This window comes from Ursus maritimus, unplaced genomic scaffold, assembly GCF_017311325.1.
Source record: "Ursus maritimus isolate PB19 unplaced genomic scaffold, ASM1731132v1 scaffold_26, whole genome shotgun sequence".
Taxonomy (NCBI): domain Eukaryota; kingdom Metazoa; phylum Chordata; class Mammalia; order Carnivora; family Ursidae; genus Ursus; species Ursus maritimus.
In genome coordinates, this window is record NW_024425119.1 from 15104609 (window position 1) to 15340479 (window position 235871).

The following is a 235871-nucleotide window of genomic DNA, read 5'->3' on the forward strand; positions in this document are numbered from 1 at the left end:
GTTCGATTTGGAGGTATGAATTTGGGGGGAGAGGTATAATTTAGCTTGTAATAGGGGAGCACTGGCATTTTTCCAATATTGAATCTTCCAATCCATAAACACAATATATCCATCTATTTATTTTTATATTCTTTAATGCCTTTCAATAAAATTTATCATTTTCCATAGAGGTCTTAAAATTATATTGACTATTCTCAACTTATTCATCAGATCCTGACTCCTTCCTTCTGCCCTGTTTCATGTATTAAAGGGCTGACACTTATGGACTCCAGCAAAAAGCTTCCTTGCCTCCTGACCTCTGAAGAGGTTTAGCTAGTGGGAAACATGGGCAGGGGATCTGAGTATTTATTCTCTCATTACTTGTCCACTACTGGGCTCATGATGGTTGGCTGCAGCTGTGTTCCTCTCCTGAGTCTTGGAGTTCTAGCCTTCTCTTACAGCAGTGACTTTGGGAATTCAAGTTCAGATAACTGCTCCCTTTCAATTGCCCACTCAGATTTATGGTTAAAACCCCATCTTCTCCCTGGGTTTCCTCACCATTCCTTATTGGTTACTTTGTTTGTTTTGTTTTTGAGAGAGAGAGAGAGAAAATGCATTAGGGAGGATGGGGAAAGGGACACAGGAAAAGAATGAATCGTGGAGCTCCACAGTAGGCTTGATCTCAAGACCCCGAGGTCATGACCTAAGCCAAAATCAAGAGTCAGAGAGAGGCCTGACTGACTGAGCCAGCCAGGCACTCCCTTATTGGTTACTTTTGGTCCTGACTTCATCTTAGTAAATGATCCATTCATTAAATGCTCCTCAATTTCTACATTTCAGTGTGCCAGATTTTTTTCTGCTAGGAAACATACTTGGTCAGATTTAATCTCAAGTACTTGTTATGTCTTTTTTTTTAAAGATTTTATTTATTCATTTGACACATAGAGAGATAGTGAGAGAGAGAACAAACAGAGGGAGCCGCAGGCAGAGGGAAAAGCAGGCTCTCTGCTGAACAAGGAGCCGGACGTGGGACTCAATCCCAGGACCCCGGGACCATAATCTGAGCTGAAGGCAGATGCTTAACCAACTGAGCCACCCAGGCTCCCCAGTACTTTTGATGTTTTGATGCTATTTTATTTTTTTTTATTTTTTATTTTTTTTGTTTATTTATTTTTTTGATGCTATTTTATACAGCACATTTTAAAACCACATTTTGTTTGGTGCTAGTTATAGAAATGCAATTAGTTTTGCAATACTTTTTTCTTTTAAATCCAGCAAACTTGCTAAACTTTAATTGCTTTCAGTAATTTATATTAGATCTTAAAAACATTTTTCTTTACATATAATCTCCACAAATAATCTTTAAACAATTACAGATTTGTAACTTTCTTTGCAACACTTATGCCTTCTTGGGTTATCTAAATATCTAATAGAATACTGTATTGGAGTGATATTACATTAATTTGTTTTCTAATATTAAGCTCCCCTTGAAGTCCACACCATTGATCAGGATACATAATACTCTCAAAAATCAGAATCCAAATGAGGAGGAAGTACACTTTTTAAAAACCAAATTATTCCCTGTTTCCTTTTTTTTTTTAAATTAAAGTATCATTGACATACAATGTTATATTAGCTTCAGGTGTACAACATAATGACAATTCTATACATTATGCAATGCTCACCACCATAAGGATAGTTACCATCTGTCACTACAGAAATTCGTACACATTCTTTAGAGACTAGGTAGTTTATCAGTTATATGCTTATCTACACACAATGAGCAGCAAATGGAGATATATTAATATTACTGAATAGCTGTTTTAACTTGTGTCTTTTATTTATGTCCATCAGTAATGTAGTTATTTATTTAATCAGTAAACAATCATTTGTTGAGCACCCACTAAATGCCATTCACTCTTCAGTACTAGAATACAAAGATGCCAAAGCCATAACCATTGCCATCAAGAAGCTCATAATTTAAGTGTGTGAATGGAGTCTGTGTGTGTGTGTGTGTGTGTGTGTGTGTGTGTATGTTGGACCATAGTGTGAGGTTGGCACAGAGAAAGTAGAACCAAAGATAATGGGAAACATATACGGCAAGTCTGTACTATAGATAAATGAAGAAAATGCTAAGAAAACAGAATGTGGAAGTACTTCAAGTCCCCGTTCAAGACTTGAATTTTGAAATACATGTTTATTTAAAAAAGATGACGGAGAAGGAAACATTCAGTCATTTGTGCTGATTTATTGGTATGTGCTAAGATATTACAGTCTTGGGAATAAAGCAGTGAAAGAATCACAAAAATCTCTGTCTTCGGTTTACATTCTAACATCAAAGGAAAGAAACAACTTGCCTCAGATAAGACGTTTCCTGCTTACAGAGGTTTTGTATGAGAAGACAACGGAGAGGTCCGCTTGTTACACAGAGCGGTGACACCCATAGCCTAAGTGGGCTGCCTGCAGGAAGATAATACCAGAGTGTCTATTTATATTTAGTTTTCAGATTCTTCTAGTATGTTTTTGCCCAATTATAATGTACATGTATTTAATATAAAAAATTATCATCCCCATAATGGGAATGCAGACTCGAGTTTTACTGATACGAGTATTTTATCAAAAAAGTTTGGGGACCACTGCTCTAGAGTCCTTCGAAGTCCTTAAAAGGGAAAGTGATTTAAATTTAACTGTATTTAAAGTCACTAACACTCATGTCTAAAACGCTAGCATACAGGAATTTTTACATAGGAGTGCCTGGAGAAATTATTTTTCTTACGGGCCTGAACTTGTAGACAACCCCCGAGGGGTTGCCTTTGTAGTTGTTCATAAGAACTGAAAAAAAATTCTTGGACATTTTCGCTAGTTTGGGCCGCCGCTGGGAACTCTGGTTGTTCTGTCTAGATGTTCAGATAGCAAGCACAGTCCAGCCAGTCGGTTGCTTGGCGCTTAATTCATAGGGGCCGCCAGGTCCAGGGTCTGAGACTGGCACTCACAGCTTTCGCACTCACCAAACTCCGCCCGGAGACAGAAAGACAGTCTCTGGCTGGTCAGAGCTAGGCACGGGGTACTCTGCGGTAAAGTCTAGAGCTCCTCCAGGCGTACGTAGCCGGCGTGGGGCTAGCGTCACGTGCCCAACGTGTGCTGCTCTCGCGCCTGCGCGCTGCTATCGTATTCGCGCGGCTACCCGGCAAACTTGCATTCTCGCTAGATCGTCACTTCCGACGGACGCTTGGCGTCATTGGTAGCGTCACTTCCTGCCAGTACCGGTGTGGACGGTGCGGGTCGTGGCCGCCGGGTCTCCGGTTCTCCCCCTCCCCTACTTTCCTCCCTCCCTCCCTTTCCCTCCCTAGGCGGCTGTCGGTCGCCCGTCGCAGACTCCCTGACCCATCCCCAACCCTTTCCTGACCTCGGTGCTACCCGATTGGCCTTTTTTTCCTGTTTCTCGGCCCAGCCCCAGGCCCCAGTGTCAGGGCGGGGGCCTTGAGCCAGAGGCTCTGCGGCAAAGGAAAGAAAAGACAAGACGACCCTCGGCTCCACAGCCGGATCGCTCGGTTCGCCGCCGCCATGGCAATGAGGCAGACGCCGCTCACCTGCTCGGGCCACACGCGGCCTGTGGTCGATTTGGCCTTTAGTGGCATCACGCCCTATGGCTATTTCTTAATCAGCGCCTGCAAAGGTGAGCAGGGCCCCTGGATCCGGGTCCTTGATGGATAGGACTGGGCCGGAAGGTAGAGTGGCCGGTACTCCTCAGTGCGGAAGGGTGATCTCAGTCTTTTGAGGTTGGGGCCAACGGTGGTCTGATGGGGGAAACATTGTATTAGGGATTGCGCAGCTGGAGCCAAGGGAGGGTTTTTTGATTCTCTAACGAGGCTAAGTACTGCCCCCAATTTAGGCCTTTCATTTCACTTTTATTGCTATTTTTGGAGAAGCGGGACTGTACACTTGCCTAGAAGCCCCGGCCGTTATATACTGTAATAATTTTTCAAGGATATGGGAAATGGAGAAAATAGGCCAGCCGAAGTAATACCTTTCCTTATTTTAGAGATTTGTCATTGCTTTTATTTTACTGGACATTCCTTTGTGGTATTAGCCCCATTTTTCAGTTGGAAACCGAGGTTCCGGTTAAGAACTTTGTCTAAAATAAGACTCAAATCTGGGTTATTTTTAGGCAGATCAGTATTCTTCCCACCGAATTACAAATGCGTCAGTGAGAATGTCTGGCTCAGCTCTTCAGTTGATTTATTTCTGGACGTTTTTTAGTGACCCTAGTGACTGAGAATAGTTACACAACAAAAGCAGTTTAACACTTTGCTATTTAACACTATCACTTTATGTTCGAGTCCTAAATTTTAAGTAATCTGCACTTCTAAATCACACGTCTTTTTAAATGTGTTTTAGACGGCAAACCTATGCTACGCCAGGGAGATACAGGAGACTGGATTGGAACATTTTTGGGTCATAAGGGTGCTGTTTGGGGTGCGACATTGAATAAGGATGCCACCAAAGCAGCTACAGCAGCTGCAGATTTCACTGCGTAAGTATAACCAAATTGGCCAGTTTGGGAGATCTCCATGGATCGTACTCAGAACTTCAGCCTTAGTTATTCATAAAATTCTGACCCAATGCCTACCATATAGAGCACATGGTGTTTGAGCTCACTAAAATTCCGCTCTGTTCCTTTCTGCTTTTTTTTCTCTTCAGTGGTTCTCATCAATTTTCAGAGACTTTAAATGACTTTTCTGTATGTCTGGATTGGGACCAAGGACTCTGCATTATTGACAAGCACTCTACATACTGAATCTTGGTGGTGGTGCTTAAAAATGCTCAACATGCGCTTTCTGAGTGGTATCACACACTTCTGTGATGCCCAAGTGCTCACGGCCCAGATTTTTAGCCCTGTTTCACTCTGGTTTTGTTAACTCGCTCTACCCATATTTAAAGCTCCTAAACCCAATTACTCTTCGTTTTCCAAGTTTTTTAAGGTTGAAATTTAAATATTCTTGGTTTTTTTGTTACGTCTACATTGTTGATTCCACCAACATAATGTCCTCTATGATGTTTTTTATGCCTCTACCACTAGTATCTTTCCTATCTTTTCATCTTCCATAGTCTTCCTAAAAACAAATTTCATCATGTCACTTCTCTAATGATCTTCCTGGTGCCTCTGCGGTTTCAGTGGTTCATGACCTCGAGTGAACCCAAAAATAACCTGGGAAGTTTTAAAATGTTCAGATGCATGTGTTGTCTGACAAATTGTTTTAATTGGTCTGGAGATGGAGTCCCCAACATCAGTTTTTTTCTTTCCTAAAGTTCTAGTTGGTTCTGATTAAGCCTTAGAATCACTGGCCTAAAGGTTAAATTTCATTTGTTGACCAGTTTAAAATTTGGCCTCATCCTAGTTTATCAGTAATCATCTGACACTACATACCATATGCCTTAACAGTCTAGTTACACTAAACTTAAATTGTTGCCAGAATACACCTTACCTATTTTGATTTTTGACTTTTACATGTGTTAGAGTGACTTGTAATGACCCACTTTCCCCTTCAGGTCACTTTCATATTTTACATAATCTTGGTATTCTAGTTCCTAATTGTGTTTATGACTTAGCAGACCCTTAAATGTTTAAACTGGTGAAGGCAAAGTCAAGAGTTATTGTGTATGATAGTAAACTTTGTTAGACTCAAGTCAGGAAAGTAAACAGTCTTGTTTTTCTTTCTTCTTTTTCTTTCTTTCACAGAGTTCCAAACTAGGAGCATTTGTATATGTGTTGCTCCTTTGTTTTAAGCAAATCAAATATATGAAAAAAATGAAGACAGATTGTTTGTGGTGATGGATATGTGGCTCTATGCATTTGTTGAAACGTAGATTTCTATACCACAGGATGAATTTTACTGTATGTAAAGTTAAAAAATGAGTTACAGTATTTTAAATAAGGAGAGGGAGATATAGTGCTTACCTGGGATTAAATTTGAGATGATGAGAGATCAATTAAGAAAAGTTATAAATGTCATTAGTCTGAATTTTTTTCTGTGCCTTTCATGAATAGATTTCTGGTATGTCTTTATGCGTAGCCATTGTAAGGCTTTGTGCTGTGCCCTGTTGTGATTGTATGTAATACTGATAAAATAAGGAGCTGCTTGAATTTATATAAATCCTTTACTGTCAACAGCTTCAGGTCAGATATTACTTTAGATGTCAACATGCTACTTGTAGTGTGTCATTCTCCTTTGTTAATTTGGTAAAAGTGATTCTCAGATGGAAGACTTATGGTGAAAAGGTTCATTTCTTGTGCTCACACTATTACCTGTGTTAAAACTTCTGGCACTTTTTTTTTTTTTTTAAGATTTTATTTATTTATTTGATAGAGACAGCCAGCGAGAGAGGGAACACAAGCAGGGGGAGTGGGAGAGGAAGAAGCAGGCTCTTAGTGGAGGAGCCTGACGTGGGGCTCGAACCCAGAACACTGAGATCACGCCCTGAGCCGAAGGCAGATGCTTAACCACTGCACCACCCAGGCGCCCCAAAACTTCTGGCACTTTTATAGTACTTAATTAATTTATGTGTTCTTGAGGTCAGGTTATATTTTTTATATTCTCTGGCTTATTTAATTTCTTATATTTGTTGAGTAAATAACTAAAGGAAGTTTTCTAAAGTAGAGGGTAAAGAATGGGTGAATGATAGATCTTGGTTTTGCTTCTCCAAAGTTTGTTTTTTGCTCAGTTTAGTAGGAATATTGTCATTGGAAATGAATGTCATTGATTTTATAACAGAGGCAGAAATTGGGATTTTCAGCTCTAGATTTCAGAGGTTTGGTAGGTGGATTTTAAAAATGTCATTACTGAGGGGCGCATGGGTGGCTCAGTCGGTAGGCGTCTGCCTTTGGCTCAGGGCGTGATCTCAGAATCCTGGGATTGAGCCCCGCATTGGGCTCCCTGCTCTGCTGGGAGCCTGCTTCTTCCCCTCCCACTCCCCCTGCTTGTGTTCCCTCTCTCGCTGGCTGTCTCTCTCTCTGTCAAATAAATAAATAAAATCTTTAAAAAAAAAAAAAGTCATTGTTGAAACTAGGTTCCAGTCTGCTGTGGTTAAGTTAATAGTTAGTGAAGCAGTATTTTAAATTAAATATACTTAAGTTTTAAATGTTAACAAGATGTTAGACACTATAAACATTAGCATTAAAAAAAGACAAGCTTTTGAATTACAATACTGAAAGGGTACATTTTTGTTAACCTCAGTTCTGGGCCCTGTCAGTGTTAATTACATGAGCAAAATGCTCTGTCACCTCCTGCCTGATGGTCTTGCCCTCATCTTTAAGAGACTTGTGCAAAAGCTTGTTGGGAAGGATGCCTGTCTCTGTAAAATCGGTGAAGCCTCTCGGTTTGTACATTTGATCAAATGATAATATCAGTCCTCGGGAAGATAAAGAACTAGACAGAAATTACCGCATGTGATAACGGCCTCTGAAATGGGGAGAGAAAAAGGTGTGAAAAAATATGGCACTTTAAATACTTAATATATTGAGTCTTGGAAAGAGTAGTCAGGAGTGTATCTTGCTGCCAGAGGAACGGTTATCTTTATTTAGGTCACTTACAGAGCATTAATAACCCAAGTCCCACATTCCAGGACATGTCTCTGGATAGGTATTCAGTGGTGTTTTTCTGCTTAACAGTCCAAGTCTTGGTGTCTTATGTTTATAAGCAGCATTAAAAGCGTGAACCCTGGAGCCTGATTCTGTACTCGAATCCTGTGACCTGGAAATTTATTTAACCTCTTTCTCAGTGTCATCGTCTATAAAGATGAGAATAGAAATAGTGTGTATCTCATATGTTAGTTGTGAATATTAAGTGAGTTAAAATGTTTCTAATATTTAGAACATTGCTTAAAATCTAATGAGTATGTGTTATGTGTGTAAGGTAATGATGATAGCTACCATTCCTACTAGACCAAATTCATATTTGTTATTTTGGAACTTCTGTGGCTAAGGCCATGAAACTTTCTGGTTTTGTGCAAGGAAGGTTGAGAAGATTTCAATATTAAGAAGAAATGCTTTTGCTTTTTCCCCCACCTCAGTTTCCTGCTATATCATGGTGAGAAAGATGTAAGCATTCACTTTGGTTAGGCCTGAGTTCATGTGCTAGCTATGTTTTGTGTTTCCAGTTTGATCATGGATCACTTCTTAAAAGTTTGACTTTGGTATTTATAAGAGGGGTGTAAGACCATTTCTTAAAAGTTTGACTTTGGTATCTGTAAGATGGGTGTAAGACCACATGGTTATTGGGAAGATTTGAGAGATCTTTCTCCATTTAACATCCTTGAAGTCTGGCATAGCGTCTGTTGCATAGTGGCTGCTCAATAAGTAGCTGAGGCTTACTCAGCGTTTGTTCAGTGTCTGTCTTTTAGAAGTGGGAGTGCTTGTCATGTGTATTCTCTTTTAATGATTTGTATGGAGCTTGCTGTTATGGAACTGGAACCAGCTAAAGAATAGCTTCCCCAACTTACCTGATTAATCATAGTTGGTATAAATCATTTTTAGGAAGTTCTTCCTCCCTTCCCCATTCTCATGTTTCTCAGAAAATTAATTGATGTCATGTTTATGTAGAAGTGAATTGTGTTCTTATGGAGCAAATACATTTAGCAGAGCTGGTATGTGGGTCAGTTGGGAATGTTATCTTGAGTAATTCAGGCAGTTGAGTCAGGTGCTGAGTACCCTATTCCCTGAAATTCCCTCCTCTTACATCTTCTAATTCATGAAGCTAATACAGGCTTTACTGCCCATGATCGTCTTAGCATCTCCACTTCCCTCTCATTAAAATCATCCAGACAGAATGCCAAAAGTGGAGAATATTATTATGCTCTGTTCCAGAAGATAATTAAATAGATCTGCAGTTGGGCCCCGAAGTCTGTAGGTAACCAAAGTGTGTGATCACATTTCTCTTGTAAAAGACAATAGAAAGATTGATTTTTCTCTGAATAAGGTTGTCGATAAATTGAAGGTGGTATTACCTCCTTTTTGATGACTTTGTCAACATGTTAAGATAGCTAGGCAATGTTTTTCACCCAGAAAAGCCTAATTTTTTGTTAAGGCTTTAAAAAAGTTAAGCAGCCCCTCTGTTGAGACTTGTGGTAAGTCTGTTCTCATGTTCTCAGGATGTGAAAAGTATTGATCGTTTAGCATTAATCATTATATGCACAAAACGGGATACAAGGTGGGTCAGTAGTTTAGGGAGATGACAAGTACTTCATGAGTTGTGCAGGAAATAAATGCTACAAGGTTAGCTGAGGAAAGGATACTGTTAATGATGCTTCACTGCCCTGATTTGAGCCCTGCAGCCAGCTGGGTAATATCCGTTTCATGCCTGGAGATTGAAAAATACATTAGAAAACATTTAGGTTATTCCAGAATATTTTTAGGGCTGTAAGCCTTTTTAGGACTCTTACTGTGAATAATGAAATATGCCAAAGTTAGTGCAAGTGATTAGAGCATGCTCTGTCACAGAGTGTCATCTTCAAATAGGAGAGAAAAGACTAGATCTGGTGGTCCCTCCTGGATGATACTTTGATCATGCTCCCCTGCCCCATTTATTGTTCCCTTTTATTTTTTATTTATTTATTCGACAGAGATAGAGACAGCCAGCGAGAGAGGGAACACAAGCAGGGGGAGTGGGAGAGGAAGAAGCAGGCTCATAGCAGAGGAGCCTGATGTGGGGCTCGATCCCATAACGCCAGGATCACGCCCTGAGCCGAAGGCAGACGCTTAACCGCTGTGCCACCCAGGCGCCCCTATTCCCTTTATTTTTAAAAATAAATGTCAATTATATTAAAATGAAAATCTTAATAGAGCATAGCTTATTCACTCTTAACAGTTCTTTTCCCAGTAAGCAAAGTTTTCTTGTTTATTTTTCAGTGACCTCTTCTGTTATAAAATGACCTTTTTTTTCACTTCAATCTTTTTTATTGGGAAAACCCCTTACAATATTTTTCTAATGTATTATTATTATCCCCTGATGTAATGCATACGTACATATGTGTATAGACACACAACCACATATATATTTTGGGTTGAGGGGGTCAGAGAAAGAGTTGAGAGGTTAAAAATCCTGTATTAGCATTATATAATCAAAGGCTGATATTTTGGGGGAAAGTTAACTGGATTAGAATTTGAGAATTTTAAGAATCAACTTTGAGGAAGAAATGGGGAGAATATTTTCTTCTCTACTGTCTTGATTGAAAATTTTATGTATCAGGGCCTTTCATTCTCTTGTAAATTCTTTTTAAGATTTCTTGTTTTTCATTTTTTTGTTTTACATGTGCCTGAGAATAGAGAATAGAGAAACAAATTAGAAAGATGAAACTTAAAATTGGTTAAAATGTTTTTCAGTCTTGCTAAAAGGATGTTATGGCTGTAGGCTAAAAGTAAGGATGGGCTGGTTCATGAATCTCATTTACTTAAATTTGTAGGTCTTTTCCTTTGTCAAAATTAGATTGTTATATGGCTTCTATAGGTAAATTTCTTTTCCTTTAGAATCGTTGAAATAATCAAATGAACTCTTAACAGTGAGGGATATTAGAGATAATGGGAGACTTATACTGCATTTATGTAACACTTCACATACCTAACTTACTTGGTTATCATCAAAATTACCATTATATTTATCTTATAATTTTACTTTTTACTTTTAGCAAAGTGTGGGATGCTGTCTCAGGAGATGAATTGATGACCCTGGCTCATAAACACATTGTCAAGACTGTGGATTTTACACAGGTATCAGAAAACAGAATTTATTTTAGGGAGTTAAATTGCTGTTATTATGGGATGTAATAATGGTTGTGTATTTGATTGTTTTGTATATTTGTTGTATATTTGGGGCGGATGTTAGGTGTATATTGGTGTATATATGATTTAATTGCAGCTTAAGCTATACAAATTTATTTAGTTAATCCTAAGATACGGTGGAACTCTTGGATCAGTTCTCTATCAGTAGCAGCGAACATCTAAAATGTGCAAATAATCTTTCCTCACTACTTTCAGAAGGGAGAGAATAAATTTGAGATCATCAAAGAGGTGTTACTTAGAGAGGGAAGCAGGATCAGGGCAGATGGAGAAAATTCTTGTGGTAGGTGGCATAATACATTTGAACTGTAGAGCTTAAAGGGTTTTGGCAATTGTGAGAAGGACAGATGTTCTCTAGTATGGTCTCAGAAGTCATTGGCTTGTATTGCACCTCTGTGATGTCTGCAAACTTCATTTGGATTTTAGTTGGTGTTGAAGAAGCTTCAAAGAGATACAGCTATTAAAATGGTTGCTCTGTTAACATTTCGCTTGTGTGTGTTTTCAGGATAGTAATTACTTGTTAACCGGGGGACAGGATAAACTGTTACGCATATATGATTTGAACAAGCCTGAAGCAGGTAAGTGTAATTTATGTGTTTGTATTATATTTTCTTTTAATTTAAATAAGTTTTCTTGATTAAAGGAATCATGGTCAGTACTCAAATTTAGAAATTAAAGATGGTCGCAAAGAGAAAACTGAAAACAATCCAGTATTCATCACTGTTAATATCTTTTAATTTTTGGTTCATATTCTTCTAGGCTTTTTTTCTATGGAGATATCTTTTTTAATGTCCATTTATTTGCTACATTGTGCTTGTACAGTTTTCTTACAACTTAAAAATTTATCTTGCTAAATTTTTATCATACTAAATTTAAAAAGGTGCATTGCAGTGTTACTGCTTTTTGGTAAGAAAGAATGGTTGTCTGTAGAAGGTGAGTAGGGTGAGAACTTCAGTGTGCATATTTTGTTCAGATTTTTGAACCATGTGAATATATTAGCTAATCAGAAGAATTTTTAAAATTTAAAAAATTACAATTTTTTTCATATCTATAAATATTGTATCCACTGTTTTTAATGACTATATCGTTTTTCATGCTATGAATAACTGGATTAACTAATGTCTTACTGTGTCCCATTTGGGCTATTGACAGATTTTAAATATAAGTGGTGTTATGCTTAATATTCTAATGGTTGCACATATTTCCACAATTATTTCCATAGAATAATTACATAGAAATAGAATTGTTGGGATAAAAAGGAGGTACACTTGGAAGCCATTAGTAGGTATTACCAGAGTGTGCTCCACCAAAGTATAAAAATACATACCTATAGCTAACCTGTTCTGGCAAACACTGATAACTAACTTTGTCTTTTCCAATTTAATTGAAGAAAAATGATTCTGTGATATTAATGTGAACTTGGAAAAAAAATTATACATGAGAATAAAACACTGTTGAATATCATTTTAATGTATTCTCTGTGAACTACTAGTCTGTTCATGCCCTTTGCCAATTTATCTGTTGTGATGTTCATCATCTTCTTAGTGGTTTTAAGGTTCTTTATTATATTCCAATTTGTCATTTGCTTTTAAATTTTGTTAATAAGGTTTATGGTATACACATTGTAAAGTTTTTGATGGTGAAATTTATCATTTCCTTTATGAATTCTCTTATTGCATAGAAGTTGTAAAAGACGTATTTTCTTCCCTGGTCCAGATATTCATCTCTTTTGTAGTATCTTAATGCTTTTCTAGCCACATAATACATAATATATATTTCAGAAGCTACCAGATTAAGATGAACAGGGTTTTGTTTTATTTATTTTATATTCTTACATTTTGTATTGTGGGCATTTATTATTTATTCATAAATCTATCAACTTAAGAAGTTTGTATGAACGTCAAAGCTACATTGGATATTAAACAGTTATTCTCAAGGTAGCTCTCTTTCCTGAAAGCATTTCTAAGATGAGCAAACAGACTACATTTATAGATTTCTTCATTGGCACCTGGAGGTATTTCTCTTCATTCTCTTTGATAACTTTATGCCAGAACATAGCAAAGTACTTGGACCTCAATCAGTGTGCCTTTCTGACTCAGCAAGGTAGTTCAGGCCTTACGTGGGCCATTTTTCATCTTTTGCCTTTCTCAAAGCTGCCTTTTGAAAGTGGCTCTTCACCGTACTGGCAATAGAAATAATAGCAATTAACTGCTCTTACTGTATGTCAGACTCCAGGTTAGAAACCTTAGATGTATATTCTCATTTGATCTTCATACTTAAACTATGAGGTGTAGTAGCTGTTGTTATCCCATGTTACAGATGAAGAAATGAAAGGGCTAAGTAACCTTTACTTCAGCAGATTAAGTAACTTGCCCAAAATCAAAGTAGTGTTGAATGGCTTTGCCTCCAGCATCTGCTTTTGCCCAGAGATAACACTGAGTAGTAGTAGTTGTTGTTGTTGTTTTAATGTTTTGAAGAGAAAGTCTCCAATAGAGACTTTCGTTTTTTTTGTTTTCCATTTTGTTTGTTTTTTTTTGTTTGGTTTGGTGTTTGTTGTTTGGTTTTTTTGATGCTTTGCTCTCAGTGTGGAATATTCTTGGGAATTACTGCATTGCTTTTATTCTTCTCTTGTCAGCCTCTGCTTCCCTCTTTTTTCCTGTTACTTCCAACAGTGGCTTGGGTGAGGGTCGCAGTGTTAGTGATAATGTCAGATTAGCTGCTTTTATTTCGTTGTGGTACAGTAATGCTTTTGAAAGCAGAAACATAGCCTGGAGGGAGTGGTGTATTCACTCCCACACCCATAGCAGCATTGTTCTTGGGTTCTTTGTCGTGCAGATAAATTTTTGTTCCATTGTAGAAAAACTTAAGTGTATTCTGTGGCAACGGTAAGTTTGCATTGTGTTGGGCTTTGAAAAGTTGCACTTCAATTTAAAATGTACTTCTTTTCTTTTTAGATATTTAATTGTTCCAGTATGACTCAATTTAAAAAAGCAAATATTAACAAATGTATTTTAAATTGTTTCATTTTAAGAACCTAAGGAAATCAGCGGTCACACCTCTGGTATTAAAAAAGCTCTATGGTGCAGTGAGGATAAACAGATTCTTTCAGCTGATGATAAAACTGTCCGGTAAGTAATTTTTCTTTAGTGATTTAAAGTTGAAAAATATTTGACCTTAGTGCTTATATATTAAATATTTCTCATAACTGTATGTAGGAAGAATTATCTCTAAGCATTGAAACTTAAGTTGCACATAGGTCGCATTTTTCTGGAGCTATCCATTTACTGTTACAAACCTAGAGCAGAATCCACAAGACACTTAATTAAAATTACTGACATCTTTGTAAGCCTGTGCTCTTAACCTGCTTCAATAGATAAGCTGGCTACGGGGAGGGTGGGGGGGGGGGTCCATGAAACTCCCGAAATCCTACACACAATTTTGTGTGCTGACACCTGATGTTTTTTTCCTGTGGAAATATATATATAACTATCATCAGATTCACAAATACAGAATGTAAGAACTATTATTTAGAGTGACGCTAAAATTGGTAAGATTAGGACTTATATGTATGTCTTACAGCGTAGTTTTGCTAAGGGAGGTATATTTAAATATTAAAGTTGACTTCACTAACAAGATACTAACTAATTTAACATTGTATAGGAACCCCGGTTTCTGTGTCATCCATAACTGAAGAGTTGGAATATAGGTTTTACTACAATTGTGATTATTCTTTCATTGGTTAATCTGTAGATATAATCGGGAATTAAGCTTTTTTTCTTAAATGAGTAAATACCACCATATTTTCCTTTTCCTCTTTTGCAGCCTTTGGGATCATGCTACCATGACAGAAGTGAAATCTCTAAATTTTAATATGTCTGTTAGCAGTATGGAATATATTCCTGAGGGAGAGATCTTGGTTATAACTTATGGACGATCTATTGCTTTTCATAGTGCAGTAAGGTATGTCCAAGAAATACCTTCTTTTTTTTTTTTTTTTTTGTAACTTGAAAATTGGAAGGCACATATGAAAGGTATTTAACTCTTTAGCAAGGCAAATCTTGGCCTATACTATATAGTATGGGGGAAATGTTTTCATACCATTAATAATGTGTATTTTAAGAATTTGATATACTGAGGAATTAATCCAGCTAATTTCCAATATTTAGGGGACATTATTGGTAAAATTTAGTAACTTTGAAATTTTTTTTCTTTTTTTAAATTTTATTTTTCTTAAAAAGATCACCAGATTGGTGTTATAATTAATGTTCATTACTGTCCAATGCCACTGTGATCTTGATTCTTATTTTCTTTTTTACAGCTTTAGAGAAATAGTGATTTTTTTCTTCCATTCTGAAGTTTGTGTAGACCTTTTTTAAAAATAGACTTAATTTTTTTGTGACTATAAATGTAGTTAAATGCCCTTGTTGACATTTGGAAGAGATAATTAAAAAAAATTTACCCATTGTTCTTCAACCATAGATGCCAGAATGTTAAATGGTAGTTGTATTTTCCGTTAGTCTTTTTTTCTTTGTTACACATGTATAACATTATATTTGTATATTTGTGTGGGTATTTTTTTTTGTTTTAGTTACTAGGGCCCTGTGAGTGTAATTTCGATTTTTTATTTTAAACTATTCTTAGCTATTAAAAATTGTTTGAACATATTTTTGCTAGGTGTATTACATTATAGGTTTTACTAAGTTATGTATCAATTTCTTTGAAAGAGCTGATGTCCAAACTCATTGATATTCATGTGAAGCTCTTCATATGCATTGATTTTTATTATATAGCTATAGTGTCAAATTTGGTTATTCTTTCAAAAGCTTGATAGTAAAAATGGAACCATCTTTAGCAGTTTTATATTTTTGTGGTATTGAAGGTTTTGTTGCAGAAACTTACAAATTCTCAGCAATTGAGAATAATGTACAAGTAATCCATTATGTTAATTACTTACTATAAAACATTTTCTGTTCTCAAAGGTAATGCATGGTTGTCATGGAAAAATCAAACAATACAGAATTAAATTTCTTTGAATGCAAAAATCCAGATATATTAGGCATACTGTTGTTAATGAGCCAGCACAGTCATTTCCAGGAAAGCACTCACTGCACAAAGTGTCTTTGTATTCCTCGAATGAACTCTACTTGGGCATAGTATACCTTCTGGACTTTTTTTGCTAATATTATTTAGAGTTTTTTTTTTTTTTTTTTTTTTTTTTTAGCATCACTATTTATGTTTGACTAAATCAAGATATAATTATTTCTTGGGTTTCAGAAATTAGGAACAGTTTAAAAGTAACTATTTCCTGGTATTGTTTATGTAGTATTCAAAATTTATAAATATTGTATAAATTATTTTCCAGTTTGGACCCAATTAAGTCCTTTGAAGCTCCTGCAACCATCAATTCTGCATCTCTTCATCCTGAGAAAGAATTTCTTGTTGCAGGTGGTGAAGACTTTAAACTTTATAAGTATGATTATAATAGTGGAGAAGAATTAGGTGAGTTCTCTTTCCTCCCTTAAAATGATATGGTTACATTTATCAAATGCTAGGTTTCAGTAATTAACACCTCAGTTAGCAAATTTTTCAGCTAACTAAACCTTGTTATTTCCAAGTGAAAAAAGTAAAGGATTTTTTTCCACTTTTGGTAGAAGTATTTATAGAGCTATAAACAAAGCATGCCAGACTCTTAATTTTACCTTTCCCTTTTTACTTAAGTTCATTGTATTCTGATAGCCTGTACAGTAGTGCAGTATATTTATTGGGGGTAAGAGGAGGCAGTCCTACGTCAAAATCATGTTAAAGAGATGTAAGGGTATTTATTCTTTCTGAAGTATAGGGCTGGTATGTAGCCCATCTACCTGGCTCCCCCTTTGCCAGTGTAAGAATCTCTAAGCTCTATAGAGAAAGGTGTGGGCGAAGAACAGCTATGGTGTATTATAGGGATACCTTTAAGCATCTGAATTGGAGGGGATTTTTGTTTGGGTTTTTTTGGAGTCTGACTTTTGCTTCCACTTTCATAATAGTCCTTCATGAAGGGGAACGGCATATAAGATTAATTTGAAGTTAATGTACATCCTAATTTTACATTTATCTGATTGACTAGGTATGTCATAATCATGGTTCTCAGTATCTACTTTTAGGCTTCACAAAGTATTGCTTTTTGAACTAGTATATTTAGTTTTTATAGTTTCTTACTCTGTAAGCTGCTACTTTGTCCATCTGTCCTGCTTTGCCACCCAAGGAAATTAAGCTTGCAAGAATTCTACACAGAGAACAAAAGACAACCGTATGTTTTGTTTCTTTGGGAAAACTAATGGATTTGGGTTGGGCAAGTGGAAGTTTGGTGAACGGACCATGTAGAATCTATTATGATTGCTTATGGTTCACCCTTTGTTGTTTGAATATGTGACTTTTAAATGGGAGATCCTTTTTTATTATTTTTATTTAATGTCAGCTTTCAGAGTTTCAGAGTGTTTTGGCCAGGTTTTTTATTCTTTTTCAAAAAGAAGTAAATTATTTACTGAGATTTGTGGTCATAGTGAACACCGGACATTGCACCCAGCTTATTTTCCATTCCAAGCCTCTCATATTCTTTCTACTCTCATGAAAGTTTTTACTCTTATGAGAATACTTTCTTGATAGTCTGTGGTTGGACAGAGATGGGGAAAGATGAGGGTCCCTGAGTTGAGTGGACCTGTGTGTAAAAGAGCTCCATCTGGTGGCTCTCTGTGGTTATAATAAGAATTGGTTCCCTGGTAAATAGGCAGTGAGCTTAGGATGTGGAAGTTGGGATTGAACTGACAGACTTTAGATCTGCTTTCTGTAGAATTTACTCCCTTCCTTCACCGTTTTTGGGACATGAAGCCTCTTTTTTTTTTTTTTTTTCTTTTCAGAGGGACAGTATGACACCGTAATGTGTGCTAGAATTGGAAGGGGGTAATTCTACAGAGAAATGGTAGACCTTATGTACCACTTTGTGATAAGAATCACTATTTTTAATGAAGTTTAGTTCTTTGAATTTGCACTGAAGAATATGACATCTTCCCAATAATACAGAGTATTAATAATACTAATAGTGTATCAATACTTAACCAACGTTTAAGTTTTTAAATTATCTAATGGCCCTTTTCCTCTTTTTCAGAATCCTACAAAGGACACTTTGGTCCTATTCACTGTGTGAGATTTAGTCCTGATGGAGAGCTCTATGCCAGTGGTTCTGAAGATGGAACATTGAGACTATGGCAAACTGTGGTAGGAAAAACATACGGCCTTTGGAAATGTGTACTTCCTGGTAAGAATTTGTATTCAAAGTTATCAAGTTAAGGGGGTGCCTGGCTGGCTCAGTTGGTGGAGCATGTGACTTTTGATCTCAGGGTCATGAGTTCAAGCCTGATGTTGGTAGAGTTTACTTCAAAAAAAAAAAAGACAAAGTTATCAAGTTAAGCTTCATAATTTTATGTCATTTTCCATCATTTTATTTCTATGTTTCTGTTTTCTATAGATTTTATTTAATATGGTTTAAGCAGAAAAGCCGATAATTATAAATTGGCTTCTGTGTTATTTTGTTTGGTTAAATTTTTTTGTTGTGTTTTCTGTTTGTGTGTGTGTGTGTGTGTTTTCTAGTCTATTCCTGAATTTTTTACACTAGATCATTTGGTGAATGACATGGACCTATTCAAAATTTGCTAGAGGGCAATAGAATTTACTTAGAATTTCTAAGTAAATGTATTTAATCTCTGGTATTACTCACTGATTCTTATTAATAAAATAGACATGTTTTTAATAAAAATACTTAGTTATTGATCCCAAAGTAGTTGTGGTATGAACTTAAAAGTGAACTTTGAGGAAAGACGTACTGTTTTGGAATCACAGTTCTTAAAAAAGAAGAGGTTCCTATTACGCTTTGTAGCTCATTGCTTAGAATAGTGTTGGTGCACTCTTCTTACTTATTAAATATTGAGAGTTATTGGTAATACTATAATTCACATAATCATGATTGCTTTTCTTTTTATAGAAGAGGATAGTGGTGAGCTGGCAAAGCCAAAGATCAGTTTTCCAGAGACAACAGAAGAGGAGCTAGGTAAATACTAATGAATTAACTTTTGTAGAGTCCTGGGGGATTTAAAATTGAACTGTTCGGTGAGTTTTACTCATTGACAAAGGAAATTTATTAAATATGATCATACTTAAATAATGGAAAGTTTACATATATGTATTTTTATATACACATTTATAAAATAAATGTCTATTGCATAGTAGCAGTCATGGAGATGTAGTGTGGATCTGAGGTGGTTTACTCTTATAGCACTTGGAATCTAACTTGAGGCAGTTGCTAAAATAAAAAAAAAATTGTTACAGTTATAGTTGTTATTTAATATTTATTAAGCACTTACTATGTACCAAATGCTGTTTCCTAAATCTAGAATTACAGATTGTAAGGTGCACTGATTGTATAATATTGTTTGAAACTTGAATAAATAAAGGAGGGGGCCAAATCTTTTAATATATGACTTTAATTCAGTTCTTACTAGATAGGTGGAATCAATGAAACCTTAGCCCAGAAGAAGGGTCCCTGGGAAGTTAAGTTATGGTGTAAAAGAGTTTGATGGGTGGAATGTGTGAACTATTTTTTCATTGCATTTTCAGTGGCATGAGTCTAGTCATGATTGGTATGTGCCCTTGTTCTCTTTTGCTTCCCCTCACCAGCACACTGAAAAAATCTTTTTATCCCTTCATTACACAGAAATGTGGCCAACACAGAAATTTACACAGACATTTTCTTTATTAAGTTGACTAATGTGGGGTTTTTTTTTAATTGTTATTTTTTCATTACAGAAGAAATTGCTTCAGAGAATTCAGATTCCATCTATAGTTCAACTCCTGAAGTGAAGGCCTGAGCATTGGGCGTATGCCTCAGATAATGTACAACTTATGGACTGAAACAAGCAAGCAGAGAAAAGCATCAGCCTCCCAGAGTTACTCTCTGCTTAAGGCAAACATGGGCAGTAAATAATGGGGAATGTGAATTAGCTCCAGTGCTGGCACTAACTTGGTATTACCTGTATGTGAAAAGGCAAGAGTATCAGATGAGGGCAGGTGGAATTAGGCTCTTGTGGTATGGCCGGTTGTCTTTTTAATGGATATGTGCAAGCCAACATCCAATTTCTCTTCTTACAATTAGATTTCTTGTAGCCGTTTATGTTATTATGGAGAAGAAAAATATATTGGCCTATTTTTCTGACTTTTCCCTTAAAGCAGAAAGCCTTTTTTTTTTTTTTTTTTTTTGCTTTAGTTGTAAAGAAGAGGGAATACATGATAAAGTAATTGGTTTGATTTCTCTTTCAGTGTATACTGCTTCTGAACGTCTAATTGTTTTAGTTGTCTAAATAAAATGCCTCTAGAACAAAACAACGTTTGTTTCCTGGGAAAAATACGGATTTGAGTTTATAAATGGAAATTGCCAGAAAGTTTTTCTACATCATAACTATATCAAAAGACAGTATGGTTAGACAGTCTTTAGTAAACGTATTGTTGCCTAATTTTGAAATTTAGTTACTTGTACTGCATTTTTAAAATGTCCATGTTTTTTGCTGGGTTTGCATTTACCTTCCTCCTACATCGGATAGAAGTGCTTGACCTGCTTTTTAAAAAAATTTCAGAGTAATGACTTATTTAAATGATACGTGCTAGTTATAAGGAAAAAAATAAGGTGAGTCAGAATTGGCAGAAAACAGGAAAATTGCTTAAAATTGCACCATCCCCTAAATCCGTTAAAATCAGTGAGCATTCATGGCACTTTTGTGTATCTGTGTGTGTGTATGCAGATAGAAAATATTTTATAAAAGTGGGATAATGATAGGTCTGCAATGTTTATTTTACTTTATTCTTCAAGTGCAGATGGCATTCAAAAAACCTTTTTACCAACCTAATAAAATCGGTCAATTGGGTTTAGACTTGTACTTATTTTTTAAAATATAAGGAGTATATTAAACTAGTAATTTGCAAATACTTTAGACCAATGAATAACATCTCTGTCAAATTGCTTTTTCTGTCCTTATTCATCTTGTGAATGACCCTTGATAACTTTTCTTAAAAGAAATAACCAAGCAGAGAGTAAGTTTCCGGGCATTTGTGGGACAAAGCCCTATTGGCCGTGACAGCCTCCGAAGGCCAAGAGAGGTATGTCATGGGGGAGAGCCGCTGACCAGCCGTACGCGGTCTCATAGGACGGTAGTCTTGTGTCATCCTGCTACATGCCTGGTCCTCTGCTTTGCCGTACCAGTGTTGTCAGTGTACCATGGGCTGCTTAGACTCCAGTCAGAGTCTGACTTACCTTAAAGTTGAGATTTAGATGCGCCAGAGTGGAATCACGAAATTGCTGGATATTTATGAAATTTATGATTCAAGGGGATTTCTTCTACTTAGGTTTTATAAAACTCTAAAGACCGTACACAGATACATGCTTATACATCACTGGGTGGCAGATAGCTTGGAATCTATGAAAGTTGTTTTAAGCTTTTAAGTTGGAGAATTTCAAACCATGAAGTTGTGTCATACTGCGCCTTTTATTTCTTTTGTGACTAGAATGTTCATGTTGATCATATCTCTGCGTTGATACAAACTGTCAAGTTCTTATGCTTTTAGTCCATTTTTAGATACTGGTTACTCAGGTAAGTCATAATCAGTGTTCAGCTTTTGCCAGATTAATAGAGTTATTTTTGATCATTAGCTCCTTTTGTTCTTACTTGTTTTTAAGATTTTTTTTTTTTTTTATTCATAAGTAATCTCTGTATCCAATGTGTGGCTCAGACCTGCAACCCTGAAATCAAGAGTCATATGCTCCATGGACTGAGCCAGCCAGACACCCTGCTACTTTTGTTTTTAATAACACGGCATGTTTTCAGAGATTTTAACTTTTTTTTTTTTGAAGATTTATTATTTATTTTAGGGAGGGAGAGAATGTCTCAAGCAGACTCTGAACTGAGCACAGAGTCCAATGTGGGACTCGATCCCACGATCCTGAGATTGTGACCTGAGCCGAAACCAAGAGTTGGACGCTTAACTGAATATGCCACTTCAGGCACCCCTGCTATTTAGTTCTTAAGGCTAACCTTGTTTTTCTTTGTAGTTATATATACTGGGTATACAGACCCCCTAGCAGACTATGGAAACAACCAGTTTGGTATCCTTCGTGTATTGATTTTCTGTTGCTGCTGTAGCAAATTACCACAGATTTTTGGCTGAAAACAACACAAATCTGTCTTACAGTTAAGGAGGTCAAAAAATCTAAAATGAGTCTCACTAATCTAAAAGTCAGCTTGCATTAGTTCTGAAGGACTCCAGGAGAGCATCTGGTTCCTTGCATTTCCTGCTTCTAAAAGTTGCTGACATTCCTTGGCTCATGGTCTCTTCCTCTGTTTTCAAAGCCAGCAGCTTAGTATCTTCAAATTTTGGACTCCCTTGCCACCCTCCTTCACTTAAAAGGACATGTGTGACTACATTGGACCTACCTGGATAATTTCCCCAGTTCAAGATTCTTAATGACATCTACAAACTTTTTTTGCCATGTAAGGTCATATTTGTAGGTTCCAGGAATTAGGACATGGATATCTTTTTCTGTTCTTGTTTTATTGAACCTTCGGCAGTGTTCGTCTACTGACTTTTTTTTTTAAGATTTTATCTATTTGAGAGAGTGAGTGACAGAGCACAGGTCAGGGGGAGAGGCAAGAGGAGAGGGAGAGGCAGATTCCCCGCTGAGCAGGAAGCCAGACATGGGCCTGATCCCAGGACTCTGGGATCATGACCTGAACCAAGGCAGACACTTAACCCACTGAGCCACCCAGGCCCCCCTGACTTGTTTCTGAAATACATTTTTTTCATTTCTATGAAACCACACTCCTAGTTTTCCTTACACTTTTTTTATTGCTCCTGTATTTGCCAGTTCCTCCTTTTCTGCTGGGCTGTACTTCTGAGTTCATCTCTCCAAGGAGGGGGGGATCTATTATTATGGCATTCATTATTTTCTGGTATATCCATTCTGTCCTCCTGAGCACCAGAGTTTAATGGCTTAGTTGAGTGTTGTGCCTTAAGTCTCTCAGTCATACTTTTTTTAAAACAAGTCTTAATTTTTCAGCCAAACCAATCTCTCTCTCAACCTACTACTTACTCCAGCAACCCGCACTACCTATTACTTGTTCAAACTAAAGAGAAGTCCTTTTAGTTTGAAGGGGCACCTGGGTGGCTCAGTTGGTTAAGCGGCCAACTCTTGGTTTTGGCTCAGGTCATGATCTCAGGGTCCTGGGATTGAGTCCCTCGTCAGGCTCTGTGCTCAGTACGGAGTCTGTTTGAGATTCTCTCTCTGCCCGTCTCTTGCTCATGCTTCTCCCACTCTCTTGCTCTCTCCCTCTCTCTAGAATAAATAAGTAAAATCTTTTTAAAAAATGAAAGTCCTTGAGTCCATTCTCATCCCCATTTCTAGTTTATACACAAATCTTGTGGACTCTTCTGAATCTGCCTTGCCTCTTCTCCATTGTTCCTCCATAGGCCAGGCTCTCTGTTTTTCGCTTGACACTATTGCCATGCCTTGCTGACTGCCCTTCTTGTCCTCACTCCCCCTACCCTGCCCTCATCCCATCTACCCTCTACATGGCAGGAAAGGTGATTGCTTTAGGATTTGAAGAGGCCAAGGGACTGCCTTATTTAAATCCATAGTGGCTTCCCTTTATACCACTTTTTTTTATGATCAGACTTCTGCCTTCTGTGACCTCTTCATTTTTCCTTTGTTTGCTTACACTGCTGTAGCCATGGTGGCTTCATTTCTATCCCAAGGCCTTTTCACTTGGCTTGCTGCTACTTGGTCCACTCTTACCTAATATTTGCATGGCTAACCCTTTCTTGTGATTTGGGTCTCAAGTCCTCCTGTATCCCTTCTCCTGTTTCTTATTATTTTGCCTTTATTTTATTCATAATTCTTATCACTATCTGAAATTATCTTGCTTATTTTTCATCTTCAACAATACTACCCTTTGCCTAGAAAAGAGCTTGTTACGCTAAGTGCTCAAAAGTTGTTGAAACAAGGCCCTAAATTAGCACCAAATCTTACCACACCAGGAAGATAATTTTCCAGTTATCCCCCATGCAGCAGATCATCCTGTTCACTGAAGAATCAGACATGGTAGGAATCCATTCAAACCCTTTGCCCATGTACAGCCAAATGCAACCTGAGGCCCACTTACCCAGGAGAGTCCAGCTTGTATGATGGTCTCATCTCCACTCACTGTTTCCCATTCCATTCTTGCTATAGAGCCTCCTCTTTGTGTCCTACTGTGCAGTAGGTCATGGTAACTGAATTCCCTTCTAGTTTTTAGTCATTTCACTTGTGTATCATTACTTCTCAGTTTTAGTATCATCCACAGGTTTCGCCCAAGAAACCAGGATTGAGTGTGGTCAGTAAATTGTCTTGAGAATTTTTCCTACCAGTAAATAAAGTTAACACATTCTTTTTAATGGCTATAAAATAGTATGGTAAATAGGTGCCATGATTTATAATTTAAAATGTTATGTTTTTAGTAGTTCTAATTTAGTGGAATTATTAACTGAGCTGCCTTTTCTTCTTTGAGACTAAGGGTAGAGGGGTGGGGCACATAGATGTAATCTTCCAGAAGGAGAAACAACAAAATGGCAATTGAAAATGCAGACTAGGGGAAAACATTTCTTTAGTATCTACTATGTTTTACACCAGGAGGATTAATATTTTGAAACAAAAAATGATTCCTGGGGCCCCTGGGTGGCTCAGTTGGTTAAGCCTCTGCCTTTGGCTCAGGTCATGATCCCAGGGTCCTGGAATCCAGCCCAGCATTGGGGGGGGGGGGTTCCCTGCTCAGCAGGGAGTGCGCTTCTTCCTTTCCCTCTGCCCCTCCTCCCTGCTTCTGTTTGCTCCCTTGCTTGCTCGCTCGCTCTCTTGCACGCACGCACTCTCTCGCAAGCAAAAAAAATAAAATCTTTAACAAAATAAAATAAAATCTCCTACCACAGGGACTGGCTCGATCTTGGACAAGCCACAACTGAGTTTTCTTTCTCCCAACAGAGTGGAGGTGCCTCTGATTGTGAGCAGAGATGAGTTGACTAGTAGTCTATGTTGAGTGACTCTAGACAATTTTAACCTCCTGGTTACAGAAAAGTTAGGCTGAAAAAATGTGACTATCACAGATTCAGAGTTTAGAACTCCAAGAAATTGTCAAGGTCATTTCTTAGAGATGAGGAAAATGAAGCTTAGAAAGGCAATTCATGTACCTAGTGTCCCCCTTAATTGCCATCCCTGCTATGCTGAGAAACCAGACTTCTCACTTCTAAGGCCCTACCCCCGCCCTGCAACGGAGCTGCTTCTCTTCATGAGGTCTAGGTTAGAAGTCACAGTGTGCTCTGGGCCATTGTTTGCTCGCTGGCTGCGAAGGGATCAGTGCTGCCCTTCAGGTAGAGGCTGCAGAGCTCTCTGCACTTGGACAGTTAACTTAATCTCGTTTCTTAATCTTACAGTGAAAAGTTTCTAAACGTTTATTCAGTGCATTTGGCAACTCAAACATTTTAAAACGGGTTTTGGTGGCATTATTTCGGGAGCTAGTACTCTAGTCCCACATTTGGGGGAGTAGTGCAGGAGAGCGGCGGTAGGATCTCCCCGCAAGTGAGCGTGCGGTGGTCGGACCGAGGCGCCGAGGTACCGAGGTCCGCGGCCCCGCCCCCAGAGGGAGAGGGGCGGGGCGAACGCGGCGACGCTGCGGGGCGGGCGGGAAGCAGGAAGGGCTGGGCGTTGAGGAGCCGGCGACTGCTGCAGCGGCCCGCGCCATGTCCGCGCGCAACCGGGGCACGGAGCTGGGTAAGGGCCCCGCGGGTCGTCCCCACCCGTCTCCATCGCCTCCCGCCTCCCGCCCTCGCCCGCCGGGGATGGTCGTCCGGGCGGGAAGCGGCGGCGCCGGGTCTGTGCGCACCCACCCTGAGCAAAGGCCAGTCCATAGAGACTTAACTCTTGTGCACATTGGCACCCAGGCCTTATGTGGTGAGCGGAAGACGTAGGAAAGGATTCGACTTTTCATTTTCCAGCTTAATTCGTTCACCTTCCGGCTCCCTGTTTGCAAAGAATAAACCAAACCAAAAAAACCCACAAAAAACCCAAACCCGAAAACCAGAACCAAAAACAAACCCCCGAAACCAAACCAAACCAAAAAAAACCCCAAATAAAACAAGATAAAAACCTTTCTTACCCACTCAATCGAACCACTGTGCGATTTAATGCTGATTTCCGTAGGTGAGTTTACCACAAGCCGTAACCCTGAAATGGCCATGCTGGTGGGAAAGTTGTTAGATGTCTGTACTGTGTAACTTACTGTCAATTGCGTATGATTTTAGTAGTGCAGAGATTTGTGAAAGTGCCCGAATTATTTCATCATCTTTCATTTTACTGATATTATCAAATACGACTGGCAAGAAAAGTTTAGTTCTGATTTCCTAAAATGTAAATAATTTGTAATTCAAACATAAGCAGAACCATAATTGGAGCCAAAGGTTAAGGATCTCTAAGTATTATAGCTCGGATATCTGTATCCTGGATCTTCAATTTAGCTGTGTGACTTTGGGCAAATTACTTGATCACTCTGTGCTTCAATTTTTTAATCTGTAAAATGCTTATACTTCATAGGGCGGTTTGGAAATCAAATGAGGATTTAAAGTGTTTGGTACTTGTGGATACCTAGTAAGAGTTAATAATAGTATGATATAGAATTCTGGTTTTAAGTCCCAATTTTCAGAAAAGTAGTTATAATTCTAAATAACACATTCAGGCACTTTTTTTTTTCTTTAAAAGTGACTAGTCTAATGAAATAGTCTAGACTCGAAGAGGTAGTCCAGAACTCTTGTTAAATGGTACTCGTGTGTCTCTATAAAGACACTTGATTTCTTCACCATATTGATTCTCCTTTAGTTATTGCCCTTTAGCAGATTATGTTTTAAGCTCTAGTTATATCCCTGAAATGTGGACTTTAGTAATAAAGGAATATTTCCTAGATTAGGTGATCCAGAAAGATGGTGGATGGGCTACAGGGATGGAGTATCCTCAGGGATATGGCTCTCTAACGTTGTACACATCGAGGATACACCCATTATTTTTCCAAAACTTAGACGTTTATTTTTTTTCAAGAAATAAAATTAAAGCTATTTTTACTTTTTTAATTTATTTTTATTTTTATTTTTATTTTTTTTTAAAGATTTTATTTATTTATTTGACAGAGAGAGACAGCCAGCAAGAGAGGGAACACAGCAGGGGAGTGGGAGAGGAAGAAGCAGGCTCATAGCAGAGGAGACTGATGTGCGGCTCGATCCCATAACGCCGGGATCACGCCCTGACCTGAAGGCAGACACTTAACCGCTGTGCCACCCAGGCGCCCCTACTTTCTTTTTTTAATTGGTATAATTGACAGATGACATTTTGCTTGCTTTATTTGCAAGAATTAGCATCACATCCATACATTTGTTGAAAAGTAACAGTAAAGGGGGGCCTGGGTGGCACAGTTGTTGAGCGTCTGCCTTCGGCTCAGGGCGTGATCCTGGCGTTCTGGGATTGAGCCCCACGTCGGGCTCTTCCGCTGGGAGTCTGCTTCTTCCTCTCCCACTCCCCCTGCTTGTGTTCCCTCTCTCGCTGGCTGTCTCTCTCTCTCTCTCTGTCAAATAAATAAATAAGATCTTAAAAAAAAAAAAAACGAAAAGTAACAGTAAAGACAAAAAACAATTGCTAGGTAGAATAATAGTAAATTTGATTTTTATGCTGCAGCTATTTAAAGGATAAGAGTTTTGTTTTATTCTTTTCGTTTAAATAAAATCAGATATATTTCAAGGACTTTTTCCTTCACTGGTATTAATGATTAATCCAGACAGAGGTTTAGCCTAAAATGTAAAATAAGTTACTTGAATTATTTATGTGCTAGGGAAAAAAAATCATTCAGTATTAATTTATGCAGTATATTAACTGATGCCTTTTATAGTTTTCTAATTAAAAGTCTTTTTGAATAAACACTGTCACTTTTAAAGAAATTAACATGTATTCCCTTATTACAAAAGGAATTCGTGTTTATTGTAAAAATTTTAGAAAATACAAATAGCACAAAAAAACTAAAATTATTATTAATCCCATCACTTATTTATATTTTAGTGTATATACTTTTAGTTAATAGACGTTTTTTAAATAAATAGGCTCATCTGAGACTGAACCTCACCCTCATGATAAAATCCTTTAGGGCAAACATTCTTTTCTCTCATGGCATTTAGATATGTGAAAGAAAGAACAAATCCTCTAACTTTAATGTTAATTTTTGTGTCCGTGTATAGTGATCAGTGCTGTCTGCCTGCTTAAGGTATTTTATACTTACAACATTCATTTCTGATTTTCTCCAACTCAAACATAAAGCTAAAAAACCTTTTTCTTTGGGCAGTGTTTGCCTTAAGTTGGTAAGTGACAGCTGTATCCTCATAAAAGCTTGATCAGTTTGGAGTCAGAAGGGAAAAAAAAAACAACCCTAAATCTGGGCCTGGTATCGAGTAGCCTGTGGTTCTGGCCAAGCTACTTGATTTGTTTCCAACTAGGTCAGTGGTTGTCAAAGTTTGCTGCCTGGACTAGCAGCGTTGACGCTGTATGAGAGGGTATTAGAAATGCAAATTCTTAGGGCCGGTTGAAATCTTAATGAATCAGAAGCTCTGGGGTGGGGTTGGGCCTTCTGAGTATTGATCAGTCCTCTTGGGTGGTTCTGCAGCACACCGCAGTTGGAGAACCACTAGCTTGATGATCTCGATGGTGCTATGGAACGCTTCTGGCCCTATGTATTCTATTAAAATGGACCTATGTTCTTTTCTGTATTCTCCTAGACACCTCCAAAGTTTTGCCTAAAATGTACGTACAGTACAGGCAGTGATCTTCCTTTTGTTCATTGATGTATCTCAGGCACCTAGAATAGTGTCCACCACACCAGAGGCCGTTAAACATGTCTGTTGAATGAACGAATGAATTTAGAACTGCTCCTTGTTTGGGAGAACTGGGGCATCCACCTAGACCTTTCTGTGTAAGTCAGGTGCTGGTGGATGTACACCTCCCTCTTTTCTGAATATTATTAAAAATTAGATTTGTCACTTTTGTCTCAAGAGGCTTCTGAAGGATGTTGACTGTATGGCTTCCTTTCAAATGTGATTTTCTTTGGCGGCATCCGGAATATGGGGCTGTTGTATTAGGTGACTTCTAAGGATCTCTGTATCTGTGTATCTGTAAGCTCTTGTGTACAGAAAGAAAAATTTCAAAGATATCTGAAAAACAATGGGAAGAAAGTAATTGAAAGCTGATTTTTAATTCGGAGGGATAGGGACAATTCTGTGGCTTTCCTATACTGCATTAACAAGAGATGGTTTTAGGCATCTATTCTCGGTTGGAATGATCAAGGACCATGGTTACTGAGGAATGTAAAGATTCTTTTACTCTGTGGAGGTTCTTCCTGTAGCGCAGATCAGAACAAACAGAAAGGGTAGCTTATTTGTTTAAAACACAGATAAAGGAGATTAGCTTTGGCTAGTTGCCAAGCCAAGAACCATGGTGGGATTTTGTATTGTACGAAGCACATTTATTCATTTAAAAAGTAGTTATTGAGTACCAATTGTGTACTGGGTAGTACTACCTTGGATACAAGATGGACAAGGATAGTTCCTGCTTTCATAGACGTACGTCTGATTCATGACCTGGGCATCAAGCCAAAGCTACAATGAAAATAATTGCAAATGTGATAAGCAGTTATTTTTCGTTTATTTCTCTCTATTTAAGAAATTAGATAGATGTACCTAAACTGTACCTTAAATGGATTGTGATAACCTAGTGTTCTGGCCAAAGCTACAATGAAAATAATTGCAAATGTGATAAGCAGTTATTTTTCGTTTATTTCTCTCTATTTAAGAAATTAGATAGATGTACCTAAACTGTACCTTAAATGGATTGTGATAACCAAGTGTTCTGCCTTCTTACATTGTAACTCTTATTTTCCCTTGAAGAACTTAGATAAGAACCAAGAATGTAGGGAGCTCATTTTTGCCACTCTCGTGAAAGCATGACTTTGATGCAGAATGTAGATTTTGGTAATGGTGATTTTTCCACTGCAAAGTTATCTTTAAACAATTTTTAAGAAATATTTGGAATGAAATTTTAAATCTTAAAGTTAGGCCAAGCATACGATGCTTGAGAGTAGTTCTTTAACACTGGCCATGTGCCAGACACTGTGCCTAGATGCTAGGTACAAAGACAGTGGTTAACATAGAGCTCTAGCTCTGTGCCAGGCACGATGTTAAATACTTTTTGTGTTATCTCAATTACTCTTCACAACAGCCCTGTGAAGATTCTATTATGATGCCCTTTTTACAGATGTATACACTGAGGTATAGAGAGTTTTAAGTAACTTGCCAAAAAAACAGTTTGGCAGAGCTTAGGGAGAGCTAATGTGGCAGAGCCAGAATTCAAATGTAGGTGGTTTGGTGCTGACGCTGCATGCTTAACCACCATGTGTTGTCTCTTGGTGGTAGTTGGAGGCACTCAATCTGTAAGACAAGAGAAGGCAAGTTACAGCTGGTGACTCTTTGAGGTTTTGCCTATGTCTTTGTGAAAGCTTTTTGTTTTCTTACCATAATCCATATCTTTTTTTTTTAAACCTCTTTCTTTCTTTCTTTCTTTCTTTCTTTCTTTCTTTCTTTCTTTCTTTCTTTCTTTCTTTTTTTCCTTTTTTTTAAAGTAAACTCAATGCTTAATGTGAGGCTTGAACTCATGATCCCGAGACGAAGACTCGAGTGATGTACAACTGAGCCAGCCAAGTGTCCCCCCCCCCAATAATCCACATCTTAAACATTGCAGTTTGTTTTAGAGAAGATGAAGTTTATCTTGAGAGAGAACGGAAATATCCGATCTTTGGTAGATTAGGAAAGTAGGTTTAGATGTCACTGCATAAGAAATTTTCTGGGATGATGTGTTAAAACCAGCCTTCTTCTGGGAACTTTTTTTTTTTTAATTAAGATTTGTTTACTCATTTGAGAGAGAAAGAGAACAACAGAGAGAGAAGAGGGGAAAGGGCAGAGGGAGAGAATCTCAAGCAGATTCCCCACTGAGCATGGAGCCCAAGGTGGGGCTCGATCTCACGACCCATGGGATCATGACCTGAGCTGAAACCAAGAGCTGGACGCTCAACCAACTGAGCCACCCAGGTGCTCCTGGGAATTCCTTATGTAGATATGCTGATTTGCCTCAGAGCATCATGGGGTGGGGACCTGGGAGTGATTGCCAAGTGATCTGAGTAAAGGGGTTTTAGGGTTTTTTAAATTTCTTTTTCTTGTTTCTTTGTGTTTTTATAAAACCCCAGCTCTCATGTTCCAGTCTTTGGGCTTACCTTGGCTTGCTAGGTTTAAGAACCAATCCTGCCTCTTGATGTCATCTTAAGATAAAAAAAAAGAAGAAAGAAAGAAAATACATACTGAAAATTTGGGGCCTAGCATGGAGCCCAACGCAGGTCTTGAACTCCTGACCCTGAGATCAAGACCTGAGCTGAGAATGAGAGTTAACCTGCTGAGCCAACAGGCACCCCTGTGGGGTGGTACTTTGAAACTATTTAAATATCCTGTTCCTCTGCAAACTTCTAATGTATTTATGTTTGCTTGCTTATATTAGTAGGTATTTGAGGTTTCTTATTTTTCCAATGGGTTGTAATTGTTACTATTATTATTTACTATTCAGATTGTTTCACATTTTGCTAATGGGAGCCCCTTCAGCCTGGCTTCTCTTTCTTTTTGACATGACCATTACTTTTAAGTACTCCCTCATTTTCTGGCTTCACAGGTTATTCCAGGCTTATTTTATACTTTCCCTGCCCTAGCACCAGAGCCAGCCATTTCTCCAAGGAGTGTTTCTTTTGCTGGATAATGGTATTTAGAAGCCAGATCTGGGCTGTTGGTATGCTCATGGTAAGTGGAGTGTCTGTTCCCAAGCCTCCCACTTGGCAGGGCTAGAGAATGTATGTATTACACACACACACACACACACACTTACTTCTATATCTACTTATCATCTATCTATATCTCTCTATAATGAAAACCTTACTTCATTATAATGAAACCTTGCTCTCTATTATGAAACCTCCCCCCCCACCTCTCTCCCCAAACAATGGTAAGAAAGGGAAAGGGAAGTGGGGACCAGAATAATTTTTTTTTATATATTATAAACTTCTACAGTTTTTAAAAAACAAACTACGTGGAGTGCCTGCTGTTCCTGGCACTTGTTCCTGGATGCTTCTGGTAATGGCTGGGATGTCAAAGTAAGCATTACCTGTTCTCTGCTCTCCCTGGAGCTCCCAGTCCGCCAAGGGAGATAGGCCTATAAATCATCACAGAGAAGTAGTCAGATTGCAGGGATAGAGAGGAATTCACAGACAGTTCAGGGTAGGTTTTTGGGTAAAGGATATCTTTGACAGGGAGTAGTTTCTGCAGAGGGACTGAGTAAAACCAGCGTGGCGTGTTTCGTTAACTACAGGAGCCCAGTTTTTAGATTTCTAGTGTAATCTTCTCATTCTCTTATAATGGCTGAGAGTAATATTTTAGTGAAGAAAAAAAACAGTCCTTCATCTTCTGTGTATGAAATGCAGACACAGTCAATATAACAGTTATGTGCATTTTTAGATTTTAAATTGCGCATCCTTTTATGAGTGTTTTGATTTTTACCTTATATGTCTTCTACTCTTTGTGAACGTGAGTGTTGAGGTTGTCTTTTATTATTCTGCTACTGTTCTGATAAATAGAAAAAAAAAAAGCTAAAGTAATAATTGGGGTTGGTCATATAATTAAATAATTGAAAGTCCTCCATGGTGCCTCCTAAGTTAAAAAAATTTTTTAAGCATCTAAGCCCTGTAGATTTTAATTGTTAGGAAGGAAGATGAACTTCAAGCACTCACTTAAAATGGGATGCCTCTGCCAGGAAAGAAAGACTAGTAAATAGGACAGCAGATAGAGCCCTTGAGGATGCGATTTAAACATGTCACTAGAAATTGTTTAAGTGGAGAGCTCTGGCCGTTTTAAAACACTGTCTGTCACTTGAGGATTGGGTCACCTTGAAATGTGTTCGTCTTTGAGTTAAAGGCATAAAAAGGCACTTTGAAATTTTTCAGTTAACTTTGGTGTGTGTTGTGTGTGTGTCTAACGGATGTACCTCTCGTCAGCCTGCCTCAGCTGTAAGTCAGTCCCCTGGAAACCAAAGTGGTTGCAAGAGAAGGATAAATGTTTCATCTCAGCTCCAGCAAACTATACAGAATTTTTAAAATGTTGAGACACTGACTGCAACTTCTGACTCTTTTTGTATAGTCAGGTCTTCCTCCCCTAAAGCAAAGTCTGAGATAAGAGTAGCTTCTGGTAATTACTTCCTAAAAGAGTGCCACTTACTGGTGCTTTGGTTCTTTTGGAATGTGGTTAATGATGTCAAGATCGTGGTCTTTAGAGTCTGGTAAGAATATCCGAATTAACTACTCTTGTAATCCAGATTTGAATAAGCTTTTCAAGTGAACACCTGGTGGACACACTCCCGCCCCCATGGCCACAAGGTAGGAGAGAGAGAGAGAAAGAGAGATTGAGTGTGTGTGTGTGTGAAATTTCATTCAGATTTAACATTTGACACAAAACTAGGGGTCCGGCATACTTAAGGTATGCAGACCGCTCATCTCTGATGTTGAGATCCTTGAATGAACATTTTCGAACCCCTCAGTAGCTTTAACTACCCATAGCAGGGGGAGGAGCCCAGGAATCTGCATTTTTACAAGCTCCCCAGAGGGTTACTATGAACACTTCAGATTCCGAACCCTTCAGGAAATTGTAGAGTGACCCAGATTAATTAGAGATTCAGAGAATCTTCAGTGACAGTGTATCATTTTTGACAGATCTTCTCTGTCACTTTTACGTTTAATTACTTTATCATATTTTTATATTTGGTTAGCAACATTTCTGTAAGTAAATTTGAGGAGAAATTAGCCTTTTCTTTTTTGATTGCAGGAAGTGAAGAAATGTACATGAAGGCATCTTGGAAAAATCAGGGGGGTTAGGCAGTTAAATAGTTGCATATAACTGAAAAGTGCATTGTGTCTGAAAAGGAGTATGTTTTATTCAAATAATGCCAGTGACTAATGGGAAATATCAGTGCTCTTCATGGTGATTTTGGAAATTGACATGAGTGTATCTTCTCCATGGTCTCAGACCCTGGAGCGGACAGACCCTAAAGATTTCTCATTACCTGAAGATGCGAGATGATCTACCAGAAGGAGTGGTATAGTTAATTTCCTGGTGGAAGGAAAGAACATATTGATGTTTCCTTGAAGATTATTAATTCTGTTTTGTGAATTCAGTGGGAAGGTAGGTTGTGACAATTCTCATTATATTTGTATTTGGCATAGGAGCTCAAGCTCTGTATGTTTTGATGTGTTGAGGGAGATTATTTTTTTCTCTTTAGTATGTAGGGAGAAACTTCAGTGCTTCTGATAGTTTTCCGAAGAAGAAACAAGAAACGTATCTTAGTCTTCTATCTTTATAAGCAGAGTTTATTTTCCTTTTTTTTTTTTTTTTTTTTTTTTAAGTAAGCTCCACACCCAGCATGGAGCCCCATGCTGGGCTTGAGCTCAGGACCCTGAGATCAAGACCTGAGCCAAGATCAAGAGTTGGACGCTTAACCGACGCTTAACCCAGCTGCCCCTATTTTCCTTTTTTTCTTTTTCAACTTTTGACTCTTCAGGATACAATCATTATTATAATTCAAATTCTTTTATTCACAGGTGTATATATATATATACAGAGAGAGAGAGAGAGAGTATCTACTGTATACTCTGTATTTTTCATGTCTTTGTGAAAGACAGAAGAGCAATAGAAGTTAGGAGGCCCTGCCCTTGAGAAACTTCCCTTAATCCAACTAAAATATCATTGGGGAAGCGCACTGCTGTACACAGAGCAGACTTCGCTCATCATCAGCATATGCAGCTGCCCTGTTTCAAATGATGGACCAGTCAATATTGGATTATTAACCTTTAGATAATCACTTTAAAATACTGTGGGAAATCTCTTCATATAGGCAAAGATCTGTTATGGATTTCTATGAGTGAAAACATCTCCATAGATCTGAAAAAAAAATCAGTTTCAGTCTGTAGATGGATACTGTGTTTGATTGGTTGTAGTATTCCCTTCATAATTGCATAATACAGAGAAACTGTGGGACACAGTGATTAACATGTAGAGTCTAGACGATAGACATTGATGCTAACAATGCCGAAGATATCCCAGAGAAAAGCAGAGTTCTCTCTACTCCCGAAAGAAAGTTAAGTTGTTTTGGTACATGACAGTAGTTACTTGTACAGACCGGGTTGAAATTTGGTATCCTATGGGATGAATGATGGGAATCTGTACTTGGCCATGTGTGCTTCACTGGATGCGTTGTGGTTTATTTGGGAAGGATATAGGATTGGGACTTAAGCATTTTGGCCCTACCTCTGCATCTGGCCCTGTGATCTTGGGCAGGGCACTTCAGTGTACTGGCTTTATATGATGGAGGCTCATCAGTTGTAACAACTGTATCGCTGTGGTGGGGGATGTTGATAACGGGAGGAGGCTATGCATGTGTGGGGGCAAAGGGAGATGGGAAATCTCTGTACCTTCTGCTCAGTTTTGCTGTGAACCTAAAACTTCCCTAAAAAATCAAGTCTATTTAAAAAATTAAACAAGAAAGCAGACACATGATCTCTGAGAATCCTTCCAGTTCTGAACTTCTTTGAGTCTTCTGATCATTACTTAGAATTACTCTTCTATGGAATTGTAGGTCTGTGGTGTTCCCTGTGCTTGGAATTCATACTTTTTATTCCTCTCCTGGCCATCACAGTCCTCTCTGGCTTTTGAGGCTCTAAGTTCCAGTGATTGGTTTACATTCCCCTTCCCCCCTTTCTCTGATGATTGGACATGATTGAGTGCATAACTATATATTTTCTTTCTCTCTAGATGTTTTCATGAGTGTACATCTTGACTTTATAAATCTTTATGTAGGCAGAGCCTTTTATTTTGTATTTATTCCTCTGCATGGCAGAGTATTGATTATAGTCTTACTGTATCTTCCGTAAAAAATATCTTGTGGATTCACCCCTTTCTCTTTTCTTTTATTCCTATGCTTGGCTTGTTCTACGACACACCTAAATCACAATGGTAGCCTCATAGCTAATTTCTCCACCTCTGGTCTGTCTTATCTGCCCCAGGAAAATCTATATTCGGCTAAACTTCTTATTGTTTGTTCACACAGAACAAATTATATTTATCTTCTCAGATTTGCTATTTTGGTTATTTGGTTTCTTTAAGATGTACTTCCATTTCATGAGAAATACCCCTACTTAATCAAATTAACATAACCATTGTCTTTAGTCAAAGGAAATACTTGAGTTAGTGGGGACAGCAAAATAGTGCTGTCAGGAAGTAGTGAATGGGTTTGGCCAGGGAGGAATTCTTACAAGACTAGGAATAGAAATGCCTGTTAAGTTCTGTTAAGATGGTATATTGAATAGTTGAATTAAGTAAATGTGTTTCTCACTAGACTGATTGTGTGTAACAGCATTCTAGAAGTAAGTTGGGTTTGGAATCATGGAGACCTGTGTTTGAATCTTAGCCCTGACATATCCTGCATGACCTTGGACAAATGATTTCATCTCTTGAGTGTCAGTTTCCTCATCTGTAAAATGGACCTAATTGCCTATGTGGCAGAGTTAGTGTCCGTATTCGATGAGAAATATAGTTGGATCACCCTTAACTTGATGAGTCACTAATAGATGGTAGACATTATTCCAGTAATCTTCCAAAAATACTGTTTTCATTATTTTACCTTCTCCCTGAAGACTCTTTGTCTCCTCTGCTGGACTGTTCATTGCTCATCTGCTGAGGTCCGTTGCCTTCTCTTCTGGTACTTACTGATTTCCATCTTGTGTTTATATGTTGTAATGATACTTTATTAATAAGCCACTTGAGGGTAGGATCTGCGTTTGGTAGGTCTCTGTATCCCTCCTTGCACTTAGAACAGTACTTTTCATGATGTAAGTAATATGTTTTTATCAGTGTTTATTAACTGGAAAGAATGAAGAAGAATTGTCACCTTTTCTAGGAACTTACAGTGGTTTTTTTACTGCCTGGTGTGAAAATTGCAACCCTTCTCCCCTTTCTTTCTTTGAGGATCCTGGGTCCTTTGGCCTGTTCCTGCTACCTCTACCTGCCTCTGCCCTTCAAGGTCAAGCCTGATCCCTCTCCCCCTCTCATGAAAACTTACTCCTCTTGTTTGATAGACGTCCGTTAACACTTATTTTGATTTTTTTTTTTTTTTTTTTGCTACAAGTTTTCTTCTCACCATTTTGATCACATTTTCCTTAACACCGAGGACAATAATTGTAAGATGCATACCTGTCTGTGGACTTCGGAGAATGGATCACTGTGGAGTGATTTAAAATGTTTAAAACTTATGTCACCTGGGATGAAATTTTCGTAAAATTAAGTATCTTTAAAAGATATTTTGGTCTACTTACAAAGGTAATACACAGTTATTATAGAAGTTTTTGAAAATTCACAAATATAAAGAAGGGAATAAAAGTTGCCCAGTATCATCCCATGGAGCAGTAGAACTCTGAAGGTTTAGTCCCTGTCTGTGGGAGAGTACATTGAATAGAATTTAAGAGTTTTGGGGGACTTGGAGGATCATTGTTAGAAGCATGTAACTCCTTGTGAGTACTGAATATTGTAAGTACTCAGTAAATATTAACTTCCAGTATAAAAGGTATAAATGGACTCTTAAGGCTTTTAGAGCTACTTGCCTCTAATTAGGAGGCCCGGCTGCTCTGCTTTTTTGGTTCACTGAGTGCATTTTTAATAAACTTTTAAATTTCTCTCCTGTGATCACTCTTCTGCTCTAGAGATTCCTACCTTCTGATTTGCTGTTTCCAATATGCTTGAGACAAGAGCATCAAGGTTACTAGCAATATGAATAAATAAACTAAGAGCAAGAGGGTTCTGCGTGGAGGTTCTAGCAGCCTTCTGCAGTTGGGGTTCTGCATGAGAATTCAGCCTTCCTGCCCTAAGGCATTCATTATATATCACGGATTAACTTCTCTCTGATGCCTCCAGAAGGATACTGGTTCTCTATTGGGAGGAATGAGAAAAATAGTCATTCAGATCATTTTTTTATTCTCTGGTTCAAATGAGGAACCCTGTCTGAGAACTGCTGCTGGGCTCTCCTGATGAGTCGTGTGCATAAGCACTATTGCGGATGCTGGGAAATCCCTATTCACAGATCACAGCCCTTTCCTTTCCTTGTTCTTGGATTCCTGGCAACATGCCAGAAAGGGAAAGTTGATGCCTGCCTGGTTTTTCTTTTTAAGCAATGGTTAACTGTTATCTCATGTCACCAGTTCTATATTGGGCTCCTGGAGGATTCTTAATAAATATATATTGATGGACCAATTGATTCTTTTAACCTTTTAATTATGAAGGTTTTCAAACATTCACAGAAGTGGAGAGATTAGTGTAATGAACTCATAGGCCTGTCCCCCAGTTTCAACAGAAATCAATTTTGCCACACTTGCTTTACTAGCCCTCCTTTTCTGCTGTAGTAACTTAAAGTAAACTCAAAATGACATCATGCCGATTTGCCCCTCTTCGATATGTATCTCTAGAAAAACATTCTCTTGTTACAAAACTACTTGATTGTTATCATGCTAACAAAATTAAAATTGATTTACTTAAAAGATTTTGAAAGGGAGATACTCTTCATGAAGATAATATAAATATTATAAAAGTTAATATTTATTGAATACTTACAATATGCAAGGCATTGTGCTAAGTACATGGAGTAGCTTGTACTTTACTCTTCCCAACAATTTTATGTAGTCAGGTTTCATCCTCATTTTACAAATCAGGGGGCTGAATTTTGAGAGGTAAAGCATCTTGTGGTCATACATCTAGCAAGAGAGTGGTGACTTGGGACTCAGCACTGGTCTCTGTGACTGAAGAGACTGCTCCTCCCCTGAAAACAACACTGCTTCTATATAGACTTATTTAAAAAAATTTTTTTTACTTATATTTTTTGTTGTCAGTATCACCTCACATTCCATATATGACCACTTGCTGTCTTAACTCGAAACCCAAAATGAAGGGAGGTAGGATATCTATAGGTAATTTCCAAATGTTATTTTAATTAATAATTTTTAAATTTCCTGTTCATTCTTCCTCTTAGGGGAATTCTAAAGCAAAAATGATTACTTTAAAATTCAACTCTGTGTATTTGCATTTTGGACTATATGTTAGACATGCCATGGGCAAGCAGTGAGAACGGGAAAAAGCCAGGGGCCTAGATCAACCTGTTGGGATCATTAATCCCTGAGTAACTGAGAATCAGCCGGTGTCAGGGATACTCCCTGTGAGGCAGGGGAGGTCTTGCCTCTGGGTGCACCAGCCTCTTGTTGCACACCTTCCACACCCTCTGATTGGTCTACTTTCAGGGTACCCTTCCCCTTGTTTTAAACACTGTCTGGGAGAACAGAAAATTCACTTCCCACTCATGTTTGAGAGATTGATGGCATCAAGAGCCACCTTTTCCTGGGAAAGCTAGCTTAAATAAGTACCAGGGAGTGATACATGAATTGTGTAATTGGAAATATTTACCCATAGGGAATATTGGGTGATGGGAGCCTTATTGCTATACCTGAAATCCCACCATTTCTCTTACGGCCGCTCTGTGTTTTGTCTAGTTGACCTTAAGTCAAGTCTCTCAGCCTTCTCTGTGGTTGTTAAATCCTGCCTGCAGACAGGAATAGCCTTATCTGTGAAAATTGGACAAGACCCAGCTTCCCTAGAGAGCTGACACAGTTACATGCCTTCCACAGCTGCTTCAGGTTCCCCCAGCCCCCGAGGAGCAGGCTGCAGGAAGCCCAGTGTTCCTGCGGTGCCCCACCAGGAGGAATGCTTCCAGATGAACATGGCCGCCAAGTTGTTATCATAGACCTCACTCAGACGAACTTCGGAGTTGGCACATCTAATGACTTTGTAAAAGGAGGGGTGGTGGGGCTTTAAAGTTTCTGATGACTTGTCACAGAGCATCTGAACGCACTGGGAAAATCAGCCACCTTGTCAAAATCTGTGCCATGAAAGAACTTCCTGAGGAGAAATTGCAGAAGGAGATGAGGTGCTGGGGGAAGCGGTGTTTTGAATCAGCACCCAGCAGGTGGTGAATTCCGTTTGGAACAGATATTCGCAGGCAGTGTTGGCAATCATTGTGCTCCATAATGTAGCGGGGGTTTGTTTGTTTGTTTTGGAAGACAATATCAACTCGAGCCCTGTCTGCTTACAGGCAGGGTATTTTAGCACATGTTAGATGCCTGCTGCTTTAGGGGTACACCTACATGCCAAGCTCCTTCTGCGTGTGTTTAAATATATTTTTGAACACAGATAAAGGCATTACCAGAGAGCATGAGACGGTGCTAAGTAGGGATCTGGAAAGCATTTGATATTTTCTGCAAATCAAAAGGTAGGGAGGAGGTGATTTAAGGCTTGTGTAATACGTATGGTAGTCTACTAGAAATATTTGTCTTTTAAAAATTTTTCTTTTTCTTTCAAAATTTATTTCACTTTGGCTTTTCACTTAGTTCACGTAGTTCAAAGGATGATCTCTTATTCAAGTTTGAGAATTTGGTTCTGCAGTTCTAGATGACCCGGATTAAAATTTTCTACAAACAAATCTATGCTTGAGATGTTTACCCATTTAATTAAATAGAGCTTTTGGAGGGGGAAAGGAAGTTGGACTTTGAAGTCAGACTGCCTGGGATTCAGATCCTGATTCATCCATCTATGATTTTTGAGTTTGCACATCTAAAATAAGGTGGTGGATAAAATCTAGGTCATAGAATAATTGTGAAGATTAAATGAGGTATTACAAGTAGAGCAAGTGGCATGGTGCCTGGAACATAGTAAGCCACAATGAGAATTATTTGCTCTTCCCTTTACATGGATAGAGTAGGGAATGTTGGAAAGTTCTGACCTTAAAGCTAAAGAGTAACTCATTTGTGAACAAGGGTATTTGTTGACTAGATTATAACATGGGATTATGAGGAAGAGATTCAAAGGGTCTAGAGCAGTTGGAGCCCCAGTGTATGCTGGAATGTAATGGGAGTTGAAACTAGATATGTACCCAATACCTTTATAGTGATTTGCTTTCCTTCTTATCGAAATGTGATAAAAGGTAGATATCACTGTATTTTTTTTCCCAGATGGGAATAGTCATCCCATATTCTTTCATTTTTCTAATTTTTTTTCCTGTGATCAGCACCTGTGAAAATTGATCAATACCCAGACTATGGAGTAGGTGTTCATTCAGTAAGTCTCCTTAGTGCCACAATATGACCATTTTAGGTAAATCATCACAGACAAGTACTTGTATGCCATTCAACTGAGAATAGCAATATTTTTTTATAAAAGTAGACATGGGTTTCAAAATTCAAATATACACATTTTAGCATATCAGAATTATGATTCTCAGTAGGTCATTTAAAAAATATTTGCCTAAAAGGTTAAGTATCAGGGATAATAAAAATTCACAAACTTTTGGAAATAATTTAACATCCTTTATAAAACTTGTCATTCATAGTTTACTATATCTTACCATAGAGGTAAAACTTAAAAGTAAATATTCCTGGGACAGGTCATATATTACCTTAAAATCATGAATAAAGTGCAAATGACTAATAATAGGTTTTTCCTGAAATGAGATTTAGGGTGGATAGTGTGTGGTGGGAGCAGAAAGACATTGAATACTGGGCAGTGAAAGTGGGGCAATAGGTTTCAGGAAAAATAAGAATAGATTTTATATAAATTCTAGGTTTCATTAACATGCTAATTTTTTATTTTCTTGGCTTAATGTGCTTATTTAAGTTTAAATGAAATGGATTTTATTATTTTGTTCATTCTATTCTGTAGCATTTAAATTATGTTTTTGATATTTCGATGGGGTGAATTATGTGCAGGTTTGTTTTCGCACGTAAGTATCCCTACAGACTCTGACTTGTAATGGCTAGCACAGCATCTGGCACAGGTGGCAGCTTTATGAATAAGCTTTTCTGTTGCCGTATGGTAGAAACTCATTAAGTAACAGGGCATTTTTGGACATTTTCAAATTTTAATTTAGGAAAGGCTGTCATCAGCTTTCTCATTGAGAGGAAGGAGTTAAATAGATTTTCTTGGCAGCTCTTAGCTCCTGGAGTAATTGATCAAATCTTCTCAAAGGACTGAGAGTTGGATCTTTACCCAACAGGGGGCCACAGTTGTCTAGCTTCTTGGTGAATTTCTCTGAGGTCTAATGTTTCTTTCTGAACACTAGGCACATTTAGGGGCTTGGGGAAATTCTCATCAGAAGTTTTCCCGCAGTATGTTAAATCGAAAGACTGTGTATTTGGAAATCCAGACATGGTTTAGTAAGTCTTATGGTGTATCTTCATGAGAATATAAAGGAGTAAAACCAAGATCTTGGCAATGAAATGTCTTGTGATGTGGGAAATTTTGTCTATTAGCAGTTTTATTTAAGATGTTAATTTGAAAAGCATGGAAGAAGTGATCTTTAGGTTTTTTTTTTTTTTTAAGATGTTATTTATTTATTTGACAGAGATAGAGACAGCCAGCAAGAGAGGGAACACAAGCAGGGGGAGTGGGAGAGGAAGAAGCAGGCTCATAGCAGAGGAGCCTGATGTGGGGCTCGATCCCATAACGCCGGGATCACGCCCTGAGCCGAAGGCAGACGCTTAACCGCTGTGCCACCCAGGCACCCCTAGGTGACGGTTTTGAAGGATATTGTCAGTTTAAGGATTAATTCACAGCAATGTTTGGTATGTAAATGTGGTGTGTGTGTGTGTGTGTGTGTGTGTTTCGAATTTGAGAGGCATATATGAAACCCATGTAGATCCCTAACTTGCTTTGCCTGCCAAAGTCACAGGCATAGATAGAGACTGAATAACCAATACTTGATTTAGGTAGACAGAGTGAGTTTATTTCATAAAGGTGAAGGTTAGTCCAGTTAGACAGTAAAAGAAACTGTAAAGGGGCACCTGGGTGGCTCAGTTAGTTAAGCATCTGCCTTTGGTTCAGGTCATGATGATCCCACGGATAGAGGCCCAAGTCAGGCTCCCTGCTCAGTGGGGAGTCTGCCTCTCCCTCTCCCTCTGCCCCATTCACTTATGCTGTCTCTCTCAAATAAATAAATAAAATATTAAAAAAAAAAGAAACTATAAAGAACTTTTTGTCTTCTTACTTCTAAGATACTTTCTCTTATTCTTATAAAGCAAAGCATATGGAATACAGTGATATTTCAGTCACGGTGGAGGTCCGTATGTTAAGTCTTGAATATAAGTCTGGATGGACTGTGAAAAAGGAAAAACTGCCTCATTTAGGTATATAATGGTTTCTAATGACATTGCTGCAATAGAGGGAAATGAAATAGCAGAATGGAACATAGAGAATTACTGGGAGACAATCAGTGACCCTTAATGTTAGATGTGTCCCTGGCAGCAAATCTCTTGGGGGAATTATTAGAGTGACAAAGGAATTTATAAATATCAATAGTTTATAAACACTGAGAAGGAGTTGGCTCTTTGGTTTTAATCTTGGGCTCAAACTCTCACACATGAGTTTTTTGGTCAGCAGATCCTTTGAGAAGATCCCCTTGAAAGAACAAGAGAAATGAAAACCACGCCCTTTTGTTGTACAACATAGAGCCTGCTGATATTGTCTTGATTAATTATAAAATGCTTCCCCTCTCTTCCCTTTTAAAGTATTATTTTATTTTTATTGACCATATATATGTGTGTGTATGTGTGTGCGTGTATACCGTAGATTATACTCTCTAACTCCATCCATGTTGTTGAACATGGGAAGATTTTATTCTTTTTTATGGTTGAGTAATATTCCAGTGTGTGTGTGTGTGTGTGTGTGTGTGTGTGTGTGTGTGTATCAAATAATTTTTTTTTAAGATTTTATTTATTTATTTGACAGAGAGAGAAACAGCCAGCGAGAGAGGGAACACAAGCAGGGGGAGTGGGAGAGGAAGAAGCAGGCTCCCAGCCAAGGAGCCTGATGTGGGGCTCGATCCCAGAACGCCGGGATCACGCCCTGAGCCGAAGGCAGACACTTAACGACTGAGCCACCTAGGCTCCCCTATCACATCATCTTTATCCATTCATCTATTGTTGGACACTTGGGCTGCTTCTGTAATTTGGCTATTGTAAATAATGCTGCAGTAAACATAGGGGTGCGTATATCTTTTCAAATTAGAGTTTCTGCATTCTTTGGGTAAGTACCCAGGAGAGGAATTACTGGATCATATAGTAATTCTATTTTTACTTTTCTGAGGAACCTCCATACTGTTTTTCCAAGTGGCTACACCAGTTTGCATTCCTACCACAGTGCACAAGGTTCCTATTTCTCCACATCCTTGCTAACACATGTAGTTTCTTCTGTTTTTTATTTTAGTCATCCTGACAGGTGTGAGTTGGTATCTCATTCTGGTTTTGATTTGCATTTTCCCCTATGATGAGTGATGTTGAACATCTTTTCATGTATCTTTTGTCCACCTGTGTGTGTTCTTTGGAGAACATCTGTTTATGTTTCCTGTCCATTTTTAATTGGATTATTTTTTGGTGTTGAATTGTGTAAATTCTTTGTATATTTTGGATATTAACCCTTATTGGATATATCATTTGCAAATATCTTCTCCCATTCAGTAGGTTGTCTTTTTTTTTTTATTTATTTTTTATTTTTTTAAAGATTTTATTTATTTATTCAACAGAGATAGAGACAGCCAGTGAGAGAGGGAACACAAGCAGGGGGAGTGGGAGAGGAAGAAGCAGGCTTCCAGCGGAGGAGCCTGATGTGGGGCTCGATCCCAGAACGCCGTGATCACGCCCTGAGCCGAAGGCAGACGCTTAACCGCTGTGCCACCCAGGCGCCCCTCATTCAGTAGGTTGTCTTAATTTTGTTGATTGTTTCCTTTGCTGTAGAGAAGCTTTTTATTTTGATGTAGTCTCAATAGTTTATTTTTGCTTTTGTTTTTCTTGCCTCAAGAGACATATCTAGGAAGATGTTGCTATAGCCGATGTCAGAGAAATTACTGCCTGTCCTCTCTTGCAGGATTTTTATGATTTCACATTTCACATTTAATCCATTTTGAGTTTATTTTTGTATATGGTGTAAGAAAGTGGTCCAGCTTCATTCTTATGCATGTACTGTCCAGTTTTCCCAGCACCATTTGTTGAAGAGACTGTCTTTTTCCCATTGCATATTCTTGCCTTCTTTATTGAAGATTAATTGACCATATAATTGTGGGCTTATTTCTGGGATCTCTCTTCTGTTCCATTAATCTATATGTCAGATTTTGTGCCAGCACCATACTGTTTCAATTACTACAGCTTTGGTAGTATATTTTGAAATTTGAGATTGTGATGGCTCCAGTTTTGTTCTTCTTTTCCAAGATTGCTTTGGCTATTTGGGGTCTTTGTGGTTCCATACAAATTTTAGGATTGTTTGTTCTAGTTTTGTGAAAAATACTGTTGGTATTTTGATAGGGATTGCATTAAATCTGTAGATTACTTTGGTTAGTATGGACATTTTAACAGTATTTGTTCTTCCAATTCATGAGCATGAAATATCTTTCCATTTGTTTGTGTCATCTTCAGTTTCTTTCATTGGTGTTTTTAGTTTGCAGAGTATAGATCTTTCACTTTCTTGGTTATGGTTATTCGTAGATATTTTATTATTTTTGGTGCAGTTGTAAATGGAATTGTTTTCTTAATTTCTTTTTTTGCTCCTTCATTATTAGTGAAATAGAAATACAACAGATTTCTGTACATCGATTTCGTATCCTGTGAGCTTACTGAATTTATCAGTTCTAGCAGTTTTTTGGTGGAATCTTTAGGTTTTTCTTTCTTTTTTTAAAAAAAAGACTTTATTTATTAGAGAGAGAGCATGTGCGTGTGCAGCAAGCAGAGGGGTGGGACAAAGGGGGAGGGAGAGGGAGAGAATCTCGAGCGGACTCTGCTGAGTGTGCAGCCCAACATGGGGCTGGATCCCACAACCCTGAGACCATGACCTGAACCGAAACCTAGAGCCAGATGCTTAACCCACTGAGCCACACAGGAGCTCCAGGGTTTTTCTATATATAGTATCATGTCATCTGCAAATAATAGAAGTTCTTCTTATGCCTTTGGATGCCTTCTATTTATTTATTTTTGTCTGAATTGCTGTGGCTAGGACTTACAAGTAGTATGTTGAATAAAAGTAATAACAGTGGACATCTTGTCTTGTTCTTGATTTTAGGGGAAATCTCCATTTTTCACAGTTGAGTGTGACGTTGTTAGCTGTGGATTTTTCATATACGGCTTTAGTTATATTGAGGTGTGTTCCCTCTAAACCTACTTTGTTGAGGGCTTTTTATCGTACATCGATGTTGTACTTTGTCAAATGCTTTTTCTGCATCTATTGAAATGAATATACAGTTTTTATCCTTTCTCTTGTTGGTGTGATGTATCACATTGATTTGCGAATATTGAACCACCCTAACATCCTAGGAATAAATCCCACTTGATTGTGGTGAATGATTTTTTTTAATGTATTGTTGAATTCTGTTTGCTAATATTTTGTTGAGAATTTTTGCATCTGTGTTCTGTCACAGAGATAATGGCCTGTAGTTCATTTTTTTTTTTTTGTAGTGTCTTTATCTGGTTTTAGTATTAGGGTAATGTTGGCCTCATAGAATGAATTTGGAACCTTCTTTCCTCTTCTTTTTTTGGAATAGTTTCAAAAGAATAGATATTAACCTCTCTTCAAATGTTTGGTAGAAGTCACCTATGAAGCTGTCTGGTCCTGTAATTAGGTTTGTTGGGAGTTTTTTGATTACTGATTCAATTTCATTGCTGGTAATTGGTCTGTTCAAATTTTTTATTTCTTCTTGCTTCAGTTTTGGGAGGTTATGTTTCTAGGAATTTATCCATTTCTCCTGGGTTGTCCAATTTGTTGACATATAATTTTTCATAATATTCTCTGATAAACCTTTGTATTTCTGTGTTGTCAGTTGTTATTCTCCTCATTCATTTCTGATTTTGTTTGAGTACCCCTCACCTTTTTTCTCTCTCTTTTTGATGAGTCTGGCTAAGGGGTTTATCAATTTTGTTCATCCTTTCAAGTAACCAGTTCCTGATTTCAGTGAGATGTTCTATTGTTGGGGTGCCTGGGTGGCGCAGTTGATAAGTGTCTGACTCTTGGTTTCATCTCAGGTTGTGATCTCAAGGTTGTGAGATTGAGCCCCATGTCAGGCTCTGTACTGAGCATAGAGCCTGTTTGAAATTGTCTTCCTCTCCCTCTGCCCTCCCCCCCCATACACACTCACTCTCTCAAATAAATAAATCCTTTTTTTTTTTTTAAGCAATTTCTGTTGTTTTCTTAGTTTCTATTTTATTTCTGTCCTAATGTTTATTATTTTCTTCCCTCTACTGGTTTTGGATTTTGTTTGTTCTTTTTCTAGCTCCTTTAGGTTTAAGGTTGGGTTGTTTATTTGAGATTTTTCTTGCTTTTTGAGGTAGGCCTGTATTGCTATAAACTTCCTTCTTGGAATAGCTTTTGCAGCAACCCAAAGATTTTGTTCTGTTGTATTTTCATTTTCATTTGTCTCCATGTATTTTTTCACTTCCTCTTTGATTTTTTGGTTGACCTATTCATTGTTTAGTAGCATGTTATTAAACCTCCATGTATTTGTTCTTTCCAAACTTTTTCTTGTTGTTGATTTCTGGTTTCATGGCTTTGTGGTAGGAAAAGATGCATGGTATGATTTCAGTCTTTTTGAATTTGTTGAGACTTGTTTTGTGGGCTAATACATGATCTGTTCTGAAGAATGTTCCATGTGTACTTGAAAGAGTATGTATTCTGCTGTTTCAGGATGGAATGTTCTGAATATATCTGTTAGATCCATTTGGTCCATTGTGTCATTCAAAGCCACTGTTTCTTTGTGGATTTTCTGTTTGGATGATGTGTTCTTTGATGTAAGTGGGGTGTTAAAGTCTTGTACTATTTTTGTATTCTATTGATTACTTCCTTTATGTTTGTTATTAGCTGCTTCATGTATTGGGTGTTCCCATGTTGGAAGCATAATTATTTACAATTGTTATGTCTTCTTGTTGGATTGTTCCCTGTATGATTATTATAGTCCTTTGTCTATTGTTACAGTCTTTGTTTTAAAGTCTGTTTTGTCTGATATAAGTATTGCCACCTCAGCTTTCTTTTCCCTTCCATTTGCATGATAAATTGTTTTCCATTCCCTCACTTTCAATCTTTATGCATCTTTAGTTCTGAAATGAGTCTCTTATAGACTGCATATAGGTGAGTCCTGCTTTCTTATCCATCTGTCACCCTGTGTCTTTTGATTAGAGCCCTTAGTCTATTTACATTCAAAGTAATTTTTGATAAATATGTACTTATTGCCATTTGTTACTTATTTTTTTATGGTAGTTTTTGTAGTTCCTCTCTGTTCCTTTCTTCTCTTGCTCTTCTCTCTCATGGTTTGCTGGCTTTCTTTAGTGATAGACTTGGATTCCTTTCTCTTTATTTTTTGTATATTTATTACTGGTTTTGATTTGTGGTTACCATTAAGTTTGTATATAATATCTTATGCATATAGCAGTCTTTATTAAATTAATGGTTGCTTAAGCTTGAATCCATTCTTTACTCCTCTCCCCCTACATTTCACATATATGGTGTCATACTTTACATCCTTTCATTTTGCGAATCCTTTGACTTTTATAAATATATCTAATTTTACTGCTTTTGTGCTTCCTCCTTTTCTTACTCCTACTTATGGTCTTTCTTTTCCACTCAAAGAATCTCCTTTAACATTTCTTGTAGGTCATGAATTCCTTTAACTTTTGTTTGTGTGAGAGACTCTTTATCTCTCCTATTCTGAATGATAGTCTTGCTGGATAGAATATTCTTGGCTGCAGGTTTTTTTCTTTCAGTGTTCTGAATATATCATGCCACTTTCTTCTGTCCTGCAGTTTCTGCTGACAAATCAGCATATAGCCTTATGGGGTTTCTCTTGTATGTAACTGTTTTCTTTTCTCTTGCTACTTTTAAAATTCTCTCTTGATGTCACTATGTTTTGACATTTTAATTACTATATAAGTTGGTGTGGACTTCCTTGGGTTGATTTTGTTGGAGGCTTTTTGTGCTTCTTGGATCTGGATTTCTGTTTCCTTCCCTAGGCTCATGAAGTTTTCAGCTGTTATTTTTTTAAGTAATTTTTATGCCCCCTTTTCTCTTTCTTCTCCTTTTGGGATTCCTATACTACAAATGTTATTATGCTTGGTGGTGTTGCTGAGTTCCTTAGGACTGTTTTCATTTATTATTATTATTATTTTTTTCCCTCTCACCTGCTCAGTTTGATCGCTTTTCATTACTCTGTCATCCAGGTCACTGATCCATTCTTCTGCTTCCTCTAGTCTGCTATTTATTCCATCTAGTATATTTTTAATTTCAGTTATTGAGTTCTTCATCTCTGATTGGTTCTTCTTTACAGTTTTTGTCTGTTTGTCGAGAGTCTCACTGACATCCTTCACTCTTTTCTCAAGTCCCCTGAATATCTTTATGACCATTATTTTGAACTCTCTGTTAGACATGTTACTTATTTCTATTTCATTTAGTTCTCTTACTGTGAATTTATCCTGTTTCTTTCATTTGGGACATATTCCTCTGTCTCCTCATTTTGTCTAACTCTCTCTTTCTATGTGTTAGGAAAGTCAGCTATGTCTCCTGCTCTTAAAAGTAGTGGCCTTATGAAGAAGAGATCCTAAAGTGCCCTGAAGTGCAGTGTCCCTTGTTGAACTTGGCACTTTAGAAGTGTCTCCCATGTGTGTTATGTGCACCCTGCTGTTGTGGCAGAGCCACTTTTGCCTTCAGTCCAGTTGTCTGCAGTGGCTGTTTTTGCCTCTTTTGGCCAGGGTTTTGTCCTTGTGTTGTTAGTGGGCCAGTCTGGGGCCACCTTGGACTGGAGTTGAGTCAAACCAGGCATTTGCAAGAGATTTCAGTAACACTGAGCTGTAGGGCACTTTCTCTGTGTTGTACCCTGAGAAGTGTTCATTTGTGAGTGGGACCTGCAGTCAGACCAGATGTCTGCCCCCAGCCCACTTCTGGGGCCACAGTTAGACTGGTGTGTGTAGTTATGTTCCCTTCCCCTCAAGGTAGGAGTCACTTTGGGGTGGTGCTGGCCCCTGTCAAGGCTGCTTGCATACTGCCAGGCTTGTGGCACCACTTTGGATGGGCTGTAACCAAGGTTGTATTGGAGCAGGCAGGTCCGCCAGAGAATGCTGGTGTGTGGTGCACAGTGTTAGCAGCGTTTGTACAGGTCTGCTGTGGGAGGGGACCTGGAGCACTTTAGAAAACCTTGTTTCAGGACTAGAAGGGCGAGTCCTTGGGAGAATGCGGGGTTGGGATGCACAGTGTTAGTAAGGTTTGCAGGGGTGTGCTGTGGGAGGAGACCTGGAAAGGAGACCTGGCTGGAGGTGGCCTGTGTACAAGGGAATGTGGGGGCAGGGTGTTGTTAACAAGTGAAGTGGAGAGCATTGGCTGGTGCTGGTTCCAACGGATGTTCGTGTGTATAGGGTGGGGGGCAGAGGAGGGAAATGGTGACCACTAGCTCTTTAGTTCTTGGGGAAGTCTTCCAAGGATCCCTGCCTCTCCAGCACACTTTCTGAGATGTCTGATCTCTCTAAGATTAGTAAACAAATCTCCCTTCAACATACCAGCGTTTTCAAACCACTGCTTCTGTGCTGTATCTCCCCAGGGGCTGTTTGTTGTGCTCTCTTTCTAAGGGCAGGACTCAGTTTTCTCTCCTCGCTGCCCTCTGACTCTCCCAGAGCTGAGCCTGCTGATTTCTAAAGTGCCAAGTGTTAAGCCCTTCTGATTGTAAGGACTCATGAATTTATGCCCCTTTCAAAGCCAGATGTTATGAGGATTCATTTTCCTGGTCTGGGTTCCCTGTACCTGGGGTTCTTGGTGGGAAGATCTGTTTTTCTCCCCTATCTGCACTTGCATGTCTCCCTCCTGAGGACAGTCTGGTGGTCTGCCCTTCCTACCCTCTTCTGTGTAGCTTCTTCTGCATTTAGCTGTGGAGAGTCTGTTCTTCCAGTCTTTGGGTTGTTTTCTGGGTTATTCACACTGTGGGTATTATCTAGTTATATTGTGGGAGGAGGTAAGCTTAGGATCTTCCTATTCTGCTATCTTCCCCAGAAGTCTACTGTATTCTAGATTCTATCAGTATTCCTGTTGACAAATTTGTTGCTATTCTTATCCCTATTATATAATGTGGTCTCCTTTATTCTTCTTTCTGGAAGGTGGAAAAATTTTCTCATCGTGTTCAGGGTTCTGAAATTTCATAGTGATGTACTTTGGTGGGAGTGGACTTCTCATTTCTGCCATCCCATTTTTAATTTCTAAGAGTTCCTTAGCTTTCTAACTGTTTCTTTTTCTTTCTTTTCTCTCTCTCTCTCTCTCTTTTTTTAAAGTAGCCTCTATGCCCAGCATGGAGCCCAACTCAGAGCTTGAACTCACAACCATGAGATCAAGACCTGAACTGAGATTGAGTCAGATGCTTAACCAACTGAGCCACCCAGGTGCCCCTAAATGTTTCTTTTTCTTTTTCTTTTTTTTAAAAAAGATTTTATTTATTTGAAAGACAGAGAGAGCACAAGTAGGGGAGAGGAGTAGAGGGAGAGGGAGAAGCAGACTTCCTGCTGAGCAGAGGGCCTGATATGGAGCTTGATCTCAGGACCCGGGGATCATGACCTGAGCCGAAGGCAGATGCTTAACTGACTGAACCACCCACGTGCCCCAAATGTTTCTTTATCTTAATAGCTTTCTTTTCTCGTTTTGTGGATGAGGATGTTACTTATAGTCATTTTCAGGTTTTCTTCTGCTTCCTACAATGTTTTATTTCCTCTAAGTGACCTTCACTCTCTCCTCTCTACTCCCCTCCAGTTGTTTTTCTTCTGCATCTTTCTCATTAGAAGCTTTCCTTATATATCAGGTAATCCTTTTTTGTCCATTTATATTTAAGAATAGGCATGTGTGTGGTAAAGAATTTAGTCTTGTCCAAAGAGGTGTCTCTTTTCCCCTTGGCCCATGGGAAGTAATCTTAAGCTCCTGAAACGTCCTGCCTTATAGACCGTCTTTGTTTATTTGGGGGCTTTGGGCCATGCCAGATAGTCTAACAATGTGGTTCATGTTGAATGCTTTGGGTCAAGTGGTATCAGCTCTTACGTCAAGGGGCTGGAGACTGACCACATCTTTGTGGCCAAACCCCAATAAAAACTTGGGATACCAAGGCTCCAGTGAGCTTCCTTGGTTGGCAGCGATCTGCATATTCTCACACATTGCTACCAGGAGGTGTTGATGCTGTCCCTTGCTCCACCGAGAGAGGACAGCTGGAAGCTTTGCATTTGGAACTCTCCTGGACTCTGCCTCATGTGTCTCTTCCCTTGGCTGAAACTAATCCATATCCTTTTGTTAAGGTAAACTATCACTGTGAGTAGAATAGTCTTCTAGCTTTTGGTGAGTTCTGTACACTGCCTTATAAATTATCAAATCTGAGGTGGTCTTGGGGATCCATCCCCAACAAGCTTGCAATTGGTATCAGAAGTGAGGGTTGTCTTGTACATTTCCTCCAAGGTTTGTAGCAGTAAGCTCATTTGAACCTTTCTGGACATGGATGAGGCTTATAAACTGTAGAGTGATATTGCTGTGCCATTTCAGTGAAAGACTCCAAGTTCCGTGTCTCTGAGTCTTTCTTCTTGGCCTGGGCAGTTTTGCAGAAATGAATCCTCCAGTCTTTTGCTTAGGCGAGCATAAACCTAACTGCTAGTGTGTTCAGAGTTGAGTAGGGGGAGGGTAATAGCGCTGAATATCGACTTTCATTTATTCCTTTTATTTTTCTCTATAATAGTCTTGACAGCAAAAGCAGTACAGGGTTTTGAAAGGGCACCTTAGCAGGGACACCTAATGTATATGGGGCATCAAGGAAAGAGTCAAAGACAATGTTTAAACGGATACCCATGGGTGGGTATAGGAAGCTAGGTAAGTGAGAATGGACGGAATGGTATTCTAGGCAGAGGGCTCGTAAATTTATTTGAATAGATGTGTCAGTTTTACTTGGGAAGGGGGAGTAAGTAAGGTGTCAGTTTGTTATAACGGTCCATATAATCAGAAAAATAGTACTAGGGATATAATACCATAGGCAACTTGTAGATTGAAGAAAGTAACCTCTATTGGTGGTTAATTGTGTTATCTAGTCAATACCATATCTTTTTCAGATATGTATGTAAAGGCATTGAGGACCTAAAGTAAATTTTTGTTTAGGAGTCAGGTTTTAAACTTAAACCACACTGGGTATGTGAAGTTTGACTTCTCATGAAAAGTTGAATATTTAGGAGTCATATATTTTCTTGTTAATCTGTATTGAGTTCTTTGTTGACTTTGCCTTCCAGATATCATGAGTTTTTTGTTTTGTAATGGTAATCTAGCCAACTAGAATAGTTTTAAGTAGACACTGAAACTTAGATTAGCTATTGCTTATACCTAAGTATTTAGATGACTTGAAGAACTTTTTAATTTACCTTTAGAATACTAGGGCACTGGTATTATACTTTCCAGGTTTAAAACTTTCAGTGTCTTCCATTTGTCTATTGCATTAGATTCAATCTAGTGTTAATCTTTCAGTCTTCACCTTTCATGATATGTTCCCAACCTGTCTTTCAGTCTTTGTTTCTGTCTCTATGTTAAAAAAAAAAAAAAAAGTTAGATTATTCTTGAGGTAAATTTGAGTTATTTCCCCTCAGTGTCTTGCTTAGAATACTGCTCTTGCCTTCTCAGCCACCACCCCCCAATCTTAGAGAATGCATGTAAGTGTTCTAAGTTATACTTGTTCAGAATATCCCTTCAGGATATCCCCATTTTATTTACATATTCATTTGACATTATAATTTGATATCAAAGGTAAAAGAGCCTACCCATTTGGCCCTGTTTCCCACTCCCCTTTACCTTTTTCTTTAAACCATTTTATTTATTTATTTATTTTAAAGTTTTACTTAGTTAAGTAATCTCTACACCCAACGTGGGGCTCGAACTCACAACCCTGAGATCAAGAGTTGCGTGCTTTTCTGACTGAGACAGCGAGGCACCCCTCTTTTAACCATTTTATTTTATTTTATTTTTTTATTTTTAAAGATTTTATTTATTTATTTGACAGAGAGAGAGAGCCAGCGAGAGAGGGAACACAAGCAAGGGGAGTGGGAGAGGAAGAAGCAGGCTCCCAGTGGAGGAGCCTGATGCGGGGCTTGATCCCAGGATGCTGGGATCATGCCCTGAGCTGAAGGCACACGCTTAATGACTGAGCCACCCAGGTGCACCTCTTTTAACCATTTTAAACTAAGCTTTAGTTTTTCCCTCCCAGGTTTTTAAAGAAGTAAATGTTCATTATACAGAACTGGGAGAAATTTGACTACAATTTTTCCCTTTTTCATTCTACGTATACACAAATTGATCAAATAAATTAGTAGTGGTCCAGTATTTCAAGTTTGGAGTGTCTTGTGTCTGAATTTCAGGATTCTCTGTGACCTACTACCGCCTTGCCTGTGCAACCATATATTTACTCTCAAACACACCTTTTGCCATTGTTAGTGTTCTGAGAACAGGCCATTCCTATATTGGTCTTCATTCAGATTATATCCAATAGTTGAAATGTCTTCCTTCTCCTTGACCTGTAGTTAATTTCTACTAATCTCTCAGGGCAAGTTGGCTTGTTGAAACCTTCTCTGGTCAGCCCAGAGTTCTCATTATGACAGAGTTGGAGCTAGGAACCCGTCTCTTGCCTTGTTTTGCGTTATCATGCCCTCTGCACTGTGATGCCTGCTATTCTGATTGATTGAATGGTTAAAGTAATCAGAGAAGACCTACACTGTCAAATTAACTATACCAGGATAAAACATGATAGGACGCCTGTTGAGTGCCTGGCATAGGGCCGGTGCATCATCAGCAGTTGTCCCTGGTTTTCCAATTCCAAATCCAATGATGACGCATATCACAGAGCCAGAACGTGGAATTCCTTTTTCCAGGGTAGTGCTGTGTACCTAGAGCTGACACCCCCAGGAGCCTATGAATCTCCATCATTGCCAATCCAGTATTAGGGCCCAGTAGATCGCCGATGGCTTCGCGTTGTTACCACTGTACTGTTGAAGTTTTATTGTAAACTCACTTGGAACTATAGTAAATTAAAAACGAAATAGGTGGGAAACTATTGGATATTTTAACTGCCTCTTTCTTGCACTTCTTGATTCAAGCCAAGAGTACATTTCTCAAACAGCTTTGATATGTGGATTGCTGAGGAAAACTATAGTGTTCCAACCTGGCAGGTTAAGAGTTCTTTGAAATAGTTAATGAAATGCTTCATACTGGGAACCTAGTAGAAATACTTAGTTTCTGAAAAACCTTTTGATAATGCTTCCCTTAAGAGTTTAAGAAAAATGCCAACGGAGTAAAAAGTGTTGCTTTTTTCATAGATTTGAACATATTTAAACAATAGTAAAAAAAAAATGCCAGTGAAAAGCTGCTGTTCATTTCCCAGAGAGGTCAGTCATTGGATGACACCAGTTTTATTATAGTGCGTGATATTTTCAATGCTAACAGAACTCTTTGGAAAACAGATTAGGAAAACAATGGGTGGATATCAGGTTTTGAAAAGCTAAAAAATATGCAAGCTTTGTAAATAAATTAGGCTAAATTTAAAAACATGGGTGTCCATCACAATGATACTTAGCTTCTAGGGTTTCACTAATTTTGTAAAATAAATTTTATTGAAGCGTGTCTTAGTCTCTCTAGGCTGCTGTAACAGAAATACCGTAGACTGGGTGGCTCATAAACAACAGAAATTTATATCTCACAGTTTTGGAGGCTGGGGAGTCCAAGATCAAGGTACCAGCATATCTGGCTTCTGATGAGGACTGGCTTCCTTGTCGATGGCTGTCTTTTCACTGTAACCTCACATGGCAAAGGGCCAAAAGATCTCTCTGGGGCCTCTTATAAGAGCACTAGTCCCATTCTAAGGGCTTCATTCTCATGACTAATCAATTTCTAAGGGCCCTGCCTTCAAATGCTGTCATACTGGGGATTAGGTTTCAACATAATGAATTTGTGTATGTGTGTGTGTGTATGTGTGGCAGGGGACATGCATAAACATGCATTCATACTGTTAAGACAAAATATATATATGGTAAGCTGTATTAATCGTAAATGTATAGATACCTGTACAAACAAGTTTCAGTATAGTTTGATTTATACATTCTATTAGTAGAGTGTTAAGTATTTACATTTTAAAGTCTGGGAAAAAAATAACTTGTAGTCTGCCATTTTATACTTGTGACACTGTTTGCTATTGGCACCTTTTCATATTGGTTTTTATATGTTATGTATTACTATGAAATAAATGGCTCGCAAACTTAGCAACCTAAAACAATAACCATTTTTTATCTTACAGTTTTGGGGGATCAAACTTGGGAGTGGTTTAGCGGGTTGGTACCGCTTTGGGATTTCTCACAAGGGTGTAGTCAAGTTATCAGCCACGGTTTACCTGGAGCTGGAGCTGGAGCTGCGCTTTCAAAGTGGCTCCCTTCCATTGTTGGCAAGTTAGTGTTGACAGTCAGAGCCCTCAGCGCTTTGTTATGTGAATGTCACCCTAGGGCTGCCTGAGTGTCCCTGTGACATGGCACCTGTCTTCTAAAGAGAGTGATACAAAATATAAGTCAAGAGCTACAATGTCTTTTACTACCAAATGTTGTAAGTCACACATTGATATTTCCCAGGTATCTTAATGGTCACATAGGCCAGTCCTCTTCATTGTGGAAAGAACATGAATACCAGGAGACAAGAATCACTGGGGGCAATTTTGGAGACTATCACTGTTTCTCTTATTCATTGTATTTATTTTAGCTTGCTTTTGTTTACTGTTTCCTTTAATTACTAAAAATTACAAACATTCTGAGAAGTAGAAGGACTAATGTAAAATCACTGATAGATACCAGTCACCTAGAAGTAATAGGTGTTAATGGTTTACAGTTTGCTTTGGCAATTTTTTTTCTATATTTTAAATTAAAAATTATAGACATCATGACATTTCATTTATAAATACTTGTTTGTGTCTTTAAGGAATAAAGATATTTTCTTACAATATCATGTCATTGTCACAATAACCAAATTTGAAATAATTCCCTGATGTTATCTAATACCAAGTCTTTTTTTTTTTTTTTAAAGATTTTATTTATTTATTTAACAGAGATAGAGACAGTCAGCGAGAGAGGGAACACAAGCAGGGGGAGTGGGAGAGGAAGAAGCAGGCTCATAGCGGAGGAGCCTGATGTGGGGCTCGATCCCATAACACCGGGATCACGCCCTAAGCCGAAGGCAGACGCTTAACCGCCGTGCCACCCAGGCGCCCCAAATACCAAGTCTTTATTTAGATTTTTTTCACTTGGCCCTAGAATGTATTTTGAAGCTGATTTGTTCAAGCCAGAATCTACGTAGATTGCCCCAACTTTAGGATTTATCTGATCATTTCCTCATGATGTCATTTAACTTATTTTTCTCTCTTCTGTATTTCCTTTAATTTGGAAGTCATATCTTAGTTTGGGTTCTCTAGAACAACAGAATCAGTAGATATATGAATAGAGATACAAATATAGATGAAGAGAGTTAATATAAGGAATTAGCTCGCATGACGATGGAGTCTGAGAAGTCCAAGATCTGCAGTTGGTGAACTAGAGACCTAGGAGAGCCACTGCTCCAGTTCCAGTCCAAGTATGAAGAACTGAGAGCCAGGAGATGGTATCGGTTTTAGTTGTAGTCCAAAGGTTTAAGATGCTGGTGAGCAGATGGTGTAAGGTCCAGTCTGAGTCTGAGAGCCTGGGAACCAGAAGAGCCAATGGTATAAGTTCTGGTCCAAGTCCAAGTCCGAAAGCAAGAGAAGACCAGTGTCCCAGCTCAAAGACAGTCAGGCAGAAAGAATTCTTTCTTACTCAGCCTTTTATTCTATTCAGGCCTTTAGTGGATTGGATGATGCCCAGCCACACTGGGGAAGGCAACCTCCTTTACCCAGTCTACTGATTGAAGTGTTGATCCCATCCAGAAACACCCTTGTAAGACACACCCAGAAATTATGTTTAAACAAATGCCTGGGCATCCCGTGGCCCAAAGTTCAAAACCTGATTAGATTCAGATTAAACAGTTCTGGTAAGAGTACTTCATAAGTGATGCTGTATATTTTATATCATGAGGCTCATAAGGAGTGTCTGGTTATCCCACTGTCAGTAATATTAAGTTCGATCATTTGTTTAAGGAGATTGCTAGCTGCATCTGGCAATTGTAGAATTCCAGTTTACCTGCCCCCCTTTTTAAAAGATTTTATTTATTTATTTGAGAGAGAACAAGCTAGGGAGCCAGGGGGAGTGGCAGAGGGAAAGGAAGAAACAGACTCCCCACTGGGCAGGAAGTTGGATGCGGGGCTTGATCCCAGGACCCTGAGATCACGACCTGAGCCAAAGGCAGACACTTAACCGACTGAGCTACCCAGGCGCCCCTCAGTTTACCCCTTTTGGCCTGCAAGTAATGTATAAGGTGATACTTCCATACCATGTGAATATCTGGTTCCCCATAAACCTTTCACTCAGTGTCTTTTACATCTAGGTCTCTAGGATTAATGTCCCCTGTAACATTGATTCGGGCTGCCTTTGGCTCACTTTAACCAATAGAATGCAGCAGAAATGAGGCTTTAATAGCTGTTTTTATGATTTTGGGAGCTCTGAGCTGCCTTGTAAGAGGTTCATCTACCCTGCTGGGGAAGGCACATGGAAAGGAAGAGGTTCTGGTCCTCCATAGAGACCTACTGTCCCAGCAGAGCGTGCCTATATCAGTTATTTCATTAAGTGTGGCTAAATAATGTAGTTTGTTTTAATTTGATTCTTTGTGTTAAGTCCCACATTTTTCTTCTCTCTCGCCCTCAGATGCCAATACTTCTTCCACAGTCTTTGCTGTTTTTGAATCCTTCCTTGTCCCCAGATGCCCCTTCCTTCTGAGGTTTTCTCAACAGATAGTATGTGATGGATCTTGGTTCAGTGAATGGCTGTAATTCTTTTGTTCTAGGGTCTCAAGGCTTCCTCAGATTGTCAGTCCCCTTTCTCTATAATCTATGTGCATTTTTTAAAAAAGATGTATTTATTTGAGAGAGAGAGAATGCAAGGGGGAGGGGCAGAGGGAAAGGAGAGAGAATATTACACAGACCCTGAGCTGAGTGCAGAGCCCAACACAGGCCTCGATCTCACAACCCTGCAGACCTGAGCTGAGACCATGACCTGAGCTGAAACCAAGAGTTGGCCACTCATCTGACAGCGCCACCCAGGTGCCCCTGTAATGTATGTGTTTTTATCATTGATTCCTCAAATGATAGATGATTTGCCGCATGTCACTTAAGTGCAGTGATGGAGAGCTGGGCTAGGGGAGGTAGAAATTTGTATACTAATGAAATGGTCTGAGTGTCTTAGCTTTGTGGAAGCTTCTCATGTTGGCAACATCTAAATAGTTCAACAAACAGTCCAACATAACCCCTAGATTATGGACTTGTGCCTGCTACATAGTAAACACCTAAATATTTGGTGACTGGCTTGGGTAAGAATTGTAATTGTTTATTATCTGTTAAGGTTCTTGTGGAGCCCGGAGGAAGGTTTTGTACTTGAAAGGCTTGGGTAAGTTGCTCAAGGTGACGTAGAGTAGGGTTTTTGATAGGGGTGACCTAGCATGCAAACTAGATACTTTTGACAGTGAAAAGGGGTGTTAAAATACTTAAAATGATATAATTAAAAATATTTATTTATTGACTGACAAATTGTTTTTTATATTTTTAGTGACCTTCTATTCAAGAGAAAATAGTTCTATTCAAAAACTTTAAAAAAACACTTCATTCTAAAACAAAATACATTCATGTACATCAAAGCCAAAGAAATATATTCATCTTAATTTTCTCAGCATATAAAACAACAGAAGTTGAGTCATTGCTCTGCTTTAACCAGTTGCTGAGCTGAATCAGTCTGTTACGTCATTGGTATCTTTTTGAAGAACATTGAAAAAAATTTTTAAATAATTAAAATTCATCAATTTTTTTATTTTTTATTTTTTTAAATAATAATTTTTTATTATGTTATGTTAGTCACCATACAATACATCCTTAGTTTTTGATGTAAAGTTCCATGATTCATTACTTGCGTATAACACCCAGTGCTCCATGCAATACGTGCCCTCCTTAATACCCATCACCGGCCTAGCCCAATCCCCCACCCCCCGCCCCTCTCATTAATATTTTTAAAGTTGCTTTTAAATTTGAAATTCTTGACAATCGATTCTTCTCTGTGGAGCGTATTATTTCTAATTGAGAACATATTTTCTCTATGGATATTGAGGTGTCTGGTAAGCTTAGAGCAAATTCTGTAAGTAGAGATTGTTCTTAGTTCTCATCTTTTAAAAATTAAAATGTATAAATATTTTGGCACAAATAGCTTCACAGCTAATGTATTTCTCCTCAATGCCAAGGCAAAATAGTATGTATTTTTATAAGACAAAACTTGTCAAATAAAATGTCTCCATTTAAGGTTCTTGTGAATGTTTTGCTAAATGTAAATGCTGTAAAACCTCAATTTCATTTCTTTCCAGTACAGAATATAAATGTATCCCATTTAAAATAGGGGTTTATGATAACTAGTCTCCAGAGATGGACCAAGTCTCTAGGATTGTCGTCCCCGACAGCATTGGGCTGCCCTTGACTCACCTTGACCAGTAGGATACAGCAGAGGTGAGGCTTTAATTAACTATGATTTCGGGAACCCTGAGCTGCCTTATAAGAGGTTCAGCTACCTTGTTGAAGAAGGCACCTGGAAAGCGAGAGGTTCCGGTCCTCCATGAAGAAAGAGGAGGATGCCTAGTGTCCTAGCAGAGCCCAGTCTTCTGCCTGCCTTCTCTAAGGCACTGGGTATGTGAGTGAAGCTATATTGCATGTTCCAGCCCCACTCAACCCACAGAATCAGGAGAAATAATAGAGGGGTTGCTGATTTTCACCCTGACGTTCTGTGGTGGTCTGTTTTCAGCAGTAGATAATCAAAACAGATTAAGTTGTGGTATTCCAAAGTGCAATTTTAGAATTTTGAAACTAAGGCTTGTTTACTGGTTGAAATGCCCTCATTTAATTTGTTGAAATGTCGTCTTTACTTCTGTAGGGATACATTTAGTGTCTTCCTATTTTCAATGTTTACAAACAGTTGTCATCAGTAATTGTGGTTCACAAAGTTTCAAAAGCTGGAGGCTTTTGGTGTTTTATTTACTTAACAGGTTTTTTAAAAAAAAGATTTTCAGCTGATTTTGAAAAACAATAAAGCCAACCTTAAAGGTCTGATTTACAAAATAGTTCAGGGCTAGTTCTACATCAGCTTAGATTGATTGACAAAATGGTTCTTCCAAGAGTCAGATGTTTCTAATATTCAACTGACGATGATCAGTAAAGAGATAGTACATACTGCCAGGAAGAAATATTTATTTATTTATTTATTAAGATTTTTTTTTTTTTTTTTATTCGACAGAGATAGAGACAACCAGCGAGAGAGGGAACACAAGCAGGGGGAGTGGGAGAGGAAGAAGCAGCCTCATAGCAGAGGAGTCTGATGTGGGGCTCGATCCCATAACGCCAGGATCACGCCCTGAGCCGAAGGCAGACGCTTAACCGCTGTGCCACCCAGGCGCCCCAGAAATATTTATTTTTAATTAAACATCAGCTTTTTCACAAAGATCAGGTAGTTCACTTATTCTGTGGATATATAAAATATTTAAAATTTGACAGCTATAGCTTGCACTTCGTTACAATATGGAAGCTTATTTGGATGAAATTATAAATTATGCGTCTATCACAAACATCTCCAAGTATATTTCTCCTCCATACGCTTCTTAATTTAATAAGAAAATTGTTTTTATCATGATACTATATTCCAACAGAATTTATATCCATGTTATCATTGCAAAATCAAATATATGTTCAACACCAACTTATTGAACTGAATTTACAGGGGCAGGCAAAATGATCTCAGATGTTTTACCTTCAACATACTAGACTTCTAAAATTTGTCTTTGATTTGATAAATTAGTTTTTTAAAATGAGCCAGTGTTTGAGTTAATTTAACAGATTTTCTCTTTGAAGCACCTGTGCCTCTGATATAAAACTAGTATTTTCTAGTTTTTTGTGAAATTCTGCTTCTGGAGCCAACAAATTGTTTCTTTACTTTGTGTACATATACTAGGAAATCTGGGTGTAAGAATGAACTGTATTTAGAGGACAGATCTTCCTTGACTTATGGTGGGGTCACGTCCTAAGTTAATTAGCCCGTCATAAGTTGAACATACTGTAAGTCAAAAATGTATTTAATGCACTAACCCACCGAACATCCTAGCTTCACCTAGTCTACCCTAAACGTGCCCAAAACAGTTACGTTAGCAAGTGGGCAGGATCATCTAGCACAAAGCCTAGTTTACAGTCAAGTGTTGAGTAGCCCACGGAGTATATTAAATGCTGTTCTGACGGTGAGAAACAGAATGGTTGCTGTGGGTACAGGATGGTTGTCACTGGCTCGGTGGTTTACCCTCGTGACCGCGTGGCCGACCCGGCGCGGTGGCTGCCGCTGCCCAGCATTATGAGGGAGGATCCTACCACATCTTGCTAGCCTGGGAAAAGGTCAAAATTCCAGATTGGAAGAATGGTTTCAATACTGAATGTATATATTGCTTTTACACCATCATAAAATTGAAAAATTGTCAATCGAACCGTCTTAAGTTGGGGACCATCCATACTCATTTTATCCAACTGGAAAGTCATGCTTCAGAGCTTTCTGTAACTGCATCTTCTGAAGATGTGTTAAATTGCCATCTTTAAGCGCAGGCTTCTTAACATAACTGCTAATTTTTGCAGTGTATAAAGATGCTTGTTAGCAGATTTGGGTCTTGGAGTCAGTGATATCGCTGTAGAGCTATTTTGGCACGTGATAAATGTTGAAAAGCATTTTGTGCAAATTACAGATCATCAACTTTTCTGAGAAGTGGAAATTCAGAATTTAATATTTCATTAAGCACCCTTTTTTGGAGCTCATTGTTGCTAACAGATTTTTTTTTCAAAATGAAAAGGGTAACCCTAAATAGGTTTAGATATATAGAATATGAAAATGACAAAAGCGTTGCTTTCAGTTAGTTCCCCTCTAGGAATCCAGATAGTCCCCATGCATACTGCTTATTCACCTTACCTACAGGTTCTCGCACTTCTCATGCCCTGCTGACTGGTGGCGTGGTGTGTCTGTGTCTCTTGTGGGCTTGGGCCCAGGCCACGGCCCGGCTGGCTGGTGTATTCAAATGACTGCAGAGACACAGGAGCACTGCATACTTCTACCACCACCCAAGACTAGAAGGAGCCAGCCGTGGCTAGCGACAAATATTTCAAGTACCCTCAGTTGTCAGTGAGTGCCCTGCATGCTGGAAGTGTTAGTTTTGCTATGTCTGGGAGATGGGGGAAGAGTCGAGTTTTCTCCTTACTGAGTGAACCACATGTTCAAATGAGGTCTCCGTTCACTGCACTTTCCTCTTATACTGTGACTGGAGAACATGGTAGAAATGTCTGCGAAACCCAGCCTGATTTATGTTGTTTATTAAAAAATGAAATATAGGGTACCTGGGTGGCTCAGTCGGTTAAGTGGCTGCCTTCGACTCAGGTCATGATCCTGGAGTCCTGGAATCGAGTCCCGCATCAGGCTCCCTGCTCAGCGGGGGAGTCTGCTTCTCCCTCTGACTCTCTCCCCTCTCATGCTCTCTGTCTCTCTCATTCTCTCTCTCTCAAATAAATAAATAAAATCCTTTAAAAAAATGAAATACAGAAGCAAATGCTAAACTGGATGGGACAGGGCAGGGTAAATGGGGCATGTCCTGGGCAAACTGGGATAATGGGATCATCCTAGTGAAGACAAGAAGCTCAGCAGATGGACCAGATTGGGAAGAGTAGTCGATTTTATTCCAGTGGTCAGGGCCTGGAGGCAGGGGATCAGCTCTGATGGTTTGTGCCACTCTGTGAACTCTTCCACACAAAGACTTATCTGAGGCTATTTGTGGGTACTGAGCAGAAGGAACTCTTTCTTGAATTTTGTGCTCTGTGAACCTTGGAGCTGTTTCTGGAATATCAGCTTTTCTTGGACTATTCACTCTCCAGACTGGAGAAGGAGCAGCTTGTATTTGTTTGAAGGCGAATTTAAAAAACAAAATAGAAATGCTACATAAGTAAGTCAGTGCACCGATGAGATTTTGGCCATTCTCTCCTCCCCGCTACTATGTTCTGGTTCAAGCTACCACTTGCTGTTGCTTGAGCCTCCTAATTGGCTTCCCCTTAGCAGCCAGAGGGACTTTTTAAAATGTAAATCTAAATCAGATCATTTCATTCCTCTGCACAGAGTTCTCTGAAGACTTCCAGTCTCACATCTAAAGTCCTCCATGCTGAAAAAGCCCTTCTTGAGGGGCTTTCAAACCTTACGGGCCATGCCTCACAACAGGCCATGTATTTTATATGGCCACACAGTACATGCCTACATAGTATAATTGAAACAAAATTTCTGTAAACTACCCTTACTTGTATTATATATAAGGTGTCCTGATGTTTTCCATTTTATTGTTTCTTCTTTTTAAAAAATACTAGTTGCAGCTGACAAACTTGATTTCATGACATGTCCATGGGTCATGACTCAGAGTTTGGAGAATATCTTACTATCTGATCTGGTCCTTGCCCTGCCTCTCTTGACTTAATCTGTACCACTCCCAGTCCTTGCTTACTGTCCTCCAGTTACACCTGGGTCCCTGCTTTGCCGCAAATATGACATGTTCACTCTTGCTTTAGGGCTTTTGCATTTGCTCTTCTCTCTGCCTAGAACACTGTTTCCCCAAGTTGATGGTCTTGTTGCTCACTTCCTTATTTTTTTTTAAAAGATTTTATTTTACTTATTTGACACAGAGAGCCAGAGAGCACAAGCGGAGTGAATGGCAGAGCGAGAAGGAGAAGCAAGCTCCCCAATGAGCAGGGAGTCCGATGCTGGGCTCAATCCCTGGACCCTGGGATCATGACCTGAGCTGAAGGCAAATGCTCAACCATCTGAGCCACCCAGGCTCCCCTCCTTATTTTTTTGTTTTAAAGATTTTATTTATTTATTCATTTATTTATTTGAGAGAGAGAGAGAGAGAGAGCACATGAGGGGGGAGAGGGGCAGAGGGAGAGGGACAAGCAGACTCCCCACTGAGCAGGGAGCCTGACATGGGTCTTGATCCCAGGACCCCAGGATTGTGACCTGAGCAGAAAGCAGATGCTTAACCAACTGAGCCATCCAGATGCTCCTCATTTCTTTATTTTATATGGGGCTCTGCTCAGTTGTTTTCTTATCGGAGACTCCCTGACCGTACCCATCCCTGCTGTCTCCATTCTCTTATCCTATGTAACTTTTCATTGTAGCCCACATATATTGCATATTAGATTTAACATATATTTACATGTTTGTTTGTCTCATTTCATGAGAAGAAGCTTTGTGAAAGTAAGGATTTTGGTTTTTCATTCACCGCTGAACCCACTGAGCCTAGAACAGTGCTGGCATCATCATATGTATCCCTTTTTTTATTAGTTGAATGAATGAATAAATGTAATTCATAGATGTGTATTGACCAAACTTTCTAGAAGCAAAGTCCCTAAGCTGTCTTATATCTTAAGGTACTGACTTTGGGTTGGAGACCCCTGTCGACTCTGAGCAGACCTAATGCCATTTGGTCTGGGAATTCTGGAGTCCTGTGCACTTTGCACTTGGACTGGAAGGAGAATGTGATCTCGGGGAAAGTCTGTACCTTTGGCTCCAAAGACTCCTTAACTGTGGGGAAGGGCATTGCTATGAGTGGGCCAGTGAGGGCCCATCTCACCAAAGTGTCATCTTTGTATCATCTAGGATTTATGTAATAATCAGATTCTGTCTGGTGGCCCGGGGTGCTAATGTTTTTAGTGATCTTCTCTATGGGAGCAATAATGGTGGCATTCTGACATTATCATTTCTTCCTGGCATCATGCAGCTGAGTCAGGCTGGATTCGTGGAAGGACTCTGGCAGAGTTTGGTCATGACAGGTTTGGGGTGTGAAATGCCCCATGGAGGTGTTGTATGATGCTGATGCCTGGATTATAGCAACAGCCATCTTGCTGGTCTACCTACTGTAGTCTCTTCCTACCTGTCCTGCACACTGCTGCCTGACAATGCCTCTCAATTCAAAAGAGTTAAGTATATTTTGTTTTTACTGCTCAATAACGTAATGCGTGCTCTTGGTAAAAATTTTCAGTGTTATGGAACTATATAACATGAGAAAGTAGAAATCTTAGTAATTCTAGCTCTGAAGAGAAACTCTTCTATCAATTTGGTATATATTCTATTATTTTTTTTGCACCGTACCAACAGATATATGTTCTATACTTGCATTTTTGTTTTTATAAACATTTTTATTTTAGAAAATCACTACTGTGCAGGCTACTTGTTTTCACTGAGTAAAGTATCATAATCGGTTTTCCATGACAGTACTTACAGATCTACCTCATTCTTTTTGATAGCTGGATCATATTCCATATTATGGATCTGCTATATTTGAAGCAGTCATGGGTCTTGGTGTCACTTGCAACAGTGCTACCATAAATACCTTTTCATATTTGCACTTGCATATTTGTATAAGCATTTCTGTGGGACATATTCTGTATGCTGATCATTTTTAGAAAATGCTTCTTTAATTCTGTTACAGCACAGTTTGGAAATCTTCAGTGGCTCTGATCACTTACAGGATAAAGTCTAGACCAGTGCTGTTTAATAGAAATATAATATGCAACACAACATAATTTAAGATCTTCTAAGTACACATTATAAAGGTAAAAAGAAACAGGTGAAAATAATTTTAGTAGGTTTTTATTTAACCAAATATATCCCAGATATTATATTTTTAGTGTATAATCAATATCAAAACATAATTACATAGGGGCACCTGGGTGGCCCAGTTGGTGGAGTATCTTACTCTTGATCTCAACTCAGTTCTTGATCTCACGGTTATGAGTTCAAGCTCCGCGTTGAGTACCAAGCTGGGCTTTAAAAAAACAGAAAACAAAAAGACCTAATTACAGAGATATTTTATGTTCTTTTTTTGTACTAAATGTTCCAAATCTGCAGAGTACTTTATACTTAAAGCATGTTTCAAATTGGACTGTCTACATTTCAAATGCTCAGATGGCCACATGTGGCCAGTGGCTACTGATCGGATAGCACAGATCTAGACTCCTTAGCCGGGTACTTAAGAAGCTTTACAGTAAGCCACAGTGAATCAAATAGAGCCAACTTGCCTCTGCTGTTTCCCATAAACCTTCAGCGCTTCCTCTTTATTTTTTCTGAATCCTGCCCATCCTTTGAGTAGGGTTTCTCAGCCTTGGCACTGTTGACATTGAGGGCCAGTTAATTCTCTATTATTGGGCTGTTCTGTTGGTCCTGAGCCTGTTGAAGGTAGCACCCTTGGTTAGGAATGCCTGTGGTGGGGCGCCTGGGTGGCTCAGTCGTTAAGTGTCTGCCTTCGGCTCAGGGCATGATCCCAGCATTCTGGGATCAAGCCCCGCATCAGGCTCCTCCGCTGGGAGCCTGCTTCTTCCTCTCCCACTCCCCCTGCTTGTGTTCCCTCTCTTGCTGGCTGTCTCTCTCTCTCTCAAATGAATAAATAAAATCTTTAAAAAAAAAAAAAAAGGAGTGCCTGTGGTGCTCACTTGGGCATATCACTTGTGGCAAATTCCATGGAGAGTTCCCCTACCGGGGCTACTACTTATGGGTGGGCCGTCTCTTTCCATTCTTATGACTGCAAGATACACACTTCAGCAGAAACCATCAGGGAACTCTGAGGATCAGGGTTTATTACTCACAAGTCCTGCAGAGTGCACGGCATACCCGAGGGCTACGCTGTGAGGTTTCGGGTAGAAAGAGCTAGCGTGCACACACACAAGCAATGACCTGAGTCTTTATTAGGGTCTGAGGGTGGGATGTCTAGGGTTTTGTGGGCTAACTCTTTATTGGCTGATTTAAAGCAAAAGAGCAGGGATTGGGGCATGAAAAGGGGAAGCAGGGTCACTCAGGCAGGCAGTTATCTGGTCACCAGGGCTTTCTGAAAGAGGAACCTTCGTGTGTGGGGCTGTCTAGTTCCTTATTGGTTGGTTTGTTAGTAGCTGTGTCATACGGCTGGCCATATGTTTATTCAGGATGGATGTCTTTTGAAATGGATGCCTCAGCGATCAAAAGCTTAATGTCCGGCACTTACACTACAATTAGAAAGCTTAATATCAGGCACTTGCACTATTAAGAGACTGTCCACACATTGTAGGATGTTTAGTAGCATCTCTGCCCTCTACCCACCAGGTCCAAGTGGTACTCTCCCACCGCCGGCTGGGTCAACCAAAGATGTCTCCAGACTGAACGTCTGCTTTAGCGTCAATCTCACATCTCCCCTTAATCTACTAAGAGTTTTTTTAAGCCAACTGGAGGAGCCTACTCTGACCTTCCCTTTCTCTGAACTTGACTTACTGTCCAGCCAGTGTGGTGAGTGTATATTCCAGGGAGAAAGCCTTTTGTGGTCCAATGTTTGAGAAATGCTGAGTTAAAGACCATTCAAGAAATTTCTTTGAATGGGACTTAGTTATAGAATCTAATGTGCTAAATGCTTTATGCATCTCTAAGAGAAGCTATCCCATCTAGTATGTCCCAAACTCACTGCTCATTATAATAGAAATTTATCATTTTCTGGCTGACCAGCAACGAACACGCGTCCTCTTAGTTTTGGGTCATTCTATCTTGTACGTAGATCAGGTTGGAGGCGCTACAGAGGAAGGAGTGGATCTTCCGTCTTCCCTGCGCCCCACAGGCATGCATGCATCAGACTTTGGATGCTTTCCTATGGAACCTGAGGCTCTGAGTGAGTTGGGATAAGCGGCAGTGGTGTTGTCTACAGCCGCTGCTGTGGCACCTCCGTCAGCCTGTTGCTGTTCAATGCTGGCCTTGTTCTTCTAGCTTTGTCTCTGTATTGTCTTCAGTTCCTGTCTCTTGTCCAAGCTGGTTCTTCCAATCTCTTCTCAGTTGTTGAGCTTTTACCATCCTTCCCGTTTTGGTCCAATCCCCAGAGTCAGTTTTCATCATTTTTAACTGAAAGACTCCTGACCAATGTGACCAGTGGAACCAGTTGGAAATATTGGTTAAACACATTGCTTTTTGTCCCCATACATTGGCTTGTATTTTCTATTTTTCAACTCTTCCCAGTCTGTGGCATTGTCCCCTAAACTTTGTCAGGACAGCAGCAACGTTTTTCAGGCCACTGCGTTTCTCGGATCGTTCTGCACGGAGCCTGCAGACCAGAGAGGCTAAACGCAGCGGTGTTAGGACTTGGACGTGGGTGCTTCACCCTGCTAAGCGCTCGTGGCTCTCTAGCTACATAACATCAGCCCCTACCTGCTGCCAAACCTTGGGGGCTGGTGACTGAGTGATCAAGGGCATCCTGGGAACAAGTGGAACAGAAATAGACACCCTGGGGACTGCACCCAACAGTATGTTGCTGCCAGAATGAGTGACTAGGTTCTCCTTCTAGTGCCTCGATCAACCTACAGACAATAGCTGATGATCAAGAAGGAGAATAATTGACAGAAATGGATTAGTAAAGAGCAGTGATAGCCGGGCAAGGGCCAATGTCTCAAGGAGGGATGAAGGGTAAGAGAAAGGAGGGAGACCTTAAAATCCCCATGTGATGCTGCTATGTGAAGCCAGGTCCAAGAGCACACGTATCTAGTAATGTGAACCCAGACTCTCTTCCACTGTGATGATGTGTTCTGAGGGATTGTTATAACCCACATGGCTGTGGATACAAGACATACTGGAAATGACAGCCAGAGGGAAGAAGAGTGTAAGCAGAGAATATGCAAGGTTAGTACCGAAGGAACAAGTAAGCAGATCATGTTGGCCTTCCCTTGGTGCCAGAAATCTACATTGAAGTATTTTAGAGGGCATAGTAAACTCATCACTCACCAGGACTTGGATTCATATTCTCAAGAATGGTCTGGATGGAGAACGTGTGTGGGATGGGAGTTGGAGATTAGTGTCACAGTAGCTGTGGGGAGATGTCATAGTAGTAAGGCTCTGACTGGTGGCAATATTTGCTGTCAAGCTGTTGGTGTCTCGGTTTCTAGACCATCTGTCTGGGTAAACTGTCTATCTACATGATAGAATGTTGGAAGAGTTGGCTCATGGTCACTGGGGGCATCTGGGGCTTATTGGGTGGTAGGCTAGACTTCGGGAAGAAAACGAATTCTAGTTTTTACCTGCTAGTAAGGGTGAGGTCTCTGTCTTGTATCGTTGGTTAGGAACTGGACAAGGCTAAGTCTGGTCATTTATGTAAGATCAGTATCTACTGAGACTGGATGGATCAGGCATGTACTGACATCCAGGGCTCTTTTTTCTAGCCAAGCTAACCTTTTCCAAGGCTAAGATTGAAAGACTAGACATGATCAAGTTGATATTTCACTGGTTTCAGTGTCTGAGGTAAAAAATAAATGTACAATGATGTACCGGGCTCATTGAGCAACTTTTTCTGTCCTGGGTACCTGCACATATGGGAAGCTGTGGCTGATTCCCAGGAAGTTGCAAATTAAAATTGAAAATAAACAAAGAATGAAAAGAGCAAACATGGGATATTTAATCTTTCTTTTCCCAAATTTGGGAGAAAAAAAATCTCTAATAACGTATCACAATTTATTTTTCTCCATTAGGAACAAAGGTAAAATCAAAATACAAAATAAACCTCCTTTCACAGAGTTATTGTTTGGTGTTACATGTTTTAGGAATATTGTGAAGAAGCGTGAGAACACCCGTGGAAGCATCAATGGAAGTAACAGAAGGACTACATGGTGTATTTGTAGTGAAAGTGATTTGTCTCCATTGAGACATAGGAAAAATAATAATAGTAAAAAATTTCAAGAAGAGTATTTGAGAACAAATTTATAACTGACAGAAGGGCCCGAAAGCCACCCAAATGACATAGTAAGAGACACAATAGGATATTTTTTCATGGGAGAGTTTTGAGAAAAAAGTATTATTGCCTTCCAATTATGGCTTCGTGTCTCTTCTCCCCAAAAGCACATGTACTTGAAACCCCTCCTGGTCCCTGTAAGAGAAGATTCTATGGTACTGATGAGATTGCGTGCATTAGAATCACTTCTCCTGGAAAGGAGACGCTAAAGGGTACTCGAATAAAATATTAAAAATTATGAAGGACATAACAAAGGCCAATCAGTCCTTTCTTTTCCCCAGACCCTATAATATGAGAACAAGGGTTATTTGATGAAATTAAAGAGTAGCAAATTAAGTGCTAATAAAATGAGATAGTCACTTATATAATTCATTACCATGGGAGGTCACAGAGGCAAATTCTGTGGCTGGATTAAATATGGGGCCAGATAATTTTATGACCACTAATGATATTTTTAACAGTGGAGGCTGATATTGCAAGAGAAGTAATCCTATTACATCCTCTAGGAGGTGGTTCGTGGGGACCTCTGGCAAGTGTGTCTGAGAAGTGTGAGAGCAGGCCTCGTGGGTTCTAACCTTTGGTGGGGAATTGTACTAAAAATTAATTTTTAAGGTGGATGCCCTTAGGTATTCCATTCATGTGTCAGCCCCAGCTTCTCTTGTGGAGATCCACAAGTTCTTTAATCAGAAGCTGGGGTGCAAAGTTCCATCATTCAAGGTGGGTAAGTTCCACAGATCTAGTGTACAGCACTGTGACTATTGTTTTATGTTTTTTTAAAGATCTTATTTATTAGAGAGAGAGTGAAAGTGAGCCCAGGGAGGAGCAGAGGAAGAGGGACAAGCAGACTCCATGCTGAGCACAGAACCCAACTCAGGGCTTGATCTCACAACTGTGAGATCATGACCTGCCCTGAAATCAAGAGTTGGACACTCAACCGACTGAGCCATCCAGGTGCCCCCAATGTGACTCTTGTTAACAATACTCTATTGTATGGTTGAAATCTGCTGAGAGAGTAGATCTTAAGTGTTCTCAACCCACTCAAAAAAGGAAAAAAAAAAAAGAAAGAAAGTGGAAAATGGGTGAAGTGATAGAAATGTTAATTAGCTTCATTGTGGTGATTATTTCACCTTGTAGATGTATATCAAAACATCGAAGTGTGTGTCTTTTTTTTTTTTAATTTGAGAGAGAGAGAGCACATAAGCAGGGGGAACAGCAGAGGGAGAGGAAGAAGCACACTCCCCGCTGAGCAGGGAGCCTGATGTGGGGCTTGATCCCAGGACCCTGGGATCATGACCTGAGCTGAAGGCAGACACTTAACTGACTGAGCCCCCAGATACCCCTCAAGATGTGTATCTTAAACATATACAGTTTTTGTCAATTTTACCTCAATAAAGCTGGGGGGGAGGGAAGAAAACACTTTTTTTTTTTTTTTTTTGTAGAAAAATTTGGGAAAGCTATTGCCCATAATTTGATCATGTCTGGTCTCGGGGAACCATTCATTTGATTTATTGAATGCCACCTATGTGTCAGGCACTTTGCTTGGAGTTTTAAAAATCTGTTGGGACTATAAACATTTGGACAAATTGGTGCATTCAGAATAAGGGGACTACACTAAAGGTAGATTATAAAGTTGCATTAAGTGCAAAGAAGCAAAGGAATAGCCCAACTGGTATGGTTCAGAGAAAGTTCACAGAGAAAGTGGCATTTGAACTAAGTCTTAAAGACTGGGGGCGGGGGGGGGGGGAGTTCACTGTATCGGCCAGATAACAAAGGGCAGAAGGAACAACCAGCATGCACAGGTCCAGAGAGAACGTGACATAATTGCCAGTGAACTCTTGATGGTTTAGAAAGACTGTACCACAGGGTTGGAGGGACAGAGAGGGAGAAGGGGGGTCCTGTGAGGGCAAAGGGAGCCAGGTGGTGAAGTCTTGGGATTGCCAGAGATGTCTCTCCAGTAGCTGTGCTTCCTATGGTGGTCATGTGGGTGGGGAGTAGAGAGGAGGTGGGGAGGAGCATCCAGGAAGGGTCCTATGACAGGTAAAGGACGGCCCTTAGAGCCTTGCCCCGCCAGCATAGGCTTCCCTCTTTTGGCCACTGTCAACAGTTGCTTGGTGGTGAGTCTTGTATTTCACACAATTCTGCCTCGTTGGTTTTTACTATCTGCCTGAAATGGTAAACCTAATCACCATTAACAACAGTTTTTTATAAAAAAAAAAAAAAAAAAAAAAAGAATCTCCCCTGTCTTTGGGTAGAAAGGGATTCTTATAAGTCATAAATTAGGATGAGTCTGGCCTTATTTCTTTGGACTTTACCTAGAACCCATCTGTGGATGGGGAAAAAGAGGCAGATATCATTTGCTTGACCTTAGACTCTGCGATGTTAGCTTAGCAGATGAGCAGGAAACCATACAGTGTCTTGGAGGAACAGATGGATTGAAATTTTGAAAATCTGTTTTGTTAAATGATTTCGGCTAACAAAATAATTTAATTAGGGGAAAAAAGCACCCAGACTCTGCTCCTTATTCAGTGATATTTAAATAAGTGTATCATTATTAATCACTCAGACTCTGACTTGGAATTTCTGTAATATTAATATTGATAAAAAGAACCAATTAGAAATGAGAGAGAGAATGTCTTTTGTAGAAATGTGGTCTTATTTTTGTGGTGGATGCAAATGCTGTATTATTATTATTATTATTATTATTATTATTATTATTATTATTAGTGTTGTTACATAGTGCAGTATGCAATCAGTGGTTTCTCCCCCACACTATAGAGAATTGTATATGGTAGTCCCCTCTTATCTGTAGGGAATGTATTCCAAGACCACCCCCAAGGGATGCCTGAGACTCTGGACAGTACTGGACCCTATATATATACTATGTTTTTTCCTATTCATACAACCTATGATAAATTTTAATTTATAAATTAGGCACAGTAAGAGATTAACAACAGTAACTAATAATAAAATAGAACAGTTATAACAATATGGTATAATAAAAGTTATGTGAATGTGATCTCTCTCAGAATACTTTATCGTATTGTAGTCACCCTTGTTGTGATGATGTGAGATGATAAAATGCCTATCTGATGAGAGGAAATGAGGTGAATGACGTAGGCATTGTGATGTAGTGTTAGGCTACTATTGACCCGCTGATGCCTCAGAAGAAGGATCATCTGTCTTTGGACGGCAGTTGACCACAGCTAAAAAGCAACATTGTGGACAGTTGGGGCGTATTTCCTTTTCCACAGTAGTTTTTTAAGGCTCTTCTAGGAAGAAGGCGCTAGAGGGATATGAAAATGAAGTTAGTTACAGAAGGTAAATGGGTAAGCATTCGATTTACTGTGAAGTCACCTATATGATAGAGTGTTGATGGATAAAACTGAAATACAATTGAAATACACCCTGTGTTTGGTGTTAGTCACTTAAAGATAAGATCATGGCTCACACAGAGTAAGGACAGGAGACCATTTTACCACGATTCCTTGATGAACTAAGTACGAGTTGTATAGTACAGCTGTATCCAGATGTAAGCTCTGTCTGGGGAGCTGGCAGTGTTTTCACAAAAGCTAAGGTGTAGACTGGGTTTAAAATAGAAATTACAGTTAACTCAGAGAGACGGAGGGTAGGATCAGGGTAGGGAAGGACATTTCAAAACAGAAGCAACAGAGATGTATCACAGAACTTTGAACACCTTGTTTTTTTTTTTTCTTTCCCTTTTTCTAACTTCTATCAGTGTTGTAACTTCTAATACATTCTCAAAAAGTCCCCTTTGAGGAAAGAATGGGCTATATCATATCAGCATCTAGTAGATATAAGTCTTGTCAGTAAGGGGGGTAGTGATCAAGGATTCCTTTAAGCCCCAACATTAATTCACTTAAGTATTTATTAATCATTTGTTCCCCTGGACTGGACACTTACAAATAAGTCTTTGCTGTCAGAAGTGAGGCACGCAGCACGAGTAACATAACATTTTCTTCCCCTGTTGGACATAACTATGTAATGAATCAATACAGGTTCTTCTGGTTCCAAATGTACTTGATTTTACATGAAGTATGCCTTTTCATGAGTGGGTTTCTTTCAACAAGATTCTTTCTTTGTAATTGTGCAAAAAAGAAGCATAAGCTTTAAAAAGAGCTTTGATGCAAAATGATATAGCCTTTCAAGGACCATGTAAAAATAGGTGAATATATTTAATAAGAAGTGTTCTTCTTTCCCCTTTAGACCTTAGCTGGATCTCCAAAATACAAGTGAATCAACCCGCAGTTCTGAGGCGTGCAGAACAAATCCAGGCTCGCAGAACCGTGAAAAAGGAGTGGCAAGTACGGTTTCTTCTTGAGCATTCTATTCCTGTAGTTTACAATGCCTGGTCTCTTCCCTCAAGGCCACAATATTGAATTTTGCTCAAGATGCATCTAAACTTAAAAGATTGCAGCTGTCCAGGATTTATTTTAATAATTCATATATGATGATGATGGGTTGGAGAAAGATAACACATTTATCCAAACAAGTTAAAAATCTTATCACTCTTGAGTGGCAAAGCCGCAAATGAATTTGAGGCATCTTTATTCATGAGTGAATTAAATGGCATATTTCCTAACACATTTATTCAGTTTCTTAGACATACCTTCTTTGGTTGTCTTCTATTTTAATTTTTAAATCATAACATCTAAACCTGATGTGTCTGCTGTTGAGGCCCTTAGGCATGAGTTGACCTTCTTTGACCATTGTGTTTACCTTACTATTAATTTTCATAAGTTGTTTTCCAAAATTCAAAAAGTGATGTTTTATAGGGTAGTTGTGGTCAGCATATCCTTCGCTGTCTACTGACCAAAGATGTGCTGTGTATCACAGGACTAAAAGGAATTCAGAGTTCATCTCACTAGTGAGGCAAAATGTTGTGATTGAATCCTTTGGGATGACATTTTACATTTTGCTCATTTTTGGAAATATTCCAATTGAAAGATAAAAGGGAATTCATCAGAATGAGTTATGAACTATGAATATTGTTTTAGAAATGGAATTGGATTAAAGTGAAAACAACAATAACAACAAAGAAATTAGAGACTCTTTTTTAAATATCTCATCCGAGATCCCGAGGCTGGAGGTAAAATATCAGATAGAGACCCTCTTCTTCCCAAGTTCTGTCATATGGTAGCCATCAGGGGCTCCCAGTGGAGGAGATGGAGAGGTCTGGTGTGGGAAGGCTTGATCTGTTAGGGATTTCACTTTGGAATAGCTATGGAAGGAAAAATAATTTTTTTTAAAGATTCTATTTATTTGAGAGACAGAGGGGGAGTGCGTGTATAGGGGGAGGGACAGAGGGAGAGAGAGAATCTCAAGCAGACTCCATGTTGAGCCCAGAGCCGAGCAGGGGTGGGGGCGTGGGGGGGAGTCTCAGTCTCACAACCCTGAGATCATGACCTGAGCCGAAATCAAGAGTCGGACGCTTAACCGACTGCACCACCCAGGTAGGTACCCTGGAAAAATAATTTTTAAGGCTACTCTGTATCCCTTTTTTATTTTGTTCTATGTAGTGTTCATTTTTTTGGTCACTCTTGAGCAAGGTTTATTTCACATATGAGGATGACATGCCTTAGAACAGTGTAGACGTTAGATTTTAGCACCCCTGTTTGTCTAATGATTTTTCTACTAACTAACTGGGTTGGAGATAATTTTTTCTTAATCTTGTTTTTACTTTTCTTAAACCAGGCTGCTTGGCTCCTGAAAGCTGTTACGTTTATAGATCTTACTACACTTTCAGGCGATGACACATCTTCCAACATTCAAAGGCTCTGTTATAAAGCCAAGTACCCAGTCCGGGAAGATCTCTTAAAAACTTTAAATATGCACGATAAAGGTAACATTGTTTTGTGTAATCTGTCTGTGTTTACCTCTTTTAGTACTAATCACTAAATCTAAGAGGACTTAAGACAAGACTCAGCTGCTAAAATGGTAACTGATAAAATCCATGGTAGAATTGTGTACATAGACAAATAATTGAGATTCTTCTCTGAAAAACAGCAGGGAGAGAATCTGAGTCTCATTTTTAGGTCAGGTCTTTCCATCCTGGATTAAAGTTGCTGGTAGAGAGTTTCTTTATTTTTCTTTCCAGTTCTTCAGTGTGGGAAATTTTCTGTCTAGTGACTCTAAAATACTGATTCTCATTCCCTAGCCACATGTGCAAAAGCCAGTCTCATTACTTAATAATCACATCTCATACATAAAGTATTTTCTGTGAGTAAATGAAATACTTTTGAGAATAAAATGCAAGTGGGGAATATTGCATGCTCGTATATTAGGTTAGATCGTTTGAAAAAAAGTTATATTCACTCTCTTAGTATACATGAAAGGAAGGACTTTCTAAAGTTGCCATAAGTTTAGAATCCTAACATTTTTGGAATGGAGGAGACCTTTGAGAGTTGATCCGCTATTTCTAAACGAGGAAACTGAGGTCTGGAAGGCTAAAGGGTGTCTCCAAGACCATGTGCCCTAGTACTCACTGGGCTGATTTTAGGAGCCACCTCTTTGCATGGAGGGATGCTTCATGATTCCCAAGAGTGCCTGTCCATAATGAATATGCAACTGGAGATGTTGCATTGGTCCAATGCAGGTCTTTTATCCCAAATAATTTGAAGATAATTTATAGACCTAAACAATTCCACAGCTTTTGAAAAATATTTATTATGTATCTTTTGTCTTGACAATAAAAACACTACTTATGGATAGGCGTTGTTATACAAAATTGTTAAAAGTAACAACTTTGGAGGAGAGGTTGGAAAAAAAGTAGCAACTCTGTAGGAATCTATGTTTTTGCTTTGTCTTTTAGTGGCTGTTTGATTTTTATTTGATTTTTTTTTTTAATTTAAGAGCTTATTCCTCCAGATGAGGGCTCCAGATCCAGATTGTATTGTTTCTTGCAAGAGAGGGAATAGGATCAGTTAAATGTCATTTTGCTGTCATATCCTGTCACGTTCCCATCCACTTTTTTCATCCACTGTCTGTTAGCTGTACAAATCTGGATTTTGTTACCTACGTGAAATAAAATATTCTCACTGAGTCAAGACCATTAAGTTTACTGCTTAGGAATTTTTTGGTATTATAGCGACCTCAAAGTCCACTGTGTCACGGTTAGTTTATTCTGTGACTTGAACAAGGAGAAAATGATCCGTGTTGTCAAGAACTGGAAGGAAATATGGGGAGTCAAAACTTTTTCGTCTGGTGCAGCATCATAGGGGAATTAATGCTCCTCTCATTTTGATTTCTGCCACGGTGGTGGTGTAAATAATAATTAAAAGCCTGTTGTGTAAGTTGAACTTCCCATACAGCAGGCTGTTACGATTTCTTTCTTCACAGGCCTCACGACCGCTGCTGTTTGTGTTTATCCCGCGCGGGTGTGCGATGCGGTGAGAGCGCTGAAGGCTGCGGGCTGTACCATCCCAGTGGCTTCGGGTAAAATTGTTTCGGCTTTCGCTGTTGTCTCTGCAACCTGTTTCCAGTTCTTCAACTCAGACACCTGGGGGGTTTATATACAATGTTATTCTATGATTTTAATTAGCTTTATGTATTTAGTGATTTGTATTTACTCATTCTCTCCGTATCTGCTTGCCTCCTAAGTATCAGACCACATTCATTCCCAAGACTACAGAACCGTATCCCTGTCCTTAAGGAAGCTTGTTTAGGAGGAATAAGCAAGTTTAAACTGTCGTAATGCAGGATATGGAATAGTATATATATGTAAAAGACGATAATAAAGCTATGCAGAAGGTACAGTTGTAACTCTGAGCAGGGAGTGATTTATTTTGCAGAGGCTGGTGACACTCAGAGTAAGGGAATTCTTCATAGGAGAGATGATAACTGCTGGGGCTCTCAAAGGGGAAGGGGGAGTTGATGGTGTTGGCGAGACAGGGAATGGCATTTTAGACAGAGGAACTAGCCTGTGTGAAAGCACAGAAGCATGTTCAAGGAACCACAAGTGATCTGTCATCTAAATTGGGACAAAGAGGGGGGGCTCTGGGAGTTGAAGCTGGAGAGGTAGATCGGGGCCAGGTCACATAGGGGGAAATGGCCTGGTGGTGGCGTTTGGGCTCTATTCTGGTATTGGAGAGGATACTGCAAGATTTTCAGCAGAGGCACGTCATGATCAGCTGCGTGATATAGTGAGTTGAGTTGGAAGGGGAGGTGGTCGTGGATGCAGTAGAGTGGGGTGACAGGAAGTTAGGGAGACTTATCATAGTCCGTGTGAGAGGTGAGGAGTGTCACCCCAAAGCCTGGGAAGTAAAGACGAGAGGGTATATTCAGGAGTTATTCACTTAAGATGGACTCAGTAGGACTGGGCATGAAAGAAGGAAGAGTCTTTAAAGCTTCTGTGTAGGTGAGTGTGTGAGCGTGTGTGAGTGTGTAGGGATGGATAGATATAAAATTAGATTGTACTTTTAGAAGATGTTAAGAGGAATATCTTGGTGCTTTAAAAAAGGAGTCTAAAAAGGTGATTTTTTTATTAGGGATACATCAAAAGAAAACATAGTATTGATATACAAGCTATTTGTGAAGATTCCAGAAGTGTTTGGCAGCTACCTTAAATTTTTCATCAGCCTCACTCAATTCAGCTTTTCTTTTATACAACAGGGAAACATGCTTTCCTCTAAGATAGCAGACCCAAGGAATTTAATAACATCAAGGAAATACAAAAGGTGATCTTTAGTAATGGAAATGGAATTAATGATACACATATAAAAAATGTTAATGGTTTTTCAAAGTGTAGCTGTATTTTTAGTTTTTTTTTTTAATTTGTGCTTGGCCTTGCTCTTCTCAACTCGCCCCGCCCCAATTTTGTCGACCACATTAGGTCCTTTTCCCTCCTGCACTCTCTTCCCTTTATTATCATCTGTGTGGCTGTTCATTTTAAGATAGGTAGTTGGAAGGGCCAGTATTGCAATTTGGTTACAACAGCTATAAATGTGAGTGAGTAAATCAAGAATACAGTGGTAGCCAACTTAAGAGTAGGATCCATAATTAACCAGTGTTCATCAAGACAGGGCTATAGCTACTATTTTATGACCGTCACTGTGATGATACATATTTTCTCAATTTCTGTTTACGTAAGGCCCCCTTATGAGCATCTCTGCAGAAACCTAATTTCAGGTTTTCCAAATGATAAAATGCTAATACTTATCCTAACACCAATACTATATGAAATGACATTCTATTTCTTCGCACTTCACTTTGTAAGATAGGCGTGAAGCTCTTTAGTGTTATTAATGCTTTGGTCAAAATGCTGTTTTGTTTTTGCTTTTTGTATGAAATTCCTTATTGAGATACTCACCAACTGCAGTTTGTCACCCACCCTTCCTTCCTCCCTTCCTTCTTTCCTTTCTTCTTCCCTTTCTTTTCTCTCCCTCTGCTAGTGGCCACTGGCTTTCCAGCTGGACAGACTCATTTAAAAACACGATTGGAAGAGATCAGATTGGCTGTGGAAGATGGAGCTACAGAAATCGATGTGGTGATTAACAGGACCTTGGTGCTGACAGGCCAGTGGGAAGGTATGTGCAAGTCCTTACTTAAAAGGGAGACATAGTTTTACCTGCGTGAATCAAGTGGTGAAGATTGGATAAGAGGCAGCATGTTTTGGAGGTCATTGTTCTAGGTTACAAGTCACCAGATTAGAGGGTGAATTTGAGAGAAAACTTGGCTGGTATTGCTCATGGCTTGTTTCCCTCGTAAATCCTTGGCAGTTGCCCACCTGCATGAACTTTTTAGGTCCCTTTGAGTGCTCAGGTGAGTGGTTGTTTCTGTTCAGTAGATTATTAATTTTTATTCTGTTCTCTACTATTATATTACTCAATACATAAATCACTCTAGGCAAGTCATTTATGCAAAGTTTATTTTAATAGGTGGAGAAAACTTCCCTTTTTTAATGTTAATCTTTGTAGATTTTGAGAATGTGGGATTAGTAGTAAGTCTGGTAAGTCTGTTTTCACTCCTACTGTTCTTACACATAATTCCTGTGGATACTATTTTATATTTACCTTTGAGATTCATGATTTACTATCACACTGATTATGATAAAACATTACCCATTTCAATAACAAGCTATTGTTTTTATAATTAGATATGTAAAAAATAGATTTGACCTGTGCCTTAAATATAGTTTGTATATTAGGATTGTTGATAGCCTAAATAAGTACAATTTCTACTTCAAAAAAATCATTATAAAAGTAGCTCAACTAAAAAAAATTTTTTTTAAGATTATTTATTTATTTGACAGAGAGAGAGACAGCCAGCGAGAGAGGGAACACAAGCAGGGGGAGTGGGAGAGGAAGAAGCAGGCTCCCAGAGGAGCGGGGAGCCCAATGCGGGGCTCGATCCCAGAACCCTGGGATCACGCCCTGAGCCGAAGGCAGACGCCTAACGACTGAGCCACCCAGGTGCCCCTCAACTAAAAATTTTTAATAAAATCCATTAAGATAAAGGCAGAATAATATATTGTCTCTTTAGATATGTGAATATGAAATACATGGCATATTTTATTCTAATTATGGCGGTTATACCTGTTCACTGTTAAAAACAAAAATTCTAACCAGTAATAAAGGAAGTGGATGTTCCACATAATCTCATCCGCTAGAAATAACCTCAATAACAGTATAATGCACAACTTTTCAGACTTTTTTCTCTTCATATATACACATGCAACTGACACCCTTTTTTAAAGTTTAAATAAAAAGTAGGATTATACTTGATGTATTTTTTTCTTAATCTACTTATTGGACTTGCCAGTATTTCATGGATATCTTTCTGTGACTCTTATCCATCAGCCCATCTAGCTTATCATCTGTAAGTCCTAATTCTGTTGTTTATCCATTAAGAATTGCTTTTGGTTACAGAGTAACAATGATTTAGTCAGTAGTTTAAACACTCAAGGATTTATTTTCTTATACGAAGTCTGGAGGTGGGTATTTCAGGGGTACTGCGGCAGCCTGGCAAAGTCCATGGTGACTTACGCTGCTTTGATCTTCCACTTCCAAAGTGTGTGGCTTCTACCTTCATACTTAAGTGCACTTCATTGTCTAAGGAGGCTTCTGATGTTCCAGCCTTTCCACCCCTCCCAAATAACAGGAAAGAAGGGCTGTCCTATCCTAAAAATCTCCCACAGCATTTTTGCTTGTACCTTCTTGGCTCAGACTGAGTTACGTGGCCACCTTGGCTACAAGTGAAGCTGGAAAATGTGGTCTTTCAGCTTAGAACAGTCACTACGTTCCAGCACATTCTTAGTAAGTTAGATGGTGTACATTTCTGTGCCCAGATGGAAAGGACTGAGAGGAGTTCTAGCATGGGAGAACAGTGTGTCATAAGGAGCTCAATGGGGTCTGACAGTAAGATGCTTAATAGCAAAGGGCCTTGTGAAATAATAGTAACACAAATATTTAAGTAAGAGGAGAGAGGAAGTCAAAAGGCACAGCACTGTTAGCTGTGGGGTGGGTCACGTCAGAGATTCCAGCAGCTCTGGGAGCATCAGTGTGCTCTGGGATAATGCAATCCCTGATACTGCAGTTCTGAATGATCTAGAAAAAAATGTTAAAGCCGTTCCTATTGCCCCATACTCCCAACTATACTCATCAACATTTTTAATCCTTACCCTGTTAAAATTCTTGACAGTTCACAGATGTGTTTTTGGGTTTTTGATTTCTGTTCCTTTTTTTATGGTTCATGTGAGCTTTGACCAATAAAAATCATTCTTAGAAGATTATTTTAAATAATGTCCCTTATTCCTATATATTGATTCTTGTTTCCTTCTAGTCATAGATTTCAGTTAGGATTTCAGGCCAGAGTAAGAGGGAGAAAAATGAATATGCATAATATTGAAAACAAATTTGGAAATAAACTATGTGATTTAGTTAGATTAAAAAAAAAACTATATGCCCTTCATGTCTTTTATTAAACAGTTGTAGACACAGAAGTATAGTTTCTATTATAACTTGTGCTCTTGTCTCTAGAATACTAATGGGAAAATAAAATATATTAGGAGATGGGTTTTGATGTAATTGTCTGTCCCTTAATGAACTAGGAATTGTTGTTTTTAGGAACTGATAATTTCCTAATAATAGGTATTCATGCAAAATATAATAACACATCTTTGTCTTAGACCATACTTTTCTATTAACTTTTTTATGGTGTTAATAACCTCTTGACCCAAAACAAATTGAAAAGGAACATTTAATACTAGAAATTTAATTCTAAATAGAAACCCGAAATGACTGAAGCCTTTTTTCACTGCAGTATTTTGTCTTAATTCGCCTCAATTTGATTACGTATTATATTTTTCAGTGTCATGCTTTCAGATTAGCTGTTTACTAAAATATGAGCCTAAAATTGATTTCTTGAAATGTGCCGACGGAAATGTCTGTCAGGCTAATACCCGTTCAAATCCAGGTCCCTCCCCTCTGTGCACTGAGGTGTGTAGGACGCTGGTTGAAGCATAAAAGAAAGAATCCTATTTTTAAAGCTGGCCATTCAGAGTGTATCTTAATCATTTCTCATGGTCACAGAGTCCACAGAGTCCCCAGTTTCGGGGTAAACTCAGAGAAGAGACTGGAGGAGGGGCTCGTATTCTCTTGAATTCTCCCTGGTGACAATTTAAAATCTCTGCTCTCTTCAAGCTTTTAATTCTTCTGCCCACCTTGAGGCTGGTTCCCTTTTAGCGGAAGACCTAGCTGCTACTTCTCAGAGAAACCAACACCATTAGACAGGAACTCCCTCAGGGTCCTCACAGCAGGCTTTGCCTTCCTTTGTTCCTCCTTTTCTCCTTTCTCCTCAGTCCGGTCCCTCCTCTGTGCGGTGGCTCCCATCTCCTCCCACATTTTCAGAGGCCTTACTCCATTTGTCGGCCATTTTTTTCTGCTGTGTCGTTAGTCCTTGTCTCTACTAGCTCATTCCCATCAGCATCACATGCCAACATTCTCCCTCATCCCCAGCTAAGTCTCTCTGTTCTTCCCTTCATGGCTAAAGTTCTTAAAAGAGTCATATTTACTTGTTTCTCTTGAGTCTGTACTAACCAAGATGCTAATGACTTCTTATTTTCCTATGCCCAGGGAATATTCTTCAGTTGTTTGTTTAGCGTTACCATTCAGCATCTGACACAGTACACTGTCCTCCTTCTGGAAACACTCTCTTGTCATGGCGTCAGTGACCCTAAATTCTTCAGGTTTTCCTCCATGTTTCTGATTACTCCCGTGTCCCTGTGTCTTGTTTGCAATCTCCTCTGCCTCCTCTACCATCCCTGAAGTGTTGGTGGTCCTCAGGTTCTGTCCCAGCCAACTCTCCAACTTCTCCTCAAACTCTGCACTCTCTCCCTTGGAAACGTCCTGTGCTCACCCATTTCAGCCCCATTCCCTGTGCTGAAGACTACAAAACCTCCAGAGCACCAGAACCAACATCTGCCAGACTCCGGAGCTCCTGCTCTGTTTCCCCGCTAAACCATGTTGCTTTTCATGCATCATTTTTACATAAGTAGGACAGTGACTCTTGATCAAATCAGAGAATCTGACCATTTTAGAAAGAAATCCACTTAAAAATATTTGACTTGAATGCTTTCTCTTAAATACACAGTTTAATTTCAGAACCGTGATATCGGTGACTGCATAATCCTGGAGCACAGTGATGCTCCCCGGGCTGTGGAAATCTCTGACATGACCCACCCGCTGGCTAACAGTTCAGGCTGCTGTGCCTTTTGACTTCATGTATCTTTTTATTTAAACATTTTTGTTATTGTTGTCCCGCCTGGCCCTTTGCTGTTAGGCTTTTTACCGCCAGATCCTGATTTGCTCCTTATGGCACACTGCCCTTCCCTGTCTGTACTTCCGTCAGTCTTTTCTCTTCGGGCACAGAAATGTACACCGTCTCCACCATCTAACTCATCCCTCGGGATGATAGTTTTAACTGGATAGGGTATAGGATATATTGCTGGTTCCCTGACAAACGTTTCCAAATTATTTGCCCGAGTTCCTCTCCTCCCAGAAGCTAGCCTATCCCTCCCTGAGTATATGTACTATCAGATGTTGGATGTGAGGGAAATAGACTCCTGGGCTGTGAAAATTGCTCCAGGTGATTTTGATTCCACCCCTGCCCCCCCACCATCCTGTAGTCCTAGAGAATCACTAACTTGGAGCATTTTTTTTTTTTTTAAACATACTCCTTGTTCTTGGTTCCACATAGTGTCAATGCAGGGTGATTGAAGCATTGTTGAATTTATATGTTGGTTAATTAGTACAAATAGTATTTCCTATGTGTTTCTGGTTAGTTAGCCTGGATCTGCAGTTAGCTGTAACAGAAGGCTTAAGGGATAAAGAGTTACTCTGGCAAGTTTAGCCAGAGAGTACATCTACCTCTTATGCTCTTGGGAAGAGGATGGCTTTCCTCTCCCTGGGAAGGCTGTGCCGGACTAGGAGAGAGTGGGGGCACCCAGCCATACAGCCAGCCAGCATATAAGCCAGTCATGACTGGAGGCGGTTGGACCCAGAATTGGCCCAGAACAAATATACTGTGGGGTAAGAAGGGAGCATAACTCTGGGAGACTAGAGGGTTGAAAGCAGATCTTTGCATCAGAAGGACCTTGGTTGGAATCCTGGCACTACCATTAGCAGCTGTTTTCTCTTAGGCAAGTTACTTCTTTGTATCTTCTATTCCTTCTCTGTGAAATAAGAATAATGGCATCCTCTTCACATGTTGTGATGGGGATTCAATTAGATAATGTATGTAAATCAATCATCCCGTTGCTTGGCCCAGATGAATCCCTCCATGCCAGCTGCGGTTTCTTCTCTTTCCCTCTCCTCCTTCTGGTGCTGATAGTGTGTTGTCAAGGGAAGTAACCGTAATAGTACATGTATTGAGTAAATGAAGTAGAACTCTAAAAGACTTGGATTTTAGTCTTTGTAATTTTGCTAATTTATACCTAGTCCTTCGGCAAACACTTCACTTCTCTCTGCCTCCATTTAAATAAGCTACCAATGAGGGGATAAAACTTAATGATTTCTACAGTCCTTTAGAGCTATAATGGCCTGTGATTTTATATTTGGCGTTTTCATTGTCTGGGAGTATTATTCCCTTGATAAGGACCTGTAATACAGTATTTTTTCATGATGATATTAAAGTCGACATCTAAGTTGCATTTCTTAAACAGTTCTTTGAAGAAAGCATTCACCAGAAGGGGTTCATCATCTCATAAATCTTATTGAACAGGTTTTGAAAATTAAATGCATTCCATGCTCTGTAAATACAGAGGTGTTCATTTTTTACTTTTTTATGACCTCTCTCTGCTGCATATATTTACCTTAATATATTACCAGTGACATGGAAATGGTATCAGATTCTGCCTCGTTCAGGAATCTTCCAGTTCTTTGAGCTCAGGACCTAGATCTGACTTTACTAGGTTTTGGAAACCCATCCCATGCTGGAGCACCATCAGACACAACCCCAAAGGTGGCTTCTTCTGTGACATTTTTCAGTATAGTGTATTCACACTTAGTGTTGTCACACTTAGAAATATTGTCTGTGTCCTGTATCCAGAGTCCTATTTTATCCTCTTCAGTTCCTCAGCCCTGACTTGCTCTCCTAAACTTGGTTTGTGGAATACATGCCTCATGCTATCAAGAGTTTTAGGGTGAGAGAATGAAATATTTGGTCCAAGGCCACAGTGTCTGTCATTGTGTCTTATGAAGTGGATTCTGAAAATCTTGCATCTGGGCAACAATTTATTTTTCTTATTTGCTTATTTTTGTACAGGAAGGATGATAGAAAGAACATCTCTTAAGAGAAATTGGAATTTGTCTCTGTTTTGTAGAGCGGTTAATCATAGTATCTTATGAGAAAAGCAATCTCTAAATCTATGGACACTGTTTGGGGAGGAATCGCATAATCTATAATCTGTGTTTTCTCTGTTTGGGGGGTTGTTTATAACGGAGAAATTCTGGAGATACTTATGGCAGCTGTAGGCTTTTCTGGTTTTTGTTTTTAAGTCATGATTCTTTAAAACTTCAAATACTATTGACCAAAATGTGTGTGTTTTATCTCCTGTAGGTTATTTTACTACCTGGTGTTTTAGCTCATCTCTGTCTTAGTCTTACAAGATTAATTAGTTACCTTGGTGGATGAAAACTGTTCTTGAATATTTTGTGACTTTTTAAGTTTGAAAGGTTGCTGTAAATTTATAGTAAGTGTTTTACTGTACATATAATCATCTTAAGAGTTATTTTCAGGCCATTCTTGTGCAGTGTTGAACGTCTTTCTGGTACTCAAAAAATAATTGCTTAGATATATTCGTTAACAATTATTTTTTAAGTGTCTTTGATAGCATGATATATAAAAGGAAATCTACTTTATGACTTTCAGATAGGAAACATGGTCTTTAAACACTTGGATTTTTACTTAAATCATAATTTGTATTCATGAAAGCTTTACTAATCACATAGTTTTCTTTGTCTATAGCAGTGCTTTTCCAGAAAACCTAACTGATTGCCAGGAACCTCACGATTAAGAACTTCCTTTCCTTCTAGGTGGAAGCTGGAGAGAAATAAGATAATTTTGAATAAAGAAAAGTAAAATGCTATAGATGCAATGTCCTGCTGACGCAGGGAGGCAGAAGGTGAGCCAGTTGTCAGCCGTTTGGGACGCTGTTTAAAACAGATGCAGCATGACCCCCTCTGCCCCTTGGACCTACATTCTCATCACACAGGCCTTTCCAAGTGTGGCTGGCTTCTCTGATTCCTGTCAGTGAACACACTCCAGCAACACGGCCTCACTTGTTTTTTCAGCTGGGAATGACGAGCAGAAGGTCGGGCTACGACCTCCATTTCTCCTCCTCAGTGTGGCACTGGTAGGAGGGATGTGAGGGGACAGACAGGAGACGACTCGTCTGCTGGCTGTGCTACTATATTGATTACGCATCCACAATGTAATATATCCTGGGTTTCTGGTACACCCACTTTTGCTACTCCTGAAAACCTCATTATAAGTCAAAACATTTATTATCAGGTTTTTAATGTGACATCACGATACCCGCCACTTCTCTGGTGTATGTGTTTTGTTATATTTTGCATTATTCTGACTAATTTGCGATCGTGGTGTTTGAATTCCATTTTCGTTTGTCAGTCATCTTTTATACTGGCCTTCCAGATTATTATTTTTCTGTTACGTGCAAGAATTATTCTTTATTTTTTTTAAATGGGGGAATTTTTAGTTTCTGTAGTGTTTGAATTTTAGCAATGAACATGGATTACATGTGAGTATGGGAGCAGAAAAATTAATAAAGACTCTAGGGAATAAGGTCATGATGTATGCAAAGATGTAACTGTAGGACGTTTACTGAAGTGTTGTTCATAATAGCAAAAAAATCTGAAACCTTAAGTATCCAATAATAGAAAAATGATTGAATAAATTATTTATAACCATGCAGTGGGAGATTGTGCGGCCATTAAAAATTGTGCTACAAACCTATACTTATTAATATGGAAAGATGTCTGTGATATTTCAAGGGAAAAAAAAGCAGATTATCAAATAATATATACCATATATAATCACATTTTTTTTTGTTTAAAAAACATAACGGTTGATAATCTCAAAAGGCCTTCCATAAGAAAAATATCTAGAGCTAAATAAATTACAGCAGTGTATGTGAAATGTGTCTTTTTAACATTTATTTTTGAATAATTTTAAACTTACAGAAAAGTTGCAAAAATCATACACACAACTATTTACTCTTCACTGAGATTACACAGTTATTAAATTCTTCCCCATTTACCTTTTGCCTTTTCATTGTGTCTTTGTGAGTATGCATATATGTGTGTGTATGCATGTGCATATATATAAAATTATGTATGTGTAATTGTTTTAATTATATGAGATTAAGTTGCAGACCTGTCGATCCATTACTCATAAATATTTCAGTGTGTATTTTCTAAAAACAAGAACACTTGCACCAAGGCACAGTACGCCATCAAAATCAGGAAATTAACATTGATATCATACTACCATTAAATCCATACACTTTGTTCATTTTGCAGATTATCTCAGTAATGTTCTTTATTAGTTTCAGGATCAATTATTACATGTCTCTTTAGTCTTCTTCGATCTGGAACAGTCCTCAGTCTTTCCTTGAGTTTGAAGAACAGGTGCCTATTATTTTGTAAAATATGCTTCGTTTGGGTTTGTTTCATGTTTTTCTTATGATTAGATTCAAGTTATATATTTTGGGGAGAAATACAACAGAAGTTTTGCTTAGTTCTTCTCAGTGCATTATTTCAGGAGTCATAAGATGTTGATTTGTCCCATTATTGAATGATGTTAATTTTTAAATGGCTAAGATGCTGTCTGGCAAGTTTCTCCATTGTAAAATTAATAAGTTTTTTGTGTTTTAAGAAGTACTTAATGGACTATATGAATGGAGATATTTTGAGACTGTGTTAATATCTTGTTCCTCATCTAACTTTTATTCAGTTGTTTTAGCATTCATTCATAATTCTTCTGTTATTACTCTGATAGTTGTCAAATGGTGATTTTCTAATTCCGTCATTTCTTCTATACTTATTAGTTAGTATTACCTTCCCCTCCCCCACTTTCTTTCTCTCTGTTTGTAAGAATTCATGGAGTTCTATTTTACTCAACTACTATTTTGGTACTCAGATTATCCCAGATTTGACTCGTGGGAGCTGTTTCGGATTGCTTTCCTGTCCTTTTGACATCTTTGTATTATTCGTTGAGAACTTCCCTGAATTCTTATCAAAGATATTTCAGGCTTATCTTTAACTTTTTCTGCCCAAGCTCTAGAATCATCCATTTTTCCAAGGAGCTCTGCTTCCTTTTATTGAAGACTGGTATTTAGAAACCAAGATCTGGGTGCTCAGTGTGCTCATTGTTGCAAGGCTGTGATTTCTAGGCCTTCTCAGTGGACAGATCTAGGAAACACATGAATGTTCACATATACACAGTGAACACGTATAAACACACATGCATTTATATCCATTTGTCTGTCTGTCTATTATCTATCTATATGAGAAACTATGAGTTCACACTGATGATTTCCCCATAAGCCAATATCACATGGTTATTCTTGCCCTTTCTCTTTCTATATTTATGCCCCTCTTTCTTGTCATGAGAAATCTTGTTCCCATCATCCTCAGTATATTTATTTACTTGATCAGTTGCCTTGTATGTAACAGTCTCTTGACCACGCAGGCTGCCTCCCTGGTCCAGTACCGTGCACTCAGGCTGGTTGAGCTCACCATGTCCTCCAGAACTCCCAGCCCTCACTGATGAGGATGTCCACCCCACCCCCCCGCCGGCCCCATCTGGCAGCATGTGAGCCCAGAGTTTTTCAAGGCCCCAGTGACAAAGCCAGTTCCAAGTTTACCTCCTCCTTCATGGCAGCAGAGTACCTCTGCTCCCCCACCTCTCTCTGGCTGAGAGTTCCCATGAAGTGGAGTTCCAGATTGTCTTTCTAAACCAATAACAAGAAGCTGTTTGGTCTTAATTGTAACAATATAATGTTTTAGAACAAACAAAGTTTATCTTCATTTTTATAACTGCTTCTTATTAAAGGTGGATCCAAGAGAAAAACAGTTAATCGATTACCTTCATAGTCATTTAAATAACTACTTTTACATTTATTCCCATGATTTGAGATGTCTTTGAGCTCCAAAAGTAAAGATCTTCTATCCAATCTTGAGTAGAAAAATGATGCTTGGAGAGGTTCAGTAACTTTCCCATGTGACACAGCTAATTAATGGTCAAGCAAGTGGATTCAGACAAGTGAGCTTCACTACAACCTAGTGTGCTGTTCTCATCCCATCCAGAGGCTCATAGAGCAGTTTATTGATTTTTTTTTTTTTTAGTGTATTGAATCATACAAAATTAAGTATTTTATGTTTCTGAATTATTCTGGTACTTCTCAATTTCCTCAACTTTGTTTTCCCCTAGAAGAAAATCAGGTCCTAGGGTTGTAATGCTCATCTGTAATGTTAGTCATTTGAACTAAATGGGAGTTGACATCCTTTTAGGTTCTAGGTTTTGATTATTCTATTACACTAAGTTCTTCAGTTTATTTCCTTGAGAGTGTATTTTAACAACAGTATGTGTGTGTGTGCCTGCATGTATGTGTGTGTTGGGATAGAGGCAGAAAAGTGTGGGAAATTTTAGGCAAGTCATTCATCTCTCCGCATTTCACTTTTCATATATGAAATGTGAAGGTAACTGCCAGCTACCCCACAGGGATGTTTAACTGATGCGTAGAAAACACCATATATTTGAAGGAAGATGCTTTGAAGACTTAGGGGGTTTCTCATTCTTTTCAGTAGCTGCTCATGAAGAGTTTTTTCGAAAGAGGATCTATTGAACTTGTTAATTCCACTGTAATTTCCTTCACATGTGTATTCCAGTAGCAATTATAGAAATCCACATCCTGATGCTGTCCTTTCCTGCTGATACGGAGGAAAATCCACCCATTTATTTTTGCATTGTTTTGCTCATATATATTGAAAGGAAAGTGACAGTTGAGTATGTTAAAGGACGTTATGATTTGAGGTTGTCTAGGTTACATTTCAGCCATCAAGTCACTTGGATTTGCATATGTCCTCTATCACTGTAATGCCAAGGTGCTTACAACTACCTGGGCCTTCTATGGCTTGTGTTGAAGTGAAGTGGTCTATTTTCCTTACATGTTAAATTTGTGAATTCTAATTATGCTTTCGTGAGTATTAAAACAGTGCTTGCTCCATTTTGTTTTTCAAAGTTACTTTTGCATTTCTGGAAGTATATAAGGAAAAGTTTGGAAATCTAGTATTGAATGATTAAATGCCTACTAACTGCCTTGTTCTGGTCTAGCCATATGTATTATTTTATCTACTCATCACAAAAATATGTGAGCAAATTGAGGCTCTCTAAGTGATGAGGCTTAAGAAGATGGAACAATTCCTGTAAGTTTGCATAGCTAGCAAATAGCAAAACTCTTATCCTAGGAGTCTGGGAGCATGGGCTCCAAGTTAAAAAAATATTTGTGATGTAGTAAACATTTTCTCCCAGCCTGCTTTCTAGGCCCCAAAGAGGTTGTGTTTATGTTCTTTAAGAAACGTAGGTCACAGTATCCCCTGCTTTTATAAGTCCCTCTCTGTCAGAACCTAATAAACACTCAGCAGTAACGGTAACAGCACCACCTCCAATGTCAGCAACAGGGAAACAAGTAGCTGACATTCCTTGAGGATTGGCCTATGTACCAGAAACTGTCCTTAGCACTTTATATATAAGAGCCTATTTAATGCTTAAAATAACTCCGTGAGGTGTGCATACCTCTATTATCCCCATTTTATTGAAGAGGAGACAGAGACAAAGTTTAAGAGTTAATTGCCCAAATCAGACAACAAACGAGTTTTGGAACTGGAGTATGAACCCAGGTAAGTGGGACACCCATGCTATTGTCCCACACCATACCAGACTTCTCAGTAAATATTTGTTATACTAAAATTATGAGTTGGAAACTAATGAAACCAATTCAGATTAAGTTAAACGGAAAAGGCATCTATTGGGAGGACATAGAGTAGTTCACCGAGTCAGTAAGAAGCCTAGAAAACCAGGCTTGGAAAACAAGCAGGACTTGGGACGCATGGGTGGCTCAGTCCGTTGGTCCTCTGCCTTTTCTTAGGTCATGATCCTGGGATTCTGGGATCAAGTCCCCCATTGGGCTCCTTGCTCAGTGGGGAGTCTGCTTCTCCCTCTGCTTGCTGCTCACCCTGCTTGTGCTCTCTCTCTGACAAATAAATAGATAAAATCTTTTAAAAAAAAAATAAAGAAAACAAGCAGGACGATGAAAGACTGGGGAGCAGAGAATACAGCCGGACGTGCTGCGGAAACGGTGATTATAGGGCCACTTCTGGTGCTGCCGCCACTGGCCAGCATAGGTACTGCTGTGTTGCTGCTGGTGGCCCCTGGGTCATGGGGCTCTTGGATCTGCTGCCCTCAGTGATGCTGCAGTAGTAATACTAATGAACATCCTGACTGCACTGTCATCTTTGCGTCGCTCAAGAAGATTCAGAGGCCCAGGTAGAAGCATTTGCTGGATGGAGCCCAGGTCACGTTATATAAAGGACAGGTTCAGTATGCTTTTTGACTGAATTGTTCTGGTGTACTCTGAGTGGAATAGTAACAGAAAAAAATGGCAACTTTCCAGTGTGGAACTCTAAAGATTAAGATACTTGCTCAGAAAAACTTGACCCTGTTATGTGGTGAACTAGGTCAGTAAAATGATTTGAGGCGTCAAAAGTTAGAGAATGAGAAGGCACCGGGTTGCGTATTTGTCTAAATCCGGTTACGCTCTGAGTGACCAGTTTGGATCATGGATTACAGAGCATCACTTCCAGGTGGCTGATGATTGAGTCATAAAATACATCTTTTTTTTTTTTTCTGGTTAATTTTAATGGTAGGTGAAGAAATTGACTGGGTATCAAAAGGTAATACTCTTTAGAAAAAGGCTGATAATTTTGTTCATAAATATGATCGGGATCACTGGTTTAAGAATTTTGTGCAGATCAGACTTCACCTCAACAAATGTTGTAATAAAACATCCTGAAGCCTTATCTGATGACTCACTGGTTGTAAGCACTAATCCATATAACAAGATTTTGGTGCAATACAAGGAGTTGGGTCAGGCCATGAATAAGATTTGGCTTTTATCACACAACACTTAATTGAAACTCATTTTACTAGAATTTTGAGCTTAAGAATCATGGTTAAACTTTCTGAGTGCTTACAATCAGCCAGACAATGTGTAGAGTACTTTGTATATATACCTTCCCTTTTAATCCTCATAATAACCCTATAAAGTAAGTATTATTGTCACTTCAAGGAGGGGACTGAGGCTGAGAGAATAAGTTGCCCAAGGTCATGCACGAAGGGATGGAGTTGGGTTTTAAATCCACGTTTGTCTGCCTCTCGAGCCTGCTTTTGATGGCAACACTGTACAGTGGAAGAAAAATCATTAATTAAGTCACAAGTTAACTCTGGGTTAGCATTCTTGAATTTTCAGATCAAGAGATTTCCTTGCCACTAGTTCTTAGCGAACAACTTTCTGTTTTTAGATTCAGTCACTCGAGGAATGTCATTCCATCCAAGATTCGTTCCCTGAGTTAAAAGAATATAAATTGTTATTGCCGCTTAGTCTTTGCTGTCTATACCATTCTCACACATGTCATATTGGATGTGTGGGTGAGATGACTTCTCATGATTTGGGGAGGATGGGCAGGGTGAGGTAGGCAGGGTGGCATCTCAGATCATCTCTAATGCTCCAAGCCACTGATTATTAGGGATTTGTGAAAATATTCAGTCCTTTCTTGAAAAACCTTCTGTGGGTGCCATCTCTTGACTGTGACAAACACTAAAACTTACCAAACATCCTGTAAGAGAACACTTGCTTTTATTTGTGTTCAGTTTTCACTTTGAGCTTCAAGTTAGGTTCAGGTTTTCTTGGATTGGGAAGCCAGATTTTCTTCACCTTGTTATAATTTTCGTGGTTTTAACTGAGTTTGCTGATTTGTGACTAATTTTTAGTCTTTTACATGTACTTTAGTAAACCTATGAATTAAGGAATTCTCATGTCTGCATTCAAAACTGCTTACCCTAACCCTAACCCTTACCATGTTTCTTTCCCGCTCAGTTTCGTCTATGTGCTTATATCCTATAAAATATATACGGAGGAACAAAAAAGCCCTTATAGTCATGATAGTGTGGTAATAGCCCAAGTTTAAGACCTGAGTGCAGCCAACCTGATGCAGGGTCAAAGCCAAAATCCGCTGGTATCATGACAGAAGACTATGGTAATTTTTCAAAAATTTCATACTCATTAAACTGATTTTATTTACTAAACATCTGTCAATTTTGTTTGAATATGATGTTTTCCCCTTGATTCTTTTTTTGTTGTGGAGTGTTTTGTTTTTTTTTTTTTTTTTGGTATATGTATATTTTTAATTAAGCTGCTTTCAGGGTGCTATGTGAAGCCCTCAAAAGCCAGATTTGGTACTGGGTTCAGGGGTTAATAGATTCAAGACTGTACCTGTGAGTCTCTCTACAACTGGTTTTGTGCACATACATCTAGCAAACCTGGCTAGGCTCAGTGCTTTTTGTCAGATATTGAGACACATGCCCTGTCAGATAGTGGGGAAGGCGGTTATGTCTTTATTGTCATTAGCAGAGCTCTCAGGAAAGGCCTGCTTTATATTCTAATAAGAGAACTTATTATGTGTGAATGGAAGAATTAATAAGGACCTGACGATTTTTTTTCTTTAGTTTGCAAAGTGGTACACCCCCACGTAATGGTAGATAAATGTCTCTTTTCTCGTAAGTAACCAACATATGGGAGAGGTAGAAATTATTTGTAATTTGTATGTCATTATAATGATATTTAAAAAGCTGTGTGGCTCTGGACCTTGGGCAGGGGCTTAGAAAGTTCCACGGTAGCAAACTAAGCATTTCTTGTAACAGGATGTGAACGGCAACAGAACGCTCTAGGCGATATTAAATTGGGGTGATTTTTAGAAAGTGACAAATGTTTTATGTTTCCTAAATCCGAGATGGGTTCTACCAGCTGTATATGGCTGCCAAGTTATGTTATCACTTGCCTGCTTTGTAACTGCTTCAATTATTTCCTCCCCCAGCCCTGTATGATGAGATTCGTCAGTTTCGCAAGGCCTGTGGGGAGGCTCATCTCAAAACCATCTTAGCAACAGGAGAACTTGGATCTCTCACTAATGTCTATAAAGCCAGTATGATAGCAATGATGGCAGGTAAGTGTTCTATATTCAAATGATGATAGCTATTGAATTGATTTTTTTAGGAGAAATAAGTAAGCGAAAAGATTTGGCTAGTAGCTAAAAAGTGCTAACCACTTGGAAATTTGGGTGAGAGGACTCAGATATTTTGTGAATACGTGTACAGTGTGAAGTGGTCACAAACTTGGCTTTCTTGCACGTTTTTTCTGGCATTTCATTGCTGCACTATCCTTGTAAGGCAGTAGATGGCTCTCTTGTTAGTGAATTGCCTTCTTGTTATTCTTTGATTATTCATTCATCAACATATGTTAGGCAGGAATTTCTTTAACTCTGACTTATTCCTCTCTGTGAATTTAAGTGTTTGATTTTTTCAGAGACGTGTATCTGCACTGTCTCAGGCAGCCTGTGCTTTTGTTTGTGTTAATTTTTCTTTTTAAATGTAGTGCAGTATCATTGCTTTTTATACTTTCAAATGCAGGTTGACTTATTCTTCCTCTCCTTGAACAGCAGGCCTGTCCATTCATACATCCAAGCTTGAAACCTGGGAGTCGGGCTTGATTCCTTCTTTTCCTCGTCTTCCCTCAAACCAGTGAACGAGTCTGGAGAACTCAATCTCTTCACTGTTATCTAACCCATCTTCTCTCCATCCTGCGTGCTGCTGTCTCCGGCCATTGCCGTACCCCACGTGGATCACTTCAGTCTCCTCACTACTCTTCCTGTCTCTGCTTTTGTCCCCTTCCAATCTGTTTCCCACACTGTTGCCAGAGTGGTCTCTTAAAAATGCTAATTGGGTTTTGGTCCTGCTTGCTTAAAATCCTTCGGTGGCTTAGCCAGTCAGAGACAAAGGAAGATACCCATGCTGCTGTCCACTGGAGCTCATATTTGCCAGCAGGGCATCTCAGAAGCCGGTGGCCTTTACGTAATCTTGCCACCAAAGGATTCTTTTAAAACATAAGAAAAGGTGAAGGTGTAGGGCAAAGGAGGAGAGAGGTGGCAGAGGGAGCAGCCTTCTCTTCAGCAAGATGTGAGGGAAATACAGTTCCCTTCCATAAATAAGAAACAACACACACACAAGGTCTTCACCAGCAGCTGCACTCTCCACCCCCCTGCCCCTACTCTCACATCACTGTCAGGGAATCAGGGTCACCCCACAGGGCACCCAGCCTGTGCACTCAAAAACCAAACATCCTTCAGTGGCTTCCCTTCATCATCAAGGTAAAACATAAATTCCTTCAGCCTGATTTTAAGAAAAGGTCCTTCTGAAGACCCTGCCCACGCCTCTGCAGGCGCCTCATTTCCCTTCACACCATATGCTCCCGCTCTATGACATTCCTCGTCGTTCTCTGCGGATGGCACCATCTAAACCTTTCAAGGCTTCCTGCATGCTGTGCCCCCTGCCTGGATGCCTTTTGCGCAAGTAATTCCTTCACATCTTTGGCTTCAGCACAGGTGTAATTCTTTCAAGAGCATTTCCCCAATACTGCTTCCTCCCTCACCACCTGGTGCAGTATCTCTTCTGTGCGCCCCTCTATAGCATTCCATCAAACCTCTATCAGATGACCTATCACACTATCTGTGTGATGGAGTATTGAATTTCGAGGCACCCTACCAGTGGCTCCGTAAGTGGGTGAAGATACATGACTTCTCAGGTCTTCAATCAGGGCCTCTATTATAATCCCCCTCTAGAACTTTAGAGTCATGTCCTTTTTGAGTACTGTGAGACCTAGCCTCATTCCCTGGAACTCTACTGAAAATCATTCTGCGAGGCATTCATGGAGCTATTGCTCTGGTCATTGCCCCTGTAACCAGATGATCTCTGCTCAGGTTGTCTCATTTCGAGCACAGTCTCTGAAAATCTGAGGATGGGGAGGAATGGAACACATTAAACAGTGGGTCATCTGTTACGTTGGTATTTCAAAGGTCCACAGTAATTGAAGCCTCACTGCACCTCCCATGAGCCTGGGTGAAGCCTCTTGGAGTCCTAGGTAAACAGGTAACTCCCTTGTCATGCTCCTTGCCAGGACGAGGGTAGCATAGAGTGCTGTGATCCAGGTCACAATGAAAGTATATTCTTTCTGGGAGGTCAGCCAACCCTATTCTCCTCACTGCACCTACTGCTCATGATAGGAGCGTGGTATTAGGTCATCATGCCAGGAAGTCCCTGTTCTACCCTCCACCCCACCCACCCACAGAAAAAAAGATGTGAGTAAGAACATGCTTTCCACTGTCTCTTCCTGTCTGCTTGTATCCCTGTCCATGTTGTTGCTTATCTCTTTCATTTCTTCACTTAAGCAGTGTCTGTTGAGTACTTACTATGGGTCCTAAAACTTGTATTTGGGGTGTGCTTTACCAGATACTTTAAAATAATATTCCTTAATCTTCACATCAACCCTGTGGTTGATGAAGAAAGTTAAAAAGTGACTTGTCTAAGGTCACAAAGCTAATAGACCACATAGAGTCATTATTTGAATCTGGGTCTTCTGGCTCCAGGATTATTGCTTTCTCTGCTGTAACACAGCTGTCTCCCAGGGCACTGTGCTTGACCTCATAATGAGTTAAAGACATACACAGTCTTTGCAAGGCATAATAAGTGAAAGCATCCGGCATACTTCCTGGCCCATAGTTTCTGGCTCCTATTCTCTTAAGAAGGTATATAATAGAAATGAGGTATGTTTTGAAGAATTTTTTAAAATTTTGGACTAAATTTACATTTCTGTAAGTTACAGCTCTACTTTGGCATTTTTTATTGATTTTTTTTTTCCTTAAAAATCAACTTCATTGAGGTAAATTTACACACATTGCGGTGCTAAGTGTCCAATGTGATGACTTTTTACAATTCGTATTTTCGATCATCCCAGAAACATCCTTTGTGACCCTTTGCTTTCAGTTCTACTCTTTTTACTTCTGCCCCAGCTGCAGTCCGTGCTCTGATTTTATCACCATAGATTGGCTTTGCCAGTTTTAGAACGTCATATAGTTACATAGTATGTACTCCTTTGTGCTTATTCTCCCTCCACCCCCGAGATAATAGCTGTGAGATCTATCCATGTTTGCTTAGGGGTATTCCATTGTACAAATATACTGAGTTCCCAAACTTATTAATGTAACATTTATAATATTCTGATGTCTATAGGGTCTGTAGTTATACCTCTTTTTTTACTTCTGGTGTTGTCATTTTTGTTTTCTTTCCTGTTGTTTTTTTCTTTCTTTCTTTTTTTTTTTTTTTTTGGTAGAAAAGAGTTTTGCTAGAGGTCTGCCAATTTTATGAATATCTTTTCAAAGAGCCAATTTTTTGCTTTTTTTTCATTGTCATTGAGTTAAAAAACACTTCTAATTTCCCTTGTGATGTCTCTTGATATTTAGAATGTCGTTGGAGTATAAAGAATAAACCTTTATACTGGGGCACTTCAATACATAAAGCAAATATTAACGGACATAAAGAGAAATCGACAGAATGTTTAATTTCCAAGTATTCTGTGCTTTTCTGGGTATCTTACTGTTATTGACTTATAATTTAAAATTCTGTTATGCTCAGGGAATATCCATTGTAAGAATTTTTTGTCTTTTGAAATTAAAGAGATTTATAGCCCATTTTTCTGGTATATTTAAGTATATGCTTCCAGTGCACTTGAAAAGAATGTCATATATTTGCAGATATTAATGGTAGTATTCTCTAAATATCAAGTAGGTCAAGTTGGTTGATCATATTTTCCAGATCTGGTTTTGTTTTATTTTGTTTTGGTCTACTTATTCTATTTATTAACAAGAGACTGGTTTGTTAAAGTCTCCAAATATGATTGTAGGTTTGTCTACTTATCCCTTTAGTTTTGTCAGTTTTTTCTAAATGTATTTTGGAGCCTTGATATTAAGTATATACACTTTTAGGATTGTTATGTTTACCTGTTGAATTGATGCATTCATTATGACATGTCCCTCTTTATCTCTGGTACTAGTACTGTCTGAATGTCTGCTTTGTCTGGTATTAATCCAACCACACCAGCTTTCTTGTGTGTTTCTTACCATTTGCATGGCATATCTTTTTTCCATCCTTTTTATGAAAAATATATATATGTGTGAAATCTATAACCCATCTTTGGTTATATATTTAAAGCTGTCTCTTGTAGGCTTTTTTTTTTAATCCATTGTGAGAATCTGTACTTTTTAATTAGAATGTTTTGTTCATTTTCATTTCATACAATTTTTGATATGATAGGAGTTAAGTCTGTCACCTTGCAATTAGTTTCCTATTTGTTCTGATCCATTTTTTGTTTTTTGTTTTTTCCTGCTACCTTTTGGGTTCATTAAGTATTTGATAACATTTCATTTTAATTTTTTTTCCTGTTGGCTTTTTATCTACAGCCTCTTTGTACTTTTCAAGCAGTTGCTCAGTTATAATATGCATCTTTAACTTACCACAGTTTACATAGATTTAGTATTGTTTTACTTTATATATCATGTGTTATGAATGTAAGAACCTTAACAATAGTTGCCTTTATACCCTCTTTAGTCCTCTGAATTATTTTAGTGTTCTTTCACCTATTTATAAGCTCCTCCTTAATATGATGTGATTTTTGTTTTAACAGTCATTTGTCTTTTAAGGAAATTATAAGACAACTAAGCAAAACTAGTCTTTTATATTTTTTCACACATACATCATTTCCTTCTTTATTCCTTCTTGCAAGTCTGCTGGTGACTAATTCTCTTAGATTTTTTTCATCTGAAAATGTCTTCATTTTACACTCATGTTTCAAGGATTGGTGAATATGGTGTTCTAGGTTACAGTTTTACTCGTTTTTCAGTACTATAAACATGCCATTCCATTTCTTGGAATTCCACTTTTCTTGTTTTCCTGTAAGTAGTGTTCTTCTTACTCTGGCTCTGGTCAATCAGTGTTTTCTCTTTATCTTTGTTTTTCACTAGTTTGACCATGATGTGCCTAAATATGGTTTTCTTTGTATTTATCCTGCTTTTAGTTTGCTAAACTTCTTGGATTTGTAGGTTGATGTTTTCCACCCAGTTTTGGACATTTTATCATTATTTTTTCAAATATATTTTCTACCCCATTTTATCTCTTTTCCCTTCTAGGACTCTAAGTACGTGAGTGTTAAGATATTGTCCCATAGGTTACTGAAGTCCTGTTTATTTTTTTATTTTTATTTTTTTAAAGATTTATTTATTGATTTTAGAGAGCAAGAGCATGAGTGGGAGGGGTAGAGAAGGAATCTCAAGCAGATTCCTCCCTGAGCACAGAGGCTGATGCGGGGTTTGATCTCACGACCTGAGTTGAAACCAAGGGTCTGCACCACTCAGGCACCCCCTGTTCAATTTAATTTTACTCTTTTCTCCTCTCTCTGTTCTTCTGATTGGTTAATTTACATGAATCTTCAGGTTCATTGATCCTTATTTTCCATCTCAAAATTGTTCTTAAGCCCATCTAGTGAAATTTATGCTATTGTACGTTTTCAGTTTTAGAATTTCCATTTGATTCTTTTGTAGGGATTTTCATTTCTCTGCCGATGTTCAACATATTTTCACTCATTGAGATCATATTTTCTTGTAAGTCTTTGAACATATTTATAGTGGTTGATCAAAAGTCCTTACCTGCTACTTTATATATCTGGATTATCTCAGGGTCTGTATCTTGAGCTGCCAATTTTCCAGTACCTGAAGATAGTTGCCTCTTATATTTTGCTCAGCTGTATGGTTGTTTGTAGCAGGAGGGTAAATCTGGTACAATTTATTCTGTTGTGTCTTCATGTCTTTTGTTTTCTCATTAATTTAGCATGAAAACCTCAAAAGGAAAGGTGTTTTACCATTTACATTCATAATAGTTATCTTGTAATATTCATAGCCATTTAGATTATTGCAGAACAATTCTCTGGAGAGTAAGCTAGAGTTATGTAACTGTATTAGTCTGATAGCACATATCATTGTAAATAAAAAGTTAACCTAGGTGTTCGTATTTTTGGTCAATTAAATGTTTATTAGCTTACTTTTGGTTTAACTTGGTTTAGGAATCTTTCAGAATGTTTTAGGGGAAGGAGCCATAGGTCATGGGAGTTGGAAGACCTGGATTCTTATTCATAGTTTATGACTTTAAGTGAATCAATTAATCTGATTATCAGTTCAAATGAAGTAGTGTGTATGGCTGCATTATAAAACGTAAAGTAAGTACTTTGCAAGTTATTAAAAAATATCAGCATACCTTCCTACGCCATCCTACCTCAGTCAGGAAGGAAACATAATTGAATCTTTTTTTTTTTCTAGACTATTACAAGGCATTATTCAGACTATCACTTTTCATAACCATCTGGTGTAGCTGCAGGAGATAGAATATATTGAGCTGGATTCCATTCTGTGCTGATCTCAAAGCTTATTAATATGTTAGTAGGATTGTTTAGTGAATCTTAGGTAGGACCTTGTTTTGCCAACTTTTGCCTCTGTCTTAAAAAGTAAAAGTTTCAAAAGAGTCTGATTAGTTGAGAATCACCATTAGATGTGACCTAGTTAATTTTTTTATGCCACACTTCTCAGCTATGGTTATTTGTCATATCTCTTAATTCTTTAACTCTGGAAAGTATAGCAGGCACCTTAGCTCTTTAGATGTGTATCAGAGTAAAATATTTAACTGGAGATCACTTACTCAGCAGCCATAAAGATCCAGAACCAAGCCAGGAACCAGGAGGAAAAAAAAGAAAGAAACCATTTCAAAGAAATGAAATATACATAATATAATCTATAGTGCAGCAGTACTAATAGAAACATTTCTTGAACATTTACTGTGTGACAGGTACTATTTTTAGGACTTTACGTATATTTACATTTAACCTTCACAGTGACTCTCTGAAGTAGGTACCTTTCTATGGCAAAATGGGAACATCAGTTAAAAAGGATTTTTTGTTGCAATTCTACATGGTCATTATTGATATTTGGAAACATTCCAGATACTTCTGTCTTTGTTCCATCGTTTCCTCTGTCTGTTAGAGCTTTCTCTTCTCCTCTTAGCTGTGTTTAAAGATTTAAATATAATTTTCATCCTTTGTCATATCTCCCCTTGATCCTCTAGAGGCAGAATTAATTGTTCATAGCGTCGTGCTCCTAGGACAGTTGTAAATACCAGTACCATTTGTCATATAGTATCATCATCCATTGTTTTACCTGTTGAGTCTTTTGCAAAACTGTGAGCCTTCCTGAGCCAAGGACTATGTCTAACGTACTTATATTTCTCTGTGATTATTACTTTGCCTGGTATCTAAGAGAGCCTAGGAAAATATCTTGAAGTACACGCATGAATACATGGATAGGTGGATGAATGAATGAGAAAGAGATAAGGGAAAGTAAAAACAGGCAAAGTAAACGCTGAAGACCTAGACTCATCTTTCCAGATGTGCCACGACGTTGTAGAGTTTGGACATGTTATCTTGAGAGCCAAATTTTACTTTAATTGAACAGAAAGATAGTTTATACTGTTGACAAGGAGATTATGTATTCGACGCATCGTTTGGACGACCTAAGCAGTGGTATGACATATAAAAGGTTTGAGTGGCTTTGGGGCTAAGAAAGGACTAAAGAAAACTTTCTGCCTTGGCTTTTTTTTTTTTTTTTTTTAAGATTTTATTTATTTATTCGACAGAGATAGACAGCCCGCGAGAGAGGGACCACAGCAGGGGGAGTGGGAGAGGAAGAAGCAGGCCCCTAGCGGAAGAGCCTGATGTGGGGCTCGATCCCAGAATGCCGGAATCACGCCCTGAGCCTAAGGCAGACGCTTAACGACTGAGCCACCCAGACGCCCCTCTGCCTTGGCTTTTTGGCCAAAGAAAATGGATCTGATTTTCACATTACTGGCAATGTGGTGAGAGAAATGCAAATAAAGGAGGAGGGGAGGTAGGAGTAAGCAATTCAAAGGGAGTATAATCAGGAAAGAGAAGCAAGATGGGGCGCCTGGGTGGCACAGCGGTTAAGCGTCTGCCTTCGGCTCAGGGCGTGATCCCAGCGTTATGGGGTCGAGCCCCACATCAGGCTCTTCCGCTATGAGCCTGCTTCTTCCTCTCCAACTCCCCCTGCTTGTGTTCCCTCTCTCGCTGGCTGTCTATCTCTGTCAAATAAATAAATAAAATCTTTAAAAAAAAAAAAAAAAAAAGAAAGAGAAGCAAGAGCCATATTTTTTCATCAGACAATCCAAGAACAAGGTGATAGGAGGTAAGATAGAAAGGGAAACATGCTTATAGAAAAGAGAAGTCTAAAGCTGGTCCGTCTACTGCTACGGGGTTTCAGCCCCGCAAACGCGCACATTAAGAATAATGCCAGAATGTAGAAAAGTGGCTTTATCTTTCAGTAGCGGTGGACTGTTCACACACACGCAACAGCTAACAAGCTCCGCTCTGAAGTTATTCTAGACCTTATCTTCAGAAAGAATGCAGGCATGATAAATAAGGTTGGAGTAGAAAAGCACTAAAGATGCAATCATAATGTCATCAGGTTTGAATTGCTGATGAAGATCTGTGGGAAGAGTACGAACACAAAAATATGGGGCTTGAGAAAAGCAGACCTTGAAGGAATGCAAAATGAGTTTTGAACTTGGCTGGAATTTTGTAATGTATAGGAAATCAAAAATGAAAAAAAAGTAGGAACCAGGGGAGGGGATATTTGAAATTCAACCCAATAAGATCAGAGTAATTCAGAAACAATAAGATGAAGCAGAGAAATAAAAGAAAATACAAGGGAAGCCATTAAAAAAATAAAACGAAGGGGAGAGAGTAAACAGTGGGAAACCTGTTATGACTGAAGGAAACCAAAGCTCTAAAAGAAATGCTGTGATTAGTAGCGAATTAATATCTAAGACTTCTAAAAAACCGTTTTTAAAATTTGAAATAGAAATCAAATAGTAGAGTAAATGACAGTGTAGATATATTTTTCTAAAGTCACACTGAGTCCTTCATCTTGGGCTGCAAATCTTTGTATACTCAAGAAGTATTGATCCAGATGGCACATCTAAACCCCTGTGGTGATCCAGCCTGGTTTTCTCATTTTGGGGGTTTTTAAAAATAAAATCTTGCCTTTCATAGGAAAAGCATTTAATTTATGAAAAGGTATGCTACAGTTGAAAGTTCACCACTGGGGAAAGCATAAGAATATAGATGTGTATTGGGGTAGGAGTTAATGGCTTTAAAGCATAAATTCATTTACAGTTCCTTAAACTAGCCCTGAGAATTAAACCACTTCTAGGGTAAAAACTAATTTACTTGCCTTCTAATTCAGGGAGCAAATTTAAATTTAGTGCCCCCCCCCATCCCTGGAGCAAAAATTTCAGAAGATTTACCCCCTTGTGCTCACCCACCCACCCAACCTGCAGTCCTCATCCACCCTCTTGCCATCCTTTGCTGAGCTCAAAATAGAGAGCTCAGTAGGAGAGAGAAGCTACCATGTTTTCTGACAGGAACCTCTGATGGTCCATTTTGGTATATGTGTATCATTTTAAAGAAAATCAGTATACATTTAAACATAAAGTGTTTTCTTTGCATCTTCATGCCTGGGCTTCGAGAGGAAAAAAAGGAAAAGCTTCTAAGCATGGTTTTGTAATGTGGTATATACTAATGTGTGTAAAATTTTACTGTGTGAGATTTTTAAAAATATAACCCACCTTATTCTAAAATCTTATAACGGCTTTCTCCAGACCTAGCTTGCTCAGAGGACTTTATGGGCACAGAGGCCAGCACACAGAAGTGCCTAGGAAGTGCTTGTTGATGGGTTCAGTTGTCAGGTACTGGGGCATCATTAGGTATATTCGTAACCAATGTGTATAAAATTCAGTTTTTTAATGAATCTCTGTTTTGCATTAAAAGAAACATTAAGGGACTTTTTTTTTTCATGTCTTGGTGAAATTCTGATACATGTCATAGAGGCCAGACCTGTCGATATTTGCTCATGTTTCTGAGATTCTGTTACTCATTTGTCTTTGATTCCTAACACATTCATTATTTATTCTTTAATGTCTGTGCTGGATAGTTACTGATCTGTTAGCAAACTCTTAAATCACAGGAAATTGGAATCCTTGAGTGGGTCTCTCAGCGTATTGCACCAGGTAGATACTTGATATGCATTTTGTTGAATAAGCAAATGAATAAAGATTAATAAATCATGTGAGGTTACTAGTTCACAGATTCTTTTTGTAATCGTCTTAAGAGGGAACTAGGGGAGGCACTTTATCATCGTTTAAGGGATGAAAGCTGAAGCTCAGAAGTTAAGTGACTAGACCAAGGCCATACATTGAGAAAGTGGCAAAATTCTGAAACTCTTGACTCTAGATTCCGTGCACAAATCCTGTTCGCCACCCTGTAATTGCTCTGTATATAAGATATCATATGTAAGCTGTGTGTAATCTCTGGGGGCACAGAATGTATTTGTAGAGTCCCTGAATGAGATTTCTATGTTGAGCTGTCCTTTTTTATGGACAAGCAAAATAAGGACAATATAGAAGAAGTAAGGACAATAGACACAGTATTTGGAGAAAAACTATAGGGGGTGGCGGACATGAAATAAACATGAAAGAGAACAATGAAAGCAAGCCCAGGAGCCCATGCAGTAAATCCTTGCTGGAATGAAAAGGAAGGGTGCCAAAAGTACCCTCACCTCAGTAGATTGCACTGTTTTTTTGTGTGTGTTTACCTGCTCTGCTGATGGTCCCATAATGAGGCTCTGGGAACATCAGTGCGGTCATAACTTAATGACCACTGCTCGAGTTCTGCACTGAACTTCTTGATTATTTTCAGATTCCCCTCCCTGGATGCTGAGAGGACAGATAGGGAGTGATCCAGGAAGTGGACCTTTCTCTTACCCACCCGATGGGGGCAGTCTGAGAATGAAGGAGCAGAGGGGTGTCATAAAAGCATATGGGACCATGGTAGTGGCATTGGAGCATATGTGGGGGAATGTCCCAGCATAGGATGAGGGACATTGAAAACTTCCTGTGAAGTGCAATTGAAAGGAAAGTGGGCGTCTTATTTGGAAAGATGGCAATCACTGGGATTGTGATATTGTTTTCAAATACTTGTATACAACCATCCAAAAAGAGTGAAGAAGCATGATTGTTCTCTATGATCCCAGGGTAGGAGAACTGGGACCCAGCTTTTAGAAGTTATGGAAAGATGGGTTTTGGCCTGGTATAAGGCAGAGTTTTGTGAAGGTCCAGATTTTTCAGAAATTGGATGGGCCACATCAGGAGGTAGATGTTCAAAGCACAGGCTAGATCATAGCCCGATGGAGCGACTGTTACATATTTGATACTCAGTGCCCATTAGAGATGCTTGCTGTTTCAGAGCTCGGTGTGATCCTATACAAGAGAGAAAAGCATATATCACACACACACACACACACACACACACACACGCACGCGCGCACACACACACACACACACACACACCTGTTACATGTGTGTGAGACATTCCAGTGTACATTACAATCCAGTATAGACAGGACCCCAAATATGGAAATAATGAGAAAAGAGGAGTGCATTGATTTCCTCGGTTTCCACCTCAAACTGGGTGGCTTGAAACAACAGAAATTTATTGTCGTGGTTCTGGAGGGTAGAAGCCTGAAATCAAGCCTGCAGGGCCATCCTCCTTCTATAATCTGCAGGGTAGAATCCTTGCTTGCCTTTCTAACTTCTGGTGTTTGCTGGCAATCCTTGGTGTTCCTTGGCTTGTAGATGCAACACTCCATTCTCTGTCTCCATCAACACATGGCCCTGTGTATTTCTGTCTGTGTCTCTTCCTTTTTTGCAAGGACACTAGTCACTTAATGGCCCCACCTTACTCAGCAAGATCTTGTCTTTACTCAGCTAATTATGTCTGCAATGACCCTATTTTCAAATACGTCACTTTCTAGGGTACTGGAGATTAGAATTTCAACATACATTTTCAGGGGGCAAGATTCAGCCCATAACAAAGAAAAATAGGGTTCTTGTGCTGTGATTCTGTTATTTCCTGTAAAGACCTGAAGAAGTTAGAAAAAAATACTTTGAGTCAAACCAGCAAACTTAAATTCAGGTACAAAAGATTGATTTTTCCCTCTAAGCAATGTTGGATGGTTTTGTGGATAGGGGAAATCTAGTAGATATTAAATATTTTTATCTGCAAAAAGCATTTGGTAAGGTTCTCAATGGGAGATTAATGGCTAAAATAAAGAATGAGGCATTAGGAGATAAATTTGCTTATGAGCAAGAGACAGAGACTAACAGTAGAAGGAAATACTTTTTAGATTGGAAAGGAGTGACATACAGCACAAGCCAGGAATCAGTTTTGGGACCTATGGGTTTTTCACTTTATTTTTATTGGACTTTGTAATAAAAATACAGATCTTCAAAGAGTCCAAGACAGAGTGAGTAATACTACAAGCATCAGTAATCAAAAGTTATTCTCTATCATAAACTAAATGACTGATAATAAATACTGACACAAGACTACACAATGTACCATAATATTATAAAATGGAGCAAGCGATTCTCCTGTGTTCTGTTTTCTTCTGCATGGGTGAATATTTCTTTATTTGCTTTTTAAAAAGTATTTGCGGTTTCTCGGTTTACTTTATAAGACAAATAAATGAAAAAAAATATATTTTTCTTAAACTTGGGAAGATGTGCTAGCTGAGAGAAAAATTGGTTGAAGCAAGACAAAGGTTATATTGCCAGCACTAGTATAAAGAAATTAGGGACCCTGTGTGTTAAATTGCTCAGCAAGCTATTCAGTAAAAAGACTTAAGGAGTGAGGGGGCGTTCTTGAAATCATCAGCTTATTCTGCAGTCATGACTTTAATGGAAGCATATACAAAAAAGTCATTGTTAAAATGGTGAAGCTATGTATCTGAGGCAGTGAAATATTATAGTATGGAACTTTTCGCCTCTTCTTTTCCATTTTAAAAATTTTAACATAATGGCTCGAAACAATCCATAAAATTCAGTGATTGTGTAGGTAACTTTTGTCCTCCCAGGAACTAGTTAAGTAGGTGGGAAACACACTTGTAAAATTGGAATTTTCCTTGCAACTCCTTTTGTCTAAGTCACGAAAAGGTCTTTACAAATTCATCTCTGTTTTTCCTTGATTTGTACATTGTCAGAGAAGCCGAGAGAAACAGAGCAACTAAACATTTAAAAGTTAACTTGTAAAAATTGCAAATGCTTTGAAAACTGGGAAGGATTATAAGGTATAAAGAAGCCTCATTAACTTCAAAGCTTTCATTTTACAGGTGAGAAAACCAAGATCCAGAAAGGTCAAATTCACAAGGAATTTACCTAGGGACAAATATTCTGAAGTCAAAACAATCTAGAAGGGGGTTCTCAACCCAGGCTGCATGTTAGGATTTCCTGAAGAGCTTTTTAAATAAGCTATTTAAAAGAGCCTACCACCAGAGATCCTGATTTTACTTTTGGTATTGAATGGAGCCAAGAGAATTGGTACTTTTAAAAACTTGCTCGAGTGTTCCTACTTTCTAGGCAGGAATGAGAACCTCTGTCTGGAATCTAGGTTTCCTGATGTTAAGACAAGACTTCTTCCCACTCACCTTGGTAGTTCCGAAATTATTTAGAGAGAATTTCAAATTCTAGGGGGGAAAAATCCATGAGCATAGACAACCCACAGTTAACAAATCGATTGTCCTGGTGGTTGGCTCTTTTCCGGATTGCTTGTTTGGAACTCTAAGCCTGCCCTCCCATAGAAGCAAGATTATAAATGGTCAGCCCTACATCAGTAGTTCTGTAGATCCTCCCCAACACACGGAACAGTGGTTTTGGAAGGACGTGGATTTATATTTTTAATTAAGTCTCTAAGAATTTAAGGATTAAGGATTTTTAATCCTTTCATCTCCTTGATAGAAGTATCTTGGTTTCTCCTCCTTTCACCTTAAACATATTAGGTGTAGGGTTTGAATGGGGACTCTCCCAGTTCCAAGCTGTGCCAGGAAGGAAAAAGGGGCTGAGAGGGGTGGTGGTGAGGCTGCAGTGAGGACTGGGGAACCAGGGGAGAGGGAAGGAGGCTAGTTGAAAAGAGAAGGGCCAAGGTGTTCTGCCATCTTGATACCTGGGGCCATTCCTTTCTCTTGAATAGGCTTATCCTGTAGGCAAGTATTTAGTGAGCATCTAATGTTTATCAGATGCTATTCAGCACATGGGAGAGGCATAAGAAGAGAGAAAGGGGAGAGGAAAATTAGATGGAACCCCTTCCCTTTAAAACACATCATCTCTTCATCCGATGAGGGAGTGAAAAGTAAGATCTACAATTGCCTCACTGGCAACATGTTAGGAGCCACAGGGACACCTCTGCCAAGTGCCGCACGAGCAGGGCTACCCTCTGGGAGAGGCATAGAAGGATTCACAAAGCAAGTGGCATTTGTGTAGGCATCGTTAGCTGCAGATAGATGTAGAGGAAGGTATGGTGGGCGTGGAGGGTCAATGGAGAAATGGCAGGAGAGGTGGAAGTTGCTAAGTTGCTGGGGGCTTAATGCCCCGCTGAAGAATTTGGGTTTCCTGTTTGCAGGTAGGGGAAGTTTTTAACCCTTGGAAGTTTCTCGCCTGAGAAATTTATGCATCCAGCTCTTCATTCACAAGGGTTTATTGAAGTCTGTTCTGCGTTAGCACTCCCACCCCCGGGGATAAAGATCAGTAAGATGCCCTTACTCCAGATACTCTGTAGCAGTGGAGCGGCGCTCAGATTTTCATTCTAGGAACATGGCCTTTGGGCAGTGTGTTTAGGTCGGAGAACAGGGAACCTGTTGGGAAGCTGTTATTACAGGCTAGTTGATCAGGATGTGGAGCTGGGTTAAGGGAGTGCAGAGGGGATGAAGAGGAGTAGAAAGAGCTGGGGGAGCCGTTCAGGGGGCAGCATGAGTAGTGTTTGGTGAATGATTCTATGCTGAGCAGGGGAGGGACGGGACAAAACAACTCATAATGGTGCCATTTGTCTACACCCTCGCTGCAGTCACTCCTGATGGTGTGCCATTTCCCCAGGGTAGGGAGTTCAAGACAAATGAGGCTTCTTCCCACGCCCAGAACCCCAGTCTCTGCTGCCCTTTATAAGACCTCCACCGGTTCATTCCTTTGCTGGCTTACTACAGAATGCACCAGTCTTACCCCTTTTCCTCTACTTTTCTGTTCTCGTAACAAGGAAAAAATATTTAGTGTTTTTAAGGAAATCTGATTAAGGCTGTGGTAGTGAAAAAGAGAGAGGCTATTTTTCTATTGAGAACACATGAACAAGACAAGGCATATAAAGTGAAACGAGGAGGAGAACGAAATTCATGCTTTTACTTGAATTATCGGGGTGATACTTTGCTTTGCTGGTGGCCCAAGAATGAGTGTTATAGTATGCCTTTTGTAAAAAATTTATCATCGACTGGGGCATCGAAAGGAAGTTTCCTGTGCTACAAAGCTGCTAAATTGGGCAGGGACAACAGAAGAGGCACTGAATAGTCAATGAAATTGGAAAGAATTTAGATCATCTATGTCACACAAAGCCTGCAAAAGGCTGTTTGTAGAATGTTAGCTGCTATCACACTGGTTTGATATTAACATTCTAGTGAATAATTAAAATAGGCCTGTTTATTTTTTAATAAAAAGCAAAAGCATATGAATTACCTCAGAGTTTATAGTGTTACCTATAGTTGCATTCTCAGATGTTGAGGTTTCTGCCTAGGATTGTAGATTAGATAATTTAGGCAATTAAAAAGCAGATTTTCCTCTGCCTTTCTTGATGTTCTCATTTTAGAGTATTCATTATTATAAGGCTTTTCAAAAATATAAAACAAAAAATCCTTAAAACAGCGGAGACATTTTCATTATAGATGGTATTCTCTAAATTGAGTGGTTAGTAAGTATATTCTTCTACTGAAATTATTTTTGAAGTGCATTTCTCATTTTCATCTCCTGTCCGGAAACACACACCCAGGCATGGCTGATACTGGATTTCTTCCTGCCTGGCTTTTTAACCAGACTCCCATGAAGTGATTATGGGAGTGATTATCAGTACTTATAACTGAGTATAATTTTCAGTTAAACCCGTCCCTTTCCACTAACTGTTTTCTTTTGGTTGTTCCTTCAGGGCTAGACTGGAAAAGTTCAGGGTTTTAATTCAAGACAATTGGCTCAGAGAAAAGAGTGACTCCCATAGAGACAGGAATGAGATTCATGCTCAGAAACAGAGAGGACGACAGGCGCTTGTGAAGCCATAGTCTTACAGTCCTGGTCTCGTGGGATGTTGTATTTGCTGCTCTTAAGGTGTGCGGTGTTGAAGTAATCTAGACATGGATGCGATCACTGCAGCTCGGCCTGAGTTTGTCTTTTGGATGGTAGTCAAAAAGGGGACTAGGACTGCAACTAGGAATGCAGTGGGATTAGAGGAAGAATTTCCTAAGAAGGCAAGGTAGTGAGAGAACATAAGACTGACCACCCTGCCTCCTAGTCCCCAGAGATGGTCATGGCTGGGACATTGGAGGGGGAGGCATTTGGCTGCAAAGTTGTTGAGAGTGTAGGTGTTTTAGGAGCTTAGAAAGGAGATCTCAGTGTGGGCTTTTCAGACCAAACATCCCTTTCCTTAGTGCCCCAAATAGGTCCAATTAAATAAAGTTAGGATGGTTACCGGGCACTTTCAACAGCAAGATTATAAACTCTGTGAACTATTTGCTAGAGAAATTACAGATGTAGAGAGAAAACCATGTAGGCCCCAGTGTTAATAACCTTGACTTAAATGCGGCTCTTCTTTGTGACCAGGGACTAGTAAGAACATTGGCAGAGAACTTGGGAACGGCCCTGCTCCTCAGAGCTGCCCTCACCACCCACGCCCCCACAGACCTGTCTGCCCAGCCCTTCTCTGCCTTGTCATCTTGAGATTCCTGGTCCAAATGCAAACCCTGTTGGTAATTTAAAGCTCAGAGTGACTCGTTCCCAGCCTGGCAGATGATAGAGGTGTTGGGTTATAGAGTTGGACAGTCAGAGGTACCCAGGCCTTCCCCTCTTTTCCTAGGGGAATTGCTATGCAGAATTCTTAGGAGGGGTTAATAGAACTCAGGTTCAGTAAAGGTAAAACATGCTTTTGGGGCCTGACCTGGGACTTACTATCAGGGGAAATATTATTTATATGGAGAAGTACGGTTTGATTTCCAGGCAGCCATGAATTTACAAACTACTGGAATGTAATCCATTCCTAGATTGGAGAATTATGTATTAAACCTTTCGATTTACTAATTAAAGGTAGAAAAATATAACTGGTTTATCAGGGTTTTCAACTAACAGTTTAATATATGCAGATCATTTAAAGCTGAATCTAAAACCAACTATTCAAAATACAAATACAGAGAAAAAAATTAAAAGCACACATAATTCCTCCAGAGACCTTACATGAGGCAAAACTAAACTAAAAAAGCTTTAATGGCTCCCTGACAACCCTGTTCCCCCACCAAACCTTGTTTCTTTTCTTTAATATATGAATCTAGAAGTCTCATGCCTCCCAATCTTTAATAAAAGATAACTTTTAAATGCAACAATTCTCAATTTTTGTTAATGAATTGAAAAAAAATGAAGCTAATGAGGCAAAGAGGGGGCGTTATTTTCTGACATAAGAAGAGAACTGGACATCTTCCTAAATTTTTATTAGTAATCACTGTAACTTATGAAATTGTATGCTGTCTTCTTAAAAACGACTGGGCGTTTGCAAATGTATTCTTTGTATAAAGACTTAGTGGGACTTTGGCTCTTTGTTGCGTTCTTTTTTTTTTTTTCCTCAAAAATTAACATAGATTAAGTTTATGAAAAATGTTTAAGAATCAAAGAAAATCCTACTATAAATTAAGATCTAGATACCTTGGGAATTTTCAAAATAAAGATTAGGAACCACTGATTTATAAAGATCATCTGTGTATGTATGTGTCTTAGTGCAAGGGGTTAGAAACCTTTTGATAATTTATGAACCTATTTTAAGAATTAGTCTGTGACTAACTAGATAAAGAAGAAACAGCAGCGATGATTTGGTTTCATGTCCTATGGAGCTCAAATAAAATTTTGCTAAAAAAAGAGTTTTAAGAAATTTGAAAGATAGTTTTCTATCTTTTCACGCAGTCTACTTCAAAACACATTTTCAGGGATGCCTGGGTGGCTCAGTTGGTTAAGTGTCTGCCTTCCACTCAGGTCATGATCCCAGGGTCCTGGGATTGAGTCTCACATCAAATTCCTTGCTCTGCAGGGAGCCTGCTTCTTCCTCTGCCTGCCGCTCCCCCTTCTTGTGGTCTTTCTCTCTCTCTCTGACAAATAAATGAGTAAAATCTTTAAAAACAAACAAACAAACAAACAAAAAACACATTTTCCTTGGCTAGGCAATATAATGAACTTGACGACACATGGCCTTGGATGATTTGGAATACTGGAAAAGTAGAGTCAGAACTGAAAGGTTATTCTAAGGACCAGCTTGCCTCCCACCAAATGAATAAAGAAAGGTTGTGTATTGGGGGACAGTTTTTCAGCTAAAACAATGATTTCTAAATTGTGTTCTGTGAAACAGTATTTCAGTGAAAACTTCTCTGACAAAAGTGTCTCATGGTCATACAACTTTGGGGATACTGTGTAATATATAATCCAGTAAGACACTCCTAGTGCACAGGTATTTAGAAAAGACGCTTGAAGCCTTCCAAAAAGGAAAACTGTGTATTTTTGTTTAAGCCTATCGTATCAAACATTTCAAAGTATGGCAAAGTTTTTCTCATGTACCATTATTAATATTGAACTAAAGAGTAGAGTAAAAGAATACTCATTAGGTTCTGTCAGGTTCTGTCGACATAGAGGATTGCGGTCTGTGGAAATGTAACTTTTTTAGCAGACAAGATTACAGTTAACACACAGCTGTAGAAGCATTAGCATGCCATTCGTTGTAAGGGGCCAGCTGTAGAAAACCTCCCTTTCAATCTCTGGTAACATCGCCCCCTTCCCCTTCCTGTGGCTCCTGTCTGAAATTCCACTATTAGATCCTCATTCTTTAGTTTAAGCCTTTTAAAATTTAATCTATGAGAAAGAAGTAGTACATTCAGTAACTATGTGACATTACTTGTGCAAAACTAGTTGATAGCTGAAGAGAACTAGGTGTGGACTTCTCGAAAATATTTGATTAAAGAAAATCCATTGAGCTGAAAGCATAGGTTACAAAACCTTCCTCACCTTGTCCTCCCTCCCCACCAATGGAGTCAAGACATTTGTCCAACCCAAATCAGAAACTCTTCCAAGAAAAGAGAAAATTTTCTCTTTAGGCTGAAAGCAGCCTTGCCAATCAAGATATTTTATGTTCATGTTATGACTAAATAACTTAGAAAAGGAGAGCAGAAGAAGTTTAATATAAATTTGCTCTGTTAAACTGAAGGAAACGAGGACCCAAACCATACCAGTTAGTGAGGAACCCTAATTTAGAATGCCCTGGAACTAAATTGTTCTTTCTCCAACCACTGGTCCTCCGGTTCCACTGGGTAAGGAGAAACCTCAGCCACTCACTCCCTCACATCATATCCAATCTGTCGTTGCACCCCAGTTGTACTTTCCAACTGTCCCTCCCCACTCCAGCACTCTGTACAGGCCACTTAGCTCTCAAAATAGAGCCACTTCCTGTCAGGGAAGCTTCTTAGTCATTGCTGAGCACACCAGTTATCCACAAATACTTGGGACAGAATAGGTCAAGGAGAGATCCCCAGAGCCAGGAAGCATCATCCTGTGTTGAAATCAAGGATTTCTCAAGATTTCTTTTTGAGGACGTTAGCCTGAAAATATGTCTTCCCCCTCTGTTACTCCCAGACTTTCTCAGCAAGATGGCTTCATTTGGAGCCTGAAGCATCAGATAACTGCTTTATTTGTAATAATTTGTCAGGTTATTTTTAAAGCTCTTAGGGCAGTGCCTAGCACATGGTAAGTGCTGTGTTAAGTGTTAATTAAAGAAAATTAATTAAATAAAAACCATTTGTGTATACAAGAAGGCAGCTGTGGAATCATTGAAGTTAATTTGTGTTCAGTGCGGTCATTATTTTTTACTAAAGCTTGACTATTACAGAATTCATGTGGATTGTGTCATTATTAAGTTTATACTATGACCACTGTGCTAGCTGGACGTGGCTAATATCATGATGACGAATGAGGTAGTCACGGCCCTCAAAGAGTGTGTCTTCACTGGGCTGAGGAGCGAGTGACAGACATACATAGAAATTTCTCAACTTCTGCAGGCCCCGTATGTTCTCCAGTTCGCTTTTTTTTTTTTAAGACTTGTACTTTAGTTTCTTCCTCCATTTTCTACTGTTACTAGAGCTCTTTATGTTACTCTGTGCATTGATAAGACAGTTACTTTCTCTCGGTTTCTTCCGTAACTTGTTCACACAATTGGTGTATAGATGCTTCATTGACTAATCTCTCAGATGGTTGCTTCTCTAGCAGAAATCTCTGCTGTTCAGTGGCTTTTCACTTTTAGCGTTTCCTAATAATTCCTAACAGCTTTCTTGAATCCCCTTTCACTTGCTACTTTTCCTTCCACATTTTATTCAGTTGGACTCTGACTCCTGTGTGATTAACCAAAGTGGACGGAGTGGAGAATTAGAGGCCTGGATAAGCATAGCTGGTGATATCATAGGGGTCTCAGCTGGGCAGAGCAGAGCATATGTGTGTGGGGGGGAAGGGGTGATACTTTGTGTCATGGTTGCAGAGAGGGATGCCCTGGGAGATTAGCAGATGTAGTGTACCATTGGATTTCTAGATCAGCAGAGCAAAAGTGAATAATCCAAAGTGAATAATCAGTTAGGTTTGCATATGGCTGCAAATAGCCCAGAACTTGACAACAGTGACTTAAATAAATAAATAATTTTTCTTACATAACAAGAAGTCTGGAAGTGTAACCAGTTCCTGTTCTTGGCTCATCATCAGTACCAGGACTGATGCTTGTTGTTCTCTTGGCATTTCCCTCATGGTTGAAAAATGGCTGCCAAGCTCCAGTCATCATGTTACATTCAAAACAGGAAGAAAGCAACGATGGTGCCACTTCCTATTGAAGGGAACAGTTGAACTCGGCCAGATAGGATTTTGACAGGGAGTGGAAGAATAGAGAGTACAAAGTTGATAAGGTAGAGGGTGTTTTTGCCAAACAGTAACTAGTCTGGGCTAGGAGGCAGGGGTGTGTAGTGGTTAAGAGCCTGGACTTAGAAAAAGCTGTGTTAAATTCCATTCATGACATTTAAGAACTGTGGTCTTAGATGAATTCCTCAAATATCTCTAACCCCAGTTTTTTCATTTGTAAATGGAGATCGTAAGAGCACCTGTCTTTGAAGTTATCCTAAAGATTAAATGTGAGTAGATGTATAAAGTGTTTAGCCGGAGCCAAGCGCCCGGTGAGTTCTCAGAAAGGGGGACCTATTCCGTCCCTTACTACCGCTGTTACCGCTGTGTCATCATCAGCATCAGAGTTAGCTGGAGTCCCAGATACTTTCCAGTGAGTAGCAGGAGAGAACAATGGAATACTAGATTAGTTCAGATGCTAGCAAGTGGAAATCCTAAAGTTTTATTCTTTAAGGAGTTGAACGTTGGAGATGAAAAATGCCATGATCAAACCTGTCTTATCTGTCCATTCCATATTACAACACTTTTTAGCTCCTCATACTTAAAAATGTTGTGCTCTTCAGTTTCCATGTGTAAGACATAAAAAAAAAAAAGTGGGCCAGGTCAACTCAGAAAATCTTCTTTCTCAAGAGTAAATTTATGGTATTTCTGACAGAAACACAAGTAAATGGATCTCCAACATAAGTTGACACTTGAACTGTCTCTAACGCAGTTTTTTAAATGCCATTTTACGTTATAGGTTATCATTGTGAATCCCATTTCCTATTTTTAGTAATAAACTTAACAGCTGAAATTTTTTCTTCACTGAGGTTTTACATTTTTGAGTTACCTATGTGTTCACTTTGGATTTTGACATTTAATAGCTCCCTGAAATACCTGGGAGAAATTATATCTATGATATAACATGTACTTTAGAGGGAGGAAATAAATGCCACACTCAAAGCAATTATATAGGTAATATTAAAAACATTAAATATGTATCAAGAATTTTAAATGTAGGTTTAAAAGGAAGGTAGGTAAAGACTTAACTTATACATGTAAAGAAACTATTTATATTCTGTTTTCTGGTGGGGGGAATCTCCTAAAAATGAATAGCCTTTTAATCAAACCTATTAGTTTTGTAATAGGAAGTTCTGTGAGAGACAGATAAAACCTCCATATTAAGTGTGTAGTGTAAGCTATTTGTCTGAAATATACATCATTACCGTATGGTTATATGTTATTTCTATTTCCATTTAGTTTCGGAAAAGGAACCCAGAGCCTTTCTGCTATGAGGGAAATTCAGGCATATATATTCATTGGCAAGGCAGTGCTTTAAAGGAAAAAAAAATGTGTGACATCCAGGGAGATCCTAGATGAGTTCGAGTGAATATGCAAAATGGATCCAGCCTGCACGCGTGTTGTATTAGTCCATCACTTTTGCAGAGTCTAGGTCAGGACTGTTCCTCCTGCCTAGGTCACAAACTTCCTTTGCCCTCCTTTCTCCTTGCCTCATGTGTTTGCAGGAATTTGGGAGGGATTCTACTATCCTAGTGATGCCCATGACTTGGCAAAAGTGTGCAGTGACCCTTTCTGATGATAGACGCTCACCCATTGAGGAGCCTTTGTGGGGCTCTGTCACTTTCTCCTTTGCCAGCACATCCCTCTTTTGCAGAGGGATCAAGGCCTCTGGTGGTGGTGGAATGAAAAGGAGGAAGAAAGCTAAAAATGAAGGCATGCCTAGTTGAAACACAGAGACAGGATTCTAACGGGAAAACTGTGAACAGTAGGAGAGAGGCAGCGCTTCCTTTGGAAGTGCTGGGTGAGCGCTAACTGCAGTAACCCCAGTGGCCAACTCCAAAGCTCCACATGGCAAATACTTTCTGTTCAGAGCCCTTTCAAGGTGTACCCATCTGTAGATCCGCTACTGGGAAGCATATGATAGGAGTCTCCAGGTACAGCGAAACAATCGCCTAGAGATAAAACTCCCCACAGAAAAATTAACACAACTTCTTTTATGAAAGACAGGTCACTGCGGAAAGTAACTCTCCATACTTATCATCCATTGTTGAAAAAAAAAAAAGATTTATGATGACATTGAGGTATGATAATCTCAAATATGCTCTGCATTGTTTTTAAAAGCTTTGTGTTTAAAATTCATAGCACTTTCTAATCCTGATAAAGTAGCCTAATTTTCTAGCTTGCTTTGTTCAGTAAAATGTATTTCTAAATCCATTTTAAGCAGCTATTTCTTCAATTTGAGTAATTTTCTCTCAAGTTAATAGATTCCACACAAGCATACCTGACTTTTAATGTTAATATATACTATATATTCCAAACTTGCTAGTGACAATAGAAAGCACAATCAAAATGAAATTCAGTTGTTTGAAGCATATCTAGCTTGTTATTTTGTTAAAATGCTTCTTCATTTTACTCTTCTTTGCCAAAGTATAGTGATACCAAATCACATTTTACCTTGTATTGAGGTTCCCTCTCCCTCTTCCCTCCCAGCAAATGCGGCGGAAAAAAGAATATGTTAGATATGCTTGTGTCATTTTAAGATAAGATGACTTTAAAACTACCATATCAATAGAGGACATTTGCTTAACATAGTAAATCCCTACATCAGTAAGTTCGGCTGCAGGGGCTGGCTAAAAAGGAAAGCATTTTGATTTTGAGGCATTTGGCATCAGTAACTTGATTTACAGATTGATGTTTTCACTTTATATTGAGTCTAAAACACTTTACTACTTTATCCAAACCATTATACCTATACAATAACAACGCCTGTGGGTATTTCTGGCATTTTTGTTTGATCATAGGATACTAGCCTAATCTCATGAATCTCATTTGTTTCCTTCTCAGCGATGCCACAGTGCTCTCTGAAAAACAGAGGGTAATGTGATGGAGACAGATAAAGATTTTTTTTTTATAGAAGTAGCCAGACTGAGAGAAAGCAAATATAACTTCTATAACTTAAATCAGTGTTCTTCTGTAAAGCAAAGCCTTGGCTTGTACACGCTGCTGTGTCTCTGTATGTACAGCAGTGCTGGCACATAGTAGGTGGTCAGTAAATATTAGTTGAATGGATATGGAAGCGTTGAGAAAGAGATTGGTAGGGTTGAGCACAGAGCTGTGAGTACAAGTCATATATAGTCAAGTGCAGGTTTAGAGTTAGTCCTGTGTGTTTGAAAACTGAAAGCAAGGCCAATTCTAGACAGGATTAAGGGCTGGCCAGCTGGCCAGTTTCCTGGGGTGCTAATCCATAAGAGGTGTTGAAACCACTGAAAATGTTCCAGACAGAGAAAATTGCAGTTGCTAGAATTCCTCTACAGTATATGATTGGGATTGGGTACAAGACATTCCAGGGACATGCTCTTATGTTCTCCAGATGGATAGTCTATACTTTTCAAGAAAGGTGGGTCTAGTTAATTACAGAGCTTTTGTTTGGCTGAGTGAAGGATTCAAATTTGGGGGCAGAGCCAAATTGCTTGGAAAAGAGAGGATAGTTAAGTGCTATCACCAGGGATCTTCTTGCTCTACCTCAAAGGCAGAATTAAACCTTTTTTCCCTAAATAAATTTAAACCACCATGTAAAGGATATAGTTTAAAAGGACATCAAATTGTAGCCTACGCAGGGTGATTACAGAGTTTGGTGTCTCGTTGAAGCTCTAGACCAGTGCTGTCTAATAGTGATATATAATTTTAAAAATTGCAATAGCTACATCAGTAAAGTAAAAAGAAACAGGTGGTGGTAATTATAATAATGTATTTTATTTAACCCAATGAATCCACAATATATCATTTCAGTGTGTAATCAGTATAAAATTTATTTATGAGATATTTGACATTCCATTTTTTATATTAGATCTTCAAAACGCTTTGTGCATTTTACTCCTCTGGCCCATCCCAGTTGGGATTAACAATACTTAGTAGCTGCATTGGTGAGTGACTGCCACGTTGGACAGTGCGGCCCCAGACTGTGCACAGGGCACTCTCTGAACCCCAGCAGGCATCGTTGAGCTGGTCCTGAAAGGTCCTTTCATTAAAATTCTCTCTGTGATCAGCGTGAAATTCTCAGTGTTGGTGCCACTCTTCCAAAATCTTTTTGAGGAACTATAATGATAAAGGTGTCGAACTAATTTTTCTTCAAAAGTAGTGCTTCCGGTTGTTCGGTGCTTTGAGTATGAATGCTGTTCATTTGGTTTAACTTCATCTACTGAGTGAAGCATTGTCAGCGGAGTCCAGATCAATTTCAACCACTGACAGCTAAATGTTATGTTACAATAGTTGATGACAATTAGAGAGGAGGCCTGGATTGTGGGTGTCTTACTTGGGAGCTGGTGGGCACCACCTACAGAGAGGACTAGAAGTTGCCTTAAACATGAGTTCAAGAAAGGGGTGAGGCTACAGTTGATTATATACACTTGATTTGTCAACTTAGAGATAATTTTACTTAGAGTTAGTTTTATTAGGTAGTTTTTTTCCTCCCCCTTTCTCATGAATACATTCTCTTTTGCTTTTTTATTTTAAGTTGAGATATAATTCCCACGAGATAAAATTCACCTTGAAAGTGTGCGGTTCAGGGGGTTTTAGTATATTCACAAAGTTTTGCATCCCCATTATCTTAATTCCAGAACCTTTGTTTTAATTGTAAATCTCCTAGGGCTCACTTATCTCAACTTTCCTTCCCTGATATATTTGCTCAAAAAAGGGAGCGGGAAGAGGAGAGGTAAGAACTCAGAAGTGCAGCATGATATTGGGAGCTCATTTCTGAACTGTAAACTCCATGTAGATACTCACAAACATCCTTAGGAGCACTAATACAATATGAAACATCAGGGGCGCATGGGTGGCTCAGTCGGTTGGGCTTCCGACTCTTGGTTTTGTCTCAGGTCATTATGCCAAGGTTGTGGGATGGGGCCCTTCCTGGGACTCCATGGAACTCTGCGTTCAGCATAGAGTCTGCTTGTCCCTCTCCCTCCCCCTCTGCCCCTCCTCCTGCTCACACATGTGCTCTCACTCTCTTTCTCTTCTCTAAAATAAATAAATCTTTAAAGAAAAATTAGAGGAAGCATAGAGCTAGGTTTAGGAAACATTCTATTGTTTCTCAGTTTGCTGACAATATGGCCTTGTAAACAGTCGATTTAAATAATCCTTTTCTTTTTCCAAATTTGTAAAAAGACACAAAACAACAACAACAACAAAAAAAACCCCAAAACGAAAACCAAAACCAAAACAAACAAAACATTTAGAGTTGTTTGAAAGATTAAACAATTTAAATCCACTCTAAAAGGGGATGTTGTTTGCATTGACTGGAAACTCATCTCTAGCATTATTACAGTTCTGAAACTCATTTCAAATCACCTAAGTTTTAGAAGTGAAAGGAAACTTTTTTCACATTAGACATAACTCAGGGACTCTTGTTTGTGTCAAGCAGTTCTAACACATATCTTTGTATGGTTAGCATAATGGTTTAGAATATTCTCCCAGGGACATTACTGTCAATTACCAAGGATTATGTAGTCAGAGTCCCCACCTTGTATTCCATTTGAATCATACTGTTCTGCATTATTTTAAATGGCCACATTTTTATTTTTATTGTGGGGAAGGCAACTGCGAGGAATGTGGTTATCATGAACTAATCTTACCCTTGGGGTATTTGAGATATTTTCTAACTCCGAGATTGTGATTGCATTCTGATTGCCATTCTGCTTGAACATGCCTTGCTGCTTAATTATGAAGCTCTGTTGCCTTTCTCACGTGACAGGCTAGACCAACTGAGGAGTATTTTCAGAGCTCACTATTTAGATTGAAGGAAAGAACTGAGAAAGCAGGTGCTTTTATTTTTTTTCTTCTTTCCTTCTTAAGCTTTTCCTTTCTCTTATAGAAAACTTCCCCCTTCACAAGGTTAGTTATTATCCCTGGATCGTGTAAGGATGTCTTTGTGGTTTAATTGTCTCCAGATTGAGTATTAGCACCTTACCGATACCTCCGGGGCCTTCTGCTTCCGTCTCTACTCTGGCCAGTTCTTCAGCCATACACTGGATCTTTATATCTCATCCCAAATTATTGTCAAGCCTGTGTTGAGTGAAAGAACATAGTATCAAAGAAAATCTTTTAGTTTGGGGCTTTGTATATTTGTGCATTATATTTGTTTTAAAAAAAAAAATGTCCCGTTGCAGATTGCAAGTATAAATTAGTGTCAGAATTACCATACAAAACTCTCTTGCTAACTTTAATCGGTAATTTCTTAGAGAGCGATAGAAAACATGGTGCTAATGAATAATGTGCCCAGAAGCTCTTATTATAGGGTTGGCACGAATTCCGCTTAATGACAAGCTTTCTCTCAAGCAGCAGTTGATTTGAAATCCTATTTTTCATTAGCGAAGTATAAGGTGTTAATAGTACCTTCCATTGTGCTGTTCTTTTGTAGCACAGTCGCATGGATCTTCCATGTTCACCACGACTGTCTTTAAGATCCTGCTAGTAACTTCCTATCTCATAAATAAGATTTGTTCGGGAAATAAAAATGTATGTTTTCCCATTGTTAGCTATATGTTTTTCTAATAATCACATCTGAAGCTTATTATGCAGTAATAGCCTTAAGATATTATTTTTTTTAATGTACTACTGTGGTCTTAATACTAGTTTTTAATCTCTTCTTGTTTCTATGAAGTCTGAATGAGATTTTCAAAATTGAATAATAATTTGATCCGTTAATCTTTTGAAGCTAGTAATTTTATTTTCCTCTCTTTGCAGTCTCTGAGGTTCGCAAATGAATAGAGCTTCATTACTGCAGTCTGCATTTAATAACCATTATCCATTATCTTGTAATTAAGACTCCCTGTAACGAATCATGAGGACAATGCAAAAATACATAGTACATTTCTTTAATGAACTGGAAAATGTTCATCTTGTTCTATTTAGTAATGAGTTGCTGAATAGTCATTAAATCCACTGGAGAATAGAGCTAGATGGATTTTGAAGACTGTCTTGAGTTTGTGGTTAATCTATTAGAATTAAAATTTCATCTTCTATTTTTATCAACAGCTGATTAGAAGTCATTCTGTTTGACCAAATTGATTAGAAGACCATATACAAGGGCAGATGTTGTTTAATGAAAGTTTTTAATGAAACTGTACCATGGAGACTTGTAATTATAGGCCTTAGAAAAGCTTTGAGTTGCTTTAGACCACAAAAAAAGTATTGTGCTGGAGATTTCAGATTAAGAAAATTAAAAAATGCAATTGAATATAATACTATAAATTTATTATTAATGTTAATTTCAACTAGTCACAGTTGAATTCTGGGCCATTTAATGTGTTACTTTGGACTTTTCAGGCCTTTTTTCTCCTCATTTAGTCATTTCCTTGGAATTGTGGGCACTGATGGAGGAACATTTATATGGATAGCTGTTTTAATTGTGAGATATTTTCTCAGAAGTTTTTTTTCCGAAAGCTGAGCAGAGGTGAGCTTGGTTAATGTTGGATTTACATGAGCCCTGAGGAGAGTTTATGATGCTCTGTGATGTTGGTAATTTGAAATCTAGCATTTATTTCTCTAAGGTAATTTTGTTTTAGCAGAGGGACAAGGGTAGCAATATTAAAATAAGAAGTAAAACAAAAGCGTGTGCCCACTTAGTCCCACTGGAAAATCCATTGTTCTTTTGACAGTAGTAAAAAATACTAATGAACTTTCTGAACTATTTTGTGTAATTAAAGCTAAGTCTTTGTTCCTGGACATAAGGAAATAACAATATGTCTGAACTGCTGTTTTAATTTCTTGTGTGGTCTCTGGCTCTCAGTTATCCTCCGCTGATCCAACACACACCAGATTTACTGCCTTTAAACACTAATATCAAGTGGTCAGACCTTATGCTTCCTCAAGAACTTAGGTCTCAGGGCAAGCTACCACTTTGAAGTCTGGAGAGATAGTGACTCCTGAGAGTCAACCAGGATCTGCTAGAGCCGTAAACTGGTAAGAACACTTAAATGATAATTTTAACAACTTGTTGGAAGCTGAGTATGGCACCGGCACTTTTGTGAAGAGCCAAGAAAGATCTTCTCTTGGCTGTGCCAGGGGGAGGGGAAGATATGTACAAAGCATTCTCCTTAACAAAGGGCTGCTCTCCAGGGCAAAAGAATTTGCTAGAATCTTATCCCACCTGGGAGAGCATTTCCCTTTCACTCTTCCTGCCTAATCAAAGCGGGAGAGAAAAGCTAAGACACATTTATGAAGGTTTCAACCTAGAGACATGGGTCCACTAAAAGATTGAAGTTTAATCATAGGATTATGAAATACTTGTTCTCCCCTGTACATTATCATCACACCAACAGGACTCCACTATAATCTAATGGATTACAGCTAACAGAGTTTAAAGACAGACTCTCTCTGAGGAGGAAGACTTAGGAAGTCCAGAGTAAACAGGGCCAACAAAAACAAGGATACTATGGCACTGAAGACTTTGGCACTGGTGACTACAGCAGATGTAAAACACAGCCTAGCTCCTGGCCAGATTAGCATAAAATCTCACACAAAAGGCCCGTTTATTTCCGTTCCTAATACGTCATGTCTGGCTTCCAACAAGAAGTTACAAGAGATGCTAAAAGGCAAGAAAAAACACAGTCTGTAGAGACAAAACAAGTAAAAGAACCAGATTCAGACATGACATAGATGTTGAAATTATCAGAAGGAGAAATTTAAAATAATTGTGACTAATATGTTAATAATTCTAATGGAAAAAATAGACAACATGAAAGAATGATAGGTCATATAAGCAGAGAGATAGAAACTCTAAGAAATACTCAAAAGGAAAAGCTAGAAATCAAAAACACTAGAGCAGAAATGAAGAATGCCTTGACGGGCTCATTAGAAGACTGAGTAAAAACAGTGACCATGAAGATATATCCAAAGAAACCTCTGAAACTAAAACATAAAGAGATAAAAGGATGAGAAAAACAGGGGCGCCTGGGTGGCACAGCGGTTGAGCATCTGCCTTCGGCTCAGGGCGTGATCCCGGCATTACGGGATCGAGCCCCACATCAGGCTCCTCTGCTATGAGCCTGCTTCTTCCTCTCCCACTCCCCCTGCTTGTGTTCCCTCTCTCGCTGGCTGTCTCTATCTCTGTCAAATAAATAAATAAAATCTTTAAAAAAAAAAAAAAAAAAGGATGAGAAAAACAGAACAAAAACTGAGGGACAATTTCAAAAGGTGTGACACATGTATAATTGGAATACCAGAAGAAGAAAGAGAAAATGGAGCAGACAACATGTTTGAATTAATGGCCGAGATTTTCCAAAATTAATGACAGAAAACCAAACCACGGATCCAGGAAGCCCAGAGACCACCACAGGATAAATATGTAAAAAACCAAACCAAGCAAAAAAACTATTCCTAAATATATCAAAATCAACCTGAAGGAAACCAAAGACAAATAGAAAATCTTGAAAAAAGCCAGAGAAAGAAAACACCTTACCTATAGAAGAAAAAGGAAATAATTATAATAGACTTCTCACTGGAAACCATGTCAGCAAGAAGTGAGTAGAGTGAAGTACTTAAATGTTCAAAGAAAAAAAAAACCCAAGCAAAAAATCTATATCCGGTGAAATTATCCTTCAAAAGTGAAAGAGCCCAAACATACATAACTGAAGGAGTACATTGCCAGCAGACCTGCCCTGTAAGAAATGTTAAAAGCAGTTAAGAAGAAGGAAAGTGATATATGTCAGAAACTCTGATCTATATTAAAAAAGGAAGAATAGAAGAGAAGGAATACATGAAGAATAAAAATAAATTTCTTTCTCAATTGATCTAAAAGATAACTTTAAAATAATAGCAGTAATGTACTGGATAATTAATATCACGTGGATGGGATAGGACGGAGGAATTAGGGATACTTTGTTAAAGGTACCTCCATTACCTGTGTAGTGGTAGAGTATTATTTGAAGGTAGACTTAAATTTGTTAAAAATGTGTATTGAAAACTCTAGGGCAACTAAAAAAATGTACAGAAGAAAGTATAATTGATATGCTGAGAGGAGATAAAATGAAACCATATAAAATGTTCAGTTAAAGCTAGAGAAGGTAGAAAAAGAGGTTTAAAAATTAATAAAGAAAAAATAAGACAAAAAGCCCTATTTGGTGAATGTCCTATGTGAACTTAAGAATATGTAGTCTGCTGTTGTTTTTTGTTTTTAAAACTTTCTATAAATATCAGTTTGATCTTGATAATGCTATTAAAGTCAAATATATCTTCGCTCACATTCTACCTGTTTATCAATTACTGAGAGAGGGGTTTAGAAGTCTCCAGCTATAGTAGGAGATTTGTCTGTTTCTTTTTTCAGTTCTATCAGATGTTGCCTCACATATTTTGATGCTCTATTATTAGATGCATACATGTTTAGGATTGTTAATGTCTCCATGGAGAAATGACCCCTTTATCATACTGTAATACCCTTTTTAATCCCTGATAATATTCCTTTTTCTGAAGTCTGCTTTGCTTGAAATTAATATGGGTACCCTGCTTTACTTCGATTAATGTATCTTTTTCCATCCCTTTATTTTTAACTTTCTAAATCTTTATTTTTAAAGTGGATTTCTCATAAACAACGTATAGAAGGGTCTTGTTTTTTGTTAATCTCTGATTTTAACTAGTGCATTTAGACCACTAACATTTAAAGTGATTATTGATTTTCAAATTGGATTAATATCTGCAAAGAGAAATAGTCCAAATAAGCCCATATCTATTAAAGAAATTATTTTGATTTTAATTTAATTTAGTTTATAAATATTATATATAATAATAAATATATAAGCACACATTTATTTACATAAACTATGTTGTAACCTGTTACAAAACTATATTTTAATTCTAGAATATTATAAAATAATTTTCTTTATTATTTAGTTAATAATTAATAAATTATTGAAAAATTAAAACCTTCCAAAAAGGAAAGCACTAGCTAAAGATGGTTTCACTGATGAATTCTACAAAACATTTAAGGAAGAAATATTACCAATTCTCTATCTCTTTCAGAAAATTGAAGAAGAGAGAGTACTCACTCTGTGAAACCATCATTACCCCAATACCAAAGCCACATAAAGACATTGCAAGAAAGGAAAACTATAGATAGTATCATTCATGAACATAGACGCAAAAAAATCCTCAACAACATGTTAACAAAATGATACATCAACAATGTATAAGAAATTATATGCCACGACCAAGGGGGATTTACTCCAGGTATGCAAGGCTGGTTCAGTATAATGTAATCCACCATGTCAATATACTACAGGGGAAAAATCATATGGTCATATCAAATGACACAGATGAGGCATTTGACAGATTTTAACATATATTTATAATAAAAACTCCCAGCAAACTAGGAATACTAGGGAACGTCCTTAGCTTGATAAAAAACATCTACAAAACATACTTTAGCTAACTAACATACTTATGAGAAATTGGACTCTATTCCCCTAAAGTCCCCCTAAGAATACACCAAGAATGTTCCTATTCAGCACTCTACTGGAAAGTCCTAGCTAGTGCAAGAAGATGGAAGGAAATTAGATAAGTACGAATTGGGAAGTGGGGTAGGCCAGTAGTGGCTCCCAGGGATATGTCCACATCCTAACGCACTGAACCCGTGACTATTACCTCATTTGGGAAAAAGGATCTTTGCAGATGTGATTAAATTAAGGATCTTGAGATGAACTGATTATTCTGGATTATCCAAGTGGGACCTGAATGCCATCACAAATGTATTATCAGAGAGAGGCAGAGGAAGATGCAGTCTCGACCCAGAAGAGAAGGTGATGTGAAGATGAAGGCAGGGGTCTGAATGACACAGCCCAGGAATGCTGGCAGCTCGAAGAGGCTGGGCAAGTGAGGGAACAGATTTTTCCCAAGAGCCTCCACAAGATGTGCAGCCCTGCTGACAACTCGATTTTGGACTTCTGCCCTACGGAACTGTGAGAAAATAAATTTCTGTTGCTTTAAGATACGAAGTTTGTTATAATTTGTTACAACCACCCCAAGAAATTAATACACGAAGAACGATATAAAACTGTCTGTTCACAGATCACATATCTGGAGAAAATCCCCCTCAGACCCACAAACTCTTGAAAACTACTGAGTGAGTTTATCAAGGTTGCATGATACAAGGTTAATATAAAAAGCCCGTTGCTTTGCTATTTACCAGCAGTGTGAACAATTGGAATTTGAAGTTTAAAAAAACCTTATCACGTGTATAATAGCAATCCGTAAATTTATTACTTGGATATAATCTAATAAAAATATGTACGTAATCTATATGTACACCTGTTAGATTGGATAAAATCCAAAAACTGATAACACCAATTGCTAGTGAGGATATAGAGCATCAGGAACTCTCATTCACTGCTGTTGGGAATGCAAAATGATACAGCTACTTTGGAAGATAATTTGGCAGTTTCTTTCAAAGCAAAATATGGTCTTACCATATAATCTAGCATTTGCCCCTCTCAGTATGTGCCCAACTGATTTGAAAATGTATGTCCACACAAAATCCTGCATATAAATGTTTGTAGCAACTTTATTCATAATTGCCAAAAACTGAAGCAAGTAGTATAGATGTAGATAGTTTAATATGGAATTATTAAGAGATGTGTGTATATAAATGTGTTAGTATACACACATAGATTTCCTTGCTAGGCAGCGGAGAGAGCTAGAAACAAGACCCTGCAGTAGCAATGAGTACACTAAGAACCAAGATTTTGGGTTCCAATACCGTTCTCTAATAAAAGGAACTAGGGCTCTTTGGAGAAATGACATATTCTAGGACTGGGGCAGAAAATGTAAAAGGTGAGCCTGGAGCATTTGGCAATACCAAAGGAAATGCTTTAAAAAACAAAATTCTACATGATGGAGGTGTATAGAAGGAATATAGGAAGGAACTGAAGGAGCCCCCAGTGGCCAAAGGTAGAACCATTTAAGCAATGAAATAAAGTAATATTGGATTATAAACCCAAGTATAAAATAAGTATCTTTGAGTCTGTGCTGATATAAATGATTGTAAATAAGTAAATGAGAGGAGACAAATCTCCCATGCAAAAAAGTCCACACAATTTATGTAGTTTTCCCTCCAAAGGTGGTAAATTATAATTCCTCATTCCTTATGTGTGGGATACACATAAGGGCTTCTTTCCGGGGATACAGTATGGAAAATAGGGAGAAGAGAGTGACTTTGCAATAGAGAAACCTGGCAAATACTACCTCCCAAGTGCTTACGGTCAACATCAACAGTGGTGGGTCATGTTGATGGTAGGTACACTTGATATGATTTGGTGAGAATGGCACTTTACCTCTATGGTCTTCCTCCCCAGAAACCCGTAACCCCAGTTCAATCATGAGGGAAATGTCAGGCCAGTTCCAATTGAGGGAGATTTTACAAAATACCTGATCAGTACTCCTCAAAACTGTTAAGATCATAAAAATAAGGCAAGTCCAAGAAACTGACACCGCCAAGAGGAACCCATGGCAATATGATAAATGTATATATCAAAGTATCCTGAATGAGATTGGATTCTAAGTAAAACTAAGAAAATCTAAATAAAGTATGGATTTGTGCTAATAGTAATATATCTATATTGGTTCATTAATTGTAACAAATGTACAAATGTTGTTAATAATAGGGGAAACTGGGTGTAGGGTATGTGGAAACTCTACTAGCTTGATGTTTCTGTAGCTTTACATATGTTCTAAAATCTAAAATTTATTTAAAAATAAATAAAATGATAAATTCTTCTGAGCCACGTTCAATCCAGTTCAATCCAATCGAACTGGATTGAAACTCAAAACTTTCCGATTAGTCAGTTAAAGATGGGAAATACTATAGTTTGCTTTTTCTTAGTAGCTGTGGCCATCCATCTGTCAGTGGAGCCATCCATCTGTCTGTCTGTCCTTCCATCCGTCCATCCAAAATTCACATATTGAGACTTGCATGTTTGTCATGTTCTGGGGATACAGAGTTCACAGAAAGATACAGCACCTGCCCTCAAATATGCTTAAAATACAATCAAGAAAGGGGGACAAACACACTATGTATAGGCAGTTGTTACTGTCAATGTGTGGGCTTTTGTTGCTCTCCCGATAGATGTTCTGCCCTGCTCCTCCCAAGTATGTTAGAAGGAGAGTCTCCTCCCTTACCCTAAGTCCGGACTCTTTCGAAGGAGTTTGGCGGCTCTTCTGGTTAACTTTAAATTGTGTGATTTTTAAGTGACCATACTTTTTTTTAAGGTCTTCAAATGTGGCTGGACTTGTAATAATCTTCTTATCTAAGATGCTTGAAAGAATTTAGATTATATACCAGTATTGTACCCAAAAGCTTTCTAACGATTCAGAAGACAATGTCACATCTTCAGAAGCATATCTTGGTCTCATTGTGAATTTTTGGGGATGTTCCCCTCACTCTTACGTCTGTTTGGAGTCTTTAATCTCTTCCCCTTGATTGTCTTATTTCTGGTGTTGTAGGGACCAGGCCTTGGTTCTTGGGTCTTATTCATTCATTCATTTAATTAATCAGTTTAGCATATGCCTACTTCAGGGCCTTCGTACTTGCCGTTTCCCTGCTTGTGGATGTTCTTTCCACAGGTCCCTTTCATTCTGTCTGTATTTGAATTTCACTCTTGAGAGATGCCTTTATGATAACTCTGTTTAAGTACAGCTACCTCTCCCCAACTCCATCACTCTCTAACTCATTACATTCCTTTTTTTTTCATAACACTTATCTCCACCTGACATGTATTATATATTTATTTGCTTCTTGTCTTTCTCTTCTAGAAAATCAGCTTGCAGTGGTGGGAGCTTTATTATTTTGCTTAGTGGTCTCTTCTCAGTATCTTCAGCAGAGTCTAGGACATAGTAAGCACTCAAGGACATAGCGCTCAGTGAATATTTGGTAGATGAATGCATGAATGACAGATAATGTCTCCAATTCTTCCAGTGGGCCTACAGACACCACCCCCCCACCCCCACCCACTCCCACCCCCCTCCGCCTCAAAAAACTTCTGATGACCTGCAGTGGGCTAGGGCTGTGAATTGCATGGGAATTACTTAGGAACCTTGTTTATATTCAAATTCCGATTCAGTTGGTCTAGTATAAGCCCCGAAAGTCTGCATTTTTAGCAGGCACCCAGGTGGTATCCATGCTGCTGGTCTGTGGTCCGCATATTGAGCATTGCAGGGGTAGGTAACCACATGAAAGATGGAATCTCTGTTTGGCTACCTGACTTTGTCATCCTAGGTAAGTTTCTTGGAGACACTGTTGCCTATTGGTTAAGCTGTATTTCTTTGGTTAGAATTCTGTCTCTTTCACTTACTAACTCTGACCCCAAGCGGGTAAATTATTTAACCTTTCTGTATCTCCATTTCGTCTTTTAAAATGGGGATCGTGTTAGTACTTACCTTATACAGTTGTCATGAGGAATGACTAAGTTATTACTTCTAAAGCACCTAGAATAGGGCATAGCACACATACCCCCAGTGAATCTTAACTGTTACTATCATTTCTTTGTCTCCTTGTGCTATTCTGTTAAACTACATCAATAGATTTAAGATACATTTGAGAGACAGAAAGTTGTTTAAAGTTATGAAATAGCGTGATGTCTTTCGTGAAACTCCTAATCTCGGAAGACAGTGCTTTTACTAATGAACAGTGCAGTACAAATCATTCTTCTTATGTTGTCACAGCTGTACTGTGTACTTCCCATCAAGCACCAGAAAATGAGGGGAAAATGAGTGGGCACTCCAGTTTTGTAGGAGTGTCGTGATATATGATATTAAGCATAGGGCATAACATTGTTTTATTCATCTCAGTTATGCATTAAATAAACCAACTTGATTTTCATTGATGATACGGAAATACGGAGGCAGGAGCCCCAAGAAGCAGTGAGAACCCAACTGATACTTAATTTCATTCATCTTATAGTAATTGGGGCAGTGGAAAGTATGGGCAGAATTATTTCAAAGAGAGATTTTGTTTTTCATTTTTCAAATAACGAATGAAAAATAAAGTTGTGTTCCTCAGGAAAAAAATTTACGTAGTTCACTTCTTTCACTGACTAAAAAGTGTAAAAAATAAGTTTTTAATTAACACAGAGGTGTGTTTTTTTTTTTTTTCCTTTTGTTTTAGGATCAGATTTTATTAAGACCTCTACCGGAAAAGAAACGGTAAATGCCACTTTCCCAGTAGCTATAGTAATGCTACGGGCCATTAGAGATTTCTTCTGGAAAACTGGAAACAAGGTATATTATTGCCAACAAATCTTTCTTCAGAGTAAAGATAATGTTATTTATAATACTAGTTACAGCCACGAAAACTGTCTTTATATGCAGAAGGTGTGAATGAGTTACCTTTATGAAGATAAATGTTTAATTTACCTTTCATTACAAAAGAACACATTCATGGAGAAAAATGTGCGATTAACAGAAAGTGAGTGTGAGTATGGGAGTAAGTGTGTGTGATCAAGATGTAAACTCACTTTATGTCCTTTTATTAACTGAAGACAATTTTATCACTGACAAGAGATTCCTAAATGGGTTCTTTAACGAACTAATTCTGCTACAACATAGAGGCTTTCTGGTAAGGCGTTGGCCAGCGAAAACAGGTTAATGCAGAAATTAAACTTCCTTGAGGAATGGAAAGAATTGCAGAGTAACATTTATTGAATGATAAGCTGTGGTGGTGATATGAAAAGTATGCAATATAATGGGAAATAATCTTTTCCTGTCATTATTGAAGGACACACATAAATTGGTTTTTCTGTTGGGAAACCCCCGGTCCAGAAAAACTTATTACTTTTAATAATATGAGGTGAAGAGAAAATTCTCGAGGAGATGAACTTATTAAACAAAATAATGAAATGCTGTGAAACAGCAGGGAAAAGGTAGCTAGACGTTACATAGCTCTTGAATTAAATATCCATTTTTGCGTTTTATGGCAGTTCGATGTGCTCTTTGGAAGACTGTTAAGCTGAGGAGGGTATGTGCTAGCTTTTGTCAGCTTTTCGAAAAATAATACATATTTTTTGAAACATATGAAGTTAAAAAGAAAAACGTGTATGAGGTTTTTTAAAATGAGTTAGGATTTTCCTTTTCAAGTTGCTTGTTTAGCTGCAAATTATCTCAAAGGATTTTTTTTTTTACACATCAAAGAGAAAGGTAGTTTGTTTGTTTGTTGCTGTTGTTTTTTTTTTTTTAATGAGACTGTCCCTTCCTCAGAAGGCATCTTTTAAAAACCAATCTCTGTATTTCTGCCAAATGGAAACCCAAAAAAGACCTTTAATCCTTTGCTAACTAAATGTGATGACTTTAAATGTGACTCTACCTTGGGTTCATTTTGGAATTGGAGACCGTTTTTAGAATGTACTGGGTTTGAGAGGAAATGAACTCCTTCCAGAATTTTCTCCTTCAGAATAACTTCCTACCTTAAAAAAGTCCAAATAGGAAAGATAGCTACTGTGACCTTACATATGACAGTTGACTCTGTCTGAGTAACCTCTTCTTTGGTAGCCTTTCTGCACTGATCCAAATAAAAAAATGTTTAGCCATAAAAAAGAGAGCTCTGTCTTTGGTCCCCTCCTCTGAGACCACCACTATTCATTTAGACCAGTGGTTCTTATTTTCCACCAAAGTACAACAAAATAAACGTGAAGCTTTTTATGCTTGTAGATGCCTGGGCCCTCATCCCGAGCACTTCTGGATGAGGGGTAATCGTCAGGCATCTATATGTTTCATAAGCTTCTATAATCAGGATTAAAACTCACCATTAGAGACACAATCCTGCTGTGTTCTCAGCGAACATTTATTGAGTAGTTAACTGTGTGCCATGTTAACCTATGTTAACAGGGATACAAAACAAACAAGTGCCTTCCCAGGAGAGCTCGTAGACGACAGCAAAGAATTTCAATAAAAGTTTTAGGTGCTCAATATTCTAGGCCAGAGTACGGTAAGAAGGGACTTTTTGCTGTCTTCCAGTACTTCTTTTTAATGGTAATGACCCTTTCCTGAGCTAATAAACAAAATTCATCCCAGTTTTATTACGAAACAGACGGATGCAAATCAAATTATACTCATTTTAATCACGTTTGATTTCACACCGTGAGGACCCATGTATGTATCTGCAAATCAGGTGTATCCTTTCAGGCTGTTGACAAGTTGCCTGGGCAGCCCTTTGACTGTAAACTTTCTACATCATTGATTTAAGGGGTGTTTTAAAATGTGATGGGCCGTCTTCCAGACCATGATTAGTGTCAGTCTGAGCAGCAGGGGTTTAATATTTCATAACTGATTTCATTGCAGATTTATGTTTTCCATATTCTCTCCCTTAAAAAAAAAAGAATAAACTTATGCTAGAACCTCTCTTTAGAAACGTTGCCAGATTTGCTGACACAACTGAACTATATAGAAAAATCTATATGCAGCACAGCCTAATTGACAGAAATGTGCTTATGATTAACATGTATGCTAATATCAGCTAATTGATTTTGGGGGGCCTCTTCTCAGTAAATAATCTCATCCTGTTTATCTCCCCTACTCGCCCCATGTCCCTGCCGTCTTTCAGAGCCACTTGGGCTCCAGGGCAATAGGCATATAGGGTTAGGATCAGTGTCCAGCTGCTGCTTAGCCGTGTGGCAATGAGTGACTGAGACAGGGAAACCAGTCAGGAGACCCACCGATACTAGTGACAACTGATGAGGGTCTAAACTAAAACAGCAGAGGTGAGAGTATGGAGGATGTGTTGGGGGGGGAGGGGGAAGATATAGAAGTTAAGGAGGGAAGATTGGTAGACTTGACTGTTGATTGATTGGGTGTGGTGTGGTGGAGAAAATGGCGGAGTCCAGGTTAACCCTGAGGTTTCTAGCCTGGGTTAATTATGGGGCCATTCATTTACTGTCTCTCTTCTCTAGCATTATTGTAGCCATTAACCCCATATTGGTGCTAACCTGTTGAATCAACGGCTCTTAGTGTTCAAATGCCTGAGCTTTAGCACTTGGGCTCTGCAGTGTTTTCTTGATTGTTCCTGTCTGTAGATTCTCCACTCTACTGGATTCAAGTTCTTGAGACAAGTAAATCCAGATAAGCGGACTTTACTGTTTATAGAACACATTTATCCATTTCTAATGGACTCAGGACATCATTTGTAAACATCAGATATTGGCTGAGTTGTGCTGTTTTATGTTCACCTTCAAAGACTGCTGAACTGTGAAGAGCTCCCACACTATCTTTTTCTCCTGTGCTTATGTAACTGGTCTGGCTGCTTCATAGAATTCTTTCCACTTACGACTTAGAAGTCCCTACACTTAAGTTGATGAAAATAACTGTCAACATTCCTTCCTGATTGCTGCCAGTTTGGTTAGTGTGGCCTAACTGATTCTCCTCTCTTGCTTTGAATACACGTATGTGTCTTTTGCACCTCAGAATGAAGGGCTGAGAGGCGCCTAGACAGGCTTACTTGTAGAAATGTAGAATGAATGGGCTTTTGTGATATCTGTTTTCCTCATTTATTGACACCTCTCTTGTTTATCCCCGGTTCCCAGCTATAGTCTAGGTGGTTGAGGTTTATGACTTTCCAATAAGTGCAATGTTAATGAGGGTTATTAACACTCATTAGTGTCTTCTCAGAAGCAGTGACATTCTTCCCATTAATCTTGGAAAAGTCATTTTGTAGTGTGAATGGGCGTGAGTCAGTGATCTAAGCTCTTTTGCTGGGTGAACTAAAATAGACTTTAAAAAAAGAGAAAGAACGAGAATCCAGACCCTGTATTAACGCAGTACCATTTTTTTGTCGTTGTTAAAGATTTTATTTAGTTTTGAGACAGCACGAGAGCGAGAGTGTGCATGAGTAGGGAGAGGAGCAGAGGGAGAGAATCTCCAGCAGACTCTGTGATGAGTGCGGAGCCTGACCAGGGTATGGATCCCAGAACCCCGAGATCATGACCTGAGCCGAAACCAGGAGTCAGGAGCTCAACCACCTGAGCCACCCAGGCGCGCCCGTGCGGTACCATTTTTTAAAGCACTCCAGTAACAATAAACCTTGCTCTTTCCCACCGTCCCTTGTAGGTAGGCTTTAAACCAGCAGGAGGCATCCGAAGTGCCAAGGATTCCCTTGCTTGGCTCTCTCTCGTAAAGGAAGAGCTGGGAGATGAATGGCTGACGCCAGACCTCTTTCGAATAGGTGCCAGTACTCTGCTTTCGGACATCGAGAGGCAGGTGTGTAATAATCCATTGTCCTTAGGACAAATTGACAAGTGTGTTTTTGAGAAAGAAACGAAAAATCCCTTATTGGGCTATGAGAACTAGAGAAAAAGCCTCATCTGATTTACCTCATTGCACCCAAACCTCTGCTTTCATCCAAGCAAACCTCCACCTGAAGTGGGTTGAATGGACACGAGAGCGAGAGTGCGCATGAGTAGGGGGAGAGAATGGACAGTCCGCTGAAATGCGTAATATGGGCTTTATGATGAAACATTAATTATAGTTATTATTATTTAATAGTATAATTATTAATTGATATATATGATGCATGATAATTATTAATTAAACTCTGATTTTCCTCACAGATTTACCATCACGTGACTGGAAGATATGCTGCCTATCATGATCTTCCGATGTCTTAAATCAGCAACCAGTTCCAGAAAAGTTCTTTAGAGCAACGTTTAAAATGTGTGTTTCTACAGAGTTGCTAAAATTGTTTAATTAAAATATGAGGGAATGAATAGGTAACTGACTTTTTTTCCCCTTAAAATTTTCACTGAACTTAATTCAAAAGAAAAAAGAAAAAAACAACTAATACATACACGGTATTTTTTTCAGGCATCTCTGAAATGGCCCTAATTACTTGAAGATCTGTGTTGTTAATTTTGAGAAGATTTTCGCTTAAAAATTCTGAGTAAAATATTAAGGATAGCTTTGACAACATTAAATTCTAAGGGGAAAAAATGTTAAACTGCCCAAGAAACGGGCCTTAGAGAAAGAAAGCGCAGCCTCCCTGAGCTACCGGCCGCACTCTAATGACTTCAGGAGTCACTGACTTGGCACTAATTTCCTGCCATGAAAATCTGTCTTTAATTTTTGCAACAGATATGCTCTTTTATTAATTGTTTTGCTAATGAAACTTCTGCTGTTGTTACATGGTATTATGGCTATTGCATTTTTTAAATAAAAAAATCTCGGTAGTTTATTTTTTTGGAAAATAAAAACACTTTAAATTGTGACAATACCTACTGAAAAATGAATCATTAAACATAGAAAGTGGTTTTCTCAATGGCTTTTTGAATCTCTTTAGTAGAGTCTGCATATTTATATCATAAAGCCCCTTAGTAACACTATGAATGAATACGACTTACGTATCCATCCTGAAACGTGTAAGATTTCCTGGCATAGTGCATAGGGGAAAAAACAGCCAACATTAAGGTAGCACTGAAAACGTGTTAAGCTCTTTACATAGATCAATGTATTTAATCCTTATTTAATCCCTGCAACAGTACTGATGTTTCCGTCCTTTTATGCAGACGAGGGACTGAGGCACAGAGAGCTGAAGCAACTTGTCAAAGATCACAGAGCTCACCATCGGCAGAGTCAAGAACCAAGCCCAGGCCGACAGGGTGTGTGCGGTCCCCCGGGGTGTGCACCACTGTCCCTCAGCACACGCAGGCCCATCATCAGAACTCACTGTCCGCTCTGGGGAATGGTTATCTGCTTTGTGGGCTACTCGTTCCTTGGCTCCCTGTCCCTCCCAGTGTTCCCCGTCTGCCATTTTTGTTTGCATGCACCTCTCCCGCGTGATACAACCTACGTTTTCTTAAATGGGGATTTTCATGGAGCGAGGCTCCAACTACTCATAAGTGGGAAACCCCAAACTGGGCGGCCATTTTGGTTTCACTGTCTGATTGTGGGAGGGTAGCCAGCCTCTTCCTCGTTCTAGCCCTGTGACCTTGGTTCAGTCAGTTCACATATCTGGACCTCAGCTTCTTCATCTGTAAAAGAGAGGGGTTGGGCAGGCGCTATCAGGGTCCTTTCAGACCTAAAATTATATTACCCTAAGGATAATTATAACAAATTCTAGAAGATGTTTTATGGCTATAAAGAGAAAACACTTTTGTAGCAAGCTAAATTAGAATTTGCCTCTCGGGAATCAATTAGGCAAGTCCCCAAAGCAGGTCTCCAACTGTAAATGAAATGACTAAAATAAGAAGGGAGAAGAAGTCCTGCTTTCCCCCATTCCCTTAGCAGAAAGCTGACTCTTGACTTACACTTTGGATACGGTCAGTAGCTCTGAATGCCATATCTACCCTCATAACATGGCAGCCCAGGTGTCCACAGCACAATGGCCAGTCACCTTTAGAGAAGAAACTTTGCAGAAAAATAATTACATTCTATCACCTTTGAAGCTATTCCAATTTCACAGGGGTTTCTGTTTTCCTCCCATTAAACCCAGCTGGTCATTTTAGTTGATCAAGTGAACAGGCATCATTATCTTCAATTCTAATTTATATGAGGCATCCACTGAAATCGACCCCTGCGGACAATTATAGATTCACATAGGAAATTAAGACTGTGAGTCCCTCAAACCTATCAGAGGCTGATGAGCATGGCCTGATCTGAAGGTACATAATCTTATATTTGGGGGGACAATTTATTCCAAGGACTATCAGTCTCTTCATCAGGAATGTCTGCCCCTTACCTGGCTCTTGAAATCAAATGTAACACAGATGACTTTAACGGGCGGACCCTAGTAAATGTTGATTGCTATGAAAACATGAGAGGAAGAGGTCATTTTCGAGGTGACTGTGATTTACTGCAAGCAAATGTGTATACTTTAGAACGTGGACAGCAGGTGCTTTATACGATCAAAAAATGAGGGCAGTGTCCTGTGTTTAAAGCTTCTAAATTAGTAAAGCAACCCACACCCCAGTTGTCCCAGTTGCTCAATAAAGCATATTAGACCTTAAAGTTACTTTTTAAACAATAAATCACATAATTTGGGGGCTTAAAGAGACTCCAGAGAATATGTATTTCTAACTACCATTCTTTATGGAAGAAAAGAAACCGAATGTGGGGAGGTCACTTACATAATAAGACCATATAGAAAGTCAGAGCTGAAACCAGAGCTTGGGTCATATTTTGGCCGTGAAATATTTTACAAAACATAGCCAGGGCTTCGGAACTGAAAGTTTCTTTCTTGTTCATACACTCTACTGCACCTAAGATTGTTTGTCAGCGTGTGAAATTCAGACTTTCAAAAGGCTCACTTTTGCCTCTGAAAGAGTCTTCTGGGGGTCTTGGGTGGCTCAGTCAGTTAAACATCTGACTCTTGATTTCGGCTCTAGATCATGGTCTCAGGGTTGTGGGATCCAGTCCCGTGTTGGCCTGTGCCCGTAGCGCAGAGTCTGCTTGTCCCTCTCCCTCTGCTCGTCGCCCCCCCCCACCCACTCATGCTCTCTCTCTCTCAAATAAATAAATGAAATCTTTCAAAAAAAAAAAAAAGTCTTCTAAATAGGGTTTTAGAGACCATCTGAACTAGACCAGGAGATAGTGTGGTTAATTCTATCCGTTAGACTTCCCGAATTTGGGGTGACCTCAAAAACTGAAATTAAAAAAAAAAAAAAAGTTGAATGTTGCTTTATTGTGTTTATTATTTTTTTTAAGGACAAAAATGAGAAGGGGCTTGTTTGGATTCTGGTTTGTCTACAAGTGGAGAAAAACGACTAGTGCAATCACAAAACAATTTCATAATTACAGTATCTTTGCCTCGTTCTAGATTATTTCAGCGCTAACAGGAAATTTAGGCAAATCAGTTTGCAGGAAAAATAACTTCTTACTAAGGAGACCTGTGTAAAAGCAGAGACTGTTAGGAATCCTATCTGGAAGGCTCATCCTCTGTGCACAGAGTCTCTGTCTTGATGGAGCAGAAGAGTTTGCTAGGCCGTATGTAGATGTCTTACACAAACCACATCTAGAAAAAAAACAACATTTAGAAAAAAAACTTTTAGACATTAGACACACACACACAAAATTTAGAAAAAACAATTTATACTTCTCGTACAGAGAGAAACCAAAATTAATTTTTCTTCTACCAACCTGATGATTTTTTGATGCGACATAAATAGGGCCAGAGTGGAGATAGAAGAAAGAATTTGAATAGATCACACTTTCAAAGGAAATGAAGCCTTATGGCCATTTTGGCACTAAGAAAAAGGTATGAGGTGAAGTCAATTTCTACATTTGTTTTCCTGATCGTGCTCAAGAGTCTGGCCTCCCAAAGGAAAATATGTATTTTATAACCACCACCAAATGATCCTTTCCAGAAATGACCACAGGTAACATCTGGCCAATATATAAAATATGTAGTAAAAATAATCATTTTTAATTAACTAAAACCTGCTCAGGAGAGAGAGTCAGAGGACTATCCATCTGGTCAATTCTTATTTAATAGGGCAAATGAGGATCAGAATGTTTAATGCAATATATGTGAAATACTTAGTGACCTTACAATGAACTAAAACTTTTTTTTTTTTTTGTTAGGAAGAAAGGGAGAGGGGGAAGAATCAGAATATCTTGAAATGACAGATCTAAAATTTGATTTTTTTTTTTTAGAAGTACATGTCGTACTTTAAAACACAGGTAGAATATAAGAGACCTAGGTTTTGTGGCATTATTTTCTATGGGTCGATGACAGAAAGTGTGTTTTAATCTACTCGAATGTTAAAATGAGGTGGTACTTTATTCTGGCGATTGACAAGGATGACAAAGAGTTTTAAGTGATTATAAATAAAGGTAAAAGGAACTAGGATTATTTAGCCCAAGGAAAAGATCGAAGAGTACTTGATGTCTAAGTCCCAAGAAAAGTTTTATATTGGCTTCTAGTAACCAAAAGTTCTATATCCCCTCTGTAGAAGAAGAAATGAGTGTATGCTACATGAGAAGTTAGATTAGTTCTAGGGCAGAACCTTTAATAGTCTGGAATGTGCTATTAAGAAGGTACATCTTTCTCCTCCTTTCTCAGAAGTAGATTGTCCTTTGATTGGAGTAGTTTAGTTGTGCTTCCAAAGAAAGTGGTTCTCAAACTTTAGTATACATGAAAATCACTGAGAGGTTTTTGGTTTTTTTTAAGATGTATGTATGTATTTTAGAGCGAGACAGAGGGGCAGGAGTGGGGCAGAGGGAAAAGGAGAGAATCCTCAGGCAGACTCCACGCTGAGCATGGAGCCTGAATTGGGTCTCAATCCCAGGACCCTGAGATCGTGACCTGAGCCGAAACCAAGAGTGGACACTTAACCGACTGAGCCACCCAGGAGCCCCGAGTTTTGTTTTGTTTTGTTTTTAATAAAACACTGAATTCTGGGCCTCACCCCCAGAATTTCTAATTCAGTAAATTGGCTGTGGGGCCTAAGAATTTGCATTTCCAGAAAGTTCCCAAATGATGGTGCTCAGGAACCCTGAGAACCACTGGACTGAAACGCCTTGTACTTGATACCTAGATTCCGAAGTAAATGCGTCTCTTCGTGAGTAAAATCCACCAGCCGCAGTACTTTTCTATCTCGGGAAACTGCAGGATGAATGTGTATATTTGCTGCTTTTCAGAGCCATGAACAAGAGAGGGAGCAATGGCAATGATATTATCCCTTAACCCTTTCACAGTAGGTGGCAAACGGGACTACACTTGGGGCTTAAATGCAAGCTTTGGAGCCCAGAATAAACATGTCAGATGAGCTAGGATCATTATGCAAGGCTTTCAGCAAGCCGAGGTAGCAAGTTTCAGCTGTATTTGATCTTACCTATTTGGAATGCTTTGACTTCGGTGATTCCAGTGTAACTGCACTTAAAACTAAGACCTATTGTAACGGAGCCCATTCTTTAACTTGTATTTAAAGTAGATAACATGTTGGAGGCAAGGGACGTTTCACAGATACTTGGCTTCTTAATTTGAAGCTACTGAGTAAGTGATCTCTAGGAAATAATGAAAACATTAGTCCTTGGTCTTTTTAACACGAAAGGATGTTTGAAATTTGTTTTTGGTTTTTTTAACTGTGTGTTCTGCCACCATTAGGCCTTATCCGGCATGGTTCATAGTTGCAAATAACACAACTCCCCTCTACCTAGAAGGCAGCCAGCTAGGAATAATGCCCAAAGCGCTCTTAGAGCTGCTCCATTCTTCAGACACTGTTACCACCGCAGGGAGGTTTGATACCAGAACCTCTGCCTTTGGCGTCTCTGAAAGCTGGAGGGAAACTTAGCACAGTAGCTAAAGGTGGACTCCCCCCATTGCTCTCTCTCGGGTGTCAAAGTCCTGGGTCATTGTGTCTGAGTGTTGGAGCCTCAGTCACATGTCTGTACTTGAGCTGTAAAGGAAGTTGGGAAAGCAAGTTTGGCCTCCTTGGGGAAAGGGGCACATGGTATTTCAAAGATGTTGGGTGGTCACTCATCATGACGGTTTCAACCGCAATATAATAACGTAGTACTGGAGAGATCGTTCATATTTTGTGCTAGGGAAGGATTCATTGCCCCTCAGCTGTCTTTCCACTTCTTGTGAGTCCCTGAAGTTGAATTCTGCAGAAGCTGCCCTTCGTCTCTTAGTCCCACACAACAGGGCTAGAGAAGTCCTATGAAGTCCTTCCTATAGTCACTCTCATTAGCAGTATATGACAGGGCCCTTTATAGTTAAACTTCTATATCTCTAGACGGCTATCTATTGACTTCCTACCATGAGTAATGATGAAATTAGTTTTTCCCCTTGCTCCCCCTATCTTCCTCCCCAACGCACCTGATTCTTGATGATCATATAATTTTTCATACCATATTCTTTGGACTTTGAAATGTACTTGTAGTTTTATTACATGATTTATCAGCTTCCATAATCTTTCTATCTTCTGCTCTACCAGATGAGAAAATCAGCATATTGACATTACTACCCACCATCTGTCCTCTTCCCCTCCAAACCTTTGCTATATTATTTCTACATCATTAGAGTTTATCACATTTCAATTCTGTTCTGTGACCATAATCTCCACAATTACTTTAGTTTTAGTCCTACAGTTAAATGAAGTCAATACTTAGGATCAGTAACCCGCTTATCTCTTTGCTTTTCAAAATTTGTCCTGTAGTGGTTTCTTCAGGAAGGGCTTGGGATATATTGCATGAGTTTTTGCAAGCTCAAAAATGTTCATTTTCATTATACTCTAATGACTCTTTGGCTGTGTATAATTCTTGGATCATGTACTTTATTTCCCGAGGACTTTACTATTATACTATTGTTCTAGTGTCTTCTAGCACTGAACATTTTTGTGGAAAGTAACAATCCGACCTAAACTTTTTGCCTTAATGGACAACAGCTTTTTTCTCAGAGTTCTAGCAACTTTATTAAAACGTGATTCAGGGTTGAATGTTTTGTGTAAATTTTTCCCAGGGCTCGGTGAGTACTCTCAGTCTGTAGAGTCATGAGTTATATTTCTGAAAAGCTACTTTGAAGCGTATCTTTAACTTTTTTCCTATTTTATTATTCTTCAACCTCTTCAGGATATTAGTTATTGCATATGTGAAGGCCTTTTTATCTGTCCCGTCTAGCTATTACTCTCTCATAATTCTTTTGAATTTTTTTTCTACGTCATTGAATTGCACTCTTTTTCTATTCCTCTTATCCTTGTTTCTTTCCATGTTTTTAACAGAATCTGGTTGCTGCCAGTGAAATGTTTGATTCCTGGGCTCTGCTAAATCATATTTCATTTCCTATTGACTTGCAGTATCTTCCCTGAGCTCTTGTATATCCGATATGAGCTCTTGCTTTATAGGTATGGGAGCTCTGTTTAAGTCTTTTACCTTTCAAGTTTTTGGCAATATTTTTGGCCCAAATGTTTATTTGTTTTATGGAATTTTTTGTTGTTGTACATTCTTTGCCTTCCATTTTATCTCTGTTTCTTCTCTTATTTTTCTATAGTAGCATTACATGGGTGCTTATTTTTGAATGAGGTCATTTTTTTTTCTGGACCAGCTATTGACAGGAGGTTTGTGTGGGAGAGATGCCATGTCCATGTTTTCCACTAGCAGGAATTCTTCCTGTTTTCAGATACATAAGCTCCTTATGACACAGAATTGTGTGTGTGTGTGTTTTTTCCTTAACAACCAGAGATCTTTAGGGCTACTCACAATGCTGTCCTGCCCTCTGGCTCTGTCTCAGCAACAGGCTACTGCTTGCAAATTTGGGGTTGCCATATGATTTTTCTGATAGCCTTATCTTCCCTGCTTTTCTTTGATGCCAAACTGGGTCCAGGGAAACCCCTGCTGCCAGTCCATGTACTACCTATCCCTATCAATCCCTAGAAGTTCTGGGTCTGTCTCCCTAGGGTGGGCCACCTGCTTTGATCTGCTGCCTTTGTCTGAGCCCACTAGTTGGAATTTGTAACGATGTTCCATTTAAATAGGAAAAGTTGTTAATCGTGTTTGGGGTGAATATAAATTCTGACTCACTTTGAAATCAGTAGCAAAAGCAAGAGCAATTCTGAAACGGAAAGTGCCAAGAAATGGGGGGTGGGGGCTGTAGTGCCTGAGGCAGCTGGCATTACTCAGGATCTCACTCTCAGATAAAACAGCTTCCCAATTGGACTATGGAGGGGAATAATAAATAAAACTGGGCTTGGAAAGTGTCTGGCATGTAGAAAACTGTGCAAAAAGTTCTAGTTCTCTCTACCGTCATCATGACACTATTTTTAAAAGGTGGAAAATCACACATGTAAAAATATACTATTGGGGTAATAACAATCTAATCATTTTATGAGTATAAACATGCGTCTGCTCTAGTTCCTCCTACTGGGCATTCTTGAAGCCCATCTCTAAGCAGCATCAAAAAAGAAGATTCAAAATAGGAAGCCATTTCCCATGCTTCTTCTTCTTCTTTTTTTTTTTAAAGATTTTATTTATTTATTTGACAGACAGCCAGCGAGAGAGGGAACACAGCAGGGGGAGTGGGAGAGGAAGAAGCAGGCTCCCAGCGGAGGAGCCCGATGTGGGACTTGATCCCGGAACGCCGGGATTACGCCCTGAGCTGAAGGCAGATGCTTAACGACTGCACTACCCAGGTGCCCCCATTTCCCATGCTTCTAACTTACTGTAATGACTGGTTTCTATCATTCTGTGTGTCATTATTGTACTAAAATTATTGTCTAGTATTTTTTTCTGATTTCTCCTCTATGGCAGGCAGGTTGCGAGGACAAGGGGGAAGCAAGGGATGGGGAGGAGTCTCGGCTAAGTAGCGTCAGTCTTACAGTGCAGAACTGGCAGGCCGATCTCTTACCCGGAGCTTTGCAAGTCTGGGACTCAAGAGCGGAGAAAACTCCAAGTCAGCAAAGAGGCTCCAAGTGGGTCTGTTAATAAATGCACCAACCTGGGTTGGGTATAGGGAAACATTCTAAAGTAAGAGATCACAGAATAAGAAGTTGGAGGCAAATGGCATACACGTCAAGCAGGAATGGTCTACGACAGAGTTCTAGATCTTCATCATGATGACACAGTAGGTCTAGAACTTGTAAAGGGACGGGGACAGAACAGATAGTCTTGTATTTGGTTTATTTGTTTGCATTACCTTTCTGTCCTCCCTAAGGTGGAACCCTGAGGGGTAAGCGTGTTGTCACCAGCTGGACCTCCCCGTTTATAATATCCAGCTAAGTACTTCATAAAGAGTAGGTGATCCAGAGTTATTTACTAATTTAAAAGGTAATTATCACTTTGGATAAATATGGGGAAGATGGGATTATAAAATAACACTGATCTACCAGATAAACATAAAGTATCAGTGCCATCCAAGTAGACAAAAGTGCAGTTTTGCTGGTGAATGCAATTCCAAAGTAAATGCATGATACATGTTTTTAGAGTAGTTTTTCATAGAATAACCACACCTTGAGTTTAATGCATTTTAATCTGGGGGGACAATGATACATTTCACCAATGATTTCTGTAATTTCAGACCTGGGATTTGCTGGATGAGTTGCAAATGTATGAAAAATGGTTTGGGAAAACAATTTTTATTCATTAAGTTGTTTGTTTTGATAGATAAAAAAGCACATATCTTTCTAAAGTGATGCTTATTTCGTGTTCTGAGTGGCAGAAAAAATAATTGCATGTTTGAAATCTTTTGAAATATGTTTTAATGCTTTTAAAATGACTTACGAGCAAATGTGCCAAATTCACCCACTTCTTAAGCCATTCTGCGGTTGAACGTTAGCTTCACTTTCTCAGCTTTATGGAACTATTTAATATGTTCTTCGATTATATCTTTTAAACTGCAGTCAGTGTCTGGACCTGGTGGTATGATTAGAACATTTGACACACCCACAGCAAGATTTTGCAAAGAAGAGATATTATAGATATTGTGTAAATGCTTGATTGAAGCTCTAAAAGTGGATATGAATATTTTTGAATATAATAGAACTATACAAACATGGTCTTATAATAGGATTTCACTGGTAGATTCAACAAGTATATGCCTGGTGTATATATACAGGGAATTAGTTTTCAGTAAAGACTAACCGCCTTTCTAATTTGAAATGTTTTTGTTTTACTGAGACAAGGTATTTAAAAAGATTTGATAAGACTATAAAATTCAGATTTGAGATCAGTCTACAGAACATCCTGGGTGCCTATTAAATGTGTGTTTTAAGTTACTGGGTATCCATGGTATTATAGAATTATCTGAATGTATATTTGCTGGTATGACTAGTAATTGATACTTCATCATACACTAAGTATGTGATAGCCACTGTTCTAAGTTTATATATATTAGCTGTTTAATCCTCACAACATGCCTATGAGATGGGTATGATTATTATTATTTCACAGAGGAGTTGATGGAGACATAGAGAAAGGAAGTGATTTGGGACACCTGGGTGGTTCAGTCAGCTGGGTGTCTGCCTTTGGCTCAGGTCATGATCCTAGGGTGCTGGGATCGAGGCCTGCATTGGGCTCCCTGGTCGGTGGGGAGCCTTGCTTTTCCCTCTGTCTGCTGCTCCCCCCTGCTTGTGTTCTCTCTCCCTCTCTCTGGCAAATGAATAAATAAAATCTTTAAAAAAAATGAAAAAAAAAAAAAAGAAAGAAAAGAAAGGAAGTGATTTGTTTTAAAGTCACACAGATAGCTCGGATTCGAAGCCAGTTACTCTTAGTTTCAGCATCTGCACTTCTAACCAATGTGACAGGCTATGTGCCAGGAGCTTTGGTAAAATGAAGCTTTTGTGCCATACTTCCAAGGAGAGGAGACCCACCAGAATTACAGAATTTCAGGGGGTAAAAACAGGCCCCCACAAAGGTCATTTAATCTAACCATTCTGCCAATGATCGTGCTCTCAAGGAGTCTGCAGGCTGTCATGGAGATGGGGAGGACTAACAATGCACTGGAATCTCTATAATGAGCTGCTCAGGGACAGAAACAGTGCCCTCCTTATAGGTTAAACATGTTATATCAGGCTTTTATTATATTTACTGCTGGGTCTTAGGATCTGGGATTTGGCCCAAGTTATTTCCAAATCCTTATATAATGAGCTGTGCTACTGCAGGTTTCTACCATTATAGCTATAAATACAAAACACACAAACACACAAAGGCATGCACCCAAGTATAAAATTACTAGGGAAATGGGAAGGATAAAAAAAAATGAATTGTTAGGTTTGAGGGATTAACTACTGGTGGCACTGTTCTGACTAAATCTTGATAAGAAATGAGAGTAGTTTGGAAAGATTTCAGGGGCATCATGCAAGTTGAGTACAGATTTGTGAGGGTCAAATGATGTGGACAGATTTCAGATGGTGCAATGACACGCGTAAATTATCTCATAGAAAAAGGGAGACTGTGTACTTAGTGCTTCCGAATATGTTGACAGAATAAATGTCGGGGCTAAGAATCTGATAGCTGTATCAGAGATGCTGTCATAAATATCATTTCCCCAAGTTTTGGAAGGCAGAAATAGTACATTATTTGTATTTGTGTTCTTTCATGTCTTGCATATAATAGCTTGAATATCACTTGTTGAATTTATGTGTACAAAATGTGTTGTAAGCAGAGGGGAGAATATGTCAGGAGGTTAAATAAAACATCATCCAACAGGTAACATTTGAGTATGATAGGGGGTTTGTAGATAAGGGATATTGTTGGTGGTGTGTGTGTGGAAGTGGGGTGCAGGGTATGTTTCAATCCCATTCCTGTTTTCTTTCATGAGAAAGAAAGCCACTAGCATACCACTCCCCTCAGTTTCTCCTGGTTTTTCCCCTCTGTCATCTGCCTTCTGGAAAGATGGAGTGATGTAGCTACTTGTTGACTCTGGGTTAAGGAACTGGGGGTTGCATATAGCTCAAGTCTTTCCTCCTTTCTGTTCTTGGGAGTAGGTCCTTTTTCTTTCTCAGAATTTAATAATGGAGCAGAGAGACTCTGTTGGAGGCGCACAGGTGCCCAGCCCCGTCTGCATCTGGGTGGGTCTATCTGGGAAGTTCCGGGGGTAGAGTATCAAGAAGCCCATTGCTGCCCTATAGTAAGCTGGCTCTGTTCTTTAAATCAGCCCCATTCGTAATGAAAGTGATACTTGGTTCTCTCTCTGCTTGCTTTTTTGTTTTATTTCTTAGTTTATTCAGAGCTTGGAGAGGGTTATAATTTATTGAGTTCCCTCAAATCTCAATATAGCCACTGGGGACAGGCATTCCTGGAAGCGAGAATAGTATTTATAAAAGCATATAGAGCTGAAAATGCATAACGTGTCTGGGAAGGAGTCAGACTTCTGTATGGCTGTAAGAATGAGCATGATAGAATAATCGATGAAAGTTTAGGGCTGAATCAAGAAAGGACTCATGGCGTGTTAGAGAGTTAGACTTGATTCTTTGGACTTTATGTTCTCTAAGTACTGTCTGCAGAAACCCTGAGGTCTCCAAGACCGTTTCAGGGAGTCCATGAGGCCAAAACTACATTCATAATAATACTAAGACATTGTTTACTTTTTTCATTCTCCTTCTCTTCTGAGTGTACAGAAAAGTTTTCCAAAGGCTACATGATGTGCAATATTGCAACAAATTGAATGCCAAAACAGATATGAGACTTCTGCTTCTACTATAATAGAATATCTTTTAAGCCAGTAATTAAAGAGATTTGCAAAAATGTAAAGCAATGCCATATGTCTCACTAGTGGATTTTTTTTTTTTGAAAATACTCATCTCTCATAAACATGTTATTTGTGTTAACACATAATGGGTTTATTTTTTAATGAATTAAATAAAAAATTCGAATTTTTGTTTATATTAACTTATAGTAATATATTAATTTATGATACAGCAAATATTAATAAGTTAACCCATGTACATAAAAGCTCTTTGGGGCAATAATTATTAAGACAATGAAGAGGTCCTGCTACCAAAAAACTTGAGAATGACTTCTATGGCTAATGGAGAAACTTTGCAGGTTTTCTTTTCTTTTTTAAAGATTTTATTTATTTATTTGACACGGGGTTGGGGAGTGGGGGGAGAGCAAGCCCAAATCCCAGGACCCTGGGATCATGACCAGAGCCAAAGGCAGACGCCCAACCGACTGAGCCACCCAGGTGTCACAACTTTGGAGGTTTTAAAATAGAGGAGTAACATGATCTGTTTCATGTTAGACATTAAATTCTTCAAATGTTACAAAGGCTGTCCATGCTCAGTGTTGGTAAAGATGTAGGAAATGAGCATTCTTTTTTTTTTAAATAACACATTTATTTATTTATGATTTTATTTATTTATTTGATGGAGAGATTTTATTTATTTTACAGAGCGAGAGAGGGAACACAAGCAGGGGAAGTGGGAGAGGAAGAAGCAGGCTCATAGCGGAAAAGCCTGATGTGGGGCTTGATCCCAGAACGCTGGGATCACGCCCTGAGCTGAAGGCAGATGCTTAACGACTGCACCACCCAGGCGCCCCAGGAAATGAGCATTCTTATGTTCTCTTGGTAAGACTATGACTCGGTACAGCCTTCAAATGGGTGTTTTGGCAATATGCACCAAATGATTGAAAATGAGCATATTCTTTGGCTTAAAAATTCCACTTTTAGGGATTTATCCTTAGGAAATAACTGAACAAATGTTAAAGATAGAAACACCATATATTAATATTTATTGTAGTATTGCTTATAATGATTAAAAAAATTAAAAAAAACTACCTAAATACTCATGTTTTAGGTTCTGCCAGTTTGGGAAATCACTCCACTGCATGGGCCAGACTGAGCCTTGATTCCTTCTTTTAATTATAATGAGACGGGGACTTCCACATTTCAAGAGGCAGGGGCACATGAAAGGGTTGCATGTGCCCTTTATCCTCTATAACTCAGTGCTCAAATAATGTTCCAAACCCAACTGCACTGCCTTCAGCCATTTGCCTCAAGGTGAGAGAGAGACTTAAAAGTCCAAAGGGTCCAGACACTCAGGGCTGGCATCGTTCCCTCAGGCCCTGTAAGACAGCAGTGATAGAAACAGTACACAGTTCTACACCCACAGATTTGACCGGGCTACATTTCCTAGGGTAAAACTGTAAGCCCACAATAAAATTCTTTGATATCTTCCTGTTGCCATAGGTAGGATGTAAAAATATGAGTTTTTCCGAAAATACTTAAAAAAAAAAAAACGAACAGAGTTTATAAACTATTCAAGCTCTAATCAAAGGATTCACTGAAGAGATTCATTTTACAACAGTGCAAATATGCAGATTTTTTAAGTGTGAGAGCACATGGACCCTTGACAATATTATATTTGTCCCCACAAGAAGAAAAGAAAACGTACTTGGTTGGCACCAGAATTTTCAAACCCATTTAGTATTTCCTTAAGAAATCCCAGTAGTAATCCAACAATAGTGAATTGGTAAAATTCTGGTATGGGAAGACTACTAGTAACCTGAAAAATGAAGAAAGATGTACTTCTTTCTTTTCTTTCTTTCTTTCTTTCTTTCTTTCTATCTTTCTTTCTTTCTTTCTTTCTTTCTTTCTTTCTTTCTTTCTTTCTTTCTTTCTTCCTTCCTTCCTTCCTTCCTTCCTTCCTTCCTTCCTTCCTTTCTTTCTTTCTTTCTTTCTTTCTTTCTTTTTAAGATTTATGTATTTGAGAGAGAGAGTGCAAGCGAGAGAGCACAAACATGTGAGTGCAGGGAGGGGCAGGGGGAGAGAATCTGAAGCAGACTCCCTGCTGAACGCGGAGCCTGTCACGGTGCTTGATCCCATTACCCATGAGTTCATGCCCTGAGCCGAAATCAAGAGTTGGAGCCTCAACCGGCTGAGCCACCCATGTACTTCTTATCTTCGTGCCTCTGTAGGTAAGATTTTGTCACCCTCTGGTTTCTTTCAGGATTTTTTCCTGTGACTTTCTCTGGTTTGAAATTGATATGCCTAGGTATACTGTTTTGGGTATTTATCCTGTTTGGTATTCTCTGAGCTTCCTGGATCTGTGGTTTGCTCTCTGATAATCATTGGAGGATATTCTCAGTCATTATTGTTTCCGATATTTCTTCTGTTCTTTCCTCTCTTTCTTCTCCTCTGGTATTCTCATTATGTGAATATTACACCTTTTGTGTAGTTGTCTTGGATAGTCTGTTGTTTTTCTCAGCCTTTGTGTTCTTTGCTTTTTGTTTTTTAAGGACACTATTGATATATTGTCTAAAGACATGGATGACAAGAAGGAGGTGGCCTGGGAAGATCCACAGGCAAGGTGTTCCAGATGGAACAGCAAGCAAAGGCCCTGCCTGGAGAGGTTGACTGGAGCAGGAAGATACGTGAGAAAAGCGTTTTGAGAGAGAGGAGATTGAAGAGGTGGGTGGAGGGCCTTGTAGGCCATGGTAAGGGGGTTGGACTTTTCTACCTAACTCAAAGTAGGTAAGGGATTGGGAAACCATTGCAAGAACGTAAGCAGAGGAGTGACACAGTCTGAATTAGGTTTTAAGATGATTGCTCTTCCTGGATTGAGAATGAATTGTAGTGGACCAGGCTGCAGAAAGGGCGGCTGGTCAGGGGGCCATTGCAATCAACTGACCACCACGTAATAATAGTGCTTGGGGCCCGAGGGGTGGCAGTGATGGTGAAGGTGGGTGGATAGTGTGCAAACACCTGAATTCACAAGTCTTATGAAGTCCAGGTTACTGCCCCATTTTACAGATGGGGGATAGGGTAATTTTTTTTCTTATCCTAATCTTTTGCAGATGGTTGATAGGTTTTAATATTTTCCCCTAATTCTGATTTGTAATTTTTCATGCCCATATAGAAAGGAAAGCACAAAATAGCACCTTACTCAAGTGTTACCTCCCTATTACAATAAGAAATCCACATTTGTAGCTATCCTTTCTGAGAAAGTGCACATTTCAGATTTCTAATTCCAGCCCAGTTTTTCTTTTACCGTTTTTACATGTTGTGACAGGTGGCTTAGAAATACTTAGATTTTTGTCTCTTCATCACAACTCACTGAACATTAAAATCCAGTTGTTGGGGTTTTATTGGTTTAATATGTCTTTCAGCATTTTATTCCTCAAAATGTCATCAATAGTAGAGGATATATCAATGTCTATCACTAGTACTCAGGTGCTCAGAGGTTCTTTCTTCAGCGGTGTCCAGAATTCAGACCCTCAAAGGCATCCAACATTTCTGTTGCAGTGTTTTTTATCTCTAGCATTTTATTTTGTTTTGTTTTCCCCTTGGAATTTCTCTCTGCTTATATTGCCTATCTATTCTTGCATGTTGTCTCCTTTATCTATTAGCACCCCTAGCATACTGATCATCGTTGTTTTATTTATTTTTTAAAAGATTTTATTTATTTATTTGAGAGAGAGAGAGTGCTCACGAGCAGGGAAGGAGCAGAAGGAGAAGTAAACGCTCCACTGAGCAGGGAGCCTGACAAGGGGCTTGATCCCAGGACCCCGGGATCATGACCTGAGCTGAAGGCTGAGGCTTAACCAACTGAGCCACCCAGGTGCCCCTCATAGTTGTTTTAAATTCTCCATCTAATAATTCCAACATCTCTGCCTTGTCTGTTTCTGGTGCTTAATCTGTCTCTTCAAATTGTGTTTCTTGGCTTTCCTAATGTTCTCTAATTTTTTCTTGATTACTAAACACAATGTACTGGATAAAAGGAACTGTTATAAATAGACCTTCAACAATGTGGTGATGAGGTGTGAGGGCAGGGGAAGTGTTCTATAGTCCTCTGATTAGGTCTCAGTCTTTTAGTGAGACCGTGACTCTGGACTTTGAATTTCACAAGTGTTTCTAAGTTTTTCTCTCCTCCTTAGATGGGACCGGATGACCAGGGTTAGCTGGAGCTGGGTATTTCTCTTCCTCAGGTCAGTTACACTTTGATAATACCTGACTGGGTTAGAATCTGGTTAACTCTTTCCCCCGATGGTAGGTCTTATTAAAAGGAGAATCCCCTGAGGTATTTCAAAGTAATTCCTTTCTTCTCCCCCTACGGAAGCCCATGGGGATTTTTCTCCTGTATTTACTGTGGGAATGTGGTTGCACTCCTAAGGGGTAAATCTCACAATATTGTGAGGGCTCCCCTATGACTGGGTCCCTTTGGAATTTTTAACTTAGACTTGTCTGCACTGAGCTTCTGGCAATTCGTCAATTACAGTTCGGATTGTCCTACCCTGGCCCTGGTTCCCATAGTGGTTTCTGCTTGTGAGTCTCTGCGCTCCTGAACTACCACTCTTTGTATTTGCCTGTCTCTCCAATCTTGGAGGTGGCGGTTTGCCCTGAGTCCTCCTCTCTCTTGCAGATCCAAGAAGGGTTATTGATGTTTCAGTCTCCTCAGCTTCTTACTTGTTCTTAAGGTGGAGTGGTAACATCCAAGTTCTTATATGTGGAACGAGAAACCAGAAGTATAAATGATTAAAAAAAAAAAAAGAAGAATGAATGCATTAAAATTGATGTTTAAGACCTCCATTAATAGATTTAAAAATAAATGAAGAAATCCATATAGGTCTATAATCTATTTAACCATTTTTTACCAATGTCAGTTGTTGGTTTTGGTAATATAGTACAGTTAATGTAAAGACGTTACCAGTGCAGGAAACTTGGTACCCAGGAACTCTGTAGTGTATTTTGTAACTTCCTGCGAATCTGTAACTACTTGAAAATAGAGTTCTTTTTAAAGTAAATGAAGTTAGCACAAGAAGAGAAAAAATTCAAAGCCTTGATATATAAAAAGCTTACCAATGCAAAATACATCCTAGTAGAAAAATGGACAAAAGTCATAGTTATTTTGCAAAACATATGTAGGTAAATTTATGAAAAGTTGTTCGAACTCACTGATAGTCAAGAAACAGCAAATAGAAGACTTACCACTTTCTATTTATCAGCCTAGTAATGTTAACAATGCACATAATAATACCAAATGTGGCCAAGTGTATGGGTAGTTGGGCACTCCATCTACTGCTAGTAGAAAGGTAAGTTGCCACAATTTTGTAGGAAGCCAATTTGATAACACAAAGTCACAAAAAGTTGCAAATTATATACAGGGATATATTTTACGAAATAAGGATGTGTACAAATACATCTGTAACAATGTTCCTTGGGGCACCTGGGTGGCTCAGTCGGTTGAATGTCTGGCTCTTGATTTTGGCTCAGGTCATGATCCTGGGGCCTTGGGAACAATCCCGGTGTCGGGCTCCAGGTGCAGTGGGGAGTCTGCTTGAGATTCTCCCTCTCCCTCTGCCCCTTCCTTTGCTCTCATGCTTTCTTTCTCCCTAAAATGAATAAATAAATAAATAAATCTTAAAAAATGTTCCTCAAGCATTATTTATAATAAGAAATCTTAAGGAACAGTAAGAAGAAAATAATTGAATAAATACAAGAGCTATCATCATTGTAGAAGAATGTTAAATGGTATGGAAAAATGATGTCTCCTACAAAAAATCAAATTTAAAAAAATACAAGAGGATACGCTCCAAAGGCTCTCCTCATGTCTCCATTAGGTCACTATACAACACCTCTTCCCCAAATGCAACCACTATCCTGACTTCTAATAGTATATCTTAGTTTTGTTAAACTTTAAATGCCTTTAAACAGTATATATATATATATATATATGTATATATATATATACATATATATATATAGTTTTTGTCATTCAACTTTATAGTTTTGCATTTTATCCATATATATATATATATATATATAACTATGTATAGTTTTTGTCATTCAACTTTATAGTTTTGCATTTTATCCATGTTGCAGGCAAAAGTAACATATTAATTTTTATAGCCGTGGGGTATTCAATTGTATGCATGTAATAAAATGTATTATGCATATATTTGTACTCTTATTAGTTTGGTACTATTAATAGTGTAAGGAAATGAAAGTATATATAAAGTATGATGTCAATTATATTTGCAAAGGTTATACATAGAGAGAAATACATGAAAATAACAAATAGCAATAATTAGATGTCCTGGGGTAGTAGAATCATGTATGATTTATTTTCTTCCTTGCAGTTGTGTAAGTTGTGTTTTAGAATATTGATCATTTATTCTTTTTAAGATTTTATTTTTAAGCAATGTCTACACCCAACGTGGGACTCGAACTCACAACCCAGAGATCAAGAGTCACGTGCTCTACTGACTGAGCCAGCCAGGTGCCCCTATCATGTATTACTTTTATAAAATCAAACAGACTTAAATAAAATTTGTCAACCAAATTTATTAAACTCCAATTAGCCTAGGTGATACAGGAACAATACTCTTTTATATTTTTAAAACTTATAATCTCAAAGATAAGCTAATAAAAGGTGGTAGGAACACCTAAACATGCATAAATCAAGTAAAGCTCTATAGGAGAGCTAAGAGGAAATCTGTGAAGAAAAGAACGTGAGCTTGGCAGTTAGTCAGATCTGGCCTTAAGTCCTACCTTTAACGATTAAAAAAAACCCAAACAGCTCAGTTTTCTCATCTAAGAATGGGGATAATAATATTACATCATCTAAGCTATAATGAGAAGTAAATGAAATAGATACATAGATGCCTTGATATACAGAATATGTTTAATAATTGTAAGTTTCCTGTCCCAAAGAGAATTGTGGTAATAAAAGACGTAGGTCTTGGAAAGTTTGGAAAGAGAAAAATAAAAACACAATGAAGAGCAAAGAGGTCCTAGGTTATTCCGGTGGAGTCAGATAGTGTGGGGTGGGAGTGGTGGGGGAGTAGGAAGGTACCAACAAAGACTGAAATGGAAGACAGCTACCCCCTGAGCAAAGTATAGCTTCTGACTGTGGGGTGGGGAAGGACGGTAGGGGAAGGGGATTTGGGAAACCTCCTAAAATATTTCTTACTGTCCCACTGGATTTATGCCCCTTGAGGGCAGGCACCTGTCCGTCCAGTTCCTCTTCTACCTCAGCTCCTAGAAGAGCGCATGGCACCCAGTAGGCACTCACTGAATATTTATGGCACGGACAAATGTTAAATTATAGTACTTATTCATGCGGAATGTTTGTTAATACAACTTCTTCTTTTTATTGCCCTGGTCAGAAGTGCATTATTTATTTATTTATTCACTCATTGACTGTACTACAGTTACTAGATGCCTCCATGTGCCCTAGGGTCCGGCCCCACGGTAGTGAATAACAGCGGAGCCGTGTCCTCAAGCAGTGGGGGGCTGGAGCTAGCTTGCACTTACTCATGAGGGCCAACTGTTAAGTTTTTAGGAATTTTGTTAAACACAGCCAATGTAAAAAATTAAATTATATGACTTTATAAATAAAATAAATTCTCTTACAAATAAAGGTAATAAACACTCAAATATATTACTTCCCAATTCACTTACATCTGTTCCAGCTTCCGATAAATGATGTCATGGTGGTAGCCTGAGCTTGGGCTTGGTGGAAGGATCTACACCACAGAAACTGATCAACACTATAAATCAGAGTTGTTGCTTTTCCTCCAGGAGAATCCATTTTTATTTTTTATTTTTTTTAAGGTTTTATTTTTAAATAATCGCTACACCCAAGGTGGGGCTCCAACCCACAACCCCGAGACCAAAAGTCACGTGCTCCACTGATGGAGCCCGCCAGGAGCCCCCAGGAGAAGCCATTTTTAAAGATTATGAGAACACCACTGCTCTCAAAAAGAGAGTATCTTACCACGCAGAGAGATCCCTGGGAAAGAATCTGGTTTGTGGGTTTTATGGTCAAGGAGCGGAAAGTGTGGCGAACTAGGGTGTCTCTATGATACGGCAAGGCTTAAGCCATTTTATGAGGCTAAGAGGCAAGGTTTTAGTCCCCCAAGAAGGGGGACCAGGAAGAGCGGAATGGGGCAGGGGTGATCAAAGTGGCAACCTCTTCCTGAACCCTGATACATTCTAGGCAGTAGTACGGGGGTGCCAGGGATCACCCTTTGGCCGCCAGACCCCAGGACTTAGTGTCAGCGAAGGTGCACAGAAAGCCCCATTGGTCAGAATCAGAGCACGTGGGAGAATGATTGATATTAAGTCCCCCTAAATATACAGGTACGTATATGTATACATGAACCGGCATGTGTATGTGTGTTGCGGGGGGAATGGAGTGGAGACTGTTTAAATCCTTCTCGCATCTTGCCTTAATTCCCGGAAGGAGTAAGTCTGAGTCTGTGTGTGATGTGGGAGTGAAGATCATCTGATGTGGCAGTGTGGGGTGAGAGGAGGATGAACGGATTTCACTCTGAGATTCTGGGGGAGGCGGAAAGTGAGGAACCGAAGTAGGTGATGAATCCTGGAAGCTGGGAGCCCGCGACCTGAATCCAGTTCATATACGTGACCTCCACAGTAAACGCTTCTTGTTCCGCTGCTCCTCCCGGGACCCTTCCTTGGGAGCGACCCATGTCCTTGTTGCCAGATTGCATAAGGCTTTCTCTTCCTTCTTGACAACGAGGTCCTGATAAATGTGGAAATATAGTAAATAATCCATGCCCCACGATTCATTTCTTCTCTACCACAATGTGATAAATCACCCTAGGTTAGTAAGTGCTGATAAATTTTCATGTTTTGTCAAAGCAAAGGCGAGCACTTACCAGCTGAAGGCACTGGTTTTTCCTACAGGCTTTGGACTCAGATGGATGGGAGTGTAAGCCCCCACTCTTCATTTTTAGCTGTGTGGTAGCAGTTGCCCTCGCTGAGCCTCAGTTTTCTTGTCTCTAAAATGGGGATAATAATAGTACTGTATCCATTATATGAGACAATGCATATAAAACACCTACCACATATAGAAAGCACTCAAAAATTTAAAATTATTTTTTAATCTATTTATTTTAGAGAGAGAGAGCGAGCACAAGCCGGGGGTGGGGGGAGTTGTTAGGGGTAGGCAGAGGGAGAGGGAGAGAGACTCTCAAGCAGAAGCCACGCTGAGCATGGAACCCAACACGGGGCTTGATCTCACAATCCTGAAATCACCACCTGAGCCGAAACAAAAAGTCGGTCTCGTAACCAACTGTGCTACCCAGGTGCCCCTAAACTTAAAATTATTTTTATGGACTTAATCTGAACATAATGATTTCACATTCTTGCATGCCAGAAAGTGTGTGTGTGTGTGTGTGTGTGTGTGTGTGTGTGTGTGTGTGACAATAAATACGGTATGGAAATGAGAACCAATCTCTGTGGATACAATAGCAGAATAGTCACTGCCAAGCCGATGATACGCTCCGCTGTCTGGTGTATTTCACACGAGGTCATGTCTGTGAGATGTATCCATATTGTTGCTGTATCAGGAGTTTTCTGCCTTTATTGAGGAGTAGTATCCAATTTTATGACTATACCACCATTTTTTCACTTGTGGAAGGACATGTGGGTTATTTCCAGTTTAAACTTCCATGAATAAATTTGCTCTGAACTTTCTTGTACACAGACATTGTTGTGCACATCCGTTTTGGTATTTATCGGGTAAATACCTAGAAGTGGAATTGCGGGGTCACTGTATAGGTCATGTTTAACTTTGTAAGAAACTCCCACACCTATTTCCAAAGGAGTCGTACCACTGAACAATCCCACCAGCAATTTATTTGGGCTCTGATTACTTTACACCTTCACCAATCTTTGGTAACATCAATCTTTTTACTTTTATTCATCCAACTGGGTGTGTACTTATGTCTTGGTTTAATTTGCGTCTCTCTGGTGAATAACAACGTGGGGTATGTTGCCAGATTTTTGTCCTCTGTGCTAATTTTGTGTTCTCAATCAAATGGAAATGACAACAATAAAAAATCAAGCACATTCACAGGGTAAGATACCTCCTACAGTCTGCTTATTGATTTACCTTTATTCGCACCCCGGTTGAATGAAAAGTTATCATGTACCCACCTCTAGGATATATGTTAGTTTCTGCCTTTTCTGCGTATTGTTATTATTACTATTATTATCTAGCCGGATTTAGCACAAAGTAACTGCTGTCCTGGTAAAATCCTCCTGATTATTTATATGATAATCATGAAGTGGAGCCTTTCCAATTACTTAATGCCTTGTATTTGGAGACCTGCCTTTCTTCAGGAGCGCTCAAAGCCCTTTGAAGTTAATATTCACAACATCCTTGTGAAGTGGGTGGGAAGCACTGGGAGAAGAAACTGAAATTTTGGAAGGCAAAGAGACTTAGCCCAAATCTCAAAGCAAACTGGTGAAATTCAGGCTGTAACTTGAATCACGGCCATCAGATACGTCGCCAGACCTACTGTCACCTCGTAAACCAAGGTATGTCTCCTTACGGGGTCAGACTGATAAAGGTTTCAAATAAAGTCAAGTTGCTTCATCTGCTGATATAAAGTTAATATAGTTTTCCCCCCAGATCTTTGAGAACCGGAAAGTTATCATAAGCCGTGCCATGGAGAGTCCCTGTGGATTTGTGAGCTGATGGTTATAAAGAAAACCAGAGTCATTCTGCCCCATGGAAAAAGATGTGTGAGAATGCAGTAATGTAAAAAAAAAAAAAGTTTCAAAGAACAATGTACAAAAATCTCCTATCCTCTCATACACACATAAATATTTTCAAATAAGAAGACTGTGTTTTGAAAAAAACAACAAAGAAAAGGATTGGACCTCTAGCAATAAAGAAATAAAACACACCAGTGTTCTGGGTTGGTTTTTCCCGCATCTGAACATATTGCATATTTAAAGAGTCACTCTACAGTAATATGTGTGATGTTTAACAAATATGCCAGAATCCACACACCCAAATAGGTGCTTTTTTCTCCAAAGTAGGCATCTAGGGATGTTTATACGCTTACTTCAATGTCACTTTGTCACTGATGAAAACATTTTTGGGATTGCTACTTTGGAATTGCCTTCAGAGCCTTAGGAACATTTTTTTGAGTGTCTTTGGGATTCTTTGCCTCCGTTAAAAAAAAGTATGCCTCAAATATTCTCTCCCCACTTTATTGTCTTAAGTCTTTGGCTCCCTATCTCGGGTCTCTCCTTCTCATCTTGTAATTCAGACATGCCGATTAGCTCCACAATTTTAGCGGCAACCCTCTCTTCTCTTCTTGACCACCATCTGGATTTTTTTTTTTTTTCCTGCCTGAGGGGCTCCAGGCAGCTCCAGGTAAAAACTCTCTTGGTCCAGCCTGATACCAGGGACAATTATGTCACCCATCCCCAAGGTACAGGATGACACAGCCAGCGCAGTCGTCATCTCCAGGAGCAGTAGATGAAGACCTAGTGGCAGTCATTGTCATTCTCTAAGAGCAAAACTAACCTGGTGTAATGGCCCACAGCCATTTGGTACAATGACTGACATACAGCGGATGACATGTAGGTTCAAGCTGCATAAGGAAAATAAAGGTTGTAAAATGGCTAGAAAGTAGTGGGATTGGATTTATGCCACAGCTCGGAATGCCTCCTGACTCACTCACCGTAGATGACGGAACGTTGCTTTCAGGTGCAGCTCAGTTCATGTTTGGCTCCCACTGTATTTGGTCGCGTTGCGGCTCTGCTCCATGCCTTCTCTCGGGGACCCACACTGATGAGATCTGTCTCGTGATAGAGGAAAATGAGACCCAATGAAACACACCCTCACATTCGGGGTGCTGGTGGTAGAATTAGAATGAATATACTGCTTGCTGTAGTTTGTTGAAGGGAAAGCTAATTCAGATTTATGTTTTAAAGGTAGATTTTTGTTGGTTTTGTTTTAAATATCTTTATTGTGGGGAGGGCATTTATGTTCTTATATATCTCCAGCAACTTGGAAGTATTTACACTGTATAAGCAAATGCAAGGGGTGGGTAAATAGAAACGCCAATAATAAAAGTACATTAGTATTTTCTTTCCCATAGTACATTTTTATAGTGGCATTTACCAATTTAGTTTCCTAATTGCATTTTACCTGAATTACTATAAACAGGGGGTGTATTTTCCAAGTGCAGAAAAGCAGATTATCCCAAATAGAGAAAGGTGAAGGCTGTGTTCGTTTGCAACCCCAGATGTTCCCAGAGGGAAATCTGAAACTGGCCCCAGACCGGGAGGGCAAGGAAAGACCAAAGAAAGAGACAAACCACTCCCGATTGGTAGGGGCCAGTTTTTGTTTTGTTTCATTTATTTATTTTTGAGGGGGAGGGGGCTGAAGGAGAGGGAGACAGGATCTCAAGCAGGCACCAGGCCCAGCCAGAGCCCAATGAGGGGCTCGATTGATCTCAGGACCCTGAGATCATGACCTGAGCTGAAATCAAAGAGTTGGCCACTTAACTGACCGAGCCCCCAGGCGTGCCAGGGGGTAGCAGTTTTAATAAGGAAGGGAACTTACATAAGAGGCTTGCGCCCAGCGGCTGCAAGACAAGGAAATCTGCACAGCCCACTTTCAGAATGTTAAAACTTTAGATAGAGGACTTAATGAGGCTCAGTCACGTAAATGGCCCCGTGGGACTCAGCAACACCTTACTCTCAAGGTTGCGTCCTTGAAACCTCTCTGGCTCTGGGACCGGTGGGCGGAGCGTGTACATTCCCAAAATAGAAAAGGGGGGGGGGGAGCCTCCGATTGCCCCGGGGTCGCACTCAGGTCAGCAGCAAGTCCCATGCCCTTCGAGACCTCCAGCAGCACTGCGGTCCTTGCTCCTGCTCAAAGATGACCCGTTTGTGGACTCCCTGGATACTGTTCATAGGTTGGGGTAAGTCAAAATCCATGCATACTCTGCAATATTTCCCGTGCCAGGTTCCTGCCGAATCTGACTGAAAACCAGAAAGAAACGCACCTACTTAACGAAGGCACTACGGACTAGTGTCAGGATTGAGACCGGTGCAGGAGAGCATGAGGTCGTTCTGTGAGCACGTGGGAAGGAGGCAATCGCGAGGTAAGGGGAGGGCAGGGGAGCCCCGGCAGGAGGGGGTGCGGGAGGCCGGCGCAGCGCTGTTCCGGTCTCCATCAGCAAGCCTGCCGCCTACTCTCACCCAGAAGAGCAGAATCGTTAAGGCAGCGAGTTGTATTGCATTTTGTCTTCTGGCCACGCGCTTAGCTCGGTTCCCGACATGCAGGGGAGAGGATAGGAAAGGCCCTCTGTCAAAGCTCCATCATCGAAATCCTACAAAGGAAACAGATTTTAAAAGCTGCAAGAAGGATTTATGACTTCAGGGACCTTTGTGAGTCCTTTTATTAGCCTAGTACATCACTTCTCTCCCATCTTTATGCTGACAACACTCCTCAGCCCTTCTCTGGATTTCTTGTCAAACTGGGCAACTAGATAAAATGAACCGGCAAGAGCTGCCTCTGATTGATTCCCGTGTTCGCCTGTACATTAGGGGCAATTTTATTCTGCTAAGAGGGTCTCTTATGCAGTCTTCCAGTGAGGGGCTCTTGGATTGTTTCTGACAACTATGTGTTTTTAAAGAGTTTTATTTTTTCTTGTAATGGTCTTCCTAGGAGCATAAATCACCATGTAAAGAGAATACGTTGCTAGCCCAAATAGTTCTGTGGAAGTTGTTTGAGAGTTTGGAGATGGCTCTGATTAACGTGGCTTGGCCATCGAAGTCAGTAAATGGCCAGGACCCTTTCACGCTGTCTGTATGGCTGGCCTTTTGTTTCTAGTCACTTAGGAATGTGAAGTTCATGAGGGAAAGCTCAAATACCTTCTCCATAAAGCCTTCCTTAATTTCTGCAAGAATGAATTAGTTTCGCCCTGCTTTGTATCCCAACGACAACAAAATAGTTGCAAAAGTTTCGTGAACATTTACATTTCTTTTATTTATTTATTTTTAAAAAGATTTTATTTATTTATTTGACAGAGATAGAGACAGCCAGCGAGAGAGGGAACACAAGCAGGGGGAGTGGGAGAGGAAGAAGCAGGCTCATAGCAGAGGAGCCTGATGTGGGGCTCGATCCCATAACGCCAGGATCACGCCCTGAGCCGAAGGCAGACGCCTAACCGCTATGCCACCCAGGCGCCCCACGAACATTTACATTTCTATAGGCATTACTCAATGCTCGTTAACCCACTGATTCTCTACAAAGACCCTGTGATGTCTGCACTGTCATTTTCTGAGACCCAGACTTCTTAAATGACTTGCCCAAGATCACACAGCTACAAAGTAGAACATGCGTTTTAACCTGTACGTAAGCAGTGTGACTCTAGACTTTATTTTTTTATTGTTAATATTTTTATGGAAGTATAATTGACATGCAAAATCTTGTTAGTTTCAGGTGTACATCATAGTGATTTGAAATTTTTATATGTTTATGAAGTGATCATCACAGTAAGTCTAGTTACCATCTGTCACCAAAGTTATGACAATATTTAGAGCATTAACCTGGGCCCTGTACGGCATCTTTTATTAAACTATTAACAGCATAAAACTTCAGAGACAGTCACAACTTTAGTAGCCAGTCTCTACTGGGTATTGAATATGTCTCAGATACTCGGCCAAATGATTTCACAATCACAAATTGGCTATCCAATTTGTGGGACTGAGTGCAAGATGAAATTGGGGGTCCTTTACTGCTAAAATATAAAGCTTTTTCCTTTTCTTCCGTGGTCTCTCTCTTGGCTTGGTCATGGTGTTTTTCCCTTTGCTACTTAACTGTGGCTAAAAATTTGTATTAATTACTAATGTCAATTTTACCATTTGTCTTTGTATGTATATGTGCCAAATTTAAATGCAAACAAAAGAATATTTAACTGATCTGTAGAATCACCAAAATTACACAACCAGTATTGTCTATGTACTTTTTGTATTGCTTTTTATTTTGTTTTTGTTCCTATCAGAGTAGCGGAATGCTGTGCGAAACTAGCTGAAGTGTTTTTATTTCTTGAGATGCGTGCATTCTACCCACACTCTCTACATTTGGCTTACTCTTGAGTAAGGAAGGGCTGAAAGAAGAGGAACCAGGGACTGTCCTCTCTTTCCCTTTCCTTTTCCCTCATAATCTTCAGCGTAAGTGGTTGCCTAATGCAGGGAAGTGACATCCCAGTAAGCAAGGGTACAATGGGGTTCCTTGGTTGTTCCTGCTTCTCTGAACGCCCTGCCTTCTTCTCTTTAGTGGAGATGAAGCCGACCTGTAACATTACAGTAGTTTCAGATGTACAACGTAATGATTCAGTATTTGAATACATTGTGCAGTGATCACCACAATAAGTCCACCATCCATCACCATACATAATTACATTTTTTTTTTCTTGTGATGAGAACATCTGTTTGTTTTCTTTCAAACAAGTTCTGGTTCAGAAGGGAAGGAACACTTCTCAGGCAGGCCGGTGCCCCCATTTACTCAGTGAGAGACCTAACGCAGGTGCCCGATTCTTGGACGTGATGGGTGCACTGGAACCCCGGGCTCCTGGGCCATCCTGAATGTTACCTGCTTGTGGAGTAAACAAGGAATTCACGACGCACGCAGATGGTACACACGGCCTCTACCCGCGCGCATGCTCCGTTGTCACCTTGCGCTTTGCTTGCACCACCAGCTCCGTGATGAAATTAGTAAGAATTTCGAGTTCCTGACAGCAGAGCGTTAAACCAAGTGTGGGGCCCTTCTGGGTTAGTGCTCAGGTTGCATGTTGATGAAGTTGGCCCTGGCTCTGAGATAGTACCGCATTTCTTTTTATTTTCAGATGAGATAGTGGTGGTGGGAGAAGTAATATTCTTAAGGGGTGTCTGGGTGGCTCCGTCGGTTACACGTCCGACTTTTGATTTCAGCTCAGGTCATGATCTCAGGGTGCTGAGGAGAGCCTGCTTGAGATTTTCTCTTCCTCTCTCTTCCTCTGCCCCTCCCCCGCCTCCGTGCATGCTCTCTCTCTATCAAATAAATAAATAAATCTTAAAAAAAAAAGAAGAAGAAGAAGAAGTAATATACTTCAGTTCAAACAAACAGAAACGGGAGGAGCCTAGATTTGAACTCTGGCTTGTCCGTCTGATCCCGGAGCCCACATTCCTAACTATTCAGTACTGTAATAACTCAGCTGTGCAACTGCCTATAACCATTTGTGGATTTTGGAAATCTAAAGGTAACGATCACTGTGTGGGCCGTAAAGAGTCCAAATGCTTCACCCTCTCTACTCATTCTCCCATGTAGCACTTCGCCAAAGTACCTTACCTCCTATTGTACTTTCTATTTTTCTGAATACATTCTTTCCAGTGCATTACCTTACATAATCGTCAGTCCCAGGAGTGACTTGCAGTTGTTACTCACTTTGTAGGTGAGGAAATCGGGGCTCGAATTTATGAAGTGGCTTTTTAAGGATACTCTTTCTATCAAGGTCAGGTCCAAGTCTGGGGTTCTTCCCTTTACAAGTAACCTCTTGAGTCAAAACTCAAATAAACGTAACAGGACTTGTGGACAGGTGATAAGGGAAGGAAGAATATTGGCACAAAAAGCAAAATGAGGTTTTCAGATGTCCTCTACATAATGGGGAGCATGATTAAGTGGGCAAAACCTGTGAATTGAGGTCAGAAAGGCTGGACTTTATGGCTGCCACTTATTAATTGGAGAAACTCGGAATTTCCACCTCTGAGCCCCCAGATTCTCATTTGCAAAAAAGGGTATTTATACTGACCTCAAAGGACTGTTGTATCAAATAAGAAAACTTCTGGGGCTCAGTAACGGTTAGTTTTTCTGTCCCTGCTGGTCCTGATCTGCTCTACAGAGAGTAGAGAACTCGGTCCAACGTCCTTCATTCCAAGGAGGGCGTTCTGGCCAAAGGTGAGTTCCAAATGAGGGAAACACCTAGAGTCTTATGGTCCAGCCTTCATCTTCCCATGATCTCTGACTCTGGCTCTATCATGTCATAAATATTTGCACACCACCATGTACTATGGTTAATGCATAATAAGATGCCTGAAGGTGCAAGATCGTGGACGTCCCAGTCTTCATACGATACCAGTTCAGAAATGTCATTGCAAAGTCATTTGAAAATATGAACGAATGGGTGCACACTAATGGCTAGTTTGGTCACGCTTACTAGATTTGAAATCATTATTAATTTCTTTAATATTGTAATAACATTGAATTAGATGAACCTTTATAACATAGGAAGTGTATAGTACTTAGCAGTAATTAACATCCTTCAATTACAAAGAATTGCCAAGTAGTTTTCTCTCCCGGCTTTGTTGTAGCTAGGGCAGCTGGATGAAAATTCTGCCTAATCACAAAGGGAATATCTTGGGTCTTAAGTTAAATTTGCCTTCAGTGGATTCGAAAAATATCCTTGGTACTATATTTTATCATAAAAAGGCACCTTTGAATCACTAATGTCATAGAATGCGAATCGTACCACTGCCCTAAACCTTATAGATAAAGCCATTCACCTAGAGATGCACGTAGGTGATACAAAAGGAGTGCAGAAATTTGATCTGTCTGTCCGTGTGCTCGCTGACTTGTGTGGGTCTTTAATACTGGCTTTGCTATTATTATTCCTCTCGAATCACCATGTAAAATTTCATATTTTCAAGTACATTTATAGTAAATGTTACTCTTTGCTAACCAGAGAGGCATTTAGGCGATTGCTGGGTATGAAAATTGCTGACATTTTCTGAATTTCAAATGACAAATGAGACGCTCCTGTCAGTTTACTGTGTAACTCTGTAGCATATGGTGCTTCTGCTGGTGGGTGTTATTTCAAAGTTTGCAAATCACACCATGAGAAAGTCCCTCTGGTGGGCTCCTGGAACACTTAGCAACTGTGAATCTGAAGTGACAGTGCAGAGGGAAATGACTAAAAAAAAAAAAAAAAAATAGCTTTTTTTTTTTTTTTTTGACAGTGAGAAGACAGTACAAAGTGAATGATAAGTTAATTCAGGGAGGTGGCGGGGTAAAGACACCCATCTAGCAAAGGAAAAAAAAAAAAAGAAGCAGTTTTCCCTTTTATAGAACAAACCAGGAAGTTATCTAAGTTCTTAAAACAGAGTGTATAATGTCAGATTTCAGAGAAAGAATAAGAATTAAGAAACCGAGTGAAATGAGAATAATCATCAACTTGGCCGCACAGAAGCTTAGAAATGGAGGGGAGATTGTTTCAAGGGATAGAGAATGGTGCCAGAATTATAGCTACACCAGAAATTAAAAAATAACTCCAAATGATAAAGATTTGAAAAGAAAGCCTCTGCTGTTCAAAATGGGGCAGCTTCCTTGAGACCAGCTCCTAGCAGAATCCCATTTCTTTCATGGTAACCTGAATTAATAGGCCCCTTAGTTTTGCTGTGTTCCATAATGCCCATGTCCCCAAGTGTTTCTATACCTACTCAGGCCGCCAGTCAGTCACATGAAAAGCCACTGGGATTGGTTGCTGGAACTGTTCGACTGGCCAGTTCCATCACAGAAGTTCAGCCAACTGCCCTAAGGACCATTGCCCAAGACCCCTCTTCGGAATTCAAAACCTCTTCCTGTTTATCAACCACAGACTTTGATTTTTTTTTTTAAAGATTTTATTTATTTATTTGACAGAGAGAGAGACAACCAGCGAGAGGGGGAACACAAGCACGGGGAGTGGGAGAGGAAGAAGCAGGCTCCCAGCGGAGGAGCCTGATGTGGGGCTCGATCCCATAACGCCGGGATCACGCCCTGAGCCGAAGGCAGACGCTTAACCGCTGTGCCCCCCAGGCGCCCCCCACAGACTTTGACTTAATTGTATGCCTAAAGAGCGCAGGAGAAGTGTGAGTGCCTTAAAATGATGCTTCCAGACCAGAACTGAACTATGCCATCAGCCTTTTTGGGTCTCCAGCTTGTAGACAGCAGACATGGGACTTCTGAGCCTCATTAACCACATGAACTAATTCCTAGGATAAATCTCTACGTATTTATCTATCATCATGTTGGTTCTGTTTCTCTGGGGAACTCTGACTAAATATAGTCGGAGAACAGTGCCTGGCTCACAAAAGAGTTCAGGGAATGTTCCCATTAATCGTCATTTTTATTATCATCATTAAACCTCTGACCCCTTTCCTTTACCAATGGCATCATTCCTACATTCTTTGGATTAGTACTAACCCAGCTTACTTTGAAAATTCTGTAGAAAGACATCATTGGTGAGTAAATTTGATTTATAGGAGCTGTCTGTGTTTCTTTTCTTAAAAGTAATGGTTATTAGGCCCACTACATCTTATTTGCTTGCAAATCTTAGTTTTTTCTGTATTTCTCCGAGAAATACAGCAAACCACTCAAAGCTTCTCTATAGATTTTTGTTTTGTGTGATACTTTTTGAGCAGATAAAGAATTGCTTACCGAAGACATTTTAATAGAACTAGATTTAAATTTACTTTCCAGCTGTTTACCTTTTCCAAGTTTCTTTAGTAAATGGGGATGTACATCTCAAGATAAAGGAGATTATTATTGATAGTAATGCTCAACAAAACCCAGAGAGTCATGTGCTGCAGCTCTCCGGTGTTCTGCTTTCATTTAATATCAAAGTATCAGAGAAAAAAGGAGAAATAATGTAAAAAAAAAAAAGTGCAGTATACAGACTCCAACAGAAAGCCATGACAGGAAATATTAGATTGTATGTTACTTTAGGGCAAGGTTATAATATCTTCTTCTTTCTCTGTGGCTTCACCAGACTTAATAAATGTTGACTGAACTAACTGCCATGGATTCTGCCCTTAATACATTAGAAACAGAACTTCTCCTTCAACATATAATTAGCGTATTTCTTAAGAGCAGCAGGATAAACAGAGACTGCTAGGTGTTTATAGCAATGCTATCATTTCCTTTTATAGAGAAAGAGTACAAACAGAAGAGGGGGATAAGCCATAGTTTCATGCTGGCTAACTCTAGGCAATTATCTATTACTATTATATCCTTATTAGTAGAGATGCTGTTGCGATTTGATGTCATAAAACATTACCCTTCTCTGACAGATATTATAAGCCAAACTGCTTAGAAGAGCCAGTCAGCCTCAAAATGACAGAAGTCCTGTATCCCCATCAGATTCAGTGTTAAAAGTTCTGTCTTTCATCTGTCACGCTTATTTGATGGACGTAACATCCATTGCAAGGCCCACATTTGTAATAGCAAGGTGCGTAGGTGTTCGACTGACGTAGAGCTCGGAGGATATAGGCTGCTGCGTCGTGGGAAAGGAAGCCACCAGGATGGGGCATTGATGGCCTCGTGGGTGAACGTAGTCAGGTGTGAGACATGAGGGAGTGCCAGGAGGCTACTGAGTTCTGTTTGAAGGCATGGCCAATACAACTCACTACGAGATGAGAGTGGTACAGATTGTCTCTGAGAAGCAGCCGTGTGAGCACAGCAGTTGCTAAAAGCAAACCAGACTAAGAACGACCTTTGAACCTAGGTAGGTACCTCAAACCAGGTTTTCATGACCCTAACAAACCACCAGGTCCATAGAGTGCCTTTGTGAGAGTGAACAAAGCATTCTTACAGACGCACACATGAGAAGAGGGCTGCTTTCTAGTTGGTTGTGCCAGTGAGCCATCTCTGGCCTCTCAACCACAATCCCCTCTTCGTTGCCCCACTAGTGATACCGGAACTCGATTTAAGATGAAGATGAATTGCTGTGTCTCAGCTCTTAAGATGTCCTTAGGATAGGGGAAGAGACAGACAAGTCTATAGACGATGGGGGGTAGGCTTTGTTGGGCAGAAACACAGGGTACTGTGGAAAAGTGTAGGAGAGAGACCGTTTCTATTGCTGCATAACAAATTATTCCAAATCATAGAGGCTTAAAACAACAATAAATATTTATTGTCTTACATAGCATCTGTGTCAGGAATTTGGGAGTGGCTTAGTGGAATGATGCTGGCTTGGGGTCTCCTACATTATAGTCAAGGCGTCTGCCAGGGCGCAGTCATTTGAAGGTGCACCCAGGGCTGTGCGATAGGCTTCAAAGGTGGCTCCCTCACGTGACTGGCAAGCTGACACCAGCGGTTGGCACAATGCCTCACCACACTGACCTTTCTGAGGGCTGGTTGAATGATGTCAAGATATGGCAGTGGGCTTCTACCAGAGTAAGTGATAAAAGAGAGCAAGGTGGGATTTGCTATTTTTATAATGACTTAGCCTCAAAACACACATTTGGCCATGCCCTACAGGTCACCCAGGTCAAATTTATTCAGTGGGTATCAGGAGGAAGATGGTTGTGGGCCATCGTAGAGGCTGGCTACTGCAGACTCCCCAGAACAAGCTGGGGGGCGGAAAGCTTCCTGCAGGACGGAACACGGGAGCTGAGTCTGCAGCCGTGCTGGCAAGCGGTGTAGAGTAGAAGGATGTTCCGAGCAGAGGTATGAGTATGTGCAAGCGTATGGCCGGATGAAGAGGAAATGGCAGGTGTTCTGGTACCACTCCGTGGTAGGATCCAGTGTTTTGAGGTTAGGAGGGTGGTGCTGGGCAAATGCAGTGAGAAATGAGTCTGGGTAAATCATCAGGTAAAATCGCAAAGGACCTTGTTGGCATTTTGCCTAGAGGAGATGGGTAGTTCTGAACCGATTTTAATCAGGATGATGTTTCCAAATGCTTGCATCTCAGAAGGAAGGCCCCCAGATTCAGTGCCTCTACTACAGTGTTAACTTCCAACTCTTCTTAGAAGCAGAGTCAAATGCCTACAGAGTAGATTTCCTGCTTTCTTCTTTGTTCCTTATCCAGTGTTCTTCTCTTTAAACTCATCTGAAGCATAAGGGGTTCCAGATTTCTCCATCAGTCCTGGGAAATTCTCTTTAAAGGCCTGTGCCAAGCTGCGGGTGTTGCAGGGGACTCCGGTTAAAAACAGATCAAGGGATATCAGCCTTCCGCACTGACAGTGCTTGAGTCAAGGGACATCATTGCTTTGAAGGACATTTTTTTTTTTATTATTTTTTTTTAAAGATTTTTATTTATTTATTCGACAGAGATAGAGACAGCCAGGGAGAGAGGGAACACAAGCAGGGGAAGTGGGAGAGGAAGAAGCAGGCTCATAGCGGAGGAGCCCGATGCAGGGCTCAATCCCACAAAGCCGGGATCACGCCCTGAGCCGAAGGCAGATGCTTAACCGCTGTGCCACCCAGGCGCCCTGCTTTGAAGGACATTTTATACATGTGTCAATGTGGCAGATCTCTTCAGCTATAATCATAAGAAAAATAATGCTGTCAACATTAGCATTCTTTTTTTTATTTTTAAAAATTAATTTATTTTAGAGCTAGAGAGCAGGGAAGGAGGGGTAGAGGAGAGGGAGAGAGAATCTCAGGCAGACTCCATGCTGAGCACAGAGCCTGACACAGGGCTCGATCCCACAATCCTGAGATCATGACCTGAGCTGAAATCAAGAGTTGGATGCTTAACCGACTAAGCCACCCAGGGGCCCCAACATTAGCATTTTCAAGGGTGAAGGACAACTATCCATACACGTATGCATACCACACACACACACACACACACACACACACACACACACACATCACTTAGTCCTGGGACCCTAGGATGCTAGATTAGGAAGCATTATCTGTCTCTCCCAGGGGCAGAAGAAATCCATCAGTCAATTTCCAGTTTTCCGTAGAAGAAGGAGTAGGAATGAGACAGAATTAAGATCCTTACATGACCCTCCATCTGACTTTCATTACTACTGCCATGTTATTCTCTTGAAAACCTTCGGAGGTGTAAGCCAGTCCGCTTACATGCAGCAAAGTGCCTAATTTCAGTCTCTTCCATGGACTCAGCCCCATGCCTTGGCGATTTGCCTTCCTTTCTCAAGACAGTTGGCTAACCCGTGAAGCTAGGGAATGGGCATGGCTAGCCTTGACGTCTCCTTCAGATTGAAAAGATCCCATTTTATAAATCACTTTTCAAAGCCATGCTCTTATTGGAGATGCTAATGCATGTGGGGCGCATGAGATGGGAAAAGAGATACAGTAATTCACAAGCCATATAATCAGTCTCTGAATAATTTAAAATTTCGTGTACTACTAGACCCTGCGTTTTCCTTGCTGTTGACATAATTCAGATAACGAAGGGAAGAGTCATCAAAAAACTCTTAATGAAGAGGAAGTCCGTATTGCTGATTCCTGGTCTAATTTTTTTTCCGGAAGTACCCTAACTGAACTAGCGTAGCTCTTAGGAAACGCTCATACACTTTTAAAATTCATTGTCCATTTAAAAGAAATAATCATCTTTTTTTAAAGATTACCTTAGGATCTTATACCTCCTTATTCAGTCCACTCTTTCTAAGATATTTCTTGGTTCCTTATATGTTTTCTCAGTGCTTTGCTACTGGCTTTTACTCTTCATGGTCTGTAGAGGCCCAGTCACGGAGGAACCTTTCCAGCAGCTGATAGAAATACAGGAAGCCCTGGCACACAGGGGCAGAGCTCCCAAACAGGAGCTATTTGAGTTGATTGTGGACAAAACCTCAATTGGTCACTTAGTTTGTTAGCAAATCCGATAGTTAATTTGATGTGTCGACTTGACTGGCACAGGTATGTGGTCAAACATTGTTCTGGATATTTCTATGAGGATGTTTTGGATTAACATTTAAGTTGGTAGAATGAGTAAAGCAGATTTTGCCCCCTCATGTGGGTGGGACTCATCCCGTCAGTTGAAGGCCTGACTAGACCAAAAAGGCTGACTCTCTCCTAAGTAAAAGAAAATTCCTTCTGCCTGTGGGCAGGACTGGCTGCCTAGGTAGAATATACTTATTTTGGGGGTGGGATGAGACAGGGAAAACTTCTCTCTTTCTAACCTCACAAAAGTCTTCTCTGTCTAATGGAGGATGCTCAGAATTCTCCTTCATTCTTTCTTTCTTAATATATTTCCAACACTTCCAAGAATATAACATTTTAGGGGTGCCTGGGTGGATCAGTCGGTTAAGGGTCTGCCTTTGGCTCAGGTCATGATCCCAGGGTCCTGTGTGGGGCCCTCTGTGCTGCTCATGCTTTCTCTCTCTCAAATAAATAAATAAATAAAATCTTAAAAAAAAAAAGAATATAACATCTCAAACAGTTATTTATAGCATTTTTGGCTCAGCTGAGATTCAGACAGGAAATCAGAAACCACATTAGGTATTTCCACAGGAGGAATTCAAAATAAAGCATTGCTTAAACAAATGTTGGAAAAATGAAAAAGCCAAATTTGAACATTAGGTAACACAGAAATTACAATAAGTAGCCACCACTCTGGGCCCTGGAACAAAGGAAAGAGGTCGGAGTTGTTTAAACCTAGAAGCTTACGGAAGAGGCCCTGCGAGGTTAGAATTCAGGCTTCTCAGAAAGGGGAGCTATCCAGCAGCTTCCGGTACCTCAGGAAGTCAGAGAAGTGGCCCCATGGATTTAGGACTCAGAGCTTGGAGGAAAGACGATTCCCAGCTGGTGCTTCTAGGCATCTGAAAGTGAGGAAGAAAGCTGAAAAAGGGACCGCTGCTACCACTAGGTTATTGTTGGCAAGATGTGAACAACCGGCATAAAAAGCATCTCCATTCTCTCTCTACTGCCCCCTATTGGTCATCTCTAACAGACAGAGGAGAACTCTAGTACTAGTCCCCCATTATCATAATTGTGGTTTTCATTTTGTTTTCTGTGGTTTCAGTGACCTGTGGTCAACCTTGGTTTGGAAGTAGACAATCCTTCTTCTGACTTATCATCAGAAGGTCAATAGTAGCCTAAAGCTACGTCACAATGCCTACGTCATTCACCTCACTTCATCTCATAATGTAGGTATTTTATTATCTTACATCATCATAAAAAAGAAGGATGACTACAGTTCCATAAGATATTTTGAGACAATGATAGACCACATAATATAACTTTTATTACAGTATATTGTCATAATTGCTTTATTTTATTATCATTGTTGTTAGTCTCTTCCTGTGCCTAATTTAGAAATGAAACTTTATTGTAGGCACCTATGTCTGCAACATAGTCATATAAGGTTTGGTTTCAGGCATCCACTGGGGATCTTATAACGTATCCCTGGATAAGAGGGGTGATTACTATAGTTTTTGCTACATCTGAGCCCTAGCGTTTCAGAGTAGAGGGGGATGGGTTTTGATTTGAAAGACAGTAGCTTAATAACTGGCAAGCTTATTATGAATGGAAAGATTGGAAGACTGATTTTGATAGAGAAGAAAACCTAGGGAGATAGATTCTAATGGACTTAGAGGGGAATATGAATGAAATTTCTAGGAGGCTAAACAGAGAACAGGAAGTTATCCTTTTGCACAGTGTCAGCTTTGAAATATTTGATGTCTCTAGATAATAATGTTAACATAGAAAGGTTAAAGCTAGCTGTAAATATTAGCTGGTATATAAATAACAATCAGATACATTTATGCTTATAATCTATATTGCCTATCCAACTATGCTGAACATGGTATAGAAATACTTTATATCCACATGGATATTTCATAATCCCCAAAACCTTATAAAAATGATTGAACTTACTGTGGATATAAGAAATAACTATAGTAATATAATCAAACATTGAAACATAGTCACTTTGTCTGGATGGCTCAGTCAGTTAAGCATTGGACTCTTGATTTCAGCTCAAGTCATGATTTCCAGGTAGTGGAATGGAGCCCTGCATAAGGCTTGACGCTCAGCGTGAGGTCTGCTTGAGATTCTCTCTCTTTCTCTCCCCATCTGCCCCTCCCCCAGCTCCTGCTCTCTCTCTAAAATAAATAAATAAAATCTTAAAAAAAAACATAATCACTTTGGGAAATTAAATACAATATTCCAAATATTTAAAGAGTTAACACTGCGTAATTACCATGTACCTGGCATTTTTTAAGTGTTCACATGTATTCACTCAGTTAGTTCTCACTGTAACTATTTCTTTTATTTTCCCATTTATAGGAAAAAAAAAAAACTATGATAGAAAGAAGTTAAGTAATTTGCCAATAATCACCCAGCCCTAAGAGGCAGAACCAGGATTTTACTCCAGTATTCTGACTCTTAAGCATTCTATTCTACAGTTAGTAAAAAAAAAAAAAAAAAAAAAAAAAAAAAAAAAAAAAATTGGATATAAAAAAAATACCTTCAAGTTGTATTATAAGCCTTAGTTTCCTTCTCTGTTAATATGGTTAATAATTCCTGCATGATGGGATTTGTATAAAGATTAAATAGTCTGATATTTGTAAAAAGTACTAGTACAGGGTCTGTGGTGTATTCTGAATATCTTGATTGAGATAGGTGAAATGTAAGTCATCTATGGGTGCATGTGATATTTTGGAAATAAATAAAAATATCTCCTGTAACCAAGATTAATGAGCGAAGGGAGAAGTCACACCGGCCACTAATACAGCCTGATAAGCAACAAGGTGTTCTAGAAGGGCAGCTTGGATTTTATTATATGCTTTCTAAACGGCTAGTTGTATTAAGATAATTATCAGAAAAATCATCTTTACATTTAAAATCTCAATTTCTTAAATAAATGAGGAAGGAACAAAACAGAGCAATTAGTAGCAGAGCCCTGTTATGGAGCTCTACCTTTGGGCCTGCCCTACTGGCCCTACTCAGTCTGCACTCAAGAGGGAAAATACCACTTTGGTACTGGAATACTGATGGGCTATAAGGTGATTTATTTTTCTGCTTGCTTTAAAAAAAAAAGAGATGAGAGTATAATGTAGAGTAATGGCTGCGTTGTGTGATTGCGGATAGAGCAAATATAATAATATGCTTCTCTAACACAAAACAATAACTGATTCCTTCTCATTATTCTTTAAGTGCACGAACACGCAATACAAATGTTCTAAATGAAAGCCCTGTGTTTCAAGGTTATTTATTGAAGAGACCTCATAAAAATATCTGTATAGGACTAAGACTCCATATTGGCTAAAACTAATTTAGAGGGGCCACAAAGAAGAAAAGAAGGAACACTTTGCTCTTGGGGTGTTTTAGGAAATTTCGAAACACGGTTAGAACTGTAATACCCAGAGCCGCTCAGGTTTGTAACCAAGGCAACTCCTCCCGCTCCGTGTTCAGGCTTTCCTGTTGATTATCTATTGTAATGCCAATAATTGCAGCTGAGAGGAGTCTCTGTTTGTTGTGAGAGACAATTAGCACTTGAAATAAAATAACAGATTTAAATAAATTGGGGGACTCAACAGTGTGACCTGATCTCTTAGGAACAAGCAACAGCTTGGGAACAGGACTGACTCTGGTGTTTGCAGCCGCCTCCAGAGTGAGAGAGCCATCATCCCAAGTTACTTGAGGTCTTATTGGCGATTACTCTAGTTGTTATGGTTGAACACCATTTGTTTCTTCTTAGATAATATTGGAAAATAGTTTAATAAGCCCAAACCTGCAAGAAGGTGATACTGAATTTTCAGCGATAGGCTTATTCAAGCAACTTGTCTCTACATGTAATGCTTCTTTAAAAATATTTCTTCCAATTACGGTCATAATTACTCTTCACTGTTACATAGACTGTATTTTAAATTGTTGTTTGCTTTAATTCAGATGTGGACGGGAAGCTTGCCTCTCCTGATCTCGCCTGCAATTTTTGCTTTCAAAGTGAAAGTCACCATTAGTTCTGTGACCATTTACGGAAACCATTACATGGCACAAACTCTCAAAATCGGTGTGAATTAACCCATGGGCCATGATTCTTGGGGAGTTTTTCCTAAGTCGCCCTAAATCTTTAGTATTCCGAAGACAAATAAGTTTTCCCTGACTCAACTAGTTGTCAGAGTCTCAATTGTTATTTGTATAAAAAGTCACTCTGGTTTCATGTTTCCACGTGATGGGATTTCTGCCAGAATGATACTCTCGGCCTCTCCCTTTAGATACCTGATTTGTGAATTCAAGAGAAGAAACCAAACATGCTGGACCCAGCCCGTTCTGGACTTCTCTTTTTCAGAGTGAACAGGTCCACAGGATTCATGCAACCCCATGGCCCCTTTTCCGTGTGGTAAGGGCTCTGTTGCTAGGGGGAAATGGCCTGCCGCTGTCAAACCATACTGGTGAATAAGGAAACAAGTCTTTTCAATTCAGTGATAAAGGCAGATCTAAAGCCACATTCTCCAATCAGCTTTAACAGTAATAAAACTGTTGGTTTGATTTCCATCGCTCTCTCTCTTCTATCTTGAAATTGGTTCTGAGTTCAGTTGGGAGAGATGTTATTTATTGGCTGGCCAAAACACGTAACGTATGTTTTCCATAGCAAATGTAGTTGATAAATATTAAATAATGACAAAGTCATAAAATGTAAATTCCATGAGAGCAGAGTCCTTGCTTGTCTGGTTCACTGCCATTTCTCTCGTACATAGAGGTGCTTAAAACATCTGTTGAATGACAAGTTACAGCTTCTCCGGTTCAGATCATAAGTGTTCTCACTCACATCTTAGAATAAAGCATTTGGGGCACTTCTTATTTTTCTAACACCCAAAATATTAATGAAAGATGATCTCAATGTACATGAAAGGACAGGAACCACAGAATCATTGAATTATTCACAGCAGAGACTGACAGTATGCTGTGCACGGATTTGGAATGTAGGCTTATCTCACGTTTGTTCCCCAGCCTAGGACCGCGGTACTGGGAAACCTTAAAGGATGGAAAAGGAACAAAGGACTCTGACATGGGCCAGTAGGGAAATAGGCCTAAGGAACAGAAGGAAAGGATTTGAGTATGTAAAGGGTGGGTCACATAGGAGGTAAGGAGCTCACACAATACTGGGTATGAAATAATCAAAGAGTAATGTCTCTGAGCCACTGTTTCTAACAGGACGTGTAGACTGACGGAAAGTATCATGGCATGGGAAGCTAGGAAATACATTTTCAAAACAGGAAACCCTTCTTCTTGCCAGCAAGAGTGGACTTCAAAATCTACACCTTGATCCAGTCTGTCGAACAGACAGTGACTGGCGGAGAAATCTCTAGCAGGACAAATACTAGCCAAACACAAATGAGGAGTGTAAGCTCCTCGGGGTGCTTGGAAGAGACCAAGATTTTATCCCAGATACCTCAAAACAAAGAGAAGACAATCCTGGAGCCCAAGAGTGTAGAAAAACTGGGGCAACACACAAAGAAAAAGAATCGGGACCACAGCAAAACAGAGATGAGCTATTCTTTTGCTCACGTTAGGTTAAGGTTCCTAAGAGGAAGTGGTACGTCCTCTCCAGTGTACAGTGCTTATAATTTGTTGTCTGTAATCTGGCCTAAGAATAGCCCAACGTCCGTAGGTCTCATTCTCGTGTATGGATTCAGGCCTTCCCCAGAAATCCCTTAATGAAGTCCCCAGGCTGCGTTATTCTTTGGGGTATTGTGATAGATAGCACTTGACTATTAGTGTTAGGATCATGGCACCTGGCATGGGTAAGAGCATGCAAACAGAATTGCATAATCCTGTCTTAATAAGACATATTACTTAAGTAGCAGAGCCCCTGGAATTCTGATGGAGCCGTGTCTGAATGCGGGCACTGCGGTCGGAGCACCTGGTTTTGAACTCTGCCGGGGCATTTACTAGCTAGTTGGAAAAGCTCAGGTTAGTTACTCATCATCCTGAGCTTCAGTTACCTCCGTAGACAAGGACAAAGAGAGATAGACTGTAATAGTCCTTACATCATCGAGCTGTAGCAAGAATTCAATAAGGTGAATCATACACACGAAGTATTTATATGAAATGAATTATTACCTGTTTACGTAAATTTAATGAGTTTTCCAAAATAGATGATTCACATAAAGCCCTTGCATGGTGATTGGCATATGATTGAGTTTATACAAATGGTGAGATATTACTATTAATGGATCCTGCAAACATGTGCCGAGTCCCTGCTGTGTCCTAAGTGCTTGTCTAGAATGCACTGAATATCCTGTTACAGCTCTCTTACCATACTTTGTATTTCATGCTAATTTCGGTCTCTTTAAGAGCTGATAATTTTCCCTTTCTCTGCAATAGTAGTCATTTTTTTCATTCCAAAAAGCATGAACAATATTTGATTGGGCTACTTCTCTTCCCTAAAGAAATTTTAGTGACAAGTGAGTTGATGGGACAGTCAGTAAGCCTTGGGTGTCCTGGGAGTGTTATTTAAGGACTCTTACATTTATTGCCCACTTCCTCCCCGTTTCCGTCTCTTCCTTCCTTCTTAATTTATTTCTAAGTCTCTGTCATGTGTATTGTATATGCTAGAACCTGCGGAAAATCCCAAGAAACACACACGCACACACTCCATGTTCTCAAGCATTTAGAATCCATTTGAGGAGACAAGACATGAGAAGTTAAATGTGAGAGTCAAATGGTGATACAAGACGCTATCTTGAGATGCATATTAAGGCTGTTGATGATATGCGATCAGCGATATCCCTTACACATTCAGCATATCTCATTATCAATCTCTGTTGTCAATAATTTGGTTTTTGATTCCTTCTTTCATATAGTCTATAGATCATGAAGATGTTGAAGTCATATAATTTTAGTGATACTGGACAAACTTAGTACCTTAAGCAAGATTAGGTTAGAGATCAGATGACTACATGGAAGAAATTCAGTTTATCAATAACATTTTTGAAATTTGAATCATTATCTTTAGAGGGATTGTCAAAATCATCACCAAATTCTTACTGGGATGTGTATGAGCATAAAATGTTAAAAGAAAATTTGCTGACTAATGATACACAGAGAATTGTTCCAAACAGTGACGTTTTGATAAATGGAGCCAATGTATTTGGGAAATGTGAAATGAAACGCAGGCACTCTTACAGGAAAACGTGAAAAGTAGTAATGCTAAATGGACTGGGGTGATAACCAGCAGCACATTTATATGAACATGTAATGCAAGGGGGTACAGGGAAAAAAAAAGCAATACGACTTTAGGTAGACTACACAAAGAAATCACATTATAGATCACGAAAAATATAGACAAGTCTGTTTATATCTTCTCGGTGAAACACTTTTGGAATAATGCACATGATCTCAGGATTTCAGCACCAGGAAGATGTTGAAAAACAAAGGAGATTCCAATGTGAAAAGCACAAGTGATTATAAGGAACTGCCAGATTGATTTATGAGGTATGAATGGCACAACGACCACCTAAATATGTGCATATATGTGAGTATCTCTTCCAGAAACCCAACGATTATCAAAATAATTATAGTCTCCTTTTGCAGTTCTGTTGTCAGGGATAAGCATTTGTTGGCTTAAGTAAAATCCCTTACCTTGAAAAGGAGATTATTTTAAAATTTCTCATCAGGCAGGCCCTCTCCAGGAAATAAAACTGTGTGCAATTCACATACAATTGTCAAATTCAAGCTCATTTGTAATAAACTAAGGAGACTGTGGGTCTAAAAACAAATGGTTCTAGTGGCAATAGAAATGAAAAATAACCCTAGCTGATAGATAACTAGTAGTCGCAGCTGAACTTATTCCTGGCCAACAGCCCATGTGCAGGGCTTGAAATTTTATAAATATATTATCTTAAAGGCAGAGGTGACTAATAACCTTAGGAGGGGAGAGCTAATAGAATGGGAGAAAGAAATGGGAGAAAATAAAAAGGCCAAAGGCTGAGATGTGTCCATTCAGTGACATAGTTTCTTAGAAAAGGTGAGAGAGCTTGAACTAATTTAATTATCACCAGGAAGTGCATAAATTCACCTCGTTCGGTTAAAAAAAGAGAGAACTATATTATAAGGCACAAATTACTGAATTTATTCTATGAATATATTAAAACACATGAATGTTTTAACTATAGGATAAAAACAGTCCTTGTTACAAATCCTGTTTATTCAAAAGGCTGACTACGCATATATAAATGTTATGAAAGAAATAACTTTAGATTCTTTATGTAATCAACTGACATTTTGGCATTTTAAAGTGAACTGCAAAAAAAAAAAAAAAAACAACAACAAAAAAAAAAAACCAAAAAACACCAACAGCGAACGTGAAGAATTTTAGAATACATGTATCTCAGAAATGATTACCTTTTATTTATAAATTGACTCTAGAATATATTCACCATGAATTATTTTCCATTTGGAAATAATTGCCTATAAGTGATATAAAGAAAAGGAAGATTATAGGCAAACACACAACTTGTAAAACTAAAGTATTTTAATGATTGAGGTTCCACACATATTTATGCTGGAGTTTATGGGAAGTGTTTTGAAATTCATGTAGAGCACTGAGAAAAAAAAGTTACAGGACCAATGATTCAAATTGAGGTCAACCAAGTTATAAATCAAAATATAAATGTACTTCACGGTACATTTATTTCCAACATAGTTCCTAAAATAACCTGTTTATTTCTTGAAATAAAGCATATACGTTTTAAAATTTATTTTAGTCAGAATTACCATCTTCTGTAAAAGCCCGAATTAGCTACAATCCTATCACTCCTCTATGTGAAAATTTTGATTGCTCACCATTGTTTATTGAATTAAGTGAATAATTTTCAGTTTATGGGCTCCTCGGTGATCTTTTCCAGTCCTTTCCGCAGTGTAGATGACTCAATCTACTTTTCCTATTCCAGTAATTCATGACTTGTAACTTCATAGTTGGCCGCTTCTTTTTGAAGCGAACAGAATAATTTTAAGCCCTTTCCTAATCCTATTGACATTGTTTCAAGTTCTTAGAAGATATTTCATGGGTTTCTTCTGGATTCATTTTGCAAATTCAGATGCCTACCGAGGTAACATAAAAAAGTTCAGTGGGTCTGGGGGAGACCAGACCGATGGGTGCAAACACACCCTGTCTCAGGCTCAGCCCCCACACCGTTTTGATTGCTGACATCGCGGTAATGGTGGCCTTGGTTGCCAGCTCTTCCAATTCTTTAAGAGGAACCAGAAATTACTCTTATGTGAAATTTCCCACTTGCGAATGTGGGAATTGATTCGAATTTTTAAAAAAAATGCTGTTTTTAGAAGAAAATAAAAGTTTCCAGGATGAGTATGGTCTATACACTGCTAGTTGTACGCTCCGTGACAAACTCTAAACCAACTAAATCCCCAACCCCCAGTTCAGTTTTCTGCCCCAGTCTCCTTGTTCATGACAGTTCCAGAGCCAAGAACTGCCTTCCCTCTTTCCCCATCACTTCACTCTGAAACTTCCTTGATTGTCTTCTTTATGAAACCTCTCTTCTCTACCTTCAGAGCTCTTTTCTCTCTGAATCTGTGTAATAAACCCTTTCTACACCAAATTCTGCCTTGTATCTTACGTGCTTTATTTTTACTGCTAACAGTATAGACTCCCTGACGGCAGAGGTTATTTTACTATGCTTGACACTTAGGAGACATTCAGTAAATGCTTGTAGAATTAAATTGACTTGGATATGGAAGATATCATTTAGAGATGTCCCATCAGCGGTATTTCTCATGGAGACTTTCATTGGAGCTGAACAATGTAGAGTTAATATTTCCAACGCTAAAGTCTAGTGAAAAAAAATCAGTTAAATCATGTTTCCTTGACAGATGGTGCATCTGTGTTTCCTAATGCAATATCCTGACTGTGTATAGTTGTCATAATTAAGTAATAGCTGCCTGCACGATCTTTGGTAACAAGAACCATTCCTATATGTGGACTTCAGTTCCAGTCTTGATCGATAACTGCCCCTGCATTTGATTAGTATGGACTATTTCTGGGTGGATTTCCTTCTCTGACACCCCCCGCCCCCCAAATTGATGAAGTTCTTTTTGGTTTCGGTTGGGGAAAACAGGCAGTTTAGAGTGAGCTGGGCCTGTATGGGTAGTTCCTGAAATGACCTGGGACACAGGACACAGAATTGTCTGGCTTTGTGGTTATTCACAGTTTGGCACAATGCTTGAGTTAATGTCATGAGGGACTCAGCAGAACTCGAGGAGTGTTGATGAATTTTTTCATGCTCTCCAGCACTAACTACACTTACCCATAGAGCATTATTTAGAAATTGTTACAGTTCATACCTCTTCTTGTTTGATCTGTATAGAGTGCATTGTTTATGAGACAGTTGGGTATGTGGTAGAAAGATCCTTGAAAGTGAAATCAAGAGATCAGCTGTTTGATCTTGAAAAGCGAGGAAGTTACCCGAGCACCCTGAGTCTACTTTTCTCATGTGCAAGATAAAAAGATGATGTGCCTGCCTCTTAGAGTAATCCTTACTTCAAGATGAAATGAAAATATTATATGTGAAAACCCTATGTGAACATCCTTTCCAAGTGTTCCGTTTTTGTTTATTTAAAGGACTTACGCACTTGTTCCTTTGGTGGTAGATATTTAATTTCTTGGGAACCCTTCCAAGTCAGCAAACAGTGGCTGCACCAAATCTGGCTAAGCCCGTTGGTTACCTATTGTCTACGGCTGCTCCGCTCAACTGTGGCAATGCTGAGTCCTCAAGACAGAAACCTTGGGTCCCACACAGTAAAAAATATTTAATATCAGTTCTTTACAAAAAAGTTAGCCTACTGCAGTTTTTCATTTGCAGGAGATATTCGAACATGTGGCTTCAGATCTGAACTTGAAGAGCACCCCAACTAGACCTTCTCAGATTTACTGTTTATTTTTCCTGTAGTCACAGGGCGGGAATGAAAACACCTGTGGGATTTGGGACCAGAACAATAATTACTTCTCAGTCTTATCTCCTGCAGCCAGAAGAAAACATCTGCTTTTTTAATTCTGCAGAGAAGGGCAGAATTAAAACTCTCTGGGGACTTGGGCTATATCTCTGGCACAGAGAAGGAAGGGTAGAGTCAGGCAGGAACGTTTCTGGTTTAACTGAATGCAAAATTAACGCAAATCAAATTAGCTGAGGGTGAAGCCTTGGCTTTAAAGTTTAAACCTAAACGGGTCTCGCTGCTGTTCTTGAACCAATGGGTAGTTGTTGGCAGAAGTCCCACTAATTCTTTGATTTGTCTAATAAAAGTCATTAAAAAAAATCAAATGGATCACTGGGCAGGAATTTGACCAGAAACACCTTCCAAGTGATAATTAGCTAGCCAATTTTTTCCTGAGTTTTATGTTACCATAAATATTCATGACACATTCCCCATCAAATTGTAAGTTCTTCAGGAAACACTGTTATCAGTTTAAGAACATGAATCAGACTGATAAAGCTAATTGGTTAGGGTTCTTTTTTCTCCTTCATTTTAAATAAAGCTGTCGAAGGTTCCCAGGGTAATGAAGAGCTTTGTTGTTATGACAACTGCTTATTCCTTTCGCTTTGAAGAAGCCTGTGATGTGATAGGCAACACATCAGGAATAATTAAAACAAATGATAAGCGAGACACATCCGCTTAGAGGAATAAACCAGCACAAATTTAAACCATTTTACTGGTTTTTAGGTACTCTTGTCATGGCAGGAAGTTCGCATCATCTGTGCCGGTCATTTGTGCCAATTTCCACCATCTCTCGATCCAGAAATGTGTCACTCTGAGAGTCCGTAGGTACAGACTGAGATCTTATTTTTGTCCGGTGCTTCTCACTGTCTAACCTATTCTTCTGCAGATGGTCTGAAACATAGAACTGATGGTTTATCAGGGCAGTGGGGGCACTCTAAAATGATTCCAGGGGCACCTGGGTGGCTCAGTCGTTAAGCATCTGCTTTCCGCTCAGGGCGTGGTCCCGGAGTTCTGGGATCGAGCCCCACATCGGGCTCTTCCGCTGGGAGCCTGCTTCTTCCTCTCCTACTCCCCCTGCTTGTGTTCCCTCTCTCGCTGGCTGTCTCTCTCTCAAATAAATAAATAAAATCTTTTAAAAAAATAAATAAATAAAATGATTCCAAAAGCTCACGTGATTTACATACTCTGATTTCTTCAAGCAAAAGGGAAATTGTGCTGTGGCCCTTGTGCTCAGTCCCCAGAACTGTAAAACACGGTGTTCACTTGTTGCTTTGTGCTGGGCCTTTCACGTTCCCTCTCTCCCTTAACCTCTACAACAACTCAGGGACTTGTCGATATTATCTTTGTTTCACAGAGGAGGAATATAATCCCAGAAAACGGTGATATGGCTGAAAATAGTTAAGCAAGAATTCAAACTCAAGTGTTTTTTGACTCCGATTGATCTTTATGTAATTCTGTAGCTGAAGGAGACAATGGGTTTGAACGATTAAAATTTAACAGATAATTCTCTACTCAAGTAGACTGTTACCGTTAATCCAATTCCTCCTCATTTTTTTTTAAAGATTTATTTATTTATTTATTTGACAGAGATAGAGACAGCCAGCGAGAGAGGGAACACAAGCAGGGGGAGTGGGAGAGGAAGAAGTAGGCTCATAGCGGAGGAGCCTGATGTGGGGCTCGATCCCATAACGCTGGGATCACGCCCTGAGCCGAAGGCAGACGCTTAACCACTGTGCCACCCAGGCGCCCCTCTTCCTCATTTCTTTGCTAAACACTTAGCCTAATGCATTTCCCCCTCAACTCTAGGACTCAAACCATTGGGGGTTAAAAAAATTTTATAGATAAAATACAAATTTTTTTACTTTTAAAAAAATAACTAAAGACTAAGATAGAAAATATTAGGGTATACATAGTAAGGTAAGTATTGTTTTATGATTTTTTTTTCTTTATATATGCTTGTATATATGTGGTGGTAACTCATGGTCTGAAATGTTTGAGAGCCACCTCTCTGATAATATGATCGTTCCCCTCCTGAGTCTCTAATTCCATTTCACTTCTTTTTCTCTGTCTTTTTTGATGCTGATAGACATGAAATGCACTGGGAAATATTTGTCTTTTATAAATGGTATCTGCAAAAACAGACTTGGCTTCTTCTCTCAGAAATAATACTAAGAAAAAGTATGCTGTTCATTTTACATGAAATTCAAGATTCTGTTTTATCATCATGAAGGTCAGGGAGCTGCGACCTCAATGAAAATGATACTGCGGCCATCTAAGCCAAACTGCCATGTGCGTTGACATGCTTTTCTTCCACATTTTTCTGTGAACTTCTGTAGTTTTACTGAATGGTTCCTGGGGCTTAACTGCTGCTCTTCTTAGAAATAGCCAGAGAATTGGGATGGAAATTATATGACAGGAAGGAATATGAGAGTGTATTGAATAGATGGGTGTACTTCTATGAAGTCTTCTTGCCCAAAATATTTAACCTGAATTCATTGAGGCTGTAGACTTAATCTGTAGTGTAGAGGAAATACAGGGGATAGAGGCACAAGTTAAATGACACCATAGAGAAAGAGAAGGATCCAGAGTGTGGGAAACTCTAAAAGACAAATTGGTCTGAACTTTCTAAAAGGGAAATGTCATGGAGAAAAAAGAAGAGGGGATTAGATAGTAGATTAAAAGAGACTAAAAGAGAATATTAACAACCAAATGTAAAAAGTGAGGCCTGATTAAATAGAGTTTAGAAAAAGAGTTTATGGAAGTCATTTTTGGCAAAATTGAGGAAAATTAAATATGAACTGGATGTTAGATATTATGGAGTTATTGTTAATTTTCTTAAGGGTGATAATATTACGGTTATATAGCAGAATGGCTTTATCCTTTGGACATGCATGGTGAAGTATTTAAAAATGAGTTGTCATGTCCATAATCTGTAATTTAGTTTCTAATGATTTATCTATCTATCTATCTATCTATCTATCTATCTATCTATCTATCTATCTATCATCTATCTATCATCCATTAATCAATAATTATCTATTCAAAGACAGAAAGATATATTGAGAAGGGTGGCCAAATATTTGCAACTAGTAAATCTAGGTTAATGATATATGGTTGTTTTTTTTTTTATACACTCTTATAACTTTCCTGTAGGTTTAAAAGTTTTCAAATAAAAAGCTGGGAGAGCAAACAAAATATATGCTGTAATTTTCCATTTATATAAAGTTCAAAAATAGACAAAACTAATTTATGGTGTTGGATGTCAGGATATCCATTACCTCAGAGAAGGGCTGCAGGGATTATGACTGGGAGGGGAACAAGTGGACTGAGGTCCAGGACTGTACTAATTCTTAACTTGGGAAGTAGTTACATGACTATGTTCCCATTGAGAACTTACTATTTGTGCATGTTTTCTATGTATCTTGTGCTGAAAAAATTAAAAGAAAGTAGAGAAGTGATATTTTAGAGTAGCCTATTTCTGCTAGGGCCCAGTGATTTATTTTTCAATGTGAGGAAAGGGAAGGTAAAATGTCGGACTTATCAAAGAGCTTTGGCAAGGCTTTCAGAAATCTCTTGAGATTGGGAAAATGGGGGCTTATGCTAATTTGTATAGTTTCTGCATGTGGCTAATGAAAAAATGTTTTGCTGTTAAAATTGCTTATTTAGTTGTAAAATAAATTATAGTAATTACAAAATGATTATTTCTTCAGATGTTGAACTTGAAAGCCCTGCTACACAATGTATGATTATCATACTACTTTAGGCTTATTATACAGTTGGGTTATAGCTATTTCTGTAAGATTTTTATAGTAGGATCCAAAATAATATCTTTAAAAAAATTATGAGAATTCGTGCTTATCTTCCAAAGGTAATGGTACTGCTGGGTGGAATGGAATCTGGTTTATGGGCAAAAATGGATTTCTCTCAACTGGTATCTCTCTAAGCCTTTTACTTTGGGTTAGGAAGAGAATGACTCATTCTCAGCTTCTACTACCCACTTCCCACTCCGATGGCTGCAGGTCGACTGGATGACGGCGTGGAATGCTTTCATTTACGGAAACATCTGCTGCTCATGGGGGTTGTGAGTCCTGTGTTTAATCTTTTGAGAAAGTGTTAAACTGTTTTTTATGGTGGTTGTTCCATTTCCATTCCCTCCAGCAGCACATGAGCATTCCAGTTACTTTATACCATCAGTATTTTTAATTTTAGAGATTTTAATATGCATGTAATGGTATTTCGATGTGGTTTTAATTTACATTTACCTAACTACTAATGATGTTTAAAACCTATTCAGTACATTTTTATTATTTTTGCTTTACATACTAATTATCCTTTAGGGGGAGTTAAATAATAAAAAAAAAGGTTCTTTTATTATTCATAGTTTCTTTTTTTTTTTTTTTAAAGATTTTATTTATTTATTTGACAGAGATAGAGACAGCCAGCGAGAGAGGGAACACAAGCAGGGGGAGTGGGAGAGGAAGAAGCAGGCTCATAGCGGAGGAGCCTGATGTGGGGCTCGATCCCGGAACGCGGGGATCACGCCCTGAGCTGAAGGCAGACGCTTAACCGCTGTGCCACCCAGGTGCCCCTATTATTCATAGTTTCTAATGCATTATTTCTGCTTGTGCATTTAAAAAATATTTTGTCTTCATTTTTGAAAGAGTTTTTACTGGATATAAAATTCGAGGTTGGTAGTTTTATTCTTCCACTACGTTGAAGACGCTGCTCCACTCTCTTCTCAGTTGCTCTTGTTTCCTAATGAGAAGTCTATTATCCCCCTAATCTTTGTTCTTCTGTACATAATGTGACTTTTTCTTCTTGCTCCCTGAACAATTTTTCTGTGTACTACTGGTTTTAGGCATCTTAATTATGATGTTCCTCAGTGTAGTTTTCTTCATGTGTTGTCTTGTGCTTAGGACTTGTTGGACTTCTAGGACTGATGGATTTATAGTTTTCATCAAATTTGGAAAAAGTTTGATAATTATACCTTTAAATATTTTATCTGCCCCTTCTCTTTTATGGGTACCATTTGAAGATATTCCACAATTCATGGAGGATCTGTTCATTTTTCCCCCGTGTTTTTCTTTCTGTATTTCTTTTTGGATAGTTTCTAATTCTGTGTCTGAAAATTCAGTAATATTTTAATCTGCAGTATCTGATCTATTGCTGTTCCCATAAGAGGCATTTTCATTTCAGACACTGTAGTTTCATTTCTAGAAGTTTGATTTGCATCTTTTATATATTTTCATGTCTCTGCTTAACATGTTCAGTCTTTCCTCTAACTTAGTAAGCATATCAAACAGTTACAATAACTGCTGCAGTATCCTTGTTTACTAATCCCATCACCTGTGTGATTTCTGGGGCGAATTCTCTTATGGGGTATAATTCTCTTATACTCCAGGGAGACCCACTCTAGATCTTCCCCATGCTGCTCGGAGCTCCCTCTTTCCTGTGAATTGGAGCTGCTGTGGCTTACCCAGACTGCTAGCTCTGTTTCCTCAACTCAGGGACACCACTGGGCTCTACCTGGGTTCTTGTTGTCTGTGTTACAACCTGGGAACTCTCCCCGGCTAGGAAGCTGGGGCATTCATAAGGTTCACCTCATTTGTTTCTTTCTTTTTTTTTTTAGATTTTATTTATTTATTCGACAGAGATAGAGACAGCCAGCGAGAGAGGGAACACAAGCAGGGGGAGTGGGAGAGGAAGAAGCAGGCTCATAGCGGAGGAGCCTGATGTGGGGCTTGATCCCATAACGCTGGGATCACGCCCTGAGCTGAAGGCAGACGCTTAACGACTGCGTCACCCAGGCGCCCCCACCTCATTTCTTTCTTGTCTCTCAGTGATCATTGTCCTTAATTTTCTGATGTTCGAGTCCTTGAAAATGATTCCTTTAATATATTTTGTCTGGTTTTTTAAATTGTTTTAGGTGAAAGGGTAAGTCTGGTCCCTGTTCTTCATCTTGGCTGGAAGTGGATGTCTCTATGTCATTCTTGACCACCCCTTAGAATTTCACTATGACCACCACCACTACCAACAACAAAAGAAAAAAAAGGCCCTAGCAGAGCATTGACTAATGGTGAAGAACATAAATGTCTTACACGCAATCGATACTTAATGTTACACAGGTAAATAAATGAAGTACTGTGTTTGGAAGAGATACTTCGGAGGAGAAATAAAAAGGAGGAAAAAGCAGAATTGTGTTTGCCTTCTTCGTACCACATCTTGGTGGCGATAACAGAGATAAACCTTCAGCTGTGCCTTTTGTCAGGTATTACTGGTTTAGAGAGCAACAGTGGCAGGTGTAGGTGGCAGTGAAATGAAGCATTACTATTTAGCAGAATGGGAACACTTCAATTTTTCATGGTAATGTCTTCATAGGAATAAAAGAAAATATTATTTTAGCAGATACTAAAAAAAGCGGGCTGAAATTTATAGTGTCTGCGGAGTAAAATATCTTTGGATTGAGATGTGCAGTTTGTGAAATAATGTCATAGCGCTTCAAAGACCAGTCTCTTGCTGCCCTGATCCCACCCTGTAATTTTTTCCTTCCTCACCGATGAAAAACCATGTATTGCATGAATGTGGGCCTGTTTGGGAGAACCCAGTGTGTCAGTGTAAAACATCATTTTAGCTGTGTGTAATGAGGAATCCTGCAGCCTGAAAAAATGGGAGACCGCTGTGCCTACCACCATTACTGTGAGCACATTATTCCCCACATAGAGCTGGGGGCCACTGCTAGTTTGAAAAAACAAAGCACAAACTAAGCCAACTTCGTATTATATAATTCTTGAGATACCAACTGCCCTGCATTTTTCTTTTAAATCCACTTAAATACCTGAAAATCTTTAAGAAGGGATTTTAATGACTTACTATAAGAACTATGCATAGAATTAGCATGTCTAAAATTTTTTTTCTCCTTTAAACTTTTGAATAAAGGGTGATAGTTTTTGAGATTGAGATATGTGGCTTATTGACATAAAAACCATGTATCACCAGGACCAGTTTTAGACAATGGGAATGTGGCTTTGTTTTATCCCTCAGGGAGGGACTTCCTCTCCACTGACTTTCACAACACAGCCCATGTCCCCAAGTTGGCAACTGGGAAGATGAGCCAAGACTGTAGTTTCTATATAGTGGATAACAAATCCTGGGATCTACCCTAGCATATTTTTCAAATCAAATTCTATATCATGTAAAAATTCTGTCTCTGCTATACACAGGCAACATGACATGGTTGCAGACATCCTCCGATGAATCCCAAATTTTCATCCACTTCTCATTCATTTGCTTTTGTTAAATTGTGCTATCCCGTTGACTTCTCAACCTGCAGTTATTCCTGGGAAAGGTATCATACGTCTCACAGTGAAAGGTTTTATCAGATCATTTTTTCCCCTCTTTCACAGAAAGGATTGGTCAACATGAAAGGCCTGAATGCCTTGGGAGAGGAAGGAATAATAGAAGAGATGCAGGAAAGGGAGACAGGATCCAAACGTATACCTCCTGCTTCAGCATTTTGGCAAGGGGAAGTGATGCCATCATTCATTCATTCATTTATTCAATTATCAAACATTTATTGAGTGTAAAGAATTTATTATTTTTTACCCTTCTTCTTACTAAAAAGGAACTTTTGTGTTATGGACTAGTAGCACAAAGCCAGTTCTCCATGGAGACATGTCATAGACCCAAAAGCTACAGGATAACAAGTTATAGAAAAATGTAAAAAAAAAAAAAAAAAAAGACTGATTATATTTCAAGTTATGAAGTGCTATATAGATGAATGTATCACGAGTTATGGCAGGCACAGTTCAGAAGAAAGGAAAATGCTAGGAAAAAACTGTAGGATTTAGGGAGGATGACCCCAAGAGTTCTAGTTTGGGCAAGTAAGAGTCACCATACATGAGATACAAAAACAGGCAAAGGAGCGCATCTGGGAGAACGATAATGAGTTCAGCTTTGGAACTATCAAGTTTGGAGGCAACATCCAGTTGGTGTTTGGATATACTGGGTCTGGAGCTAAGGAGAGACATCTCTAAACTAGAGGTAGAGATTTTGGAGTTATCTGTCTCTAGGTGGTAGTTGAATATGTTGTTTGATGGGATTGACCAGGAAGATCAAATACACTGAAAAGAAGTTCGAAGAAAATATAATAACTTTAACGGGCAACATAGGCAATGCAGAAAAAACTGAATTGGGAGGTAAGGGCACAACAGGCAAGAAAGAACCAAGGGACAGCGATGTGACAGGAACCAAGAGAGGAGAAAATTTCGTGGGAGGTGGAGGAGAATTGACAGTGTTGTCAAATGCTTTGGGTTAGTGCAATCGGTCTAGAAGTTGGAAGTCGGAGGACGACTCGAACAGATGCAGGAAGTCAGACTTCAGTGGGTTGAAGAGCGAATGTCGGGGAGAGCAGTGTAAATGCTGACTGCAGTCTTTGAAGGCAAGTTATCTGTGAGTCTATAAAGCTCCTCCAGAATGTGGTCTCTGGCCAAAAAAATCACACTTTGTTACTAAGAAAATCATCAGAGATAGGCAGAAAAATGTATACATATGGATACTAATCACAGCATTGTTTATAATGGTACAAAATTGGAAAGCACTCTGATGTTCAGTTATACGGCGCTAGTTAAGTAATTCATGATTCAGTCATATGATGAAAAAAATTCCTCCCCTAAAATTATATTGGAGAAAATACACAGACATAAAAAACAAAAACAAGAACGCTTATGTAATATGTTTTCTAAGACTTCTGCCTTGAGACTGCATTCATTTTTTTGGTTTTGGGGAAAGTCATTAAAAATGCTGTCTACACCCAAACTAAGCCTGGCTGTGAAGGCAGGGCAGGGATAAAGCAGTTAGCGGAGGGGTCAGTCCAGGAATGTTTTGTTTTCTTCATCTTCCCCTCTCTCCTCTATTTACTTGGAGATACCAGAACATGCAAATTTGCGTAGAGAGACGCTTAACATACGGAGGATGGGGCATGGGATAGGGACGAATAAGCGAGGAAACAAGATTCATCTGAAGTTGGGAGAAACTTAGATCCAGCGAAGAATGAAGAGTGTAATGTTAAACAAGAATGAAGAGGGGTGGGGAAGGAGATGAATAGGTGGGGATAAAAATACGCATGTAGGTGAGGGAGCGGAGAGTGAAAGTTTGAGAAGTGTTCATTCAAGGAGCTTTACCTTTTCTGTGAAAGACAAAGCTAGCTCATCCGTCTGCAGAATGTAAATGGGGCATGGCAGGACTGAAGACTTTTGAGAAAGGCTGAAGCTTAGGAACAGGACCGTTTGTAGGGGATGGGAAATGACACAGCGGTCTTATGAATGAAAACTACACTGCATGCCTTGTTTCCTTTCATACCCATTCCATGATAAGACAAAACAAGGGGAGTAGAGTGTTAGTGTGTTAACAATAGGAATTCACCTGTGCAAATGCGTGAGTGAATAAGGGCCTGGCTCTTGAGCTCATCACCATCATTAATGTGTGTTTATTAAATTCTTGCGATCAAGGCAAGAGGAGATGGCAAAAACGATGAGATATGGTGCCCGTCCTTATGGAACTTACGTCTGGTTGGGGAGATGAATCATAGCCAGTTGAAAAGTTAACTACATTACAAGGTAATTTTGCCGTAAGTGATGAAGGTCTGACATAAGGAATCTAGAGAAATGATCGATCGCTTACAACTGGAGTAGTCAAGGAAGAGTTCATATTATTCTTGCGTTGCCTTTCTGTGTTTATTTATTTCTCCTTTCCAACAGAGTAGGCACTGCCGTATTCAGCTTCAGCTTCGTCACATTTCTTAGTACATGACAAGCACTCAATAACCATTGCTGAATGAACGGACTAATGAACAAGCGAATAAACAAGTCAAGGAAGATTTGAATGGGCGGAGGGGTAGAAATTCATTTCAGTGGGGTTATGCTAACATATAAAAATGTACAAGGAGAAGAGAAGGGGAAAAAAGAAAATAGCATTTATTGAGTAATTATATGCCAGGCGCTGTTATATATGCCTTCAGCTATGATACAGGCTCATTTCATTGTCATCATAATGTTGTAAAATAGATATAAATATCCTCACTTTGATAGATGAAAAAGTTTCAGAGAGATTAGGTGACTTGCTCATGCAGTGAATAAATGTCGGCTCTGGGACTGGAACCTGTGAACGTAGGCTGGGTCTTGGGCAGTGGAGAGGTAGGTTTTTCTATACTCCCTTGTGAGGATGTGGCTCTCTCCAGTTTGACTATAGCACATAGTGTTTCTCTGTTTTTAAATATCTGTAACTACTAGTTATGTTTCAGTTCAAGATGTGATAGATGGCCTGAGTTCCCATTGCTTGAGTTGTCAAGGCCAAGGGAAGTCTTCAGTCTGGCAAAGAGGCCCTTGGTGGCTTGGCCCTGGCTTATCTCCCCTGGTAACTCATTCTCAGTAACTACCCCTAGTCACCGGTATGAACATGAGTGCTCCTAGTTTCCTGAACCCTGCTTACTCATTCACCCTTCTCCACCGTCTGTCATGCTGTTCTCTTTGTCCCAAATGCTGTTCCTCATCTCGGTACCTGTTCCTCTCTCAAAATTTAAGTCCATGGCCACTTCCTCTTTTTCTCACTTGCAAATGATGTTGGTTGGCATGAATCGATACTTTTGGCTTTATGAGTTTTCATCATGTTCTCTCATCTTTTTTGCACAAATAGCGATGTTAAGGGATTCTTATCTTCTCTCTCCTCCCCGAGAGAGACCCCTGACCAGTTGAGTATTTCTACAGCTACAGTGGCCTCTGTGCTGCAATACTGTGAAACACAAGGGAAATTTGTGCGCTTCTCCCTGAGGCTCTGACTCAGATTTTGTACCCTCTGTAAGTAGGGAACATCCTCCCCTAATTCCATGGGCTAAAGAAAAAAGAATCAATGTTAGGCATATGTGCATTGATTTATTCAGAGACCATATAATTGTTCAGTTTTCTCAAGTTCTGGAATTATCGAACTGTTCTGTCTACATCCTGTCCTGCTCCCATTACATTTCTATACATTTTGGGGCTGTCTCCTGTGCTGCTCAAGAGAAGTAGAGAGGACACTTCCTCAGGCTCTGCCCAGAAGTGGCAGCCAGCATGCAACCACGTAGGCTTCCTGAGAGCTTTTGAATTTCGGAGGCTGGAAGGGAAATGCTGGTGTCCTGAGTTAGGCTCTTTCTCAGGAACAGCATGAAATAACACCCTTGTCTAGCTTGAGGGATTAATTAGCACTGCTCTAAAATGAATTCCTTAGAAGAATTTTGCTTCTCTGCAACAGAAAGCCATTTTGAAATTTGGACTAATTTGCTTTTAAGTGAAGCTAAGGTGATCTCCTCACAAAGTCATCTTCTGGAAGCAGCTGATGACATTAAAGCCAAACAGCACCCTTACTACCATGATGACTAGGGCTTGCCCCTAAGGCATGAAGCGGGTGTGGCAAGTGTGGTCTTTGCTATAGGCTGTGCCTAGAGTTAACTGTTCCAGGTGGTGGTGGTAATGGGGATCGGGGTTGATACAGTTGAACCTGACTCAAGTTCAAAATAGTTTAGATAGCCCTGTTGGTGTCCATTGGATAGAAAGCCAGGAAGGGAAAGAGGACAGTTCCAGGAAATCTTGGGAGAGTCTTTGCTGATTCTCTTCTCTATAGTTAGATGGCAGCTAGAAGAGTAGAACAGCCAGCCACTAGGCACCCATAATGCACCAAGAAGTCCACCAAGATTCCAGCTCATCCACTCCTTCTTCAGATCTTCCATCTCTCCTTCATTAGTGCTGAGAAACTCCCCAAAGGGCCCTACTCAGCAGCTGTGCTGCCATCTTGCTCTAGTGAAGTGGTATCGCGGAACAATTTTAGGCTACCTTCTGCACTTCATTAAGTTTTACAAAATCTGATAAAATTTTTGCTTCTTATCAAAGAGAATAAATGTTGTCTTCCAACAGATATATAGGCCAAATAAGGATGTGCACCTAAGGATGTTATGACTAGAGGAGGGAAGGACAGGACGTGGGAAGGTACACTAGGAGCCCAGTGTCATACAGTTTCAAAATTACATCTTAAAGTGTTCATTAATACAGTTACTGAGATTCCTAAAGTCTCTGTGTATTAATAACACCTAAAAGCCAGAGGTAACCTATTTTAAATAAATATCTAGCCTTTTTGCTAAAGGTTCAAGTTTTCTGTTTTGTTTCATTTTGTTTCTTTTTGAGTTTACACAATAAAATTTGAGGCATCCTGAAAACCCGTTTTCTATATAGAAAATATTCCCTAAATTGTAGGAAGTGCGGTGACTAAAGATAACAGGGATCATTCAAGTTTCTAAGAGCATTAAAGAAATAAACAAAAGCAAAAACTCAAACGTCATTTTGGCTACATATTTGTATATATTTAAGATTATTTAGGATGAATTCTTAAATGTGAGTTTGCTGTGTTAAAGTATATAAAAAATTTATAGCTATTACCATTATAATGCAGTTCTAGGTCCTCAAGTTTAATTCATTTTCACACACTTATTTAACAACATTAACATTTAATACATTTATTAAGTCCTTTCCACTAACTGCGGTTCAAGGGACCGCATTTAGGTTGGAGGCAAAAAGTAAATGGAATGTAGTCCCTACTCAGAAGGAACTCCTGATAGAATGGAGGAGGCCCACATGTAAGTCAGTCATGACCAAAGAGCCAGAGAATGTATCAAGTATATGAGTAGTTAAGAAAGCAGTGACAGGGGTGCCTGGGTGGCACAGTGGTTAAAGCGTCTGCCTTTGGCTCAGGGCGTGATCCCGGCGTTCCGGGATCGAGCCCCATGTCAGGCTCCTCCTCTATGAGCCTGCTTCTTCCTCTCCCACTCCCCCTGCTTGTGTTCCCTCTCTCGCTGGCTGTCTCTATCTCTGTCAAATAAATAAATAAAATATTTAAAAGAAAAAAGAAAAGAAAGGAGTGACAGCTTATGCCTGAAGGTGTTAAGAAAATCTTCTCAGATAAGGTGATATTTTAGTGAGGACATTGAAGGATAAGCAGAAGTTCACCGGGTGGGGAATAACTTGGCAGAGGGATTCCAGAGCCCCCATGAAGAGCAATGGTCATGAGTATCTGGTTTGGCTGCATGGGCAGGGGTCTGGTGGAGTGGAGTGAGAGATGAGCTGGAAAAGCAGGTTTGAGTCAGGATGCATATTTTGTTCTTTTGACTGGGGGGAAATCTTTAGAAGACACTCAAGAAAAGGGGGGACACTCTCATATGTTTATTTAGAGTAACATTTGTTGGCAGTGTTGTGACTAGAGAGAGACAGGAGGTAGGAGGGTATACTAGAAGGTTATGGTCATAAAAGAATCAGGAATGAGGCAGAACAGTTGGGAAGAAGGGATGAATCTAGTTGATGCCATTGGGTAAAGTAGTGAGATTTGGTGACCACTCAACCACTCAGTGTAGGGTAATGCTAGAGAAAAGAAGGGTTGACGTCACTTTGAGATTTGGGTTAGGTGACTGGACGGATGATTGTGATGAAGATTATGAGAACAATGTACATAGCCTTGAATGTATTGAATCTGAAGTACATACAAGTGTCCAGGTAGAAACACCTCCTAGAAACGACCGGAAGAATGTGCGTGGATCAGGAGGATAAATACTTGCAGAGGCGAAGACTTTGGGGAAAAAGCAAACACCTGGCAATTAAAGTTGAATGTGGGGGTAAAATTCCCCAGGGGTACGTAGTAGGGACGAAGGGAGAAAATTGCTTTAAAATATCAAATTTAGTGAACACTGGAGAGGAGGAGGGCCAATGAATTAAAGCCAGAAAGGTAAGAGAACTGGCAGAAAGGGGTGTGGAAATGCTGAGGGAGGAGTTTGGAGAGGAAGAGTTTCACCTTCCTGTAATATAGGTGAAGTAGAAATAAGTTACACCTACTGAGTACATTAGTTCGCATTCTCCAGAAACACAGGACTACTAGGATATATATAAAGGTATTTATAAATAAATAACAATAAATAAATATAAAACATTTATATGTAAATAAGTATGAAGAGATTTGTTGTATGGAATTGGCTGATGCAGCTCTAGAGGCTGGGAGGTACTAAGATCGGTAGCGAGCAAGCTGGAGACCCAGGCCAGCTGACGGTATAGATCCAGTCTGAGTCTGAAGGAAGGAGAAGATGGATGTCCCAGTTCAAAGACAGGCAGAGAGAGAGAGAGTTCTCTCTTACTTGGCCTTTTCGTTCCATTCAGGCCTTCAGTGGATTGGATGAGGCCCAGCCACTTGGGGAGGGCAATCTGCTTTACTCTCAGCCTACCAATTCAAATGTTAATCTCACCCAGAAACCACCTCACAGACATACCCAGAATAATGTTGAACCAAATATCTGGGCACCCCATGGCCCAGGCAAGCCAATACCTAGAATTTATGATCACAGCAGTGAAAAATCACTAGTGACCAGCGAACTTACCAAGAGGAATTCTAGTTGAGTGGTTCTGGTGATATCCAGATACCAAAGGACTGAGAAGTAAACAGGGAAGTGCGTAAATGGAGAGAATAGGTGAAGACTTCGCACTCAAAGCTAGCTGACTGCACAAGGAAGAAAAGAGATAAAGCAATAAATTCATGAGGAACATAAGTTGAGGAGATTTTTTTTTTAAGGTGAAGGAAATTTGAGTGTGTTTAATATTTATTGGCTGAGACAGACACTTGTGAAGAGCAAGTGATTGAAGTGACACATGAAAAGAAGTGATTGGGGGGCGCCTGGGTGGCACAGCGGTTAAGCGCCTGCCTTCAGCTCAGGGCATGATCCCGGCGTTATGGGATCGAGCCCCACATCAGGCTTCTCCGCTGGAAGCCTGCTTCTTCCTCTCCCACTCCCCCTGCTTGTGTTCCCTCTCTCGCTGGCTGTCTCTATCTCTGTCAAATAAATAAATAAAATCTTTAAAAAAAAAAAAGAAAAGAAGTAATTGGTAGGGCAGGATATTGAGGGAGGCTGAAAGAAGGAGGTTTGTTGCAAATAATTAGAAAATAAAGCAACCTAATGGCAGTAGTAGTAATAGTAGTAGTAATAATAATAATAATATTAAGTGAGAAACATGTTCCGTCACTCAAGTACTAGCTTTAGGCTTTAAACATTCAGAAATGCGAAAGATCCATGGAGAATTATATCCCAATACATGTTCCATGCATTTATGCAAGAAAATGAATAATATCTAGTGATTACAAACACAGGTGGTGCGATTTTGTTTTCAACTGCCCCAGAGTGTAAACCTTGATCATTATAAAGGTGTCAGGAACACTATCTTGAACCGCTATCTAAAGCTATCTAAAGCCCCTGCCTAATTCGTCTGGCTCCAATCTCAAACAGATACCAAGTCAAAGAAGCTACTCAGCTCAGAGAAGACATGTCACAGAAAAATCTTGCAGTGTTATAGATTTTTCAAGAATGACATAATTATCTTTTGTAGTATTCCACCCAGAATGGAAGTGAAACGAGAGATCACTCTGAACAGGTGCGGAGTGTCATCATTATGCAGGATTGAAGAACACCGAGTGAGTCAGCTGTAGCCCACACGGGACTCTGTTCTACTCATCACGGTCTCCCAGGGCTTGGCACCTAGAAAGCATTTAATCAATATTGGTTGAATGAGTGAATGAGAATGTTGTGATCTTAGAAATGTGTTGCGAGTCTTCACTTAAATTGAATTTCAACATATAAAGACAATTCTTTAAAGGCCAGATTCCTAGGCATCTTTGGAACTCTCAAGCAAAACTCCTCTTCAACACCTAAGACCAAAAGGTCCTGAGGGCGCAGGGTGGGATGAGAACTTGTAGAAATAAAGCGAGCCTGATACATGGCTTGACGGAAGAGAAGAGAGGTGTAATGAATGCTCTGGTGCCCTGTCCACTTCCCCTGAAGACTGAGGCACTCCTGTCCTAACACGTGGGAATCTTGGTGGCTGACAGCTCTTAGCTGAGGGACCCTCAGGGAGTTACCCTCAAAAGAAGAGAGAGCTGTTTAGCCTAAGGCCCCACTGCTTCCCCAGGAGCAGCCCACATTTTCTACCACTTGGTTGCTTATTATAATGTTAGGATGTTTAAAGATGGTTTCCATTTAATTTTAAGTATTGGTAATATTAATGTAGCACTTACCATTTATTTGTGTGGCATTTCTACTTAGAATAAAAGACAGATACAGAAAATCACGCAAAAATACGTAGATTAGTGAGCTATGTGTTTGTTGTAACCCCTGCTTGGGTTTAGGAGTAGGACTTTTCCAGCTTGCTGGAAGCCCCTCCATGTACCCCAGCCCAATCTCAGCACGCCTCCTCCCCGAACTAGTCGCCATCCTGAGTCTATAATAATGACTTCTGTGCATTACGTTATAGTTTTCTCAAAAAGTAATGCATCCCTAAACTGTAATTTTGTCTTGCCTATTTTTAAAATGTAGGTCTTTTAAATCTCTTTTAATCTGCGGTTCCCCTTCCATCCCTTTCTTTTTCTCACTAGTTATCTGTTGGAGAACCTGAGGCATCAGATCTGCAGTTTGTCATGGTCTAGATTTTTCCCTTTAACACTTTCTTGTCTCTCCCGTGGTCCCTACAAATCTGCAGCTGGATGCAGACACGCAGCCAGGCTTGTGTTTGATCCCTTCTGCAAAGAAAGGAATTTCAGTCCCCATTCCCTCCATTCAAAGACATCCATTCATGGTTTTATTGAAGCTCAAATTGCCCTGTATTTGGCTAGTAGGAGTCTCTACGTGTTGGCTTCTGAGCCCTTTAACCGACTCTTTGATAACTTCTTTGCTATTTGGTACAGCAAGGTTTCCAGGCTCATCTTGTGTATTTCCAGCCCCAGACATGGAAATAGTTATTTCTCTGGGAAGCTTTGGGTGGTATTTTGGAGGGGGTGGAGTGGCAGTGGTGGTAGGACTTCAAAACCACAGTGTGTTTGCTGGGAACGGTGATTGTTTCTAGGTCTCCTCAGTGGACAGAGTTACTTTGTGAATTCCTACCCATAGGCTTGATTTAGATTCAGGAACAAAGTTTTGTTTTTTTGTTTTTTGTTGTTTTTAAACTAAACTTCTGTATTACATCTGCTTCTTTTCTTCCATACCAGAAATCTTAGTTCTTAAGGACCCAGGAATTCAGAATACCTCGCTGTTGTTCATTTACTCAGTTCCAGTATTAGATACACAGATATTGGCAAGATGATCCCTGAAAGTAACTGAAATGTTTTTTGCATATACTTTCCTCATCTTCCATTAATTTTAATAGCTGTATTATACCTGCATTGCCTAAGCATGTAGCCATTAATCCTATACTTTCCCCCTTTTAATGCTCTTTGGATCTTAGTTCTATAAGAACTATATGTTTTATAAATTTGGTCCTTACCATCAGCCCTTGTGTCTATGTCTCTCTCGTGATTTTTATTCTCATTTATAGAATATTCTGAAACTCATTTACAGTATATTCCTCAGGAAGGGCTCATGGGAATAATATTCCTTGAATTCTTACATGTTGATAACAGTTTGTTTATGCTCTTCATAGCTGAAAGTCAGTTTTGCTGGATAAAAAATCCTTTTCTCCAAATTTCCTTTAGACATCCCTTGACTACATTAATTAGGTTGCTGTATTTTTTTTTCTGTCATAAAACATTGCTGTTGTTAAGTATGATGGTAGCTTAATTTTTTCCCCTTATAAATCACTTGCCTCCCCCCCCAAATGCTCAAATAATTTCTTTTCTCTTTAAAACCATATGCATTGTTTTAGAATATGCCTTCGCATTGGTCATTCCGAGTTGATAGGCTCAGGTGAGTGGTGGGTTCTTCCAATATATATTCTCAATTCTTTTTTAATTTTAGGAAAGTTTTCTTGAACTATTATTTTAGTGTTTGTTCTCTTCCTTGCTTTGGTTTTCTTCCTTGGGGATTTCTGTATTATGGAATTTGAAGCTTCTTTGCTTATCTTTTCTTTGTCATGTTCTTTTTAATCCTTTTTATCTCTTTGTTTCTTTCTTTCTTTCTGATTGTTAAAGTCTTTGTCCTTCTCACCTTCTATTTTCCAGAGGCATATTTTGTGCTTTTTTGCTTTTGTGTTCCTTCTAATGCAGTCTTTGTTTCTGAAATGTCTTTTCATTTATTTATAATTCTTTCCTATGCTCTGTCACCTCGTTTCTGAATTTTTCTAATTCTGATTTATATTGTTCTTTTACATCTTGTATCATTTCTTAATGTTTTAGCTCATTTTGAAATAGGTTACAGTTTTGATCTGTCCCTGTCTTTCTGATACGCTTTTATTATCTGTAGTGATGTTACTCTGCTCTTTATTCTCTTTTATCTTATAATAACTTTGCATAGGACTTGACTTCGATACTTTTCTGCTGCTCATTTTTATGTGGAATCAGATTCCTGAAATTTTAGAGGCCTGGTTCAGGGTAGATTTTCTTTCTTTCTTTCTTTTTTTTTAAGATTTTATTTATTTATTTGACAGAGACAGACAGCCAGCAAGAGAGGGAACACAGGCAGGGGGAGTGGGAGAGGAAGAAGCAGGCTTCCAGCGGAGCAGGGAGCCTGATGCGGGGCTTGATCCCAGGACCCCGGGATCACACCCTGAGCCGAAGGCAGATGCTTAATGACTGAGCCACCCAGGCGCCCCCAGGGTAGATTTTCTAACTTCACAGAGTTTCCTCTTCTTTTGTTTTCCAGGACTTCTATTTCTGAAATTTTAAAGGCCTGGTACAGGGTAGCTTTTCTGACTCAGAAAGTTCCCTCTTCTGTTGTTTTCCAAGACTTCCAGGGCTTTTCCAAAGCTTCTGTTTTCCTCCTCCACTTTGATGTGTATCTTTTCTTTCTTTTCTCTGTTGAGCCTATTCTGTTCAATTTTGATTATATTCCATCCGTTTTGCCGTAGTACAGGGCCCTTTCCTGAAAGGAAGCCTTGTTCTGGAAGAAATCTTAGAAGTGCTGGATTCCTCCAGTGCCTGTAGTCCTCATAGAAAGCCCTCTTTGCACTCACCCCTAAAACCCTCTTGGATTCGGTGGCTATTGCCAAATGGGTACATGGTGCTTTGTTTTTGCTTTTATCTACTTTCTTCTGCACAGACCCTGATACTAGGCTTGCTGGTGTTGTGGCTCTGATAATTCATCCTCACCAGCTGGTATTCTGAGGTTTGTAAAGAAATCCAGTTATCTAGTTTCATTGTAAATGTTGACCATGCATTTTGGTTTGCTATTTAATTGATTGATCTGTTTTAATGTAGATATTTAATAAAAATATACCATGTCCACCATCCTCTTCTCTGAAGCACTAAATATTTGCCAAGCCTTCTACATACGTTATCTCTTTCAATTTTCAGGATATCCCAGTGGGGTAGGAATAATTATTATTCTTACTTCACATACAAGAAAACTCAGGCTCAAGGAGTCAGATGGTTTTTTAAGATCACCTGGCCAGTAAGTGGTAGTGCTAAAATTTGGACCTATGTCTCTTTGATCCCTAAGTCTGCTAACCTTTATGTAAAAAATAATTTTTAATCAGTTCTTTAAAATTTAAAATATAGACATCCATAGAATGTTTTCCCAAATAAATGGTGGTAATTAATGGTTAAGAAAATATTAGAAAATGTGCATCTTTAAACATGAGAATTGGATGATCTTCTTCTTTTGTGCACATTCCCAAGTTTCTTTTTTTTTTTAAGATTTTATTTATTTATTCGATAGAGACAGAGACAGCCAGCGAGAGAGGGAACACAAGCAGGGGAGTGGGAGAGGAAGAAGCAGGCTCATAGCGGAGGAGCCTGATGTGGGGCTCGATCCCAGAACGCCGGGATCACGCCCTGAGCCGAAGGCAGACGCTTAACCGCTGTGCCACCCAGGCGCCCCCCAAGTTTCTTTAATGAGTATATATTATGTTCAAATCGAAGACCCTGATACACCTTATTTTAAAAATTAAAATGAGCATAGTTGAAAGGTTCCTTGGCTAGTCTCAGAAGTTTATTTAACCCATGATGTACCTGAAATACAGTACAAATATGTGTATGCATGTGTGTATAAATATATAAATACGTATACATACACACATTTGATCAAAGCAGCAAATCATGCATCTGCAATATTAAGTTTTAGCATAATTGTTTAGATGCTTAAGGGTTAAAGATGTAGGATCTGTGTTCAGGTAAACGTCAGTTTCAATTCTAGATCTTTATCTTATTTCAGTTACCTTGGTCAAATTTTTCAGCTTGTTCAAAATTCAGTTTCTTTATTCGTAAAATGGGGACCATTTCTTATGGTTGTCCTGAATATAAAATGACATAATGCTTGTGAAACAAAGCACTCAAGACAGTGCCCACAAAGAATAAGCACTCACTAAATATGAATTTATATGAATATAAATATGAATTAACACAACAAAAACAAATAAATTAGGCTTAGTTAGGGGAAGTAGGTGGAGGATTATAGCCATCTTGAAAATAAATTTTGTATAATATCAAGCTTTTAGAAATAGATGACTTTTTGTTTGTTTTAAAGGGGAGGATTTTTAGAAAATTTATCAATGAATGCCTTTAATAGATTTTCTCACAACTGGGAGAAATAAGAGTTTCAGCAAGTAGCCTTAGAGTAGGTGGCCCAGTGTGGACATATACAGTTCATACATGAGATAAAAAGCATGTTCAACTGAGATACTTGACGTATAGAGGCCAAAGGCAGGCTGTTCCAAGATGGGCCACTTTGGCAGGAATACTATTTTTAGTTGAAAGTAGTCAAAACCCAGCATATGCAAGGAAAGCTCTCTTCCTGGTCCTCAACTCCTAAATTTACATTGGAGAGGAGAGCCTGTACCAGGAAGAGAAGTATTAACAGAGAGCCTTTACCTCAGAAACTTATCTGCACAGTGGGGCAACCTTTGTTTTTCTGAACATCTCCTTTCAGCTTCTTGCTAATGAGCTTTCTCCCCTTTGTATCCTTAGACCCTGCCCCTCTCCTTAGCTTGTATAAGCTTCACGTTGCCTCATTGTCTTTAGAATTTCCATGTCTGTGTGGATTCCCTATATGTATACCTATTAAATTTGATTTTTTCCTGTTACTCTGTCTCATGTCAATTTGATTCCAAGTCCAGCTAGAAGGACCTTAAGTATAAGAGGAATTTCTTCCTCCCCAGCAGGTGTCCCTTGGAAATTGACTTCTTGTGGTGTTGTGGGGCCAAATTGGAAATTGCCCCACTGGCCCAGTATGTCCTTGACAGAAGACTTTGTCAGGCCTCCTTAGGACATGATCTGGAAGGTCATTTGTAACACTGATAATTTAAACAAATTGTACTGAAGTGGTAACTTGAAATATGCCTTGGTGAGATTTGTTAGAATATTCATCTGCAATGAGTTTAACTGGATATAAAAGTGTGGTTCTTTTTGGATAATGTAATACACACTAACTTCCCCCCCTGGGTTTGTTATTTTGTGATGTTTGCTGTAGAGATAATAGAAGCATTTAAGTTTATTGAGCAAAAATACGTGATTTGAAATGTATACATGTGATGGCTCCTTCTCTAATTTCTGACTGTAACATCATTTGTTCAATGATGAGATGCCTGTTAACATACAGAAGGCAACATAGAGGTCATTTTCTGTGTCTAGAACCTGAGAAGATAGAGAAAGTTTGGTTACTGTGCATGTATTACAAAAGAAATCACATGGTACCTCAGGCAATGTTGCCATTTGAGGTGCATTCCTGCCAATTAGTGATCCCATTTATGCACCTGCCTTCCTGGGCCCAGCTTTTTCCCCCACTTCTCTCCTCAAAACCACCTGGGAAGTCCAGTAGCGCTGACAATAAGCATGGCTGTGAGCAAATGGGCAGTTGCCTCCAGTGCATTCTATGAAAGAAAATCATAATGTGAAAAGAATCTGTTAGCTAATGTTACCTGTAAAAAACCTCCTACTTACAAATGTTACTTGTGATACATACATAGCAGATGATGTTCAGCTCCAAGAATCTAGAAGATTCTTTTCATGTTCCCAGTTTCTAGAAAAGGTGAATTTCTTAGCAACTAGTTGTTTTTATTTTCTGATGGGTATTTTGTGACCTTTGAAACAAATGTCAGGAAGGAAGACTCCTCTGCCCTTCAAAGTCCTCCTAGCTGAACTTAGAATCAAGTTCAGCAGATGAACAGGAGAAAGTCATGGGAAATCCACACAGACATGGAAATTTCAAAGACATTGAGGCCACAGGAAGCTTATATGAGCTAAGGAGAGGTGGAGGGGCCTGAGGATACAAAGGGGAGGAAGACCATTAGCAGGAAGGTGAAAGGAGATGTTTGGAAAAACAGATAAGTTCCTTAGGTAAAGGGGGGGATGTCTCTGTTAATACTTCTCTTCTTGGTACAGTCTCTCCTTTCCAACGTAAATTTAAACAGCTGAGGACCTAGAAGAGAGCTTCTCCTGCAACTGCTGGGTTTTGATTACTTTTAACTCAAAATAATGTTCAAGCCACGGTGGCCCATCTTGGAGCAGCCTTCCCTGGGCCCCTACACAAACAGTGATTCACTCTTTGTTTTGGTCACTAGGAAGTCACGTTTGTGGTCCATCTCTACAAATCCTACGCTACCTAAGCTCTAAAGAAACGAACTTTAATGTAGTTAGTTATCTGGAGAACAGGGATCTATCTCTAGATGTTTCTGTCTTCGTTTTCCCTTCATCATGATTTCCTCATTTATCATTTATTCCTTAGTATATACACATTGCTGTCAGTCATTTCAAATCCTTTTTGAATCTAGTTAAATTAGATCCATACCTAACATTTTCCAAGCCAGAACAAGAGTTCATAAGGAGGCCTACATTCCTTCACATTGTTTGATCCAGTAATGAAATTGTCACTTATTAAAGAAAATAAAGTTGCAAGGATTTCATATGGTCTGTTCCATTTACTGTCTTTTGAAGAAAAAAACAAACAAACCTTTCTTGCTCATTTACTTGTTATGATCAATAATTACATCTTTACCAAATAAAGAACTTGTAAGATCCTGTTTCTGAATTCTATGTGTGGTGTAATATAGTTTTTAAAAATTCTGTCTTGACTTAGTTTTGAGACTCTGTCTAGAGGCTGGTAGTTCCCCCCTCTTGAGCAGCTAAGTTCACACCCACAACCACCTGCATTATATGGCGTGGTCATACTCCAGGACACCATATACCTGCTTTAATTGCCCCAGGGCCAGATGCCAGACAACCAGAGACAACCTATCAGCCCCAGAGCCTGAAGAACTTATTCCAGTTAGTGAATCCCAAACCTGCTTGCCCTGCCTCATGCTTTCCTTCCCACAGAAACCACGATAAAGGTGCTTGTTCCCCACATCCCCCTTCTGCCTAATGATTGACTGGTCACTTCCCCTGTGTGGTCCTTTGTGGCATGCTGTGTTCTCCCCAGGGAACTGTGCAACAAAGCTGTAAACTCTGTTTGGTTTCTCTCTCTTGATCTGCATCTGGTCTTAGCATATCTCACTCAAGGTAATAAGGTTAAACCAGTGAGCAATACTTAACAGATGCCTCTTCATTTTCATTGTTCCTGGTTTTTAAAAATTTTAGCAGTCCACTTTTTAAAGATTCTCTGTGTTTTTAGGCTTTTTGTTTTGTTTTCTGAGATTTGCTTTGGTATTTTCTATCATTCTTTAATTAATTTAAAAGATGAAAAATAAAATGTAATCCACATAAAATACATTGCAATATATTTTTATCAAAAAATGTAAATTCCAGTGAATGTATAAAACAAAAAATTAAAACTTTTTCATATATGCTTGCAAAAAGTTATATTCTCCTAAAATATTAAAAATCTATTAAAATTAAAAGGCAAAATACAAATTATAATGAATAGATATCAAAATTTAAAATGTTATTTAGTAGTGCTGACATTTTAAATTTAATTTTTAAGATACTTAATTAAATCTTATTAAATATTTTCAGACAGAACTATTCACAGGCTGAGAGTTCAGTATCCATCAGGTTGCAAATGTAATGAAACAATGTCATGTTTCATGTGGGTAATGTCTAGCCTAGGGCTTCTCAACTGGGGACATTTGGCAATGTCTGCAGACATTTTTGATTGTCACGAGCAGGGCTGGGGAAAACTCCTGGCTTCTAGTGGGTGGAAACCTGCAATGCTGCTAAGTCTAAGAATCTTACAGCGCACTGGAGAGCTCCCCCTCTCCACCAAAAAACAAAAGAGAAAACTAAAAACATCTCAAAGAATATCCTACCCCAATTCTAAATGGCTCTGGGGTTGAGAAATCCTACTGTATGTGTATGTATATATATGTGTCTGTGTATATGTGTATATATGTATTAATTATACACACAAATGTAATAGTAGTATGAATTGTTTAAGAATGTTTCTTTTTTTTTTTTTTTAAGATTTTATTTATTTCTTTGACAGAGAAGGAAAGAGACAGCCAGCGAGAGAGGGAACACAAGCAGGGGGAGTGGGAGAGGAAGAAGCAGGTTCCCAGTGGGGCAGGGAGTGTGACGCGGGGCTTGATGCAGGGCTCCATCCCAGGACCCTGGGATCAGGCCCTGAGCCAAAGGCAGACGCTTAACAACTGAGCCACCCTTAAGAATGTTTCTCGGTGATCATGTATAATGGCTGCACCTATTGTATTAATTTATGAGTACGTCTGGAACCATGAATTGGAACACAAAGAAAATCAAGAAAACATTTAGCATGGCTGGGAAAGAATACTTTGTTATGCAGTAATCTTTGGTGTTCATGCTACCTCAGAGGAAACATTTGGCAGGTTAATTAATTTGTCTTGTCTCTCCAGCACTTCTGCCACTGAAACCTTCATACTCCAAAGCTGGGCCCATTCATCAGCAGTGGCACCGCCCACAAACTTTTCCAGCAAGCGATTGAAGTCCCTGTATGTGTGGTGGATATGGGGCATGAGGTAAAGGGTGTTTCTTTGGGGTCCTAACAGTGTTGATCCTAAGGGTGGATGTTTAGAATATAAAAGGTGCTTCGCCAGTGCAGGATCCCAAGGGACAGCGGCAGCGTACGGTCCTTGAGACATTTATTTGTGTGTCAGCGCGTGTGTGCTATGGAGACCCTCTAAAACACCTGCCCAGCACAGAGGCCCCTAGGCTCACATCTAAGGGCAGTACTGACATAAATACTTTTAAAAAAATGTGTGAAATTTGAGACCTTGGATTTTCAGCTTGAACTCACGAGGTGTTTAGGTGGGAACCAAGTCAGAAATGAATAGAGCAGCGTCCTGGGATTGAGCCTGCTTCTTCCTCTCCCACTCCCCCTGCTTGTGTTCCCTCTCTCGCTGGCTGTCTCTCTCTCTGTCAAATAAATAAATAAAATCTTAAAAAAGAAAAAAGAAATGAATAGAGCATACCATAATATTGGAGTTTATTTTACATTTCTACCGGAATATGGTAATAAAGGACGGGCATTTCTGTCCATCGGATAGACTACTGAGTAAAGGGAAGGGCATGTGTAGACTGATCCCAGGCAAAGTTGTTTGGGCCTAGAACAAGATGAGAAGTGGAAAAGCCTGATGTGGGCGAGGTCTGGGGGCACAGGGACCCTTGATCCTGAAGCTGCTTTTGCTTGATTCTGCCCAGGGGATCACAGTGAAAGAAAACTTAGGTTTAAATACTTTCACTTTGCTGGATCTTATTTCCCTTCCCCACTCCAATTTCCCTGGTTCATTTTCTCTTAATTGGTCCTGATTGGAAGTCATCATAAATCAGAATAATTTCTCTTTCATGCTCTTCAAATTTTAACTTACCAAAAAAAGTCTTTAGCTGGAAATGTCCATAAAAGATGAATGTCAGTGGTTTCATCTCTAACAGGGAGAAAATGAAACTCAGACATTTTGGAGTCACAGTCAAACTACCTCAGTATGATTGTGAATTGATTTATACAGGGCCTTTAAGAAACTTCATGTCCTTTTTGGAATATACTAAGCAGGAATCACTCTCTCACAAATCCAGAAATTATAGCCACCCGTGAAGTTAAATGCTATATCTGTCTTAGCCTGGGTCTGTACTAGTCCGATAATTTACTTCAGGACACAAAAAAACGATTTGACTCTGCTATCTACTTCTCGAAATGACTTATTTAATACGGAGTATTTAGATAAAGGCTGAAGATTTCTTTCCTTCCTTCCTTCCTTCCTTCCTTCCTTCCTTCCTTCCTTCTCTTACTCCCTATCTCCCTCTTTCTTTCCTTCCTTCTCTTATTCCCTCCTTTCCTTCTTCCCTTCCAGATTTCCTTCTAGATTGCTGAGATTGAGAAGAGGTAGAATATGTTTAAGTTATGTCATTTTATTTGAATAATCACTGAATTTATCCTATCTTTTCATGAACTTTCACAGTTAGAATCTGGGCATAAACCACAGAGGAAACTTGAGAAGACATTTTAATAAAACTAATCCAAGTTCCCAAGTTAAATCATGGGCTAGTCTATTTTTTGGAACAGTTTAAAATTTTTTCAAAATTCAGTACATAAGCGCTATCTAGATAAATCATGAAGGTCAATCAGAGAGATCCAGAAAAGATTAATGTTAAAAGAATAGAACTTTCATTTTGGAGCCATGTCTCACTCTTCTCTGTTCAATAGAGACATTTCCAAATAGAGCTCCTCTCATGCTGTCATCTCAGTTAAGGTCAATAGGAAGGCTGTACACAGAGGCCAACTTGGGTGATCTCTTGGGTACTTAACCTACTGAACCACCCAGGCACCCCCAACATCAGCGATTTTAAAGAATGAAGATAGGACAGTTATTTTATGGAGAACAAAAGGTGCAGAATAGAATCCGAGGATTAGGTGGGTGGAATGGGTAAGGTGCCTCTAAGAGGAGGGGTAAAAAGGCAAAGTGTTAAGTTTTTCTCACTTCCAGTTTTGCTCAGGCTTTGTCTAGTATTTATTCATTCCTCTCACCTGGTGGGGCCATTTACATTCAGTCTACTGAAGGAAACCCAGATCGTAGGGTTTTCAGATGTGGGGAGTGGCATGCACAGGAGATACAGAAGTATTTCCTCCCACAGGATGTATCAAGGACTACCTGGCCAGAAAACCATGTCCCTCCGCTTAGCCCTTCCAACATTTCTGAGAAAAAAAAAATACGAAGACTTCTAAGTATCATGTCTTGAATAGGATTTCCTATTTTACTAAATAATTGGGTTTGTAAGATACACATCTGCCTATTTTATGCCTGTACATTACAGTACCTGTACAATAAGGTGGTAATAGAAACGGAAGGGAAGGGGAGGAAAAGGAGGGCGCAGAGAAGGAAGGGGAGGAAGGGGAGAGAAAGGACGGGAACGTTTATTGGGCATCTGCTCTTTGTCAATCACTGCATCAGGCATTTTACATTGGAGGAAATTAAACCGTATAGTCTAGTATGTTCTTTGCCAGCTCCAGTGACTACTGCACACTGAGACTAATTTATTGTTTTCAGATTAAGTGGTAATAATTGGAACAATCACTTTATTTCTCATGCCGGGTGGCATCGTTAGGTGGAGTTGTAGTCTGTTTGGGCTGCTGTAACAAAAATACCATCCAATGGATAGCTTTAACAGCAAACACATTTCTCACAGTTCTGCAGGCTGAGAAGTGCAAGATCAAGCAGTTGGCAGCTTTGGTATCTGCGGAGGGCCTGCTTCCTGGCTCACAGGCAGCCATCTTCTCCCTGTGTCCTCACTGGTGGAAGCAGTGGGTAGTTCACTGGAGTCTCTTCTCTTACACCAGTAAACCCATTCTAGAGGGCTCCACACTCCTGACTGAATCACCTCCCAAAGGCCCTTCTTTCTAATACCATTAGGTTGAGGGCTAGGATTTCAACATATGAGCGGGGGCGCAGAGCACAAACGTTCGGTCCGGAACAGATGGGGAGAAGGAAATGCCTTCTGCCTCACGAAGTAGACAAGGCACGATGCTATACTTCTAAGCCAGAGCTTGGTACTCTACGGTGTAGCCCAGACGCTGAGTGTCAGAGACGGGGACAGAATGCTGAAAGTCCTGAGGAAGCTACTCACCAGCTCTTGAGAATTTTTCCATGTTGCCTCCTTAGGAACAGCAAGTTTAGTGATAAGAGATAGATGAATAAAGCCCAGAGACCAATTAACAGGCTAGATGTGCTTATCTCATCAGACCGTGACAGTCAAACAAAAGCTTTCCTGGAGTGCCTGCCTAGAAGGAGTTTTGTGGAGAACACACATGCTTAAAATGAGCACCTGCTTTTGAGGTGAACACACTAGGATTACAGATCTGATTTTTCCCAGGGTTGATGAAATACTTGCCTTTTTTTTTTTTTTTTTAAAGAGCCTTATCTTCCGGCTAAAGGAATTTGAAGTCTTCGGTGAAACTTGACGTTTTCACATTTTAGATAGACTTGACTCATCTGGCCTGCTGGAATTCATGGACCAATTCATAGAATGCATTAAAAAGCAGGGGAAACAAAGACAGGGATCATGGTGGATTTGGCAGTCCCAAGGATTTCTTTCAGTAAGTATGGTGAGGTGCTTTCCCATGGTGGTCCACATTGTCTGCTGTTGTAAGTATCTGATACAATCAACTCTCTGGATAAAAAGTCCCCAATCCCCCCATTTCATATGCAAATGAGCAGCTCTTCTGTTAGAGCAATAGAGTTCTGGGAAGGTGCTTATTTTGACTTTCCGTCTCTTTACTGTAAAACACCTCTCCCCTCCAGTTCACTAAGATCAAGAATGCAAAAGATGGAACCAGTTTAGGGAGGAGTAGATTGGGAGAGGGGAATGAAAAATGAATTCTATCTAGACATATTGAAATCGAAGCTCTCCATGTGGAGATACCTAAGAGATGGGTTAAGCAATAGGTCTGGAACCCAGAAGTGAGATATGGCGTGAAGGTAGAGACGTGGCTCTTATAGGTGTAGATGGTAATCGGCACTGTTATGGGCATTGATGCATGAAGTGAGAAATAGAATCTAGGGTGGGACTGTGGAGGGAATACTAAGTTCTTGTGGCGTCGTGCAAAAGAAAATCAGTACAAGAAAATCACACTAGAACACATGGTTCCTGACTGGAATTGAAATTGAAACTTTCTCCTGGTCTAAGCCATGATGACCGCATTTCAGCCATCTTCATAAATCATACTCTGAGATAGACGGTCCAATTAGTGGTGGCTGGTGGCAAAACAGGGACTCTTTCAGAGTCTAAGATAGCACAGAAATTTGTGTGTGAGGGAGTCAGGGGACCAGAGTGTGGGAAAATGAGAGAGGTAGAGAAAAAGATTCTGAAAAGGAGGGAAAAGCAGAGGTACATGTGTGTGTGAGCTGCAGAATATTCAGTGTATTTAGCAGTCATTTCTAAACGATCTAATACTGTGAACAGAAATACGTTCCAACAATAACCGATTATGTACTTGATTCTCTGACCACGTGCATCAGCTACCTCGTAAAAGCATTGCTGTGAAGTTTAAAATTACACTTCCAGGGGCGCCTGGGTGGCTCAGTCGTTAAGCGTCTGCCTTCGGCTCAGGGCGTGATCCCGGCGTTCTGGGATCGAGCCCCACGTCAGGCTCTTCCACTGGGAGCCTGCTTCTTCCTCTCCCACTCCCCCTGCTTGTGTTCCCTCTCTCGCTGGTTGTCTCTCTCTCTGTCAAATGAATAAATAAAATCTTTAAAAAAAAATAAATAAATAAAATTACACTTCCAGCATTTGTCTCCGTCAGCAAGGTGCATTTACAATTTAAGAAATTTAAAATGTGAGAGTGCATTGTCTTCCTTGGGCTTATTTATTAATTTTCAGATTTCTTTATCAAACATTTATTGACTTCACTTTTTTCCCTTTACATAAACATATAGAAGATCAGGGAAAATTATTTCGTCCTCGTGGGGGGCAAGAGGGTCACACAGGTGAGAAGTGTGAGGCTGCCTCCTGTGGCTCCAGCAAATCCGCTACGGGTAAACCTCCCTGGAAGGTCAGCTGTAGGAGCCAAAGGTCAGGCCATCAGACAACTGGACTGCAACAAAAACTGCCTGGGCAAATTTTGGTACCTGACAAGCCACGTATCTAAAACTCGATTCTTCATCTTCCCTTCTTCCCCTCAACTTCTCCTCTTCTCGTATTTACTTCCCTGTGATAGCATCACCACCACCCCCCAGTAAGTGTTTTCCTAAGCACTTTCTAAATTGTGACCCATTAATGGGCTGTAAAATCAATTTGGTGGGTTGTGACCAGCATTTAAAAACAAAACCAGAAAAGAACACACCACAGTGCATTGCAATATAGTGAGGTTAAGTGTTCCAGAAAACTCCAGTATCTGTTCTACATAGGTGTGTATGTGTGTGCGTACCCTGGGTGTCAATGTAAAATGTTTCTTGGTGGATCACAGTAAAAAACAAACAAACAAACAAAAAAAACAACAGAATAAAACAAAAATCTTTCTGAAAGCCGCTGTTCTTTATCCAGTTGTTATCCAGCTGAGAAACCTGGGAGTCACATTAACTTTCTTCTTCTGATTAGATATATTTCCTTTCCATCCTTTCCACTATTGCTTTCATTCAGGTCTCCACGGTTTTAGTGAGATTTATAGCAGTAATCTCCTCACTAGTCTCTGTCTCTAGTGGTGTCTTTCTCGAACTATCCTTCATGTATTTGCTGGAGCCATCTTTCTGACATGCACGGTCTGGCCCCAGCCCAACTCTCTGGCCCCATCTCCTTCTACTGTTCCTCATACAGCTCTTCCGTCAGTCACACTAAAAGAATGGCAGTCCCTTGATACTCTTTCTTACCTCTTTTCCCAAGTTCATGTTGTTCTCTGCCTGGAAGCCTCTTGCATTTTTCGTATCCCTCGTTGCTATATACTTAATTCTTATTCTTCTTGTGGGGTTTAACTCAAGACTGCTTCCAATAAACACTCCCTACACCATCCGTCTGGTTTCCCTGATCTTTGTGGTCCAAAAATACTTTGTACATCTCCTCAAATGTATTACATTATCTGAATTTCTGTCCTCAACCTAGGAAAGGAAAAAGTATAAATAGACTTTTTTTGCTACACCTCAATTTATATATTAAACCCCCATTCTCCCAAGGGAGATGGATACTTCATGGCAGTCAAGTTGAGGTTTATTCTATTTTTTTCCCTGGAGTAGAGGCTGAATTTTAGGGGCTTGCCTGATGCGAAGGCTTGACCAGAGGGGAGGATCTGGAGAGGGAGAAGAAAGGATCCCTGATGTTCTCTCTATGAACCAGCATCTACTAAATCTCTGTCATCCCACGTTCTGGGTTGAATTGTGGCCCTAAAAAGATATGTCAAAGTCCTAACCGCTAGTCCCTGTAAGCATGACCGTATTTGGAATAGGATCTTTGCAGATATAAAGCAAATTAAAGTGAGGTCATACTGCACTACAGTAGGTCCTAAATCCAATGACTGGTATCCTTATAAAAAGAGACAAATTTGAAGACACAGGGAAGAGACCCCTGTGAAGACAGAGGCAGAGGTTGGAGTGACGTGCCTACATAGGATTGCTGGTAACCACCAGAAGCTAGGAGACAGCATGGACCGGATCCTTCCCTACAGCCTTCAGAGGAAGCATGGCCCTGCTGAGACTTTGGTTTTGGACTTCCGGTCTCCAGAATTATGAGAGAATGCATTTCTGTTGTTTTAAGTCACCGAGTTTGTGGTGTGTAGTTATGGAGTCCCTAGGAAATGGATCCACTCCATCATCTATGCGGGCCCTTCAGGACCCTGCTACTACCATGCCTTGCTAGCCGGGAAATCTTTCTGATTTCTGCAGGCTCTCACTGTCTCTCTTTTCTCTTCCTGTGTTGTGAGTAGGTTTGGTGAAGTTACTTAAAAAAATAATATCCTGCCACATGATCAACACACTTTCCTATAGTCCATGATTTACTCGACTGTTTCTGGAACAAAGTGATTATAACTTTCTAAGTTCATATCTGTACTGCCCAACCCATAGTGTGTGTTTAATAAATGAGTCTGGTTGACAGTATGGCCAAAGGAGAAAATAATGAGCAGAGGCTCTCAGACATCTGTGTGTCAACACCCTTTGCAATACTAGAATTTCAGGCAACACACTTAAAGGGATTAAAACACAAAAGTTGTTTAAATAAGCAAATTGGGAAAACTGAGAAAAAAAATATTCATCGTGCTATTTACTTGCTGCCATTCAACGACAACAGGACTGTTTACCGCCCTGAGCATGTTTTCTTATTTATTTATTTATGAAACGAAGTTCTGACAATTTTAGTAATCACGTGGTGTGAGATCACAAATATATTCAGATATGCAAAAAAAGTAAATTCTTAAATTTTTAATAGTAATCTATTCCTCATAAGCTTTCTACCCACTGGATCATGCGTGGGGGGGGGGAAGCCACCTATATTTTATTTATTTATTTGACAGAGACAGCGAGAGAGGGAACACAAGCAGGGGGAGTGGGAGAGGAAGAAGCAGGCTCCCAGCGGAGGAGCCCGATGTGGGACTCGATCCCGGAATGCCGGGATCACGCCCTGAGCCGAAGGCAGACGCTTTAACGACTGCGCTACCCAGGCGCCCCTATTTTTATTTTATTTTTAAAAAAGATTTAAGGGGCACCTGGGTGATGCAGTCGTTAAGCGTCTGCCTTCGGCTCAGGGCGTGATCCTGGCATTCTGGGATCGAGCCCCACATCGGGCTCCTCCGCTGGGAGCCTGCTTCTTCCTCTCCCACTCCCCCTGCTTGTGTTCCCTCTCTCGCTGTCTCTGTCAAATAAATAAATAAAATCTTAAAAAAAAAAAAGATTTAAGTATTGTTTGAGTGAGAGGGTGGTGAGGGACGGAGGGAGAGGGAGAGAATCTCAAGCCGACTGTCTGCTGAGTGCGGAGCCTGACACAAGGCTCAATCTCATGACCCTGAGACCATATCATGACCTGAGTCAAAACCAAGAGTCAGGCACTTCACTGACTGAGCCACCCTGGCACCCCATTTTTAAAAAATGATTTATTTATTGAAAAACCCACCCGTGTGTCGGTCTAGTGTTTAGTCTATCTTCACGTAAATTGGCCTCTGTGTAGAGACTCAAATACAATGCTCAGTCTTTTGGAATTCCACCTCCACCCCTGTTACATCGGTTTCCAGCAGTTTCCGTAACAAAGTACCACGAACTGGGTGGTTTAAAACATAGAAATGTCTTGGCTCACAGTTCCAAAGTCCAGGTGTCGAAACTCAGGGGTCTGGCAGGGCCGTGCTCCATCTGAAATTTTAAGGGGCTCCTTCCTTGCCTATTCCTAACTTCTGGTCATACGTTAGCAACCTTTGGCGTTCCTTTAGCTTAGCTGCGGAATTCGAGTCCCTGCTGCTTCATCACACGGAATTCTCCCTGTGTCTCTGTCATCATGTGGCTGTCTTCTTATAAGATCACCAGTCAAATCGTAATAGGAGCCCACCCTATTCCAATATCATTTCATCTTTTTTTTTTTTTTAAGATTTTATTTATTCATTTTGAGAGACCAGGGTGTGCTTGCAAGCAGGGGGAGGGGCAGAGGCAGAGGGAGAGAGAGAATCTTAAGCAGGCTCCACGCTCAGCACAGAGCCCCATGCAGGGCTCGATCTCATGCCCCTGAGATCATGACCTGAGCCAAAATCAAGCGTTGGACACTTAACCAACCGAGCCACCCAAGCACTCCCCCAATATCACTTTGTCTTAACCAATTACATGAGCCATGACCTTATTACCAAATAAGGTCATATTCTGAGGTACCGGGGGGTTGGGAACTCAACATATCTTTCTGGGAGGCACACAACTGAAACCATAATACCCACATTTTCTGGAAGGTGGAACTGAGGTACATGATGGCGGGTGATTGCATACCTGAGAGTGCGTCACTGTTTTTTGCATCCTTGCTGGTCTCTGCTGAGACGTGGCTGTTCTGAGTTGCCTGTGGGCCTGTGTGCTGATGTACAACTTTTCCTACTCTTGTCCTAATGGTGTCCTCTGCTGAACTGTGATATTGGCGTGACCCATTCTCTCTCTGGTCAAAACTCCACTAATTTCCTGGCTTCCCTTTGGGAGCATGTGGGAAACTTGGAATCCAACTTCTCAGTCCTGTCTCATCATCAGAGACTGAGGGTGTTCAGGAGAACCGAATTCTGGCTCTCCTTTTGCCTCCAGGTGATGAGTCATGGAGATTACATTACTGTAGCCACTCAGATAGAGGGCAATGCCTAAGGCAGTTTCTTCCCAGGCTTATAAATAGGAGACTCTTGGGTTCTTACGTAGCTAACTGTAGGTTTCTCCAGCTTTCCCTGAACCTATCCCTCTACTTCCACAAGGTTTTGAGAAGGCCGGGGTGGGGGAAGAAAATAATAAAGGGTTCTGATATCTGCCTTCTTTTTCTACCCAAGTCTTCCAAATTCTTTCCACAGTCCCTTAGGGTGAAAGGGATAGACCTTTTTTTCCCCCTAGAATAAGCCGTATTGCCAGGTGAGCACAGAGGGAATATGCCCTTTTCAGTTTGGAAGGAACCCCTGTGATTTGTGTCCTCCAGACATGGGTTTAATATGGGGCCTTAACGTGGCTTTGAATGGAGCATAACCAGAGATAACCAAGTAGATTGGTTTCATAGGACAAAAAAATCTTATGCACTAATAACCTGAATTACAATGTATAAGTTAAGAGAACAGGCTTTGGAGGGAGACTGCCTGGGGTCAAGCCTCAGCTCTACCACTTTCTTTCTTTTTTTTTTTTTTTAAAGATTTTATTTATTTATTCGACAGAGATAGAGACAGCCAGCGAGAGAGGGTACACAAGCACGGGGAGTGGGAGAGGAAGAAGCAGGCTCCTAGTGGAAGAGCCCAATGTGGGGCTCGATCCCAGAACGCTGGGATCACGCCCTGAGCCGAAGGCAGAGGCTTAACCGCTGTGCCACCCAGGTGCCCCAGCTCTACCACTTTCTGTTTGCCATTGGGAAAGTTACCTAATTGTTATGAGTCTGTATTTCCCGGTGTTGAAAATAGGAATAACACCAATACCCCCCTGAGGGTTGCTGTGACGATTCAAGGAAGTAATTAAAGGGTTTCAAGAGCACCAGGCACACAGCACCCGCTCAGCACGTGTTGGCCGACCTCACTAGTAGCATTTGTTTGGCATTACCTACTTTGCTATTATGTTGTGCCTTTGGCTTTTTCACTCCCAGCGAACTGTAGTCTTCTCTCTGTGGCATTTTATCTGACAAGACATTGCCTGTCACACCACAGTATATAGCCTCAGTTTTAACACAGATGCTTCTCCCATTTGGATCACAAATTGCTGTTATCCCTGTGGAGGGTTGGCAGCCCATCAGCGAGTGGTGAGAGCCTGATTAGGAAGCCCCGATCTCGTGGTGAATAGCCCCGTGACCCCAGTGTAGGCATGAACTTTCTAGCTGAAGAGAACAAATGGTTAGCCTCTTAAATGCTAAACTAGACATGACGCCATTCACTTTTTGTTTGTTTGTTTTATTTTTAACTGGTGTTTTTCTTTGTCTCCTGAATATGCACGCAAGATGACAATTTTCATCTGTAGGACAGTTTTCATCTTCCTATGGGATCTGTGTAACAATACAAAATAAACATAATGGAAAATGTTACGAAGCAAACCTCATCCTTCCTGATGGAAAGAGGATACTCTGATATCTGATTTTTAATTCATGCTGCTGTATGGAAAACTGCCTGATGATTTATTGATTTTGAGAATAAGATCTCAAGGAGCAGGAAAGTTCTATAAGAACAGAAGACTGCCATACCCAAATTTATATTTAGCTTATTGGTTTTGACAAAGGACTTAGTTTATTCAACACATTACATGAAACTCTATCTAGCAAGTGTTCTTGTGGCAGATTTTGGAGAGTAATGGAACCTAATTCACGAGAGCGCTCCATCTACCTTTGCGCAATTAAATGCTTATTGAAATATAACTAAGTCTACTAGTTTTCTTTCTGGAGATTATAGGGTTGAAAATTGTTGAAGTGAGAATTAGTGAGGTTCTGCTCTATTTAGCCCAAGTTTTGTCTACTGTAGCTTAAAAGCCATTAGTTCTTGTTCTGTCTTCTTGACTAATGAGAATAATGGATTCCTGTCTTCTTTTTACATTATCCATTTATGTATTTTTGTCCATTAAGCTTTCCCTTTTAAAGTGATGTTTTCAAGAAATGCCATATAGATGATCTGTGAGTAGAGGTTCCTGGTTATACTAATATGAAAGGGTGAGTAACCTTATTTCTGGGTCATTAAACCAATTGGTGGAATTGGAATTAGACAAACAGATCTTTTCCATCTCTAACTTTATAGTATGTCTATCAGATTGGAATAAAATGCTTTGCTTAATGCTTTTCATTTCCCTACTTACCCACTAATTACTCGAGTCTGTTCTTTATAGAATTTTAGAGCAGGAAATATCATTTAAAACCATGTAGCTCAATTTCATCATTCTACAGATGGCCCAGGATGGTTAGGTTCTTTCCAGCCTCAGGTTTTCTCACGTGCCTGAAACACTTTCCCCCCTCATTCTTTATATGGCTGCTGTCCTGTTACCCATTAGCTGAAAGCTGAAATGTTAAATGTCATCACTTTAAAAAGATCTTCTCTGACTCTTCTGTCTGGGAAGGCTCTCTGTCCTTTCCCATCCCTGTACCTTCTTGATTTTCTTCCCAGTACTTACCGTGTGAATCATAATCCGTGGTGAACTACTTGTTCATTTTCTGCCCTCTTTGCTATGCTGTAAGACTCACGAGGGCAAGATTGGAGATAGAGCTAGCAATCACCCAGTGCCCAGTGCCCAGCAAGGTGTCCGAAGCTGCAAAGGCACTCACTCTAACAGCTAGAACCAGAACTTTTCTCTTTTCTTCTTTAGTCACACACATCCGTGCATGTGTGCCCACACACACGCACACACACATTCCTGCTATAAACCAGCAACATTATTTACCTAAAATTCTTGGTGCCATGATGGCCATTAGGCTTTTGCAAATAGTGTTGAATACTCAGTCCACATAGGAGTTCTCATGTTAGTGTTATGGGCAAGGGACTAATACAGTTATGCCAAAAGCATTAGCGGGAGCATCGAGGAAGTGGAGTGGTCGCTATTTTTCCTCTCCCAATAGGGAATGTAGATTCTGAAAATGGAACATTCATGGTAAGCTAAAGACCCAGCTTTAAAACAGTATGCGAACATGGCTCATGTAGTAAGTTGAAAGCAGGTATTTTGGAACTTGGTTGCAGTAAGAAACTGTGCTGAGTCCTAGTTTGCAGCTGTGTTGCGACCTAGGATCACCTGTAGAGTTTTTGAAAAACAGATACCCTGATTCTGACCCTGGAGCCATTGGATCAGAAACTGCCGTGGGGGTTTCTGGGAGTATATATGTTTAAACATTGCCACTTGTCATTCTGTCGTGTACTGGAATTTAGAACAAAATAGGGAAAGAACTTGGGTCCTCCATAACCGAATTTGTGCTCAGTGTGTTGAGTATGTCCTTTTGAAAGTCAATAAGCCAGTAACTGCCGTGGATGCAAATTATGCCCACTGTTGAAGTTTCTTAATTGAAAGTATTTTGTAGCTAATCACGGATGATATTACTTCAGGCTGCGGTCTAAATGGGTTGGAGAACAGTTCTGAAAATGGTTCTGACTTATTTTAAATACAGTCCGTCTACATGGTAATTTTGTTGGAGTGATTACTTTTCCTGGAAATATGCCAGTTGTGGCTTCATGTAGATTTGTCACCTCTCTCTGCCCACTCACCATATGGATTTCTTCTCCTGTTTTAAGTCGGGGTTCAGGACTTGCCCCGTTCAGAAAGATTTCCATAAATAGCTCCCTAAGCATACGGTCTGTCACACTGATCCTCACGCACCTTCGTAAGTCGCTGTGTCTTGTGCACAAACTTCCATGAGTTGCTTACTGGTTGCAATGTCTACCTTCCTAAGCAGTTCTGTGACTTTAATCTAGATTACAAGGACCCGAAAACGTATGGCCCAGCTGATAAACGTTCAGTAAATACGTGTTGACTCAACGAATGGCCAGTCCTGCTCATTTCAGGCAAGTGTTTTTACAAGGGAAATTTTAAAGAAAGAAGTAGGGGCATGGAGTTGTTGGCAGTTTGTTCCTGTGAAATAAAAATGAAATAGAGTTTTCTTTTTTCTTGTGGCTGATTCCCTTTCACAGGTTTCTTCACCAATTGGCTAGTGTCCAACTTTGTCAGAGCGGAAACATCAGACAGCTAGAAAAGAGGTTCTCAGTTGATAAATATTTGATTTACAAGGTATTGAGAGGTTTAAAGCAATGGAAGGGAGTTTGCCTAATGGGAGATGTGTTTAATATAGTGAGGAAGATCACCGATAACCAGGTCTGTTTTTCTTTCCAATGGCCAGTGGGTACCTAACTTCATCAGCCTTGTTGCTCTACACATTGTTCCGGACCGAGCTGACAACTAAGCCAGACAAGGAGGACTGGGACACTCCTGGTTCCACAACAGAAATACAGCTGAAGGGAATATTCTTAGATTTTCTTTTCTTCTTTTCTATAACCTGTGATAAATATTGTATGTCTCCGCAGCATAGGGAAAAAAATGATTGATCCTTTCTCAGTAATATAGATATGTGGCTGTATATGTTATATGCAGAATGAATGATTGAGAGAGTGTGGGGAGGGGGCAGAGTGAGAAATGCAAGCCACTATGTATAGAACTGCCAATAGCAATCTATCAAAGGCATGTCAGGAATGCTAGCATAGATGGCGAATTTTCTCTCTAATTTCCTCGTTTGCTATTTTTCTGTTCTCCAAGTTTTGTTTTCTTTTTAAACGTTACTTACCACTCCACCTCCTCAAAGTGTCAAAGAAATAAGAACGATTAAGGGGGAGAAATAACGAACTGATTGAATCAAATGCTTAAGAAAATAACATGCTGCCTTTTATACATGCTGTAAATCTTTGGTACAGAGATAACCCTACAATCCAGCATTGCATTTTAAGAGCAATGCACTTTTTTTTCCCCCATAGAAATGGTGCACACTGTTCATTCTCAGTGGGGATGTTATTGGCCCCAAGGGAGCAAAAATTGTCTTGGGGGGAGGCAAAAAAAAAAATTGGATCTTATTATAGTTTTATGATCCTCCAAAGGGCTATGAGACCGACATAGATATACACCGTCTATCTTTTATTTTAATTTCCCCTGAACGATTGAAAATTTTCTTTGCCGAATATATTGTATCTGAGGACATTCAAACAGGTAATTTTACAAAGACCGTGTTTTGTTAAGAACTTGGTTTCGAGACTAACAGCTGAACAAAAAAAGAGTTCGTGTAGGCTCGCCAGTGTTAAGTCTGAATTCGTCATGGATTAGTTGGCTATGTTACTCTCCTCAAACTGCTGGAACGAGTAGGAATATGAGTAGAAGACGGTTATCACAATTTCGGGAAAATGTGCTATCCTTTGATTGTGAATACAATAGACCTGTTGAAAGGCAGTAGCTAATATGGTTGGGTCTGTTTATCCAAACGGTGGAGATGAGTTTATGAGTTTTCACCAAGACATTTTCTTGCCCCTCCCCCGTCTCCCCGCAGTACGATCATAATTCAGTACTTTATTATAACTCTCAGAGTTGTCTGCACTGAGCCTCCAGCAATTTATCAATTACAGTTCAGATTTTGCTTCCTGGCACTCGTTCCCCTGATTTCTGCTTGTGAGTCTGTGCTCTGGGAAGCTGCGACTCCCTCTATTTACCTCTCTGTCTTGGCAATCTTGGGGCAGCTGTTTGCCCTGTGTCCTCCCCTCTCTAATGGATTCGAGAAGAGTTGTTGATTTTTCAGTCTGTTCAGCTTTTTACTTTGTGTTCAGATGGACTGGCAACTTTCAAGCTGTTTACGTGCAAGAGTGGAAGCCAGGAGTCAGGACTTCCTTCGTTGCAGAGTGTTCTTTCGTTCACTGTTATGATCTGGGTTTATCTTGTCTCCACATTTAAATTGTATACTGTGGAACAGAAAAGATCACGTAGAATCAGAAAGCTTAGAGAAAAAGAAAGGGAACTTCACCAAGCCAAAATTCACTTGTTTATTCATTCATTTATTCATCATTCAACAAATATCTGTTGTGTAGGTATCACACAGAAGGCTCTGTGCTCGAATTTTGGGAGGTACAAATATAAATTAGTCATCAACTAATCATGTTTTTAGAGAGCTCAAGTCCAGCAACAGGAATAACACATTTTCCCCTGTTTCCTCAGAAGAATAATTTTTAATGGCTGTATTTTGTGTGAATATACCATGATTTATTCGATTATTCATTTATCATTGGACTTTTTAATCTTACTATAAACCATACTGCAAGAAACATCCTTCCATATAAAACTTAACTCCTTAGTTGCTATTTCTAGCATAAATTTCTGGAAGTGGAATTACTAGGCTCAAAAGTATAGATTCTTTGAAATATCTTGACTTTAATATTCTTTTTATATTGCTTTTCTGAATTTTTTTTTAATCAATTTGCACATCCAGTACTTATGTGTGAGTGTGACTATACCCTCACTGGCACTGAGTATTATTACTGTGAAAATCTTACTTAATTTAATATAAAAGAGAAAAAAAATGTTATTTAACACCAAAACCAATTGCAGCAGGTCTTGCTTTTTAAAAAGAGGTGGCATAATTCAGATTGATGAGAAAACACACATCTAAACCTTTCGTTCTTTTCAGAGAACCTTGTGGAGTTGACAGAAGGGCAAGGCAGGACATTTCAAAGTCTCTGTCCATCGGTTTTTCTGTGCTGAAGGTGGGATGCAGAATAGAGATTTATTATTTAGGAAAAATCAGTGACTCAGGACGCCTTGAGCCATGTAGGGGGTGAACAACGGCAGAAAAAATGGAGGGATGTTAAGTTTTGATGTATGTAGGTAGGAGATTCAGGGCAGGGGTGGAGGGAAATGGGTTGAGGAGTTGAGTTGAGCCTGAGGATAGGGATTCTGCCAATTGAGGGAGGAGGCAAGGCTTAGAAAAATAGTGACTCACAACCTCGCTGGCCCTACAAACCTTTGGAAATCTGTTCTTTATGTGAAAATTAAGAAAAGAGGATACGATCTACGTCTGTGGCACGGTGTTTGCAGAAAGGACCACATTATGAGACGGCAAGATGCTCCATCCATGCCCTGAACTCATGGAGCCAAAGTGGAATGAGATTTATAAAGAATCGTAAGTGATTCTGAAGAATTTCAAAGGCATTAGGAAGGATTTAGGCTTTCCCCTGTGAAGACTAAATTGGGTTATATATCATTGATGCTTAAAGTTGGATTTTTTTATTAGTTATGAGGCTGAACATTTTTTCATATGGTTTTTAATTTTTTTGGCTCTTCCATTTTTCTTCTGTGAATTATCTACTCAGATCCTGTTCCACTGGCATTCACAACTTACATGAAAATATTACAACCGGGCTATACGGGAACAGGACAAAGCCCACTTTTCTCATGTCAACACGAGAACAGGATTTGTAAGTGATAAATAATATTCGGTCAGTAATACTACTCTAGTTGTTCTTTCTTGTGGATGAGGGCTAATGAATGTCTGTACCACTGTGGGTCTCCAACAATTATTTGTTAAATGTGTGCGAAGATTACTTTGATTCTGTCGAGTGCCTCTTGCTAGGGAAAGGCTAGGAATAGCCCACTTACATTTCAATAGCAGCAAGAAATTCCTTCTCTACCAACTTCCTCCTGAAGCATTATCTCTTATTTTCAGATTAGTCATGAGGGTTCAGAAATAAAATGAACATTTTTTCAGTTGGCTGCGGGATAACATACATTTTTCTGGAGAGCAGGAGTGGAGGAAAGGCACTGCTGGTAGATTTAAGACAATGCTTGGGATTGTGTCTAACGGCACACTAAAGTTTGGACAGACTGTATCATGGAGACCATCAAACTCTACCCAGGGCTACCTGATTTTGGAGCTAAATGCCAGACTACCTCGTTGGTCTCTTCGTGAACTGAGGTGTTTAGTTTTCAGTGAAGTACACTTCTCAAAAAAAGAAATCCAAAGGTGACTTTGTTTTGCTTCCGATTCGAACACTATCAGAATGTCCATGAGGAAAAAAAAAAAAAAAAAGCCAATCTCAAAAGGGCTTATCATCATAATAGCAATATTTTAAAAGTGATAAACTTCAAAAGCAGGATGGGCTTTTGTCTGTTTTCCTGCTGGGAGAGATAGTGTCCCACAGGAACTTCCTTTGGGAATCCTTGTCAGAGGATGAAAAGAACAAGGTTTATGTAGGCAGTGCCAACCCCTATTCCCTTCAAAAAAGCAAAAACAAACAAATAAGCCAAAAAACCCCCCAGTTACCTCTTCTAGTAGTTTGCCATATGGGTATAGTAAAATTTCAGTTGACCTGCTATTAATTGATCTATATAAAAAGATAACGGATTTATTTAAAAAACCCATTTAATCGATACATTTCCTTAATTTTCTGCGTAAATGAGAGGAGGCTGAAGCAGGATAATATTGAGATCAAAATCCCTTTGGCCCCAGATCATTGATAAATTGATTATGACACTAATCAAAGCCCCAGGCTGGAAAGCAGGAAACCTGGGGAAAAGTTTATTAGGTTTGCTTAAATAAACCTAGGTCTTGGAATTGCAATGGCATTGCTCATAGCTACAAATTATTCTAAGGCGCCCAATAGAGCTGGACAACCTGATTCGAATCATCTTCCCATCTCTAAGGAAATCCTGATCTTGTACTCCCTGGGCCTGTGAGAGCTGAACAAATCTCGCCTCTGCTAGATGGGGGCAGATTTAAGTGCCAATTGCACCTGAAAACAATAAAATGACTTCCTCCATCAACTTAACCCTGAAGAAACTGAGAGGCAGATTCGGAGTTCGTGGGTAGCCCTGTTACAGATGGGGCTGTGGGCATGATGCGGGGGTTTTATCTCCCCACAGACCATCTACAGATTGTGGCCTGGAATTTTCTTCCTGTGAGTGTCTTCATTCCGACCATCTTTTATGTGTCAGACTCCTTGATACATAAATAACAGAAAACAATTCAAAGCAGCTTATGCAGAAAAAAAAAAGAGTTTTTTGGCTTGGGAACTGTAAAATGTCAGGCTAGAACTCACACTTGATATGCCTTGATCCAGGGGCCAAAATGATGCTCCCAGGACCAATTCTGCCATCATTTCTTCACTCTACCTTCTTTACTGGCTCCATTCACAGTTCTTTTTGGAAGCCAGTGGGAAGCTTGTAGCTTCAGCTCAGCATCTCCTAAGGCTCATGCCTCATGAAGAAATAGAACTCCATTTACTAAAGTAAACTAGACACGAGTCTTGGGACTATCTCTTTTCAGCCCAGATAGGGTCATCAGCTCACTCGCAAATGAAACACGGTGGCCAGGAGAATGGAATTTTCTTCCTGTGTTGTCTGAGTCACATACTCATCCCTGGGCCTGGTGGGTGATGTCAGCTACGTTAGAATTCCGTACTCAGAGAATGGAGAAGGGAGCGAAGTGAAAGACATGGGGGTACACTGATATCACAGAGAGACGGTAGATGGTGCATGGCCAAAAGACTGCAGCATTTAGTACACAGTTATGGAGGCTTATTGAAAAGATCATGAAGCCTGGCTCCCTCCAAAGGCGAAAGACGTAGATTTGATTAGAATAAGAATTAGCCAGCTAAGTCATTCACGGAAATACCTAGTGCCCCATCCTTCATGGCAGTAACTGGAAGACCTTTCCTTGCCAGTCCCTTGGAAAATAGAAATTTCACCTTTGGGAAGTGGGCTGCTGACCTCAAAAGAAAGGCCAGTGTGAAACACTATCATTTCCTTTAACACACCTTTCTTTTTCTGTTTTGTTTTATAGTTATGATGAAAGCTGAAGGCCTGGTGTCAGCTTACTGGGATGTTGTCCACTGGAGGGAGTTTTCCTGGTTTCAGAGTGAGAGTTGGATGAAACAGAAACACGATACTACCGCAGAGATAGTTTTAGGCACAAGGAACACCATTAATCTGGCACCAACGTCCGTAAACAATTGGTTTCTTAAGGCCTTTCTTGGTCTTCTTTGTGTGAGAGGAGATCATCTACTTCTAAGACTTTTTTTTTTTTTAAGACTTTGAATAAAGTCATATGTGGAGAGATGCTACTCACATCTTTTTCCAGATGAGATTCATTTTCTAGATTCAAGCTGTAATTTAATTCTTACTGGCATCTCAAACCCATTATGTTTAATATAATGTACTCATTATACTCATTATTCCTGTGTTCTCTATCTTGGTTTTACTACACTATCATTAACCCAGTTACCCGAGCCATAAACTCCCCTCCCCCTATTGATTTCCTTGCAACTTTCAAACCATCTTTTATAAGGTTCCCACTTGAACATTTATTTATTCACATCACATTTCATGTGCCTAAATTGCAAACTTGCTATGTGCTAGGTCTGTTTGGGGTGCTGGGGATACTACAGTGAAGAAAACAAAGGTCCTTCTCTCTCTCTCTCTTTTTTTTTTTTTTGTCTTTTTGTTTTTTGTTTTTGTTTTTTTAATGGTCCATCTCTAGAAAAACTATATTTTAGTGGGAAGAGAGAAACTATATATGTATATGTATGAAGAAATTTAAATAAGACAGGTAGAGGGTAGATAGAAACCTGGGAGTGGGGAATTACTTTATCTGTAGGGTAGTCATGGTAAGTTTCTTTATTAAATAGTATCTGACTAAAGAGTTTAGGGAAGCGAAGGAGCCAGTGGTGTGGATATTGGGGTAAAATGCGATTAAAGTTTTGAAATAGCAGAAAGTACAGAGGTGAGAGTATGTGCAAAGAATAACAAGGAGTCCCTTGCAGCTAGAGTGGAGGGAGTAAGGGGCGTAATGGTAGAAAATGAGATCAGAGGAAATAATGGGGGTAGAAGGGGATGAGATCAGGAGAGAGTGTTGTGAAGTTTTGGCTTTTATGGAATGAGATGAGAATCCACTGGAGAGCTTTGAGCCAAAGAAAGAGTTTTCTGACAGACATCTTAAAAGGAATACTCTGAAAACTGTGGAAAATGACCATAGTTTTAGGGTTGTTATGGACTGAATGGTATCCTCCAAATTCATACATTGAAGCCCTACCCCCAGTGTGACTGTACTTGGAGTTAGGGCTCTTAAGGAGGTATTTAAGGTTAAAAAAGGTCATAAGAGTGGGCACTGAGGAGGAGTGTCCTTATCAGAAGAGGAAGAGACATAAGAAACCTCTGTCTCCGCATGGGCATAGTGGAAAGACTTTATGAGGACATGGCAAGAAGGCGGGCTTCCACAAGCCAGGAGGAGAAAACTCACCAAAAATCAACTCTGATGCCACCTTGATCTTGACCTTCTAGCCTCCAGAACCGTGAGAAGAGAAATTTCTGTGGTTTAAGTCCCCCAGTGTGTGGTCTTTTATTATGGCGGGCTTAGCAGGCTGCTGCAGGAGTGATGCCAGCTGCTAAAGCAAAGGGAAGAGTGGCAGACTATGTCAGACTATATCGATGAAGTTGAAAGTGACACTGACTGGCAATGTGGATAGCACTGGTGACCTTGACAAAGCTATTTCATTGGAACGGAGTGAGTTGAAGAGAGAATGAGAAAAGTGGATGTAAAGACCAAACATGGACAAAGAGATTAGGGACTTGGAATATCAAGGGGACTAGTGAACTAGAGTAGTAACTGGAAGGAGACTGTGGGGACAGGAGAGGGGTCTTGTAAGATAAGAGATATTCAAACAGATTTTATGTTGATAGGAATGGTTCAGTAGAGAAAGAAAACTGTCAGGACTCTAAGAGAGAGAACTGTTGGAGTATCCCTAGAAGATGAGACCTAGTGTTCCAGGGTGGGATCTTTGTTTTAAATAGGAATGCAGTTTGGGGCACCTGGGTGGCTCGGTCAGTTAAAAGAAAACTGTCAGGACTCTAAGAGAGAGAACTGTTGGAGTATCCCTAGAAGATGAGACCTAGTGTTCCAGGGTGGGATCTTGGTTTTAAATAGGAATGCAGTTTGGGGCACCTGGGTGGCTCAGTCAGTTAAGCATTGGGCTCTTGATTTTGGCTCAGGCCATGATCTCAGGGTTGTGAGATCAAGCCTCTTGTTGGGCTCCGCACTGGGGTTGGAGCCTGCTTTAGATTCTCTGTCTCTCTCTTCCTCTGCCCCTCTTCCTGCTGCTTGCACGAACTCTCTGTCTCTGAAAAATTAAAAAAAAAAAATAAATAAATTCATCCATTGTAACAGGGAAAGGCACACGGTAAATGGGTTTAGATGCAAGTAAGCAGACAGACATGGCCGTACCAATGTGTGGACATTCCCTTCTGATGGCTTCTACTTTAGCAACATGGGAAGCAGGTCATCAGCTGAGAGTGAGGACCAGGAGAAAGGCATTGGGGGTTGAGGAGAGATAGGAAGGTGTGACTAGTCCCCTAGAAGATGAGGGGTGTACATGCAGTCAGCCAATGCAGAATTGTTGCTTGATATCGGTGACTATGGATTTAGAGTGAGGTAGTAAAAAGAATTCAGTGTTTTTCTTCAGCTTTGTTCAGCATCGAGGTTCTAGTTCACAGTAGACAAGAGTCGGTTTAACCAGCACTGGGATCAGGGTCCAGTTAGATGACAAACCACACCAGGAACTAGAATAGGGAAAATGTAATATAAATACCAAGGTGAACAATGGCTAACTATTAAAAAGGGGGAAAGGGCAACTCTAAGGTACACAAAGGTAGCGACTGCAGAGAGTGGCTTCCAGGTCTCTGGAGGAAGGAAACATGAAGAGGGGAAGGGATCTGGAAACTTGGAGGAGGGCCACGCTGGAGGGAGAGCCTGGCCGCCGCAGTTGCGTGCTGAAGAGCGACACCTGCTGGTGAACCCTGCCGCCGTGGGGAAGGCTGCCTCGACGCCAACATGCCAATCCACCTGAGTCTGGGGGTAGACACAGCACCAGAAGAAAAGGCACCTTCTTTGTCCTTGGCCTTGCAGTCTTCCTCAATTGGCAGAGCCCATCCTCGGGTAGCCAGCAAAGAGGGAATGATGTCTGCAGAACCCCGCTCCGGTATCACAAAGCCAAGCAAAGAAGGGTGGGTTTGGAGCTGAAAGGCAACAGCAATAATTGGCACAACCAAATGAGCCCAACGCAGAGGGAGGGGGTAAGAAAGTGGAGGGTGTACGTCAGAGAGCAGATCGGATCGCGACGATGAATCGTGGAATCTCATCTGGAAAAGGAGGGAAGACAGTCACAAGAAGTGGGATCAAGGCCATCGCACTGTATGCAGTCCGTGTGAATGACAGTCTCTGGGGGTGTGCAGGGTGTCACCCGCCCCACTGTTTGCCGAGGCCCTGGAATGCATCACAGGACCGAGTGGGACCAATGAAAAGCTGGGGGAAGGTTCTAGGTGTGAGCAGATGTGACCCTGCTATGCTACTTTCCCAAATCCTCATAAAGCTCTACGAGAGTGATCTGTTGCAGAAAAGCCAGCAGGTAAACTTACTCCCCCCGGAGGCATTCCCGTTTACTCTCAGGACCGCAGAGAAGGCAGCTGGCCACCTCAACTGTTGCCATTCAACAATGCAAAACTCCGCTATCTTTCAGCGCTTGTCTTCTATATTTTCTAAGCTCAGAAAAATAAAGCCAAGACCTGTAGTTCTAGTATCTGTGTGACCAAACAATGAACTATTAGGTATGTTTTCCAAACTATGTGAAGATTCTCATCTCGCCTTTCTCCCTCATCGCCTCCGTGTCTCCCTGCTCCCACCTTCTTGGGAATCATTGACCTAAACATATAAATGCCTAATGGGGGAACTTTGGGTATCCGCTAAAGGCCACACAGGAAGAGATCGCAGGCACGAAGCATTTTAGCCCACGAAAATCCTGCTCGTAACTGACAGCCAACTCTGCCTGCCAGTAATTATAGCCTGTCAGAGTTCACAGGCACTTGGATTTCACAAGGATGTGTGAAGTGCACAGGCCTTACATTTCTCAGTAGGGGCCCGCCCTACGGCAATGTTTTTACAAAATGACAGTTTTCAGCAAGATATAGGATCTTATTTAGGCAAATAAATAAATAATAATAATAATAAGCATCATTCTTCATGTATAGGACTATAAATGAGGCTGTAATTAATGAGCTTGCAGAGTCAGGGGCACTGCCAAAGGCACTTTGTAGCTATTTATTTAGTCATCATTAGGAGACCCCAGATCTATTTGGGGCGACAGGCAGCGTGGTCTTAATTCCTTTATCTACTTTTTTTTTTTAACCTATTCATCCAGATCTCTCAAGGGTAAGATGCCTCTTTTTTAATCTACCTATGCAATATAAAATTAAGAGCCAATTACACCACTGTCAAGCAGAGGAAGGCTTTTAAAGGATAACTGGAGAGTGATATATAAGGTTTTCTAATCACTACACCTAATTGCAAAGAGGAGTAAAGAAATTTTCATGAGTATCTGAACTATAATTAAGTACAAATAATCAACTATGAACTTTCCATTATTTTAGCAGTGTGTTCTCCGAGGCAACCACACTTTTCCCAGGAGGAAATAGATTACTGTTTGTGGTAAATCAACTGTATGTGAAAAAAAAAAAAAGGGGCATAACAACAGAGTGGGAAAGAAGGGAGATAAGAGTCCAAGAAAGTAGCTGTAAGAATTCCTGAGTCAGGAAGAGGTGGGGGAGATTTTGGAAGCTAAATGGAGAAGAATTAAAGAAAAGAAAGACCCAAATAAGTGTGAAATGGGAGGAAGGGGTAGGTGGAGAAGCAGGGCTAAGAAAGAGGGGATAAGGATCCCATCTCCAACCTACTAGGGGAAGACCAATCCAAAGCAATCCGTTTCCAAGCTGGACTTCATTAAAAAAAAAAAAAAAAAATCCCTCACTCAGTGGGGACAGATTCAGCTGCTAATTTGTTTACAAACCTCGGTTGATTTCCTCACTGTAGTGGGAGGTAAGATTCAGGAAGGAAGGCTGTGCACTGGGGATAAATGGGCAAAGTGGAAAGTGTTCTTGCCCTTCTAGAGGCAGGGGATTTATTCATTTTCCTTTAAGTTCACATTTCTTTGGCACGTCCCAGGTTCTAGGCAAAAACACTTTTTTGAAATTGCGAGCCAGACTAGCAAGTTTGTTTTCATTGTCCTTACTTTTTGGCTAAGGAGAAAGATAATCACATGAGTAACCAAGACAATATCAGGTAATAACATCTGCTATGAAGAAATTATAGTGGAATGGTAGGACGGAGGATACACTTTTTTATATGGAATGAATTATTAGATAGTTCTATCTTTCTTCCCTCCCTCTCTCTTGCTGTCCTTTTCTTTCTGTTCTTCACACATTTTATTGAGCTCATAATACATGCCAGGCATGTCTGTTTCATTTTTTAATACTTCCCAACCCCCGCCCAAGATAACAAGTACAGTGCTTTGCACCTGACAGGCACTCAGTGACTTGTTGGAAAGATTCAGTTGTTCACAAACTTAGATTCTACTCGATGAAGAACCTAATATATCAAAAGAGAGGAGAGACAAAAATTCTGCATAATTAACACAGAAACAGGTTAAAATTAGATGACAGTGAGCCTTATTGGCACAAATAATGACTATATCAATATGGCATTTGAAATAGCAGGACCGCATCACAGATCTCACTTTTGTGTCTCATCTGTCTTATGAATTTGGAGAAAGCAAGGCATTTTGCCAAATTTAGAAGCAATTCAAATTTTACGTATTGAGAGTTTCGACTGAAACGTGTGTATGTCTGTATTTGAGCTCTGATTGCTGGCAAGATAAAATTTCCTAGTTAAAGGAAAATCGGTTCTCAAGACTGAGAGAAGGAGGAATAAAGTGGGGGAGGGAGGGGGAGGGGAGGGGAGGGAGGGCGGGAGGGGGAGAGTGCGCTAACGTGCAGAGTTAACTCTAAAGAATCAGAAACAGATGGACTGATGTCTTCAGAGGTGGAAGGGAAAACAAAGGGAAAACAGTGATTGGCAGAATGCAATTTGAAGGTTGTTGCCTTTGATCACGGAGCCTTAGTATGTTGGGTGACTAACAAGCTTAGGCCGATTTCCCCTGGTAAAGAAGCTTTGGATGACATAAGCCAAACATTTTTCCTCTTAATTCTCCTGGTAATAGCCATTTATCTTTTTCAAGCCGTGGTGGAAACGGAGGAGTGTACGTGAATGCAGATGCTGGACCTCTCTGCCCACCTCCTATGTAAATGTTATAATAGGATTTCCCTGACTTAGCCGTACAGGATAGTGGAGGTGCCCAGAATTTATTTGGATTCTCACCCCCGCTCACGAAGACTACTACATAGGTTTGTAGAAAAGATCGGCGCGAAGCAGAAAAAGTCACAGCCACACTAACACCTCTGGGAAGCGTGCGGGTTTACCAGAAAATACAAACCAATCTGAAATCCTAGTAAGAAAGTCACGGGTGTCTTAGGATGGTCGTGGCTGATCCACAATTGACTTGGGCAGATGTTCAACTGCCATTATCTTGCATTTCAACATTCATGAATAAATTCCCTCAACCTAAGGCATATAAACACACATTCATGAAAGAACCCACACGACTCTTTATTTTTAGGAGATTACATAAAATATTTATGTCCCTCTGTCCTCCTAACCAATTACTTCCCCTTCGAAAAAAAATAGTACATATGAAATGTGATTAAAAATTTACCTTGTAACAAATAACTGGCAATTAACTAATTCATTTCCACATTTCTTCGTTCTCAGTTACAGTCAGGATGTATTGTAAAATAACTATCACTTTGGAACCTTTCAAATTGGAAATACACCATATCAATGGTGGCAGGCAAGTCAAAACACAGTGTAGATTTCGTATCAATCAGAATGTCAGATGATCTCATTAGAGTTTCAGGTCTATATGTGGGTGCATTTCAACTACTCCGCTTTTGCGGCATGAAAGTTTAGCAAAGATTAAGTCATTTACCAGCGACAGTTGGCTA

At 39.5% G+C, this 235871-nt stretch overlaps 2 protein-coding genes and 2 long non-coding RNA genes across 7 annotated transcripts; all 4 read left to right on the top strand.

Moving 5' to 3' along the window:
- Positions 1-3260: 3260 nt before the first annotated feature.
- Positions 3261-20760, top strand: LOC103677791 (serine/threonine kinase receptor associated protein). The gene is made up of 10 exons (XM_008707051.2): positions 3261-3655; positions 4378-4513; positions 10660-10741; positions 11316-11388; positions 13842-13938; positions 14633-14770; positions 16173-16309; positions 17955-18104; positions 18828-18893; positions 19649-20760. The coding sequence occupies exons 1-10, from the start codon at positions 3544-3546 to the stop codon at positions 19708-19710; spliced, it is 1053 nt and encodes a 350-aa protein (XP_008705273.1). The 5' UTR covers positions 3261-3543; the 3' UTR covers positions 19711-20760.
- Positions 20761-25501: 4741 nt separating this feature from the next.
- On the top strand, positions 25502-138398 carry DERA (deoxyribose-phosphate aldolase). 3 transcript variants are annotated; one of them, XM_040642194.1, is made up of 9 exons: positions 25502-25685; positions 75431-75528; positions 76919-77066; positions 78563-78658; positions 80614-80748; positions 95893-96021; positions 133266-133378; positions 137195-137344; positions 137695-138398. In XM_040642194.1, exons 1-9 carry the CDS (start codon positions 25655-25657, stop codon positions 137749-137751), a joined length of 957 nt encoding a protein of 318 aa, XP_040498128.1. In that variant the 5' UTR covers positions 25502-25654; the 3' UTR covers positions 137752-138398. The 3 variants fall into 3 exon arrangements, with proteins under 3 accessions (XP_040498128.1, XP_040498126.1, XP_040498127.1); XM_040642192.1 differs by lacking the exon at positions 25502-25685 and adding an exon at positions 72102-72157; XM_040642193.1 differs by lacking the exons at positions 25502-25685; positions 95893-96021 and adding an exon at positions 72102-72157.
- A 124-nt stretch (positions 138399-138522) lies between these two features.
- LOC103677794 lies at positions 138523-154982 on the top strand. 2 transcript variants are annotated; one of them, XR_005837871.1, is made up of 3 exons: positions 138523-138738; positions 152750-152921; positions 154388-154982. It is a non-coding gene; the product is annotated as an uncharacterized LOC103677794 (long non-coding RNA). The 2 variants fall into 2 exon arrangements; XR_572524.2 differs by lacking the exon at positions 138523-138738 and adding an exon at positions 150938-151079.
- Positions 154983-159512: 4530 nt separating this feature from the next.
- On the top strand, positions 159513-161001 carry LOC103677795. Its single transcript, XR_572525.2, has 2 exons — positions 159513-160799; positions 160882-161001. It is a non-coding gene; the product is annotated as an uncharacterized LOC103677795 (long non-coding RNA).
- The last annotated feature ends 74870 nt before the right edge of the window (positions 161002-235871 follow it).

Bases quoted from the DNA above. Each gene is read 5' to 3' on its own strand.
- DERA (XM_040642192.1), top strand. From the start codon at position 72,106: ATGACCTGCCCTGAAATCAAGAGTTGGACACTCAACCGACTGAGCCAT. The intron at 80,749-95,892 runs GTATGTGCAAGT...TTCCTCCCCCAG, and splicing joins GCTGACAGGCCAGTGGGAAG to CCCTGTATGATGAGATTCGT. The intron at 137,345-137,694 runs GTGTGTAATAAT...TTTTCCTCACAG, and splicing joins TTTCGGACATCGAGAGGCAG to ATTTACCATCACGTGACTGG.
- LOC103677791 (XM_008707051.2), top strand. From the start codon at position 3,544: ATGGCAATGAGGCAGACGCCGCTCACCTGCTCGGGCCACACGCGGCCT. The intron at 4,514-10,659 runs GTAAGTATAACC...TTTTACTTTTAG, and splicing joins GCAGCTGCAGATTTCACTGC to CAAAGTGTGGGATGCTGTCT. The intron at 10,742-11,315 runs GTATCAGAAAAC...GTGTGTTTTCAG, and splicing joins AGACTGTGGATTTTACACAG to GATAGTAATTACTTGTTAAC.